The sequence below is a fragment of the Haliotis rufescens genome, unplaced genomic scaffold, assembly GCF_023055435.1.
Source record: "Haliotis rufescens isolate VD_foot unplaced genomic scaffold, xgHalRufe1.0.p SCAF_25, whole genome shotgun sequence".
Lineage (NCBI taxonomy): Eukaryota > Metazoa > Mollusca > Gastropoda > Lepetellida > Haliotidae > Haliotis > Haliotis rufescens.
Genome location: NW_025963946.1, coordinates 6,962,427 through 7,250,784, shown reverse-complemented (window position 1 = coordinate 7,250,784; position 288,358 = coordinate 6,962,427). Strand labels below are relative to the sequence as shown.

Below are 288,358 nucleotides of genomic sequence, written 5' to 3'. Positions count from 1 at the left end.
AGATTCTTGCACACACTATGAACCCTGACGTCACAGATCCTTGCACACGCTATCAACCCCGACGTCGTAGATTCTTGCACAAACTATCAATCCCAACGTTGAATATTCTTGCTCACACTATCAACCACTGCTTTGTCTAATCCAGACTCGAACACTTTGCAAGACACTGTGATTTAACTGTAATATTGCTGACTGCAGCTAAATATGAATGTGCTCATTTACCTCAAAATCATTTTACAGAATAGGAGACTTTTTTATTAAAAAGACAAACAAACATGGTAACTCATCATATCATTATCAGCTAATCGTTTGTATGGCGTTCAACGAAATGGGAAACGGATATGCTTGTCCTCAAGTCTCGATAGGGCAATGTCATTTACAAATGCATCTCCTTTGCGGCATCCAATTACACACACGCCACATCACGTGCCTACAGACCTCCTCGTGACAGTAGGGTGAGATGGAACTTCGAGGAAATGACTCATTGTCATTAGGGATCAACAATTTGATATTCTGAGGGTGGGGATGGGGGTGGCTTGAATTTTATAGACAAAAAGAAATTGTACCCAAAACTCCTTGAAAAACAAAATTATGCTTCAGACTGTTGAAAAAATTGCCTGCTACAAAAAAGACGTTGTGACAAGGTGTTTTTCTTTTTAAAATTCAGGCTCAAAGTTCTAGGGGGGATATTTCGGAGGATGGCGCGGTCTTTGGGGTAGATATGTTGTGTTGACCTTCATTATTAGAGGCTGAGATGTTTTTTTCTTCATAAAGAGAGTTGAGATTACTATTTTTTGTCACTTTTCAAATTCAACATATGGACAGAATGTTAAAAGTTACTCATTGTTCACTAAAACAGTAAAGACGTTGCTGATTATATAACAGTACATTGAAAATAGAAGTATATTAAAGCATTTTTATATGGTAATTTTTTTTAACAAAACGTGTAGGAAAAGCCAAGTGTGCAGTTTTCTTAAGGTGTGTGTAGGGGGCACGGGTGGCCCAGTCGTCTAAGGCGCCGCAATTCGCTGTGTAGAGTTGCTTCCCTTGGGCACGCCAGAAACCTAAGGTTGTGGGTTCGAATCCCGGTTCGCCCCGATTATGTTTCTAGGTTTGTCAGCACCATACCCGTGCTCGTGGGTTTCACCGAAGTGGTAACTGTCTGAGGCCTGCATCACTTCTGGTGTCCCCCGCCGTGATATTGCTGGAATATTGCTAAAAGCGGCGTAAAACCAAACTCACTCACTCACTCGGGCTTAGCTCCCACATTAAGCTGACACGCCGTGATATAACTGGAATACTGTTAAAAGCGGCTTTAAACCCAACTCACTCACTCACTAAGAAGTTTGTACTCACAACTGCTCGAGGAATGTACTTTCCAATTACTTAGATTGTGGGTGATGGACGTAAATAGCATAACTGTTGATGTAAAATGATGAAGAAACGTTACCACACTGAAACGTGGACATGTTGGGTCCAAACTCCGAACAGTGTTACAGATGGTTGAGAACCAAAACACAACCAAAACACAACCAAAACACTAATGAACGTGCTACAGTACCCACATCAATGGAACTTGAGTTTGAAGTGCATCTTTGGCTGCACTAAAGCCTGCCAAGGTATGGGTATAAAAGGAACGATTTAGTGTTCATTCACACCCAAACCGGTAGACAGGAGCATGTTAAGGTTAACCCTATAACAGAAAGAACAGGCTGTTGGTTGCTGTTCATCATGAAAACGGGGGGCACGGGTGGCCCAGTCGTCTAAGGCGCCGCGATTCGCTGTACAGAGTTGCGTACCTTGGGCACGCCAGAAACCTATGATTGTGGGTTCGAATCCCGGTTCATCCCGATTATGTTTCTAGGTTTGTCAGCACCATACCCGTTCTCGAGGGTTTCACCGAAGTGGTAAACGTCTGAGACATGCATCACTTCGGGCTTAGCCCCCATATTAAGCTGACACGCCGTGATATAACTGGAATACTGTTAAAAGCGGCGTTAAACCCAACTCACTCACTCACTCATGAAAACGCATGACCACGTTGCGAGGAGCTTTGGCTGTAGACGAATGAGTCACCAGGTGCATTGCCTGATTCATGCAGACTGGGCCAAAGAGGGACAGGCCTAGGAGGGCAGACCTCCTGTCACCACCACCCAGGAAACTGTACACGCGTTTCCTCCATCTGAAGAACAATATTATCACCGTGACGACATCAACCGAGGCAGTCATCCTGTCAGTCGCTTGCAGACCACTACGAGACGTAACGCTGACACTGCAACGCTGGTAGAACAGAAACTGGCGAAGAATCATGTTCACGAGAGAGAGTGTGTGTTAACCTCCGACAAGGGGAACATTGTTACATTCAAGGTGTCGAACTGTTTGGAGATGGCAGCATCTGTAGCCCTGTCAAGGCAGCATCTGTAGCCCTGTCAAGGCAGCATCTGTAGCCAAGTCAAGACAGATCTGGTGATTTTAGAGGGAAACATCACTGGACAGCATTACATTGACCAATCTCTCTACCCTGTTGTACTACCGTTCTTGCAACAGAACAAGACAACACAAGACCCCATACAACATCTTACCGTTGCCAGCACAATCACCAGACTTATCACCTAGAGATAACAGATTTATCACCTATAGAATTCTTGTGGGATCACCTTGGCCGTCAAATTGACCCGGTCATTCTCTAAACAAGGATACGTCACAGGCCCTCTGAAAAGAATGGTGCTGAAACCCGTTTCTTGTGATCAGTCGAATCACATCCTCTTCTCGTGGTCGAGTCTGGACGTGCATTGATGTCCGTGGTCGGCATACACAATACTGATTAGGAAATTCTGAAGGATTAAAAGAGAGTTTCTAATCTCGATACAAAATACGCGCAGACACACCACACACACTCTCCCTCACAAAAACACACACCACACACACTCACACACAGACTCTCTCTCTCTCTCTCTCTCTCACAAACCACACACATACACTCTCTCACACACACATACACACACGTCACACACGTCACACACACACACACACACTCACTCACTCACTCTCCCTCACACCTCTCTCACACACACACACACCGGTACTTACATTAACACCCTCACTCACACACACACAAACACACACACACACACACACACACACCTCTCTCTCCCTCACACACACACACACACACACACACACACACACACACACACACACACACACACACACACACACACACACACACACCTCTCTCTCTCCCTCACACACACACACACACACACACGCCTAAGTGGGTGTCGTTGATCTACAAATGAACGGGAATGCTGGGTACGGACTTATTTCTAAAACACATCGCTGGTTCAAATAGGTTACAGTAGATTCACCAGAACGGACAAGAATCCGTCTCCACACATTAGAAATGTGACGCAAGGCATCTACAACCAACAACCAGTCTTTATCACGATCACAATCAGCCAAGCTCGAACAACAATTCAGATAATAAACGCTCAAAATAAATTAGGTACAATCGCTTTTGATTTTACTCAGCGCAGTTATTAGGATAGCTAACACAGATGTTGTCTGCTGCTGATAATCAATATGAGCAGACACGATTGCTGGTGAAAGCATGACTGAAGGGAGATAACTCTTATCTCTGGTTTGCCCTTTAAAACTAAATTTTACGACACTTCACATGCTTTATTGAAACGGGGATCTACGAAAACGTAGCTTTTAGTCCTACAAAGTGAATATGGTACATATTTATTTGATGGGTAAAAAAACAATCTAGATATGTATACAAAAGCAACCCTAGCCAGCTCTAGCTAGCTCTATTCCACTATGAATTCAGTATCGGGGGAAAATTATTTGTTTAATTTTAGAGTCGAGAACGGTTTTGTGTAATATAAGATTTTATAGACTGAATGTTTATAAATGTAGCTTTGTACTGCTCCTTTAACTTTCCGTGAATGAGTGAGTGAGTGAGTGTGTTGGTTTTAACGCCGCTTTTAACAGTATTCCAGTTATATCACGGCGTGTCAGCTTAATGTGGGAGGAAAGCCCGAAATGATGCATGTCTCAGACGTTTACCACTTCGGTGAAACCCACGAGCACGGGTATGGTGCAGACAAACCTAGAAACATAATTGGGGCGAACCGGGATTCGAACCCACGATCCTAAGTTTCTGGTGTGCCCAAGGGACGTAACCCTGCACAGCGAATTGCTCCTTTGACGACTGGCATCCCCCGCACCCTTTTGCTACGAGGGGCGTTCAATAAATTTTGCAACTTGGGCATTTGTGTTTACACAAACAATATCAACTTGTGGCAGGTGTGATACTAGTCATAACATCAGGTTGACACGTGTCATAACAAGTTCCAGCATCACAATAAGTTAGATGTGATGGCTTCATTCACCTAAGTGTGGTCACAATCATGGATTCTCAAACATGAACAACGCGCTGTAATAAAGTTCCTTAATTACATGCTCCGGTTCTCATGTCGAGAATTGCACAGGCCGCCATATTTGAATGTGGATTCGAACAGTTAAATCACCCACCCTACAGCCCAGACTTAGCCCCCAGTGACCATTTCCTGTTCCGGGAAATGAAATCTGCCCTACGTGGAAGACGCTTCCAGGATGACGAGGACATAAAGGCTGCCACAGAGGCGTGGTTAGAGGGCCAATCTGCGGATTTCTATAAAAGTGGCATTAAAAGCTTGAAGGACAAATGGAATAAGTGTATTGAGGTGAATGGAGATTATATGGAAACATAAAAGGGCAATAGATATTCTGCGACTTGGTCTTATATTGAAGTTGCAAAACTTATTGGTTGGTTGGTTTGTTGTTTAACGCCGCACTCAGCAATATTCCAGCTATAGGACGGCGGTCTGTAAATAATCGAGTCTGGACCAGACAATCCAGTGATTAATATCATGAGCATCGATCCATGCAATTGGGATCGATGACATGCATCAACCAAGTCAGCGAGCCTGACCACCCGATCCCGTTAGTCGCCTTTTACGACAATCATAGTCACCTTTTACGGCAAGCATGGGTTGCTGAAGACCTATTTTACCCCGGAATCTTTCCGGATCGCAAAACTTATTGAACGCCCCTCGTATCTACACAGGCTAACAGAATGAGTATATGTGTGCGTCAGCGCCGACACTACATGAAATAGACTCTACATTCTTCACTCAATGTATGAGTATGGGAGTTAATAGAACTGACTACTAATGTCTCATCAGCAACATTTTAAAACCAAACAAATATTTGTATGACATGCTATAAACAATTGTTTTCAAAAATAAAAAATAAAAATACGTGTAATTTCTATTCAATTACCTTTAATTCCATATTCAATTACTCATACGTCACACAGACTCTTCACAAAACTATCATAAATAGATGAAATAGCCGCCGTGGAATAAAGCATGCACATTAAAACAAGTTATGTCTTCCGGCACAGCGATAGTGAAAAAAACATGGCGATCTCGAGTTCAGCAAGCGGCAAGCCACTTAAATTGTGACTGAGCGAATGAGCACAATACACGGACGTGTTGCATGCTATGCAGCTGATCCACGATACATAAATTCCATCGTTAACTATACGAACACATTGTTTTGATATAATATACAATCGATTTCGGAAATAGGCCTATGTTTATCTCGAAACACATCTTTCGATTCACTTCCGTGTACCTGACAGAAATATGCGAATTCCAGTGTGCTACAAGCACACATTTCTCGTTATCATGAAGGAAGCTGAGGTACCGAAAATCTCCATGACCCCCAGCTAAGTGGCCTAGTTTTCGTTACTGGTGGCCTATAGCCCGTGTTTTACAGATGTATACGTGATATTGATATGCTCAAATATATTTCATATATTGTTTTTTAAATATAACTTTTCATAAATTACTCAATTGTAAACATATTAACTTGGTCTCGTCGTAATATGCCTGAAATACTGCCGAAGCGACGTTAAATTTTAACTCACTCACTTAAAGCATTAAATATTCGACATATAAGATACAATTTTATGTTTTAATCGCGGTGATTAATTAACGAGGATAGGTTGTCTGGTAATACTTATAAAGCGAAAACAAGCCATTCCGCCAATCAGGAATAGAACTTATAGCAATGACAAAAAATGCCAATGCCAAAAATATTAATTTTCTTCTAACTGAGTTTTTTTTTTATCGCGGAATTTCATTGGTTTCCGCACACATTCAGTTATCTTCGGTAATCAATCATCGCGATATTTCTTGATTCTATTTCAGGTGAAGTGGAATGGAGTTTGACGTCGCGTCCAAGATTATTGCACTTATATAGCGACGTGCATGCACGTGTGTGTGTCTGGCTGCTTGTACTAGTCCGGACTGATGCCGATTTATAGTGCTAGCCCACTGAGATACCATGCCGCAGTTCTACATGAATACCCCACTCAGACACAGTATACTGACTCCGAGCCGACCGCTCCATGTTTTAGCCACTTAATGCTGAGCGCCAGACAGGGTAACATCAAGTACCATCTTTTAACGTCTTTTGGTATGACGCGGCCGGGGATCGAACCCCGAACGTTCCGCTCCCCGGGCGGACGCTCTACCACTAGACCACGGAGGCGGTCTATTCTATTTCAAGTAGCGAGGACTATTGTGAGGATTGACTGTATATATACATGTATATTACGTTACAGTTAAAACACTCCTTGGATTGAACAATCTCTCATCACCTGCCCCGGGGGTTCAGTGGGAAAATAGTGGGTTAAAGTACAAGATACGATATGTGATGTTGCAGGTTCAATTACGTCATGGAAATTTCATGTGAAGGGAATTGTGACTTTTAACCAGTCAAAAATGATGCATAGATGCATATTGAAAGACTGTTTATACAATTCAATCTTAAAACCTTGGTCTTTCAATGTCAAACCTATAAGCAGGTCTCACTTGAAAGTTTGTTTGTTGTTTAACGCCGCACTCAGCAATATTCCAGCTATATGACGGCGGTCTGTAAATGATCGAGTCTGGACCAGACGCTCCAGTGATTGACACCATGAGCATTAATCCACGCAATTGGGATACGATTACATGCATCAACCAAGTCAGCGAGCCTGACCACCCGACCCCGTTAGTCGCCTCTTACGACAAGCATGGATTGCTGAAGACATGTTCGACCCCGGATCTTCACGGGTCTTGAAAGTAGTAGCTCTCACAAGAGTATTGAGAAAAGAAGATAGCTACAAAACTTTGTATAGGCTAAAGTGGCAGGTGGTTTATAAAGTATGTGTGGGTATGTTTATAAAGTTTATAAAGTGTGTTTGTTTATAAAGTAAATGCGTAAACTAACTGAAAATTTCAGTCAATTTACAAATTGTTTGATTCACTTAGTCACAAAACAAGTCACTTAGAAAAAAAGCTTCAACAACACCTTCCCATCACTGACCGCAAGAGGGAGCTGTTTCAACTGGACAACGCTCCACCGCACACAGCTCGTGTCACGGTTGACTACCTTCATTATTCCAACATCAACGGCTTGCCCTGGCCGTCGAGATCTCCAGATCTCAACCCAATCGAACACCTCTGGGGTGAACGTGTACGTCAACGTCAGAACACGCCGCAGACACTTCCACAACTGGCCAACGCGTTACAAGCAGAATGGCGCAGAATTCCGCAGGACAGAATTCGTACAGTCAGTGCCGAGGAGATGCAGAGCCGTGATTGCTGTCCGAGGCGGTCACACGAGATACTGAGTTCAGCGCCACCTTCTGGCCTTATGTGACATTACAATGAACATCTTTTTTCAATGCCTTTGTACAACGACTACATAAGACTATTGAGCTCCAAAATTTCATATTTGTATGAGAGTGTACGTGGTCATCTTTTAAAGTATTCTGGTATGACGCAACCAGGGGAACAAACCACCGATGTTCCACCTGCCGGCCAGACGCTATATCCACAAGACAACGGGGGCGGTCGGGTAGCCTAGTGGTTAAAGCGTTCGCTCGTCACGTCAAGATACAGAAGTTGAAATTTCAAGATACAGAAGTTGAAATGTCAAGATATTAAGTTGAAATTTCAAAATACTAAGTTGAAATTTCAAAATACTAAGTTGAAATTTCAAGATAATAAATAAATACGTTTGAAGTGAATAATCTTGAAATTTCAAGATCCTGCGAAAGCCTTTTAGGGCCATTTGGTTTAAAAAAAAAAATTCGATACTATCTTGAAATTTCAAGGTACTAAGTTGAAATTTCAACTTAGTATCTTGAAATTTCAACTTCTATATCTTGAAATTTCAACTTAGTATCTTGAAATTTCAACTTCTATATCTTGAAATTTCAACTTAGTATCTTGAAATTTCAACTTCTATATCTTGAATTTTCAACTGAGTATCTTGAAATTTCAAGATAGTATCGAAAAAAATTAAAAAACAAATGGCCCTAAAAGGCTTTCGTAGAAAACACCTTGCAACGATGTATTTTTGTGTCGGGCAATTTCGGTTTTTTTCAACAGTCTGAAGCATATTGAAATTATTTGTTTCAAGATTTTGGGGGGACAATTCTTTTTCTCGAGTGATGGTCGGTCCCTAAGAAACCTCTCTTGATTGCAATGCCAAGTGTGAATCGACCTAACACAGTATACATGCGGTGTTCATAAACACACGCTAATTACAGGAGAGCGGTCATGTCGGCGTGTTAATTAGGGGTAGTTTATGTAAACAGTTAATTGTGGCGCTTATGTAACATATAGCGCAGCCATTGCATATCACACCTTGGTTGTGTTTGCCCTACGGTACAGCCTGTTTCACATTTTCCAATTCGTCAAGTATTAAAAGTTTTCATAATGCGGGTAATATCATTTTTTAGTCGTTTGCAGTCACCGTTTTGTTGTGTTTCGGATATACACATTCCGGGATTTGTTTCGGGTTTTTTTCTGAACACGTTCGTTATCTGCAGTAAATAATACCTTATGAGTTTTTAGAGTTAAAGCTTTAAATGTTAAAACAAATATTTATCTTGTGAAAGCAAATATCTTAATGGCTGTTTTGAACTGGTTGTGTTAACCAAGCGATGAGAAGACGGACCAGTGTTAGATCAGCACGAGTTGTCTGCTCTTCGAAAAGTACCGGCGAAGAACAGATGCTTACAAATATGTCCGACGTCAAATAGTCCATTGAATGCCGCTTGACATGTGGGCCAAGAGGCCAAATTCATACAGGATGTATATACGGAAAGGATCATGGTGATTGTATGTTCAACTACACATAATGTAAATGACTTGGACATATACGGTTAGGATAACTTTATCGTTAAATATTTCTTGATATTACTACACGGACAGCACTACTTTACAAAGATGGCCGAATAGACCGGAGCCTTACAAAGGGTAGGATGAAAATGAGAATGTTCGATTGCTTACCATATTTTGTCTCTAGAAATATTTTGGTTTTGTATTTTGTTCATGTTGTAATGAGATTTTCTTTTGATAGAAAGGATTATTGAAAATGATCCACAAAGAATTAACTTACGGCGCCGACAAATACACGGAACTTGGTCGTTCAAACTAAGTTTATGCTTTGACAGTGAAAAAAACTTGTTTTACCATTCTTTGCTAGCCTATTTACATTGTCGTTCTCGGTTTCAACTGGCACGTTTGGTTATTCTTCTCTCGGTTGGCATGACATTTATGGATCATGCAAAATGAAGATTTATGCTAACGGATGCACAGTGGTGTTTGTGACTCTTTAATCGACAGGAATGACAGTTGTGAGAAGTTACTGTAATATAGACTGTTAATAAGTTGACAGTGGTTTGGAATGATTGTACAACCAGTTTATGTGTTAATAAGGCTTTGTCACTATCGCTGAATCTCCCATCTTCCTGCAGTTCCATCATGTGTGCATTTGCTGTTAGAATAGGCTCACAGCAACTTATAACAGCATCAGGTTACTATGAACTGAATTTACTCATTCGAAGCATCACATATGTTGCTCATGATATCAATCGTAGGTTGTCTGCATAGACTCGCTTAATTACAGGTGGCCGTGGTATGGCTGGCACATTGCTGAGTGGGGCATCAATCCAATAGATCCTGGAATTCAAACATTCAGTTTGAGATAATCAGTTAACAGTATTAACACATTTGATCAAATGTGGGCCACACTATTAGCATAATTAGATTAACAGTTGGAGCGATATTAATTGTAAATGATAGACATATCTTACAGAAGCTTGTGGGATTAGTGTATCATATGATGGAACATGTAAATCACATTCATTAATTGTTGATTCATATCTTATTTATTAATATTGTGTGATAGTTGCTGAACCTGTTAGTATCCAATGCTTAGGAAATCATAAACATTATTTGATTGTTGCATTATTGAATTTGTGTTAAACAATATTGCATTATTGAATTATTTATTGCAGTCTATTTGATTTAACCAAATCTTCATTCATCATTTGATTTAAGTCCATAAATTATCAGGACATCATCATCATGCAACATGTTAGTCAGTTTGTTTTTAAGGACATGTAAAGATTTCCCCGATTTTTTTCAAAATATGACATCTATTAGTATATTACCATATTTCCATGTAACTGTTGAAAGATCTTAGAGGTCCTCTGACTAGACATAGACTAAATTACTAAATTGATTGTTTAATAGTTAACACTGCAACACCATAGTTTCCCATTACTTGGTTGTGTCGGGAATCATTTCAAAATTCACAGTTGATCATCATCCAGTGTTGGAAATAATTTTAATACCCATGAAGACAGTGACCCATAAATGTTGCTTGCCCATCTTCAACATGTTCAAAGTTACCTCCATGCTTTAAGACAAAAAATATTGAAAAATCACAAGAAATAAGGGACAAATCATCTTCATACAGTTGAAATAATGCAACCAATTAACTGAGAATCTAGGTAGTCCTAAGATTATCTGCAAGATAGTTGGACAGGTGGAGGAAAATTTCATGCAGCCCAACAGAAAAGTTACCAGCCACGAGCGGGGGGCAGGCTGTTATTTCGGACAGTGTGATCATCTATTTGCAGTGTTTGAGATTATGCATTAAGGTCAAGGGTACCTTCCTATGACCATATTAGGAAGTCCTTACAATAGCTATACATTCAAAAGCGTTCGCTTGTCACGCCAAAGACCCGGGTTCGATTCCCGACATGGGTACAATGTGTGAAGCCCATTTCTGGTGTCCCCCGCCGTGATATTGCTGAAATATTGCTAAAAGCGGCGTAAAACCATACTCACTCACTCACTATACATTCAACTTCAAGCACTACCTTGAAGTTGAAACAGGAATCTTTAGAAATTGATTGATGATGGAGGTCCATTAACTAGACTTGGATATGTTGATTAATCTGTTGCCACTGTATTGTACACGATGTTGTATTGTACATGATGCTGTATGTATGCAGTCTGTGCCTCAGTCAAGTAAAATTGTGTTCGGTCTGGTATTACCTCAACTAATCATAGTCAATATAAGGAGATTTATATCCATTGAAAATGATCTGAGCTTGATCTAGCAGTGTCAGAAGTTACCGTATTCGACACAATAAGCGTCCAGGGCGTTCTCAAATTTAAACATAGGGGTCCCTTATTAGAATATTAATTTAGTGGAAAGATCATAAATTTCGTGGTTTATGCTGACATCCTGAAATGTTTATATACAACAGATATAGTTTTCCAGAATTTAATTGCCCATAATTAAGGGTGCATACTGCATATAACACACGAGTGCGTATTATACACAAATAAATAAGTCTTGTGTACATTGATCAATCGGTAGGGGTGCTAATTGGGATTGTTCACTAGCCAATATATTAGCAAATATCGCCGTGGGCGCTTATTAGAGCGGGGCACTTATTATGTTGAATATGGTAATCTTTATTTTCACCTACCTAGTTGTAAATGTGAGAGTCTACAAGGAGGTGAGGTGAAATGGGGTTTAACGTCGCGTCCAAGATTATTGCACTTATATAGCGACGTGCATGCACGTGTGTGTGTGTGTGTGCCTGCTTATACTAGACCGGACTGATGCCGATTTATAGTGCTAGCCCACTGAGATACCATGCCGCAGTTTAACATGAATACCCCACTCAGACACAGTATACTGACTCCGAGCCGACCAGTCCTTGCTTTAACCCCTTAATGCCGAGCGCCAGACAGGGTTACAACAAGTACCATCTTTTAACGTCTTTTGGTATGTTGCGGCCGGGGATGGAACCCCGGACCTTCCGCTCTCCGGGCGGACGCTCTACCACTAGACCACGGAGGCGGTCCGAGTCTACAAGGAAATTACACCAGTCTTGGCCTGGCGGGCTCAAGTTAAGTTTGAACCATGCCTATCTCTGTATTAGACGCAAACGTGTTTAACACAGACTATGCAGTGAAGGGATATCCTGTTCTATTGCGGTACATGTGTACATGTGTATATGTGTCGTGATCCTGGCTTTGGTTTGGTTTGGTTTGTTGTTTTACGCCGCACTCAGCAATATTCCAGCTATATGACGGCAGTCTGTAAATAATCGAGTCTGGACCAGACAATACAGTGATTTACATCATGAACATCGATCCACGCATTTGGGATCGATGACATGCATCAACCAATTCAGCGAGCCTGACCACCCGATCCCGTTAGTCGCCTTTTACGACAAGCATAGTCACCTTTTACAGCAAGCATGGGTTGCTGAAGACCTATTCTACCCCGGAATCTTCACGGGTCCGTGATCCTGGCACTGATGATCACTAATGATGCTAGCACTGATGATGTAAGGGAGCTTGTCAGCTTTGCCTGAGTGGATCAGTTCTGTATCCCATCCTCAGCACATGTCAATAGGCAGTGACGTGGTACAGGTAGCTAAGGTGCCTCGATTCACCACGAAGAGTTCTGTCCCTTAGCTGTGCCAGGATCCTCTGATCAAGGGTAGGAACTGCTGATGATCGTTGGTTTGTCAGCACTTCCATTCGTTTAGGCTTCACCAAAGTGGTAAATGCAGCATTCGTAATTCATGCTTGCCTGTTAACCCGAGATTAGTAAATTGTGTTAAGGATAAGTAAAACTCGAATGATAAATTCATGATGATAGTAGGCCTTTTAGACTAGTAGCAGTCAAGAACATGGCAGCGGTAGAAACTAACAGTTTCAGTCCACTAGTCCTTATAATGATAGCATATAGCAAAACCTTTAAAAATTTCAAAATTACTAGTCCTTAGGATACCATTACTATTGGGCAGTTTGGCAAGGTCTATAGTACTAAGTAACTAGTGCCAATTTCTAACCCTGCATGGTAAACAGATTTGTCTCATTCAAGCAGGACTAGCCACAAACTCGGAGGACTATTCAGGGTTAGAAACTAACAGTTTTTGTCCACTAGTCCTTGTAATGATAACATATAGCAAAACCCTTAAAATGGGCCAATTTCTACTAGTCCTTAGGATACCTTTACTATTGGGCAGTTTGGTAAGGACAACAGGACTAGTGCCAATTTCTAACGCTGCTATTGAAATAGGTTACCGTAGTCCTCTGAACTAGTCTTTAAGTTTAATAAAATGAATTTCTTAGGCTGTAAGTGTCTACGATTTGGATCACTTTGGGATTTAAATTCTCCCACATTCAGCTGACACACTGATCCAACTGAATTCCTGTTGAGAGCGGTGTTAACCCAAGCCCCTCAATAAGCAATGCTGAGTGACAAAGTCCTGGCTGTCAATGTCATGTGTGCATGAACATGACTGATGACTCCTACTCATTCCTGTGTCCCACATATTTCCATCACTCAAAATGTAGTGTGTTGTTTTATGGGATATTTGTTAGAAATCTGGCTTTAACATGTTAAAACATCAGTCCTGCATATTTGTATGGGTATTAGATTTCAAGGATAGAGATGTTTTTTATGATCTCTATATTTTAGTATATATTGGTTATGCATGGTAATTATTTGGCAAGTGGGGAAGTTTGCAGTCTACTGGGTTAGTCTAGTTCCCGTCATATATAGATGGATCCGTAGAATAGGTCTTCATCCACCCATGCTTGCTTTAAGATGCGACAATGCTTGTTGTAAGAGGCGACTAACGGGATCAGGTGGTCTGACTCTCTAATTTTGTCAATGCACGTCATCGTTTTGTTTTTTTGTTGTTCAGCGCTGCATTCAGCAATATTCCAACTATATGACGGGGGTCTGTAAATAATAAAGTCTGGACCAGACAATCCAGTGATTTACGCACGCACGCATTCACGCACGCACACATGCACGCACACACACGCACACGCACACACACACACACACACACACACGTATGCATGTCGACTCATATCACTATATAAGTGCATATGGAAATGTGTGTGTGTACATGAAGAGACACAAAATACATAAAAAAATGGAAATATATTTTTTATCAGTTTTAGGGGGTGGGGGGTCCTTTGAATCAAATACTTTTGAAGTAAACTTCAAGGGCCCACCCCACCCCGACTTAATTACCGTATTCGACGTAATAAGCACCCCGCTCTAGTAAGCGCCCACGGCGGTATTTGCTAATATATTGGATAGTGAACAATTCCAATTAGCACCCCTTCCCATTGATCAATGACCACTTATGTATATATTCGCGTATAATACGTTCTCGTGTGTAATATGCACCCTTAATTATGGGCAATTAAATTCTGGAAAAACATATCTGTCGTGTTTAATACACACAGACTTTTCTTTTGTATCATTTCGGGCTGTCAGCATAGACCACAAAATTTACGATCTTTCAACTGTTTTTTTTTCTCACCAAAATTATACTCTAATAAGAGCCCCTATTTCTAATTTTGAGAGTTCCCTGGGCGCTTATTACATTGAATACGGTAGTCAACTGAATATTAAAGATAGATAGCTACAACACACCTATAAAGAATATTTTAATCCTGGGGCAGATTGCTTTTACTGAGCAGGTGCTTGCTAAAATCTTTACCTGGACTATTAGAGCTGCGATAAAAATGTCAGTCTAGAAGTGATTTAATTCTTTTCAATCTGATTCACATTTTTTTGTGCTTCATATTTCAAGGAGGCATGCGCCATAGGTCCTTGAAAAAACCTGAGTAGCATGGGCCTCTGGTCCTATATTTCTGATAACTATCATTTTCGTCCGGCAGTGGGTTCAGAATGCAAGTCAAGCTGTCCTTTTGACATTTTTTATCACCCTGGTGTTAAAAACTGAAGATTTACGGTTTTCAAAGATTCAGAAAAAATCAAGGGCATCAGGACCCTTAATTTCTGACCTACACATATTCAAATGAATTTGAAGATATGAAAAATGATATGAAAAAGGGAACATTAGTGTATAACATACTGCTTGATATGATATCAATGTGAAATTGAGAAAACCCAAGGTTCCACCAAAGCTATTAACATAAAAGTGTGAGTATTCTGCTGTAGGCTGTTTGGGACACATATATATTTAATGCTCTCCCTTTCGGGGGTCATTACAGCGTACTCTCAAACCATCACGCCCTCGTCGCGACACATTAATCAGTCATTTGACTTCAGTAGCATCTCAAGGAAGTCCTGTGATTCAAACAAGCTTGGATTTGTTAGTTTGACTTTTATCTTGTCAGTGATCATAACAAATCAGCCTGGAATGGAGGAATATTTGTGTGCATGTCATTTTGACATGGAACAGTCCCTATTCAACATGCGCAAGGTTCGTCTAAGCATAACTATTGATTCCGGGGCACTTTTGTGATGATGCCACAAGTGTGTTTTTTTTGTGATGTTGGACAAGTGGCCTTGTCATCACCAGGGTTCATTGTGTTGTTAGCTGTGCTTTTGTGAAGATGTAATTAAGTTATGGATGCAAATATGGGATTTCTTTTCAATTTTGTTTTTCTGAAGATCCTTTCTCGTGCAAATGCTTTGATTTATAGGATGTGCATGTTGTTTTTGTGCCATATGGTTTGTAAGGTAATGGAGTTTTGTCCATTTTAAGTAAAAAAACCCTTTGTTTAATTTTTTTTTTTCAATTTTAGATATGATAGCATCATTGTGTGAAGTAATCAAAATAGGATCATCCTGATTAAGATTTCTTTCAGTTCTTTTAGTTTGATTGACATCAACAGGCTTTGTGAATGCATTATAATTTTTTTTAATGAAAATATGTGAATCATTTGACGATATTTTTTATTTACTTATTCAAAGTATATATATGTGGCTTGTGTGAAAATAGTTCGTGTTGGTGTAGTCATTGAGGAACCTTGTTAGGTTCCAGGAGTGGCAATGAGTCCCGGATTCAAGGTAGGGCTGTGATGATGATTAATTAGCAGTTTCCCTATCAGTATGTCATCTGACATCTTCCCGAGGCAAGAGAGTTAACTGACTATAAAAGTCCAGTTTCCACCCTTGCCGAACTAGGCTGGTCTTATGGAGTTACATTTTGGCTGGACTAACGAGTCTATGCATAGTCCATTCAAAATTGCGCACCGAAATTGAAATCCGGTTGGTAAACTGTCGTGCAGATTTCAGTCGATTGCAGGATTTGCAAAGCATGTGCACCGCCAACTCGTTGTCAGCAGATATTTTCAATATCTTTTCATGTTTTTAATCAAGGTGCTCACGTGATTTGATGCATTTCGCGATGTAAGACCCGTTTTATCACAATATAGATCTTGATTATCGATCAGATCGTCCTGACTGGGCGCCATCATTTTGGGTGAAGCAAACGCAAGTGATACTAGAGTTGGAATCTCATTGGTCCATAGGAGAGGCTTAGAAGGGACATAACTGGTAATAGCCACTTGTGGCGCTACCATCTAGCCCAGGAATTCCAGCCTAGTTCGGCAAGGGTGGAAACTGGACTTTTTAAGTCAGTTAACTCTCTTGCTTCAGGAAGATGGTGATCTGATAATTATGTATGTTTAACGATACATCGTCAGTATTGCTATTACTGAAAGTTGAGCATTTAAGAGTACACACTTGTCTGTGATTTGAATCATTCTCTAGCCTGAGTCTAGTAACATTTCAGAATAAAAATGCGTACACTAACGCTAAGATCTAGTGAAGATAATTGTCAAGCGACAGGTCCGAGCTAGTACTAGTGGACTCACGTTTTTTGCTCGGACCGAAACAATAACTTTAAGGTTTGTGATTGGATTTGATAAAGATTTCATTCATTGTAAGATATGTTGTGTCTTAATTTTTGCAATTTTACAATATTTTATGTCTGAATGCGGGAGGGTAACTTTGAAGATTGGCAGAAACACTTATGGGTCACCTGCCCGGCTGTCTTGTTGGGTTTTTAAATTATTTCAAATACTGCCTTGTCATAACCCTAATGTTAAAAGTTAAAGAGTTAAGGGTCTCTAGTTTATATATCATAGAAGGCTTCAAGGTCGGGACATCTGGTATCATTGTTGGTAAGGGGGCGGTGGGGTAGCCAAGTGGTTTAAGCGTTCACTCGTCATGCTGCAGGCCTCTGTTCGATTCCCCACATGCGTACAATGCCCATTTCGGGTGTCCCGTGATATTTCTAGAAAATCGCTGAAATGGCGTAAAACAATACCCACTCATTGTTGTTAAAATACAAATTATTTTCATGAAATTTGTCCTCAGTTTAGACAAAATCTTTTCAAGGTGTATAGTATCCATGGGTATCATCACACATTCAATATTCTCGTCTTGTTTATTGATTTAATAACAGGAGATAAATTTTATTGAAATTAGAGCTGAGTATTGCCTGGTATCTTGCGATATGATATGTGTCACGATACAGTCTGACAATACTACTGGTATCATGATACACCAACAAATAGAGTTGAGGAAATTACTGAAATACAACTCTATCAGCTCTTGTGGGGGCACAGGTGGCCCAGTCGTCAAAGGCGCCGCGATTCGCTGTGCAGAGTGGCGTCCCTTGGGCACGCCAGAAACCTATGATTGTGGGTTCGAATCCCGGTTCGCCCCAAATATGTTTCTAGGTTTGTCAGCACCATACCCGTGCTCGAGGGTTTCACCGAAGTGGTAACCGTCTGAGACCTGCATCACTTCGGGCTTTCCTCCCACATTAAGCTGCCACACCGTGATGTAACTGGAATACTGTTAAAAGCGGCGTTAAACCCACCTCACTCACTCACTCACTCACTCACTCACTCACTCACTCACTCACTCACTCACTCACTCACTCACTCACTCACTCACTCACTCACTCACTCACTCACTCACTCGGTTGATGCATGTCATCGATCCCAATTGCATGGATCAATGCTCATGATATTAATCACTGGATTGTCTGGTCCAGACTCGATTATTTGCAGACCGCCGTCATTTAGCTGCAATATTGCTGTGTGCGGCCTTAAACAACAAACCAACCAACTATTATTATCTCAAAAACACACACTCACTCACTCACTCACTCACTCACAGCCGAAGAGCAGCATGTACAGAAGGGTGTTTCCAGCTGCCATTGTTGAATGCCGACAGTGAAGGTTGTTGAACCTATCTCTAACCTCATTTGAACATAGCCCTGTCAAAAGCAAACTCAGTTAATTGGTAAATGCTTAATCAGTTAATACAAACACAGTGAGGGAACACCTAGGTAGGTGCACATTGATTGAAATCCTACTGAGATGAGGGAGGGAGAGATGAGGCAATTCTGTGACAGCCAATTCAGTTGCTTTTAAAGGATTATATGATTTGACGGGGTTTGAGTGTTGTTTGGTGTAGGTAAGTTCCTCAGGATATGTTTCTGGGTCTAGACACGGCCATTGGCACAGATAGAAACTGGCACTGACCAAGAACACCTCAATGGTCTACTGGTAGAGTGCAAGGTCCAGTATTCGATCCCTGGCCGCGTCATACCAGAAGACATTAGAGATGGCGCTCAGCATTCAGGGGCTAAAACAAGGACTGGTCAGCGTGGAGTCAGTATACCGTGTCTGAGTGGGGTATTCATGTTAAACTGTGGCATTGTACCACAGTGGGCTAGCACTATCAAATCTGCATCAGTCCGGACTAGTACAAGCAGCCACACACACACACACACACACACACACACACACACACACACACACACACACACACACACACACAGCCACACACACACACACACACACACACACACACACACGTGCATGACGTCGCTATATAAGTACAACATTCTTGAACGCGACGATAAACCCCACTTCACCTGACCTCACACCAGGCTGCCCAGTGGTTTAGGAATCTAAAGGACAACTAAAAGACTTTACGTTAACCACAAGCATGAAATGAGCTGTGAACTAGTTGGATATGACCAATGGTGTCTACTCTGGCTGGGACGATACACAAAGAGTGGGATCTGATACGTATCACGATACCTTGCAGTGTTAGAAACTAACAGTTTTCGTCCACTAGTCCTTATAATGATAACATATAGCAAAACCCTTAAAAAGGCCAATTTTCTACTAGTCCTTGTGATACCTTTACCATTGGGCAGTTTGGCAAGGACTATAGGACTAGTGCCAATTTCTAACCCTGCCTTGCTCAGGATCCCATATGTATCACGATACTTGCATGTGCTCTTATCTGTGGTGCGTAAACCCTCTTTTTCATCGACAAGATTGTCAGATACCTGGCACACTGATGATTTACAGTTGGCAGTGTCAAATATGGCGCAATAGATAAAGTAATTTATATTTTCACCGCTACTTTTTATTAGTTATTAGTGTTTTGTGTAACAGATATTAAATCAATCCCAATTGCGTGGATCGATGTTCATGATGTAAATCACTGGATTGTCTGGTCCAGACTCGATTATTACAGACCGTCGTCATATTGCTGGGATATTGCTGAGTGCGGCGTAAAACAACAAAGCCAAACCATTAAACCTTAAAGCTAACGTGTAAGGTAAGAATCAATATTTTTGGCATTTTGAGCGACTGTATCGAGAAGTAAATAATCGTGATGCATCGTCCTACTACTAACGTCTATTCTAAGTTCTACAGCCATGATCACATGATTGCCAGCAAATGTGTCCACAAAGTACTATATATATATATATAGATGGTCACTATTTTGTTCCATCCAGACTTGACCTTGTGTCAGTTATAGTCCACTAGCCCTTATAATGATAACATACACCAAAACCATTAAAAGCTGTTAATTCCTACTTGTCCTTATGATACCTTAACTATTTGGCAGTTTGGCAAGGACAATAGGACTACTGCCAATTTCTAACGCTGCTTGTGATGATGTATACGACTCAAAACAAGTTAAGAACACCCACAATTGATGTTGCAATACCCACCAGTCCTGATAGATTAAAGTCATATGAAAAAAAAAAGCGTGTTCTTTGTCTCCTTTTGAGTAGTAGCGGACACATGATACAAAGCCAGTGATAAATGTTCTTTCGCGAGAGTCATCTGGACAAACAAATATGATGAACATACGTAATTAAAAAAATAAGGGATTCAGAAATTGAATAGGATGTAATCCATCTCAGTGAGAAGGAAGGATGAAACTAGCTCATTGCGAAATGAGATTCACCGAGTTTGAGGATGAATCAAACGTGTTCTTATTGGCAAACTTGAATTCCAAAGGTACACCTTAAAATATCTTTGTGAGTGACCTCCCTGTCCATCCCTGTACAGTGTTCCCGTTTACCGGTAATTACCAGTTTTTTACCGGTAAAATTAAGCTTGAACCGGAAATTTTTGTGACTGCCAGTCCCTGTGGACCGACAATTAAAGTACATTATAAATATTAAATCAGTGATATTCATAATATAAGTATATTTATCCTTTTGTCTATTTTTAGTGCAAGGAAATAACATTTTGCTTTGCTTTGAGGGTTAAATATATACTTGTAGTGATTTAGTCTCCAAATGGGGCGGTCGGGTAGCCTAACGGTTAAAGCGTTTCCTCGTCACGCTGAACCCGGGTTCGAACCCCGACATGGGTACAATGTGTGAAGCCCATTTCTGGTGTCCCCTACCGTGATATTGCTGGAATATTGCTAAAAGCGGCGTAAATCCATACTCGCTCACTCACTAGTCTCCAAATACATGTATTCAAAAAGAAATGAGAAAATTGGGACTGAACTTTGTGTGAATGACATGTAGATCTAACTATATAAAGTTACTTCAGAGATATCATTGCATTGGACATGATGTTGAAAGAATTAAAACCAGGCAATTTTTTCATTCATTTATTTATTTGTTGAAAGTTGGGACTGACAAAAATTAGGTGGGACTGGTAATTTTTAGAGTTGCCAGGCCTGGTGGACTGGCAGTTTCAAACGCCAGCAGGGGGCACGGGTGGCCCCCAGTCGTCTAAGGCGCCGCGATTCGCTGTGCAGAGTTGCGTCCCTTGGGCACGCCAGAAACCTATGATTGTGGGTTCGAATCCTGGTTCGCCCCAATTATGTTTCTAGGTTTGTCAGCACTATATCCGTGCTCGTGGGTTTCACCGAAGTGGTAACCGTCTGAGACCTGCATCACTTCGTGCTTTCCTCCCACATTAAGCTGACACGCCGTGATATAACTGGAATACTGTTAAAAGCGGCGTTAAACCTAACTCACTCACTTACTCAAACACCAGCAGGAACACTGCTGTAGTATCTAGTATCTAGTTGGTACACTCGGTGACAGTCCTGATGACCTGACCTGACCTGACCTGGACAGCCTTGACCATGGGCCACTCCCAGTCTGGGGATGACCAGCAGTGTCCTGGAGGTGTCAATATTGCACCACTGGCCTGTGTCAACGCTCCTATGTTGAGCGTCGCTGCAGAGACAGACTGTGTACACCGAGGGGATGCAGTCAATGCTGCATGGGCCTGTATGTTGTTGTTGAGTGTTTGACTAACTTGGTCGCGGTCAACCACATTTCTTCAACAGTAAGCAAGGACATTTAATTTGGGCCGTCCCTTTAGTTTGACTTGTTGCAGATGTTTTTTGGTAAAGAAAAAGGATAAACGGTTTTCAAGAATTTGGATTGATGGTTCTCTATGTTTACTGTTTTTTCTTAGATGTTGTGTATTCACAGTAACCATCGCCGCATGTTAAGAGGAATATTGATTTATGTAAATATGAAGATATGTTCATGAAATCATCATGATCATTACAAAATCCTATTTTATGTATGTACATATTAAATTATAATTTATTATTATTTAATTCAAGTTGTATATTTCGATATTATTTGTCAGTTCAAAATGTTTTCAATAACGTTAATTTCATTTTTCACATAAATTTACATTCCTCTACATGTGATCTGTCAGCGTTAGAAATTGGCACTAGTTCTAAAGTTCTTGTGGGGCGGTCGGGTAGCCTAGTGGTTAAAGCATTCGCTTGTCACGCCGAAGACCCGGGTTCGATTCCCGACATGGGTACCATGTGTGAAGCCCATTTCTGGTGTCCCCCGCCGTGATATTGCTGGAATATTGCTAAAAGCGGCGTAAAACCATACTCACTCACTCACTAAAGTTCTTGCCAAACTCCCCTACAGTTAATGTATATAAGGTCTAATGAAATTTTCTAGTGGTTTTGCTGTATGTTATTGTTATAAGGACTAGTAGACTAAAACAGTTTCTACTAATGTGATCTTATTTGGTGTTATGTTAAAAATAATAATAATAATACTCCAAAAAATCTTTTTCCTTGTTTTAGTTACACAACTTGGGCATTTCAGGTTAGAATTTGTCACCAACAACTTATGCTTGTTGGTTGGGTCAATTGCTTGTCCTCGTACCCAAAGACCCTGGTCTGTTGCTCATAATATCAATCACTGATTTATCCCTGTCATGGAACATGGAGAATTTCATACAAATATGGTGCAAATCAAGAAGCGTGATATACTTAATATCTGGACTTGATAAGTGAGATAACCACATTGTGACACGACTTGTATCGTCTCAGTGTGTCAGCAACATGTTTAGATGGCTTAACTCTGTGATGGTGATCAGCTTCTTAGTAAGTGCATTTTCCGTCAGCCAGAAAACCCACTCATGAATTATACATGTCCTCCCCAAGGTCTGGGCAGTAATGGGTCCTGGTCTGTGTAACACCCGAGTACGGATGTTTCACCATCAAAGTACATCACTTCAGCCAGTGTAGAAATATTCGGAGGAGGATCACACATCCCTGACAGACAGCAGGGGGATCTGAAGCTGGGTTGGCTTTTTCAAGATGATAATAGATGCATTTGACTCAGAAGCAATTTTAGGTCTGTGATCGGAAAGCTATAAATAACTACTCCAGCCTGTTGAAGAAAGAGTCAATTAGAGACTTTAACATACTGAGTCACTATCAGCGGGATGGGGACTTGTGTGCTTCTGGAGGAAGATACTCGTAATCACAGATCTGTCCCTATCGTGCTGGTACGGCCTGACTCAACATATGGCTTAATTATGGCAGGAAGAAAAAGAAGTGCATGGATTAATTTGATAGCCGCGATAACGATTGATTGGTCAAGGGAATGTGTTTGAATTGGACAGGATTGTGACCTTGAGTGACCACCTGGAGTCATCTAAGGTCAGTGTTGAGGTCGCATGTGGGAATTGTTTAGATAAGGGGTTATTGGTGAGGGTTACTTCTTCGTCTTTCATCATGTATAGATACGCTGGGATTTAATTAAGATTGTGGGTTTTTGACTCATCTCCTATCTGAAACTTGACGGGGATATTTTATTCAGTTCAATAGTTTTATCAACTCATTTACAGAAATGTCATTTTCACAGAGGTTTGATTGACTTAACAGGGATGAAATAGGATGATGTAATTAGTTGGGGTTAGACATGACGATTGGGCCAAGAATTGTAAAAACTGGAAGGATTAGTTGTCTTCTCTCAGATTTTAGTGAAACACTGGGCTGAGTTGAGCTGTGGTTTGGTTGACCACAATTTTTTTGGTTAATCTTTATTGTCCCGTGAAGATCTGGGTTATTCGTCTTCTTCAGCAACTCATGCTTGTCGTAAGAGGCAACTAACGGGATCGGGTCTTCAGGCTCACTGACTTGGTTGATGCATGTCATCGTGTCCCAGTTGCATGAATCGATGCTCATGATGTCAATCACTGGATTATCTTGTCCAGACTTGATTCGTTACAGACTGCCATCATATAGCTGGAATATTGCTGAGTGACGCGTTAAACAATAAACAAACCAATATTTATGTCATGTTTAATAATGATGTGATAACTACAGGGATTTATCAAGACCTGCACAGCAGCCATCTGTACCCAAATTTAACTTTCCCAATTCATGTTCATATTGTTATCTTAGTCATAGTTATAGATGATGTTATGGTTTGCTTGAGATGACTTTAATGGTTCACCGAAAACTGGACCAGTAGAGTGGAATAGATTTTAATGCTTGGTTTAACATGACTGCATTTAACATGTTTAATGCAATGTTGAAATACAATGTTAAAATACCTTAGAATTTAAGAATTTATCAAAAAAATTTAAATCCCAATTTTGAACAAAATAATTTAGTTTTCCCAATTTGCCTCCATGGGACACTTAGCATCCTCCGTTTGATATCCTGAGTATATCTTCAATTGTGGACAAGTGACAGGGAAATGTTTTCATTTTCCTTTTTGTTGACCAAGTGTCTACAGAAAGTTTCAAGAATTGAAAAGTGTGTTTTTGTCAGTTGTTTTTGAAGCTGATATTGATGCAAATACGCGTATCAGCTTCTGTTGTTTTGGAGTCTGTTGTCTTCATAAACATTGCCGTTGCAGTGTAAATAATGGACTGCATATCCTGACAAATCAATGTGTACGTTGTGCATTCCTCAACAACCGTCAACAATCTTTTAAAAAACTGAGTAATTTGTAATGCTGATTTTACTCATTGTTAAAAGGTCTACATTGTTTCAAATTGCACTGTATGATGCGAACACTGATGCTTGGGTTGCAGTCTAGTCAATTTTCTCAAGTACCAGCTGAATGAGTGATTTGGGTGTTCCACTGGCTTTATTTTAGCATGGTTAGTTTTTGGGTGGGTTTTTTTAATGTTATATTCTGGGTATGGGTGGGTCATGGAGCAAACTCCAATCACAATCGGAAAGCTGGTCCACTATATGTTGTTTATTGTTTTCTTTGTGTGTTTATTTACATTAATAATTGTCTTTGATCAGGGCCATGTATTTTTCTGTCTTGTCCTTTGTGTCTTTGTGTATTCATTTACATTAATAATTGCCTTTGATCAGGGCCCCTGTTTTTTTCTGTCTTGTCCTTTGAACTAACAAAACACTTTAGTCCGTGTCACGTACCGATCTGTTTTGAAAAAGGTGTGACCCCATAAAAGATCGATTGATGAAATAAATGAACATTTTCCCACAAGCATATTTTTAACGCTGAAGTTGTAATCTGAAAACAACGATGCTAATTGAAAAGCGTTCGTGGAAGATGTTGATGCACTGTCCGGCGGACTGCTAACTCCAACTGGGAAGTACATTGTGTTGGCTTTGGTGAAGTCTATTATTGTAAATGGCCTGTTGCCATGCAGAGAGCCATCAGTGTAATGGAAACTAGGAGTATATGCCGGGCTTGTGTGACAAATGATACGAAACTGCAGCCTTGTGATAAATGTCAACAGTTACTAATTGCTGACCTTGTGATTGAAGTGAGTGTTTGTATGATGGATGTCGATCCAGTGTGCACGCATTGATATGAAGACTGTCTGCTCCGAGTTGTCTGGGACTTCAGCCACAGGTTTAAAGCACTACTCTAGTTGACTTTTAAGAGAAGAGGATTATGTGTTGTCTTTTTTCAGGAAATATATTTTGAGTCAGGAAGCAATCATATCAATGAGATCCTCATTTGGGTAGCAGTGATAGTCAAGAAGCAGTCATATCAATGAGATCTACATTTGGGAAGCACTGATAGTCAGGAAGCAGTCATATCAATGAGATCTACATTTGGGAAGCAGTGATAGTCAGGAAGCAGTCATATCAATGAGATCTACATTTGGGAAGCAGTGATAGTCAGGAAGCAGTCATATCAATGAGATCTACATTTGGGAAGCACTGATAGTCAGGAAGCAGTCATATCAATGAGATATCTACATTTGGGAAGCACTGATAGTCAGAAAGCAGTCATATCCAATGATACAGCGGTAGAAACTAACGTTTTTAGTCCACTAGTCTTTATAATGGTAACATAGAGGAAATCCTTAAAAAGGGCAAATGTCTACTATGGTAGTCCTTGTGATACCTTAACTGTTAAGCAGTTTGGCAAGGAATACAGGACTAGTGCTAATTTCTAACACTGTGATCTCTACAGTCAGAATGGGAGAATTAAATCTACATTTGTGAAGCACGGTTGAAGATCTATGTTCGGGACCAAATGATGTTCAATTATATCTTGACTATAGTTGGGAAAACAGGCATATCCAATGATATCTCTACAAGTATGCAGATCCCAGGGTAGAATAGGTCTTCAGCAACCCATGCTTGCCATAAAAGGTGACTAAGCTTGTCGTAAAAGGCAACTAACAGGATTGGGTGGTCAGGCTCGCTGACTTTGTTGATGCATGTCATCGATCCCAATTGCGTGGATCGATGCTCATGGTCCAGACTCGATTATTTACAGACCGCTGTCATATAGCTGGACTATTGCTGAGTGCGGCGTTAAACAACAAACCAACCAACCAACCCATCATATGGAACACTTGAGATCTGAGTCTGCCCTACTCCTGCAAGACCTGCTTATCATGCAACAGGTGATTGGACTACAGCTGGTGATATCATCTCATGAGGAAATCCTGTCAGATAGACCAGTGTCCGAGAAACTAATCAGTTGACTCACACCTCCCTCTCCCAGAATAACTTTCTTGCTCAGAGCTCAGTATCACCGTTCTCTTGTGTTGATGGCAGTTTTATGAGTGTTTGCCTGCAGTCGAATATTTCCTGTTTAGTGTATTACAGTTATATTGAAGTGGTTGGAGTCTCTGTTGTGTGAATGGTTCTAGAATGATAAGTTGATAGTTCCGAGGATGCGGACACTCTGAAGTTGTGAGTAGGGAGGCTTGTGGGCCTGGTACTTAGGTACTTGTGGGTGCTAGATATAGGTTCTGATAAGGTTTCATATCGATGCTTGGCCCAGCAGTCTGATCACAGAGTAATGAAACAGTTCCTGGTCAAAACTGGCCTTCAAAATACAAGTCCGCAAGCCCAAGTTGCTAAATTGCAGGGTTCAAAATTAATATGTCTGTTTGTCCGGAAAAAGTACAATTCATGAAGGGCTAGTGACATCACCTTGTGGACTACCACTTTACCATTAGTTAGATGGCAACTGTGGGGGATATTGTTTTTGCACAATAGTATGGCTGTGGTTCTTGATCAGTTGAGTAGTATGACTCAGTTTTTGTAAGTGATGGAACAGTAAGACTTAATATAAGATTTCATAATAAGCAGCACTGATAATGTTCGTGTACAGAGCTCCAGATAAGCTTTGTTTTAAAATAAATAAATAAATCACCATTTCCCAATTAAAGATATATACTCATCAAATGCAGGCATCACTTATTCATAAACTCTACTGCAGTGAATAATGCACGAAAATGCTGCTTATTGTAATTAAGGGGGGATATTGAAATGGACACCCGTCACGTGCCTCTATCTGTCCATCCGTGCAAGATGTTGTTTCCAGAGCAGATCCAGGAAACTTGGCAAATAGGTACATCGAGTAGTGAACTGGTGCCTTTTGATAATTTTCTATTCTTGTTTGTGTACTGTAATCTAAATAGAGTAGGTGTGCTTGTACAATTTATTAAAACCTGAGAGTTGGTAACAGTTATTGAGCATTTGGACATATATTCTGGGAACCACCTGACCTGGTAAATAACAAAATACTTGTCAAGATAATATCTGGACCCTTGAAGTTGCTTCATTAACAGAAGAAATGTCACACTTCAAACCTTCTTTCGCCATTCATTGCACATTGCTAATTAGAAATATAAAAAGAACCCGAGTTGAAAAACAATGTGTTTTTAATACACCAACATTGCTAGAAAACCTATTTTTTATGGAAATTCAATAAAACTGAAACTTAAATGGGTTTTTTAAAATTAAAATTAAAATATTTGGAAAACTTTAAACTTAGACTCCAGGAACTTCTAAATCTTTTATATTTGAACTTTAAGGCAGTCTGTGAACTTGTGAGTCTACTACTAGCAGTAATGACCTTTATTTGTCCCTTGGGGTCACACTTAGAAGATTTTGGTGTGGACTTTCTTAGCTGATTGATAGAGACAGGTTTGAGAGTAATGGCTGAAGTTACTGACTGTTCAGATTATGAGAAGACCCCCTTGTATTTTATACATAGGTTTTGTCACAGAAATTATTATTTATAAAAACTTAAGCCCAAGGCTCGGGATGAACGGATTCATTCACCTGGGACAGATAATCCGTAACTCCTCATGGCTTGTTGGTTATTCTCTAAATACTTGAATAAGTTGTATGTTTTGCCAGATAGGTTTCATCTAGGTGTTGTATTACTGACGTGTGCAGGAAGGGAATTCCTTTGTGAAGTATTTAGAGCATGTGTTACTCTAGGCCTCCAGCCTATTGGAGTGAGTGAGTGAGTGAGTTGGGTTTAACGCCCCTTTTAACAGTATTCCAGTCTTATCGCGGCGTGTCAGCTTAATGTGGGAGGAAAGCCTGAAGTGATGCAGGTCTCAGACATTTACCACTTTGGTGAAACCCACGAGCACGGGTATGGTGCTGACAAACCTAGAAACATAATTGGGGCGAACCAGGATTCGAACCCACAATTATAGGTTTCTGGCGTGCCCAAGGGACGCAACTCTGCACAGCGAATCCTGGCACCTTAGACGACTGGGCCACCCGTGCCCCCCCAGCCTATTGGAATGTGACTCAATGACAATAAATCTTTAAGCATGAAAGTCAAGGCATCCTTATGACATCCGACCACCTCCGTGGTCTAGTGGTAGAGCGATCACCTGGAGAGCGGAAGGTCTAGGGTTTGATCCCGGGTCGCCCCACACCAAAAGACATTAAAAGATGGTGTTCGTTGTTACCCTGCCTGGTTCTCGGCATTAAGGGGCTTAAACAAGGACTGGTCGGCTCGGAGTCCGTATATTGTCTGAGTGGGGTATTCATGTTAAAACTGCGGCATGGTATCTCAGTGTGCTTGCACTATAAAACAGCATCAGCCTGGACTAGTACAAGAAGCCACCACACACATGTTGCTATATAACTTATATAAGTGAAATAATCTTGAACGTGACGTTAAAACTCATTTCACTTCACTTCCTGATGACACCCAAATGTTAAAATTTAGATTTTAGCTGTTCCTAGAATTAAATACTATTACAGAAAAACATCAATAACCTTGCTGTCTACATAACCAAGCAACTCAATCAGATGGCAAGGTACAGTGATGTTTTCCCTGTGATCTGCAATCACTTGACACCTGCTTCCCAGCAGCCAGCAGCCCCGTCACACCATCTGGGCAGGGCAAGTGTTGCCTCTACAGGCTGTTATGAGATGCTGCATGAGACTATGTGCAAGCACATACCGTATTCGACGTAATAAGCGCCTCGCTCTAATAAGCTCCCAAGGCAATATTTGCTAATATATTGGCTTGTGAACAATCCCAATAAGAACCCCTTCCGATTGATCCATGTACACAAGACTTATTTATTATTGTATAATACACACTCGTGTGATATATGCACCCTTTATTATGGGCAATTAAATTCTGGATAAATATATCTGTCGTGTATAATACGTATAGACTTTTGTTTTGTATCATTTCAGGCTGTCAGCATAAACCACGAAACTTACAATCTTTCAACTCTGTTTTTTTTTCTCCAAAATTTTATTCTAATGGCCCCCTATTTCAAATTTTAAGAGCGTCCTGGGCGCTTATTACGTCGAATACGGTACTCTGTGGGCAGGGCAAGTGTGGCCACTGGAGGCTCAGGTATGGGATATGTATGAGACTGTCTGCACCCACACACTGCAGACACTTCCACACCTGAGGCAGGGGCTCACCTCCCACTCATAGTCCCTCCGAGACCGATAACACTGTTTGAAGCAGTATTTGATTATTTGGTTTCCATGGTAATGGCAGTACTGTATCAGTTTGGGAAGTAGGTAGTGTCAAATCTATGATGTTGATAAGTTATGTTTAGAGTATGGTGGGTGGTTTGATGCTTTTAAGTGCCATGTTTCAGATCGGTTCATCTTCAGGGACATTTGTCGTCCTTCATGTTCTGAAGCTATTTTCAAATTTGGTTATGCTATAGAAGGATGTAGTGTCCAAATTTGCTAAAACCATGAATAATTACTTAGCACCTCGATCATTTTCTTAGACCCACACTGTGTCAGATATTGGCAGTAGTCCTACGGTCCTTGCCAAACTGCCCAATAGGTCTAGTACAAATGTGCCATTTTTAAGGGTTTTTCTCTATGTTATCAATCATTATAAGGTCTACTACTGTACATTGCTGTAGTAGACTAATACAGTTACCGTATTCGACGTAATAAGCGCCCCGCTCTAATATGCGCCAACAGTGATATTTGCTAATATATATGGCAAGTGAACAATCCCAATTAGCATCCCTTCCGATTGATCAATGTACACAAGACTTATTTATTCGTGTATTATACACACTCGTGTCTTTTCATGCACCCTTAATTATGGGCAATTCAATTCTTGAAAATATATCTGTCGTGTATGATACGCACAGACTTTTCTTTTGTATAAGTTCAGGCATTTCTGCATAAACCACAAAATTTACGCTTTTTCAACTTTTTTCTCACCAAAATTATATTCTATTAAGAGCCCCCTATTTCTAATTTTGAGAGTGCCCAGGCCGCTTATTACGTTGAATACGGTAGGTTCTATCGCTGCCACAGCATCAGCGTACTCTCATGACCCTTGGTCAGCTTGACCGGTGGTGTTACAGGTGCAATATTCATTGAATGCACATGGCATTCCACTTCCAACAGCAAATATCAGAGGCACGACATCTGTGAATTTCACTCGACCTACTATCCCTTTGATGCCCATGGCAAAAGTAATTAAGTCTTATCCTTCAGTCTTTATATGGACATGGCACAGCTATGTTTATTGTTTAGTAAGGAGCAACAATCACTTAGAAGGCCCTTACTTTCTAGTGTGGTGTGTGTAACGAGGCTGTCCTTCTTCCCTTGAATAACTGGGGGGCACGGTTGGCCCAGTCGTCTTATGCGCCGCGATTTGGTGTGCAGAGTTGCGTCCCTTGGGAACGCCAGAAACCTATGATTGTGGGTTCGAATTCCGGTTCGCCCCGATTATGTTTCTAGGTTTGTCAGCACCATACCCGTGCTCGTGGGTTTCACCGAAGCGGTAAACGTCTGAGACATGCATCGCTTCGGGCTTTCCTCCCACATTAAGCTGACACGCCGCGATATAACTGGAATACTGTTAAAAGCGGCGTTAAACCCAACTCACTCACTCACTCACCCTTGTATTACTGACCGCCTTCGTGGTCTAGTGGTTACAGGTAGAGAGTCCGCCCAGAGAGCGGAAAGTCCGGGGTTCAATCCCCGGCTGCGTCATACCAAAAGATGTTAAAAGATGGTACTGGTTGTTATCATGTCTGGCACTCGGCATTAAGGAGCTGAAACAAGGACTGGTTGGCTCGGAGTCAGTATACTGTGTCTGATTGGGGTATTCATGTTAAACTGCGGCATGGTATCTCAGTGAGCTTGTACTATAAATCGGCATCAGTCCGGACTAGTACAAGCAGCCACACAAACACATACACGTACATGCACGTCGCTATATAAGTGCAATAATCTTGGACGCGACGTTAAACCCAATTTCACCTCACCTCACCTTGTATTACTGTGACAGTATTGTAGATATAAATAGGGCTGGGATGGGTAACTCGGGTACTCGGGTCGGGTGGGTATTGAGTAGGACCAGGGTACCCACAGGACTACCCGGACCCGTGGTTAGTCATGTGATATTGTTTAATGACAAAAAAGTATCTAAAATTCTATGTTTAAACTACAAGTCACTTTTGTTCGCAGTTCTTCCTGACTACTACGCCCATTCCTTCTGACTTTCGTATGTTTGAATAAAAATAAAACTTCAGTCAACTTCAGTGTATACACCAGATCGTTTCAGCTACGGTCAATCTTTTCCCAATCAGACAGTTTATACCTACCTCTTGAGACCTATAGCGGGTATCCGGGTAGGGTCGGGGAATAGGGGCCAGGTACCCAGGTAGTAAATTTGGACTCATCCCAGCCTTAGATATAAACAATACCAATGGAGCGATGGGCAGCATGGTCTGGTTCCTAATTTTCAGTCTCGGCCTCGACATTCGAAATATGCTACTGTAATACTTTGACCTGTTGCGACCAAGGCCCTGTTCTATGATGCAGTCATAGCGCTAAGACGATTGTAACTTCCATACTTTAACATAGACTTACGACAGTTGTAGCGCTAAGATGATTGTAACTCCATACTTTAACACAGACTTACGACAGTTGTAGCGCTAAGATGATTGTAACTCCATACTTTAACACAGACTTACGACAGTTGTAGCGCTAAGACAATTGTAACTTCCATACTTTAACCCTTTCGCCCCGACTGCCCGATTTATCGGGCAGGATAAACCGTGTCCCAGGACCCGGCTGCCCGAAAAATCGGGCAGCATAAGCCGTGTCCCAGAACCCGGCTGCCCGATAAATCGGGCGGCGCGAGCGTGTTTACAAAATCGCTCTTTCTACTTCCTTTCTCGTGTGTAATCTCGTTCTAAATATGGAAACGAGATCTACACGTGATTGACACGTCATTCTATGGAATTTCCCCGTCTTTTTGGCGCGAAAATCGCGGGTATGTCACCTGTTTTCGCGACAGGTATTTTTCTCGCTTGAATCGTAAATCAAGCGTAATGGCGGCCAACTACGATTCGGATAGCGATCAGATGATTAACAACGACTATATCGGGAATAATAATGTGTATGAATTGAATAATTTACGCGAAGGGGAGAGGGAATTTCGCGAATATTTTCGTGAAGATTTTGACGGTTTCGACGAGGTGTCCCCCCCGCCAACTTTCGAGAATGGGAGTGGCAGAGGGACCACAATAGTGGAGACATGAGGGATTTTGAAGAGGCGACCAGACTCAAGAATATATATTGACACGGTGAGTGAAGAGTCGTGCTATTGATTTTTTTCCAACTGTTTTACAATGATTCTGTGTTTGAACAGATTATCAGTGCGACGAATGAGAATCCAGCTACCGACACGTGATTGAGCGATCACAACAACAACAAAGGTGAGTGGCATGACGTATCTGTTTCTTTTTTTTTTAAATTTATTTTTCTGATCGCAATCCGAATTGTAGTTTGCCGGTTTGTCGTATGTCCTTATATTTCGCTCAATTTGAATAAAATTTATTTCCATATTCATGTTTGTTTTCTTGTTTTTTACATCTTAATTTAAATTTGAGTAACTGTAATGATTATTTATTTATTAATTGATTTAATAAAGTACTGATTTAATTTATTATGCAATTGTAAATAGCAGTGTTTTGTAAATATGTTATCACAACTTGTATATTTGCAGAACTTGAATTTACGATCTTTCCGTCCTTTTACAATCTTTCCCTCTTCAGATCAATCTGTGTTATCTTCCCTGTGATGTCATTCTTATAGTAGCTGTGGTTCAATGTTCAGATAATGTGATAAATAACTTTTTAAAAACTTAAATACTTAATTTTTGTTTCAAATCCTGAAAAAGAACAAAATAAATCAAATATTTGTGTTTTTACCTGTGTTAACGAGTTTACCTGCGTTAACAAGTTTACCTGTGTTAACGAGTTTACCTAAGAGGCTGTAAGTGTATCATAAGTAATATGTGACATCAGTATAGAAAACAAAGTCAGTACCAAGAGTTGTAAACTTGTTTATTTGTTTACAGATGTGCATGAAGAGAATTTACCTGTAACACCTGGGATTACCTGTGCCGTCCAAGATGACGAGACCACTGTGTTATGTTTACCTTGTATCTGTGATTTATTTTTGTGATTTGTAATACAATTTGAGCCAAAATTCATTGTCTGTTTTCATTTTTTCAGTGTTTTCAAGTTTTATTTCACTTGTAAACACCTGTAATTAGAAAATAACAAAGGTTAGAGACAATAACAACAAAGAATATTAAAGTATACTTAATCCTCTTTACAATGGTGTATGATAAATGTATATTAAAAGCAAGTTTCTGGTAGAAAAAGTGCATCAAAATTGATAGGGTGATTTTCCAATAATACTGCCAGGGAGGCCAGTGTACAGGCCTTGTCAGTGTCAGGGACTGCAGGGTCTCAAGGGACATAACTCTGGGGCAGCCAGTGATGAAAGAGTTAACAGACTTATGGCAGTCATAGCGCTAAGACAATTGTGACTCCATACTTTAACACAGACTTACAACAGTTGTAGCGCTAAGACGATTGTAACTTCCATACTTTAACACAGACTTACGACAGTCGTAGCGCTAAGACGATTGTAACTTCCATACTTTAACACAGACTTACAACAGTTGTAGCGCTAAGACGATTGTAACTTCCATACTTTAACACAGACTTACGACAGTCATGGCGCTAAGACGATTGTAACTTCCATACTTTAACACAGACTTATAACAGTTGTAGCGCTAAGACGATTGTAACTTCCATACTTTAACACAGACTTACGACAGTCGTAGCGCTAAGACGATTGTAACTTCCATACTTTAACACAGACTTACAACAGTTGTAGCGCTAAGACGATTGTAACTTCCATACTTTAACACAGACTTACAACAGTTGTAGCGCTAAGACGATAACTTCCATACTTTAACACAGACTTACAACAGTTGTAGCGCTAAGACGATTGTAACTTCCATACTTTAACACAGACTTACAACAGTTGTAGCGCTAAGACGATTGTAACTTCCATACTTTAACACAGACTTACGACAGTCATGGCGCTAAGACGATTGTAACTTCCATACTTTAACACAGACTTACAACAGTTGTAGCGCTAAGACGATTGTAACTTCCATACTTTAACACAGACTTACAACAGTTGTAGCGCTAAGACGATTGTAACTTCCATACTTTAACACAGACTTACGACAGTCGTAGCGCTAAGACGATTGTAACTTCCATACTTTAACACAGACTTACAACAGTCGTAGCGCTAAGACGATTGTAACTTCCATACTTTAACACAGACTTACAACAGTTGTAGCGCTAAGACCAATGTTACTCCATACTTCCAACATATATACTTGAGACGATTGTAGCACTGATAAGATCGCTCTGTGGAATTGGAACCCATTAGTTTGTTAGGAACCAGTTCTAACTCGGAATCCCCACGAGGTTGGACAGTCAGTGATTTTTGAAATATGGACGATAATTATGATCATGTTTTATCAATGTAGAATGAATTTTTAAGAATTTGAAAATGTAGGAATACACATGATATGATGAATATACAGTTGCAATCAGTTGACATTAACGAGGAATAGGAGGTGAACTTTGATATTAGACAGTTGAAATATCATTTCAAATATCAGCCTGAAAATCCTAAAAATATTGAGCATATATCTGCATTTTTTCATCCTACAAAAGAAGGTTCAAGTTAAAATAACTGGTCTAAAAGTCAGATTGTTTTCTGACATTTAACATATGACTATTTATGTATGAAAATTTAAAGATTTAAGTTACAATTTTTCATACAAATAGGCTGCCCATTGGATGTACAAATTAGCTCAGTTTGTTCATAGAAACATATTCTTCTAGCCCGAACACGTGCTTCACTTGATTTCAGTAAATAGAACCCATTTACTAGACTGACTAGACCCATGAAGATTCAGGGGTAGAATAGGTCTTCAGCAACCCATGCTTGCGGTAAAAGGTGACTATGCTTGTCGTTAAAGGCGACTAACGGGATTGGGTGGTCAGGCTTGCTGCCTTGGTTGATGCATGTCATCGATCCCAATTGCGTGGATCGATGTTCATGATATCAATCACTGGATTGTCTGGTCCAGGCTCGATTATCTACAGACCGCCGTCATATAGCTGGAATATTGCTGAGTGCGGCGTTAAACAACCAACCAACCAACCAACTAGACTGACTAGACCAGGTTTACTAGAGTACACTGAAAGATTGCTGAAGTCTGTATTTATCTTTGCTACTGTTAGTTCTGAAATTGAAACAAGGATGTTTGTCCTCTGTATAAAAAAACTTTCCAAATTGTTTAATGAGTTGCGCTAGTCATGCTTGTTATAAACAAATCAATATTTGTCTTCAAAAACACATTGCGTGAGTGTTTTCTAGCTGAATGATTTAGAGCAGGGATATTATTAGCTCAGAGCTACCTGTCTTACTTCCGTCTTCACAGTGGGTTAGTTGGTGTGTATACATCAGCCTTCGAAATGCCCACCAGCCAGAGACTGTTAAATTGTGCTGAGGATGTCAGCATGCAATGATGGTTGTCCTCATCGACTAGCATTTGAGGCAGTGTTTGTAATAATTTTAAAAACCAAGACTGTCGGGCAGGTGACCAATAAGTGTTACCTGCCCATCTTCAAAGTTACCTGGGGGGCACGGATGGCCCAGTTGTCAAAGGCGCCACGATTCGCCTTGCAGAGTTGCGCCCCTTGAGCAAACCAGAAACCTATGATTGTGGGTTTGAATCCCGGTTCAACCTGATTATGTTTCTAGGTTTGTCAGCACCATACCCGTGCTCGTGGGTTTCAACAAAGTGGTAAACATCTGAGACCTGCATCACTTCGGGCTTTCCTCCCATGTTAAGCTGACACGCCGTGATATAACTGGAATACTGTTAAAAGCGGCGTTAAACCCAACTCACTCACTCACTCAAAGTTACCTGCCAGCAATCAGACATTATGAATATTGAAAAATTGCAATATGTAAGAGACATATCGCGTCTTTCCTTTGAAGTAATGCATACAATCACTTGAGAATCTACAAGGAGTTCTAATTAAACCGAATACGTAAGTAGTCTTAAAATTATTTGCCGGACAGTCAGGCAGGTGGAGGAAAACTTCATGCAGCCTGACAGAAAGGTTTCCAGCCATGGGCAGGCAGGCAGGAAGTTATTTTGGACACTGATTTGAGGGCTATATTTCAGAACCAGTTCTCAATGTTTCAGTTAGGCTTCAAATTGGAATGGAATAAGACTGACAGAAAAAAATTAAAATAGTCAACTTTTTTTTGTCTCATTCAAGCAGGACTAGCTATAAACTTGGAAAAAAGTGAAATAAAGTTTCCACTAGTCTAAAAAATTGACTCATCATCATCATCATCATCATCATCACCATAGTAGTTTCTGCATTTGTGGAGATAAACAGTGTGACTCAGCGTCAAATAAAACCACAGAGGAAACTAAGTACACGACTACAGCCTTCACTGTATGACATCTTGCCCAACCCACACCACCAGCAGGATGTGGGAGGCATTTCCTGGAGGCTAGGCCTGTAGTGGACATGATGACCGGTCTCGACCAGGCTACCGGACCTTTCATGTGGTCAGTTTATGGCCTGTGATTGCATCAATCAGACAGGCTTTGCTTACCTGTGTAGTGAGACGAGGTCGTTAATGAGGTCCAAGGTTGTAATGACGGTAATGACAAGCTGGTCTGTCTGGAGGGAAAGGTTGAGATCTGTGTGGATTGGGGTATTGAGGACTGTCAAAGTCAGTAAGTTGATTTAATATGAAGCCAGTAAGTTGATTATTGTTTTAAGAGCGCATGGTAGGTCTAGTCGCAGATGCTGCTGCAGTGTTGGTGGATACCAGTAACCTATTATCATGGGGTCGAATCTCAGTTTTGCCTTGATTAGGGCTCGAGATTCATGTGCTTGTGGGTTACACCGAAGTGGTAAAATTGTATCACTTCGGACTTCCCTCCCTCATCAAGCTGACATGCTGGGGTATAACTGAAATATTGTTAAGAGAGGCATCAAATCTCCCTCACTTACTTAAAATAGTTTAAAGTTGAAGCCAGTAAGTTGATTTTAAGCTGAGCCATTCTCACTGTCCATTGTTTTGTCCTTCTTGTGAAACTTGTATTTCATGATAGGGTTGGTTGGTTTATAGAGGTTATCATGCGAGTGTGTTTGGGGATGGTAAATATCCTGCTTTAGGAATAAACATTGTATTTAGCGAGCCTTGGCTAGCTAAATACATAGTGTTTATTCCTAATACAGGATATTTACCATCCCCAAAGACACAAGCGTGATAACCTCTTTATCATATTATGTCATTCTTAAAATCTGTACTTCAAAAGCGCTTTCACTCACTCACAAACATTACGGAAACATTGCGAGTTTTCCTGGAATGCGCACATTAATATTTATTACGTCACAGGGTAAGTGATGTGTCAGTCGGACAGTGACAGTAGCCAATATAGTTCCAACTGAAATCTATTTCTTATACAGTGGCGAAGCAACATAAACGCAAAACAACAATTGTTTTTAATTGCCTTTCGCGGCAATCCATCGGTCTGTCCGCTAGAGTAACTGCCCTTTGTCAAAGGGAAGCTACTCTAACCCTAGTCTATGAGACGTCACGGCCACAGTCACGTTGTTGACAGTCGGTCTGTCATAACGTTAAGAAGAGTAGTCAGATGTACACACAGCGACAAAACAAAACAAGGTAACAATTCAAACATATTTCGGCCAAATCCAACTATTTTAATTTGTGGAGAAGGTTTCAAGCCGCAGAGGTCTACAAGCATAGATATGGCTACTGATCCCGCTTGGCTAGGCCTCGTGCCCTTGCAAATGTTTCGAAAGTTGTATCTCCAAAGTTGCCCAAACTTATAAAATCCCTTAGCTACGTCACAGGGAGACACTGATTTTCAGTATATTAGACTATTCTTTTGATAATGATAGCAATTAGCCTTGTAGTTTATCCAGATAAACTAATTCCCGATGGTTAATTCTGACTCGATCGCCGAATGACGAGGGCAAAGCCATGTTTGTTTATAAACACTGAAAGTAGTCCCTACTTGACCTTTGATATTTGCATCTCTATCCGCATATGACCCCAACGGATATCGTTTTTATCCGTTGGCTTTATCCTGCCGAGAAACCTACCCATTATATGATAAGTTGTTTTACGCTGCACTCAGCAATATTCCAACTATATGACAGCCGTCTGTAAATAATCGAGTCTGGACCAGACAATCCAGTGATTAATATCATGAGCATCGATCCACGCAATTGGGATCGATGACATGCATCAACCAAGTCAGCGAGCCTGACCACCCAATCCCGTTAGTCGCCTTTTGCGACAAGCATAGTCACCTTTTATGGCAAGCATGGGTTGCTGAAGACCTATTCTACCCCGGATCTTCACGGGTCATCATGATAGGGAATGTAGGTAGGTAAATATATATATTTTGAGTAATTCATTTTTGTTGACATAATGATTCATACCATTTATCAGTCGATGACCCAAGCCACTCATCTGAACAGCGTTAGAAATTGGCACTAGTCCTGTCGTCCTTGCCAAACTGCCCAATAGTTAAGGTATCATAAGGACTAGTAGAAATTTGCCATTTTTAAGGGTTTTGCTATATGCTATCTTTATAAGGACTAGTGGACTAAAACTGTTAGTTTTTATCCCTGCTGAAGCCTTGGTCCAGTACAATTTCTGAGACATAATTTTTTTAAAACAACATTTATTCACTGATTAATCCATATTGATAGCCAATACTTGGTAGTGAACAAAATTACAATTTGCCTGTAAATTTGAGCAGTTTACATGTCATATAACCGACCCATAACACTATAAACAGCCATACAAGGCAAGCGGTGCTGTACAGAGTTGCTTGCCTTGTCTAAAGGTGTAATAGGATAGTGTATTTCTGACACGTGTGATATTAATTGATCTAGAAATATTTAGGCGACAACACATGGGCCTGTGGGTGAGGTAGCCAGTGGTTGAAACATTTGTCTGTCATGCTGAAGGCCCAAGTTGAATTCACCACATGGGGACAGTGTGTGAAGCCCATTTTTGGTGTCCCACCGTGATTATTGCTGGAATATAGCTAAAAGTGACGTAAAACAATACTCACTCACTTACTCTTCTTACCATTACTACATGGGGCACAGGTGGCCCAGTCGTCTAAGGCGCCGCATTTCGTGTGGGCAGTGCTTGAAATATTTTTGAAACCCAACAAGACATTTGGGCAGGTGACCCATAAGTGTTGCCTGCCGACCTTCAAAGTTATCTGCCTGTATTCAGACACAAAAACCATTGAAATATCGCCAAAATAAATATCGCGTCTCGAGCAGGCAGTTATTTTGGACACTGGTGTACAAAAAGTGCTGAGTTTGCCTCTTTATTTCACGGGGGCACGGGTGGCCCAGCCGTCTAAGGCGCCGCGATTCGCTATGCAGAGTTGCGTCCCTTGGGCAAGCCAGAAACCTATGATTGTGGGTTCGAATCCTGGTTCGCTCCGATTAAGTTTCGAGGTTTGTCAGCACCATGCCCTTGCTCGTGGGTTTCACCGAAGTGGTAATCGTCTGAGACCTGCATCACTTCGGGCTTTCCTCCCACATTAGGCTGACACGCCATGATATAACTGGAATACTGTTAAAAGCGGCGTTAAATCCAACTCACTCACTCACTCAATCAAATATGGTTGTGACCGAAGGCATGCAAGTTTTACCAGGTGCAGAATATTCACTCACTCACTTTATTTCACATGTTCATAAACATTAGTCATACCTTCACGCTCTCCGATACTTCTTGAGGATGCTCTGAAATATGGCTGCAATTATTCGCATGTATGATGGTTTTCCCAGCTTCCCAAAGATAAGGATGTATTCCACTCCAGTGAACTTCGTGGTCTTTGATACTGAATTAACCTTGGTGTGTTCAAGACGCTTGTATGAATATTGATAATATCACTTATTGATCAGGTGGGTCCTGACTAGATTGTATTACTAATTGTGTAATTATCCTGCATCTCATCATCTTGCATTTCATGGTCCACGTCCCAGGATCAAGTTGATGGGAGTTGTATTGATTTCTGCATTTGTGATCGACTGTGTCTTGGATGGTTGTGTTCGGGGTGTTTTATCTGTAGAATTTTGATGAATTAGAAATTTGTGGGAATTGACTGGATTTGAAGTTTGAAGATGGAACTGTTTTCTCAGTCAGGTTTTGTAACGGCAATGTATCTGGATAGAAGAGGTGCATGATACTACCAGTATACTTTGGTATACCACGATTTGTAATATTAATAATTGCATATCACAATACGTTTGGAAAATATTTGTATGTGGAGTTTATCAAAATCATCCATATTTTCATGCTTATTGATCCATTAATTTAATGATGAACCAGTTCTTGACACTGACCTAAATTTGTCAGTCGTCCAAAGGACCATCACCCCAAAAAATCTACTGGTCCTGTCTCAACATGACACAATGGTGCTTAAAGTTTAGACTCGATCTATCGCTGATTTCAAAAGTCCTACAAACGTAAATTACTTTGTTCATCCCCAAAATAACACCAGACCACAAGGCCACATTAAGCGACATCATCCACTGAAAATGCAATCTTGTGCATGCAATATATTGAGGTATGTATCGCATATATGAATAATTATTACAATAAATTGCAATGCGATAGTCAGGCCAATACACATCACAAACAACATTAATTAACTTTATAATTGAGAATGCTATTCAAGGAATAAGACTTTTCTTCATCAGTACCTGCCCGGAAAATGGTAATGTATAGAAAAACTCATGTATTTTTACTTGCTGAATGAATACCTTTGAATATTGAGAGAGAGAGAGAGAGAGAGAGAGAGAGAGAGAGAGAGAGAGAGAGAGGTGGTGGTGGTGGTAAAAGCAGCATAAAACCATACTCACTCATAAAGGTATTAGCTAATCATTGAAGACTATTCAAAATGTTGCTAATAGATTTTGGATAAGAAGACTCCAACAGTGCTTAATTTTTACCCTACACTATCCTTGCTGTAGGCTATTCCACTGATTCTGTTTGTAATGAATAGTCTACACTGGAATCAGCTTCTGGGCAAGTCTAGATTGCTTTGTTCCTGATTCTACAAGCAAGTCTCCTCCTTGAATCAAATCAACCGTGAGTGTGAATAATACTGAATATCCAGCCAGGATTCAAAAGTAGGGTTCGTTTTTATCTCGTAAATATTTGGCAAAAAAATCAGCCGAGAAAGTGCGATCAGGTTTGAGAGTATGTGCTTGCATTTTAATGATGGTTAAACATAGAAGACTGGGTTCTTTCAAGAGCTGTGTAGCAAGTTACAAAATTGCATTTCACAGCTTGTTGGTCAGTCAATGTTCCACGCTGTCTTTCCTTTGTAGGGAGTGTGCCCAATTATTTGTTAGCATCATTTTATATTAATTGTTTGAAAGCCCCAGTCAAGTCCATCAGATGAAAAGCGGATGATCTCAAACACTTAACTTTGAACGTTTTTTTTATCGGAACTATACATTTTATAAAACCTATTGAAGTGTCTTAATTGGAAGCCTGTTGATTTGGATTTTCTTTTGAGCCCAGCAGATGAACAGAAGTGTTAAGCCTTGAAATCAATGGCAATGAATTGATGCTTTTCCTCAGTCTTCATCCTAATCTTGAGTCAGGCATGATTGGTCGATGTAAAATGTCCTGTTTCTTTATGCCTGATATAGGGAGCGGTTACCGTATAATCTCTTCGAGAAAATGGGGAATATGTCAATGTGAGATTCTTCAAATATGGTTGGGGGGCACAGGTGGCCCAGTCATCTAAGGCGCCACGATTCGCTGTGCAGAATTTGCATCCCTTGGGCTCGCCAGGAACCTATGATTGTGGGTTCGAATTCCGGTTCGCCCCGATTATGTTTCTAGGTTTGTCAGCACCATACCCATGCTCGTGGGTTTCACCGAAGTGGTAAACGTCTGAGACCTGCATCACTTTGGGCTTTCCTCCCACATTAAGCTGACACGCCATGATATAACTGGAATACTGTTAAAAGCAGCGTTAAATCCAACTCACTCACTCACTCACTCACTGGAGCTGGAATATTGCTGAGTGCGGCGTTAAACAAACATTGGTTGTATTGTGCAAAAAGTGTCTGTTTGAATCATTAAATTAAATGATTTTGATCAATATTGTCGGTTACATAATCCAAAAAACTATTATGTCTGTTTTAGCAGGAAATACACTCCAGTTCAGGGTGTCAATCTTCAATTTTCTTAAATCTATCATTGAAATCCCCATCTATAATAGACCCGTGAAGATTCCGGGGTAGAATAGGTCTTCAGCAACCCATGCATAAAAGGCGACTATGCTTGTCGTAAAAGGCAACTAACGGGATCGGGTGGTCAGGCTCGCTGTCTTGGATTGTCTGGTCCAGACTCGATTATTTACAGACAGCCGTCATATAGCTGGAATATTGCTGAGTGCGGCGTTAATCAACAAAGCAAACCCATCTATAATAGGCTATAGACTTCTGAGAGTGATCTGTGAGATTCTTCCAATCAAGTGAAGCGGGCCAAGTCACGAGCCTGGGACCTCAATGTTCATGGCATGGACCCAACCTTTTTATAACAGTCCACAGAAGTGGAAAATATAAAGATCCTGGTAAATCCCTGGCATAATGTCATTGGAAGATACCTCCAATATGGATGTGGCTGAGGCATGTGATATTAGCATGATTAGTTCTTCAACAGGATAATTGGTTTCAGGGAAGATGACTCATTTTCTTTCATTTGAATCATGACATGTAGACAAACCGTTAAAAATGTGTTTTATCGGCCGGAAGGATACACACAACCTAACATTTTTGACATTTCTAGCCCACCTGTCCTTATATAACTTAAAGCAAAAACCTTAAAAATGACAAGTTTCTTCTAGTCCTTATGAAACCTTAACTATTGGGCAGTTTGGAAAGGACCATAGAACTGGTGCCAGTTTCTAATGGTGCAGTGGATTATGAAGTTGTTGGTTTTGACTGTCTATTGGGAAGGATGGCTTGAAGCAACTATTGGCGTTGATGTCTGGACTATAGTTTTCATGTCAACAAGCACCTGATGCACGTTTTATCAAGTTCGTTAAATCAAGCCCTGTTTACGAGTGTTAATGTATGGAGCTTACTAGTCCAAAAGAAATTTGACTAGACACAGGCTACGGACTAGTGGCTAAAGTCACAGACTGATTCAGTCCAACTTACTCCACCACATATTTCTCAAGTAGCAAAACACACTTTTAGGGGCTCTTTTTTCAAAATGTCACTGGGCACACATTGAGCTATATGAAACATGCACCAGTGCAATGTATCATTGAAAACCGCAACCTCATATCTATGTCAACATGCACCAAGTGCATATACCGTATTCGACGTAATAAGCGCCCGGCTCTAATAAGCGCCCACGGCGATATTGGCTGATATATTGGCTAGTGAACAATCCCAATTAGCACCCCTTCCGATTGATCAATGTACACAAGTCTTATTTATTCGTGTTTAATACGCACTCGTGTGTTATATGCATCCTTAATTATGGGCAATTAAATTCTGGAAAATATATCTGTTGTGTATGATACGCACATACCCTTTTTTGTATCATTTCAGGCTGTCAGCATAAACCACGACGTTTACGATCTTTCAACTCTGTTTTTTCTCTCACCAAAATTATATTCTAATAAGAGCCCCCTATTTCTAATTTTGAGAGCACCCCGGGCGCTTATTACGTCGAATACAGTAAATTTTGTCTGCCTTACTTTTCCAAAAAACGATCTTGGAACACATTCAATACTACATCAGTAATCTCTGTACTATGTGTAATCTTTCCTACTTTCGTGGGTTTGACATCGTGAAACTGTGGGTACTTCAAGATTACACATGTACCTATTACGTTTTACAGCTATACATAATTAATTTATGACACTGGCAGCTAACCAGCCTATGTTTCAACTTTGATAAATTTATGGGACCAGGGTGCAACTGGGTGTTCATGTCAAGAATAGAAGCACCTTGTGCAAGTTACCGAATTCGACGTAATAAGCGCCCCGCTCTCATATCCCTTCACTGCATAGTCTGTGTTAAACACGTTTGAGTCGAATACAGTGATAGGCATGGTTCAAAATTAACTTGAGCCCGCCAGGCCAAGACTGGTGTAATTTCCTTGTAGACTCTCACATTTACAATTAGGTAGGTGAAAATAAAGATTACCATATTCAACATAATAAGTGCCCCGCTCTAATAAGCACTCATGGCGATATTTGCTAATATATTGGCTAGTGAACAATCCCAATTAGCACCCCTTTCCGATTGATCAATGTACACAAGACTTTTTTATTCGTGTAGAATACGCACTCGTGTGTTATATGCACCCTTAATTATGGGCAATTAATTCTGGAAAAATATATCTGTCGTCTATAAACATTTCAGATGTCAGCGTAAACCACAGATTTTTCAACTCTGTTTTTTTCACCAAATAATATTCTTATAAGAGACCCCTATTTCTAATTTTAAGAGTTCCCTGGGCACTTATTACGTCAAATATGGTAAGTCAAGTTCCTTTAATCAAATCGTGTTACCACTGATTTCTAGCTATTCAGTACCTTTTTACTGATGGTACGGTAACATCATCTGATGATTGCATTGATTCTGTATTGTACACACTATGTGTTGAACCAAATGACACTTATAGGAAAGCTTGATGAAATATTCACTAAAACAGGCGTATGTGAATGTCTATAGCTTCAGTATTCTGTTGGGCTTGTTGACGAGGAGGTGTAGATGCCACCATCTTCCTTGTGGGTGTTGAATACATTGCAGGGCATGCATCATGTATTAGACGATTCTTTTTTATCATTGATACAAAAGGTTGAAGTGTTGATAAAAATGTTTTAATGCATGTGCATGATGTGTTGGCTGTGTGTGGGCGTAAGCCCTTTTGAAATTTCATGTCGTGAATGAAGAGGGTTTCAACAATCTTGTGATATTTGCTCGACTCTCTTTTGTATGCTTATAATATAATATATTCCCTTAAAGGAAAATTTGAAAGGAGGCGAATTATTATTCAACAATTTTATATAATTCGTTGGAAATGTCTTATTTGCACATGTGACTAGAGTGTTTAACAGTGTTTAAGAAATTGAATAACTGGTTATTGTATTACCGTATTGGACGTAATAAGTGCCCGCTCTTATAAGCGCCCACGCCGATATTTGCTAATATATTGGCTAGTGAACAATCTTAATTAGCACCCCTTCCAATTGATCATTGTACACAAGACTTATTTATTCATGTATAATACGCACTCGTGTGTTATATGCATCCTTAATCTTTGGCAATTAAATTCTGGAAAATTATATCTGTCGTATTTAAACATTTCAGGCTGTCAGCAAAAAACACGAAATTTATGATCCTTCAACTCTGTTGTTTTTTTCTAATAAGAGCCCTATTTTTGAGAGCGCCCTGGGCGCTTATTATGTTGAGTACGGTATGTAGAATTTGCTTTGTCAAGTATGGGAAGTAACTGTCTGCATATATGCTGAATCATCAAAATCAGTGACACACCGAACAAGTATGAGTGTAAGTATTTGTTTATGCATGTAGGTGATATATTTAAGTCTGACGAGTCCAGATAGGTCAAGTTTCATACATCAGGTCCAATGTCAGGACTGAATAACAGTCCTACTTTGATCATGACTTGACTATGCTTTATAGTCAACAGTCAGAAACTTCAAGCCTCGGGCTTGTCACAAGATTGTGTTATTACTCAGGCTGGCAATTGGTTTTTGAGGCTAAAATAATCATTAGAGGTCATCATGCGCCTAATACGGTGACCTGATCCGCGACAAAGACGATGAAGATTTCGACAGTGTGACGGATCACTTTGTGTGATCACCGGTTGAATCACTGTCTTACTCATTAGGGAACCCGATTCTACCAGGCCAGGCTTAATTCATTGCTGAGTAAGCTGGCTGCTTGACCACTGGTCAAACGAGGACTTCCTGTATGGGGATGGACCTACCTTGAACGACATGATGGATGTGAAGTGCTTGTGTCTGTATTTCAGGAGAAAAGGTAGTTTCTGGATGTTGGTTGTGGGTGTGTTAGCCTTGTTGGTTGTGTGCTGAGGTGGAAAAAATATGGGATTTGGATATTTTTTTAATCTCGACAAGCATTGTGTACATCGTCATCTCAGAGAAAAATCAGGTTTCAATTTGAGTGGTAAGTTTTATTTATTATTTTTCAGTTTTGAAATGTTTTGTTTTTAATAATGGGATACAAGACATTTATATATATATATATACATTTAAATGAAGACAGTTATATTTAGATACAGCCAGCTGTGACAAAGTATAGCTGGTATTAATTAAGAGGAGTTGATGGACATGACAGTTATTATAGGAAAGTGGGTACAGTTATCCCTTGTACATAGACCCGTGAAGATCCGGGGTAGAATAGGTCTTCAGCAACCCATTCTTGCTGTAAAAGGCGACTATGCTTGTCGTAAGAGGCGACTCAAGGGATCGGGTGGTCAGGCTCGCTGACTTGGTTGATGCATGTCATCGAATCCCAAATGCATGGATCGATGCTCATGATGTTAAACAACAAACCAAACCCAAACCCTTGTATATAACATTATCATGTACCCTTGTATTACACTATATTTCTTGTCATAAGGGGGTACAGTGTTTGAGTGAGTATGGTTTTTTCGCCGCTTTTAGCAATATTCCAGCAATATCACGGCGGGGGACACCAGGAATGGGCTTCACACATTGTACCCATGCCGGGAATCGAACCCGGGTCTTCGGCGTGACGAGCGAAACAATGTTTGAAGATAAGAATGAAAGCCAAGGGTCTTGAGATGTAAGAGGTCCTATAATGATTGTCAAGGATCCCAGATGCTCCTGGCTTTGAATACTGGTTATTTTCATGACCAAGTTCCATTGATTTCCGAGTCCTGAAGATTAAGTAGTGAACAGTTGTAGGGAAAGAATGATGGTTGAGAATGTTGTACCCTGATAAGGAAATAACCACGTACACAGTCACCATTAGTCCCGTGGAATATATTTATTTTATGAAAATAACACAATCTAGATATGTATACAGAAGCAAGTCTAGCCAGCTCTAGCTGGCTCTATCCCACAGTCATTTTGGAGACAGAACTGGTTGAAACAGCGACCAGTATTTAAGTCTGAAAATGTTTAGTCTATGAAATCAGCAGAGGGAAAATTATTTGTTTTATCGAGTCGAGAGAAGGGTATTGTGTAATATCAGATTTTAGAGATGACATGTTAGTCTAGTCACCTGTTTAAGATGGGAATTTATCACTTGTTGGTATGAGGATGTGTTGTAGCTGGTAAAACCAGTGATTGGGTTGATGATGTTGGATATATCCTGCTGTAGATAATGTATGGAGTGTGGATGTGTCAAAGTTGAGATTATTGTTTTCAACGTGTTGGGAACAGTGTATCAGGGCTGGTAAGATTTATTACTGGTGTTGTCAGATCGATCCTGATTCTCAGTCGAAGAGTGGTTTTATCGATGAGGGAGTGAGTGAGTATGGTTTTACACCGCTTTAACCACTAGGCTGCTCGACCGAACTCTTTTCTCAATTGATGAGACATGTTGTGAATATACTCTACCTCATATATAGTGATACCTCTATTGAAGGCGTCATGTTCATCAGGGATAATTGTCAAGGATTCCAAACTAATGCCCATGGTAGGCAAATTGGGAAAAAATGAGTTTGTGCAAAATTGTTATTTTTTAGGTTATTTCATAAATTCAAATGTATTAAAACATTGTGTTGAATACAATAATTCCTTCAACTGTTTTTTGGTCCAGTTATTAGTGAAATACAAGTCACCTCCACTGAGCCATAACATTAATTAGTTTAACTATGATAACAGGAACTTTAAAAAAAAAAATTATTCCGGCTTGGGAATTTTTACTGACATTTGCAGCAGACTTGGGGCTAAATATCGACCTTTGAACAGGTCAAGCTGAACGGGGCACAGTTGACCCAGTCATCTAAGGGTGCCGCAATTCGCTGTGCAGAGTTACGTCCCTTGGGCACACCAGAAACCTATGATTGTTCAGGTTTGTGGGATAGCCTGTGATGTCCACTTGTCCGTTGTCCCAAGACTAGTGAAAATCCAGTAGGACTAGTGTTTTTCCCCCAAATGAAGTCATTTTACATAAACTACCAGTATGCAATGAGCTTTGTCACTCACAGGGTTAGAAATAACCAAGTTCATAAAAATCTTATGTGCACTAGTGCAAATATCACTTCCCGCTCACCAGTGTATTGTTTCACTCATCTGGGACGGCTTTGTTGACGTCATTTTAATCTCGTTGTAATGTGAGGATGGCATGATGTCACACTAGAAACAGCGTTATGGCTGAAGATTGTTCACGTCATTCCATAAATTGCTGACCTCAAGTTCAAAATGATTAAGAAATAATGAGTAATAACAAAAATTACACTCACATGTGTGTCATACTGATTTCATGAACCTTGCTCTCACTCGGGGAAAATTAAAAATTCTTACACAAGTTTCGTAAAAACCAGTATGACACACATGCTCGTAAAATTATCTCTGTACAGACTGGCTAGGTTTGACCAGTGGTATCTATGCCTGTATACACCGATCTTTAGAAGGTATTATTGGTATGAATTTACAGTAGACAAGTTATTCAACTGAATAAACACTGCATTAATAATTTGTCACAGATGTGAAACAAAATATTTTTATGACTCCCAACTGTGCTGTCAGATGTTAGATCGTATACATGTTCAATCAGATGACTAAATAGTTCCACATCAACAGGAAGTCTCATGTCCTTGTATCAGTTCTTGACTTTTTTGTTAATGTTTCTATTATTACCATCACCATATTTGATGTAATAAGCGCCCAGAGCACTCTTTAAATTAGAAGAAAATTTTGTGAAAAAAAAAAGTTGAAAGATTGTAAATTTTGTGGTTTATGCTGACAGCCTGAAATGATATAAAAGAAGAATCTGTGTGTATTATACACGACAGATATATTTTCCAGAATTTAATTGCCCATAATTAAGGGTGCATATAACACACGACTGCGTATCATACATGAATAAATAAGTCTTGTGTACATTGATCAATCGGAAGGGGTGCTAATTGGGATTGTTCACTAGCCAATATATCAGCAAATATCGCCATGCGCTTATTAGAGCGGGGTGCTTATTTCGTCGAATACGGCATGTTATTTCTGGCACATCTGAAAAAACATTCATGAAGCATGATCGTTTATTGCTTGAGGAAATTCCACATCAGGAAGTAGGAACAAGTGATCTGATTGATAAAAAGATTCCCTCAGGCAGTAATTTTGCTTGAGGGAAAATAGCATTAGGACATATTCATTATATCTTTGACTTTTGATAGGACATTCTTCTATATATGTCAATCACTGGATTGTCTGGTCCAGACTCGATTATTTACAGACCGCCGTCAAAAAGCTGGAATATTGCTGAGTGCAGCATAAAACAACAAACAAACAAACAAAACAAACTATGTAGCATTATCATATTAGAAAGAAATGAAATCACCTGAAACTGTGCAATATTAGCTGAATTATTTTATAACTTAGGTACTATTGGTTAGGGCTAGCCTAAATTATTGATAATCTGAATTATTGTCGATTGGAAGAAATACTGACATTTATTGATATGAAATCGATTATTAATAACTTGCATAAACTATTGTGATGAAATAAAATTTTATGAATAATATCCACTGCCAAAGATGGAAAGCAACTGTTTTTGTTGTATCTCAAATGTCCACAAAGTAATCCCTGCTTAAAATGTGTCACAACCCACCAGTGGAGTGAAATATCTTGATTTCTTGCAGATTTGCTCAAAGACACTTCTCGGAGATTTCTCGATAATTGATCAATGATTAGTTAACAATTATTCATCTCTATGAAAATCCGGGTAAGAATTGGTCTTCAGCCATCCATGCTTGTTGTATTAAAGAGGCGACTATGATTGTCGTAAGATGCGACGAAGGAGATCGGGTGGTCAGGCTCGCTGACTTGGTCGATGCATGTCATCGTATCCCTGACATGTGGATTGATGTTTATGATATCAATCACTGGATTGTCTCTACCAGATTCAGTTATTTACAGACCGCCGTCATACAGTTGGAATATTGCTGAATGTGGTGTTAAACAACAAAGAAAGAAAGAAAGAAATAATATTGCTTGATCTGAGGACCCTGATGCTGAATCCGAAGGCACTTTTACTTGTTCAGTTGTTGGGAAGGGATTTTTGCTTCAGGCCATCTGAATGGGATACATTCAGTCAAGGAAATTGTTTAATCATGTCCATCACAATATTCAGCGATTTCAAGACTCCTGGGAACGTGATGTTAGAACAATGAAGTGCATCAGTGTGGATGGAGCATGAGTCAATGTAGGGCAAAGTCTTGGCCAGGGATTTCATTGTGTCGGGGACATGCTGGCTCAGGTGTAAAGGTCAAGCAGGGGTAGGGAATGACTCTTCATAATTGCTACATCAAATGTCCAGATGACTGGACATGGTCAGCGATGAGTAAGAAGTAGGCTGGCTTAATACCAGCTGCTTGGTAATGATCTGTAGGTATAAAACATTTGTCGCAGTTGATGGACTGGTATATAGATTTTCCTTGACGGAGGCTTCAGACTTGTGACTAAAGTTGACTCTTCAATAGTCCATATTCCAGTCTGCAAGATCGTCTGTGATTCCAGCTTACGCCCTCTCCCAAAATGGCCTCCATTCTGTAACAGACAGCTTTTCTTTGGAATGACTCAACGAACGATGAGTTTGAAAGTAACCATTTTGTCCTTTAGCATTTCCTTTGTCACATGATCATTGAATGGAGTGGAAAATTCATGTTGTAAATGAGTGTGTGTGTGTGTGTGTGTGCCACGATCTGATTGGTTGAAAAGTGTTTTTGGATGATTTTTTTTATATGCATTGTTTATCTTCATTCCAAAATTTGAAAAAACATGTCTGCCAGCATGGAGAATATTTAATGTTCTAAGTTGCAGTTGCATATTAGTTGACTCACATTGACCTTGACCTTGACCTTGACCTTTCAGATGAGGATCCCTCTCGTGGATGCTTCAAGATGGCCGAAGAAGTAACCGTGACAGCAAAGTATGACTATCACGCTGAAAACAGTCAAGAACTGGACATAAAGAAAAACGAGAAACTGACTCTTTTAGATGACAGCAAGGATTGGTGGAAAGTCCAGAACAGCTCTAACAAGTCTGGATTTGTGCCATCAAACTACGTCCGACGTATAAAACCCAAAGCATCAATATTTTCAAGTCTGAAAAGTCTTGGCCGGAAAAAAAGTGATGCTGCAAAGAACTCGGCTTGTCCGTCACCGGCGACGCTGCGTAATGGTGATGCCAGGAGCAACGGTCCGCTTCATCCAAGTGGGAGTTCGACCAGTAGTCAACCTTGCCACGAAGCAACTCCTGCCACTGCCAAATATCACTACACGTCCCAACGAGAAGACGAAATCTCTCTTGTGAAAGGGGAACATTTAATTGTGCTAGAAAAGTCCAATGACGGCTGGTGGAAGGGCCAGAAGAACGACAATTCCGTGGGCTGGTTCCCGTCGAATTACGTGTTGGTGGATTCCGAGGTGGACTACTGCACTGCCGCCACGGCCGAGTCCATGATGAATGACTGTATAGAGGTGGTGACCACCCTCTATCCCTTCACGGGGAAAAACAAGGAAGAGATGAGCTTTGACAAAGGCCAGAGACTTGAAATAATCGACAAACCATCGGAGGATCCCGAGTGGTGGTTTGCTCGGAACAGTAGAGGCGACATGGGGCTGATTCCACGGAATTATGTGCAAAGTGTGGAAGAGTGTGACGGTGACCGGGGCACGAGCATGAGCTCCTGCACCCCCCAGTCCCAGTCCACGAGTAGTTTGTCTAACGCTTCGTCGCTGGGGATCACGGGTGGGCGGAGGCAGTTCCATGTCTCGGGGCCTCTTCAGGAGAAGGATTGGTACTTTGGGAAAATTAGCAGGCCTCAGTGTGAGGAACTTTTATCCAAATATGCCGAGGACGGTGACTTTCTTATTAGGGACAGTGAATCTGCCGTAAGTATAGGGAGGGGTGATTGTGTGGTTGTGTCGGATCCAGGATAGGGTCCCATGGTGGATTTTATTGATCTGTGTGGGGGATTCCATCAGGATATTCAAGGACCCCTTTGCAATCCTGTGTTCATGAGCTCTGTTATGGATCCTGTATGTTCATGGATTTCATTTGGATCAGGTTTTTCACAGAACATTTAAGTTCCAGAGGAATTCATGGATGATATGCGATCCAGATGTGTTCATGGATCATATAGGATCCAGTGAAGTTCGTGGATGATATAAGATCCAGAAGAATATTCATGGATCAGTTAAATTAAGAGCTGTTAACCCACAAGGATCCATTGGTGTTCATGGATCATATGGGTCCCAGAGGTATTCATGGATCATTTGGGTCCCTGAGGTATTCATGGATCATATAGGATCCAGAGGTATTCATGGATCATATGGGTCCCAGAGGTATTCATGGATCATATAGTATCAAAAGGTATTCATGGATTGTATGGGGTCGAGAGGTATTCATGGTTCATATAGGATCCAGAGGTATTCATGGATCATATGGAGTCCAGAGGTATTCATGGATTGTATGGGGTCCAGAGGTATTCATGGATTGTATGGGATCCAGAGGTATTCATGGATCATATAGGGTCCAGAGGTATTCATGGATTGTATAGGATCGTTTTGTACCAGGTAGTTTTGCACCAGATCGTTTTGTACCAGATCGTTTTGCACCAGATCGTTTTGTACCAGATCGTTTTGCACCAGATCGTTTTGTACCAGATCGTTTTGTACCAGGTTGTTTTGTACCGGGTCGTTCTGTACCAGGTCGTTTTGTACCCAGTGCTCCCCCTTGCATGAGGATCGTTTTGCACCAGGTCGTTTTGTACTGGGTCGTTTTGCACCGGGTCGTTTTGTACCGGGTCGTTTTGTACCAGGTCGTTTTGTACCCAGTGCTCCCCCTTGCATGAGGATCGTTTTGTACCAGATCGTTTTGCACCGGGTCGTTTTGTACAAGGTCGTTTTGTACCCAGTGCTCCCCCTTGCATGAGGATCTCATTCACAGCAGATAATCAACAAGCAGGCCGTGAATGAAGCGAGTACAGGACAAGGGGAGGTAACAACATCCCGGTGTAGCAGTTCCCCAGCACAACACGGAATTCTGCCTAAACCAGCCCAACCCAGCAGTGTTCATCACCAGTATACACAGATAGACATCAAACTGTGTCATCTATTCCTGACTCTTGAGTCATATCCACGCGCCCCCCATACTCATCATAATACAAGTAGTTTCAGTGTGTGGATGAACTCAGGCCTGTCTGGGGCAATGTTGCAGTGTTTGAACTAGGTCCAAAGTATTTCGGAGGAAAAATGATAGGAGTAAATCATTGTTCAGGTTGAGTGAACTGAATCAGAAATTTTTCTATCAGCTGCAAATAATTGTTTTGAAGAAAGATAACATATTTTATGGAAGATATTACCAGAGCTCCAGATAACATTTTTAGCAATTGAGTTTTTTACTGTTGGGTTTCTATTTTAATTGAGTTGTTAGATTTTTCATTGGGTAACCAAAATTTTTTCACTCATCTATTCATCACTCTATTGGGCTTCCCCCAAATTAGTGAAATATGAAATACTGTTTTAGATGTATATAACTGTTCTAAATATATAGACTTTACTCAGAAAGTAAATTAGCTCATAATTGTGTTTCGGAAATCAGCTCCTTTGTACACAAGCTGAAAAAGCTTCATTGGGTGTTTATGCACGCTGTTTTTATACATTTGAGTTTTTCATTTAATGCATGCGTTTCTGTACGCAAGTTAATTTGAAATAATTGGGTTTTAAATATTTTGGGGGGTATTTTACTCAAATACGCAGCTTATCTGTAGGTCTGTATTCAAGTATTTTATTGTGTAGAGTGTACATACTTTTTAATTTAAAACAAAATACATCTGTGTAGAGAGGGGTGCACATAATACACCAGACAAACAATGAGTTTAATTTTATTTTTCTAAAGGAAAGACATTACCTTGAGAATGTAACACCAGAAATACCATGTCACCAAACGGAAGATAACCCGTCTACCAGAAACCTTGAAACGTAAATTCTCCCTACCTAACACACAGGGACGGTTCACCACCCCTTATATTTGCGACTTAAAAAGTAGTTTTGTGTTTGCAAAATCTTAAAAACTATAAGCAAAAGTATTCAAAAATATTTAGGGTCACGAAAATTCTTTATCATACATTTAGATATGATTATATACAAAATCAACTTCAACAAAAAAAATTCTTGAAAACCAGGAGACCGCTGTTGGAAGCGAAAGAATACATGCTGGTCAAGTAACAAAAATGGCGTTTAGCGAAACAAACAGTCTCGATATATGAGTTAATGAGAAATTTACAATTTATAAGGAAACATTTTCGAGAGAATAACAAACAGCAATTGATATTATTTTGCCTTGTCAATATGGACCTAACGTAAAAAGAATGTCAACCGTTTGTGTATGGGCTAGTCACTTAAGACATAGGGAGACCATTTAAGGGGAGGTAACTCTTGTATGACAAGTTCTGTCAAAGTGTTATGTTCACTGTATTGAAATATCAAGTGTTATGTTCACTGCAATGAAAATATCACTTTTCTCAACTTTGGAAAACTCAAGTCTTTCACACTGAAGTATATAATAAAAACATATTTTTCTATTGAGATGTTTTACAACTGTGTATGCCTGGCTGATGTGTCTCCTCTAGATCGCAGTGTACATGGGGCATATGAATTAGCATTGACTTTGAAGGTTTCAACAGGGTGTCACATTATGACCTCCTCTAGATCGCAGTGTACATGGGGCAGATGAATTAGCATTGACTGCAGGTTTCAACAGGGTGTCACATTATGACCTCCTCTAGATCACAGTGTACATGGGGCACATGAATTAGCATTGACTCTGAAGGTTTCAATAGGGTGTCACATTATGACCTCCTTTAGATCACAGTGTACATGGGGCACATGAATTAGCATTGACTTTGAAGGTTTCAACAGGGTGTCACATTATGACCTCCTTTAGATCACAGTGTACATGGGGCACATGAATTAGCATTGACTTTGAAGGTTTCAACAGGGTGTCACATTATGACCTCCTCTAGATCACAGTGTACATGGGGCATTTGAATTAGCATTGACTTTGAAGGTTTCAACAGGGTGTCACATTATGGTCTCCTCTGTAGGTGGGGTTGTGTTATCGATGGCGATATACGGTATATGTCTTTGTGCACATAGGGTGTGTGGGTTAAAGGGTTCACTTGTCATGCCGAAGACTGTTCCCAACTTGAGTACAATGAAGTACAATGTGTGGACCTGTGAAGATCTGGGTAGGGAATAGCAACCCATGCTTGCCTTAAAAGGAGACTATGCTTGTTGTAAGAGGCAGCTGGGATTGGGTGGTCAGACTCGCTGACTTGGTTGATGCAGGTCATCTTATCCCAATTGCGTGGATCGATGCTCATGATGTCAATCACTGGATTATTTACAGACCGACGTCATATAGCTGGAATATTGCTGAGTGCGGTGTCCAACAAACAAACAAACAATGTGTGAAGCCCATTTCTTTTGTGCCCGGGCCATGATATTGCTAACAACATACTCACTCACTCGCTGTATTATATGTTTCAAATTACTTTTTTCATATATCATGTATATATCCTTTTGTACACATATCCTTTTGTACTTAGGGGGGCACGGGTGGCCCAGTTGTCTAAGGTGCTGCGATTTCGCTGTTCCTTGGGCTAGCCAGAAACCTATGATTGTGGGTTCGAATCCCGGTTTGCCCCGATTATGTTTCTAGGTTTGTCAGCACCATACCTGTGCTCATGGGTTTCACCGAAGTGGTAAACGTCTGAGACCTGCATCACTTTGGTCTTTCCTCCCACATTTAGCTGACACGCCGTGATATAACTGGAATGCTGTTATAAGCGGCGTTAAACCCAACTCGCTCGCTCACTCACGCACTCGCTCGCTCACTCATGCACTCACTCGCTCACTCACTCACCCACTCACTTTTGTACATAAATCGTTTTGAACATTTGTCATTTGTTATGTTTCAGGCCGGCCAGTACACAGTAGTGTTGAAGGCACCAAATAGAAACAAACATTTTCGTGTGCATGTTAAAGATGGCGAGTACCAAATAGGCCAACAGACTTTCACGTCACTGGAACAGTTGATAGATCATTACAAGAGACATCCAATTTACAAACAGGAGTCGGAAAAACTCTACCTTGTCAAATCTTTTGTAATGCAGGCCGACTTCTGACAACTAGATGCACTGGTGTGATTTCTTAATCTGGTCATCGTGGTCAGCCGCGGTCATCCCGCGGTAAGCGGACGAACAGTTGCTACATTGGGAGTACAGAACCGAACTGCTCAGCCTGAGGATCAACTCGGAATAGAAGAGAAGAAATGTACTTGCTTATTGATTTTTGAAGTGTTTTTTTAAATGGAAAAAAGGATGTATGTTCCACCTACTTAAGACGTGTAAGACACAGAATCTCGATTTGAAACGACTGTTGTCATGTATTTAACCAGCTTCATTGTTATTACCAATAGAAAAGTTTGATTGACTTGTATCACAACAGCTTTTACCATGGAAGAGCAGTAGCATTGGTTTAGAGTTTTCTCTCAGTATATTTTGTGAAAATGATAAGTGATATTACGTGTTATAAAAATGAGGTCCAAAAATTGTAGTGATATTTTAGAAGCGTTACAGTTTGATATTTTTACTATTAATGATGTTAAAAGCTGGTGATGATTGCTGCGATCTTTGCATCTTGAGCTCACCGATATATTAGTCGTAAAGTCTTCACTTTTGAGCAAACGTGAGTCTGTCAATCCATGACAACAGCTTCACTACTCAGTAACTGAAACAAATATGCAAGCTGTCCGATGTTAGCATTTTGGGGGTCACATTCAAATACCATAGAAGATCTCAAGGCCCATGGCCCCTGTTCATATTGAACAATGAAATGTGTTGCTGGGGAATCTCGAACCAACCATGTTTAGATGTTGTTGAACTCTACTGCTCTTTCATGGGACAGACCCTTCGTATATATGGTAAGGCGATCCCAATATTGAGGCAGAGTTGATGCTGCCTCCTGTAGAATCTGTATTAAGTGACCAGTCAAAATATATCAATCATCATCATCATGATCATCATCGTCATTAGCAATGCTGTTTCTCACGCATGCTGTGTGGCTGTTGGTTTTATGCTGCATGAACTCAACCATGAAGCATGGCTGTTGGTTTTATGCTGCATGAACTCAACAATGAAGCATGGCTGTTGGTTTTATGCTGCATGAACTCAACCATGCTGTGTGGCTGTTGGTTTTATGCTGCATGAACTCAACAATGAAGCATGGCTGTTGGTTTTATGCTGCATGAACTCAACCATGCTGTGTGGCTGTTGGTTTTATGCTGCATAAACTCAACCATACTGTGTGGCTGTTGGTTTTATGCTGCATGAACTCAACCATGAAGTATGGCTGTTGGTTTTATACTGCATGAACTCAACCATGAAGCATGGCTGTTGGTTTTATGCTGCATGAACTGAACCATGAAGCATGGCTGTTGGTTTTATGCTGCATGAACTCAACAATGAAGCATGGCTGTTGGTTTTATGCTGCATGAACTCAACCATGAAGCATGGCTGTTGGTTTTATGCTGCATGAACTCAACCATGAAGTATGGCTGTTGGTTTTATGCTGCATGAACTCAACCATGAAGCATGGCTGTTGGTTTTATGCTGCATGAACTCAACCATGAAGCATGGCTGTTGGTTTTATGCTGCATGAACTCAACCATGAAGCATGGCTGTTGGTTTTATGCTGCATGAACTCAACCATGAAGCATGGCTGTTGGTTTTATGCTGCATGAACTCAACCATGAAGCATGGCTGTTGGTTTTATGCTGCATGAACTCAACCGTGAAGCATAGCTGTTGGTTTTATACCGCATGAACTCAACCATGCTGTGTGGCTGTTGGTTTAATGTCGCATGAACTGACTATTCATTGAGCCCTAGTCTTTTGCACATGTATGTTATATAGATTTGAAATGTACTCCTATCATCTACATAAGTATCAAAACCTTTTGTTGAGATTCTTAATGAGGGCATGAGAAGACTGTAATATATAAATTATTGATTGTGAACTGACTGACATAAATTGTATGTTTCCCTCCCCTGTTATAGATATGTCTTTTGTCTCAAGCGTTGAATCAAATACTATCTGGAATTAAATTTGTGCAGGCAGAATAAAGGTGTTTCCATGTCACAGTGCCAGTCTCACACTTTGGTAAATTGTGTTCCAGGTGCTGTCATATGTACCTATGATTGTGGGTTCGAATCCCGGTTCGCCCCGATTATGTTTCTAGGTTTGTCAGCACCATACCCATGCTCGTGGGTTTCAACGAAGTGGTTAAACGTCTAAGACCTGCATCACTTCGGGCTTTCCTCCCACATTAAGCTGACACGCCGTGATATGACTGGAATACTGTTAAAAGTGGCGTTTAACCCAACTCACTCACTGTCATTTGTAAAAGCATTGAATGTATTAAGCATGTTTGATGGGCCTTTGGAGCATATGGCTTTGACTTTGAATAAAACAGGAAGCAGGAAAATGGACAATAGTTATTGACATGATACACAGTGAAACCTTGTTTGTGTGGACACTGTTAATCCCAGACTTTCGACAGAGATGCCAACCCTGATTGAAGCTTACGAGTAATCAGTGGGGTAAAGAAACGATTTCCTGTGAAAAAGAGTAATGTTGACAGTCCCCACAGCGATAGAAACTAACATCTTTAGTCTGCTAGTCCTTTTAATGATAACATAGAGCAAAACTCTTAAAAATGGCAATTTTCTACTAGTCCTTATGATACCTTAACTTTTGGGCAGTTTGGCAAGCACTACAGGACAAGTGCCAATTTCTAAAGCTGACCTTTAGTTCTTTGTCTGCACGAATATAGATTAATCGATAACATGACTTGATCGAAAACATGTCTTGATCGAAAACATGTCTTGAGTGTCTTTTAAAATAACAACCATTCATAGACCTTGTACCATCATAGAATTGAAAGCATGGCTCCCATTGGTCAGCATAGCCTCCCTGTAGAACGCTTTTTATCACATTATATAATACAGTAACAATTTGCTCCCTGTGATAATTTATGCATGTGGTAAAAAATACGTGAAAAAATGACATTAATCTCAATTTGGGGGAGGACAAGCATAATAGCATAATGTTAGGCTAAAAAATCGTCTCCATAGGCCAAAATCGTACTGGTTCGCATCTCTGGTTTTTGGAAAGACTACAGAAATGACATGAGCTCAGTCCAGAATAAAGAGGTTTCACTGTACACAGGATAATGAGTTGTTTCTCTTCGCAAGGAATACAGATCAGATAGGGGAAACTAAGAAATAAAACATTTCTCTTTGCGTCAATAAAACATTTCTCTTTGCATCAATAAAACATTTCTCTTTGCATCAATAAAACATTTCTCTTTGCATCAATAAAACATTTCTCTTTGCATCAATAAAACATTTCTCTTTACATAAAGTATATGGGTTATATTGTTTTAGGGAGCTTAAGTATTCTGGTTGCCACTGTAAGACAAATATATTTGAAGATTGAAAGATGTTGTGCTAAAGATTTGAGACTTGTAATTAGGCAATTGTCTTTACGGTTTGTTTCCAGTATAACCATATTTTGATTCAAGTTCATGACAGTGTTCATTGATCAAGTAAATGTTTAAGCACACTGGATTGTTGATAATTTGTAAGAGTTACTGAATCTTATTAAGCAAACAATTTTATAGGAAACTTTGTTGGTGTTGGAAAAGCAAACAGCCAGATGCCGTATATATTATTGGTACAATTATGAGTTAGGCTAACAGTTTTGAACTTCACATTTGTACCTTGATAGTGGCGTCACATGTCCTACTAATTTAACTTCTCAAGTCAAAGAAAAATTAAAAATAGGGTAAATTTGCTCAATGAACAAAACTTCATTCAAGTATTTCAACCCCAATTAATGTCCGAACTGTCTCAGCAGAAATATTGACAATATAACACACAAGGTGTAGCTTTAGAAATGAGCGTAACATACTGAATAACAAATGTCTCCAGCTGAAAACTGTCATTAATAATCTGAATTGTATTTTTCTTTGTTTTAGTATTTTCATACACTTTTGTCATCAGGCCATACTTTTTTCTTTTTTATTCCCGGGCCTACTGAAAAGCAGCCAGTGTAAGAAATAAATTAAATATAAAAATATTTATTTTTATTGTGTGTCCCACTTGTATTATAAACCCTCTTATACAGTACAAAATGTTAAATATAAAATCGTGTCATCACGATCAGTCATTTAAGAAGTCAGCTGCAGTTTAAACTCCATGGCAGACATATAAATAAATAAATAAATGATTGACATTTAATTTTAATTTAATTTCGACTGACCTTGTGTGGAAAAGTTGGAATAAAACCGTGAAAAATAAAATTAAGAAAGTGTGGCTTATGAGAAAATGAAAGGGAATGGATTAGAATAACTCTGAATTTGCCTGCACTCTGTATGCTGGGTCAATCAGATGTAACATGTATCCTATTCATTTGGCCTAAAAAACATTTCACAATTCATCCGCTGCAAAAAGTAATAATTGCACATCATAGACGTCTGGCGGGTGTAACGTCAACCTCACTCACGGAATGAGATCCAGTTTCCAACATAACAAGACCATGTCCTCACAGACTGTAGTATTTGAAGTAATTTATTCTGATACTGTGAAACCTTGTTAGTCTGGATACTGTTAAACTGGAAACCCCACCTTCCAGACTGCTGGTAGTACTTATGTGACATACCTTGCTTAATCTGGACACTTGTTTATCTGGAACATTGCCGTAGGAACACTACCATCTGGTTGTTGATGTTGGAGATTTATCTAGCGCTTTTGTGGGCCAGATTTCACAGTTGAATAGGGGCGGTGGGGTAGCCTAGTGGTTAAAGTGCCACTTGTCAAACCAACCAAAAAACCCGTTTCACATCACCTTTATGTGTGGAGAAGAGGTATGAGTTATCTCCCCTGAGGGGGTACACCGATGACAGGTCAGTCCATCTAAACCTGACAATGCCCGAGTACCCAAGTACCCGAGTACCCATCTGAGCCCTAGTTTCTGGCCCGCGGTGATATTGCTGGAATATTGCTAAAAGCGGCGTAAAACCATACTCACTCACTCACTAGTTTCTGGCTAACTTTGATATTACCGGACCCTAAACAGAAAAAGTCCAGCAAAAACAGGGATGCATTTGCAATATTTACAGCCCTTGTAACCCTTTAGCTTAAAACCATATTCAAATTTGTTTCCTTGGTACTAATTCTAAATTTGAAACACAAAAACACCTACAATTGTGAAAGTACGAGGTAGGCAAAGGGCCAATGGGGAATGTCAAAATTTCAATTTGCAAAAAAACTTGATATTGTTATCAAAATTATGAGACGTCAAAATAAGGGACAAGCTTCTTTCCTGCCTACACTTGCAAGGTTTGGACTTCTGACGCACTTCAAGACACAAATATGGCTAAAATAAGTGAAAAGGGTTGATTTTATTAACTTCAAATGAAAATTTAAGTACGAAAAGACTGTCCCAACATGATTTTTTTAACCTGTGTTTGTTATGTTTTTATGAACATCTGTGAAAGTCACCTTCAGTCAAACAATTATCAGGATCAAACCAATCTCATTAACATCAGTTATTAGTTCTCGCTACCGGTAAATAAAGATAAGAAAAAGGCTTTAAAAAACCTGCAATCAGTCATATTTACCCATTTCGTTCTTACGCAGTCATTTAGTGTTGTCATAAGTCCCAAACGGGCAGTTGTTGAGCTGACCAGTCATTCTCAATCTCATGAAAACCTGATAACTTTCATAACAATTTTTGAAAATTTGCTCAATTTATAAATTATGCTTTCTTCTCCTTTAAAGGGGCATGGGTGGCCCAGTCAACTAAGGCGCTGCAATTCCCTGTGCAGAGTTGTGTCCCTTGGGCACGCCAGAAACATATTATTGTGGGTTCGAATCCTGCCATTATGTTTCTAGGTTTGTCAGCACCATACCCGTGCTCGTGGGTTTCACCGAAGTGGTAAACGTCTGAGACCTGCATTACTTCGGGCTTTCCTCCCACATTAAGCTGACAGGTCGTGATATAACTGGAATACTGTTAAAAGCGGCGTAAACCCCAACTCACTCACACTTCTGCTCTAATGTGCCCTTATCCTACCTCGTCCTTTCTCCTATGTTTTAAGAACATGTAAGTATATATTTCCAAACACCATATATCATTACACAATACAAACTTTACCCTGATGCTGCGAATGAGGAAATGTTTTATTAATATTTCATCATTGAAATCCAAAGAATAGTAACAGCCAAGCTATTTGATTGTCTTTCATGTCCCCCCTTCAGCATTAGAAGGAATCACGTTTATGCCAGTCAGTTCCCTCTGTGAAATGTATCAGCTGAACTGACGTCTATAGCTGTCAATGGTGCTTCGTCCCCCACTGCCTTGCTAGCTCCAGGTTGCTTCTTGATGTTCATTTCAATCCAATCCATGTACATTTCACTTTGTTGATAGTCTACCCATATGACCAAAATGTCTCCTATGAACGTTGCAAGGTTTGCGTGTGACATATATTTGATGAACTTTGATGCAAAAGAATTAAACTATATTAGCATTCAGCATTTAATGTTTCCATTATCAACTATTAGAATGAATTTCATATTTTCAAGCAGATATTGGTGGATGGAAATGTAGGCAAGTGGTTAAAGCATGCACTTGTCACACCACGATTTCGTTCAATTCCAATGTAGGTACAGACAGGGGTAGCCTTGTGGTTAAAGCGTTTACTTGACACACAAGGCCTGTGTTCGATTTCTCACATTGATACAATATGTGAAGCCCATTTCTGGTGTCCCCGCTGTGATATTGCTGGAATATTGTCAAACGCAGCGTAAAACCATACTCACTCGTATTTGCAGGAATATTGTGTCATAGATCCATACTCCCTTGTTAATATTCTGAACAAATTTGGATTTCGTCCTGTCATGCTTTTCAGATCATATGCAGTTTATTTGGCAATTAAATTTCTCAAATCTATGTCACGGTACCGTTATATGCTATCCTGTTTTCTCTGAGAGAAAGTATTATTTTTGTGTAATGAACGTTATCAAGTAAACAGCATCCACACAATATTTGCATTTGATTACTGTTGATCGTCGTCAATACCTCATGGATTTGTATACACTGCGTTCCCCATCACCTCTAGTGCATACAGTGTCTTTGTGCCGAAGGAGAGACTTGTGTCTATTTGAAGTCAGATAATAAAATGAGGCCGTAACTCACGGAAGTCAAATAATCCTACTTTGTGGGAAGTCGACTATTGACTAACAGGGATTTATCTAGACTTGCTTAAAGGCCGATCTTCGCCCCCAAGTGTGCAGCAAATGGCAGTAACATTTCCACATTTGAATTTACAATTTCTCAATTCCTCAAAATTTACGAAATTTGTTACGCGATTTGTTCCCCATTTGCCAGCCAAGAGCACTTAGTTTGGAATCCGAGATAGAACCCTGCCTTGAAACAGTGTGTAGAGTAGATGGTCGCAAGTCTGTAGCATGTTGCGTGAGAATATTGCCGACGTAATCGGAGTGCTCATTGGTGTGAACACTCACTTGTAGCAACCAGGGCCCCGTTCCACAAAGCGATCTTAGCGCTAAGATGATCGTAACTCCCATTCTTTATTACGACAGTCGTAGCGCTACGATCACTTTGTTGAACGGGGCCGAGGCCTTTATGTGTTAGTTACGACTAGCGGTTACACCTAAAGCTGTCGTATGTCATGGATGATGGAAGAACATAGCGTATTCAAACCTGGGAAATATTGACGATGATCTTCGATTGATACCTTTAATTCCTTACAATACCAGCATTCGAAACTCATTTACACAGTTGTGTATGCAATGTTAGAGTGGAAGATGCCTTGGTCATTTAGGAGTATAATTTGCCTAATATGTATACATACGGAATTGATCTGTTCTCAACCAAAGACTTATTCGAAGTATTACCACAGTAAATGGCTTTGTATAAACTGCACCATCGAAATAGTCTTGCTCAGTTTCCATGGTAACAGTTACTACTGATTTCATGTATTAAAAAAATGTCTTTTTTTTTCTCAGCAATTGAAGTGAAATTTCAATTGAAGTAAATTTAGTTCAGTTAGGTCTCGTTGGAAATTGATATGTTATGATCTAAAGACTAATACCAAATGGCGTCATATTTCAAATGCAATTTATTGATGTATATATCAGTGTTTGTGAAATAGACAACAGCGGTTGTCCTAACATGTCAGTCATAGGTTGTTGACGTAGCATTTGTCGCTGACAATAATTCTTACTGCATAATTATGTGGAGAAATGGAGTTTTCAAAATGTGCCTGAGTTTTTCTTCAGTACAAGTTCTGTGATGATGTACAAAAGCCACAAGATGGACCAACTCATTTGTATGTAGAAGTATTTGTGATTTCTCACTCAAAACAAACCGTTCGGAGAATGGTCATTTGTCCTGCTCTATGTCAAAATGTGAAGTTTTGTGATGTTCTTGTGACGGAATCTCGTACCTGACAGAACACTTGAGATTTAATGTTAGAACGTTTTAAAGAATTGTAGAATTTCACTGGAATATGCCTTCAGCGCTGAAAACATTAGCGCCAGAGATGTAATCTGATTCCTGTCTTTCTTGTTGAACATCACATCGGCATGAGAAGGAAACCGAGACTAAAAGCTCTGATTCGACTTGTTTGTGAGCCATGGACATGCTGTCACTAAAAATAATGTATCTTTACTCGATGAAGAATGTTTTCTATTTTCCTGATTTTCTGAAATTGGTTAATGCTCATTTGCAGGAACCGGTGTGTTGACAAGGTGCGAAGACTAGAGCTGATTGCAATAACAAAACCTTCCTATTTTATCGGTACTCAAATAGATTGGTCTATAAGACCCCTAAATATTTTCAGTGATATAAACTGAAGACTGAAGAAAATTTAGGACAACATTTGTTGTCTGGTAGCAGAGATGCTAACCAATGCGATTTTGGGTAGGAATCATTTCAATATTTTGAACCAAATTCTGCCGATATTATGTGAAGTCTATTACAAAAAAAGATTTTCCAAAGAAACATTGCCGGTAACTTAGATAGTGATCTCGTTGCAGGTCTTGTCTTCTATACAAGCAGTTAAAAATCAATTAATAATCACTAACTTTAACTTATGATGAGGCTTACAGATTTTGAGGTGTGATAATTTTTTTTACAAAAGATCAAAATGCCAGTGATTACTTTTTTTTTAAATGACAAATATTTAAATCAAATATCCCAGATTGGGTAGATCTGAGATGAAATAAAATATCTCATGTTCAAGTTTGTTTTGGAATGGTGAAGTAATGTCGACGTTAGTTTCTCGGTTTCCTTCGCACAGCAGCGAGTAGCAGTCATGGCACGTGTGTATTGTCATTACATGATGCTCAACAGAAGTTTGATTAACACTGAATATGCTGCATGTGTGTACGTGGAATACTCACACTGACAACACTGTAGAGTGAGCAGTGAAATAGCTTTTAATACCTGTCAGTGGAAGCAGATTTTAACTCTCTCATTCATACCTTAGAGTTAGGATTTTAAGAGTGGAGTTTAACATGTTTAATCCAATCTACACTCTCTTGCCAGGAATGATAAGATTCCATGTATGGTTTATAGAATGGTTAGGGGTGTAACGATTCATACAATGACAATGGAAGGTGATACATACGATTTTTTGTTTAAGGTTTAAGGTTGATGACAAGTAGGCAAGAAAATATATACTGATGGGAATATATAAGGGAACATTATACAGTATGACGCTTGATGATGTATTCAATGAAATGAATGATTGAATAGAAACAAGCCATTGCACAAGCTGTTAGTATACTGAACAAAACAAGTTTGGATCATGACATTTTTTGGGATATTATTTTTTTAAGTGACGACTGAGCACACAGTTTCATAAAAAATCCCCAAAATATTCACGATCCTCAACTTTTGGGTTCAATATATATGCTGTGGAGATTAAATTGCCAAACGATCTTTGGTTCCCTTTGGGACATGTGTTATTCATGCCAAACTTATGATTCCGGCTTATTTGGTTGTTTTTTCCATCAGTATATTTTTTCATCCAGTATGGTGGAATACGTGTTTATGACTCATGGCATAATTCGACCTTTTTCTCATGAAATTGAATTGTGACTTAAGGGTTATAGGTTTTATGTAGTAGATAAATGTGAATGAAATGGTTAAAAGATGGAGTGGGAATGTTGTTTGGTTGTTAGATATGGCTACATATTTCACTGTGTATGTCGAGTGTCACAAGAGTATCGCTACACCCCTGAATGATGTATTTGATCAAAACAGTCAGTCACACAATCAAAATGCTGTTCCCACGGGTACTGGAATTGATATTATTTACCGCCAGCTTAGACATGTTTTAACTCCAATGCCCACGTTCTACAGATACATTAAACATCTGCTTCATCTGAGAGTGTTTTAATGATGGCAGGCCCCGAAGCTACAAGGGGTCAAGGGTCACAGTTGTGAATTTTTAGAGTTAGGTGATTTTAATCCTATATATATACATTGCTGACTCCTTTCTATTTATCTAATGATACAATGCATGCTATATATACATGTACATAACCGCCACTGTCCATCATTAGTGTCACTGATTGACGGATATTGACGACATTGTCCATTTCACATATCTGTGTCTCATCGAAGACATGCTAGTTCTGTCTATAGGGGAGTGGAAGGATTAAGGATTTGATGGACATGTTCAGTTGCTATGGAAACAAGAATTGAGGCTGAATATTTTGGCAGAAAATGTTTCGTGGCTATGCTGTATGGCCTGAGTTTGTCTAAATTTGCATGTTGTTTTTGGGGGTCATCTTAGATTTGCTGAATTTAAGACCCGAAATTGTAAGGAATTATTTTCATCAACAATGGTAAAAGTTCAGTACAAAACAAATTGGAAATTACGGTTGCCCTTTGTGTAAAACGAAAAAACCCATTTTAATTATTCTTAAATTATTATTTTTTCATTATAGGTCTGATATTTCTGGTCATGACCTTTATGAACAATCATGACTTTGACTATAGTTTCCATGGCATGTTGACTTCTGTGTCCATCAGAGCTTTGAATATTACCTATAAACAGAACTATCTGGTCATCAATGCACTCATTGTTTAACCTGCTTGAGAAGGAAAACGTAATCGAATTCATGAATAATTTGTGATTTCTCCAACAATATCACTGATAATTTGTAGGGTTATCAAGCATTATCCTAGAGCTATACACTTTTAAACCTTTACAACTTTGAAACTGTCATTCGTATGTCTGTACCATTGGTCAGTTATGGTCAGTGGTCAGTCTTGGTCTATGTGGTCAGCTACGATGTTCTCCATGACGAATTGGGCATATAATTTCTAAGTGGAACAACTCTTTCTGTGTTTCCTGACTTTTGTCTTGCCGACTTTCGTTTTGTTTTCGCTTATTTGCAAGGCTTTGTTTCTTTTCTGGATAGTTTTACGCCACCATGCTCTGCTTTAATATACAAACTTTTATTGCTTGACATATTTCCGAAACCTTTCAGCCCAATAATTACAACAAGATAGTATGCGTGATTTGTAAAGCTAAGCTGCCAGCACATTATCCTTTGTCAGTGTTCATTGTGAGGGGGGGGCTCGGGTGGCCCAGTCGTCTAAGGCGCCGCGATTCGCTGTGCAGAGTTGCGTCTCTTGGGCACGCCAGAAACCTATGATTGTGGGTTCGAATCCTGTTTCTATGTTGCTGAATATGTTTCTAGGTTTGTCAGCACCATACCCGTGCTCGTGGGTTTCACCGAAGTGGTAAACGTCTGAGACCTGCATCACTTCGGGCTTTCCTCCCACATTAAGCTGACACGCCATGATATAACTGGAATAATGTTAAAAGCGGCGTTAAACCCAACTCACTCACTCACTCATTGTGAGGGGTTTCGATGAAACTGTTCAATTGATCAATAATTCTTTCATATCTGTTGCCATTTTATAGCAGTTAAACATAATTATACTCAAAATGATTTATTTACACCATAATTTTGAACACAAAACATTTTCATCCTTTAACTGTCTAAAAAGCAAATATGATCAGATGTCCAACAAATACTTTTGAGTTCATTTTACCTGGGGGGGCACGGCGGGCCCAGTCGTCTAAGGCGCCGCAATTCGCTGTACAGAGTTGTGTCCCTTGGGCACGCCAGACACCTATGATAGTGGGTTCGAATCCCAAATCGCCCCGATTATGTTTCTAGGTTTGTCAGTACCATACCGGTGCTCGTGGGTTTCACTGAAGTGGTAAACGTCCGAGACCTGCATCACTTTGGGCTTTCCTCCCACATTAAGCTGACACGTCGTGATATAACTCAAATTCTGTTAAAAGTGGCGTTAAACACAACTCACTCACTTACTTATTCAGTTTACCTTAAAAGGGAGTTACGCCAGAATTTGAGAGATACTGTATTTCCTTTTGAGCAACTTTCAAAAAAAAATGTTTCCTTCCCAAGCAGGTTGAAGTGTTTCATGGTTTAAGGCCACAATCAAAGGGAGGCAACTGTAGTGATGAGATGGCAGATGTACCTCCAGATAGGACATTGTGCATGATATACATTCACTTCATACTTTGTGGCTGTTGCTAGCTTTTTTATGCTGCTGCTGCTGCTGTTGTTGCTGTCGCCTGATAAACTATTCAGAACTTGACCTGATGCCAGGACGTGGATTTGTGGTAAAATCATATTTTTTGAGAACACACAGATTGGGTAGATATCAATTGGTGTTGGTTACCATTACGATTTTGCCATGAATTTACAAAATAGATGGTTCACTTACAGAGCTGTACTTTAATGTGAGGTTGAAAAAGATTAGATGTGGCATTAACATAGAAATATCAGGGCCTAAAAAGTGCATTTCTGAGTGTTATTTTAGTATTTTTAATATTTCATAGAAAATAAGGGATAATTTTAAATATTGACCCAGGTAGTTGTTAATAGAAGATGTGAAGTTGGTCCAGTGGTTGTCGTGTGTTGGTCAGGTTCTGAATGGTATTCCATGTTGCTGGGGGTGTTGCCGACGTCCGCCAGCAGCCAGCAGAGACTGCAGGTACCTGGATATACCACCATTATTGATCATTTCAAGTAATTTATTTCACAAAAAGCAAGTTTTATTTCACTTGTGCTGAAATAAAATGTACAAAAGGAAGCCTTTTCTTTGTTTTGTGTTTTTGACCGAGATGGAGTGTTACACTGCTGCTCCTGCCAAACAGACACATGGATTAATATTTATACAGATTGGTAGGAGTGAGGGAGGTAGGTTATAGCTGCCAAACAGACACATGGATTAATATTTATACAGATTGGAAGGAGTGAGGGAGGTAGGTTCACTGCTGCCAAACAGCGACACATGGATTAATATTTATACAGATTGGTAGGAGTGAGGGAGGTAGGTTATTGCTGCCAAACAGCGACACATGGATTAATATTTATACAGATTGGTAGGAGTGAGGGAGGTAGGTTATTGCTGCCAAACAGCGACACATGGATTAATATTTATACAGATTGGTAGGAGTGAGGGAAGTAGGTTCACTGCTGCCAAATAGCGACACATGGATTAATATTTATACAGATTGGTAGGAGTGAGGGAAGTAGGTTCACTGCTGCCAAACAGCGACACATGGATTAATATTTATACAGATTGGTAGGAGTGAGGGAAGTAGGTTCACTGCTGCCAAACAGCGACACATGGATTAATATTTATACAGATTGGTAGGAGTGAGGGAAGTAGGTTCACTGCTGCCAAACAGCGACACATGGATTAATATTTATACAGATTGGTAGGAGTGAGGGAGGTAGGTTATTGCTGCCAAACAGCGACACATGGATTAATATTTATACAGATTGGAAGGAGTGAGGGAGGTAGGTTATTGCTGCCAAACAGCGACACATGGATTAATATTTATACAGATTGGTCTATCGTGCCCCGCCAGTGTTGGTGCTGTCATGGGCCTCGCTGATTGTGTGTCATGGTGCCCCGCCAGTGTTGGTGATGTCATGGGTCTGGCTGATTGTGTGTCATGGTGCCTCGCCAGTGTTGGTGATGTCATGGGCCTGGCTGATTGTGTGTCATGGTGCCCCGCCAGTGTTGGTGATGTCATGGGCCTGGCTGATTGTGTGTCATGGTGCCCCGCCAGTGTTGGTGCTGTCATGGGCCTGGCTGATTGTGTTTACCTTTAGTATACAGTACCACAAACACGTGACAATACCCTATGACGTAATTTGTAGTATTTTGTTGCCAGTCACACCGGCGAAACAATTCCCTTTGTCGTAGGGGGTCATTGAGGAGGAAAAGCGTGCCTCAACATAACGGGACTTTCCACTGTGGCCATGTGACACTCGATTACGCAGACAGCTACCTTTATCTAGGTTTGTGGCTACACGTGCATTGTGACTTACGCTATGCTGTTAAAGAACTGGTCAAATCTGCTTCACGTGCTCTAGGATATCTTTGTCACAAGTTTTACACCTGCGGTGATATGCACTTTGATGTTTTTACCCGACTTTATGAAAGCATCGTTCAACCTGTTTTAACCTATTGTTCTGGTCTGTGGGGAGTTAACAAGTATAAAGAAGTGTACACTATACAGAACAGAGCATGCCGTGTCTTCCTCGGAGTTTCAAGAAATACATGTAACACCGCCGTTCGAGGAGATATGGGGTGGTTGGACTGTCAGTCTAAACTGTATATGGAGGCTGCCCGACTGTGGTGTAGGTTACAACGAATGCCCACGACAAGACTGACCTACAGGATCCACCAGTGGTCACTTACAAGAGGAAACTCCTGGGAGAAAAAGCTACAACGTATCTACAGTGATCTGGAGTTGACAGATTTGCTAAATACCTCTAATAAGTCATCTCCATGTGTTTTAAATAGCATTTTATCCAAACTTGTCTCCATTGACAAACAGCGATGGAAAGACAGCGTCCAGTCAACACCAAAGTTAAGAACTTTTAAACTTTTTAAGACAGAGTTGTTCACTGAGAGTTAGACTCGACTCCCAAGATACCAGCGATGGATACTTGCTTCCCTGAGATGTGGTTCCCTAAAACTGGAGATTGAAACGGGCCGATACTGCTCCCCTCCTATCCCGGCTACACAACGCTTTTGTAAATATTGTACAGACCAAGTTGAAGACGAAACCCACTTTTTTTTACACTGTCCCTTTTATGACGATATTCGTACATCTTATCTTAAGAATATGTTCTATCCTGCACCTGTAGATATCACCATTTTAAATAACCATTGTAACTTAACACTATTAGGAAGCATGTGCTTCAAAATGTTTATGCGTAGAAAATTATTTTATGTATAATTTAACAATATATTTAACTGTTTACCTTATCATTTACATTCTTAATATTTATATTCCTAAATTATGACTATGATTATAATATTATGTATAATTTTATCTCATTTTACATTATTTTATAAAGCACTTACATTTGTGTAAGATATAGTCTCTCGTAACCCCCTTGGGTGGCATTTGTACTTTTAAGTTTTTAGATATTTAAAATGCTTCGTTTAAACCCCTGCTCTACAAATGGTGAGACTTTAATAAACTATATTGTATTGTATTGTATCTTATTGAGTGTGCATAAGCTCCTCTCAATACGCCCAGCGATGTTGAGAGTTTTATATATTTGTTTACTTTCTATAGCCTTTAGCGGCGCATTTGCTAGTTTATGAAAGCACTTTTATTTTCAATATATATATTTTGTATTTCATGTTTTTCGTAATTCAAGTGGCTAAACTGATGATAAATGGAAACTAATATACATATATTTATTTATTTTATTCATTAATTTTCATTGGTATGCATTCTCCTGATTGTGTTAGTGTAATTTGACTAATGTTGCACCATCATTAATGGAGCACTAGCCTTATCATCAAATGTAATGAAATGACAAAAAAAAATAACACCATTCCTTTTGACGTCATGGCTAGTTTTATGTCTTTAATACACTGGTATTTTGATTAATATATATCTCCCCTTATTTTCGTTCATGGTATGGAAAACCTCGATGTGTAAAACGGAATTTGACACTTTTTCGACACAACATAAAATGACTGCTTTCACCAAGTAAATAATGTATTGAATATATATACAATTAGATAGTTTATCGTGTATCTTGATTGGACAAGACACCTGTTCGGCATCAATTAACGTAATGAAATACCCAAAAGAATACTTCAAAACAACCAAAATTATATTCAATATTGGCCATACATTTGTTCATTATTATGTTATTATTTCTCTTCTCTGAATTACACAAAAAAAAGATGCGAAGCAAGCTCTATTGGTATAGAATTATCAGGATAATCGTATAAGGTTGAACCAACGGGGTACCTGGTATGGGTTTTGTTTTTATACTTTTTTACAATTTCTGGAGAAATAAAATAAACAGTCTAATATCCTGTGATCACAATATTGAAAAAAGAATGAACCCATTGATTATATAATGCAAAACGAGAGGAATAATTCGTTAATTGTTTGTGACTAACGCGCACCTGGCGAATCGTTAGATACCACTTTTCTGTGCGACATAAAAAACAATTCCAAGACCAAGACAATTCTTTCAGAAATGTGTGCATATATTTTAACGAAACATATTATCAATTTTGTTGAAGTAATATATTCCGTTTTAGTTATAAAATAAAATGAAACGGCTATTGGTTATTGGACATTGGTTATATGAACTTATAATATTGACTATTACACATCCCATGAAATACGTACATGCTGCAGTTACATTTACACTTCATCTTGTAACACTTGTCCAATGGAAAGAAATATCGTATTCGACACTATAAACCTATGAATTGTTATGTAAACAATGTTCAAACAAACAGGAGATTATCAAAGGTTCGTTCATACATGTTGTGGCCTATATTTACGTATAATATCATTTTGAACATTGACAAATATCCAAAGTGAAATTAATTGTGTAAATAATGTATAAAAGATATGCAAAGTCTACATCATAACTGAAACTGTAAACAGCATGGTACAATGATCGTGTGCACTCTCATTGAAGGACCTTCACCTCAAAGAAATTACCTAATATGCACAACAATGTTGCGTATGACATCACTCCCGGTGACCGACTTTTACAAAATGGCGTGTTGACTGTCAGCAGTACGCGGGATTTTACGAGGGGACTTTCGTTGATTCAGGGATCGTATACACATAAATGTGACATGTAAGTAATCAGAAACATTCTGACAATCTATACTGAACATCAAAAGTTCCTGTGACATTGAATAAGATTTAATCCAAAGTTATGTTTTTTTACCAAATATGAAACAGTTTCGGTTTGCAACAGATAAAAGACTCCTGTAAGTGTTCAAATGGTTTAATTTGCCATACTGACTTCAGAAAATGCGTGATTTCATAAAAAACAACAACAACATGAACATGCCAAAATGTCAATTTACAAATCAATAGCGTGTGTGTCCCCTCTGGTTGCGATGCAAGAAACACATCTTCGTATCATGGAATGGACCAGGCGTCGCACAAAGTCCTGTGGGATTTCTGTTCATATTTGCTGGAACATGTTTCGAAGTTCCTGGAGTGTCTGTGGAACACGTGCATGGTTGACGTCGAAGTTGCCGATCCATCTCATCCCACATGTTCTCGATTGGTGAGAGATCAGGGGAGCGAGCCGGCCAGGGGATGACATTCACGTTGTTTTGTTGAAGAGAATCCTGAACAAGTCGAGCAATATGAGGCCAGGCGTTGTCATGGTGATAGGTAATACCTGGGCCATGACGACGCAAAAACGGTAGAATAACAGGGCCGATGATCTCGTCGCGGTAGCGCTGTCCATTGAGATTTCCCTCTACCACTATCAAACGGGTCCTCTGTCTTGCTGTAATCCCACCCCATACCATAACGCTGCCGCCCCCAAACCGATCTTCTTCCATGACACAATGATTGACGTGAGGTGAAAACGAGACTCGTCAGTGAATAGAACTTGTCCCCAGTGCATGGCCGTCCAGCGTAGACGCTGTCTGCACAACTGTAGACGTGCTTGACGGTGGTTTCCTGTCAAAATGGCGGGTCTTCTGGCGACAATCCCTGCACATCTGAGGCGACGACGCATGGGTTGTGAAGATATTCGTCGAAGGCCAGGGATGCTTTTTGCAGTCACTGTAGCTGGCTGGAATCGATTTCGTAGGTGTGTTGTTCGAATCCAGTTGTCTTGTCGATTATTGGTTACGCGTGGCCTGCCACTCCGAGGATGGTCTCTGACTGCATTCGTCTGTTGCCAACGTTGCCATAAACACCTAATGGTGTTTCTGTGGACGTTAAATTGTCTTGCAACATCACGTTGACTCGATCCTGCTTCAAGCATACCAATAGCTCGCAGACGCTCATTTTCGGACAGGCGCGACATTTCGTAATGTTGAATAATTGCGTAATTTTGTTGTTTTTCTGAGCGGTTGTTGTCAGCACGATGCTAAACAATGCATATGGAATCCCATCAACGCACATGTTTTTATACCCATTTTTGGGTAGTGAAATGCATGGGGCTTGCATAAAAGTCAACTTTTGCATGGAATACATGCTTTTCTGTAGCAGTTGCGTTTTTGTGACTTGATTCCATACATGTACTACAATATTGAAAACCAAACTTTACTTGTTTGAACAATACACTAAAATATTGGTGTCACAGAAAATTTTGTTGTTCAGTATATGTACTGTTATTTGTTGTTATAATTTTCATTGAAACTAACGGAAATAGTCAGAGATTCCGATAAATACCGCTGTCGTTGTGCATGATTTTGCGTCAGTCATGGCGTCACACAGGACGGTAACTTTGACAATTTCTGTTGAAAATATCAAATCATTGCAATGTATCTATTTTAAATTCCCTAATTCTTCCTACGATTCTCTTCCCATGCATATTCTGAAAATGTTTAGCCAATATCACGAACGAATAGACGAATGGATAGCTCAAAATTGGAGAAAATGCTACACGGTGTAAAATCTGAATTTTGCTTTGTTTACATTTCAAACAAGTGCAGTTTTTCTAGGACAGCGTTCGTTTTCACACCTAACTTATTTTGCTTGATTTCATCTAGCCACTTTGTATTGGTGACAAAGACCATTGGTCATTTGATTCTAAAATGTATGAGGAATCCAAGGATGTGTGTATCGCAGCTAAGTTTGAAATATACGTGATGTTACAGGCGTCTCATAACCGGTGTACCTGAAACGTGATTTTGTAAACACTATCCAATATGGCGGAAGTATTTTCCAAAACATACGAAACGATTCTAGGGTTATCGGAGACGTTTTGGAATGATCATTGGTGATTTGAAAAAAACCCAGAATGATAGCCGTGATCATTAATATGCTATTTTTGAAATTCATTTCCCCTAGTAGATCTTAATATCCGAATTTTAGATTTCAAAACATGCTGTAAATAACGCAGTGAGTGGTGATTTAGTAATTAGTAAAAAATGGCGGCATTTACGATGTACCTAATTTTCAGAGGTCATTTTCGGTACTTTTGCTTGGCCTAAAATGCCAGTGGATGATATCACAGAACACCTTATTCAAAACTGTGAAGTGTAGTTGTGTGGGTGATGTATTTTGAATTTTATTCGACTTCAAAGTGAGGGTTGTTGAGGTGGGACATGTATGTCCAAATGCCATCCAGGGGGTAAGTGTCCATCACCTATTCGACCCTTTTCGTTCAGTTCCGTAACGGCGTAGGCATGACTAGGTAAATTTGCACTTAGTTCACATTGTGGACGTAGCTCAGTCGGTTAGCTGTCGGGCTAACAATCCGAAGGTCGCGAGTTCGCGTCCGACGGATTCTCACAAAAACTAGCTTCTTGTCTTTAAGACACGTGACTTACGGCAGAGACCGTCCTCATAAGAAGTTGTGGTACTGTATTCTAAAGGTGCTCCAAACAAAATTCATTTACTCAATTTATCACAATGTGGATATACATGTTGTTTGTTGTATAACGCCGCACTCAGCAATATTCCAGCTATATGACAGCAGAGGATGTACATGTAGATCAACCTGAGCATGTTCTGCCGCTATGGCATTCCTCCCTTTCAGGTGTCTATGGTGCCCCAGTTTGTGATGCAGAAATAGTGAGTGAGTGAGTTGGGTTTAACGCCGCTTTTAACAGTATTCCAGTTATATCGCGGCGTGTCAGCTTAATGTGGGAGGAAAGCCCGAAGTGATGCAGGTCTCAGACGTTTACCACTTCGGTGAAACCCACGAGCACGGGTATGGTGCTGACAAACCTAGAAACATAATCAGGGTGAACCGGGATTCGAACCCACAATCATAGGTTTCTGGCGTGCCCAAGGGACGCAACTCTGCACAGCGAATCGTGGTGCCTTAGACGACTGGGCCACCCGTGCCCCTGATGATGCAGAATTAAATCCTCAGTATGTGCCAGGAAGTAGGATTGTGGATTCCAATCCCTATCCATCCTGATTATGTGTCTAGGTTTCTCAGCGCCATACCCATGCTCAGAGGTTTTGCCAAAGTAGTAGAGGTCTTACACCGGCTTCACGTCCCACTGATCACCAAAATTTCGTTAATTAACACCACTCAGCAGACCGCCTCCGTGCTCTAGTGTCTGCCCGGGAGCGGAAGGTTGGGGTTCGATCCCCGTATGCGTCACACCAAAATACCTTTTAAAATGTACTTGTTGTTACCTTGCTGGTGCTCGGCTTTAAGGGGCTAAAACAAGGACTGATCGGCTCGGAGTCAGTATACTATGTGGGGTATTCATGTTAAACTGCGGCATGCCATCCCACTGGGCTAGCACTAAAAGATCCTGACTAGTACAAGTAGACACACAAACAGACATGCATGTACGTAAGTGCAATAATCTTGGATGTGACATCACATTTAACCTCATGTCACCTCACCACACTCGGGACTTTTCCAGCTATACGATCAAGTATGGTCCATACAAACCATTGATTGATATGTCCGACATATACCTGTGGGGGCAAGATCACATGCAGTCAACCAAGTCACCAAGACAAACTACCATCGCGTCTTCCAACCAGCATAAGTTGTTGAGGATGTGAGGTGAGGTGAAATTGGGTTTAACGTCGCGTCCAAGATTATTGCACTTATATAGCGACGTGTATGTGTGTGTGTGGCTGCTTGTACTAGTCCGGACTGATGCCATTTTATAGTGCTAGCTCACTGAGATACCATGCCGCAGTTGAACATGAATACCCCACTCAGACACAGTATACTGACTCCGAGCCGACCAGTCCTTGTTTTAGCCCCTTAATGCCGAGCGCCAGACAGGGTAACAACAAGTACAATCTTTTAACGTCTTTATGTATGACGCGGCCGGGGATCTCCGGGCTGACGCTCTACCACCAGACAACGGGGGCGGTTGTTGAGGATGTAAGGGTTGATCACATCAATGAACCCGTGAAGATTTTGGTTAGAATAGGTCTTCAGCAACCCATGCTTGTAAGAGGCGTCTAACGGGATCGGCTGGTCAGGCTCGCTGACTTGGTTGATGCATGTCATCGTATACCAATTGCCTTGATCGATGATCATGATATCAATCACTGGATTGTATGGTCTAGACTTGATTATTTACAGACCGCCATCATATAGCTGCAATATTGCTGAGTGCGGTGTTAAACAACAAACAATGACAAATACTTGAACAACAAACACAGACATTCCTTTCAATATTTTATTTGTTTTTTCATTATAAATACATGTATATTAACAATAACCATTTAACCATGGTCATCAGCAACAAAATATTCAGCACTTTCTTAACTGTGATATGAAAATGCTATCACATTTGCTCTACATTAATTAATAATTTTAATAGAATCTATAGAATCACAATTCTGATTTAATGCTGAGCACTGCTCCTATATGCGTGATCTATCACAGAGACAAACTGTAGGAATAATATGTGTAAAATTAAAGCATGTCATTACTAACTAAAAGTGTAGGAAAATTATTCATTTTATTAAATCTCTAAGAATATATATGCGACAAAAAGCCTAGCAAAATTTTCAAAACTTCTAACTTTGTTAATAAATCTATTAATTCATTTATTTATTTATTAGTTTTAAGTGATGGAGTAAATAAGGATTGATGTTTTGAGCATTTGGTGTGAGATTCACTGTGGATGTGAAAAATTAAAAAAATATTTCTTTCACTGTCTGTGAAATGTGGAATCTTGCCCCTACAAAACCAGTGTGGATGTGAAAATAGGTTTTTGTTTTCCACACCGAATGTTAATTATATACGACTCCACTCATGATAGGGACATTTTGTTATGTTTCCAAGACACAAAACTATGTCACTTCTAAATGGAAAGACATATCAGATTATCTCTGTCAAACGTTGTGTAGTATATTTTACAAGATTTTCTTATCCGTGCTCTGAATGAGAGAGTGAGTTGGGTTTAACTCCGCTTTTAACAGTATTACAGTTATATCGCAGCGTGTCAGCTACATGTGAGAGGAAAGCCCGAAGTGATGTAGGTCTCAGACGTTTACCACTTCGGTGATACCCATGAGCACAGGTATGGTGCTGACAAACCTAGAAACATAATCGGGGCAAACAGGGATTCAAACCCACAATCATAGGTTTCTGGCTTGCCCAAGGATGGGCTTCACACATTGTACCCATGTCGGGAATCGAATCCGATTCTTCGGTGTGACAAGCGGACGCTTTAACCACTTGGCTACCCAACAGCCCCCAAAGTTTGATGAGGATCTGTAAACCAAGCAATACAACAAACTGACACCCAAAAAGGTCAAGAATATATATCTTACTTAACGAACATAGTTTCATGTTTTTGTCAAGACAAACATGATTTTATTACATAGTTCCTATCTATCGTGAAGATGTCTGATTTTCGATCACAAAAGTTGATACAACTTAATTTCATTTATCCGACATACTTGTTAATCCGACCTAATTATATGCAACCAACTGTGCTGGATTAACGGGACTTGACTGTACTTTGAAAAAGGTTGTCAGAAATTGATTCTGTCTTATCGTGTTGCCGTTCAAGACAAGACTCAAGCTAATTTCTTGAGATTTTCCGCTTTATTTTCATTTGACACCTCTACCATTTTGATTCGGAAGTTATCACAAATTTTATGTAAATACAGGTACATATTCATTCTCTATGCAGGGCTGCTAAGAATAATCAAGTTAGTTTACCAGTCCAATCCATATTTTACCAAATTACCAATTGATTTCCTGTACGGAAACATTGCTAAGTTATCACAAGATTATGTTAAGTACGATTCCATCTGTTCTGTTGAAGAATAAACCAGAGCAATAACCTCGTCAAAGAACACAGATCTAACTGTTCTTATTTTGGTAAACAAGTTTTACAGAATTTGATTGTTGTAACATAAAAATCAACAAACAAAACATGTGTTTGTTCCGGGCAAACATATTTACAATTTTGGGCAAATAAACAACATATGAGCAAAAACAATCTGTTCCCGAAGTTAACTGAGAGATCGATATGAGTTTCATTCAACATGAGATTAACATGAATGAAAACAGGGGCCATTTCCACAAAGCGACAAACAGCGCTAAGACGACCACAACTCCTATACTTTAACATTGACATGTAACAGGTACCGCTAAGATGATCTAACTCCCATAATTTAACTTTGACTAATGTCAGTCATACCGCTAAGACAATAATAATTTCTATACTTTAGCAATGAAATGCGACAGTCAACATGGTCAAAGCACTAAGACAATAGTAACTCCTATACGTTAACAATGAAATGTGACAGTCATAGTGCTAAGACAATCATATCACCTATACTTAAATATGAAATACGACAGTCAAAGCACTAAGACAATCGTAAATCCTATTTTTAAATATGAAATGTGATAGTCAAAGCACTAAGACAATCGTAACTCCTATATCTAAATATGAAATGCTACAGTCAAAGCACTAGGACAATCGTAAATCCTATTTTTAAATATGAAATGTGATAGTCAAAGCACTAAGACAATCGTAATTCCTATATCTAAATATGAAATGCTACAGTCAAAGCACTAGGACAATCGTAACTCCTATATTTGAATATGATATGCGACAGTCAGGGCACTAAGAGAATCGTAACTCCAATTATTAAATATGAAATGGGACAGTCATAGTGCTAAGACAATCGTAACTCCTATACTTAAATATGAAATGCGACAGTCAAAGTACTAAGACAACCGTAACTCCTATACTTAAATATGAAATGCGACAGTCAAAGTACTAAGACAATCGTACGTCCTATACTTAAATATGAAATGCGACAGTCAAAGCACTAAGACAATTGTAACTCCTATACTTAAATATGAAATGCGACAGTCAAAGTACTAAGACAATCGTACGTCCTATACTTAAATATGAAATGTGACAGTCATAGCGCTAAGACAACCATAAATCCCATACCTTGACACTGATTTAACAAGAGTTATAGCCTTAAGATAATCTAACTCCTACACCTTAACATTAACTTATGTAAGTCATAGCGCTAAGATGGTCACAACTCCTGTATTTTAACGCTAACTTATGCAAGCCTTAGCGCTACAATCTCTTTGTGAAACAGGGCCCAGAACATTACGTCACAGCAAGGAAACAGCAGACATCTTTGCGAAACAAATCTAATATGAGGCACAACAAACCACATGGTTGCCATACCCAACAGAAAAAATCCATGTATGTTCTAATGAAAAGATATAAGTTAAAGCGCTGCAACATTGCATCAACGGAAACCACAAAGATGCTGACCTCATCACCTAATGACCTCTGGGCTTCTTTTAGAACATACCAAATTTCATGTCAGATACATGCTTCAGTTATTTCTTACCACCACATCAAATATTTCATCCACTACTCCACATTTGATAGGGATATTTTTACACACAAAAAACCTGATTCTCATCCAGTGTTTTCGAAATGGACATCTGCCCGTAGGACCGAAATTTGTTCTCGGGCTGATAGTTTTAAATTTCAGCAGGCCCTTACGGTCTGCACTTAATTATTATTATTATTATAGTAATTATTTTTCAAGTATTATTTAAGTAATGTGATAAACATAACTTTCACATTTACAAACAGTAGGGTTAGACCTTTCAAATGGTGTATGACATGTAGTTGCAAAGATGTTTCCTGATAGATGTAGGCTTCATCTGTCATTACCGAGTCTCTGGGAACTCGGGGTGATAGCAGTAAAAGCTTATGGTTGACTCGTTGTGTTTTGTAATTTATATTGCAAGGGTTCCTCCCTGCTTCAGCTGCAATGTTTGGGCCTATAGTTTTTCCACTGGGCCTAGTTTTTCCACTGGGCCTACAGTTTTTTCATTGGGCCTACAGTTTTTCCACTGGGCCAAGTTTTTCCACTGGGCCTACAGTTTTTCCACTGGGCCTACAGTTGTTTCATTGGGCCTACAGTTTTTCCACAGGGCCTACAGTTTTTCAAATGTGCTGGCCCTTAAGGGTCTCAGTTTAGTGTTCTGAGTTTCAGACACTGTCCTCATCATATGTCAAATCATATTTAAATACAATGACATATCTGTCATATGATCCCTGTCAAAAGTTGAGTAGTATATTCCCCAAAACTACCTACTACTCTAAAAGCAGAGGAGTATGACATATATATGTTTCTAATAAGCTCAGCTAAGTATTTTCATTATATTAGGGCTATATTCTACTGGAAATGATGCCAAAAGACAACTTTGGGCTTGTAGTTTCTTTGGCAGTTTGATGATAAACCTAATATCCTTAAGTTCACCACCATAAATCTTAGTTTTGATTACAATGAAATTTACAATGGAATAGCTACCCACAAGCCAGAAGCCCGTGTCAAGTGAAATTTCTGGTGAAATATAAGATCATGAACCCATTTCTCCACCCACCAAATTTATCATTTCTGAGACTGATTTTTCTGGTCGTAATTTCAAATTGTAAATAATTTTCACAATGTTTCTATCACTAGAGTTCCACTGACACAGAACATCATGAACAGGAAGGAGATCAATTCCAACATGTCCTGCATGCACGAACAAATGACTTAGCAGCCCATTTCATTCATCAAAATCAATTCAGACTTCAAAATTCAACCAGATGCTAGAAATCTGATTTTTTCGAAAGAGGAAAACGTTCCAGCGATCTCCACATACAGGGAACACATACATGTTCAAACACATAAATGTTCAGACCAACTGTTCCGATAGGACACGACAGAGGTTCAGACAGAAGGTTCCACAGTTCATACATAAATCCATCTAGACATTTAGACTGAGTTCAATCATTTCCCACTGGCCACATGAGACTGACCACTGATATTGAGCTTAGGGCTGGCCCGAGGTCAAGACACGCTCTCCGTGTTCACCGAGTCTAAGAGTCTGCTTCCCATGGATTTGTGGACAACGTTCTCCAGCCGCCTCCGTGCCTTGCGTTCATCCTCCACGTCTTTCTTCAGCTTCTTCTGCTCCTAAAACACAACGAAGTGAGTGAGTGAGTTGGGTTTAATGACGCTTTTAACAGTATTCCAGTTATATCACGGCGTGTCAGCTTAATGTGGGAGGAAAGCCCGAAGTGATGCAGGTCTCAGACGTTTACCACTTCGGTGAAACCCATGAGCACGGGTATGGTGCTGACAAACCTAGTAACATAGTTGGGGGGAACCAGGATTCGAACCCACAATAATAGGTTTCTGGCGTGCCCAAGGGACGCAACTCTGCACAGCGAATCGCGGCACCTTAGACGACTGGGCCACCCGTGCCCCCTAAAACACAAGGAACACGGGGTCAGATGTTGGTTTCTTTGTTGGTTGTCTAACACTGTACTCAGCAATATCCCACCCTCATGACCAGACTATAAATAGGAGAGTCCCGACTTGACAACCAAGTGATTGACATTATGAGCAATGATCCATTCTGTTGGGTGTTACATGGTGTTATTGCTTTGAAAGTGCATTATGTTTTGTAGCTAAATTTGGGATGAACTATGTTATAAAAAATTAACAGACATGGCTTGAAAACCAGGAAAGTCAGTATTTGTAATCAGTCCTTAGCTGATGTTTTCTTACTTTGTGTGTAGATGAGCTTTAGATTTACAGTGCTGGTGTATTAGCAGGGATGAGAACTTTCCACATATCTGTGGCCTTTGTTACATCTGTGAAGATCTGGGGTAGAATAGGTCTTCAGCAACCCATGCTTACCGTAAAAAGGCGACTATGCTTGTTGTAAGAAGCAACTAATGGGATCGGGTGGTCAGGCTCACTGACTTGGTTGATGCATGTCATCGAATACCAATTGAGCGGATCGATGCTCATGAAGTCACTCACTGGATTGTATGGTCCAGACTCAGCCTACTAGGCTTGAATCATAAGAAGATTATTCTTGTCATAAGAGGCGACTAACGGGATCAGGTGGTCTGACTCGCTGACTTGGCTGATGCATGTCATCGTATCCCAATTGCGTGGATGGATCAATCACTGGATTGTCTGGTCCAGACTCGATTATTTACAGACGGCCGTCATGTAGCTGGAATATTGCTGAGTGAATATTGAATATATCCACTAAGCAGTCTTGTACGACAACCATATTACCCCGGGATCCCTCATGGGTTCATGGCCGATGTAATGAAGCTTGACCATACTAACAAGTGGTCGACAGTGTGAGCATATAAACATACACTATCCAGGAGCGCTTATGATTTCTAACAGGGCTTTGAGCAGATATCAATAACTTCAACAATCCACTGCATGTCCTTTGGATATGGAATTCACTATATCATTCAAAAGAACTTTTCAAATTCTAATAAGGCTTTGAGCAAGGTTGTCAGGGTGAGTCTCCATCTTCTCCAAATCAATGAAGCAGTGAAATACACTAAATCCATTTGACAATGTTGGTCTCTCACGTCACAAACTTAACAAAACAGTTTTCCAGTCTGAGACATTGTATGAGGCTACACAATGTTGAGCAGTTGTTAGGTAACTACTACTTTTAGAATCGTAAGCAGTGGTCATGTAACTAGTATCTACACAACGGTAAATGGATTGAGGGTAATTTGTCTCCACACAATGGTAAGCAGTGGTCATGTAACTAGTATCTACACAATGGTAAACGGATTGAGGGTAATTTGTCTCCACACAATGGTAAGCAGTGGTCATGTAACTAGTATCTACACAATGGTAAACGGATTGAGGGTAATTTGTCTCCACACAATGGTAAGCAGTGGTCATGTAACTAGTATCTACACAATGGTAAACGGATTGAGGGAAATTTGTCTCCACACAATGGTAAGCAGTTGTCAGGAAACTAGTATATCCACACTTCGGTAAGCAGTTTCTGTTTAACTAGTACCTGCACATCAGTAAGCAGTTTCAGGTAACTAGTATCTGCACATCGTTAAGCAGTTTCTGTTTAACTAGTATCTGCACATCGGTAAGCAGTTTCAGGTAACTAGTATCTGCACATCGGTAAGCAGTTTCTGTTTAACTAGTATCTGCACATCGGTAAGCAGTTTCAGGTAACTAGTATCTGCACATCGGTAAGCAGTTTCTGTTTAACTAGTATCTGCACATCGGTAAGCAGTTTCTGTTTAACTAGTACCTGCACATCGGTAAGCAGTTTCAGGTTACTAGTATCAGTGAGTGTGTATGGTCTTACACAGCTTTTAGCAATATTCCAGCAATATCACAGTTGGGAACATGGAAATGGGCTTCACACATTGTACCCATGTGGGGAATCGACATGGTCTTTGGTGTGACGAGTGAACGCTTTAACCACTAGGCTACTCCACTGCCTGGTTTACAAGTATCAACACAATGGTAAGAGGTTGTTGGGTAACCAGTACTTACCTGCTCCAACTCTTTGACCTTGTCCTTGAGGGAGTAGACAGTATCTACCAGAGTCCTGTAACACAAACAATCAGAGTCACAGTCACAGTCACAGTCACAAACTAATCATCATGTTTGAGGAGGAATTTCATCAACTGACAATAATCAAGAATAATAAATTTTAGGGCTGCAACGAATACACTATGAGGCGAATACGATTCATATCATGAACATAGGGTACGAATACGAATATTTATTCACGAATACAATAACAAGTCAGCAGCTTTTGTAAAATTTGTTATATTCAGTGACACAATAATAACATAAATTATTTGACATGGTTTGTTAACTATTAATATATTATACATTTATATACTGCACTTATCCAGGTACTAGTATCTGCTCAAATGAGACAATGAACAATGACCACAATACTGTCAAATTAAATATTATAAGAGTGTTGTCTTTTAAGAAATCCATCATATTATAATATGTTCTTATGGATATTTTTAGGTACAGGGTATGTAAATGCACATGATTGCATATTCATAAATATTCAATTCAAGTGGCCACGAATAACGAATTCAATTCATGAATGGATACGGTTCGATTCACGGAATACGAGAGTGAATCGTAACAGCCCTAATAAATTGTAACTGAAAAAAACTTCTGAAACATTGAAAATTTCCTTTTCTATTAATTTTAATACTTCTGTATTGGGAGTTTATCAAATCAGAATATCACTGAATGGTAAAAGTTAGAGGGGGATCATGGGGAAATGGACAAGCATTTGGGGAGGGTCACGGAAAAAGGACATTCATTAAGTGATAAAAAACGACTTTCACCAACCCACGCTGTGGATTAAATGTCTCCTCAGCTTGGAGAGTGAGAGTAACGTCTGTTTACAATACTGCAAGCACTGGGCCTTACAAACCAGTGGCCGACAGCTTGAGCAACAATCTACAAAGTTGGCTAACAATGACACACAATAAGCAGGGTCACAGATTCTCATCCTGACACTTATGACAGACCAGTGATGCTGGGGACATATTCTGACCAGGAACTCTTATGACAAGCCAGTGTTGCTGGGGACATATTCTGACCAGGATCTCTTATGACAAACATTTGATGCTGGGGACATATTCTGACCAGGATCTCTTATGACAAACATTTGACAAGTGGGTAATCAGGGGTAGATTTAACAAGAAATTTATATGTAGCAAGCAGGGCTTGCTCCTTTTAAAAGTTACTGGCCCTTCTCCAAACAAACTGACCTATAACTAGATGGTGGAGGCCGAGAAGTGCCCGAAACCTGAGTGAGTGAATGAGTGAGTGTGGTTTTACGCCGCTTTTAGCAATATTCCCGCAATATCACGGCGGGGGACACCACAAATGGGCTTCACACATTGTACCCATGTCGGGAATCGAACCTGGGTCTTCGGCGTGACGAGCGAAAGCTTTAACCACTAGGCTACCCGACCGCCCCCCGAAACCTGAGGTCGTGTGGCCAAGTAGCAATTTTAGAACTCCTCACCCCGAAACGCCTTTTCCTGCACTCTGAGATTAAATCTTGGCCTCCATTTGCCTCATTTCGTGGTGATGTATGAGCAAATAGACAACACATTACAAAATGGCAGCCAATTGTCATTCTACCAAGATGATCAAAATATATCTTTTTTTGAGTTAACCATTCACAAGACCTCATCCCCCCTAAATATTTTCTCATCCAAATTACATGATTCATGAGTAGTGTCCATTTAAATAAAATTAAACATCCATGAAAAGAAGTGAAAGTTTGACTAGCCAGACAGGCCATCTACTTTACGTTTCAGCAAGCCCTTAGTAATCTTAGCTGGCCACGGCCAACAGGCCAGCCGTTAAATCGACCCCTGGTGATGCTGGGGACATAGTCTCACTTGAACTTCCCATTTTGGCTCTAATTCTACAGATTGACAAACATATACATGGTGCATCAAAAACTATTTTTTTCTTACACACAGCCTGTGTGAGATACCTACTTTTCCTGGAAGTCCGTCTCATCGAAGATCTTCTCGTGGTCCGGAATGAGAACGTGGGGGGAACTAAGAACGTCTGATCACCATGACGACGAGGACAACAACCACAGGTGCAAAGGAAAAACACAACATAATAAGCGTGGACAACACAATTTGCAAATAAAACAAAATGAAAAGGAGAGAGAGAGAGTCAGATCAGGTGCAGAGTCTGGAGAGAGGAAGATAGAAATGTTCCATTCAAAGCATAGAAGTGGAAGTCATTATTTTCACTCATTAGTCATGCAAGAAAACTGAATATATTTTTTAAGCATAAGCTGAAGTCTTATTATAAAAATGGAGAACGTGTGAGTTCATGTCCTGCTGAATACTAAATTTGAATTTGAAATTCTACATTTATTATCTGTGAAAAACGGAACAGATCCTGCAATTCCTTACTAGGTCAGGCCAATTGTGTTTCTTGTTTACTTAGTCAATACAGCAAGAGGTAAAAAATTAAAAAAAATTGAAAATGTTTTCTACGTTGATTTGTAGGTCATTTTTTAATAAAATATTTCTAAAAATTAAAGAAAAAAGGAAAAACATTCAATTCAATATCACATTTTGATTAATTTTGGTTTCAATTTTGCAAAACATATTATATATATACACACAGATACAGTGGCTTGTGTGAACATTTTGTAAAACATTTCTTAAAACATTAAACATCATGAATCAAAATTAAACAGGACTGGTAATTGCTTAATATATATGAAAAAGATGAAATAAAAAACCTAAAACACTGAAGAGAAACTACATGCAAAGGAGAACAAATTTAAAACAGTTGAGATTTAAAATTAAATTCAAATACACATTTTCAGAAAGAAATCTGAGTAACATTACAATTGTAACTCAAAATGTCAAACAATTGTTTTTTCTCAATTACTGGAAAATATTTATCAAATTATCGAAAAGAATTCCTTTCAATTTTGGTTAATAGATTTCCATTATTCTGAACATGCATATGGTACACAGATTCTGAAACAGAACTAACCATGCACGAATAGCCTAAGCCTCTACACATGCTGAAATATGTACAAAACTGGTAATACCTACAACAAACTAGATAAAACATATTGTGAGCTTCAACTGCTCATGAAACATACGTTCTAATCAATGCCACTATGCACTGACGAAGCATGCTTAAATAACATCAACAACAAAATATAACACGAGTATAACAGTACATCCTGCCATGCATTTTGGATAACGCATGATGCACTTCTGACTCCGTATCGGCTACCAATGCACTAGGAGTATTCCTGTTAGTTTTCAATTTACCATTATGTTAATTACACTTGTAAAATAATAACAACAATAATAATAACAAAAAATAAAATATATTAAAAAAAAAAGTTATTTATTTTATAGGATCAGAAAATTATACTAAATGGAACTGGTAACATTTCAGGTTTTACATTTTACAGCAATTCTGTTTTATCCTTAGTAAATGTCAATTATTCCTGTTTTAAAATCAATCTGCATATCTGCATATCACAATAAAAATCAAATTATAGCAGTAACACCTATTCATTAATAAATGAGTTTCAGAGCCATAATTTATTAATCACTTATTTTCCTTCTTTTAGACTTAGTTTTTTAGGGGGGGGGATGGGTTTGAATCTGAACTACCCGTCTGGGCCAAACATAACAAACATATTGTTCACAAACCTCTCAACCCTTGACAAAAAGACAAGTGGGAAAAAGTCTGTCTGAAAAGATTTAAACCTCGGACTTCCAAGTTACATATTTAGCACACATGAATTGTGCACACAATATGTTGAATTTTAAGACAAATAAGGAAGTATTTTCCAATTTCATGAAGTACAAAAAGGAAATGTGAAATTGAATAAAAAAAATTATGAAATAAATTTTCATTGTCATATCTTTAAGCCAACAAATACAGTCTGGCCCAAGCAGTGTTGTTTCAATGCTTGGTGTTTTCAGAAATTGAGAACACATATTAATTAATTATGTTACGAGTATATCAACATGCACCTCTATGTCGTTGTTACGGTATATGTTCAAGACACCATTGTACACCTTGTTAGGTACGACTAAATATCCCACTAAATATCATTCATTGCCTCAACACATATTTCATCAAAATGCACCTATATTCAAATATTTAAACCCCCTCAAAATGCAACATTTTGGGCTGATAAGAACATGGGTAAAAATGATGCATATTGCAATTGTCATTGGTTATCAAGTCAATGCATGCATTTCATCGTTTGAACATTTCATATACTCCAAGAACAAACATGCAAACATGTCCAACAGTCTTACAGTCAACCAGGACACTGGTCATACAAACACCGGACATATGCTGGTCATACACTCAAACACCAGTCAAACACTTGTTATACACTCAAACAATGGTCAAACATTCAAATAATGGTCATACACTCAAACACTGGACGTACACTCAAACACCGGTTAAACACAGGTCAAACACTCAAATAATGGTCATACTCAAACAATACGGATGCGCTCAAACACTGGTCAAAGACTCAAACACTGGTCAAAGACTCAAACACTGGTCAAACACTCAAACACAGGTCATACACTCAAACAATGGTCAAACACTGGTGATACACCCAAACACTACACATACGCTAAAACACTGGACATATACTGGTCATACACTCAAATACGTCACTAAGAATACATTAAAACAGATTCAGTAAAAAATGCAAGTTCTTTCATAACCAAATTCTCATGCATTCATTTATTCATTTGCACATGTAAAATTAGCATATGTGGGTTAATATGTATGTAAACTTCCTACATATTCCCTCAAACATTCAAGTCTATCTACATTCATTCCTCCAACATATCTGGGCATACACTGCAACTATCATGCTTGGAAACACATGCTCACATTCTCTGACTTATCTCTGAGACATTTGGTCATAAAATGAAACATTTGGTCAAACGTTCTTATTAAGCAAACTTCATTCAGACTGAAACATTCATATTCTGCAACATTCAGTCAAACACTGTAACATTCAACACAGCTATTACCTAATCCTTTCAATGTTTGCCAACAGTTCAATGTTAACCTTTAGCACAATCTGCATCCGTTAACCCACGTGAACACTTCTCAAGATATATTAGTAAGCATACGTCATGTTGAAATCACCGCTGTCATGCAACTAGCCCCTCCAGCAACACTTACCTGCAACATACCACACACCTTGTCACAAAAAACATAATCCCCCCCCCCCCCCCCCCCCACACACACACACTGAGTATCAGAGAAGGGCAATGGTGGGTCTTTACTTCCTGGTTTACAGGTCAACCAAACAAACATTTCACAAAAGCCTATTTTCCAAAACATATGTATTTGCGAAAGGTAGGCTAACGGGAATGAAAGCAAGAGTTTCCGTCTTAGCCACTAGTCCGAAGCCCGAGTCAAGTTAAATTATATATGGTCTAGTGAGATCAGCTAATAATAGTCCACATAACACTAAACTCTACTGAATGTGATAGGATCCTGGTTGTCTTAAAAGTTACTATCCGACGTGTCGTTCCCCAAAACTTTATTTCCTGTTATTCTATAATCATTTAAAGCACTCAAAAATGCTTCATAATAATTAAAATATCATGTTATAACATTAAAAAAAATAATCTTAAAAATGTTTTTTGTTTTTTTTTAAATCTGTAAAAAAGCTGATAAAGAATTACAATACAGTTTGTTTCAAATAATTTATTATGATCAACTTTACATCCACAATGAAACAATCTCTTAGGAAGATATATGTATAGTGTATATAGTGTATATATACATGGCTAGCACTTGTTGATATATATATATGCTGTATTTAATGGATAAATAGCTCTGTAGATATTTTCTGACATACAAATTGCTTTTCTTTGGAGTAAAGGACATATTTTAATTCAATAAACATCAAAATACAATATAACTAACCAAATATGTTCCTCACTATCAGCCGACTGTTTCTATACGTTAAACATCCATTATCCGTTGTGGATTATATGGAGAAACAGACCATTTTGTAATGCTTCTTCATGAAACCGATGTCTTTATTGTTTTCTAAAGATAAACAGCAAAACAGCAACGATAATTTAAAATCAAAACATTAAAACTAGCTATTTAATCCCTGAAATTGTACGAAACTTCACAATAAAGAGTCTCATGTTTTAGAACAGATATCAAAATAGTGATTAGAAAGCAATTGTGTTTGAATCTGACAATTAAATATAAACAAATGTATGGTTTAAAATAGAAAGATGCTTGCACCAAACTTCTATAAAACCATAAGAGTATAGTATTCAAAAATACTTTCCAAATTTTATGAACAATATTCTTTGGCAAATGAAACTGAATGAGTATTGTTGCGATGAAATTATATACAAATCAAATCACACACCTTAATGAATATGCAATAATAAGGCAAAATAACGTTTAGTACAAACTTCTGCAACTTCTTTCGTTGTGTCTTCTCATTCAAAACGCTCAATCAGGGTACATGTATAGCATTACAAGCCCAAACTCTGGATACTAATCTATACCTTCTTCAAATATTGAGTATATGGCTTGGTGAAAACTACAAAAATAATTCCAAGCAAATGATTTACAACGCTCAATCAGGGTACCTACATATGGTATTACAAGCCCAAACTATTCATACTAATCAAAACTTCCTTAAAATATTGAGTATATGGCTGCATTAAAATGGTAAAAATAATTCTGCCAATTTGAGAATTTGTGGCAGCTACATGTATCCGTGGAATAGGTATATCGTTAATGGCAGTTTCAAAGCCAAGAACACCCTGGACTGGAAGCGTTTACCTGAACACATGTGATTCTCTTGACCAAGGTAAAGCATATAGGCATTTGTGCAACTACTAGACAGATATGTAGTAAAAAAAAATCGATTTATGGTTGCTAGCCGAGGAGTTCTTGCCATTGGTCTTGGATTAAGGGACAAGAAATTTGATTGGATGAAATGAGTGAGTGAGTTGGGTTTAACGCCGCATTTAACATTATTCCAGTCATATCGCGGCGTGTCAGTTTAATGTGGGAGGAAAGCCCGAAGTGATGCAGGTCTCAGACGTTTACCACTTCGGTGAAACCCACGAGCACGGGTATGGTGCTAACAAACCTAGAAACATAATTGGGGCGAACCGGGATTCGAACCCACAATCATAGGTTTCTGGCGTGCCCAAGGGACGCAACTCTGCACAGCGAATCGCGGCGCCTTAGACGACTGGGACACACATGCCCCCGATTGGATGAAATGAATCTTTGAGCGAAATTGAAAATGTTCATCTTGATGCAATAATAGAAAGGCTTTTATTATTTAATCCGTTCCCCATCTACAATAATTTTGTTATTTGAGTTATTTGAGTTGTTTGGGGAAAGGGTGCTTTTTCACGTTTTCAGCAGTATTTCTGGATCCTTACATATGCTTCGTGGTTGTTTGAATGAATTAGTGTTTGTCTACAATGCTTACAGCCACATCACAGCATTGGTGAGTATACACTAAGTTGGGACTAAACAAACTGATGGTTGAAAATGTGAACACCAACCAGTGGTCCTTGATGTGAGCACCAACCAGTGATCAATAGTTCAAGCATAAAATAGTGATCAATTATGTGAGCACCAATCAGTGATCAATCGTGTGAGCACCAGCCATTGATACATAGCATGAGCACCAACCAGTGATCAATAGTACGAGCATAAATCAGTGATCAATTGTGCGAACACCAACCAGTGATCCACTGACCAGTGGTCAAGACTGTGAGCACAAATCTGTGATCAATAGTGCAAACATCAATCTGTGATCAATAGCACCAACCAGTGGTCAATAGTGCGAACACCAATCTGTGATCAATAGTGCAAACACCAATCTGTGATCAATAGCACCAACCAGTGGTCAATAGTGCGAACACCAATCTGTGATCAATAGTGCAAACACCAATCTGATCAATAGCACCAACCAGTGGTCAATAGTGCGAACACCAATCAACGCCTCTTGGACAACGTGCCAGCCTTGTCATCCATAACCTACTATTCACAATGGGATCCATGTCAACCATCCAATTTATAATAGGATACTGGGTATCAATTCTTCATCCGAATCCCACGTGTTGGATCACCAGATGTCAAACAGGATCTTGCCTCTGTTCATTTATTCATTGGCGTGGTTTAGGGATGTCATATCGTACATCACGGTATCGATGTATCAATTATTTATCGTTGATGCTGAATCTTTGCCACTGTCTCAATCCCTGATTATCATTGTAGAGAATTTATACTGTTAATATCCTAGAAAAGTTTTTGGACCATGTCAAATGGATTGTGCCATGTAGTTCGTTTAACTGCTGCATGTGTGTATGTTTGTGTTTGATCACGAAGACACCAACCATTTTATATTCAGTAGGGTGGAAGGGTCCTAAAAAATTATTTGAAAATAGTGGCCTTAGGATTTTTTAAAAAAAAAGAAGACACTGAAAATAATTGTTTGGAAACCAAATATATAGTTTTGTTCCAGAAAAGGATATAACCTGGTCTCAGATTTAAAATCAAAAACAAAGAAATCTAAAATATATTGGTTTCATTTTTTTAATCTTTTTTCCCAGAAAATACTGGAAAACCATAATCTACGTCAGGTTCTCAAAAAGGAAAAGACATTTTTCACGGGACATGCTGCATGAACTGAATTTTTTGTTTGGTTTGTTGTTTCTGAGAAAACAAAACATATTATGTCTTGAAGCAGTGACTGAGAAACAAAACTCTACAAAATTCCCAGGCCCCAAGCTGAATATTACACATTTGGTCCTTACAGATTTGGTCGGGAAACAGATATATACCATTATTTCCATTGACCCCGAACATAAACTCAGTCCATCTGTTTGCAATGTCCTGTAACGTCCATAAAACAACCGTAAATTGAACCAGTTACATTTGACTCTTTACATGAGTCCCTCAGCATGGCTGAATGAAGAACGCTGTTTTCAAACGTGCATGGTCGGAGTGCCAAAACACATACCTTACAAAAAACACAACTTACTTTCAATAAAAAAATATTAACATTTTGTTACAAATGGATACTCTTAAGAACATTTTCAAATAATTATTTTCTTATTTAATTTTGAATCAAATGTTTAGACATAGAACTAGGAGAGGGGCAGCACTCCCTGGCTAGCAACTCGACACATATCATTATCTTGAAAATTGTAAACAAATTCTGCTCAAATCGGATATCTACAAGGAATGCTTGATCGTATGACTGGGAAATCTGAGTATTTTCACATAAACACAATACACAAACATTTCTATTGTCGTCTAACACAGACTAAAACTGTCAACATCTCACCTAGAAATTATCCTTAATTACTGAAATATCAATTGGTTCTCAGGCAAGTCTATTGCAAAATCTGCTTGGGAAGATGTTACTATTAGTTTGATAAAGTTTGCAAAGCCAGGCAAAGATTGTTTTTTGTTTTAACAATATGTTCATTGTTTTGATAAAACCCAAAGGCAAAACATACATAATTTGGGGTTAATTTTCTTAAAAGGCTCTAGCAAATAAAGGTTTAAAAAAATCAAAACAAACATAACAACTTTATCAAATTTCAGTAAAATACATTTGAATTGATATTACTTTTTAAAAATGTGCGCTCATCAGCAACAAAACCAAAATTGACCTGGGCTGAATTTGAAAAAAAATATCTCTGCTTTATGAATCAAACATTTTGACATCCCATATTAGAATACGCAATTGTAAGAAAGGTAAACTTGGATTTTCAGCAAACTCCGTTTACAATCTTACAGGGCTTTTGTACCAAACAGTACTTGGTCAAATATTACATTTCCAACGAAGTGCTTTTTCTCGTATGTACTGTAAATAAATCATAACATATGGTTAATCTGGAGTCCTTAAACATAAGTTTAGTATTTCCTTCAAAAGAAAATACTTCAACTCCTTTGCAAATATATTTCTGCATATGATTTTTCAATAACACTTGAAGCATTATTTCACGGAAACTAGAGCTGACAAGTCACAGTCTATCATTACATACAGACTTATCGAGGACACTAGTATCTGTAATCCATAGAAAACATGGCTGAAAAGTGACCCTTTGTTTTCAAGAAATTAACAAATATTAGTTTCATACTGGTTGTTTTTTATTTCAATAGTTTTATATGAAAAACTCCAGTTTAGTTTTAAATCTGAATTATTTTTGATTTTTTCAGTGAGTGAGTTGGGCTTAATCAACTTTAAACATTACTTGGGTAATATCATGCTGTGTTGTTTTTTTTTTAATCGCCGCAGAGCAATATTCCAGCGATATGATGGCGGTCTGTAAATAATCAAGTCTGGACCTGACAATACAGTGATTGACATCATGCGCATCGATCTACGCAATTGGCATACGATAACATGCATCAACCAAGTCAGCCAGCCTGACCACCCGATCCCATTAGTCGCCTCTTACAACAAGCATAGTCGACTTTTATGGCAAGCATGGGTTGCTGAAGACCTATTCTACCCCGGATCTTCACGGGTGTGGAAAGCCTGTCGTGAGGCAGCTAGGTCTTAGATATGTACCACTATGTTGATATGTTGATAAAGATATGATGTCACATAAAAAAAAAAAAATCTTGATATTTGAAATATAAATATACTTTATTAATAGATAATTAATTGCATATCTTCATTCTATTATTCTACCATCAATGTTAATTCTGTAATAATCATCACATTTGTAAAAATATCATTCTTTCGAAACTCCTCTGGTTTCAAAGCAGTTTATAGTGAAATATAATCCTCTGCCTTTTAAGCACTAGGGGTAATAATGATTTATTCAGCTGTGTATCACATACAGACTTACGTTTTCAATAAATTTCAAATCATTAAAAGTCAATTTGATATTATTTATTGATTTTTCACAGTGACAGACAGAATGTAAAGTGTGAGCTATTGAATGTAAATGGCATTATGGGATTGAATTTTATCTCCTAAAGAAGTTCCCCAAGGGATGATAAAATCCCTCAAAAAAGAATTCTCATCAGATGTAAACTTGTAAGCGCAAATCTTTTAGGGAACAAGCTTTAAATGAAATTTTTTTTTTATCTTTTTAACTAATCAGCTAGTTCAGGATGAAATATTTAATCACGAAACAAAACGAAATATTGCAAATCTACAAATATTTCAGACAAAAACCCAGTTGGAGACTTATCTAAAAGTTTTTATGTGTTTTTATTGTAAAATGTTTTGTTGAATTATTACGACAAAATGACATTAAAATAGTCCATTTATTATATATCATATGTTTCAAGCAGATCATGCGTGAGTGAGTGAGTTTGGTTGAGCATAATATTGATTAGTATTCTACTCGTATCATGGATGTCAGCTTCAAGTGGAAGGAAAACACAAACTGACGCAGCCGGAAGACTTGTACCACATTGGTGCTACCCACAAACACAGGAATGGTGCTAACAAACCAAGGTTCTTTATCAGAAGGATTCTCAGATTCAGGTCCAAAATCAATGGCTCCTCTCGTGGCTAAGGCACACCAAAGGTCATTTGCCGATCTATCTATTTATTTGTTTTATCACGGATCCAACAACTCTATTGTAATCAATAATGAAAATTAATATTTTATAAAATTAAACATTATTTTTTGCCGCAGATATTTTTGCCTGTGATTTTTGTCAGAGATATCTTCCCCACCCCGCCTCAACCCCTTCAGAACATAAAAGCAAAAAGAAAAATCAAAACAATTTCAGTTTTTTAAACACAACACTTTTCCAGACATGTCCAGCATGTCCAAGTGAACAAATATTTTCCCCCAAGTTTTAACTAGAATTTAATTCTTTTTTAACAAATTAGTCCCGTTTTCAAAACCAACCCCCAAAAAGGAAAAGGGCCTTAGGCATTGAGACATAACCCCCAGAAAACAAGTCACTCCTAGTATGGTGACAATCAACCAGACTTACAAGTATTTGTAAACATTTCTGAACATTTCTGAAGCCAAAGACGAATCACTTTTCAACCATGGCGAAAAAAGTTTCTCTGTAAAATGATTTAAAGTTTTAATACACTTGTGACCTTCAGTTTTACTGAAAGAAAAATCAAATCCTGTTGTGGAATATTGTCAAGGTAAATAATGGCTTTTATACAGCTTCAACTAATATGATTGAAATTTCATAAAATCATTTTACAGAGACTCAGTACAATATCACTACACAAATAACGTGTATTTGCTACACATAATACCCGATTCTATATACCACATATGTAATATTAATTATTATATCATAGTCTAATCAATTCATAAGCACCGTAAGGACGAAGTAGGGCTTTGACCCTTGGAAAAAATTCACAACCGTTTAATAGTTTTTGCCAATCCTCTTGCAAGGGGAAAAGTAGCACAACAAAATCCCTGCATCATGTGGCGACCCCTAAGGAAGTGATATTCTTCCAAATCAGGGGAGATAAGCGGATCTGAGTATGCCCCTCCACTGGAATTTGATCCTGATCCGGATCCAGATCCTGATCCATCGCTGAGTCGTAGTTTTGTAAGATCCACTGCTCCATGGCAAGCAGCATGAAGAGATAGCAGGATACATGAGACATGAGTTATTGCCCTTTGATAATTGGGAGTTATCTCCCTTGGTTCAAGAACAATCAACCTTCATAAAACTACAATATTTACTGATTCGGATCAATAAATTGTAATCTGGCATAGTGAATGTACATTAAATATACATTACTTTCTACTTCTTTAGCGAAAATATCTTTTTATTGTCATACGTTCGAAAAAAGTTACGAATTTGAAATTTTGGGAAAAAGAAAAATCATGAGAAATCCTTGGGATCTATTTTGAGCTATACTATTACAATCTAAAGATATCCAAATTGCAATGAAAAGTCCCCTGCCTTCATCAGTCTTTTCAAACAATGTATAAAAATTCTTCTGAACAGAAATCTGATGTTATTATTTGCTTACATTTCTGACATAATTCTATAGGATTCATACATCCATATCGCCTGCATGTTAACAATATATTTCCAAAAGAAAGCATCACAATTCCAAAAGCTTGTTCCAGTTGGCCCGGATACTCGCAGGTCCATGGAAGAGTTTTATCAACTAGATTTCAACACTGGCAGCCATTTCACGGTGAAACTTGATAGTTCATGGGCTTTCCATTTCTCAAGGGAATACAAAAATTATCAACAAAGCGTCTGGCTGTATGTGGTCCCAGTAATCAAACATAATGGCTGCAACTGAACTCCCTAGGGTCCTCATCTTCTGCTATTGTTATAACCCTGCAGCCTCCTGTTTCTCATTAGGCTCCTTAGGGAAATCAGGTGCATGTGTAGTTTCCACTCTTTCTGGATTGCTATTGTTTTTTTGTGGTGCACATGTTGATGCAAATTTTTATGCACATTTAGACAATTTTGTTGTTTTCATTGGTTCTATTTTTCAGTTTCATGTTCTTCAACATTGGAAAAAAATTTAAGAAATCAATGAATTAATAATTCGTAAAAATTGTTATAGAGTTGATTGGCTGGATAACCTGTGTGTAGAAACATATCAGTAATCAATAAAATCTTATTGAGCATGATTTACATTTCCTGGCTTGCTTTCTTTCAAATTTGAAGTAGATTCCTCTGAAACAATTTACCCAATAGCTTTTGGGGTCTCCTTAAAAGATGACTTTTCAATTTGTATTTTTTCAGAGTGTCCATTACTCTAACCCAGAACAAATAATCATCAAATGATTTTTTCTTCTTCTTGCAATTCTCTTTACTTCTTGCGGAAGTTTCAAAATATTTGTGTTATTTAACATTGATCCATTAAACTAGTCTTCCACCTATCCAAACGTTTTAATATCATACCAATCATCTATATCTTCGAACATCCAGGGCCCAGCTGCACAAAGCAATCTTAGTGCTGTTTGTTTGTTGCTTAAATTCTTATTCAGCAATATTCCAGCTATATGACGATGGCTTCAAGTCTGAACCAGACAATCCAAAGATTGGTTTTGTGAAGAAGGATCCACGTGATCTGGAATCCATGCAATCAGCACTCATGGAGCCTGACAACCCGAACCATTTAACGAAATCTGACGAGCATAGGTTTCTGGGGGCCAATTCAAATCCAGAATTAACACTTTCACAATGCCCATGATGAACTTCGACCTAAAACAGTCCTTGTGTTGCAATGTGCAAGTGGACCCGAATCTGACCTACTTAACCACAGGTCATGTGATACTGTACTTCTACAATATCAAACTGCATTAATTATTAGGAAAAGCCTGCTAACATAATTGAGGAAGGACTAATGACATCTCCTTGTGGACTACCACTTTTACAATTGCAGACTAGTGAAAATATTAGTTAATTCTACAATATTAAACTGGCTTAAAAAACACACCATAAGCCTGCTAGTCCAAGACAAACAAAACTGAAGGTCTGGTGCCATCTCCTTGTGGACCACCACATTTACCATTAGGTAATGGTGACTCATTTTGTAGTCAAGTGAAAATAATAGTTAATTAGAACGTGTAAATTCAACAGTTTGAGAATGAATGAAATGTTTTGGAGATATTTCCATCTTACAATTCTACATGGTCATGAGGCTATGTATGTTGGGAATGCAAGAGCGGATTTCCCTGAATACAAGGCAGAGGCCAGGGCTGAGCTGGACAGAGGAGATAGAAGTCTGGTAGAGGAAGGAATAACAAGGGTCACACACCAGCATGGGGTCTCACATAACTGTGCGCTACAACAAATACATCACACCTGTCACCACATATATTCTAGACATACTAGTCACCGACTTGTGCATTTAACAACAGTTGTGCTAAACATCAAACATGTTGCCACGATACTGTAGCTCACCTGGATAGTCAAAAGTTCAAACGTCAACAAGGGAGTGAACAATACATCGATGCACCACTGCATCGTGAGTTTTCATGCAACAATACAATACCGATAGTTTTTTTTCTGTATCGATACAAGACGATACACTTGCTAAAATATATTACTTACTACTCGGTTAATTACACCCATAATTTCTGTCAGTTACATATAAAAAAATGTTTTGAAATTAGCGTTTCAAGCTTGCCACTTAAAATAGCCACTACAAATATGTGTCTACAGCTAGCTTTTTATCTTGAACCAGCTCTAAAATATAAATAGTCGCGAAGTTTCCACATAATTTGACATAAATATGCATATCACGATACATATCATATCGTGACCTTGCTGCATCGTTTCAACCCTGAACGATAGCTCCTCAACAAAAGTTGCTGTCGGCATATTCAACTACCATAGGGCCAAAAAATAAAAATAAAAATCGAGGGATTTGAACAAAATATGATGTCATCATAATGGAGAAACATACAAGCCAAAGCTTAGTTCCTTCTGTCCGACAATTTCAGAGAAGTTAACAGAACCAACTATGCATTTAGAGAGAATACAATGTCATGAAAAGGTCCACTTTGAATACTGCCCCAAAAATTATAATATAAAAATGTAAAAAAAAGTCTGAGTAAATATGGCCATAAATAGCTGTTTGCAATACGGCATGGCTGCTATGTTTGTTTCTTTGTTTGCTAGTTGTTTTACTCTGCACTCAATATTCCAGCTATATGGCGGCAGTCTGAAAATAATCGAGTCAGGACCTGACAATCCCTTGATTGACATCATGAGCATCGATCCATGCAATAGGGATACGATGACATGCATCGACCAAGTCTCAGGCCTGACCACCCGATCCCGTAAGTTGCCTCTTACGACAAGCACTGGTTGCTGAAGACCTATTCTACCCCGGATCTTCACGGGTCCACGGCTGCAATGACGACTGTGGCTGATGATGCAAGACAGATGCTGGACAAACATGCAATGACACAAGCTCTCTTGACTTTCAGTCAGGCAAGCTAAATAACTGGAGTTACTTCTTTTATTAAATTAAACTAATTTTAAAGTGACCAGTATAGCTAGAGGAAGTGCTGAGAGTGTGGATAATATGTTTATTAGGCCACAATTTTCAAATTTGTTGGTTTACGGATTTTTCATAAATAAGCTGGCCCGTAGGTTGGAAAAATATAAAATGTAACATTAATGTTGTTCTTCAAAAAGTATATTTCACTGTGGAAGGTGATATTTAAGCTTATCTGTTGCCAAACCTTTCGTAACCACCTGTACTGCAGTTAAAAGGATTGCATGCACAATCTGTTGTCAAAAACACAAATGTTTGCATTAGGCGGAGAAAAAAAAAAGATAGTGCTTTTCAGACTATTTTTTCCATTTTTTTTAGGTCAAAGGAATCCGTAATCCAATTCTTAAAAAATGTTTCGCCTTACATAAAATATCACTCCAAAGACACTTCATGCATAAAATGTGTACTTTGATATTATTTTAATGCAAGATATTTGATTAAATATTTTCATTTAAAATAATTTTTTTCTCAGTCAGTATTGAAATTCTATGCAGTCAAAATTATACTCAACTGAAAAAGTACTGCAACAACTTCATAACCCAAAACTGCCATATTATTAAAACTGATACAGTAAAATGAGTAGGCTATAAGGGCATAACTGACTGAATATGAAGACACTTCAGGGCTTCAAGGAGTGAGTGAGTAGGGTTTTACGCCTCTTTTAGCAATATTCCAGCAATATCACGTCAGAGGACCCAGAATTGGGTAACCATTGTACCCATGTGGGGAATTGAACCCGGGTCTTTGGCATAACGAGCAAACGCCTTAACCATTAGGCTACCCCGCCTCCCCTCAGGACTTCACTTGAACTAAGAGTGTCCTAGAAGTGTGCAAGAAGAAATTTCATTGTCAGAATGTGTAACCCATATTTCAAAAAAAAAGAACTTTGAGATGAATTATTGAGCACATCCAATGATGAAAATACATTTCTTGGGAAAAGAAATCATTTTTCTCAAAACACCTGAAAAATTAAATTAAACTGTTTAAACCAGAAAATAACTAGCCTATAATATACCTTCCAGCAGTGATTTTACAATCAAACTGCATCAAGACATTTTCATTATTTTATCAATTTTTGAAGGGACATACCAATTTAAAAAAGAAAAAAAAAATCCTCAGGACATTTTGGGTCCTAGAAAACAAACCAATCGGAGGGAGAGTGAGTATGGTTTTATGCCACTTTTAGCAATATTACGCCAATGTCAGGGCACTAAAACAATCTAAAACCAGTTTTAAGAATGTTTCTGGTGAGTGCGAGTGACTAATATTTGCCGTGTAAATCATGGTTTTTTCTCCTAGGCGACATATAGGTGTGACTGTACCTACTTCTACACACCAACACAGTGCTAGAGGGAGTGCTTACAACAGCTGCACAGACAAGGACACTGCGATCACAATTTACAATATTTATTTCAAAATATTATACAGACTGCACCAAAGACACTCTGCTTTTGGCTGTGACACCCACTTTCCCTAACTCAGCATCAAGGTGTGGCGCTGACGTAATTCACACGACACATGTTCTGATCATTGAGCAACTTTTCAAACTAGGCAAGAATGTGCATAATAAAATAAATAAATTTAATAAATTAATAATTTAAAAAAAATAAAAAAATGTTTTGTTGTGATTTTCCCAACTCAGGTAAAAATAAGTATAATTTACAAGCTTGTGTTTTTAAATATCACAGAATACAATCCTTTAACTTCTCCAAATCTGCCATGGCCTCAAAAAATGGGATGTTTATTACACAGCACTGATGCTAAGGTTCCTTACGATTATTAAAATTTTGATGATTTTTTTAACAAATATAACATTTACATCTAATGGATCCTCAGCCTCAAATTTGAGTACAAGAAGTTTGGTGTTCAAGAGAAAACAATTTGTGCTTAAATTTACATGTATTCACATGTGAATCTCATGTGAAATGACTGAAACGTTCAAACGTGAGATGGTCGAAACCTCTCAGAATCAACAACAAATATGAGAAATAAACGGAAAGGGTGTAAAAAAACACGAAGGTGTAAAGCTTAAGGAAAGTGGGAGCCAAAACCGAAACAGTTTACAGAGAAAACAATGTGGCTGACTTGATTGGAAATGTCCATACCAAGTTTCATTAAATACATCTCCGCAAAATACTTTTTAAAAGCCGACTAGTTAAATGTTAAAAAAATATCCTCCTCGAGAAATAATTTAATGTAACTTAAATCACCCTATTATTAAAGTAAATTAAGTTCTGAAAAACATTTCAAATATTCACCACAAGGGGTGGACAGGGTGGGTTAAATCCAATTAGTCCAAGGTATAATTCAGACAAGTGTTTTATGCAACAAGTTTGGCAACAACTAGTCCCGGATGATCACTAGGAGTAAGTGAGTGAGTTGTGTTTAACGCCACAGTATTTCAGTTACAACACAGTATGCATACTAATGAGGGACAAAAGCCCTAAGTGATGCAGGTCTTTCATTTTGTCATTTTGTTGATACCTACAGGCATGGGAATGGTGCTAACAAACCAATGACCATAATCCAGGAGAATCTGGGATTCAAACCAACATCATAGGATCATGGCACACCTAAGGGACATAACTCTGCACAGCAAATCATGCAACCTGTGGCCCCTAACTCTGCAGACTCGAACAATTCTGAAAATGGACACTTAAGCTTCATGCTTATAAATCAAATAGCAGCACTGGTATAGAAGGCAAATAAAATAGTCCTGTGAGCTAAAGCATTGATCTCCTTTTCAAAATGCGAACACCAATTTCAATACAAAGCTTCAGCTAAAGTTGCGGCTTTTAAAATGCATTTTGCGTTGCACATATGAAGAAGAAAGTGATCTACAAACAAATGACATTATGACTACATATACCTGAGGGTACACAGTATAACAGACAAGTATATTCTTACTGGTGTGAACATTCAACGTTAAAAGCATGTTGCAAAGACCCTTGCATGTTATTTAGGGATCATATGCAAAAGATGCCACTATGAAGGTATAATATTAATATATGCTGCAGCACAAGAAACCATATGGATTTAATATTCAATTATCAAATTTCAAAGGTTTCACACATTAGCTCCTTAATGCATAATATAAATTCAACTGTGAAATTCATGTTTTTGTTTTTTGTAAATTTAAACTAGAAACCTCAAAATCAAAAAGATATCTACTTTTAAAAACAGGCATTTTTCTTACACAGCCTTAATATTGCAACATGCAAAATATCCATTTTGGATGACAATTCTAAATGCAGAGATCTGAGGATACACGGAAAAGGTATGAAATCGATATCTTTTGTATCAAATATATTCGATCAGCCCAAATTAATTTTTACAATATTTTAAAAATAAATATTTATCCATAACTGACAAGTACAAACTGAGCCATGGCCATAATATCCACACATCTGTATTATCCTTAAAAATTTGCATACTCAGGAATATTCTTTCATTTGAGCTAACCACATAGAAATCGGTGGCCAAGTCCTCGTGTACTCAGTCTCTGCATGCTAGAAACAGGCATGCTCGATAAGCCAATAAGGGCCCTATGAACATGTACAAAATTGTAACAGATGAGTATTCATCAGCTAAGAATTGTAAAAGTACAAAAGAGTAAGGCAAGGGGAGGTAATACCTGTCGACACAATCTCCACATCTCTCTTTCATGAGAAGAGACGAAAACAATTCACTCAATTCCCTTACAATTATCACATTATCTCAAATCAACATCTAGAAATTTAGGCTAATTGACATATTTATGATTCTTAAAACAAAAATTGAATAATGATAATACATTTTATATCTTTTAATATCATCATTTGGTCAGAGCAGTAATTATTTTATTACGGTAGTTAATTTTTATGACAACACATTTACCATTATTGGATTTTTACATTCTCAGGAAATGGAATTTGTTTCTATGAAAACAATAACCGTTATCATTGGATTTTTACATTCTAAGAAAATGGAATTCGTTTCTATGACAACACATTAACCGTTATCATTGGATTTTTTACATTCTCAGAAAATGGAATTTGTTTTTCAATAAAAAAAATCATCTCAGAAAATAAATGATAAAAGCGACTGTACAAGAATTTCACCTACAAGTTTAACAACCCAATGCTACTGAGTATATATGTGTTAGAGGTTAGAAACTCAAAATTCGGGCAACATGCAACATGACGTATAACTCTACCTATATAAAACTGTTGACACAAATGCTGAGTACAAAATTAAAACCTGGGTATTTTCATACCTTTATTTTGTTTTCGCGCCTCTGACATGATTTGCCTACCTGAGATCCGAATAACAAAGTGTTACATGTACCAAGAGAAAACGTCCTCTCAACCAACAAATAATGCATATTCATTGAGGTTTATTCACAAGTTTTTAAACTGTCTCTCATCTAATGCCGAATTGATGATGAAGTTAACAAGACAAAATTCTACACACCCATATTTGATTTCAGACCTGAATTAAAATGGCCACCAAGGGGAGATAATGCATAAAGGGACATAACTCCATCTTGTGATGAAAATCTACATTTCACAATCAGTGTCAGAATACTCACAACATATCTTGTGTTAATATCATATGATGCACTCATAAATGCAGTTTCTTAAATTTCTTTGTCAAGAAACGTTTTGCACATCTTGTATGGTAGAGCATTGCATACTGCATAGAATATGACGGAAACTAGATATCAGAAGAAATTCATTTTTCAAATTAATTAAAAAAAATATATATAAAAATTTCACATGAACTATTTTTCACACTGCTCATTTTCACACAATAAGCATAAAAAACAACCTGATTATTCCTGCATCTCGGACACAAAGTTGCATGTGCTACCAAACTTATTGCACAGTTTGCTGACTGAAGTGGAAATGGCAAGCAAATGTCAGTTTTAAGATATCATGGCATCCATCCTGGTTTAATCCAAGCTGAGAAATGATATCGAAGCATTGAAACATCAACTTGAGATCATGGCTAAGTTCGTAACACTTTCATCCTAACCCTGCCAGTATAGAAATACTCACAGGAGTTGACGGTGTGTCTTGTTTTGGCACTGTTGCAGTAGGCTTCGATGACTTGAAGGATGAAAGCGTCTTCGTTATACACCTTCTGGTCATCTGAAAGATCATATTGGTGAAGAAAGTTTTAAAGATTACTCTAGACGTGACTTTTGGTATGTATAATATCATATCTAACAGTGAATTTGTGATATGCGAGTGTTTGTTTGTTCGTTGTTTAAACACACTCAGCAATATTCCAGCTATAAGGCGGCGGTCTGTAAATAATCGAGTCTGGCCCAGACAAACAAGTGATTGACATCATGAGCATTGATCTATGCATCAACCAAGTCAGCCAGTCTGATCCCCCAGTCCTGTTGCTGAAGGCCAATTCTAACCCAGATCTTCCCAGGGTGATGGGTGACAATTAGTGACTCGTTTTATGCAGTCAGCAAGCAATATTCCAGCTATACGATGATGACCTGTAAATAACCGAGTCTGGATCAGACAAACCAGTGATCGATATTGTGAGCAACAATCCATGCTGTCGGGGAACAATATAACGTTATGAACCAAGCCTAACCCCGATTTATTTAGTTGCCTCTTATAACCAGGATAGGTTGCTGGGGACCCATTCTGACCCGTAATCATATTTTACAAGCAAAGGGACATGGGATTTATTTTGTTTTGACATTGTGCTTGATACATGTGCATGAGGATTCATTCATTCATTCATTCATTCATTCATTCATTCATTCATTCATTCATTCATTCATTCATTCATTCATTCATTCATTCATTCATTCATTCATTCATTCACAAGTGAGTGAGTGAGTTGGGTTCAACGCCGTTTGAACAATATTCCAGTTATATCACGGCATGTCAACTTGATGTGGGAGGAAAGCCCGAAGTGATGCAGGTCACCCACTTTGGTGAAAGCCACATCAAGGGTAGGTGCTGAGAAACCTAGAAACATAATGGAGGCGAACCGGGATTTGAACCAGGATTTGAACCGGGATTTGAACCAGGATTTGAACCAAATGTTTACATGCCTCATACAGTCATACACATTTTTAAACACCAGAAACCAGATTTATGAAAAGGATATCTGTTCTCAAATAAAATGACAATGATAACATGCTATGGATGTATAAAATTCATGCAATATGTAAATTTAGAAATTGAACTTCAAAGAGAAAGCATGCAAACATATAACAAACTTCAACTGCCCAATATTAGAGCATGATGAAAGATTAGATTTTTATCTCCGACAGCTTCTCTATTGCCTCACGTCAATTTAGTTAACTACATTTGTTTTGTTTGTTGTTTAATTCAGCACCCAGCAATATTCCAGCTATATGACGCGGTCCGTAAATAATTGACAAGACAATCCAATGATTGATATCATGAGCATCGATCTATGTAACAGGGGTACAATGACATGCATAAACCAAGTCAGCGAGTCTGACCACCTGATCCTGTTAGTCGCCTTTTAGGGCAAGTATGGGTTGCTGAAGACCTATTCTACCCCGGATCTTCACGGGTGTACTTATAATGTAACAGCACATGACACAAAAGTGTCCCATGACGTAACAAAATCTGCGGATACGTGGAAAGTTCTCATCCCTGCTAATACACCAGCATTGGGAATCTAAAGCTCATCTACACACAAAGTAAGAAAACATCAGCTAAGGACTGATTACAAATACCGACTTTACTGGTTTTCAAGCCATGTCTGTTAATTTTTTATAACATAGTTATAAACAGTTATTAGGACATTCTTAGACTCATAATTTGTACATTCAAAGATACTATTCAAAAGTCTATATACCAGTGTATCAGTACCAATTACCAATCAAGCTATTGACTAAAGATTTTTATTCATCTTTTCAAAACACATTATCAGCAAAAAATAATTATACATTTATTCAACAGCAGATTTAACAATGGTTCCAAAGGCAAAACCTTTTCAAAGAATATTATCAAATTTTATGGCCTCAAAAGCCGATAAGTTTAAGGCCTTTGCAAGCCTGTGCAAGCCTTGTTTAACAAATAATTATCATGTGCCCCTTTGATACATTGAGCTCTACTGTGTCACAGAAGCCCAAGGGGTCCTTAAAGAATATGTGGTGTTCAAATAACCCACACAAAGATACCAGTAAATTGGTGTGCAATAAAAACCTCAGAATCACTTTAGGTTCTGAAAACTAAAGCACACGGAAGGCCTTAAAAAAATAAAATATGCTTACTTAAAAAAAAAAAAACATTCAGGGGAGAAAAAGTGCTTGATACGGAAGCGTAGTAGGGCCACGGCGGATTTTTTTTGTCTAAGTATCCCCTATGTAGGACCTACTATCTCCTACGTAGGACTTACTATCTCTCCTATGTAGGACTTACTATCTCTCCTACGTAGGACTTACTATCTCTCCTACGTAGGACTTACTATCTCTCCTACGTAGGACTTACTATCTCCTACGTAGGACTTACTATCTCTTACGTAGGAGATACTAAGTCCTACGTAGGAGATAGTAATTCTAGGCCATATTTAGTCCTACGTAGGAGATAGTCAGTCCTACGTAGGAGATACTAAGTCCTACGAAGAAGATACTAAGTCCTATGTAGAAGATACTAAGTCCTATGCAGGAGATACTAAGTCCTACGTAGGAGATACTAAGTCCTACGCAGGAGATACTAAGTCCTACGTAGGAGATACTTAGACAAAAAAGAAATTCACCGTGGCCCTACTACGCTTCCGTAGCTTTAGATGAATTATTATGATGAAAAAAACATACATAAGAAACAAGTGCTTTGGGCCAAAATGCATTAGCATAAACACAACAATTTGGGGTGGAAACTTGTAGATGAGTTGTGAAATACAGAAATGACAATCACAGTTGCAGGACATCGTTGTGAAAACACATTATTAACTTGTAAACAACGAATCTGTAGACAACAAATCGAATACACTGACTAGGCCAAAGTTCAATTTTGAGAAAAAAATTATTCATCAAGTGAAACACGAAATATAACAATTGAAAAAATACAAATATAATTCTGATATTGACAACAGAAATGAATGACTTAACAATCTAGACACAACAAGAACCAGCTAGTGACTAACATCTATGCCAAGCGTCATCGTAATCGTCACCAGAACCGGTCCGCACTTAGCAAAAAAAGTCACATCATGAAATTATTTAACAAATATCAACAGATGAATTATCATTACAGTTTGTTAATTCTTGAAACATTGAAATAAAAAATGTGTGTTTCCTGACTACACATTGTAAGCTTCTTACAGCAACAATCTTATATTAATCATATGCAAATATATTCATGTTGACTTAACAGTTGCATGATCAGAAGTGATCCATTACGTGTAAAGCTATCCTTAAAAATGTGTCCAATTTGTATAATTATATAACATATATAACTGATATTAGGATGACTTGAAACAAATAATACTAATTATATTTTCAATATTCAGAAAGATACAATGATCAAGAGTGAGTGAGTTGGGTTTAACGCCGCTTTTAACAGTATTCCAGTTATATCGCGGCGCGTCAGCTTAATGTGGGAGGAAAGCTCGAAGTGATGCAGGTCTCAGACGTTTACAACTTCGGTGAAACCCACGTGCACGGGTATGGTGCTGACAAACCTAGAAACATAATCGGGGCGAACCGGGATTCGAACCGACGATCATAGGTTTCTGGTGTGCCCAAGGGACACAACTCTGCACAGCGAATTGCGGCGCCGTAGACGACTACGCCCCCCGTGCCCCCCAATAATCAAGAAACATCTTTTACAAGAAACACATCATGCATGTTTAAAAACAATGAAGTGACCATTTGGTATGAGAGAAATGTAAGTTTTTGTCAAAATAGTGATAACACAATCAACCCCCGATTCATCAAGTCACTTCTTACGACCACAATAAGTTGCTAGGGACCTATCCTTACTCAGGATCCCCACAAGGAGGCCAGCATCAGTTGCTAAGGACCTATCCTAACCCAGGATCCCCACAAGGAGGCCAGCATCAGTTGCTAGGGACATATCCTAACCCAGGATCCCCACAAGGAGGCCAGCATCAGTTGCTAGGGACATATCCTAACTCAGGATCCCCACAAGGAGGCCAGCATCAGTTGCTAGTGACCTATCCTAACCCAGGATCCCCACAAGGAGGCCAGCATCAGTTGCTAGGGACATATCCTAACCCAGGATCCCCACAAGGAGGCCAGCATCAGTTGCTAGGGACATATCCTAACCCAGGATCCCCACAAGGAGGCCAGCATCAGTTGCTAGGGACATATCCTAACTCAGGATCCCCACAAGGAGGCCAGCATCAGTTGCTAGGGACATATCCTAACTCAGGATCCCCACAAGGAGGCCAGCATCAGTTGCTAGGGACCTATCCTAACCCAGGATCCCCACAAGGAGGCCAGCATCAGTTGCTAGGGACCTATCCTAACCCAGGATCCCCACAAGGAGGCCAGCATCAGTTGCTAGGGATGTATCCTAACTCAGGATCCCCACAAGGAGGCCAGCATCAGTTGCTAGGGGCCTATCCTAACCCTGGATCCTAACAAGGAGGCCAGCATCAGTTGCTGGGGGCCTATCCTAACCCCGGATCCTGACCAGGAGACCAGCCTCAGTTGCTAGGGACCTATCTGACCCCGGATCCTGACCAAGAGACCAGCATCAGTTGCTAGGTGCCTATACTAACCCAGGATCCCCACAAGGAGACCAGCATCAGTTGCTAGGGACTACCTAATCTGGAATCTCCATGGGCATTCCCCTCTCTTTCAAACTTGGGGCCCTATGAATCCCAACAGCGAGATACTAATGACAGTCTCACCTGGTTTCCTCTTGGCTGTAGACTTGCGGTTAGCCTTGGGGCTCTTGAGTGCCTCGTCCCGGCACATGAGGGCGGGGCGGAGTGGGGGGGAGGGGCGGAGACAGGACATGCTCCAGGTCTTGTGGACTGGCTTGTGGTGAGGGGGGGAGTGGTGGACATGGGACTGCATCACCTGCGCCGTCTTGGCCTGGGTCTTCACCGTGCTAATGCTGGGCTGAGATGTGGAGATCGAGATCTGGAACAGCCAGGTGTCAGTGAGATAATATAGAGTGTGTCTCAGTCTGTTTGTTAGTTGTTTTATGTTAGCCTACATATTTTGCAGCTGTATCACTGTGGGTTGAAAACTATCAAATCTGGACTATGATATTATGAGCAATGACCCAGGCTGTTTGGATAATCCAGTTTAGTCATAGTGCTTGTGAAGGAGGTGTGTGTGTGTGTGTGTGTGTGTGTGTGTGTGTGTGTGTGTGTGTGTGTGTGTGTGTGTGTGTGTGTGTGTGTGTGTGTGTGTGTGTGTGTGTGTGTGTGTGAGTGTCTGTCTGTGAGTGTCTGTCTGTGTGTGTCTGTGTGTGTCTGTGAGTGTCCCCGGGGGGAGGGGGATCCTCTGTAAGCTGTGTTGGTATGTCTGAGAGTGGGGTTTTCGGTTTTAGAGGTATGGGTGGGTCACCTGTACGTCCTGTCTGTGTGTCGGTGAGTGGGGTTTTGCGGGCGAGCGAGGAGGGTCATGTTTAAGTTGTGTGTGTGTAAGAGTGTGGAGTTCGGGGGTAGGGTGGCTCACCTGTAAGCTCTGTGGTTTGGTGGAAGAGGAATGATACGTCTGGTTGACCTGCTGTCGGAGAGTGTCCAGCCACGGCCCCACCTCCACCTTGGTGCCGCATGTCACCACCATCTTCTCTATCATGTTACCTGCAACATGTCACAGTGTCGCCATAGCTCAAAGAGGAAGGTCCAACACAGGGAGAAATATTTACCACTACTGACACTTTACTTGTGGATGAATATGTTCATTCTTACACAGTGAAACCTGTTGAAATATAATGATATATCACCTCTCCCACCTTACCCAATAATTTCTCACCCAACTCATCTCACACCATCCCAACCTTTTCACCCCAGCCATCTCATCAGCACCATCATCCATCTCACCCAACCCATCGCATCACCACCACCATCCATCTCACCCAACCCATCGCATCACCACCATCCATCACCACCATCCATCTCACCCCACCCATCTCATCACCACCATCCATCTCACCCCACCAATCCCATCGCCACCATCCATCTCACCCCACCAATCCCATCGCCACCATCCATCTCACCCCACCCATCGCATCACCACCATCCATCTCACCCCACATCTCACCCCACCCATCCCGTCACCACCATCCATCTCACCCCACCCATCTCAAGAAACCCAATCTGGCCAACATCATGCACCCACCCCACCCCTCCCACCTCACCTATTTCACTAATCTGTCCACCCCAGATATTCACCTCAACCATTGCCCTATACAATCCCAGCCCCCATCTCACCAAACCAATCTCACCCATGCCCCCTCCCCCCCTCCCACAGCCATTTCATCCCACCTATCTCACCTAATGTACTCACCTCACCTCACCCACCCATCTTATCCCACTCATCTCACCAGAACCCATCTCACTACAGTTAGACAAAACACATCTTGTAGAAGGTCAGTCTGTCCTCAATATGAGAGATATCTTCCACATGCATAAAAGAACAATCAGGACTGTTTAACACATCTGTAAGCTTCATGCATAGTTACCGGAGATCTCGAAACCGTTAGGGTAGGCCTCCAGGTCCTCACACCGGTTGACGGTCATCCCGCTCAGAGGCAGCTTGCCCTGCAGGGGAGACAACCACAGTCAACACTCCAACAACAAGAAGTTCTAAAAAATATCAATTGCACAAAAAACATACTTTTCCTTTTCTTAGGGGCGGTCGGGTAGCCTAGTGGTTAAAGCGTTTGCTCGTCACGCCGAAGACCCGGGTTCGATTCCCGACATGGGTACAATGTGTGAAGCCCATTTAAGGTGTCCCCCGCCGTGATATCGCTGGAATATTGCTAAAAGCGGCATTAAACCATACTCACTCACTCACTCCTTTTCTTAAGGATGATAAAAATATCTTTTCATTCAGTACTTCACAAAACTATTTTGAGTTTCAAATAAGAAACAACTTAAATCTGCATTTGTTATTTGCTATAATTATGATTGTATCATTAAATTGTGAAAATTTCACTGAATTTGTCTATAATATATTCCCAGGTAGAACAAGGGGAAAGGGCAATCATGTTCAACACCAGTAAGACAAGTGAGCTCTAATTCGTGACAGATAGTCTGCATTACCTCGTACTGGTAGCCGCTGAGCCTCGGGCTCATGGACAACATGAGCAACACGTTGGGGAACAGGACAAATATCCGGTCGTGCTTCTCCCCGGTCTGCTTGTGGAGCTTCACCTGTGACAGATGGACCACCTCCCCAAGACTGGCTATGGACTGAAACACAGACATGGTAGTTGTAGAAACATGGCCAAAAAAGGGAATACATACATGAAACAGGAGGCTAAGGTCACAGAATGTTCCAATGTCAGGAGGCCATGATTACAAGAAGCTCCAGAGGCTACAATTTCAAGAAGCTCCAGAGGCTACGATTACAAGAAGCTCCAGAGGCTACGATTACAAGAAGCTCCAGAGGCTACGATTACAAGAAGCTCCAGAGGCTACGATTACAAGAAGCTCCAGAGGCTACGGTCACAAGATGCTCCAACCTTGGGAGGCTATGATTACAGGAGGCAAAGATCACAGTAGGATCCAAATTCAGGAGGCTCCGACCTCAGGAGGCTAAGATTGAAAGAAGCTCTGAATTTGAGAAGCTCAGATCACAAGAGGCTCCAAACTCAGGAGGCTAAGATTACAAGAAGCTCTGAATTTGAGAGGCTAAGAACACAATAGACTCCAAATTCAGGAGGTTCTAACTTGAAAAGGCTCTGACCTCAGAAGGCTAAGATCACTGGAGCTTCCCATCTGAGTAGTTCACACTTCAGAGGCTCACACTACAGGCTCTTACATCAGCAGGTCATGTTCCTAGGAGGCTCGGAACTCAGGAGTCATATGTCAGCAGACTTTGACGCCAGAAGCTCGAACCTCTCTCAACATGATAAGTGAACACGCATGCAGTTTGCAGACAGCCTAACTTTGATGCTCTCCAGGCTCTCACCTCTTCTTCCCAGCCAGCTATAGTGCTGGTCACAATCTCAAGGCTCTCACCTCTCCCTCCCAGCCAGCTATAGTGCTGGTCACAATCTCAAGGCTCTCACCTCTCCCTCCCAGCCAGCTATTGTGCTGGTCACAATCTCCCTCCCAGCCAGCTATAGTGCTGGTCACAATCTCCAGGCTCTCACCTCTCCCTCCCAGCCAGCTATAGTGCTGGTCACAATCTCAAGGCTCTCACCTCTCCCTCCCAGCCAGCTATAGTGCTGGTCACAATCTCCAGGCTCTCACCTCTCCCTCCCAGCCAGCTATAGTGCTGGTCACAATCTCCAGGCTCTCACCTCTCCCTCCCAGCCAGCTATAGTGCTGGTCACAATCTCCAGGCTCTCACCTCTCCCTCCCAGCCAGCTATTGTGCTGGTCACAATCTCCCTCCCAGCCAGCTATTGTGCTGGTCACAATCTCCCTCCCAGCCAGCTATAGTGCTGGTCACAATCTCAAGGCTCTCACCTCTCCCTCCCAGCCAGCTATATGGCTGGTCACAATCTCCCTCCCAGCCAGCTATAGTGCTGGTCACAATCTCCAGGCTCTCACCTCTCCCTCCCAGCCAGCTATTGTGCTGGTCACAATCTCCCTCCCAGCCAGCTATTGTGCTGGTCACAATCTCCCTCCCAGCCAGCTATAGTGCTGGTCACAATCTCAAGGCTCTCACCTCTCCCTCCCAGCCAGCTATAGTGCTGGTCACAATCTCCCTCCCAGCCAGCTATAGTACTGGTCACAATCTCAAGGCTCTCACCTCTCCCTCCCAGCCAGCTATAGTGCTGGTCACAATCTCAAGGCTCTCACCTCTCCCTCCCAGCCAGCTATTGTGCTGGTCACAATCTCCCTCCCAGCCAGCTATAGTGCTGGTCACAATCTCAAGGCTCTCACCTCTCCCTCCCAGCCAGCTATAGTGCTGGTCACAATCTCAAGGCTCTCACCTCTCCCTCCCAGCCAGCTATAGTGCTGGTCACAATCTCAAGGCTCTCACCTTTCCCTCCCAGCCAGCTATTGTGCTGGTCAAAATCTCCAGGCTCTCACCTCTCCCTCCCAGCCAGCTATTGTGCTGGTCACAATCTCAAGGCTCTCACCTCTCCCTCCCAGCCAGCTATAGTGCTGGTCACAATCTCAAGGCTCTCACCTCTCCCTCCCAGCCAGCTATAGTGCTGGTCACAATCTCCAGGCTCTCACCTCTCCCTCCCAGCCAGCTATTGTGCTGTTCACAATCTCCAGGCTCTCACCTTTCCCTCCCAGCCAGCTATTGTGCTGGTCACAATCTCCAGGCTCTCACCTCTCCCTCCCAGCCAGCTATTGTGCTGTTCACAATCTCCAGGCTCTCACCTCTCCCTCCCAGCCAGCTATTGTGCTGGTCAAAATCTCCAGGCTCTCACCTCTCCCTCCCAGCCAGCTATAGTGCTGGTCACAATCTCCAGGCTCTCACCTCTCCCTCCCAGCCAGCTATTGTGCTGGTCACAATCTCAAGGCTCTCACCTCTCCCTCCCAGCCAGCCATAGTGCTGGTCACAATCTCAAGGCTCTCACCTCTCCCTCCCAGCCAGCTATAGTGCTGGTCACAATCTCAAGGCTCTCACCTCTCCCTCCCAGCCAGCTATAGTGCTGGTCACAATCTCAAGTCTCTCACCTCTCCCTCCCAGCCAGCTATTGTGCTGGTCACAATCTCCAGGCTCTCACCTCTCCCTCCCAGCCAGCTATAGTGCTGGTCACAATCTCAAGGCTCTCACCTCTCCCTCCCAGCCAGCTATAGTGCTGGTCACAATCTCCCTCCCAGCCAGCTATAGTGCTGGTCACAATCTCCCTCCCAGCCAGCTATAGTGCTGGTCACAATCTCCAGGCTCTCACCTCTGCCTCCCAGCCAGCTATAGTGCTGGTCACAATCTCAAGGCTCTCACCTCTCCCTCCCAGCCAGCTATAGTGCTGGTCACAATCTCCAGGCTCTCACCTTTCCCTCCCAGCCAGCTATTGTGCTGGTCACAATCTCCCTCCCAGCCAGCTATAGTGCTGGTCACAATCTCCCTCCCAGCCAGCTATAGTGCTGGTCACAATCTCCCTCCCAGCCAGCTATAGTGCTGGTCACAATCTCCCTCCCAGCCAGCTATAGTGCTGGTCACAATCTCAATGCTCTCACCTCTCTCTCCCTCCCAGCCAGCTATAGTGCTGGTCACAATCTCAAGGCTCTCACCTCTCCCTCCCAGCCAGCTATTGTGCTGGTCACAATCTCAAGGCTCTCACCTCTCCCTCCCAGCCAGCTATAGTGCTGGTCACAATCTCAAGGCTCTCACCTCTCTCTCCCTCCCAGCCAGCTATAGTGCTGGTCACAATCTCAAGGCTCTCACCTCTCCCTCCCAGCCAGCTATAGTGCTGGTCACAATCTCCAGGCTCTCACCTCTCCCTCCCAGCCAGCTATTGTGCTGGTCACAATCTCCCTCCCAGCCAGCTATAGTGCTGGTCACAATCTCAAGGCTCTCACCTCTCCCTCCCAGCCAGCTATAGTGCTGGTCACAATCTCCAGGCTCTCACCTCTCCCTCCCAGCCAGCTATAGTGCTGGTCACAATCTCAAGGCTCTCACCTCTCCCTCCCAGCCAGCTATAGTGCTGGTCACAATCTCCAGGCTCTCACCTCTCCCTCCCAGCCAGCTATAGTGCTGGTCACAATCTCCAGGCTCTCACCTCTCCCTCCCAGCCAGCTATAGTGCTGGTCACAATCTCCAGGCTCTCACCTCTCCCTCCCAGCCAGCTATAGTGCTGGTCACAATCTCAAGTCTCTCACCTCTCCCTCCCAGCCAGCTATCGTGCTGGTCACAATCTCAAGCTCCATTTCCTTCAGCTTACGCACTTCCAAACACGAATTCTGAAATGTGACAGCAGCATACAGTCATCAAGGAACAAGGTTACAACACTGGTAGGACTGCTGATAGGTTCAGGTGATTTATTATAATAGAATGAAGATATGATCAGCTGAATAACCGAGAATGCTCAAAGTTATCTATTTGATATAGAAGATAAAAGAACACCAGATAAACACCTGAATTGTTTGTTTGTTGTTTAATGCCGCACTCGGCAACATTCCGCTATATCACGGAGCTCTGTAAATAGTCCAGTCTGGACCTGACAATCCAATGATTGACATCATGAGCATGGATCCACGCAATGTGGATACGATGACATGCATCAACCAAGTCAACGAGCCTCACCACCCAATCCCGATTACTGCTCAAAAGAAGTTAAAGAACACCCAATTCTTTCATATTACAAAAGTTAAAATGTCATGGAATCAGGTGTTATACCGGTGAAGATCCGGGGTAGAATAGGTCTGCAGTAGCCAGTGCTTGCTGTAAAAGGCAACTATGTTTGTCGTAAAAGGCGACCAACGGGATTGGGTGGTCAGGCTTGCCGACTTTGTTGATGGATGTCATTAATCCCAATTGCGTCGATCGATGCTCATATCAATCACTGGATTATCTGGTCCAGACTCGACTCTTTACAGACCACCATCATATAGCTGGAATATTGTTGAGGGCGACGTTAAACAACAAACAAACAAAAGATGTGAAGGGAACTAATCGGTCGAGGTATCTTCTCAAGAGACATTATTTAACAGCCCTGTGACTTACAGCTATATCTCTATACACTGCTATGGCCCTTTGCGTGTCTCCGCGATCTGGATGGCTTTCCTAAAACGAATAAATATTCATTTATAATTAATAATAAAAACATGCTACACACATAGCTAAACAGACTTTCAGCTTTAATGTTCAAAACAGAGGATTCACTTTCAGATACACAAGTATGAACTGATATCTGATCCCCGACAAGCCCATCTACCTTTAATTAGTGATGTGTATAGCAAACTGAGAAATCTCACTCAGTGTCAAGTGTCACTGACAATTGGCTGTACGTAATCAGTGGCGAATCAACACAATCGAGGCGAATCAACACAATCGCGGCGAATCTACACAATCGGCGGAGAAGGATCAACCTTGTTAAACTTAAATAAATGTTATGAAGTGTTATCAGTTGAATGCTATGAAGTGATCACTGCTGATTCAAGTCAATGCTGCAATTACGTGTATTGGTTTTTGTTTTACACAAGATGGCGGACATTTCCGAGCGAAAACGTATATAACGAACAACGGATATAATGAACTGATTTCTCCGGTCCCTTGTAGTTCATTATATCCATGTGTTACTGTACAATAAATACATGTTGGTATACTCTTTACGTAAGTATTTAAGCATTGATATGTGCAAGGTTTCCAGTTTAACAATGTCCGGACAGACAAGGTTTGACAGTATAAAGGTGTACCTCAATGTGCCTCTCCAGCTCCTTCAGCAGACTGGGGTATCGGTCGAGTCGAGTGAAGGGCTTGGACAGGTTGGTGGTGAGAGTCATGGCCCCTGGGGGTGTGGCACCCACACTCTCCATGAATCTACTCAGGTCCTCCCTGAAACACAATCAATCACATATAGCTGTCACTCAGCTGTCACTCAGCTGTCAATGCCTGAGTACATAGCACACCTGTCACTCAGCTGTCAATGCCTGATGTACCCGCAGCCTACTTCCTGCTTTGTGGTTGGCTGTTTCTTTTAAACTTTTACATTAATAAATACCACTTTTTTATCGATAACAACTTCTATATTCTTTGAAACAACGTTAGTCTCTCTCAAATACCCTAAGAATAGGTTATACCCAAAGAATATGTTAAAAAAGGAGTCCAACTCAAGTCTAGAATGATTGGGCAAGTTGTCCATTTGGATTAAAAAAAATTCATTTTGTATATATGTATTTTTAAATAAGATAACTTTAGTTCTGGGTCTAAATGTCAGTCCATAACGATGTTTCAGGGCTTCTATTTGCCCCTTCTCTGGTGAATATTGAGTAAACACAGTGAGTTAATATTTCTGTATAAATACAACCTGATATGTTCACACAAGGTAGGATAAGGCTAAAAAAAATAATAATCTTGGTTCTCAGGTTCTCAGGCACCGCCCGCATTATCATAAAGTCTGTCGCACGTTGCAATATCATTTCCATTTTAAATTTTAAAAAATAAATCCTAATACTTAAAAACAATGCGATCCCAATATAGCATGCAGTTACTTCCCTTTACATGTACATCTCATGTTATGGTCATGGTGGCAATAGGAGTTTGAATGCTTGTTCATGTAGTGAAGCCCTTTCCCAGGTTGATAGCACACAACTGTTCATATGGTTACATACAGGTTTGTACAAGCAAAAAACCCAATGCCCACACACTCTATATTTTCAAAAGTCATTGCCTGAGAACCAATTCTTTTCTTTTAAGCCTTAATGCACAAAGATGACAATGTGATGAGAAAGCCAAAGGGAAGCAACTCTGCATAGCACATCTCGTAGCATGACTTCAGCTGCCTCGTCACCTGTGTATCTGCAGCACGGAGACGGCCTTGGGGTGGTTGCCGCAGTAGTCCATGTACAGCCGCTTCAGCTGCTCCGCGTGCTTCATGAACACGCCGCCGATACGGCGCTGCATCGGGGGCAGTCTGCAACAAGAACCCATTGTCTCAGTCTACATGGTCTACATTAGTTTGTTTGTTGTTTAGAAAGTGACTTGGTTGAAATGTGCCTCTGTTCACCCAGCAGGAATCCCGATATGCGCCCCAAGGCAGCTTGGATTGTATGAGGGAGTTGAGAATGGTAACTGGAATGCAAATGGATCCACTGGTCGGGGACAAACAAAACCGCATTTGAGCACCCCCCAAACCCCTCAATCCAAGTCCTATCACCCCACCCCCCCCCCCCCACCCCCCCCCCCCCCCCCCCCCCCCCCCCCCCCCCCCACCCCCCCCACAATCCAGCCCTAAGCGCCCCCCCCCCCCCCCCCCCCCCCCTTCCCCTAAACCCCTCAATCCAGCCCTAACGGCCCCCCCGACTACACCCCAAACCCCTCAAGCCAGCCCTATTCCTCCTCCACCCCACAGTGGTACCTCCCTCTGAACACTCTTCTCTAACCCATTGAGAAATGAGTAAAATGGAGTAAGACTATGTTAGTGAATCATAATTCGAGATATGACTTTAACAGTGGCGCCAATCAAGAAGGGGACAATGAGATGGATGAGTTGACGCTCCCTTCACTACCAGCAGCCCGGACCCTGAAACTTACGTACACCATGAACTCTAGTGTTGCGTCCTGACCAGGTAATAATCTCTCAAAAGATGATGGTTGGTTTTCGAAAATTCACTTTTTCTGTTGACTTGAACCCCGGATAATTTCCGCAGGTCCCCAAAAGGTTTGACACTAGGTTCAACTGTATTTCCTCCGCGACCCCCTCAATCCAGCCCTCCCCCTCCCCTGTGGGACCCTCCTCTCACTCTACACCAACCCACATATTCCCTTCCCTGACCCCCTCGATCCAGTCCCCACCAACCCCCCCCTACCCCACCTCCCCTGTGGGACCCTCCTCTCACTCTACACCAACCCACATATTCCCTTCCCTGACCCCCTTGATCCAGAATCAAGACATGATGACAGAATCTAAACATTTTTCACATAAAATGACAAAAGGGGCTTTGGACACGAATATTACTATTTGAACAAAACACAAAACCTATGTGATGGAACAAGTTTTAAGCACCTAAAAAAATCAAACTTGCTTTTGCTATGTCTAATCATATTCCCTCTATAACAAATCATTTCCTTTCTTTCGTAACACACCACTACCCATGCACCCATACCCACATCACCAAACTTCGTACCAGTAGACCCCCCACCCCACTCCACCCTTACCCCCACCATAACCTGGACCTCAACCTAGACTAACATCTAGCCTCTGAAATGAATATATTTAACGGAAAAAAACAATTGTTAAATTATAGTTATAAAACATAATAAAAAGGAGCCCAGAGACTTTCTTCATTTCAGCAGCAACCTAGCCTTACCAAACATTATAGACTTGCACGGGCCATATTGGATATATTTGTTTCAGGGTCTGTATGACAGACTAACCCCAATCTCACTCCTCTCCCCGTTTCAAATCAACATTCCCCTTGTCCTGCTCCCCCCCCCCCCCCCCCCCTCAGTCTACAGGGGCACCCCACAGAGCACTTACTGATGTGCACATGTGTGTGTGTGTGTTTGATGCAGAGGAGAGGGGGGTGTAGATCAGTCACAGACAGTTCTGTGTGCATGTGTACGTGTTGTGTGTCAACATGCAGGAGTATACTTGTCTAAGCAAACACAAGAGATTTCTTTCACCAATTAACAGGCACAATTTCCAAATACTGTATTCGACGTAATAAGCGCCCAGGGCGCTCTCAAACTTAAAAATAGGGGGCTCTTATTAGAATATGATTTTGGTGAGCATATATGCAGACAGTTACTTCACATACTTGTCCAAAGCAAATTCTACATGCCGTATTTGACATAATAAGCGCTCTCAAAAATAGGGGGCTCTTATTAGAATATTATGTTGGTGAAAAAAAAACAGAGTTGAAAGATCGTAAATTTCTTGGATTGTGCTGAAAGCTTGAAATGACACCAAAGAAAGGTCTGTGCGTATTATATACAAAAAGATATATTTTCCAGAACCTTAATTGCCCATAATTAACGGTGCATATAACACACGAGTGCGTGTTATACACGAATAAGTAAGTCTTGTGTAAATTGATCAATCAGAAGGGGTGTTAACTGGGATTGTTCACTAGCCAATATATTAGCTAATATCACCGTGGGCGCTTAATAGAGCGGGGCGCTTATTTCGTCAAATATGGTATTTTAAATGCTTGGCTTCCCCCAAATATACTGACACATGCTAGGCCTAGATCTCAATCTGCTGTCGTTGCATCCTCTGTGTCTATATATTGATGCATGACAGCTTCTAATGTACACCCTTTGCGAATATGCGGATTGACAACGTACGCACTCCAGTGTTTAAGTTCATAGCACCATAAATGCAAAACATATTGCAGTCAATTCTTAATAAGACCACTACGATGACCCCTCAAAGAGATTGCTCAAGTTGTTTCCAGAACTGTTTTCACATGTTTCAGCTAAAACCAAGAAAAAGCCAAAGTTTGGTAACTCTGTATCTATTATTTACATTTGCATAATAACTATAATCATATGCCCTCATAGAGAATATGACCCGAGTGTCTTTTGATATCAAATATATCAACATGAGTTGATAAAAGTGGAAAAATTCCGAGGCTTGCCGAGGATTTTATCAACGGGTGAGATTTTATTTATCATCCAACATCATTCTTTCAACTTTTTCCATTTGTAGACAGTAATTAGCAGTGTCTTCAGTGTAAAAAGTACTGCAAACAGCTTCAGTAGCAGAGCCATTAGTGATGTCCTTGATTGTGACGTCATGGTAACCAGTGACGTCACAATGGTCTGCAAAGCATTGTGATGTAATTTCATTGCAGCGATATCTACAGTGTAGATATCGCTTGATCTCATCCAAGCATATCTCCTGTGGGAGCCAGTTTTGGATGATAAATCTTGTTAATATACTGATGTACTTTGTACATAACTTAGAACTTGTATAATTATATGCCATGTGTTTCATCTGTTTGCATGCATGTATAAAATTAAGGTATAATCATTTGCCTTCTCATCATTGTGCCACATGAATGTCCTATTTTTGTCCTCGTCCCGAATGGGCATTTTTGTAGAATAAAAATTCTTCTTTAGTAGAAATATTTTTATTGAACTGATACATAACTTTATGTTGTAGACTCTACATTAGCCTACCAGACACACTGCAGGCCAAGTAGACTTGCACAAGTCACTAAAGCCTAGTTTACATGCACTATTTTATCCCAAGGTATTAAACCCCCTGTGGTAAATTTAAAAAACATGTTTATATGACGAAATGTACCTCTCAGGATGCATTTTGCCCCCTTAAGACCAGGCTTAAGGCAATATTTTGTATTCACAATCATATTTCTAGATTATACAAATAACAAGAACAAGCTGTCCCTATAAAAGACAGGCGTCCTCAGAAGTCGGCTTATCTAGACTTGCCTATTATAAGAATAGAATTACTATACACACAAGGACTTATTTGGTCTGTCTTACAGACCCTGATACAAATATATCAAATACAGCCAAAGCAAGTCTATAATGTTTGGCAAGTCTAGATTTCTGCAGTATCTGAAAATGAAGAGAGTCTCTGGGCTCCTTTTTATTAATTATTTTATGATAATTTAACAACTTTTTTTTCTGTACTATATGTTCATTTCAGAGACTAGATGTTAGTCTAGGACTTATTATTCTCAACTTCGTAGCAAGGCTACAGGCATGACAGGACAAGGTTCAGTTTGAAAGGGTTCCAGCACCTAGGCCTTGAGGCCCCTCTCACCATCTGGTTACTAACTGTGTGGGTCTGTTACCTATGTAATTGACCAGCACCACTTAAGGAAAGCTGATCTGATGTTTCCCCGACCTGTCATGTTTCCCCGACCTGTCATGTTTCCTCAACAAGGCCCCATCAGGTCCGAGGTCTGGGGAGGTCTGGCAGATAAACTTTCAAGTTATGGAAGCCCCAGTTACTGAAAATACACTGCTTCTCTCAGCAGCCATTAATTTCTCCTTAACCTGCTTTGTCTAGACCTCGGAGCCACATTGTAATGCTCCAGTGAAAGACAATCATATTTACCAGGGATAGACTCTAGCACTAGGTCGCTAGCCTGAGCCAGTTTTGATAGTATTAACCAACCTAAGGGCAAGTAAAATTTCAAAGTTTTGGGGATGTTCCTATATGTTGTCATTATCTAAGTTTGTAGTCCTGTGCCATGATGGATAGACAGATAGACAGATAGATAGATAGATAGATAGATAGATAGATAGATAGATAGATAGATAGATTTTTTTACAAACCTAGACAAGTTTAGATCAAACTTAACCATGTCTAGTTTTCTTGAAGAAAAGAAATTACAATTATTTAAAGGAAAATATTTCAAAGACGAAGTGTTATTCTGCCAGGCAAGTATACTTTCAAGGTTAAATTCTATATCTTTATATAGTAGTATATTGTAGTCTGGATCTACCAACTGGAAATACAGTGTACAAGATATTGCTGATAAATCTGAATTTGACAATTTTTAACTTTTTTTCCCCCAATAGTGCCTGCGTTAGTTCTTAGATAGATTTAATTATCTCAAAACAAATTAGCAACTTGCCTTTGCAATTTGTATCATTATTAATTACCGTATTCGACGTAATAAGCGCCCAGAGCGCTCTCAAAATTAGAAATAGGGGGCTCTTATTAGAATATTATTTTGGTAAAAAACAGAGTTGAAAGATAAATTTCGTGGTTTATGCTGACAGCCTGAAATGTTTATGTACGACAGATATATTTTTCTAGAATTTAATTGCCAATAATTAAGGGTGCATATAACACACGAGTGCGTATTGTACGCGAATAAATAAGTCTTGTGAACATTGATCAATCGGAAGTGGTGCTAATTGGGATTGTTCACTAGCCAATATATTAGCAAATACCGCCGTGGGCGCTTATTAGAGCGGGGCGCTTATTACGTCGAATACGGTAGTTTAATTAGTTATACTTGGTTTTTTCATTTACCATTTATCTAGTGAATGACTGAGACAAGGTTGTAGGTGTACTCTGGTTACATTATATCACCCTGTGAACAACAGTCTGGACATGGAAAACTAGACTGACATCTAGTCTCTGAAATGAACATATTTTACAGAAAAAACAGCTGTTAAATTACAGTTGTAAAATATAATCAAAAGGAGCCCAGGTAGAGATTGATTGATAATTACAAGGTCTGTCCTCGCTTGTGAATTTGTACAGACACTGATACTGCAGTAATCTAGACTTGCCAAACATTATAGACTTGCATGGGCTGTATTCGCTATATTTGTATCAGGGTCTGTATGACAGACTTATGGAAAACCAATGGTTGATGATCACGCATGCACAATCCAGTGTTCAACATTTATTTGATAGAAATCGGAAACTTCAAATATATTGGAATGTAATGGGAATTATGAGCTCCCTAAATTTGTTTGTTTGTTTGTTGTTTAACGCTGCACTCAGCAATATTCCAGCTATATGACGGCGGTCTGTAAGCAATCAAGTCTGGACCAGACAATCCAGTGACAACATGAGCATCGATCCACACAATTGGGATCGATGACATGCATCAACCAAGTCAACGAGCCTGACCACCCATCACGTTAGTCGCCTCTTACGACAAGCATGGGAGCTCCCTAAATGGAAGGACAGCATGTCATATTAACCTACAAGCTAATGACACAGTGCGACAAGCAATCTACTAAAGGTAGGCTCTTTTTATACAACCTAATTTATATATTTTTGCCGTAATTGTTGATTTTATTATCGCAAAAGCATCATGTTCAGATTAAAATCGAACGATAATGGCAAAATTGCAATAGTAGGAGCCTCTGTTCATATAATCCTGCAGATGTCAGCTGTGCATGTTTGAGGGTAGACAGACTCTCGCTACTACTACAGCGTGTGTGTATACTCCAGCAGGAGGTGCCCACATGGCCAAGGCAGGGCTACTGTGTGTGCTCAGGGCTACTGTGTGTACTCAGGCTAGTAAGTAGCTTCAGCCAAAGGTTTGGTTTGTGTGTTGTTTAACTCCACACTCAGCAATAGTCCAGCTATATGACGGCGGTCTGTAAATAATCGAGTCTTGACCTGACAATACAGTGATTGACATCATGAGCATCGATCCACGCAATTGGGATATGATGACATGCATCAACCAAGTCAGCGAGCCTGACCACATGATCCTGTTAGTCGCCTCTTACGACAAGCATAGTTGCTTTTATGGCAGGCATGGGTTGCTGAAGACCTATTCTACCCCGGATCTTCATGGGTGTCAAAGGGAGATGCTTGGTTGTGTAAGCCAATCTCAGCCAATCTCAACTGAAACCTGTTCTGGTCATTCCCACACACTTCACCCTTTCCCTCATCTTTCTTGTTCCATCCACATCCCCTTCGTCAACACCATCCCACATCTAATGAGTAACAGACGTCTCCATCCTTCACCTCTACCTTCAGCTAGACACCCAACCCCTACCAAAAAACACTCAACCCCAGGCCAGATAAAGCAGCAGTCAGCAGAGAGGCCTGAATCTCCGAGGTTGCTGGGGATCTATTCTATCCCTGAATTTACATGTGGGAGAAGTATGGTTGCTGGGGATCTACTCTATCCCTGAATTTACATGTAGGAGAAGCCTGGTTGCTGGGGATCTACTCTATCCCTGAATTTACGTGTGGGAGAAGCCTGGTTGCTGGGGATCTATTCTATTCATGTATTTACATGTTGGAGAAGCCTGGTTGCTGGGGATCTATTTTATCCCTGAATTTACATGTGGGAGAAGCCTGGTTGCTGGGGTTCTATTCTATCCCTGAATTTACATGTGGGAGAAGCCTGGTTGCTGTGATCTATTCCACCCCTGAATTTACATGTGTGAGAAGCCTGGTTGCTGTGATCTATTCTATTCATGTATTTACATGTTGGAGAAGCCTGGTTGCTGGGGATCTATTTTATCCCTGAATTTACATGTGGGAGAAGCCTGGTTGCTGTGATCTATTCTATCCCTGAATTTACATGTGTGAGAAGCCTGGTTGCTGTGATCTATTCGACCCCTGAATTTACATGTGGGGGAAGCATCGGTTGCCAGGTGAGTATTTCATATCTGAACCTCTACATAGGACAAGCATAGGTCGTAGGGAACTTATTCTTACCCAGATTTCCTACAGTGGACAAGCATATGTTGCTGGGGACCTAGTCTAACCCCAATATACCCACGGGGAACAAGAACAGGTTGCTGGGGACCTAGTCTAACCCCAATATACCCACGGGGAACAAGAACAGGTTGCTGGGGACCTAGTCTAACCCCAATATACCCACAGGGAACAAGAACAGGTTGCTGGGGACCTAGTCTAACCCCAATATACCCACGGGAAACAAGAACAGGTTGCTGGGGACCTAGTCTAACCCCAATATACCCACGGGGAACAAGAACAGGTTGCTGGGGACCTAGTCTAACCCCAATATACCCACGGGGAACAAGAACAGGTTGCTGGGGACCTAGTCTAACCCCAATATACCCTCGGGGAGCAAGAACAGGTTGCTGGGGACCTAGTCTAACCCCAATATACCCTCGGAGAACAAGAACAGGTTGCTGGGGACCTAGTCTAACCCCAATATACCCTCGGGGAACAAGAACAGGTTGCTTGGGACCTATTCTAACCCCAATATACCCATGGGGAACAAGAACATGTTGCTGGGGACCTATTCTAACCCCAATATACCCACGGGGAACAAGAACAGGTTGCTGGGGACCTATTCTAACCCCAATATACCCACGGGGAACAAGAACAGGTTGCTGGGGACCTAGTCTAACCCCAATATACCCACGGGGAACAAGAACAGGTTGCTGGGGACCTAGTCTAACCCCAATATACCCATGGGGAACAAGAACAGGTTGCTGGGGACCTAGTCTAACCCCAATATACCCACGGGGAACAAGAACAGGTTGCTGGGGACCTAGTCTAACCCCAATATACCCACGGGGAACAAGAACAGGTTGCTGGGGACCTATTCTAACCCCAATATACCCACGGGGAACAAGAACAGGTTGCTGGGGACCTATTCTAACCCCAATATACCCACGGGGAACAAGAACAGGTTGCTGGGGACCTAGTCTAACCCTGAACGCATGTACTGGGGAATGCACACAGGATTCTATTCAAGAGGGGAAATAATGGTACATGGTATTCAACAACAGCTGGCAGGCACCAGCTGTGAACTACAACGTCAGGAGGTGAGCGCTGGGACCAACAGAAGCTGGGAGTTGTGGCGGAGATAGCTGATCAGGTGTGTGGAGATATGTTCCTTGAAGACCTCAGTGCAGCAGAGAGTTGAGTATTTCTGTTTAAATGCATATGTTTTCTTATACACTATATTCTGTTTTCTGTGGATCAGATCAGATCAGATTTTTTTTTGGGGGGGGGGGGGTAGAGAGTTTGGAGACTCAAAGTTATTTACAGCTACAGCTGCAAAACCAAATATTTTTTAAGTTAAACTTGTGAGCCTAAATATTTTTTTTTAAAAACACCTTGTAAGAATGTAATATTTGTAGCAGACAATTATTCAGTTTTTTAATAGTGTGAAGTGTAAGTATTTTTTTCAAGGATTTTTGAATGTTGAATGTGCACAATCAAACAACACCTCAGTCAAACATCACAGTTAATTTATGGGGCAGAAGCCAAACACTTGGGAGGAAACAAATATATATATTACACACACACACACACACACACACACACACACACACACACACACACACACACACACACACACACACACACACACACACACACACACACACAAACACAAAGAACTAGCTCACTTTCCAAACAAATGCACCGACATGAGTATACTATATTTATGTTTCAGTTCATGCAATGAAAATACTATTAATTTGCCAATGAACTCGCACAGTATCAACATGCCCCAACACAGGTGTAGCTATGTAGACTCACTTTTCACATTCCTCCAGTGACGCAAGGAAGTTGTGTTGGAATGCAATCAGCTGCTCAATGTTCCCCACGAGCTGGCAGTACTCCACTGGCGTCAATCTGAAACACACAACGCTCACCATTAATCAGGTAATTGCACCCTATCTCTCTGCCCTGAAACAAATGAGCTTTAGATTGAAATGGACGAGATTAAGATTGAAATGGACGTGTACAGCTTGCAGCTCATGGAGGTGCTTAGGCATTCATTCCATGGCCTTCCATGGTGGGTGAGTGAGTGGGAGAATGAGAGAGAGTGAATGAGAGAATAAGCGAGTGAGTGTTAGAGTGAGTGAATAAGTGAGAGTAAGTGAAAGAGCAAGAGAGAGAATGAGTGAGTGAGAGTGAATAAAAAACGTGTGTGAGATTGAGTGTGTGAGTGAAACAGCATTAGAAATTGGCACTAGTCCTGTAGTCCTTGCCAAACTGCCCAATAGTTAAGGTATCATAAGGACTAGTAGAAATTTGCCATTTTTAAGGTTTTTGCTATATGTTATCATTATAATTACTAGTTGACTAGAAATGTTAGTTTCTGCTGCTGTGAAAGACGAGTGCGAGTAAGAGAGTCAGTGAGTAAGTGAGAGTAAGTGAATGAGCAAGAGAGAGAATGAGAGAGTGTGAGTGAAAGACAATGAGAATGAGAGAGAGTGAATAAGTGAGAGAGTGATAGAATGAGCGAGTATGTGAGTTGGGTTTAACGCTGCTTTTAACTGTATTCCAGTTAAATCAGTTGTGTCAGCTTCATGTGGGAGGAAAGCCCCGAAGTGATGCAGGTCTCAGACGTTTACCACTTTGGTAAAACCCACGAGCACGGGTATGGTGCTGACAAACCTAGAAACATAATCGTGGCGAACCAGGATTCGAACCCAAAATCATAGGTTTCTGGCGTGTCCAAGGGATGCAACTCTGCACAGCGAATCGCGGCGCTTAAGACGACTGGGCCACCTGTGCCCCCGATAAAATAATCGAGAGAGAGTTTGAAATCATATGCAATCAGCCATGTTGGATTAACAGGACTTGGCTGTAATTGTAAAATTGTTTAATTTAATGTTGAAGACTTTATTTTTAATTTTTACAAAAACCGAACTATTTCAAAAACCGTAGAACTTTGACTGTTATATGTCTATGTTAAAGTATGGGAGCACAGACAGAGTGAACACAAGCCATACACAGCAAAGACCCCAGCTGTTCATATCTTATCTCTTCACCTGGGAGAAAACACTGACAGCTTATCTCCGAACATTATCATAATCTCGTAGATATGCCAAACATTTCTTGTATCACTCAAGTTCATGATCTGACATGTTACATGAAGGGCCTATCAGGTACTGAGAAGCTTCATAATTACAGTTGATAATTCTCTACACAGCTGTATATAATGGGCTCTGGGAATAGCACTGTCTTGTAAGTCTTGCTGGTCTAATGGTACTGGCAATATGTATTCTTCCTCTTCTTAGAAATTTTGCGGTAGGATTCCTTGGAAAGATTTGTCCCTTCCCTGAAGATTGGTCCCATCACCAGGCAAATCTGGTTCCAATACTAGGAAGATCTGCCCTCTTTACCCTGGGATAGGTGGGCAAATCTTGAAGAGAAAGTGCCAAACATAGAATTGGTCATATCTCTTTGTCATATTCAGGGCTAGAAAATGGTCCCATCCCAAGGTAACTCCAGATAGAAATTGGTCCCAACCCAAGGTAACTCCAGATAGAAATTGGTCCCAACCCAAGGTAACTCCAGATAGAAATTGGTCCCATCCCAAGGTAACTCCAGATAGAAATTGGTCCCATCCCAAGGTAACTCCAGATAGAAATTGGTCCTAGCCCTAGGTAACTCCAGATAGAAATTGGTCCCAACCCAAGGTAACACTAGAGAGAAATTGGTCCCAACCCAAGATAACTCCAGAAAGAAATTGGTTCCAACCCAAAGAAAGATATATTCTATAAAAAAGTGTCCCCCATAGTTAAGATAACATTGTCTGTTTGCCTCCTAAACCTATCAGTATCAGTGTTAGTGCCACAGACTGACTAGAGGATGGGTCACAAGATGGCGCACATCAGGGAAGATAACTCCGAGACTTTTGTGCCTGTTCAGAGGATGGGGCTGAACAATGTTGCAGGACTCCAGGAGGACGCTGGAGTATGTGAGTCAGCTTAGTGTCTCCACCTACTCTCTCGCTGGTGTACTTACATGCCAGTGTTCTGCAGGGGCAGGATATTGGTCTGCAGGAGGATGCCGGAGCATGTGAGTCAGCTAAGTGTCTCCACCTACACTCTCACTGGTGTACTTACATGCCAGCGTTCTGCAGGGGCAGGATATTGGTCTGTAGGGGCAGGATAATGGTCTGCAGGAGGACGCCGGAGCATGTGAATCAGCTAAGTGTCTCCACTTACTCTCTCACTGGTGTACTTACATGCCAGCATTCTGCAGGGGCAGGATATAGGTCTACAGGGGCAGGATATTGCTCTGTAGGGGCAGGATATAGGTCTGCAGGAGTACGCTGGAGCATGTGAGTCAGCTAAGTGTCTCCACTTACTCTCTCACTGGTGTACTTACATGCCAGCATTCTGCAGGGGCAGGATATAGGTCTGCAGGGGCAGGATATTGGTCTGTAGGGGCAGGATATAGGTCTGCAGGAGTACGCTGGAGCATATGAATCAGCTAAGTGTCTCCACCTATTCTCTCACTGGTGTACTTACATGCCAGTGTTCTGCAGGGGCAGGATATAGGTCTGCAGGGGCAGGATATTGGTCTGTAGGGGCAGGATATAGGTCTGCAGGAGTACGCTGGAGCATATGAATCAGCTAAGTGTCTCCACCTATTCTCTCACTGGTGTACTTACATGCCAGTGTTCTGCAGGGGCAGGATATAGGTCTGCAGGGGCAGGATATTGGTCTGCAGGAGGACGCTGGAGTATGTGAGTCAGCTTAGTGTCTCCACCTACTCTCTCACTGGTGTACTTACATGCCAGCGTTCTGCAGGGGCAGGATATAGGTCTGCAGGATCTGCGACATCCCAGACACATGAGTCTTCTCCGTCTCAATGATGTTCTTCAGCACCTGAAACAAGCCACAGGAGGAAAATGAGTCAGCCACATGATGGCAGGTAACACAGGGGAGAGTCAGCCACATGACGGCAGGTAACACAGGGGAGAGTCAGCCACATGATGGCAGGTAACACAGGGGAGAGTCAGCCACATGATGGCAGGTAACACAGGGGAGATAACAACTTGAGGTGATGGGTGAGGTGAAATGGGGTTTAACGTCACGTCCAAGATTATTGCACTTATATAGCGACATGCACGTACGTGTGTGTGAGGCTGCTTGTACTAGTCCAGACTGATGCCGATTAATAGTGCTACCTCACTGAGATACCATGGCGCAGTTTAACATGAATACCCCACTCAGACAAGGTATACTGACTCCAGGCAGACCAGTCCTTGTTTTAGCCCCTTAATGCCGAGCGCCAGACAGGGTAACAACAAGTACCATCTTTTAACGTCTTTTGGTATGACGCGGCCGGGGTTCGAACCCTGGACCTTCCGCTCTCCGGGCGGACGCTCTACCACTAGACCACAGAGGCGGTCGATAACAACTTGAGAGTGACATGACTCACTTTCTTCCGTATTGAATAGGAAACACCATTTGTGAATGAATTTCTTTTTAGATTTTAGGTTAAACGATACAAATTATCATGAAATTTGTTATTTTTCTTTCACCCAATATACCAGAACACAAAAAATATTGCAATACATATTGTTTGGAAAGCGTATTGCAATATACCAGTCCTACCCACGTTTGTCACCACTCGCCCCTTTCCGTAACCTGCAAGAAGACTCGTCCCCCTATCGATGAATGTTACTTGCGAAAATACGACAAACCAATCAGAATGCACATATGATTTCAAGTTCTTCGTCAAAGAATCCCTCAGAAATAATTTTTGGTTTTACATATGTCTTGCATCTGAATATATACCCAAGAAACAGTTAAATGTGTTCAATCATACGGTATAATTCCGCATGGCCAGGTATGCTTTAAATTGCATCTGAAATATATATAATATATGGGGAAATATATGTGAACCAGTTGACAATTGTTTTAGGTATGCCCCTTTGCGCTAAGACGGAACCCGGTCGCAAAAATGGCCGTGAGAGGGACACGAGTCGCTTTTCAGCTTGTCCCGGAATAACACGAGTTGGTCATGAATGGTCCCCCGAAGAGTGAGTGAGTGAGTGAGTGGGTGAGTGAGTGAGTAGTGAGTGGGTGGGTGAGTGAGTAGTGAGTGAGTGAGTGAGTGAGTGAGTGAGTGAGTGAGTGAGTGAGTGAGTGAGTGAGAGAGTGAGTGAGTGAGTGAGTGTGAATGGGTGAGTGAGTAGTGAGTGAGTGAGTGAGTGGATGGGTGGGTGGGTGAGTGAGTGAGTGAGTGAGTGAGTGAGTGAGTGAGTGAGTGAGAGTGAGTGAGTGTGAATGGGTGAGTGAGTAGTGAGTGAGTGAGTGAGTGAGTGAGTGAGTGAGTGAGAGTGAGTGAGTGAGTGAGAGTGAGTGAGTGTGAATGGGTGAGTGAGTGAGTGAGTGAGTGAGTGGTGAGTGAGTGAGTGAGTGAGTGGGTAAGTGAGTAGTGAGTAGTGGGTGAGTGGGTGAGTGAGTGAGTGAGTGGGTGGGTGGGTGGGTGGGTGAGTGAGTGAGTGAGTGAGTGAGTGAGTAGTGAGTGAGTGGGTGAGTGGATGAGTGAGTGAGTGAGTGAGTGAGTGAGTGAGTGAGTGAGTTAGTAGTGAGTGAGTAGTGAGGGGGTGAGTGGATGAGTGGGTGAGTGAGTGAGTGAGTGAGTGAGTGAGAGTGAGTGAGTGAGTGAGTGAGAGTGAGTGAGTGTGAATGGGTGAGGGAGTGAGTGGTGAGTGAGTGAGTGAGTGGGTGAGTGAGTAGTGAGTAGTGGGTGAGTGGGTGAGTGGGTGAGTGAGTGAGTGAGTGAGTGATTGAGTGAGTTAGTAGTGAGTGAGTAGTGAGTGGGTGAGTGGATGAGTGAGTGAGTGAGTGAGTGAGTGAGTGAGTGAGTGAGTGAGTGAGTTAGTTAGTGAGTGAGTGAGTGAGTGAGTTAGTAGTGAGTGAGTAGTGAGTGGGTGAGTGGATGAGTGGTCGAGTGGGTGAGTGAGTGAGTGAGTGAGTGAGTGAGTGAGTGAGAGTGAGTGAGTGTGAATGGGTGAGTGAGTGAGTGAGTGAGTGAGTGAGTGAGTGAGTGAGAGTGAGTGAGTGAGTGAGTGAGCGAGCGAGCTCATCGGTGTGGAATCAACTCACCACGCTGTGATACAACTGCATGCTCTCTCTCTTGAACTGCGGCACCTCGGCTCCAGGCGTCCTCATGGCAATTTCTGGAACACAGGCTATTTCCTTAATTATATAGAAAATTCTCCACTGATTACATAGTTCCTCTCCACATGGTCACCAGCAAAGTTCTAAGTTATATCAAGATGACAACTTAAGCCCCCGTCACACTATCAAAAACTTTGATCAAAAACTTGGTCAAAGAAAATTTTGACCAAGTTTTCATGGTCCAAGTTGGACTGTTGACACTCATCAAAGTTTTTGACAGGCCGTCAAACGTTTGGCGGGAATTATCTAGCCAAGATGGATGCAACTGACGAAGAATGCTATGCTGTTGTCATAAGTATTTTGTGTATTGCCATGTTAAGAAAGTGGCGTCGGGGTAGGCAAAGGCATATTTGATCCCCATAACGGCTGCTCGTTGTTGAACCAAATCAATTATTTCGGCCAACATCTCGTCAGTCCAAAATAGTGGGCTCATTTTGACTTGACTCTATCCACCTGAAAAGGGGAAATGTTCCTTGCATTCTGATTGGCTAAATTAAATCGAGGTCATCAAACTTTGATCAAAGTTTGACGAGAAATAGGATCGGTTTCTATTCCATTAAAGTCCATCAAAAACTTTGTCAAAGTTTTTGACAGCATGTTACACTATCAAAAACTTGGTCAAAATGGACTTTTGATAGAGTAACAGGGCCTTTAATGTGACAAAATAACCTGATGAATTAAGACACAATGATCATGTCCATTGTCATAATTTTCAGCCAGTTTTCCTCTCTGTGTCTGTCACAAGACGCGACTATGTCTGTCGTAAGAGCAGCCATGTTTTTTGGAAGAGGCGACTCTGTCTGTTGTGAGAAATGACAATGTTTGTCGTAAGAGGCGACTAAGTTTGTCTTAAGAGGCAACTATGAGGCGACTATGTTGTAAGAGGTGAATATGTTTGTCTTAAGAGGTGACTATGTTTGTCTTAAGAGGCAACTATGTTTGTCTTAAGAGGCACCTAAAAGGCGACTATGTTGTAAGAGGCGACTATGTTTGTCTTAAGAGGCGACTAACAGGATCAGGTAGTCAGGATTGTGCTTGTTTCCCATATTGCGTAGATTGATGGATTGTCTGGTCCAGACTCAATTATTAACAGACCGACGTCATATAGTGGAAATGTGAATGCTGAATGGGGAATTAAACAACAAACAAACAAACAAATCCCTGGTGTCCCAAAGATACAAAGCCTTCCCCATTCAAAACTTCTGAGGTAGGAAAATTAAGTACCAGGTTTTTCTTGTGTTGAAAATATTGAAACCTTCCAAGTTCTTTTATTTTATTTTGCCTAAAGTCTTCAGGATGCCTTAACGAGTGAGTGAGTGAGTGAGTGAGTGAGTCTGTGAGTGAGTGAGTGAGTGAGTGAGTGAGTGAGTTTGATTTTACACCGCTTTTAGCAATATACCAGCAATATCACGGCGGGGACACCAGAAATGGGCTTCACACATTGTACGCCTGTCAGGAATCGAACCAGGGTCTTCTGCGTGATGCGCAAACACTTTAACTACAAGTATACCCCAAACTAGTGAGAATGTTTTGTACCAGCCATTGGACCAGTCAGTTCAGCCCTGCCTTTGAAACATTTAATGAAGCATTGATTTCTAGGTTCCACTACACCAAATCAGAACCAGTTGGGACAGTGCGGTTTTCGTAGGGAGCCTTCAGTGCAGATCGAGAGATATCTGCAGGCTGTGATTGGAGGATATTCTGTAAGATGTTTATGTCTTTTAAATGTACATTATTAAAACTGACCATGTTTTTCTATATTTAGTAGTCTTTTTCAACATGATGACTTATGCTGAATGTGACCACAGCTATTTTCAAGTAGGTGACATTTGGTGCGAAACTGGGGGTGGTGTGTTGAGCTTCCTGTACTCAGAAAAGGAGCTGGCTGAGCTAGTCATTTTGGATGTTTTTATTGCTGCTCTTAGGCCAAACTGTGCACACACGTACAGGTAATAGCTGTTGAATGCTTAGTTATTTAAAAAAAAATTATAATGTTACTATAGAAGTGTATGGGAAAACATTTGGCTGTGTGTAACCTCTAAGGCTGCCCATTACAAATCTCCTCCTACAGTCTGGGCCATCTTAGAATAACAGATTACTTCCATGTCCAGCTCAACAAGTACTACAAGAACCTGCAGCCTTTATACATCAAACCAAGGCAATTGAGCTTGAGACATTCCTTATGGCAGACTGCACCTGTAACCTTTGGCAAGTCTGGCAGTCAGGATGACCTTTAGATGACCCTGTCATCTGACCCTGACCCTATCGTCTGACACATCATCATGTCAGACGTACTGTCAGATGATATATGCATCTATTGGTCTCACTGCTGCCAGGGGGCATGGGTGGCCCAGTCGTCTAAGGCGCTGCGATTCGCTGTGCAGGGTTGCATCCCTTGGGCATGCCAGAAACCTATGATTGTGGGTTCGAATCCCGGTTTGCCCCGATAATGTTTCCAGGTTTGTCAGCACCATACCCATGCTCGTCGGTTTCACCAAAGTGCTAAACTTCTGAGACTTGCATCACTTTGGGCTTTCCTCCCACATTAAGCTTGATTTGACTGGAATATTGCTAAAAGCAGCGTTAAACCACACTTACTCACTCATAGCCACCAATACATAGAGAAAAAGGCAACATTTTTCTTATCTTTTGATTGAGGACAAAATCAGCAATTAGAAACCTGTAAATTATGTCTGACTGAAAAAAGTATTTTGACAGCTGTATTAATAGCTTTAATTATTTGAATAAACGCTACCAATATCACCATGTCTGTCTGTCCCTAATCAATTAATAGTCAGCATAAAAACAACTACCTAACTTCATATAACTAGCCTCCAATGCCTAAAACAGATATATTTTAAATGATAGCCAGGTTGCCATGGTTATGCTGCCATGAACAAAAGATGTGTGGTGACGGTGGTCATATTATTGGCAAAAATTCATTTAAATCTCAAACCTGTCGCTCGGTAAGTTTCCCTGGCAACATTACAAAAACAGGTTGGAGTTTATTAACAACTGCTTTTAAGAATGCTAGAAGCTTTTCCAGAAATCCATCTTCAAAAGCAAATATTTTCACAATGCATGATGGAAATATTAAATGATGCTGTTACCATGGTTACACAAGAGGTTAATCTTTGGAAAGAAACTTAACCCTTTATACACTAAAGCCAACACTCGAAGAATATCAAACAGTTGAATTATAATACATCTTGGCTTCCATTTCAACTTATACCACTACCTTAGAACAATGGCCAGGCATATTCCCTTGAAACACACTTTGGTAATAAAAAAATAATTATCATCTTTACAGCACTTAATGGTTAATAAGATAAAAGGAAATGGGTTATTTCAAGTGTTCTGGAGCTATTCCTGGGTCTATCCACAAATAAACACGCATGCCTATAAGAAATGGTTTCACAAGGAGTTGCTCAACACAGGTTGTTCAGACGCCATGTTACATGGCTAACTAATTATATTACGGAAAAACTTACACCGATAAAATGGAATAACAACAAGAAACTACACCAGTAGAGAACTGTGTGATTCTAAAGAAAATAAACTTTCTGGAATGAAAATTCTCCTTCCATTTCCATGCTAGTGTTGATGTGGATTTAAGAAAATATATTTATTGTTGAATTACACTTAGGCACAACAGGGCTCTCTGTATGTGACAGATCCTGTACTGGAGTAAGGCAGCGTTAGAAATTGGCTCTAGTCCTATTGTGCTTGCCAAACTGGCCAATGGTTAAGGTATCACAAGGACAAGTAGAAATTAGCCCATTTTAAGGATTTTGCTATGTTACCATTAATAGGACTAGTGGACTAAATCTGTTAAGTTTCTAACACTGGGGTAAGGTCAGATGGTCTCCGTGTACCAGAGTAAGATCCAGGGTTTTACCTGGACTTACTAAGTATGGGTCCAGGGTCCCCTGTACCAGAGTAAAACCAGATGGTCTCCGTGTACCAGAGTAAGATCAGATGGTCTCCGTGTACCAGAGTAAGATCAGATGGTCTCCGTGTAACAGAGTAAGATCAGATGGTCTCCGTGTACCAGAGTAAGATCAGATGGTCTCTGTGTGCCAGAGTAAGATCAGATGGTCTCCGTGTACCAGAGTAAGATCAGATGGTCTCTGTGTACCAGAGTAAGATCAGATGGTCTCCGTGTACCAGAGTAAGATCAGATGGTCTCTGTGTACCAGAGTAAGATCAGATGGTCTCCCTGTACCAGAGTAAGATCAGATGGTCTCTGTGTACCAGAGTAAGATCAGATGGTCTCTGTGTACCAGAGTAAGATCAGATGGTCTCCCTGTACCAGAGTAAGATCAGATGGTCTCTGTGTACCAGAGTAAGATCAGATGGTCTCCGTGTACCAGAGTAAGATCAGATGGTCTCCCTGTACCAGAGTAAGATCAGATGGTCTCAGTGTACCAGAGTAAGATCAGATGGTCTCAGTGTACCAGAGTAAGATCAGATGGTCTCAGTGTACCAGAGAAAGATCAGATGGTCTCAGTGTACCAGAGAAAGATCAGATGGTCTCCGTGTACCAGAGTAAGATCAGATGGTCTCCGTGTGCCAGAGTAGGATCAGATGGTCTCCGTGTACCAGAGTAAGATCAGATGGTCTCAGTGTACCAGAGTGAGATCAGATGGTCTCCGTGTGCCAGAGTAGGATCAGATGGTCTCAGTGTACCAGAGAAAGATCAGATGGTCTCCATTTACCAGAGTAAAATCAGATGGTCTCCGTGTACCAGAGTAAGATCAGATGGTCTCCGGGTACCAGAGTAAGATCAGATGGTCTCCATGTACCAGAGTGAGATCAGATGGTCTCAGTGTACCAGAGTGAGATCAGATGGTCTCAGTGTACCAGAGTAGGATCAGATGGTCTCAGTGTACCAGAGAAAGATCAGATGGTCTCCGTTTACCAGAGTAAGATCAGATGGTCTCTGTGTACCAGAGTAAGATCAGATAGTCTCCGTGTGCTAGAGTAAGATCAGATGGTCTCTGTGTACCAGAGTTAGATCGGATGGTCTCCATGTACCAGAGTAAGATCAGATGGTCTCTGTGTACCAGAGTAAGATCAGATGGTCTCAGTGTCCCAGAGTAAGATCAGATGGTCTCCGTGTGCCAGAGTTAGATCAGATGGTCTCTGTGTACCAGAGTAAGATCAGATGGTCCCCCTGTACCAGAGTAAGATCAGATGGTCTCCCTGTACCAGAGTAAGATCAGATGGTCTCTGTGTACCAGAGTAAGATCAGATGGTCTCCGTGTACCAGAGTAAGATTAGATGGTCTCCATGCACCAGAGTAAGATCAGATGGTCTCCGTGTACCAGAGTAAGATCAGATGGTCTCCATGCACCAGAGTAAGATCAGATGGTCTCCTTGTACCAGAGTAAGATCAGATGGTCTCCGTGTACCAGAGTAAGATCAGATAGTCTCCGTGTGCTAGAGTAAGATCAGATGGTCTCTGTGTACCAGAGTTAGATCAGATGGTCTCTGTGTACCAGAGTAAGATCAGATGGTCTCTGTGTACCAGAGTAAGATCAGATGGTCTCTGTGTACCAGAGTAAGATCAGATGGTCTCCGTGTACCAGAGTAAGATCAGGTGGTCTCTGTGTACCAGAGTAAGATCAGGTGGTATCTGTGTACCAGAGGAAGATCAGATGGTCTCTGTGTACCAGAGTAAGATCAGATGGTCTCCGTGTACCAGAGTAAGATCAGATGGTCTCCGTGTACCAGAATAAGATCAGATGGTCTCCATGCACCAGAGTAAGATCAGATGGTCTCCGTGTACCAGAGTAAGATCAGATGGTCTCCATGCACCAGAGTAAGATCAGATGGTCTCCTTGTACCAGAGTAAGATCAGATGGTCTCCGTGTACCAGAGTAAGATCAGATAGTCTCCGTGTGCTAGAGTAAGATCAGATGGTCTCTGTGTACCAGAGTTAGATCAGATGGTCTCTGTGTACCAGAGTAAGATCAGATGGTCTCCGTGTACCAGAGTAAGATCAGATGGTCTCTGTGTACCAGAGTAAGATCAGATGGTCTCTGTGTACCAGAGTAAGATCAGATGGTCTCCGTGTACCAGAGTAAGATCAGGTGGTCTCTGTGTACCAGAGTAAGATCAAGTGGTATCTGTGTACCAGAGTAAGATCAGATGGTCTCTGTGTACCAGAGTAAGATCAGATGGTCTCCCTGTACCAGAGTAAGATCAGATGGTCTCCCTGTACCAGAGTAAGATCAGATGGTCTCCCTGTACCAGAGTAAGATCAGATGGTCTCCGTGTACCAGAGTAAGATTAGATGGTCTCCGTGTACCAGAGTAAGATCAGATGGTGTCTGTGTACCAGAGTAAGATCAGACGGTCTCCGTGTACCAGAGTAAGATTAGATGGTCTCCGTGTACCAGAGTAAGATCAGATGGTGTCTGTGTACCAGAGTAAGATCAGATGGTCTCCGTGTACCAGAGTAAGATTAGATGGTCTCCGTGTACCAGAGTAAGATCAGATGCTCTCTGTGTACCTAAGTAAGATCAGACGGTCTCCATGTACCAGAGTACCATGGGAGTAAGGTCACACAGGCTTGTGTACAGGAGTAAGGTCAGATGGTATCTGTTACCATAGTAAGGTCATGTGTATGGGAGTAAGGGAGTAAGGTCAGACAGACTTTCAGATGGCAAGAGGTAACACTGTCTGCAGATGTTCACACCTCTGACAAGCTGTGTTTGTTCTGGGTCAGGTGATAATATTTACACAGCTATTCCAGGGCAATGGGAAACACATTGATGGGGATTCTGGGGCAAGGTGCTTGATGGAAGGAGGAAGCACAAGTGCACATATTTCTTTGAACCTGTCGACAATGGCTGTCTTTGGAAACAGACGTAACATAACCTGAACTATTTGCTCGAGGTGAAATGGGGTCCTACCACTAGACCACGGAGGCAGTCCCTGATCTGTTTACAAGAAGAAATGAATTAAAAAGCACTAAATACAAAAACTCCTACATACCTACAAGGATCTTGATGAGCGAGTTAAAGGCAGCGTTAGAAATTGGCACTAGTCCTATGGTCCTTGCCAAACTGCCCAATAGTTAAGGTATTATAAGGACTAGTAGAAATTTGACATTTTTAAGAGTTGGTTTTGCTGAGTGTTATCATTATAGGGACTGGTGGACTAGAAATGTTAGTTTCTACTGCTGTAAAGGTCAGAGACACACACTGTAGTATTGTGGCCCACCAGGAGAAAAGGGACCTTATGTGTGCTAGAATACAATTGTGCTGTGACATCATAAACAAAGATGTTCGATGTCAACTTACTTCTGTAAAAATCGCCATGTTCGGTCATAATGTTATAAAAACATTATCTTAAATCATTTCAGCATACATGTCTATTGTTTGATTATTCAGATATTATATTCATATAACTGCAATTATTACATAAATAGTTATCTGAAAATGGGACTTTGTAGAAAATGAGTTCAAATGTTGATGCCTTGTCCAGAGCTCCAGATAAGCTGCGTATCTGCGTAAAATACGCATCAGAACTGCAGAAATATGCAGTAAAATAAAATCCAAGCATATCAAATATGCAACGACATTACAGATACGCTACAAAAATAAAACTTGTGCGTATCATCAAAATATTGTGAAGTAACCCTGCGTATTCGATTAGCAAATCAGAAACTTATTTAGAAATTATAAACGGGCATTCCGTCAACCACGATGACAGTTACATCACGATCCTTTGCCATCACACTTTCTTGTGGAAGTATCGTAGTATTTTTTAATCCTATCAAGCTCTCAAACCCACAGGACACCAGTTTGCAGGGACTAGATGAATAGTGTTTTAAATTATTTAACTTAAATACCAACATGTGTAAAAACTAGTGGGTAACAGGAATTTCAGGGCTAGAAATGCAATTTTTGCCAAGTGTGCCACAAGGCACAAGGTATAAAATTTAGGTGTGCCTTGGGAAATCATGGGGTGCCCAGCCAATTATTTGTTACATTTCAGCATTAAATTTTTTAACAACCATTAAAGTGTTTGTTGTTTATTTGTGTCTCTCTGTCAGTAGTTCAATCAAAATGTTAATAAATTCATGTAATTGTAAGTAAGTGAGATATACGTGATCTTAATAGTAAGTGATTTATTCAAGTTAAAGTGAGTTACAAACTTACTTTACTGACTTCCATTTAATGACTGTGACAGACAAGCCCCATCTGAAGTAAAATCCACTTAGATCTACCTATTTCTGTTTTATTTTCATTGTTTACGTAATTGGAAATTCATTTTTAAAAGAATTATAATTAGTTTCTGTCATCACCCATTTCCCGGTAACAGCGTCTGACCGCTCAGTAACATGAAGAAATACCCCCGTTTTCGAGGCTTCGTATGAATAACACATTCGAAGAATGGCATATGACACATCGCTGGAAAGCTTATTCCTTCATCTACCCGCTCGTAACATCGCCTGGTTTTTTTCCGTAGTTATAACAAGAGATTTCATTGGATTAAAATTGGTTTCTAATGACGCTTTCTTGCCGAAATCTGCTACAAGTTTCGTGATTGGTCAATTTTGAGCATGTGACATAAGGCAGCCAATCAAATTACAGCTGTGATACCAAGTTCGTGTTTGATAAATTTCAGAAGTTGGCGAAAGATTTTTGTTAAATCGTGTTATTCTGAACGTTTTAAGCAGGAAATCACGATATATATTAAAAATATGGAACTTTGTGAATGTATCGTGCTAGGTTACAAGCAGTGACAAAGATTTTTCATGCATATATTTTTACATTAAACATCGTGTCCGAGCCGAGAATTCAAGGCGACTTACATTACACACGATCGCATGAAAGAATGGAAATACTAACTTAGATGTAATTTTGATTACTTTTAGATATATTTTTGTTGATTTTATTTATTACTTTCTATAATATATTAAAAGATTTGTTTAAAACGTCTTTATTTTGCTCTTTGACATGTTCGATGTGGAACCGTTGTCGAAATGTGTGTCTGAGAATTTTATTTTCAATAACATCGTGGGAAATAGTGAATAATTTTTAATTTATCGATAAAAAATGATAAATTGAAATGGAATATGTATTTCAGACATTTTGAAATGTGACAGATTTATTAAATGAATGATATAACATGTAGGTCCATAAAAATATATACCATTTTGACGGCGTCTGGGGACTCGATGCTTCTTGGCCAGAAAACCGGCCTACAGTGTTGAAAGAGTTAATTTATTGCTGACGAGATTTATATTTATCATTAAAATATGCCTTATATGGCAAAGTTAGGTTATTAATTCCTATTTTCCAAGCGTGCCATCGAGGCACGAAGATCATGATTTAGCCGTGCCATTTTCATTTTAGGCGTGCGATGGCACGCAAAATACGGTTAATTTCAAGCCCTGAATTTGAATACCCAGATAGACTTACTGATACCCAATGATTTTAAATTGCATGGGTAAAATACCCACAACACCAAAAACTTATCTGGAGCTCTGCTTGTATCTCTGTAACAAATTCACAGTCGGACCTTGTGAATTGTAGTTTTGTGTTCCCAAGATACTCTGGTTTTAAAATATAATGAGAAGTCAACCTATCAGGTCCCTTATCTCATGGTTGGTCACACATGAATTTGAACTTGTTTTTTGGGGGGCACAACATTTTCAGTGCGTGGTAAACAGTATCTATAGGATTCATTCAGTGATGAAGCTCTCAAGTCGAAGATAACCTCCTCAGCAACTGGACCACATGATCTGGTAAGTGGACCCAATGCCTACATTCCTGTATATTTGGACTGTGAACTTGCTGGGATAAAGTGTTTGTGTTGAGGAGCCCTGCTGGTGTTTCAGGATCAAGATCAGGATGTCATACATGCCACATAGCAAACATGTGTGCATACATGTACATACAAACATGACCTAGATACAGCAGTTGGCCTAGTTTTAGCAGCATCGCAATTTTCAAAAGAATTTTTTGTGTGTGGTTGTATTTTGCAAGGATTTCTTCATTTACTAAAACGATTTTGTTGATGACCTTGATCTTAATGGTAATTGTGACTCCTAACTGTGACACACAGAATTGCCAGTCCTACCTGCTTTAACTTCCTTGACGTAGTTGCTGGGGAACCATCCTGTCTTGCCGTTGAGAGTGCCTTCCCACCATCCCTCCTCCAGAGCCTGGGTGACAGTGATGATGTCGCCCTTGCAGAAACAGAGCTGCAACAGAAAGTGTGGTACGGTGTAACAGGTTGATCAGTGTAACAGGTTGATTAGTGTAACAGGTTGATCAGTGTTACAGGTTGATTAGTGTTTGTTTGTTTGATGCCGCACTCAGCACTATCCAGCTATTTGACCGCGATTTGTAAATAATCGAGTCTGGACCAGACAATCCAGTGATTGACATTATGAGCATCGATCCACGCAATTGGAATACAAAGTCATGCATCAAACCAAGTCAGCGAGCCTGACCACTCGATCCCGTTAGTCGCCTTTTACGACAAGCATTATCGCCTTTTAAGGCAAGCATTGGTTGCTGAAGACCTATTCTACCCCGGATCTTCACATCTCGGTTGATTTGTGTTACAGGTTGAGTGAGTGAGTGAGTATGGTTTTACGCCGCTTTTAGCAATATTCCAGCAATATCACAGTGGGGGACACCAGAAATGGGCTTCACACATTGTACCCATTTTGGGAATCGAACCTGGGTCTTCGGCGTGACGAGCGAATGCTTTAACCACTAGGCTACCCGACTGCCCCTATTACAGGTTGAATAGGGTTAGGGCTGTTATGATTCACTCACGTATTCGGTGAATCGAACAGTATCCATTCATGAATTTAATTCGTAATTCGTGGCCACAAGAATTGAATAAGATAGACACAATTTTATGGATAACAACTTCTTTAATACTGTTAAAAGCGACGTTTTGGTATAGATCCTTATACCGTTGTCAATATATATATATATAGATCTATACCGAAACGTCGCTTTTTACAGTATTAAAGAAGTTGTTATCCATAAAATTGTGTCTATCTTGTCATCCGCCAACTTCTAAGTAATGCCTATCAAACAAGTGAAGAATTGAATATTTATGAATATGCAATCATGTGCATTTACATACCCTGCACCTAAAATTATCCTTAAGAAAGTATTATTATATAGATTTCTTCAAAGACAACGCTCTTATAATATTTAATTTGACAGTACTGTGGTCACTGGTCATTGTCGCATTTGAGCAGATACTAGTACCTGGATAAGTGCTGTTCATAAATATGTAATATATTAATAATTAACAAACCATGTCTAGTAATTTATGTTGTTATTGCTTCACTGATAATAACAAATAATACATCAACTGCTGACTTGTTATTGTATTTGTGAATTAATATTCGTATTCATTTCCCTATATTCGTGATATGAATCGTATTTGCCTCGTAGTGTGTTCCTTGGGGCCCTAATTAGTGTTACAGGTTGAATAGTGTTATGAGAGTATGAGAGCACAGCTGCAGGAGAGGGGTACAGTGTTACAGACTGACATGACGAATGGTGAGTGAATAACACTGAAGGGGGGGGGGGCGCACTGGGGTGAGGTGTGGTGAGGTGAGGTGAAATGGGGTTTAATGTCGCTTCCAAGATTATTGTACTTATATAGCGACTTGCATGCATGTGTGTGTGTGTGTGTGTGTGTGTGTGTGTGGCTGCTTGTACTAGTCCGGACTGATGCCGATTTATAGTGCTAGCCCACTGAGATACCATGCCGCAGTTTTACATGAATACCCCACTCAGACACAGTATACTGACTCTGAGCCGACAAGTCCTTGTTTTAGTCCCTTAATGCCGAGCGCCAGACAGGGTAACAACAAGTACCATCTTTTAAAGTTTTTGGGTATGATTCGACCAGAGGACTGAAAGACCCCAAATTGTGGATTCTGATTAGCAAACAACATGATATCTTAGCATGATCCACGCAATTGGGACCAATGACATGTATCAACCAAGTCAGTGAGCCTGACCACCCGATCCAGTTAGTCGTCTCTTACGACAAGCATAGTCGCCTTTTACGGAAAGCATGGGTTGCTGAAGACCTATTCTAACCCCGGATCTTCACGGGTCGGTCATACATGACGTAAGTGATGTGGCAGCTAAAACAGCTAATGAATCTGGAGCCTGATTACAGGTACTGATGAAGTGGCCCGAGATTCTCTAATCCTGCCATGGTAACCTGAATCGTTAAGAGCAGCTAATGGATGAATCAAGTATCTTGTTGGTCCTTATCTCACATCCACAAGCTATCAGCCAAACCAGATGTGGTCCATTTCCTATTACAAAATGCACTTAAATTCCAAATCAGAAACCACCTGTATAACCACTTCTGCATTTATCAGAAATCTGCCATTACCAACAGGTAATTCATTGACTGTCTCTTGAATATGAGTGAGTGAGTGAGTGAGTTGGGTTTTACGCCGCATTATACAGTATTCCAGTTATATCACGGCGTGTCAGCTTCATGTGGGAGGAAGGCTCGAAGTGATGCAGGTCCCAGACGTTTACCACTTCGGTGAAACCCACGAGCACGGGTATGGTGCTGACAAACCTAGAAACATAATCGGGGAGAACCGTGATTCGAACCCACAATCATAGGTTTCTCGCGGCGCCTTAGACGACTCCACCACCCGTGCCCCCTCTTGAATATAAAATATTCACCATCAAATCAAACATTGTCTTTATGCAAACTAAACACCCCCAAACGGGTCATGCATGATCTTTGTTTTTGTTTGTTGTTTAACGCCGTAATAATCCAGCTATATGACGACGGTCTGTATATATAATCGAGTCTGGACCAGATAATCCAGTAATTGATGTCATGAGCATCGATCCATGCAATTGGGATATGATGACATGCATCAACCAAGTCATCAAGTTTGACCACCTGATCCCGTTAGACGCATCTTGCGACAAGCATAGTGGCCTCTTACAACAAGCATGGGTTGGTGAAGACATATTCTAACCGGGAACTTCATGGGTCTCATGATCTATGAATAAACTGCTATCTACACAGGGTGTCATTCACACAGACCCCAGCCATAGATCACTGCGAGGTCTCACATTTCACAGATAACACAGAAACTAAATGACTCTTCCCCAGGCTTATCTCCCTTGAATCCAAGATGGCTTCTGGCAAGCTGATGAATCTTGATCCTAATCATTGCAAAGTGACTGCCAGACTGATAGCCTGATCCAAAGGACACGATAGGAGACTCCTAAATATCAGTATCAGGTTGTTCCCTCTTTGAAACAGGTTTCTTAGGACATTCATACTTGAAACGAGTGAAACTGTCGATTCTGAGTTTGCAATGAAATTTTGCATTGAAGATTGGAACATATCCATTAATTCGTTTGTTGATCACTAAGATATCATGTTGTTTACTAATCAGAATCCACAATTAGGGGTTGTTCAGTCCTCATACCAAAAAACGTTAAAAGGTGGTACTTGTTGTTACCCTGCCTGGTCCTCGGCATTAAGGGGCTAACACAAGGACTGGTCGGCTCGGAGTCAGTATACTGTGTATCATATGTCAGTATAATATGGTTCCCACAGGAGATATCGCTTGGGTGAGATCAAGCGATATCTACATTGAAGATATCGCTGCAATGAAATTGCATCACAACATTTTGCAGACCATTGTGTTGTCATTGGTTACCATGACGTCACAATCAAATGACATCACTAATGGCTCTGCTACTGAAGCTGTTAGCAGTACTTTTTACACTAAGACACTGGATATTACTGTCTACAAACTGAAAAAGAATTATGTTGGATGATAAATAAAAACACACCCTCATGTCTTTTGAGATCACATCAACACTTGACAGGCCTCGAAGTTTTCCCACTTTAATCAACTGTGTTGATACATATGATATCACAAGACACTCAGGTGAGATTCTCTATTTAATGCCGCACTCTGCAATATTCCGGCTATATTATCCCATGTAGATCCACCAATACTAATTACATCACTTTTCATCACTATTAAACCACTAATCACTCATTCTGGGATGTTCATCGCTGGCATCCAAGACCTCAACCAGCTGCCACCATGGGTGATGCACAGTGTGTGTGTGTGTGTGTGTAGGGGGGGGGGGGGGGGGGGGGTTGGGGGTGGGGAGTAATATCTCATATAGATGGCTAGGACTACTGACTACTGGGGTGATGGACAGTGAAGGGGTGGGGATGGGGGGATGGTTATATGGGGGTCATTTGTGTGGGCGATATCTCATGATACCGATAGCTCTGGCTGATGGGTAATGGACAACTGAAGGAGGGAAGGGTCATACAGGAGGGGGTCACCCATCACCCATATAGATAGCATCCTCTGCAGACCAGTGGGATGACAGCTACAGGCTTGGAGCTGGGAGGAGCTGATACCCATGATAAGATATATCTCCCTCTCAGGGTGAAGGGGGGGGGGCGTTTGGGGATGGAGGGGGCAGATAGTGTCCTGTCCCCGCTGACCTCAACTACCCTGGTCCTGCTTCATCATCTGATGCTCTTCCTGCCCTTCCCGTTAACTGTTCTTTCATCTCCAAGTCCCATTAAAACAGCCGATGAATTTCTGTCCACAAAGACCCCCAAGCAGCATGGGTTTCAAGTGGTGATGGTTTTAGTGTTATTAAAATGTGATAAACTCGTGCAGCAGCCATAAAACTTCCATATTCCCCACATGTAATATTGAGCTGCTTCTATAGCTGTGTTCACACTTGATCTACACTGTGACATTAAATGGTGCTCTACCCTGTGATATTCAAGCCACTTCTCACAACCTGTACACAATCCAGTGCAGGCAAATCAAACCACTGGTTGAGTTGGTTGGTTGTTTTACGCCGCACTCAGCAATATTCCAGCTATATGACGGCGGTCTGTAAATAATCGAGTCTGGACCAGACAATACAGTGATTAATAGCATGAGGATCGATCCACGCAATTGGGATCGATGACATGCATCAACCAAGTCAGCGAGCCTGACCACCCGATCCCGTTAGTCGCCTTTTACGACAAGCATAGTCACCTTTTACGGCAAGCATGGGTTGAGCAAGGCTCTACAAGGGCGTAAGGGGCGGTCGGGTAGCCTAGTGGTTAAAGCGTTTGCTCCTCACACTGAAAGACCAGGGTTCGATTCCCGACATGGGTACAATGTGTGAAGCCCATTTCTGGTGTCCCCTGCCGTGATATTGCCAGAGCTCCAGATAAGCTTTTGGTGTTGTGACTATTTTACCCATGCGTTTTAAAATCATTGGGTATCAGTAATTCTATCTGCGTATTCAAATTTCTGTTACTCACTAGTTTTTACACATGTGGGTATTTAAGTTAAATAATTCAAAACACTATTGATCTAGTCCCTGCAAACTGATGTCGTGTGGGTTCGAGAGCTTTATAGGACTCAAAAATACCACGATACTTCCACAAGAAAGTGTGTGGCAAAGTTGACGGAATGCCTGTTTATAATTTCAAACTAAGTTGCTGATTTGCTAATCGGATACGCAGGATTACTTCACAATACTTTGATGATACGCACAAGTTTTATTTTTGTAGCTTATCTGTAATGTTTGTTGCGTATTTGATACGCTTGGATTATATTTTACTGCATATTTCTGCATTTCTGATGCGTATTTTACGCAGATACGCAGCTTATCTGGAGCTCTGATTGCTGGAATATTGCTAAAAGCAGCGTAAAAAACCATACTCACTCACTCACTCACAAGCAGTGTAACCATCCAATCCTCATTTGGAGAGCTATTTCTTTTCCATGTAACCATGGTAACATGGAGTAGGATAGGGGGAATACTTAAATAGAGAATCTCACCCGAGTGTCTTTTGATATCATATATATCAACACGAGTTGATGAAAGTGGAAAAACTGCGAGGCTTGCCTAACATTTAGCCTCTGAAATCTTATATTACACAATATCCTTCTTGACTCTAAAAAAATATATAAAAATCCCTATGCTGATTTCATATGTGGAATAGAGCTAGCTAGAGCTGGCTAGACTTGCTTTTGTATGCATTTCTAGATTATTATTTTTTTCATAAAATAAATATATTCCACGGTCATGGTGCAGGACTACACTAGAGTGAGTCTTTATTTATCATCCAACATCATTCTTCCAGCTTTTTCTGTTTGTAGACAGCAGTGTCTTTAAGTGTAAAAAGTACTGCTAACAGCTTCAGTAGCGGAGCCATTAGTGATGTCATTTGATTGTGATATTATGGTAATCAATGACATCACAATGGTCTGCAAAGCATTGTGATGCAATTTCATTGCAGCGATATATACAATAATATCACCCAAGCAATTTCTTCTGTGGGAGCCAGTTTTGGATGATAAATATATTTATCATATAATGGGTAGGTTTCTCGGCAAGATAAAGCCAACGGATAAAAAGGATATCCGTAGGGGTCATTTGCGGAGAGAGATACAAATATCAAAGGTCAATTAGGGACTACTTTCAGTGTTTACAAAGAAACATGGCGTAGCCCTTGTCATTCGGCGATTGAGTCAGAATTAACCATTAGGAATCTGGATAAACTACAGGGATAATTGCTATCATTATCAAAAGAACAGTCTAATATACTGAAAATCAGTGTCTAACTGCGATGTAGCTAAGGCATTTTATAACTTTTGGAGATATAAATTTCGAAACAATTTTGCGAGGGCACTAGGCCCAGCCAAGCGGGATCAGTAGCCATATCTGTGCTTGTCGACCTCTGCGGCATGAAACCTTTTCCATTAAAATAGTTGGATTTGGCCGAAATGTGTTTGATTTTGAAGCACAGAATTAAAGAATGACATTATATGATAAAGAGGTTATCAAACTTATGTGTTTGGGGATGCTGAAGACCTATTCTACTCCGGATCTTCACGGGTCCCCTTTGTCTGTACTTCAATGAAACAAAGGGATACATTTTTGCCTTTGTGAGTGTGAGTGAGTGAGTGAGTGGTTTTACGCCGCTTTTAGAAGTATTCCAGCAATATCACGGCGGGGGACACCAGAAAATTAGCTTCACACATTGTACCCATGTGGGGAATCGAACCCGGGTCTTCGACGTGACGAGCCAACGCTTCAACCACCAGGCTACCCCACCGCCCCTTTGTGAGTGTGAGGTTCGGAGTTTGAACACAGCCAAAAACCACACGGAGAGCAGGTTACAGATGGAACCCCTCGTGTAATGAAGACACAAGACACCCTCACTACCAGCTGAGTCTATCACTATAGAGTGAGGCAGGAATGGAGTACCAGGTAGAGTGGAATAAGGCCGCTATCACCATAGAGTGAGGCAGGATTGGAGTACCAGGTAGAGTGGAATAAGGCCGCTATCACCACAGAGTGAGCCAGGAATGGAGTACCAGGTAGAGTGGAATAAGGCCGCTATCACCATAGAGTGAGGCAGGAATGGAGTACCAGGTAGAGTGGAATAAGGCCGCTATCACCATAGAGTGAGGCAGGAATGGAGTACCAGGTAGAGTGGAATAAGGCCGCTATCACCATAGAGTGAGGCAGGATTGGAGTACCAGGTAGAGTGGAATAAGGCCGCTATCACCATAGAGTGAGGCAGGATTGGAGTACCAGGTAGAGTGGAATAAGGCCGCTATCACCATAGAGTAAGCAGGAATGGAGTACCAGGTAGAGTGGAATAAGGCCGCTATCACCATAGAGTGAGGCAGGATTGGAGTACCAGGTAGAGTGGAATAAGGCCGCTATCACCATAGAGTGAGGCAGGAATGGAGTACCAGGTAGAGTGGAATAAGGCCGCTATCACCATAGAGTGAGGCAGGATTGGAGTACCAGGTAGAGTGGAATAAGGCTTCCGTCTTACTGAAAGGTGTATCAATCTGCTATTTTCCACCCCATCAACCTGAGCTGAAGACGTTGTGTAACTGTTTGTCTGATTATCATCTTTGCAAACCATTACCACGCCCTAGAAGTCCTACACATCCAGGCTTCTCTGGATGAGAATTCAATCAAGACCCTCGGCAGGAATTAAAGTTATCTCAAAGGCAAATTAACATTCTTGAAGGGTGCATCTGCTTTAAGTCTGTCTCAGCAAAATGTATTCATTGCAAAGCAGATGTGAGCATGTAATCTGGTTTAGTAGTTTGGTTGGCTTAGTCGCAAAATGGTGAAATGTGGCATTTGTCAGGGTGAAATGAGCATCATTTCATTAAACTCGTACAGTTCCATTTTATTTTGTTTTGTTTGTTGTTTAACGCTGCACTCAGCAATATTCCAGCTATTTGATGGCAGTCTGTACAAAATCCAGTCTGGACCTGACTGTCAGCATAAACCACGAAATTGATCTTTTAACTGTTTTTTCCCACCAAAATAATATCCTAATAAGAGCCCCCTATTTATAATTTTGAGAGCGCCTTGGACGCTTATTACGTCGAATATGGTATGTATCGTTTTCCCTGCTTTAGCTATGGCCTGGCTGTATATATTTTGCTTGAAGAAAATCAATTCCCACTGCCGCCAACAGCATTGCATAGAACCAGATGAGGAACTACATCTACTGTTGCTTAACCCTCCAACCTGGCAGAGTTAATTGATGCAGCTAATGCTGGACTCGGCTGGCATCTTGACAGAATTGGCATTAATGTCGCAGTTCTCAGGCTCCATACCAACTGGTTATATCAGATACTAGTTGTTACTGAAGCTAAAATCAAATTAAAGTACCTCATGTTTGATGTCCTGATATAAGGCAGATATGTGGCCTGCATGACATGAGTTCAATTTTGAAAATAAATCTGAATCGAATCAACACTGGTGAGTGAGTGAGTGAGAGCGAGCGAGTTGATGAGTGTGTGAGGGAGCGAGTAAGTGATCGGATGAGTGAGTGAGCGAGCGAGTGTGGATGAGTGAGTGAGCGAGTGAGTGATCGGATGAGTGAGTGAGCGAATGGATGAGTGAGCGAGTGAGTCATCGGATGAGTGAGTGAGTGAGCAAGCGATCGGATGAGTGAGTGAGTAAGTGAGTGAGTGAGTGAGTGAGTGAGTGAGCAAGCGATCGGATGAGTGAGTGAGTAAGTGAGTGAGTGAGTGAGTGAGTGAGCGAGCAAGCGATCGGATGAGTGAGTGAGTAAGTGAGTGAGTGAGTGAGTGAGTGAGCGAGCAAGCGATCGGATGAGTGAGTGAGCGAATGGATGAGTGAGCGAGTGAGTCATCGGATGAGTGAGTGAGTGAGCAAGCGATCGGATGAGTGAGTGAGTAAGTGAGTGAGTGAGTGAGTGAGTGAGCGAGCGAGTGTGGATGAGTGAGTGAGCGAATGGATGAGTGAGCGAGTGAGTCATCGGATGAGTGAGTGAGCGAGCAAGCGATTGGATGAGTGAGTGAGTAAGTGAGTGAGTGAGTGAGTGAGTGAGCGAGCAAGCGATCGGATGAGTGAGTGAGCGAGCGAGTGTGGATGAGTGAGTGAGCGAATGGATGAGTGAGCGAGTGAGTCATCGGATGAGTGAGTGAGTAAGTGAGTGAGTGATTGAGCAAGCGATCAGATGAGTGAGTGATCGGATGAGTGAGCGATCGGAAGAGTGAGTGAGTGGATGAGTAAGTGAGTGAGTTAGAGAACGAATGGATGAGTGAGTGACTAAGCAAGTGGTTGAGTGAGTGACTAAGCAAGTGGTTGAGTGAGTGACTAAGCAAGTGGTTGAGTGAGTGAGCAGGCAAGTGGATGAGTGAGTGAGTGAGCAAGTGGATGAGTGAGTGCTCTCTGTTTAACGCTGCAGTCAACAATACATCACAACAACCTGTAAATAACTTCATTTGGACAAAGCAAACCAGTGATCAAAACCATGAGCACCAAGGCATTCATACATCTTTGTGACCAGTTCAACAATCACATTATGAAAAGTGAGTCAGGGTTTAAAAACAAGAACCATGTCATTCCAGAATTACTACTTAAACATTTTTTGATAAAAGAAATGAAATGCTAAATAAACGACACAGACCCTCCCAAGAAGTTTCAAGTTATCCTTTTTTCCATCAAATAACATTTCATCTCAAGCATCATCTGCATCATTACGGACCAAGAAAGGACTCAGGAACAGTGTTCCACACAAGCTGTCACAATAACCCACACAGTGAAAGGATACTTTTGTAAAACCTATTGAGGCCTACTTGTTCCGGAGCCAAGTCTGTGGCATCCGTGCTGCCAACTGGCGTGAGATATCGTGTGTTATTCCATGGCAGCAACATGGCACTGCCCCCTGGAGGTCTGTGTTTACAGCTTGTTTATAACTGTTCCTATACCCTCCAAGTAGATTAAGCCTGTGTGTACACTCTCGTGGTTGGTTTTGTTTGTTTGTTTGTTTAACGCCACACTCAGCAATATTCCAGCTATATGATGACGGTCTGTAAATAATCAAGTCTGGACTGGACAATCCAGTGATTGACATCATGAGCATCGATTCACACAATTGGGATCGATGACATGCATCAACCAAGTCAGGGAGCCTGACCACCCGTTAGTCACCTTTTAAGACGAGCATGGGTTGCTGAAGACCTATTCTAGTCGGTAGTTAAGTTTCAGTGGTTAGTATTGGTAGTTAGTGTCGGTGGTTCTTGTTGGTAGTTAGTGTCGGTGGTTCTTGTTGGTAGTTAGTGTCGGTGGTTCTTGTTGGTAGTTAGTGTCGGTGGTTCTTGTTGGTAGTTAGTGTCGGTGGTTCTTGTTGGTAGTTGGTTCCTGTTGGTAGTTAGTAACGGTGGTTCTTGTTGGTAGTTAGTGTCGGTGGTTCTTGTTGGTAGTTAGTGTCGGTGGTTCTTGTTGGTAGTTAGTGTCGGTAGTTAGTGTTGGTAGTTACTGTTGGTAGTTAGTGTCGGTGGTTAGTGTTGGTAGTTACTGTTGGTAGTTAGTGTCGGTGGTTAGTGTTGGTAGTTAGTGTCGGTGGTTCTTGTTGGTAGTTAGTGTCGGTGGTTCTTGTTGGTAGTTAGTGTCGGTGGTTCTTGTTGGTAGTTAGTGTCGGTGGTTCTTGTTGGTAGTTAGTGTCGGTGGTTCTTGTTGGTAGTTAGTGTCGGTGGTTCTTGTTGGTAGTTAGTGTCGGTGGTTAGTGTTGGTAGTTAGTGTCGGTGGTTAGTGTTGGTAGTTAGTGTCGGTGGTTCTTGTTGGTAGTTAGTGTGTGCGAATGGCTGGTGTCTGCTGAGTGATATGAAGGCAACAGGGCTGACCTCCTGCAGTGATGAGTGGCAGATCTGTGCCAGCATGGACCAGGTGCTTCTGTGTAGTGTTTAACATAACACTTGTCCGGAACTGCCTCCTGTTGCTATATTTGTATCTAATGTCACATGTTATTCTTCTTTTGCTTAGTCATATGTTTTGGGTCTGGATTAACTTCCTGGAAAATGAATATCTAGGTTTGCGAATGTGTGAGGGATGAGTGAGTGAATGTGTGAGTAAGTGAGTGAGTGGATGAGTGAGTGAGTGAGTGAATCAGTGAGTGAGTGAGTGAGTGAGTGAGTGGATGAGTGGATGAGAGTGTGAGTGAGTGAGTGAATCAGTGAGTGAGTGAGTGAATCAGTGAGTGAGTGAGTGGATGAGTGAGTGGATGAGTGAGTGAATCAGTGAGTGGGTGAATCAGTGAGTGAGTGAGTGGATGAGTGAGTGGATGAGTGAGTGAATCAGTGAGTGAATGAATGAGTGGATGAGTGAGTGAGTGGATAAGCAAGAGAGTGAGTAGACGCGTGAGTGAGCGAGTGAGGTGGGGTGAAATGGGGTTTAACGCTGCGTCTTATATAGAGTCGTGCATGCGTTTGTGCGAGCCAGACAGGGTAACAACAAGTACCATATTATAACATCTGTTGGTATGACCATACAAGTCCGTGGTATGATGCAGCTGGGGATCGAACCTCGGACCTTCCTCTCTCTAGGCAGACGCTCTACCACTAGGCCACGGAGGCGGTCGAGTCGAGTGAGTGAGTGAGTGAGTGAGTGAGTGAGTGAGTGAGTGAGTGAGTGAGTGAGTGAGTGAGTGAGTGAGTGAGTGAGTGAGTGAGTGAGTGAGTGTGCGAGAAAGTGAATGAAATGTGAAGAGCTAGAGAGGTTTTTCTGATCTAGATCAACAACATACCTGGTACACCATTAGGCCTTACATATTGCACAGAAAGTTTGAGTTTAATTTATTAGACAAACACTCTCAAGGTTCATAGTACAGATATAACCCATGTCTCATTAAATATCAGTGGATTGAACTTTGGAGGTAGGCATGATGGAAGATGAGAATTCTGCTGCTGCTGCTGCTGATGATGATGATGAGGAGGAGGATGATGATGAAGGCAGTGGCTGACCTCCTGACACCAACAATATCAATTTACACACACCCCAAGCCAAGATACATCAAAATACCCCTCTGAATCTATACAAATTTAAACTGACCACAAAACCTTCGGAAACAAACCATCTGTCAAACCGACACTAATTCTATTTACTCCCATCAGGAACACAACAAACATCAGGGACTTTGTATAGAGGGGTCTGACAACTGTTGAGAATGATCCTGACGAGACGTCCATTACCCACAGTGATGGGGCTCCAGGTCTGATTTAATGACCACAAGCCAGCACGGATCTCCCTGTAGGGAGAGTGCCCTCACATCAGCTGGACCTATTGGCTGGCTCCTGTTACCAAACAATGGTCTCCTCCACACATCCCCATGGCCAGATGTGTACCAGGCAGTACAGTACAGGAGTATCCAGGAGATGTGTTTAACATGTTCAGCTATAAATATTACACCCTCTTTACTCATGTGTGCGCTCGAGTTCGTCTTGAGTGTTGGGCAGGCTTCACATAAAACTCTAAAGGACAACCCATCCATATGTCAGGGATGCAACTTCACTAGACTAACACTTAGTCATGAAAACATTTCTTTAAAATAATCATTATTTGTTTTCTTTGAAAGAACCTTTCCCTCTGCTGTTTTCTGTTGTGGAATCAAGCAAACTAGACTTGGATCGTTTGAATCTGATCTAGACTTGCCTAGGCTTTTAGTAAAAAAAATACCTGAAGAATATAAATTCCACAGTCATGGCGCAGGACTACACCCTGAACATTTACTAGTTCCAATAGTGGAAATGTATGTGGACACGCCCTAAATTTGAAATTCTGGTCTGGTCAATTATTTACAGGCCGCAGTCATAGAGCTTGAATATTGCTCAGTGCGGCGATAATCCACACATGCGCGCTTGCACACACGCACTCATGCACGCACGCACTCATGAACGCACGCACGCACGCATGCAGGCACACGCGCACGCACACGCAGAGAAGAGCAGTTGAAGAGGACGACTTAACAAAAAAATGTTAAATAAGTTTCCCGAATGTTCACTCACTGTTGAGGCATAATGTGACCATGACTGAAAGTTGTCATCATCTCATAGACCCATGGTTTGTGTCACAAATTCCTTGAATGTCACATACAGGGAATAAATAACACAACTAGTCTGACTTAATCATTAATGAGATTAACCTTTAGTAGATTGTTACTGATGTGTTATCATCATAGAACAGTGTTAAATAACAGCAATTATGCATACAACAGTCTGTCAGGAATAATCGCTGCACGCAGACATCAGTCTAGCAAGTGTCTCACATGTAAAGGGTATAGACTGGCATCTAGTCTCTGAAACGAACATATTTTACAGAAAAAACAGTTGTTGAATTATAGTTATAACATTTTTAAAAAAAGGAGCCCAGAGACTTTCTTCATTTTCTGATCACATTTTGTCTGCCCAGAGTGGCAGGGGGAGAAGAAGGTTGGTTGGTTGGTTGTTGGTTTGTTGTTAAACGCCGCACTCAGCAATATTCCAGCTATATGACGGCGGTCTGTAAATAATCGAGTCTGGACCAGACAATCCAGTGATTAATATCATGAGCATCGATCCATGCAATTGGGATCGATGACATGCATCAACCAAGTCAGCGAGCCTGACCGCCCGATCCCGTTAGTCGCCTTTTACGACAAGCATAGTCATCTTTTACGACAAGCATGGGTTGCTGAAGACCTATTCTACCCCGGAATCTTCACGGGTGGGGGAGAAGACGGAGCAAGTCCTGGCTCAGTGTGGGTCATGGGGTGTGGTGGAACAGGTCTCAAATGTTATCACATGGTGTCTGCCCAGAGTGGCAGGGGAAGAGCAGGAGCAGGTCCTGGCTCAGTGTGGGTCTTAGGGAGGGGTACATGTGCTTATAATAAACACTAATGACAGCTAGAGATTGACTGATTATTACAAGCTTTGTCCTCGCTTGTGAATTCAGCACATTTGTACAGACAATGATACTGCAGTAATCTAGACTTGCCAAACATTATAGACTTGCATGGGCTGTATTGGATATATTTCTTTCAGGGTCTGTATGACAGACTAGTAAAGGGTAAGTTAAGTAATGGCTATTTACTGTTGGAGGAAGCCTGGAGCCTGAGAGCTCCGTAAGAGAATACTTTTTAGTATCAATATATTTAAAAGGAGCCAATCATTCTTCTACAACACATTTTTGTCAGGGCATCCATCAGCATGTGATCAGGTTCACAAATTCTTTTATCATTTCATAGCACCTGGGGAAAATTATTATAAATTAAATATTTTCTGGAACAAATTATTTAAAAAAAAACAATAATCCTAGTTATTACTCCTAATACATTAAAATATCACAGGAGATAAACCCCAAAGGCCCCAGCACCAAGGTTAATTTCTCACACTAGCTATGGTAATGGTAACATCATGTTTAGAGGCAGATTTTCCATTTGACTTGGGCATAAGAAACTTATGAAACTTCACATTCAGATTTGAAGAGCTATTTTGGGAAAAACCAGAATCAGACAGGTTGGCATCGCTGTCGCTTCCTGAAACTAAATTACATTTCTGCCAACCAAGATAAACATAAGCCACACCAAGTACTTCATAGGAGGGAGATCCAGATAAGGAGCAGCCCCCCCCCCCCCCCCCCTCCAAATGGACTGTGTATGTATCTGTGGGTTTAAGGCTGTAATGTTCCAGCTATATGTCACTGCCCCTGCAAATACTCAAATCTGGACCAGACAACCCTCAAACAAGTTTTGGGGGCACGGGTGGCCCAGTAGTCTAAGGCGACGCGATTCACTGTGCAGTGTTGCATCCCTTGGGCATGCCAGAAACCTATGATTGTGGGTTCGAATCCCGGTTCGCCCCGATTATGTTTCTAGGTTTGTCAGCACCATACCCGTGCTTGTGGGTTTCACCGAAGTGGTAAATGTCTGAGACCTGCATCACTTCGGGCTTTCCTCCCACATGAAGCGGACTAAACCCAACTCACTCACTCGCTCACTCACTCCAACAAGTTTTGTTTGTTTGTTGGTCTGTTTGACGCCGCACTTAGTAATATTCAAGAAATATGAAGGCGGTCTGTTTATAATCAAGTCTGGACCAGACAATTAATTCAGTGATATTGGGATACAATGACATGCATCAACCAAGTCAGCAAACCTGACCACCAGATCCCGGTAGTACCCTCTTCACAACAAGCATAGGTTACTGAAGACCAATTCTAACCAGGATGTTCATAGGGGACAAGGATGGATTGCTGAAGACCAATTCTAACCAGGATGTTCATAGGGGACAAGGATGGATTACTGAAGACCAATTCTAACCAGAATGTTCATAGGGGTCAAGGATGGATTACTGAAGACCAATTCTAACCAGGATGTTCAAAGGGGACAAGGATGGATTGCTGAAGACCAATTCTAACCAGGAACTTCATAGGGGACAAGGATGGATTGCTGAAGACCAGTTCTAACCAGGATCTTCATAGGGGACAAGGATGGATTGCTGAAGACCAATTCTAACCAGGATGTTCAAAGGGGACAAGGATGGATTACTGAAGACCAATTCTAACCAGAATGTTCATAGGGGTCAAGGATGGATTGCTGAAGACCAATTCTAACCAGGATGTTCATAGGGGACAAGGATGGATTGCTGAAGACCAATTCTAACCAGAATGTTCATAGGGGTCAAGGATGGATTGCTGAAGACCAACTCTAACCAGGAACTTCATAGGGGACAAGGATGGATTGCTGAAGACCAATTCTAACCAGGAACTTCATAGGGGTCAAGGATGGATTGCTGAAGACCAATTCTAACCAGGATCTTCATAGGGGACAAGGATGGATTGCTGAAGACCAATTCTAACCAGGATGTTCATAGGGGACAAGGATGGATTGCTGAAGACCAATTCTAACCGGGATGTTCATAGGGGACAAGGATGGATTACTGAAGACCAGTTCTAACCCAGATCTGAAAGGGTCCAGAAACAAGTAGCTGCTTCAAGTCCTCAAGCGGGAATTCAAGGTTAGAATAGGTTCTCAGCAACCTTTGCCGGTCGAAAAAGGTGACTTAATGGATCAGGGTGGTATTGAGTGAGTGAGTGAGTTGGGTTTAACGCCGCTTTTAACAGTATTCCAGTTACATCACCTCGTGTCAGCTTAATGTGGGAGGAAAGCCCGAAGTGATGCAGGTCTCAGACATTTACCATTTACCACTTCGGTGAAACCCGCTAGCACGGGTATGGTGCTGACAAACCTAGAAACATAATCGGGGCGAACCGGGATTCGAACCCACGATCAAAGGTTTCTGGCATGCCCAAGGAGCCCTTAGACGACTGGGCCACCCGTGCCCCCGGATCAGGGTGGTAAAGGCTCATGACATTGATGACACACAATACCAATCACTTTGGTCCAGAGTTATTTACAGCCCATCGTCATATAGCTGGAATACGGCAAAACACTCCCCCTTATAAGCATACCATAGTTGATCTTAGAGCTAAGATGATCCTAACTCCCATACTTTAACATAGTCTGAGCACTAAGATCACTTTGTGCCAGTATACTGAGGGCAAACATATTACAACACTAAAACCGTGACTACCAATTTTTCAAATTTTTATTTCATTATCTGATTACATCTAGCATAAAGAAATTTTCCCTCAAATTCCACCACTACATCTGCATCTGACTGCAGCAGTGCGGATGCACGCGGGTTATTTGCGGATGCAACTGCTGAAGCTTGCAGACACACAATGACAGGGAGGGCGCCTCGGTCATCAGGAGTGTTCAAGGCTGCATCAACATCCCCCAGAAGATACATGTCGGAAGGATGACTAATGGGATGCTTGAATCTGGCTCCAATCTTCAAGTCTCAGACTCTATTCACACTGATGCTTCATTCATCCAACTGTAATTGAGTCTACTGCAACCCATCTTCCCGAGGCAAGAGAGTTAACTGACTATAAAAGTCCAGTTTCCACCCTTGCTGAGCTAGGCTGGTATTATGGAGTTACATTTTGGCTGGAATAACGAGTCTGTGCATAGTCCAATCAAATTCGCGCAATGAAATCGAAATCCAGTTCGTAATCTGTCGTGCAGATTTCGGTCGATTGCAGGATTTGCAAATCATGGCACTACCAACTCGTTGTCAACAGATATTTTCCAAATTTTTTCATGTTTTTAATGAAGGTGCTCACGTGATTTGATGCATTTCGCGATGTAAGACCCGTCTTATCACAATATAGATCTTGATTATCGATCAGATTGTCTTGATTGGGCGCCTCCATTTTGTTTGAAGAAAATGCAAGTTGTACGAGAGGTGAGATCTGACTGGTCCATAGGAGAGACATAGAAGGGACATTACTCGTAATAGCCACTGATGGCGCTACGATCAGGCCCAGGAATACCAGCCTAGTTCGGCAAGGGTGGAAACTGGACTTTTAAAGAAAGTCAGTTAACTCTCCTGCCTCGGGAAGATGTACAGTCCACTACACCTTAGGAGGAGGATGCAGCAGGGAAGGGTTGGCAAAGTGAATTTGTGGAAAAAACAATAATTTTTTCAAAGTTTAATTTGAATGACTGCAGGTGGAACCCAAAGTGGTGCACTTCTAATATAATTATTGACACAACCGATAACCTGTTCCTAAAATAAAGATTCATAACATTTAAGTCTTAACAGACACTGGGTAGTTAGGATTTGCACCATTGATGTACTCATCAATGTGGGAATCAAACCAGGACCGTCGCCATCATGAGCAAACTGTTTACCCCCTGTGCTAACCCATCAGCTGGCTTCTTAAGTCACCGGTCTGCCTTCACGATACATTTAGTCACCTTTAACAACCATTGTTATACCTCTATTAAGAATCTTGCAATTCCATTGCTGAATCTGCACCATGTGACGAAACAATACATTTCAATGTATACCCTGAAATCATGTTCGTTTGTTTGTTGTTTAATGCCTCACTCAGCAATATTCCAGCTATATGACGGAGGTCTGTAAATAATCAAGTCTGGACCAGACAATCCAGTGATTGATATAATGAGCGTTGGATACGATGACATTCATCAACCAAGTCAGCAAGCATGACCACCTGATCCCGTTAGTCACCTCTTATGAGAAGCATAGTCGCCTTTTACGGCAAGCATGGGTTGCTGAAGACCTATTCTACCCCGGATCTTCACGGGTCTGAAATAATGTGACTGGCCTCGAATATTGACTCAATACATGATCAGTATTTCCCTGTCACATGATGAATATTGACTCGTCTGCTAGCAGACAAGATGGCGTCGTCAAGAGAAATTATTTGTTTAGTCTAGTCTGCTGGGCACTTGCTCTAAACCAGGACCCCTGCAGGGTTAATTCATATTAACCATTGTATTTGTAATAGGTGACTTAGGGACCCGTGAAGATCCGGGGTAGAATAGGTCTTCAGCAACCCAGCAACCCATGGCGACTAACGGGATCTGGTGGTCAGGCTCACTGACTGGGTTTGATGCATGTCATTGATCCCAATTGGGTGGATCGATGCTCATGATATCAATCACTGGATTGTCTGGTCCAGACTCAATTATTTACAGACCGCCGTCATATAGCTGGAATATTGCTGAGTACGGCAACAACAACCAAAAACAAGGTGACTTAGGATATACTTGTATACTCTGAATTGCGGCACCTTCGATGACTCGTCCACCCATGTCCACCCGTGTCCACCCGAGTCCACCCTTTCCCCGATCTGCCCAAGCATTCATCATCAATGGCTGAAGGCACACCAGCATCTGCATCCCCACTTCTCATCGATGCTTAAGTGGATTAACTTACATTGCAATGTTGATTTGTTTCACAACAACCAAATGTCATTCTCAACAGATATTAACTTGAGCGACTTGACAAGTACCAGGAAACAATGAAGTGGAACTATTTGTTAAGTGGACATTAATTTCCTGCAGACTTCCTTCCTGAACATTGTTGTGTACAAGTACCTTGTCTTGTTGTGCATCTCACAATCAGCAGAATCATGCAGGTCAATAACCCATGCTGAATGTTGCCTTACACATAGACTAACACTTCGTCTCTGAAAACATTATTTTTGTAACAGATGCATTTTTTACTTCTACAAAAGACCCTTTCCTCTTCTGCTGGAAACTAGACTTGCTTTTAGTATAGTCAGCTTGAGTGAGTGAGTGAGTATGGTTTAACGCCGCCAGAAATGGGCTTCACACATTGTACCAATGTCAGGAATCGAACCTGGGTCTTCGGCGTGATGAGCAAACGCTTTAACCACTAGGCTACCCGACCGCCCCTCAGCTTGAGAGGCATGGAAGAATTTGTGCAGGTCTAAATTACCTCTTTGGTGAAAGCAACAAGCATGTGTATAGTGATGACAAATCCAGAAACATATTCAAGGCATATCTAGAGTTCAAATCCATGATCATAGCGTCTGGGTTGTTTGAGGTTCACAACCGCCTCCCTGGTCCAGTGGTAGAGCGTCCGCCCGGAGAGCGGAAGGTCCGGAGTTCGATCCCCGGCCGCGTCATACCAAAAGATGTTAAAAGATGGTACTTGTTGTTATCCTGTCTGACGCTCGGCATTAAGGGGCTAAAACAAGGACTGGTCGGCTCGGAGTCAGTATACTGTGTCTGAGTGGGGTATTCATGTTAAACTGCGGCATGGTATCTCAGTGGGCTAGCACTATAAATCGGCATCAGTCTGGTCTAGTACAAGCAGCCACACACACACACACGTGCATGCACGTCGCTATATAAGTGCAATAATCTTGGACGCGACGCTAAACCCCATTTCACCTGACCTCACCTCACAACACTGCATGGGCTGTATTGGAGATATTTGTTTCAGGGTCTGCATGACAGTCTAGGCTAGGCCGCGGAAGGGGAAATAAAATGGTTCAGGGATAGTGACACACAACTACCACACTGATGCATTCCGTTTACTGAACCTTCACCTATGTTTTTTCCTTTAAGAATTTGTTCCCAAAAGAACATTCAAATCTACTTCACATCACAAGAGATATGAGGTATTTGTATCATCCGATGCTGAGAGTGCTGTCAACAGTGCTGTGGTGTCTATCTAATCTCCAGTGATCAGGATGATAGACCACCAAATGCCAGCATCTGTTTAGGCAAGACATGTGTTACCATCTGCCTCTATTGGCACATGGTCCCTATCACAACACTTCCACTGTCACAAGCATCCTTTGTATGTCAGACTGCTGGAACTTCAAGATGATGCAGAGGATGTCAATTCACGAAGTCATGTTTAGCTACTTTGTAAAGTTCATTGCAATCTCCATTGATAAACATTTACATGATATCCTCATAGGGTTCAGATGGGGTCAGATGGGGTCAGATGGGGTCAAGTAAGGTCACAGTCAAGGTCAGCAAGGGTCAAATTGGGTTATGAAGGGCAAGTGAGAATTTTGCAAGGTCAAGGACTTAGATTCTGTGATGAACTGCAGCAAATGAATTAAAAATACTTGTTTCAGTGTTTCGACCTCACATTCAGAAGGCTTAAGCCATGATCGAGGATAAATTTAACAAAAGTTATTTTAGATAAAATGACCTGAACAGCCTGAAGTCTGGTCGAACACAACGAATAAACATTTAAAGGATCCTTTGAGAGGAAACGAAAATGCTCACAATTATTTGTTCTTGTGTCAGATTCTCGTGGACATTTCATGAAATCATAGAATCCTTCCATCAAAGTGAGGCTGAGGATGCTTTGGGGGTTCCAGATCAATACAGGATACAAAGTAACAATTTGACCTGACATAAAAAACATTCCCTTTTAATTTTTCCCCAATTAAAGAGACAATTCTTTTACAAAATCATTTTGAATTTTTTTTTTTAGAAATATCAATATTTCAATTCCGGCCACCAAACATAAAATATTTGGAGAAAATTGTAAACCAAATATTCAAAACTCTTATTTACAAACATGTTTTTTTCTTCAGGAAAATGGCTGTTTCTGTATATCTTCTTTCCAGCAGTGCACTCGGCATATCAATCACACCTTGTCTTACAATTCCTGCTACAAATGATATCCCATATCAGCCCAGGAATGTGAGAGCACCTCACAAAAATATTGAAGAAAGCCCCAAATGTCAGATGAACAGAAAGAGTTATTCCCCATTGTAGCTTGTGGGCTAGTACCGTATTCGACGTAATAAGCGCCCCGCTCTAATAAGCGCCCACGGTGATATTTGCAAATACATTGGCTGGTGAAAAATACCTATTAGCACCCCTTCCGATTGATCAATGTACACAAGACTTATTTATTTGTATATAATACGCATTCATGTGTTATATGCATCCTTAATTATGGGCAATTAAATTCTGGAAAAATGTATCTCTCGTATATAAACATTTCAGGCGGTCAGCATAAACCACAAAATATATCTTTCAACTCTGTTTTTTTCCACCAAAATAATATTCTAATAAGAGCCCTCTATTTCTAATTTTAAGAGCGCCCTGGGCGCTTATTACGTCGAATACGGTATTTGTTGCCCAACATTCACACTGTTAAGGATGCATGTTGTGAGTAATGAGTTTTGGCAACAACAGCCTTTTGTCTACAATATCAGTTACCTTTTTACCATTATCTTTACTTGTTCTGCAAGATATCTTAAAGTACTATTTTCACCACAAGTACTGTTGTCATTCTATTCTCATTCTATTCTCATTCTATTTTCATTCTTCGCAGGCGACTTATTGGGGAAGTTTGGGTTTTTTAAGGTGGGGTGAGGTGAAATGGGGTTTAACGTGATGCTCAAGCTTATTGCACGACACATAGTGACCTGAATGCACGTGAGTTTGTTTGTTTGTTTAACACTGCACTCAGCAATATTCCAGCTACATGACGGCGGTCTGTAAATAATCGAGTCCGGACCAGACAATCCAGTGATTGATATCATGAGCATCGATCCACGTGATTGGGATCGATGACATGCATCAACTAAGTCAGCGAGCCTGACCACCCGATCCCGTTAGTCGCCTTTTACGGTAAGTAAACTTTCATATTTATAAACAGAAGGATCAGGCCTTTCAAATGGTGTACAACATGCTATAGCAAAGATGTTTTTCAAGCAGGTAATTCCTTGATAAATGTAGACTTCATCTATCTCCCCAAAGTCTTTGGGAGCTCTTTAAGTATGTTCATACAGTTCTTGTTGTTTCGCAATGCAGTTAGCAATATTCAAATTGTTTCAAACCAGAGGTCGACATAAGGAACAACATTCCATGCCATCAGGGTAAGGTGACATTCCATTCAATCGCCTGACAACCTGATCCAATTGTCACCGGTCACAATTGATGTACTAGGGACCTATCAGAGATGAAATTTAGCACTAGTTACCTGCTAACCCGGACCAGTTCTGTTAATGTTGAAAGTATTCCAAGGTTTTGTAGAATTTCAGTCATTTTGGGTGTATTACTGTTTGGGCAGGGACGAGTCCAAATTTACTACCCGGGTAACTGACCCCCTATTATCCGACCCTACCTGAGTACCCACTGCAGGTCTCAAGAGTTGGGAACAAAATGTCTGATTGGGAATTGTTTTACAAAGCCCTGGCAAAAACTATTTATGTACATTTATCAAACAATCAGATCATGCGTACACTGAAGTTGACTGAAGCTTTTTCTTTACTCAAACATATACAATTCAAAATGAATGTGTGCATCGTCAGAATGAAATGTGAACCACTGAGCTAGAGTGAGTTTTTGTCATTAAACAATACATGATTGGACTAACCACGGGTCCGGGTAGTCCTCTGGGTACCCGGGTCCTTCTAAGGACAAACCTGACCTGGGTACCCGAGTTACCTGTCCCAGTCCTAATTGCTGTATGTAATCACTGCTCAGGCGTTATTGGTTAATTTCCATCCCTGCCTTTTCTAGTGAGTGAGTATGGTTTTATGCCGCTTTTAGCAATATTCCAGCAATATCACGGCGGGGGACACCAGAAATGGGCTTCACACATTGTATCCATGTCGGGAATCGAAACCCGGGTCTTTGGCGTGACGAACGCTTTAACCACTAGGCTACCCGACCGCCCCATTGCCTTTTCTAACTCGGAATGTGCAAAAGGGTACAATTCTATCAAAAATCAGACATAAACACCAAATATTTATTCAAATCGATTCTTTGCTGTAAAACATGAGACAAAAAATATATCGACTTACCTCATCATTGTTACTTCCCTTGAAATTGTGGACGGCCTTGACATGTTTCGGCATGCCCTCTGACATCTTGATGAACTTGGGCCTGATTGGTGGGGGTGGCGGCGGGGTGGGGTTGTAGTGGGCCACGTACTGTGGGAGCGGGATGATCGACTCTATAGGCTCATAGTCATTCTCAACGCTGTCACGACACGCTTCCTCACAATGGCTGATCTGACTTCCTGTTCCGCTACTTGCACTCGCATCTGCGGGGGAACCCGTGAGAGATGCGATAAAGTCATTTATTTCATTCACGATTTCAATATAGTCATCAGGGTATTCCGAGCTGTCCACCCGACTCATCTTGATCGCAAAAAAATCGATCGATTTTTCAAAAATTAGCTCTGATCATTCACTGGGGCAGAGATTCACAAACGCACCAGTTCAACCTTATACACTTACAAAGGTCAAACTGTCAAGAGAAGGCTTTCTCATCAAGGATATGTAATCCACACACATAAATGACACACGTTTGCCTCCTAACTTAACTAGCCAGTGATGATATACAAATCCCACGTGGAAGGCAAGATAGCACTTTTAATAGCATCCTCGAAAACCTCTCATCCGAAACCTGTTTCCTTGGAATCACATCCACCACGACCAAATTGTCCGGCAGTTTTGAAACTGTGTCACTGACTCACTGTATCAGCTTGGTTAACAGACTCTTCCTATATAGCTCTCTTATCAGCTTTGAACACTACTTCCTCAAAACCTAATCACACACAAAACCATTTTTAAAAAATCACCCAAAAACACAACTCAAACTTTCAGCTGTTTGCAAAACACAATCCTGGAAGGGACACACTGAGCTTAATTTCTCCACAAGATCCAAGTCGGAAATCCTATCCATTGATGTCCAGTTCCTCCTTCACAGGATTAAACAGAAACTCATCCAGGGAAGCCTCCCTTATCCCGACTCCATCACCATACAGTCTCATCAACCATCCACTCTGTCTCCACACTTAGCCAACACACTCACACATCCCTGCTTTCCTAGTAGATATGAGAGCTCGGCTCTGATTGGCTGGGACAACTTTGTGCTAGAGAGTCCCTCACATAGGTTTAATTGAAGATTCTCATCTGCAGGTGCTGACTGTCTTACAAGCTAAAAATAACAGAGACGGAGAGAGGGGAGAGACACCAACAGGACTAGCAGAGAACTGCAAGTGGGTCTTGAGGAACCGGATCCTAGGCAACAAACAGCCTGCTTCAAACTTACTATGGCTTTGCTGTTAAAACTGACAACAAACGGTAAGAATTATAACTTGATTAATCTGAAAGTCTTATGAATTTGATCTGATTTTGCCATGTTTTACACATAAGGTTAAAGTTATTGTACCTGGTGATTTCTGCATAATAAAAATGTTAATCAGAAAAAAAATCTGAAAGCTTTAAAACCATTGACCCACAAGTTTTTACTTTTTCCTCAAAATATGAATATTTACAGCGGTAGAAACTAACATTTTTACTCCACTAGTCCTTATAATGATAACATAGAGCAAAACCTGTAAAAATGGCAATTTTCTACTAGTCCTTATGATACCTTAACTATTGGGCAGTTTGCAAGGACTACAGGACTAGTGTCAATTTCTAACACTGATTTACTCTTTATATAGACCTTAAATGTTCTAGATGAAAATTAAAGTTAACAGACATTTTTCTCCTCAACCATCTGGCCAACTCATAATGATTGCAACATCTGTTAAGAGAATGTTCAGATGAAGAAATGCTCTGACGTGTAAAATAGCTATCACTACAATGACAAAAATATTATGAACAGAAATCAGTGTTAACGCAAGTCTCATCCGGATTCAGCGTAGGCTGTTGGGACCTGTAGTCAGGATGGAGATGGGGAGATTCCGAAGTCGGTATAACCTCATCATGCAATTCACGTCGATAATGATAGGCTGAACTTTACAAGCTGAGCGTTTTTTCCACACCGAGCAGGATAATAATGAGTAGCGTGATGCCGATGGAGACAATTTGGAATATGTGATGTGAGCATTTTGTTATGCGGAGGCAGGTTTCAGCTTGGATGGGGGTATTCTGGATGCAGACTCAAATTGTTGGGATGCTTTCTAATTAGAGACATCTGGTTTGTGTTTGGAATTCCCAGGAACTCATACTTGGTAATGTTAACTTGTTAGGGTTGCCAAATTCTAATGATTTGATTTTTTTAAGGCCAAATTGAAAAGTCATTGGGAAATACATGCAAAAACATGCTAAAAAACTTTTAAAATGTTTTGATAATAAACTTAACTTGGGAACACAGGAAGGACTTGTGTGAATCATTGAATGTTTGGTTAAAGATCAAATTAATACAACCTTTTTCACAGCAGTTACAGTATTATAGTATTAATACAGAATAATACTGTCTCAACATGTTCTAAAGAACTTTTGTTCTCAGCTGATTTGATAAATGAACATACCGTATTTGATGTAATAAGCGCCCTGGGTGCTCTCAAAATTAGAAATAGGGGGCTCTTATTAGAATATTATTTTGGTGGAAAATAAAAACAGAGTTAAAAGATAAATTTTGTTGTTTATGCTGACAGCCTGAAATGTTTATATGCGATAGATATATTTTTCAAGAATTTAATTGCCCATATTTAAGGTGCATATAACACATGAATGCGTATTATACGCGAATAAATAAGTCTTGTGTACATTGATCAATCGGAAAGGGTGCTAATTGGGATTGTTCATTAGCCAATATGTTAGCAAATATCGCCGAGGGTGCTTATTAGAGCAGGGCGCTTATTACGTCGAATAGGGTAAGTGTCACTCCCCAGTGATGTGGGCAGCATGTGGAATACTTCACTTGATTTCCAGGAATATTATTGATGAGAAGCCTATCACAGAACTTCAGTGTATTTCTCAACAGAATAGAAATGTTATTATTCATGAATGTAACATGTTATCTACAACTTTGAAAATTGTAATTATTCAAACAGCCATAATTATTGAGTCCCCAGACTTTATCAATTCTCAATGTGTACATGCACATATGATGCAATATTTTGTGTCTGGTAAAAACAAAGTTGGTCTCCCAGGCGCTAGAGAATACATTAAAGAAAGTCTAGAATGATTTGGCAAGTCTAGATTGCCTCAACTCCATTAACCATTGTTCTGGAATTTTATTTCTTATTTTAAAGATAGATATTTGTAAATAATTTAACTGGACTAAATGTTAGACCTCTCAAGCCACCTTCAACATGAGACACAACCTACAGTCAAATCAACAGACCATGCTCTCAAGCCACCTTTAACATGGGACACAACCTACAGTCAAGTCCAAATACAACGCTCTCAAGCCACCTTTAACATGGGACACAACCTACAGTCAAGTCCACATACCACGCTCTCAAGCCACCTTCAACATGGGACACAACCTACAGTCAAGTCCACATACCACGCTCTCAAGCCACCTTCAACATGGGACACAACCTACAGTCAAGTCCACATACCACACTCTCAAGCCACCTTTAACATAAGACACAACCTACAGTCAAGTCCACATACCACGCTCTCAAGCCACCTTCAACATGGGACACAACCTACAGTCAAGTCCACATACCATGCTCTCAAGCCACCTTTAACATAAGACACAACCTACAGTCAAGTCCACATGCCATGCTCTCAAGCCACCTTTAACATGGGACACAACCTACAGTCAAGTCCACATACCATGCTCTCAAGCCACCTTTAACATGGGACACAACCTACAGTCAAGTCCACACACCACGCTCTCAAGCCACCTTTAACATGGGACACAACCTACAGTCAAGTCCACACACCACGCTCTCAAGCCACCTTTAACATGGGACACAACCTACAGTCAAGTCCACACACCAGGCTCTCAAGCCACCTTCAACATAAGACACAACCTACAGTCAAGTCCACATACCACGCTCTCAAGCCACCTTTAACATGGGACACAACCTACAGTCAAGTCCACATACCATGCTCTCAAGCCACCTTTAACATGGGACACAACCTACAGTCAAGTCCACACTCTCAAGCCACCTTCAACATGGGACACAACCTACAGTCAAGTCCACACTCTCAAGCCACCTTCAACATGGGACACAACCTACAGTCAAGTCCACATACCACGCTCTCAAGCCACCTTCAACATAAGACACAACCTACAGTCAAGTCCACATACCACGCTCTCAAGCCACCTTTAACATGGGACACAACCTACAGTCAAGTCCACATACCATGCTCTCAAGCCACCTTTAACATGGGACACAACCTACAGTCAAGTCCACACTCTCAAGCCACCTTCAACATGGGACACAACCTACAGTCAAGTCCACACTCTCAAGCCACCTTCAACATGGGACACAACCTACAGTCAAGTCCACATACCACGCTCTCAAGCCACCTTCAACATAAGACACAACCTACAGTCAAGTCCACAGACCACACTCTCAAGCCACCTTTAACATGGGACACAACCTACAGTCAAGTCCACATACCACGCTCTCAAGCCACCTTTAACATAAGACACAACCTACAGTCAAGTCCACAGACCACACTCTCAAGCCACCTTTAACATGGGACACAACCTACAGTCAAGTCCACAGACCACACTCTCAAGCCACCTTTAACATGGGACACAACCTACAGTCAAGTCCACATACCACACTCTCAAGCCACCTTTAACATAAGACACAACCTACAGTCAAGTCCAAATACCACGCTCTCAAGCCACCTTCAACACAAGACACAACCTACAGTCAAGTCCACACACCATGCTCTCAAGCCACCTTTAACATGGGACACAACCTACAGTCAAGTCCACACACCACGCTCTCAAGCCACCTTTAACATGGGACACAACCTACAGTCAAGTCCACACACCACGCTCTCAAGCCACCTTTAACATGGGACACAACCTACAGTCAAGTCCACACACCACGCTCTCAAGCCACCTTTAACATGGGACACAACCTACAGTCAAGTCCACACTCTCAAGCCACCTTCAACATAAGACACAACCTACAGTCAAGTCCACAGACCACACTCTCAAGCCACCTTTAACATGGGACACAACCTACAGTCAAGTCCACATACCACGCTCTCAAGCCACCTTCAACATAAGACACAACCTACAGTCAAGTCCACAGACCACACTCTCAAGCCACCTTTAACATGGGACACAACCTACAGTCAAGTCCACATACCATGCTCTCAAGCCACCTTTAACATGGGACACAACCTACAGTCAAGTCCAAATACCACGCTCTCAAGCCACCTTTAACATAAGACACAACCTACAGTCAAGTCCACATACCATGCTCTCAAGCCACCTTTAACATGGGACACAACCTACAGTCAAGTCCACACACCACGCTCTCAAGCCACCTTTAACATGGGACACAACCTACAGTCAAGTCCACACACCACGCTCTCAAGCCACCTTTAACATGGGACACAACCTACAGTCAAGTCCACACACCACGCTCTCAAGCCACCTTCAACATAAGACACAACCTACAGTCAAGTCCACATACCACGCTCTCAAGCCACCTTTAACATGGGACACAACCTACAGTCAAGTCCACATACCACGCTCTCAAGCCACCTTTAACATGGGACACAACCTACAGTCAAGTCCACATACCATGCTCTCAAGCCACCTTTAACATGGGACACAACCTACAGTCAAGTCCACACTCTCAAGCCACCTTCAACATGGGACACAACCTACAGTCAAGTCCACACTCTCAAGCCACCTTCAACATGGGACACAACCTACAGTCAAGTCCACATATCACGCTCTCAAGCCACCTTCAACATAAGACACAACCTACAGTCAAGTCCACAGACCACACTCTCAAGCCACCTTTAACATGGGACACAACCTACAGTCAAGTCCACATACCACGCTCTCAAGCCACCTTTAACATAAGACACAACCTACAGTCAAGTCCACAGACCACACTCTCAAGCCACCTTTAACATGGGACACAACCTACAGTCAAGTCCACATACCACGCTCTCAAGCCACCTTCAACATAAGACACAACCTACAGTCAAGTCCACAGACCACACTCTCAAGCCACCTTTAACATGGGACACAACCTACAGTCAAGTCCACATACCACACTCTCAAGCCACCTTTAACATAAGACACAACCTACAGTCAAGTCCAAATACCACGCTGTCAAGCCACCTTCAACATAAGACACAACCTACAGTCAAGTCCACACACCATGCTCTCAAGCCACCTTTAACATGGGACACAACCTACAGTCAAGTCCACATACCACGCTCTCAAGCCACCTTTAACATGGGACACAACCTACAGTCAAGTCCACACACCACGCTCTCAAGCCACCTTTAACATGGGACACAACCTACAGTCAAGTCCACACACCACCTTTAACATGGGACACAACCTACAGTCAAGTCCACACACCACGCTCTCAAGCCACCTTCAACATAAGACACAACCTACAGTCAAGTCCACATACCACGCTCTCAAGCCACCTTTAACATGGGACACAACCTACAGTCAAGTCCACACTCTCAAGCCACCTTTAACATGGGACACAACCTACAGTCAAGTCCATACTCTCAAGCCACCTTTAACATCGCACAAACCGGAATTCTATCCTGATGCAGTTAAAAGTAAGAAGATGGCCTCACATCCACTGATTCACATTACAGGCAGTACTGTAACCCTATCCCTACACTATAGCTCCACAACAGCCCTCCTCCATACACACAGCAGCCTACTTGAGAACAACCCTCAATCCCGATGATGCACATCCTGAAAGTGCTGGTTCCACATGCAACATTCCCATTACACTGGGGCTTTCAGGAACCATTGTTGCGGACATTATTACGTAGAGAAAGGTTCTCGTGTCTGGCTTGCGATATGAAATGTATGTATACTCCCCAGGGAGCAGAGAATGGGAATTTGACGTATCGGATGAGGTAACAATCTCCTGCTGGCGTGTAGCTCTGTGTTGTTGCTGTGGAACTGTATCGTTATTGCAGGTATTAGGCTAATCCAATTTAATTTCTTGTTTATTATGATCATGATTATGTTTTCCGGTACAGTTTGCATACAAATATACAAATCTGTTGTTTTCCAGTGTGCTATGGGCACTCCATTTAGAAGGTGTGCCCCTTGGAATACAACAGTGCAAAAAGAATACTTATGATCCATCTTCTTTACTTTGTTTGTTGTTTAACACCGCACTCAGCAATATTCAAGCTATATGACGGTGGTCTGTAAGTAATCGAGTCTGGACCAGACAATCCAGTGATTGATATCGTGAGCAATTGGGATCGGTAACATGCATCAACCAAGTCAGTGAGTCTGACCTCCCGATCCCGTTAGTCGCCTCTTACGACAAGCATAGTCGTCTTTTACGTCAAGTATGGGTTGCTGAAGACCTATTCTACCCCGGATCTTCAAGGGCCTCTTCTATACTGGTGAATGTCATTTAAAACCATTAGCTAGATAATAAGCAGTTGTAAAAGAGAAAGTTTGGCATATTTCCTTTCCATCTAGATTGACAACACCCCTTTCAATTTCAGAATCCCTGGGTTTATAGTGTCAATCCTACTGTGGTTAAGCATGTTAAGCATGTTTATTTGCTACATACTTGTCAGAGTTACAGATAAGATGCGTATTTGTGTAAAATACCCCTCCCCCCCTCTAATATTCAAAACCCAATTACTTTCAATTAACTTGGGTACAGAAACACATGCATTAAATGAAAAACTCAAATGTATAAAAACAGCTCGCATAAATACCCAATGAAGATATCTCAGCATGCGTACAGAGGAGCCAATTTCCAAAACACAAGCTAATTTACTTTCCGAGTCAAGCCTATATATTTAGAACAGTTATATACATCTAAAACATTATTTCATTTTTTTAAATCTTAAAATGTTCACTAATTTTGGGAAATACCCAAGAGAGGGATGAATAGATGAGTGAAAAAATATTGGTTACCCAATGAAAAATGTAATACCCCAATTACAACAGAAACCCTAGAGTAAAAAACTCAATTGCTCAAAAAGTTATCTGGAGCTTTGCTTGTCCATTTCACTTGTGTGAAATATGTGAAAAGCCCCAAGAAACTTGTTCAAAAGGTATTTTTGTTCTAAAAAAATCAAAAAATTTAAAAGTGACTTTAGGCACCGGAATGTATTCTAAACAAGCCATTATCATCATTATCAACTTAACCAAAATGGCACTCCAAATTTTAACACAAGGAATTTGGAACCCAATTCAAAGTTTAAAGAATTCAGCCACATTATTATCAAGTCTCCCCGTTCCTATCCCACATCCTCTGCCGAAGCTGCAGTCTGGCAAATCAATTACAAGAAAGCATCTGGCATCCATTCCACCAAGCAGCACCTCAACACCGCTCCTCCAGGCCTACCTACAAGTTCAACTTTCATCAAGGGAGATCTCTCACCCAGTGGACAGCACTACCTTTATCAAGTCCGCATCAAGCAGATTCCTATCAAGTTCAGCATTCTGAGTCAAGGTTGGTGCAGATTTGATGGGCTTCTGATGGGCCATTGGTTCATTATATGTGGTGGTGTTGATTTGTATATCTGCTGTATGTCATTTATTGTGTTTGTTGTTGATTACACGCCTTGTTTACGAGACGGAGAGCTATTTTGGATGTACGTAGAAATTCCACCTGGTAGTGTAGTAAAAAGGATTTCATGACAAGTTTCAGTAAACCAGTTCTCCTGATAAACGATGTATCTGATCTTTGACTGTCCAATCTAAATTAAGGATGAGTTGGTTCTGGAGCCAATCAAATGTAAACTTCTGAAATACCGTATTTGATGTAATAAGAGCCCATGGCGATATTTGCTAATATATTGGCTAGTGAACAATCCCAATTAGCACCCCTTCCGATTGATCAATGTACACAATACTTATTTATTCGTGTATAATATGCACTCGTGTGTTATATGCACCCTTAAATTATGGGCAATTAAATTCTGGGAAAATATATCTGTCATGTAAAATACACACAGACTTTTATTTTGTATGAGTTCAGGCTCTCAGCATAAACCACAAAATTCACGATCTTTCAACTGTTTTTTTCATCACAATTATATTCTAATAAGGGACCCCTATTTCTAATTTTGAGAGCGCCCTGGGCGCTTATTACGTCAAATACAGTACATCTGTTTTATTTTCGGACCAGGGGCTCGAGATAATGTTTTGATTTACTGTATTTATTTATGTTATCATTCACATTGGGTATTGCTAGTTTTTTAACGCATTCAGTACATTTTTATTACTTGGGTCTTGTCTATTGACATTTGTAATCAATGTAGACCTTTTTTTTAATTAATTCTCGTTTAATGATTTTTCAGGTTCCTCCTTATTTGTGTGTGGTGCCCCAAGTGTAGACTAACATCTAGTTTTTTCTCAATCTCATTAAAATGAGATCTTAGTTCTCGCTACCACTAAACAAAGATCTGAGGACCTCCCATTACCTCAAAACTGACCTTTTTCACAATTGCGTTTTAATCAAACTTGATCTGATGATAATTTTGCATCAGAACAATCGCATGCACTGATGATGTATCAGCTGCTGTTTTTAAACTTCCTGTCTGTAATGTCATGTGACTGATCATGTTATGCATCTATTCTCAACCATCTTCCTGAGGCAGGGGAGTTAACTGACTTTAAAATGTCCAGTTTCCACCCTTGCCGAACTAGGCTGGAATTACTAGGCTCGATCGTTGCGGCACCAATTGCGTTGCGTTGGCTATCACCAATTATGTCCCTTCTAAGCCTCTCCTATGGACCAATCAGATTCCACCTCTTGTATTACTTGCGTTTGCTTCACACAAAATCTGATCTGATCGATAATCAACATCTATATTGTGATAAAACGGGCTTACATCGCCAAATGCATCAAACCACGTGAGCACCTTGATTAGAAACATGAAAGGATTTGGAAAATATCTACTGACAACGAATTGGCGATGCACATGTTTTGCAAACCCTGCAATCAATCGAAATCTGCACGACAGTTTACGAACCGGATTTTGATTTTGGTGCGCGATTTTGATTGGACTATGCATAGACTCGTTAGTCCAGACAAAACGTAACTCCATAATACCAGCCTAGTTCGGCAAGGGTGGAAACTGGACTTTTATAGGCTTTAACCACTAGGCTACCCGAGCGCCCCATTTCGGACACTGACTGAAGGTTTGAGGAACAGTGTTTGAATGCACTTTTAAGCAATGTGTGACTGTATAGTGACATTTGAAATATTCAAGAAGTAAGAAATGACTGATTTTCAAAAAAAGGTTTGAGCAAGAAAAGGGCTGCAGTAGTTGAATTTCAAAACACCACATACATTCCACAAAAACAACAACCAGTAAGATTTGACATTCATGAAAGACAGACATGTCATCCCACAAGTATTGATCAGCTCACACAACTTCCTGACTCCTACCAGCGCCTACCAGCTCTTACTCAGAAATCCATGTATCGAGAATGATTTCCCAGCTCTGACGTTACCATGAGAACCTGCCTCACCTTTTGCTTCTTCGTCAAAATGAAAGTACAGGTTACACATGTGTACACATTCGTGATACATCGCTCGTACCTCACACAGCGACTGGGTCACTCCATATCTACATCACTGGCCAAAGGTACTGGCGATTACACTGATTGGCTTGATAACCGGGATAACTGATGCTGACAGCGACACATGACTTAAGGGACCGACCACCTGGTATTCTGGGGGGCTGCATTTTGTATGGAGACTGGCTATTTTTTTAGCTGCCATCGGAAAACAAATTATTTTTTAATTGAAACTATGAGTCTAAATAATTTTAAAATAATAAAAACAATTTTTCTCTTTTGACTGCACCCCTTCATATGACACAGATTATATGTACTAAGTTTGAGATGAATCCACCGAATAGTTTAAGAGAAATCGCGCGGACAAAGTTTTCGGACGGACCATCTTCCCGAGGCAAGAGAGTTAACTGACTATAAAAGTCCAGTTTCCACCCTTGCCGAACTAGGCTGGTATTATGGAGTTACATTTTGGCTGGACTAACGAGTCTATTAAAATAATCCAATCAAAATCGCGTACCGAAATCCGATTCGTAAAGAAAGATTAGAGATTTCGGTCGACTGCAGGATTTGCAAAGCATGTGCACCGCTAACTCGTTGTCTAAATCTTTTCATGTTTTTAATCAAGGTGCTCACGTGATTTGATGCACTTCGCGATATAAGACTCGTTTTATCACAATATAGATCTTGATTATCGATCAGATCGTCTTGACTGGGCGCCACAATCTTGTTTGAAGCAAATACAAGTGATACGAGAGGTGGAATCTGATTGGTCAATAGGAGAGGCATAGAAAGGACATAACTCGTAAAAGTGTTTGGTGGCGCTACGATCGAGCCCAGGAATTCCAGCCTAGTTCGGCAAGGGTGGAAACTGGACTTTTAAAGTCAGTTAACTCTCTTGCCTCGGGAAGATGCGGACGGACGGGCCCTTGGTATAACTATATACCTCCTTCACAAGCATTTTATCAAATTGTGTTAACTCAAACACTCAGGCAGTGCTTGACACGGGTCAGTGGTCCATAGGACCACCACCAAAAAAATCTACTGATCCTGTTGGATCTCTTCTAGACACAATGGTGCTTAGAGTTTACACGATCTATTGCCGATTTCAAAAGTTGTAATAACTTAAATTACTTTGTTTGTCCCCAAAACAACAAAAGGCCACCGAACCACCATTTATTTGATTATACTGGTTCTTAAGAAAATATACTTGACTCGGACCAGCAGACCAGCGTTCGTGTCAAGCACTGTCAGGTGAGACTACATATTTTTTAAGATGCTTTGAATTCCAGCATTATCATGATTTTTTTTAAGCTTTTTGCTACAGTAATGACAAGAGGATTTATATATATACACGGATTCAAAATCAATTGACACACAATGAGGTCAACTTGGGCACACAGCATTGGGTACACTTGATTGGGTGCACAAGGACGGTCTTATTCAAAATACAATATGGCACTATGTTAATCAAGGTTTTCTTTTCGATAGGCAGGGAAAAATAATTTCAGATGAGTTATTAATCATTGTTAAACATGTTAAAGTCAAACATATTTTTTAATATTTTCAGTACCATTTGTTTACAAATATTTGGTTTATTGTTGAATACATTTAATAAAAAATAATTTATCAAGCATATTGTAGCGATTACTTGAAATAAAAAAACATGGTATCCCCAAAAGTGAGCATTATGTCGACACTGATGACACCAAGCCAATCTAAGGGAGGTAATTCACTCAGCTCTACTGCTTGAGCCAGGCCTATCACCCTCTTCAGTTAATCCATGATCAAAATGGACGCATCACATCATTATATCTTGTCTGGTACTTGTTGTTACCCTGCCTGGTGCTCGGCATTAAGGGACTACAACAAGGACTAGTCGGCTCGGAATCAGTATACTGTGTCTGAGTGGGGATTCATGTTAAACTGCGGCATGGTATCTCAGTGGGCTAGCACTATAAATCAGCATCAGTCCTGACTAGCACACGCAGACACACACACACACACACACACACACACGTGTATGCACATCGCTATTTTAGTGCAATAATCTTGGAAGCGATGATAAACCTCATTTCACCTCACCTCTGATAATCACGAATTAAAACCACAAATTTTCAGCAGTCAGTACAGTTTTACCATGTATAGACTTGTGCATATTTAAAGAATTTCAGTGTGATCCTGATGGCAAATACAAGACAACATTTCATACAGTACAAATATACCGTATTCGACGTAATAAGCGCCCAGGGCGCTCTCAAAATTAGAAATAGAGAGCTCTTATTTGAATATTATTTTGTTGAAAAAAACATAGTTAAAAGATAAACTTCTTGGTTTATGCTGACAGCCTGAAATGTTTATATATGACAGATATATTTTTCAAGAATTTATTTGCCCATGATAAAGGGTGTATATAACACACGAGTGCGTATAATACGCGAATAAATAGGTCTTGTGTACATTGATCAATCTGAAGGGGTGCTAATTGGGTTTGTTCACTAGCCAATATTAGCAAATATCGCCATGGGCGCTTATTAGAGCGGGGCGCTTATTACGTCGAATACGGTACATCTTAATTGAAGGACATATATTAACATAACCAACATATGCCCACGTCAATATTGGGCCTTAAAGGGTGTCGTGAAATATATAGTTCAGGATGGTAGGTAAATATTTCAGATTTATTTTTATTGCCATATAAACAACAAACAAACAAACTTAAAAAAGAAGGCTAGATGTTTCTGCTCGACATTATACATGTGGTTATTATATTCACACAAGTTTTTCCCCAATTTTAGGCCATTACACAATATATCTCTTCAGATAAAGAATAAATATATACGCTTATTGAATATAGTTCTATCTAAGACCTTGTTAAAATGTGGAAGATTGTTGTTTTCACTGCAGCAAGGGTGAAAATGAGATATGAGCATTCCAGCTGATAAAAACAGAAATGTTGGATTTATTAGGAATACACCAAATAAACCTGGGACTGTGAATTATGGTAATGGAGTAAAGTACAGCTGTTAAATTCCATGGTCTAATACATGTTGGTGATTTTGTGGCTTTAAATGAATGCTAAGAATGTACCGTATTCGACGTAATAAGCGCCCAGGGCGCTCTCAAAATTAGAAATAGGGGGCTCTTATTAGAATACTATTTTGGTGGAAAAAACAGAGTTGAAAGATACATTTCGTGGTTGATGTTGACAGCCTGAAATGTTTATATACGACAGATATATTTTATCAGAATTTAATTGCCAATAATTAAGGGTGCATATAACACACGAGTGCGTATTATAAGCGAATAAATAAGTCTTGTGTACATTGATCAATCGGAGGGGGTGCTAATCTGAATTGTTCACCAGCCAATATACGAGCAAGTATCGCCGTGGGCGCTTATTAGAGCGGGGCGCTTATTACGTCGAATACGGTAATTGTATTTTGTCCTATGCTCATACCAGGTTTTGAATTCAACATGGAACTTGGAAATCTAGTAACCACATCAAGCATTCAGTTATGTCTCTGAATGAATGTAAAATATATTTACATCTCACATGCATATTTTACATTATTGTTAGAGTATTGATAAAACTCCAATAGAATGTTTCTCTTCATATATATTTCAAATACCTGCTCGAGATTTCTTTAAGTTTTTTGTATTTCAGGGAAGTGGTTGAAATAAAGAAATTGAGTGAGTGAGTATGGTTTTACGCCACTTTTAGCAATATTCCAGCAATATCACGTCGGGGGACACCAGAAATGGGCTTCACACATTGTACCCATGTGGGAAATCGAACCTGGGTCTTCGGTGTGATGAGCGGACCGTTTAACCACATGCGACCACCCCCAAAACCAAAGAAAAAAGACTCTGGCAATCAATAATGATAAAAAATAACCTTGGATTTTATATTGAGATAAGATATTTTTTTAGCTACATCTACAAAACCAGATAGGTTTTTTTAATTTAAAGCTATGAGCCTGAAGATAAACACCTTGAAACAATGTCATGTTTTGGCCGGCAATTACGGTTTTTTTCACTAATCTGAAGCAAATTAGCTTTTTCAAGAAATTTCGGCAGCAGTTTATTTTATTCGATAAAATCCCAGGCCACCACACTCCTCAGAATATCAAATGGTGCCCCAACAGCTTTTAGTTTAACCCATCTATTCAGCACGTTCAGTGATATTGTTCAATGATAGGCTATTCTTCAGTGATATTCTTCAGGGATACTGCGAGAATAGCAAAAAAAGATGAGGAAGCAGGTGGAAAGAAATCTTGGTGATAAGTAGTCTTGAATACAAAATAAACTCTCAACAAATGGAAATATCGATCTTATTTTTGGAGGTTATGATAATAAATCGAGTAAAAATATACATTTACGTGAACAACCCGCATCAAAAGACCCAGGGAACCGATCCGCACAGTCCAATCGTATAAAATGCATCGTAGAATTAATGTTTACGTTTTACGAACAAATGATCATTGTTTGAAAGGTGTTTGAATCAAAACATTTACTCTCCCCTGCACTGACAAATCAAATGTCAAATCCACTTTCGAGTCAATGGGTGAGGCCTTTATCGGGACCTGTATGTTTGCACCTGCCGCATCGGGCTAAATACACCTACCAGTACTTACCCAAACGAGTAGCCCTGAAATCCGACACCTCAAGAGGCGTCTGGGTTCAATTGGAAAGATGTAATCAACACCAATTCGCTTCAAACGGATTAAAATTGATGGAGATGCCAGAATATGGCTACCGATGACGTCATTCCGTAATAAAGCCAGGAGAACGATCAAAGGGGAGTAACTCGGGACAGCAGGTGCCCGTTTGGCTTGGGAATGCGTCATCGTCGGATCTTAATACGCTATGATTCATAGAGGAGCAAAATTGGCGATATGTTTTGTAGATTCTAAGAATAAATTTGCATGATAACGTTAATAGAATTAACCTACATGTGTGAAATCATCAATAGATAAACAACGCTCATAGGATCACAGTGGCTTGTAACGCAAAAATTAGCAGCCACATATATATGTCACAAACAGGGGTCAAAGTACCACATAGATTCTTTTGTATAGTACCATGATTCTGTTAGTAACCATATATATATATATATTGCTGATAATTTTTGCGTTACAAGCTCCTGTGCGCAGGATAACAAAAACATCCATAAAAAAGAATACACGAAGCTTGAAATGACCCAACGAAATCAGCGAAATAAGGCAATAACATAGCTACTAGTTCATCGCAAAACACACTTATTCTATTTAAACAAATAAAAATAATGCTGAGCAATGAGAAATGGAAATGTCTTCATGGTCAGGTCACGAAATGAGATAACACGGAGGTTGGGAGGGGGGACGCGAAAAAGTATCATAATTATGGGAGGGGTGTGTGTGTGTGTGTGTGTGTGTGGGCGGGGTGGGGTGGGGGTGGGGGGGGTGGGGGGGGGGGGGGGGGGGGTGGTGCATCATGAAAAAAGTGACAATTCGTTTTAATTAAAAAGGTTATAAGTCTGCACAATATTTTGGGGAGGGGTGTCAAAATGTTACACATTATGGGCGGGAGCAGCATAATTTAATGGACCTTAGACCAATCTCACCGCCGCCAAATCCACTTGAGATATCGATCCTATTATTTATATAAATACAACGTTTTATCAACCATATCCTTGAATTGTACCGCTGTCACGCATTTTACGACTGAAGCTAATGACTGAATATCCTTTTGTTCCACTCCTAAATGAAAAGATATCTGCAATTACGACAGGGCATCACGCTTTAGAATTTATGCCCAAATAAGGAATCGGACCGGATTTTGGTCGTGACGGCGAACGCTTTAAACAACCCATAGCCTTAACAAAATATGCGGAGTAAGTCAACATGTTTATTTATCATGCCATTGCGTTTGGCACACTGGGCATTTTATGATTTAATAGACCGCCTCCGTGGTCTAGTGGTAGAGCGTCGGGGGGTCGATCCCCGGCCTCGTCATACCAAAAGACGATAAAAGATGGTACCTCATCTTACGCTGTCTGGCGCTCGGCATTAAGGGGCTAAAACAAGGACTGGTCGGCTCGGAGTCAGTATACTGTGTTTGAGTGGGGTATTCATGTTAAACTTGTGGCATGGTATCTCAGTGGGCTAGCACTATAAATCGGCATCAGTCCGGACTAGTACAAGCAGCCACACAAACACACACACACGCACATGCACGTCGCTATATAAGTGACATAATCTTGGACGCGACGTTAAACCCCATTTCACCTCACATCACTACTACTACTACTACTACTACTACTACTACTACTACTACACACTACTACTACTACTACTACTACTACTACTACTGAGAGCAGATAATGAGCCTAACCAGCCTGATTGTGCCAGCATCACCCAAACCCTCTTCGCTGCATATTTATCATAATCTGTAGATAATAATAAAGTGTCGGGCAGGACCGAAGCCCAAGAAATTCTCAGGAGTTATCCCGGGTATACAGTAAGTACATACACCCTGTGCACTCAAAAGAACCAACTCGTACGATGCAGTGTTTTGACGAGTGTTTTCAGCCGAACTGTGTTCGACAGCGACCGCATCCTCCAGCCAACCAAAAAAGAACTGATAGAGGCCTCCAAAATGAATTGATAGAGGCCTCCAAAATGAACTGATAGAGGCCTCCAAAATGAACTGATAGAGGCCTCCACAATGAACTGATAGAGGCCTCCAAAATGAACTGATAGAGGCCTCCACAATGAACTGATAGAGGCCTCCACAATGAACTGATAGAGGCCTCCACAATGAACTGATAGAGGCCTCCACAATGAAACACACACACACACACACACACACACACACACACACACACACACACACACACACACACACACACACACACACACACACACACACGTGCATGCACGTCGCCACAATCTTGAACACGACGTTCAAACCCCATTTCACCTCACGGATTTTATTGTCTCCTTTTATCGGTATGCCAAATATGATAATGATATTATGCATGGCATTTAAAATGTTGTTTTTTGGTTTTCTTTTCTCTATTTCGAGCCTTTTCAGTTTGATCTTAATTTACAAAAAACAACATAAACTATCCCGAACCTGATCTAAAAATCACAATGAAATTGAAAAATGAAATGAAACAAAAAATATGAAGACAGAAAATAGTGAGCCATTTTTAGTGTGCGTATTGCAGACCGCTTCAGCTATATCATGACTCAATCTCATTCAAATCTTTCCCCAGGAGCACGGGTGTCCAGTCGTCCGAGGCGCCAAAATTCGAAGTACAGAGTTGCGTCCCTTGGGCACGCCAGAAACCTATGACCGTGGGTTCGCCCCGATTATCTTAAGGTTTGTCGGCCCAATACCTTTGCTCCAGGGTTTTAACAGAGTGGTAAACGTCTGACACCTGCATCACTTCGGGCTTTCCTCCTACATCGGGGGCACGGGTGGCACAGTCGTCTAAGGCGCAGCGATTCGCTGTGCAGAGTTGTGTCCTTTGGGCACGCCAGAAACCTATGATTGTGGGTTCGAATCCCGTTTCGCCCCGATTATGTTTCTAGGTTTGTCAGCACCATACCCGTGCTCGTGGGTTTCACCGAAGTGGTAAACGTCTGAGACCTGCGTCACTTCGGGCTTTCCTCTCACATTAAGCTGACACGCCGCGATATAACTGGAATACTGTTAAAAGCGCGTTAAAACCAACTCACTCACTCACTCCTCCTACATCAAGCTGACACGCCCTGATGTGACTGGAATGTTGTTAACAGCGGCGTTAAACCAAACTCACTCACTCACTCACTCACTCTGGACCATTAGTATTGTCGAATTCATTACCCACAGTAACATGTAAGATCTAAGACTTGCACAAGTCTCTAAGGCCAATTTTGTTATTTCAAATCATAATTTCTAGATTACATAAATAATAACAAGTTGTCCCTATAAGAGCCTGGTTTAGTGTCCGCTTATCTAGACTTGCCTATTATGAGGATAAAATTACTATACACCCATTCAGTACAGGCTTGGAGCAAGGCTAGTAAGATCTCAAGTCTTGCCTAATGCATTATTTGAGATCGGATTCGGAATGATGAACGTAATGAACGCGTAAGGGCGATTGGCAAGTTTTTAACTAGTGAGTGAGTGAGTGAGTGATTGAGTGAGTGAGTGAGTGAGTGAGTGAGTGAGTGAGTGAGTGAGTGAGTGAGTGAGTTGGATTAAACGCCGCTTTTAACAGTATTCCAGTTATATCACGGCGTGTCAGCTTGATTTGGGAGGAAAGTTTAACTATTAGATCTCAGCGAGAGGTCGCCAAGGCTTTGGAACAGGTTTCTGCAGATACAAAATGTTAAGGATCGGCCCGCACAGGCAACAACACACGAACATGATCGATTAGTCAGATAGCTGTCAATCAATGTGTCTCAGTCTGTGATTTGCAGACTTTAGAACAGGTTTCTCCAGATACAAAATGTTAAAGATCGGCCCCGCACAGGCAACAACACACGGACATGATCGATTAGTCAGATAGCTGTCAATCAATGTGTCTCAGTCTGTGATTTGCAGACTTTAGAACAGGTTTCTCCAGATACAAAATGTTAAAGATCGGCCCCGCACAGGCAACAACACACGGACATGATCGATTAGTCAGATAGCTGTCAATCAATGTGTCTCAGTCTGTGATTTGCAGACTTTAGAACAGGTTTCTCCAGATACAAAATGTTAAAGATCGGCCCCGCACAGGCAACAACACACGGACATGATCGATTAGTCAGATCGGTGTTCAATCAATGTGTCTCAGTCTGTGATTTGCGGACTTGAGAACAGGTTTCTGCAGATACAAAATGTTAAAGATCGGCCCCGCACAGGCAAAAACACACGGACATGATCGATTAGTCAGATCGCTGTTCACTTGCGCCAGGCCACTGGAATTCAATATTACTGATCGGCGAAGACGTGTGTTGTGCCCTTAAACATACAGTGGGCTTAAGTGTACAGTGGGAGGAGCTTATGTTTTGTTTGTTGCTTAACGCGGCACATAGCAATATTCCAGCCATATGGCGACGGTCTGTAAATAATGGAGTCTGGACCAGACAATCCAGTGATTGACATCATGAGCATCGATTCGCGCAATTGGGATACGATGACATGCATCAACCAAGTCAGCGAGCCTGACCACCTGATCCCGTTAGTCGCCTTTTACGACAAGTATGGATTCCTGAAGAACAATTCTAACCTGGAATCTTCACGGGACAGGAGCACTTGACACAATCTTCGGCAAAACTGGTTGACGCCATTGCGTGATAAGACGTCTCGCCCACACGAGGTATATGGCATGTGTAGTGTATGTGTCGATGGAGAATGCGTAAGCTCACTGTGGGTTTAAGGACTGGACACACAAATCGATACTCCAATGGCGTTTAGAGCGTAGGGGAATTGCCAATGGTCTCGTGTAATGACTTCAGATGGGTCTGGTTTCTTTCTGGACTTTCTAGATAGGTGTCTGGGGGCATCCTAACGAACGTCAACGTAAGGCAAAAAGAGAAATTTGGGTGTAAGTCTGTTTTGACATGGGGCGGGATATCTATGACTGTGTATTGTCCACAGAAGGATCATCGTACAGTTTTTACCGAGGAAAACAAGGGTTGTAGTCAAAACGGCCTCAGTACGGTCTCAAAACTCAAAAGTCAAAACGACCATACAAAACAAGTCAAAATGTCCATGATAATAATAAATGAATATTCAATGTCGTTGTTAGTTGTTGGTTTGTTGTTTAACGCAACACTCAGCAATATTCCAGCTATATGACGGCGGTCTGTAAATAATGGAGTCTGGACCAGACAATCCAGTGAATGACATCATGAGCATCGATCCATGCATTTGGGATACGATGACATGCATCGATCAAGTCAGCGAGCCTGACAACCCGATCCCGTTAGTCGCCTCTTACGACAAGCATAGTCGCCTCTTACGACAAGCATGGGTTGCTGAAGACCTATTCTACCCCGGATCGCTTCGGGTCTGGTCTGGATAAACGATGCTTATAGTAAACACTTCTTATCCAGCGTACGACCGTCATTCAACATTTAATTCATGAAATCAGCTTGTCCACCCGATCCCGGTAGTCGCCTTTTACGACAAGCATGGGTCTCTTTTTACGGCAAGCATTGGTTGCTGAAGACCTATTCTTTTCCGGATCTTAGCGACAACAAATCGGCACCGACAGTTCACAACAGGCGCCATGCTGGCCCACGTTTTGACTTTTACGACAATAACTCTCGTGTCCACCGTGCACTTAAGACCCGTGAAGATTCCGGGGTAGAATAGGTCTTCAGCAACCCATGCTTGCCGTAAAAGGTGACTCAGTGGGAGGTGTCTGGTCCAGACTCGATTATTTACAGACCGCCGTCATATAGCTGGAATATTGCTGAGTGCGGCGTTAAACAACCAACCAACCAACCAACCAACCAACTTATCGTAACTGACTTCCTCCAACAGCAGAACATCACCTGAGTGCAATGGCCGGCCATGGGTTCTGATCACTGGATTGTCTGATCCAATCTCAACTACATTGTATTTACAGACCGGTGGCATATAGCTGGAATATTATTAGTTATGATAACGAATTTATTAAGCCGAAAAGTTTACACTGGTATCCATATCGCACGTGTCATGTCAAAATGAAAACTTGACGTTATACCGTACATTGACCTGGGTGCCAGCTAAAACGGAACCTCGCCAAAACGTCACCGATTTCTTGGGAGAAAACGGCACCTCATTTGGCAAAACGGCTACTAATTGTCGGGCGAAAATGGCACCTGTTTTTAAATAAAGATAAGACCCTTAAGGGTCAAAGGGAGACTACTCTTCAAACCTCAGAGGCCAAACCTTGTGGACAATTTTAACCAGAATCTTTTATCAATAAAGTCACGGATGTGATCTACAAAAAACAGATGGCTGTCCTTGCGCATCACTAGTAATTATATTAAAACACAAAACGGTCTCAAATAACGAATATCGGTACCAGAATTTCCATGTGAAATATGTGAAGTGTAGGGCTCGGATGAGTCCAAATTTACTACCCAGGTACCCACCCCCCTATTACCCGACCCTACCCGGGTACCCACTGTAGGTCTCAAGAGATACAAAATGTCCGATTGGGATTTTTTTTACCACAGCACTTGCAAAACGTATTTAGATACACGTATTTAACGTCTGGTCATGCATGCACTGAAGTTGACTTAGGTTATATCTTTATTCAACCATATGAAAAGTCAGAAGGAATGGGTGCATAGTCAGAAAGAAATGCGAACATTAGTGACTTGTAGTGTAACCATAGAGTTCAAGATAATTGTTGTCATTAATCAATATATCACTTGACAAACCAAGGATCCGGGTAGTCCAGTACCCACCCGGCCCAGGTACCCGAATTACCCGTCCAGCCCTAGTGAGGTGGGTGTTTGAAAATCCAAGATGGCTGTTACTGACGGTATACGGTCTCATATTAGGTCAGTTTCAGCAATCTTGGATTTTTACAGACGGTATGCGGGGTTATATGGAGTCATATGCTCTCTGATTGGTCAATCTCACTTTAAGGCATAATAATGTTGACTATTGCGTTAAACAACAAACAAAGGTGAGGGAAATGTAACGTGTGTTTGTTTGTTTGTTGTTTAAGGCCACACTCAGCAATATTCCAGCTATATTACGGCGTTATGTTAATAATCGAGTCTGGACCAGACAATGCAGTGATTGACATCGTGAGCATCGATCCAGGACATTCCACGTAATGGGATGCGATAACATGCATCAAACAAGCCAGCGAGCCTGACAACCCGATCCCGTTAGTCGCCTCTTACGACAAGCATAGTCGCCTTTTACGACAAGCATAAACAAACAAACAATTTTAGTCCTGCACCATGAAAACAAAACCAATCTAGATTTATAGACTGAGGGACAAAAGAATATAAAGTGTATAAGTTTTTTAAATGTGATTGAAAATTTAATCAACTCTTGTTAAACGTGATTGTATTTATTCAACTATCACTCATTCCTTCGACAGTTTGTTAGAGTGAGTGAGTGAGTATGGTGTTACGCCGCTTTTAGCAATATTCCAGCAATATCACTGCAGGGGACACCCGAAATGGCTTCACACATTGTACCCATGTCGGGAATCGAACCCGGGTCTTCGGGCTGACGAGCTAACGCTTTAACCACTAGGCTACCCGACCGCCCCCAAGAATTCTTTAGTTAGTGAGTGAGTTGGGTTCAACGCCGTTTGAACAGTATTCCAGTTATGTCACGGCGTGTCAGCTTGATGTGGGAGGAAAGCCCGAAGTGATGCAGGTCTTAGATGCCAAGGGGAGGCAATTTTGCACAACGAATTGCGGGTATAACCTCAGCTCTCAATAAATCAATACACTAAAAAAAATTCAATATCGTTTATTAATAAAACACAAAAAAACGTACTCAAAGTGAAAATAAGAATTGTTTGCAAGGAAGTCAATATACAAAGTATAGCTCACTCTATAATTATCACATGTTGCCCGACAAGCTCACAGCGCTACCGTGACATGGTCTACGATAAGCATATACAAAATAATAAACAAAAGCTACACAGTGAAGCGGTACGTATTACGAATCGTGAGACTTGTTGTGACAATAATACAATCAGGTTGCCCTTGACTTAACAAGAATTTAAATTGGTGATGTATGAATATTTCTCACTAATGTTTAGTCAACAGGACATACATATGTGCGTGCGTGCGTGCGTGCGTGCGTGCATGCGTATATATATATATATATATATACAAAAATGAGGTAAATGTTCACTCGGTGTACATGTAATATATAATAAAATAATAAAGTCCACGTTAGTCCATCATCTTCTTTATATCAGTTTCATACATAGTACTTTCGCTGTCTCATGACAGCTCTTCAGTGTAACTGACATATACATCCATATATATATATATAAAACTGACTCCCACAGGAGATTTGGCTTGGGTGAGATCAAGTGATATCTGCATTGTAGATATCGCTGCAATGAAATTGCATCGCAATGCTTTGCAGACCATTGTGACGTCATTCTTATCATGATGTCACAATCAAATGACATCACTAATGTCTTTGCTACTGAAGCTGTCAGCAGTACTTTATACACCTGGGACATGTCTGATGTTGGATGATAAATAAAATCTCACCCTCGTGTCTTTTGATATCAAATATATCTACACTCGTTGATATATTTGATATCAAAAGTTATTCGGGTGAGATTTTATTTATCACTCGTTGAAATGTTTGATATCAAAAGTCATTCGGGTGAGATTCTCTATATATTTACCGCGAAACAAGGCCTCCACGCTTTCTGGGTTTCGAAACAGACCCGTTGTATCAGCACATCAACACCTTAAGTTGTCAACCAATTATATATGTGTAGAATGGTGGTGATTTCTCGAATTGTCTCCTGATAACACTTTTGCCAAACAGACGCTGAAAGAAGCTTATCAGTCACACAAGATCCATTCGCATGCATATGTTTTTTACGTGCATCACGTGCATATCATGATTTGACAGGCAAAAACAATCAGTATGAAACGAACATAGGATAGGTGAGAATCATTTGTTTCGCGGCGCGGTGTTAACTTTTCAGAACCTTTGACTTTTTTAGATGATTGTTTGTTGTTTAACGCTGCATCCAGCAATATTCAATCTATATCACGGCGGTCTGTAAAGAATCGAATTTGGACCAGACAATACAGTGATTGACACCATAAGCATCGATCCACGCAGTTGGGATCGATGACATGTATCAACCAAGCCCCTGAGGCTGACCACCCGATCCCTTAGTCGCCTCTTACAACAAGCATAGTCACCTGTTACGGCAAGCATGGGTTGCTGAAGACCTATTCTACCCCGGATCTTCATGGGTCGATTTAAGAAGTAAAGCTTTTAATTTTTCTATCACATACAATGAAAAGTGTTTTCTGAAAACAAATTCTTACATTGGGGTACGTTTTAAAAAACCTTTGAAACAATATTATTCGTTGTGGTTATTGTGTAATTGAACACATTTACTAATGTCAACAAATAATTGTTTCATATAAAATTGAGATTTTAAGGCGCATCCAGCAATCCCACATTGAATATTTGAAAACGGCATTTTGTTGAGGGATTCTTGACCAATATTATCAAAAACTGTCGACTGGGCAATCATCCAATCAGTGCCTAGCCTTCTAAAGTCTCGGTACGAGTGGACGAAGCATTCAGACAAGCATATTTGATTTCGGTAATTCGAAAACGAATATAATCGAGGAGATCCGAATGCGAAAAATAATGCCCTGATGGTATATTGTTTTGGATATTCTACACCCGTCGTTTGTGATCGGCATGGCACCTACACCCAGAAGGATTACCATGGAAGGTATATTCGTGTCCTGTGTCGATTTTCTTTGGCAATTATCGAAGTTTCCGAATCGATAGGGTAAAGAAATGAAGCTAAATTGTTTCAGAAAGGTGACATCTGATTGGCCCAAGAACCTATGCATCCTTCGTTTTGATTGGGTGGTCAGAGATCACTCAGAGTTCCCCCAAGATCAAACTCATCGACGCAACAACGATGTATCATTTTCCAATCGTCATATGAGTAATGTGCAATAATATACGAAAAGCAGCGATAGAAACAGTTTTAGTCCACTCGTCCTAATAAAACAGTAAACTACGGTTATAACGAACACGCCTATAACGAACTGACGGATATAACGAACTTTCTTTTTTGGTCCCGACTATTTGCCGTAGTTATGCTGTATACATTGTATATGCTTATAACGAACTACGGTTATAACGAACTAAAATTAGTAGTCCCTTTGAGTTCGTTATAACCGTACTTTACTGTAATAACATTTAGCAAAACAGTTAAAAAGGCAAAGTCCTACAAGTCCTTATGTTATTTTAACTATTGGGCAGTTTGGCACTGGCGCCTATTTCTAACGCTGAAAAAGCGTGTTGTATTCACAAACGCAAACTGGCTTTACTGTTTATTACGTCTTATATGTATATACAACTCTTTGTGAATTCACGTTCACTGAGTATTCGGCCGGCTAGATATGACCCTGAGTCAGATCTATTCAGATCAGCTCAACCGGGTAGGGTCTACCACTTGTGGCCAAATATGCCGTGGTGATGGTGGTCGTGGTGGTGGTCATGGTGTCCGTGGTGTCCGTGATGTCCGTGATGTTCGTGGTGTCCGTGGTGGTCGTGGTGGTCGTGGTGTCCATGGTGATGGGAGTCGTGATGGTGATGGTGGTCACTGTGTCCGGTGAGGCCCCTAAAGACGGCTCCAGCCGCCATTCCGAGAGCTGTGCCCACTCCTACGTGATGGTCATGATGGTGGTCGTGCTTTTCCTGTGAAGGATGACGTCAGATGGTCATTTATACATCACGATGACGTAACGAATATGTGTAGATCTTTATTTTCTTTAATATGTTTGCAACATTTAGTATATTTGTGACAAATTCTGAAAATTCCTGTTATAAGAAACTTGCCATTCACGTCTTCACCTGCTTAAGGCTGCACATTTTACGCACGCAATAATCCTGCGTTCTGTTTGGTTGTTGTTTAACGCCGCACTATTTCAGTTATAGGACGGCGGTCTGTAAATAATCGAGTATGGACCAGACAATCCAGTGACCACTAACGACCCGTGAAGATGCGGGGTAGAATAGGTCTTCAGCAACCCAAACTTGCCGTAAAAGGCGACTATGCTTGTCGTAAGAGGCGACAAAGGTGATCAGGAGGTTAGGTTCGCTGACTTGGTTGAAGCATGTCATGATCCCAATTGCGTGGATCGATGCTCATAATATCAATCACTGGACTGTCTGGTCCAGGCTCGATAATTTACAGACCGCCGTCATATAGCTGGAATACTGCTGAGCGCGGCGTAAAACAACAAACCAACCAACAACCAACTAACATCTTATGTCCCACGCCCGAAACCCTACTCAACTACACTACCATACAACAATAACTCACCTCAACTTTATATCCGTCTTTATAGACGGTTTTACAATGGCCGTCATTGACAACCGTCTTGGTGTGCCCGTCCTTGTAGACCGTTTTAGTATTTCCGTCTTTCACAACCACCTTATCACCCCCTGGATACCCGGGGTATCCGTGGGCGCTGGGGTATCCTGCGGGTTGTCCCGGGTAGGCGCCTGCGGGAGGCTGATTAGGATAACCGGGGTAGCCTGATAACGAACAAATTACCCAATCAGTAATAAGATTAAGACTGGGGGGTTTGACACGCCTACCGCAGAGAGAAGGTTATGTGTAAAAGTCAACCAGATTTGAAACTTGATCTGTACAATTGTTCCAGGTCACTCAACTCCGTGTACGGTATATGATCTACACATATTGTAGTTTACGCCCCTAAATAGTCATTGTCACCGTGATAAGGAGCTTGATGAAATAGTGAGTGAGTGAGTGAGTTGGGTTTAACGCCGCTTTTAACAGTATTCCAGTTATATCACGGCGTGTCAGTTTAATGTGGGAGGAAAGCCCGAAGTGATGCAGGTCTCAGACGGTTACCGCTTCAGTGAAACCCACGAGCACGGGTATGGTGCTGACAAACCTAGAAACATAATCGAGGCGAACCGGGATTCGAACCCACAATCATAGGTTTCAGGCGTGCCCAAGGGGCGCAACTCTGCACAGCGAAGCGTGGTGCGAATCGTGGGCCATCCGTTGGGGTCGATGACATGCATCCACCAAGTCAGCGAGCCTGACCACCGATCCCGTTAGTCGCCTCTTACCACAAGCAGAGTTCCATTAGTCACACTTGCTCATGTTTAACTATACTACTTATTAGAAGCCAAAATAAGGAAGTGTTGAAATGAAAGTCTTTTCACATTCATCTGAACACAGCTGATTACTTCATAAACGATTTATAAAAGTTTATCACATCCCTATATATTCTATATTATATGATATTTCATAGGGTGGATAGAAATCGAAGCATATTTAACTAAATATTTACCTGGGTAATTGCTCATGATGATTGACCAAGTAGTTGTCTATATCTGTCCGGGGTTGACGGGATGAATGACAGGTGTTTATAACACGGTGTATATATACAGGCCGGTGACTGTGATTCAGCGTGGTGAAATAGACACGATAAGGAAAGTGATGCGTGGGGCGTGTATCACGTGTTTCGCGTCAGGTCATGTGACGTCCCAGTTTTTCATCCGATGTGTTGAAATTGATCAGTATCTTATAAACGAAATAGGTGAGATGGACAATTGCTGATTAAATTCGCAATCTTTAGGAGCGCTTAGATATGGACTTTGTGCTATTAAGCAATAGTAACCTATGACGTTATCTCTTCCCTGTGGTCATATTGTTAAATAAATAGTCGATTTTTGTTTGTTAACGTCGCACTCAGAAATATACCAGTTATATGTCTATGTAATAATCGAGTCTGGACCAGACAAGTCGCTCTTGATCGTCGTAATAGACGAATACCTCAATTGAATTGAAAAATTATTCATCGATATGAATATTTCAATAAAAAAACATCTCAAAGGGTATTATGTCTTCAGGTACAGGTTTAATTAGTCGCCTGACCATGTTCTGATTTCATGAATTAAATGTTGAATGACGGTCGAACGCTGTATAAGAAGTGTTTACTATTAGCATCGTTTATCCAGACCAGACCCGAAGCAATCCGGGGTAGAATAGGTCTTCAGGAACCCTTGTCGTAAGAGGCGACTAACGGGATCGGGTGGTCAGGCTCGCTTACTTGGTTTGAAGCATGTCATCGTATCCCAATTGTGTGGGTCGATGCTCATGATATGAATCACTGGATTGTCCTGTCCAGACTCGATTATTTACAGACCGCCGTCATATAGCTGGAATATTGCTGAGTGCGGCGTTAAACCCCCAAAACCCCAACCCAAATGGTTATGACTTTATTGTATGTACTTTGTATGTAGGATTATGTAAGTCTGTGTATGATCATGTAGGCTTTACAATGTTTGAAACTGTAAAACAATCACTGTGTCATAACTTATGTAGCTGAATCGACGTAGGCCCGTGTAAGAATATGTAGGCTTGGTCGAGTACGTTTTTCGTATATAATTATGTAGGCTTGGGAACGAGTACGTCGTATTGTGTATACTTATGTAGGCTTAAGATCGAATACGTCGTTTTGTGTACAAGTCTGTGGGCTTGAGAGCGAATACGTCGTTTTGTGTATATTTATGTAGGCTTGGGAACGAGTACGTCGTCCTGTGTATATTTATGTAGGCTTGAGAACGAATACGTCGTTTTGTGTATAATTATGTAGGCTTAAGATCGAATACGTCGTCTTGTGTACAAGTCTGTGGGCTTGAAAACGAGTACGTCGTCTCGTGTATACTTATGTAGGCTAGAGTATACCTTCCAACACATATTAGTCGCTGAACAGCTAAAATCTCAGCACAACCAAAGGTCACATTTCTCTATTAGCGAACAGATGTACAGGAACTGACGTTGTAAGCAACACGCTGCATCTAGGCTGTGAGATAGCACTGTGACCTACAGTGCCAACACTGATTACAAAGTCGGGCGAGTTGACACAAGGTCGTCGGCACTTAACTAATTGAAAGGGACATTCTATACGACTACTACGTTCAGTAGGCGTGCTGATAGAGATATACGTCATACTACATACATATTCATAAACTGTCGAACAATAGATGGTAGCTAAAATGAAAAAAAGAGAAGAAATGGTACTACTACTACTACTACTACTACTACTACTACTACTACTTCTACTACTACTACTACTACTACTACTACTACTACTGACCGCCTCCGTGGTCTAGTGGTAGAAGGTCCGGGGTTCGATCCCTGGCCGCGTCATACCAAAAGACGTTAAAAGATGGTACTTGTTGTTACCCTGTCTGGCGCTTGGCATTAAGGGGCTAAAACAAGGACTGGTCAGCTCGGAGTCAGTATACTGTGTCTGAGTGGGGTGTTCATGTTAAACTGCGTCATGGTATCACAGTGAGCTAGCACTATAAATCGGCATCACACACACACACAAACACACACACACACACACACACACACACACACACACACACACACACACACACACACACACACACACACACACACACACACACACACACACACACACGTCGCTATGGACGCGACGTTAATCCCAATTTCACCTCACATCACTACTGCTACTACTGAGAGCAGATAATGAGCCTAACCAGCCTGATTGTGCCAGGATCACCCAAACCCTCTTCGCTGCATATTTATCATAGTCTGTAGATAATAATAAAGTGTCGGGCAGGACCGAAGCCCGAGAAATTCTCAGGAGTTATCCCGGGTATACAGTAAGTACATACACCCTGTGCACTCAAAAGAACCAACTCGTACGATGCAGTGTTTTGACGAGTGTTTTCAGCCGAACTGTGTTCGACAGCGTCCGCATCCTCCAGCCAACCAAAAAGAACTGATAGAGACCTCCAAAAAGAACTGATAGAGTCCTCCAAAATGAACTGATAGAGACCTCCAAAAAGAACTGATAGAGTCCTCCAAAATGAACTGATAGAGGCCTCCAAAAATAACTGATAGAGGCCTCCACAATGAACTGATAGAGGCCTCCAAAATGAACTGATAGAGGCCTCCAAAATGAACTGATAGAGGCCTCCAAAATGAAACACACACAAACACACACACACACACACACACACACACACACACACACACACACACACACACACACACACACACACACACACACACACACACACACACACACACACACACACACACACACACACGTGCATGCACGTCGCCACAATCTTGAACACGACGTTCAAACCCCATTTCACCTCACCGATTTTCTTGTCTCCTTTTATCGGTATGCCAAATATCATAATGATATTATGCATGGCATTTAAAATGGGTTTTTTTGTTTTCTTTTCTCTATTTCGAGCCTTTTCAGTTTGATCTTAATTTACAAAAAACAACATAAACTATCCCGAACCTGATCTAAAAATCACAATGAAATTGAAAAATGAAATGAAACAAAAAATATGAAGACAGAAAATAGTGAGCCGTTTTTAGTGTGCGTATTGCAGACTGCTTCAGCTATATCATGACTCAATCTCATTCAAATCTTTCCCCAGGAGCACGGGTGTCCAGTCGTCCGAGGCGCCAAAATTCGAAGTACAGAGTTGCGTCCCTTGGGCACGCCAGAAACCTATGACCGTGGGTTCGCCCCGATTATCTTAAGGTTTGTCGGCCCAATACCTTTGCTCCAGGGTTTTAACAGAGTGGTAAACGTCTGACACCTGCATCACTTCGGGCTTTCCTCCTACATCGGGGGCACGGGTGGCACAGTCGTCTAAGGCGCCGCGATTCGCTGTGCAGAGTTGTGTCCTTTGGGCACGCCAGAAACCTATGATTGTGGGTTCGAATCCCGTTTCGCCCCGATTATGTTTATAGGTTTGTCAGCACCATACCCGTGCTCGTGGGTTTCACCGAAGTGGTAAACGTCTGAGACCTGCGTCACTTCGGGCTTTCCTCTCACATTAAGCTGACACGCCGCGATATAACTGGAATACTGTTAAAAGCGCGTTAAAACCAACTCACTCACTCACTCCTCCTACATCAAGCTGACACGCCCTGATTTGACTGGAATGTTGTTAACAGCGGCGTTAAACCAAACTCACTCACTCACTCACTCACTCTGGACCATTAGTATTGTCCATTTTCATTACCCACAGTAACATGTAAGATCTAAGACTTGCACAAGTCTCTAAGGCCAATTTTGTTATTTCAAATCATAATTTCTAGATTACATAAATAATAACAAGTTGTCCCTATAAGAGCCTGGTTTAGTGTCCGCTTATCTAGACTTGCCTATTATGAGGATAAAATTACTATACACCCATTCAGTACAGGCTTGGAGCAAGGCTAGTAAGATCTCAAGTCTTGCCTAATGCATTATTTGAGATCGGATTCGGAATGATGAACGTAATGAACGCGTAAGGGCGATTGGCAAGTTTTTAACTAGTGAGTGAGTGAGTGAGTGAGTGATTGAGTGAGTGAGTGAGTGAGTGAGTGAGTGAGTTGGATTAAACGCCGCTTTTAACAGTATTCCAGTTATATCACGGCGTGTCAGCTTGATTTGGGAGGAAAGTTTAACTATTAGATCTCAGCGAGAGGTCGCCAAGGCTTTGGAACAGGTTTCTGCAGATACAAAATGTTAAGGATCGGCCCGCACAGGCAACAACACACGAACATGATCGATTAGTCAGATCGCTGTCAATCAATGTGTCTCAGTCTGTGATTTGCAGACTTTAGAACAGGTTTCTCCAGATACAAAATGTTAAAGATCGGCCCCGCACAGGCAACAACACACGGACATGATCGATTAGTCAGATAGCTGTCAATCAATGTGTCTCAGTCTGTGATTTGCAGACTTTAGAACAGGTTTCTCCAGATACAAAATGTTAAAGATCGGCCCCGCACAGGCAACAACACACGGACATGATCGATTAGTTAGATAGCTGTCAATCAATGTGTCTCAGTCTGTGATTTGCAGACTTTAGAACAGGTTTCTCCAGATACAAAATGTTAAAGATCGGCCCCGCACAGGCAACAACACACGGACATGATCGATTAGTCAGATCGGTGTTCAATCAATGTGTCTCAGTCTGTGATTTGCGGACTTGAGAACAGGTTTCTGCAGATACAAAATATTAAGGATCGGCCCCGCACAGGCAACAACACACGGACATGATCGATTAGTCAGATCGCTGTTCACTTGCGCCAGGCCACTGGAATTCAATATTACTGATCGGCGAAGACGTGTGTTGTGCCCTTAAACATACAGTGGGCTTAAGTGTACAGTGGGAGGAGCTTAAGTTTTGTTTGTTGCTTAACGCGGCACATAGCAATATTCCAGCCATATGGCGACGGTCTGTAAATAATGGAGTCTGGACCAGACAATCCAGTGATTGACATCATGAGCATCGATTCGCGCAATTGGGATACGATGACATGCATCAACCAAGTCAGCGAGCCTGACCACCCGATCCCGTTAGTCGCCTTTTACGACAAGCATAGTCGCCTTTTACGACAAGCATGGGTTCCTGAAGAACAATTCTAACCTGGAATCTTCACGGGACAGGAGCACTTGACACAATCTTCGGCAAAACTGATTGACGCCATTGCGTGATAAGACGTCTCGCCCACACGAGGTATATGGCATGTGTAGTGTATGTGTCGATGGAGAATGCGTAAGCTCACTGTGGGTTTCAGGACTGGACACACAAATCGATACATTCTAGCGAGACTCCAATGGTGTTTAGAGCGTAGGGGAATCATCAATGGTCTCGTGTAATGTCTTTGGATGAGTCTGGTTTCTTTCTGGACTTTCTAGATAGGTGTCTGGGGGCATCCTAACGATCGCCAACGTAAGTCAAAAAGATAAATTTGAGTGTAAGTCTGTTTTGACATGGGGCGGGATATCTATGACTGTGTATTGTCCAAAGAAGGATCATCGGACAGTTTTTACCGAGGAAAACAAGGGTTGTAGTCAAAACGGCCTCAGTACGGTCTCAAAACTCAAAAGTCAAAACGACCATACAAAACAAGTCAAAATGTCCATGATAATAATAAATGAATATTCAATGTCGTTGTTTGTTGTTGGTTTGTTGTTTAACGCAACACTCAGCAATATTCCAGCTATATGACGGCGGTCTGTAAATAATGGAGTCTGGACCAGACAATCCAGTGAATGACATCATGAGCATCGATCCATGCATTTGGGATACGATGACATGCATCGATCAAGTCAGCGAGCCTGACCACCCGATCCCGTTAGTCGCCTCTTACGACAAGCATAGTCGCCTCTTACGACAAGCATGGGTTGCTGAAGACCTATTCTACCCCGGATCGCTTCGGGTCTGGTCTGGATAAACGATGCTAATAGTAAATACTTCTTATCCAGCGTACGACCGTCATTCAACATTTAATTCATGAAATCAGCTTGTCCACCCGATCCCGGTAGTCGCCTTTTACGACAAGCATGGGTCTCTTTTTACGGCAAGCATTGGTTGCTGAAGACCTATTCTTTTCCGGATCTTAGCGACAACAAATCGGCACCGACAGTTCACAACAGGCGCCATGCTGGCCCACGTTTTGACTTTTACGACAATAACTCTCGTGTCCACCGTGCACTTAAGACCCATGAAGATTCCGGGGTAGAATAGGTCTTCAGCAACCCATGCTTGCCGTAAAAGGTGACTCAGTGGGAGGTGTCTGGTCCAGACTCGATTATTTACAGACCGCCGTCATATAGCTGGAATATTGCTGAGTGCGGCGTTAAACAACAAACCAACCAACCAACCAACCAACCAGCCAACCAACTTATCGTAACTGACTTCCTCCAACAGCAGAGTGAGTGAGTGAGTTTGGTTTTACGCCGCTTTTAGCAATATTCCAGCAATATCACGGCGGGGGACACCAGAAATGGGCTTCACACATTGTACCCATGTCGGGAATCGAACCCGGGTCTTCGGCGTGACGAGCGAACGCTTTAACCACTAGGCTACCCGACCGCCCCCTACAACAGCAGAACATCACCTGAATGCAATGGCCGGCCATGGGTTCTGATCACTGGATTGTCTGATCCAATCTCAACTACATTGTATTTACAGACCGGTGGCATATAGCTGGAATATTATTAGTTATCATAACGAATTTATTAAGCCGAAAAGTGTACACTGGTATCCATATCGCACGTGTCATGTCAAAATGAAAACTTGACGTTATACCGTACGTTGACCTGGGTGCCAGCTAAAACGGAACCTCGCCAAAACGTCACCGATTTCTTGGGAGAAAACGGCACCTCATTTGGCAAAACGGCTACTAATTGTCGGGCGAAAACGGCACCTGTTTTTAAATAAAGATAAGACCCTTAAGGGTCAAAGGGAGACTACTCTTCAAACCTCAGAGGCCAAACATTGTGGACAATTTTAACCAGAATCTTTTATCAATAAAGTCACGAATGTGATCTACAAAAAAACAGATGTGTCCTTGCGCATCACTATTAATGATATTAAAACACAAAACGGTGTCAAATAACGAATTTCGGTACCAGAATTTCCATGTGAAATATGTGAAGTGTAGGGCTCGGATGAGTCCAAATTTACTACCCAGGTACCCACCCCCCTATTACCCGACCCTACCCGGGTACCCACTGTAGGTCTCAAGAGATACAAAATGTCCGATTGGGATTTTTTTTACCACAGCACTTGCAAAACGTATTTAGATACACGTATTTAACGTCTGGTCATGCATGCACTGAAGTTGACTTAGGTTATATCTTTATTCAACCATATGAAAAGTCAGAAGGAATGGGTGCATAGTCAGAAAGAAATGCGAACATAAGTGACTTGTAGTGTAACCATAGAGTTCAAGATAATTGTTGTCATTAAACAATATATCACTTGACAAACCACGGATCCGTTAGTCCAGTACCCACCCGGCCCGGGTACCCGAATTACCCGTCCAGCCCTAGTGAGGTGGGTGTTTGAAAATCCAAGATGGCTGTTACTCACGGTATACGGTCTCATATTAGGTCAGTTTCAGCCATCTTGGATTTTCACAGACGGTATACGGGGTTATATGGGGTCATATGCTCTCTGATTGGTCAATCTCACTTTGAGGCATAATAATGTTGACTATTGCGTTAAACAACAAACAAAGGTGAGGGAAATGTAACGTGTGTTTGTTTGTTTGTTGTTTAAGGCCACACTCAGCAATATTCCAGCTATATTACGGCGTTATGTTAATAATCGAGTCTGGACCAGACAATGCAGTGATTGACATCGTGAGCATCGATCCAGGACATTCCACGTAATGGGATGCGATAACATGCATCAAACAAGCCAGCGAGCCTGACAACCCGATCCCGTTAGTCGCCTCTTACGACAAGCATAAACAAACAAACAATTTTAGTCCTGCACCATGAAAACAAAACCAGTCTAGATTTATAGACTGAGGGACAAAAGAATATAAAGTGTATAAGTTTTTTTAATGTAATTGAAAATTTAAACAACTCTTGTTAAACTTGATTGTATTTATGCAACTATCACTCATTCCTTTCACAGTTTGTTAGAGTGAGTGAGTGAGTGAGTATGGTTTTACGCCGCTTTGAGCAATATTCCAGCAATATCACTGCAGGGGACACCAGAAATGGCTTCACACATTGTACCCATGTCGGGAATCGAACCCGGGTCTTCGGGCTGACGAGCGTACGCTTTAACCACTAGGCTACCCGGCCGCCCCCAAGAATTCTTTAGTTAGTGAGTGAGTTGGGTTCAACGCCGTTTGAACAGTATTCCAGTTATGTCACGGCGTGTCAGCTTGATGTGGGAGGAAAGCCCGAAGTGATGCAGGTCTTAGATGCCAAGGGGAGGCAATTTTGCACAACGAATTGCGGGTATAACCTCAGCTCTAAAAAAATCAATACACTGAAATTTTCAATATCGTTTATTAATAAAACACAAAAAAACTACTCAAAGTGAAAATAAGAATTGTTTGCAAGGAAGTCCATATACAAAGTATAGCTCACTCTATAATTATCACATGTTGCCCGACAAGCTCACAGCGCTACCGTGACATGGTCTACGATAAGCATATACAAAATAATAAACAAAAGCTACACAGTGAAGCGGTACGTATTACGAATCGTGAGACTTGTTGTGACAATAATACAATCAGGTTGCCCTTGACTTAACAAGAATTTAAATTGGTGATGTATGAATATTTCTCACTAATGTTTAGTCAACAGGACATACATATGTGCGTGCGTGCGTGCGTGCGTGCGTGCGTGCGTGCGTGCGTGCGTGCTCGCGTATATATATATATATATGGCTTGGGTGAGATCAAGTGATATCTGCATTGTAGATATCGCTGCAATGAAATTGCATCGCAATGCTTTGCAGACAATTGTGACGTCATTGTTACCATGAGGTCACAATCAAATGTCATCACTAATGGCTCTGCTACTGAAGCTGTCAGCAGTACTTTATACACCTGGGACATGTCTGATGTTGGATGATAAATAAAATCTCACCCTCGTGTATTTTGATATCAAATATATCAACACTCGTTGATATATTTGATATCAAAAGTTACTCGGGTGAGATTTTATTTATCACTCGTTGATATGTTTGATATCAAAAGTCACTCGGGTGAGATTCTCTATATATTTACCGCGAAACACGGTCTCCACGCTTTCTGTGTTTCGAAACAGACCCATCGGATCAGCACATCAACACCTTAAGTTGTCAACCAATAATATATGTATAGAATGGTGGTGAGTTCTCGAATTGTCTCCTGATAACACTTTTGCCAAACAGACGCTGAAAGAAGCTTATCAGTCACACAAGATCCATTCGCATGCATATGTTTTTTACGTGCAGCACGTGCATATCATGATTTGACAGGCAAAAACAATCAGTATGAAACGAACATAGGATAGGTGAGAATCATTTGTTTCGCGGCGCGGTGTTAACTTTTCAGAACCTTTGACTTTTTTAGATGATTGTTTGTTGTTTAACGCTGCATCCAGCAATATTCAATCTATATCACGGCGGTCTGTAAAGAATCGAATTTGGACCAGACAATACAGTGATTGACACCATAAGCATCGATCCACGCAGTTGGGATCGATGACATGTATCAACCAAGCCCCTGAGGCTGACCACCCGATCCCTTAGTCGCCTCTTACAACAAGCATAGTCACCTGTTACGGCAAGCATGGGTTGCTGAAGACCTATTCTACCCCGGATCTTCATGGGTCGATTTAAGAAGTAAAGCTTTTAATTTTTCTATCACATACAATGAAAAGTGTTTTCTGAAAACAAATTCTTACATTGGGGTACGTTTTAAAAAACCTTTGAAACAATATTATTCGTTGTGGTTATTGTGTAATTGAACACATTTACTAATGTCAACAAATAATTGTTTCATATAAAATTGAGATTTTAAGGCGCATCCAGCAATCCCACATTGAATATTTGAAAACGGCATTTTGTTGAGGGATTCCTGACCAATATTATCAAAAACTGTTGACTGGGCAATCATCCAATCAGTGCCTAGCCTTCTAAAGTCTCGGTACGAGTCGACGAAGCATTCAGACAAACATATTTGATTTCGGTATTTCGAAAACGAATATAATCGAGGAGATCCGAATGCGAAAAATAATGCCCTGATGGTATATTGTTTTGGATATTCTACACCCGTCGTTTGTGATCGGCATGGCACCTACACCCAGAAGGATTACCATGGAAGGTATATTCGTGTCCTGTGGCGATTTTCTTTGGCAATTATCGAAGTTTCCGAATCGATACGGTAAAGAAATGAAGCTAAATTGTTTCAGAAAGGTTACATCTGATTGGCCCAAGAACCTATGCATCCTTCGTTTTGATTGGGTGGTCAGAGATCACTCAGAGTTCCCCCAAGATCAAACTCATCGACGCAACAACGATGTATCATTTTCCAATCGTCATATGAGTAATGTGCAATAATATACGAAAAGCAGCGATAGAAACAGTTTTAGTCCACTCGTCCTAATAAAACAGTAAACTACGGTTATAACGAACACGCTTATAACGAACTGACGGATATAACGAACTTTCTTTTTTGGTCCCGACTATTTGCCGTAGTTATGCTGTATATATGCTTATAACGAACAACGGTTATAACGAACTAAAATTAGTAGTCCCTTTCAGTTCGTTATAACCGTACTTTACTGTAATAACATTTAGCAAAACAGTTAAAAAGGCAAAGTCCTACAAGTCCTTATGTTATTTTAACTATTGGGCAGTTTGGCACTGGCGCCTATTTCTAACGCTGAAAAAGCGTGTTGTATTCACAAACGCAAACTGGCTTTACTGTTTATTACGTCTTATATGTATATACAACTCTTTGTGAATTCACGTTCACTGAGTATTCGGCCGGCTAGATATGACCCTGAGTCAGATCTATTCAGATCAGCCCAACCGGGTAGGGTCTACCACTTGTGGCCAAATATGCCGTGGTGATGGTGGTCGTGGTGGTGGTCATGGTGTCCGTGGTGTCCGTGATGTCCGTGATGATCGTGGTGTCCGTGGTGGTCGTGGTGGTCGTGGTGTCCATGGTGATGGGAGTCGTGATGGTGATGGTGGTCACTGTGTCCGGTGAGGCCCCTAAAGACGGCTCCAGCCGCCATTCCGAGAGCTGTACCCACTCCTACGTGATGGTCATGATGGTGGTCGTGCTTTTCCTGTGAAGGATGACGTCAGTTGGTCATTTATACGTCATGATGACGTAACGAATATGTGTAGATCTATATTTTCTTTAATATATTTGTAACATTTAGTATATTTGTGACAAGTTCTGAAAATTCCTGTTATAAGAAACTTGCCATTCACGTCTTCACCTGCTTAAGGCTGCACATTTTACGCACACAATAATCATGCGTTCTGTTTGGTTGTTGTTTAACGCCGCACTATTTCAGTTATAGGACGGCGGTCTGTAAATAATCGAGTATGGACCAGACAATCCAGTGACCACTAACGACCCGTGAAGATGCGGGGTAGAATAGGTCTTCAGCAACCCAAACTTGCCGTAAAAGGCGACTATGCTTGTCGTAAGAGGCGACAAAGGTGATCAGGAGGTTAGGTTCGCTGACTTGGTTGAAGCATGTCATGATCCCAATTGCGTGGATCGATGCTCATAATATCAATCACTGGACTGTCTGGTCCAGGCTCGATAATTTACAGACCGCCGTCATATAGCTGGAATACTGCTGAGCGCGGCGTAAAACAACAAACCAACCAACAACCAACTAACATCTTATGTCCCACGCCCGAAACCCAACTCAACTACACTACCATACAACAATAACTCACCTCAACTTTATATCCGTCTTTATAGACGGTTTTACAATGGCCGTCATTGACAACCGTCTTGGTGTGCCCGTCCTTGTAGACCGTTTTAGTATTTCCGTCTTTCACAACCACCTTATCACCCCCTGGATACCCGGGGTATCCGTGGGCGCTGGGGTATCCTGCGGGTTGTCCCGGGTAGGCGCCTGCGGGAGGCTGATTAGGATAACCGGGGTAGCCTGATAACGAACAAATTACCCAATCAGTAATAAGATTAAGACTGGGGGGTTTGACACGCCTACCGCAGAGAGAAGGTTATGTGTAAAAGTCAACCAGATTTGAAACTTGATCTGTACAATTGTTCCAGGTCACTCAACTCCGTGTACGGTATATGATCTACACATATTGTAGTTTACGCCCCTAAATAGTCATTGTCACCGTGATAAGGAGCTTGATGAAATAGTGAGTGAGTGAGTGAGTTGGGTTTAACGCCGCTTTTAACAGTATTCCAGTTATATCACGGCGTGTCAGTTTAATGTGGGAGGAAAGCCCGAAGTGATGCAGGTCTCAGACGGTTACCACTTCAGTGAAACCCACGAGCACGGGTATGGTGCTGACAAACCTAGAAACATAATCGAGGCGAACCGGGATTCGAACCCACAATCATAGGTTTCAGGCGTGCCCAAGGGGCGCAACTCTGCACAGCGAAGCGTGGTGCGAATCGTGGGCCATCCGTTGGGGTCGATGACATGCATCCACCAAGTCAGCGAGCCTGACCACCGATCCCGTTAGTCGCCTCTTACCACAAGCAGAGTTCCATTAGTCACACTTGCTCATGTTTAACTATACTACTTATTAGAAGCAAAAATAAGGAAGTGTTGAAATGAAAGTCTTTTCACATTCATCTGAACACAGCTGATTACTTCATAAACGATTTATAAAAGTTTATCACATCCCTATATATTCTATATTATATGATATTTCATAGGGTGGATAGAAATCGAAGCATATTTAACTAAATATTTACCTGGGTAATTGCTCATGATGATTGACCAAGTAGTTGTCTATATCTGTCCGGGGTTGACGGGATGAATGACAGGTGTTTATAACACGGTGTATATATACAGGCCGGTGACTGTGATTCAGCGTGGTGAAATAGACACGATAAGGAAAGTGATGCGTGGGGCGTGTATCACGTGTTTCGCGTCAGGTCATGTGACGTCCCAGTTTTTCATCCGATGTGTTGAAATTGATCAGTATCTTATAAACGAAATAGGTGAGATGGACAATTGCTGATTAAATTCGCAATCTTTAGGAGCGCTTAGATATGGACTTTGTGCTATTAAGCAATAGTAACCTATGACGTTATCTCTTCCCTGTGGTCATATTGTTAAATAAATAGTCGATTTTTGTTTGTTAACGTCGCACTCAGAAATATACCAGTTATATGTCTATGTAATAATCGAGTCTGGACCAGACAAGTCGCTCTTGATCGTCGTAATAGACGAATACCTCAATTGAATTGAAAAATTATTCATCGATATGAATATTTCAATAAAAAAACATCTCAAAGGGTATTATGTCTTCAGGTACAGGTTTAATTAGTCGCCTGACCATGTTCTGATTTCATGAATTAAATGTTGAATGACGGTCGAACGCTGTATAAGAAGTGTTTACTATTAGCATCGTTTATCCAGACCAGACCCGAAGCAATCCGGGGTAGAATAGGTCTTCAGGAACCCTTGTCGTAAGAGGCGACTAACGGGATCGGGTTGTCAGGCTCGCTTACTTGGTTTGAAGCATGTCATCGTATCCCAATTGTGTGGGTCGATGCTCATGATATGAATCACTGGATTGTCCTGTCCAGACTCGATTATTTACAGACCGCCGTCATATAGCTGGAATATTGCTGAGTGCGGCGTTAAACCCCCCAAACCCCAACCCAAATGGTTATGACTTTATTGTATGTACTTTGTATGTAGGATTATGTAAGTCTGTGTATGATCATGTAGGCTTTACAATGTTTGAAACTGTAAAACAATCACTGTGTCATAACTTATGTAGCTGAATCGACGTAGGCCCGTGTAAGAATATGTAGGCTTGGTCGAGTACGTTTTTCGTATATAATTATGTAGGCTTGGGAACGAGTACGTCGTATTGTGTATACTTATGTAGGCTTAAGATCGAATACGTCGTTTTGTGTACAAGTCTGTGGGCTTGAGAGCGAATACGTCGTTTTGTGTATATCTATGTAGGCTTGGGAACGAGTACGTCGTCCTGTGTATATTTATGTAGGCTTGAGAACGAATACGTCGTTTTGTGTATAATTATGTAGGCTTAAGATCGAATACGTCGTCTTGTGTACAAGTCTGTGGGCTTGAAAACGAGTACGTCGTCTCGTGTATACTTATGTAGGCTAGAGTATACCTTCCAACACATATTAGTCGCTGAACAGCTAAAATCTCAGCACAACCAAAGGTCACATTTCTCTATTAGCGAACAGATGTACAGGAACTGACGTTGTAAGCAACACGCTGCATCTAGGCTGTGAGATAGCACTGTGACCTACAGTGCCAACACTGATTACAAAGTCGGGCGAGTTGACACAAGGTCGTCGGCACTTAACTAATTGAAAGGGACATTCTATACGACTACTACGTTCAGTAGGCGTGCTGATAGAGATATACGTCATACTACATACATATTCATAAACTGTCGAACAATAGATGGTAGCTAAAATGAAAAAAAGAGAAGAAATGGTACTACTACTACTACTACTACTACTACTACTACTACTACTTCTACTACTACTACTACTACTACTACTACTACTACTACTACTACTGACCGCCTCCGTGGTCTAGTGGTAGAAGGTCCGGGGTTCGATCCCTGGCCGCGTCATACCAAAAGACGTTAAAAGATGGTACTTGTTGTTACCCTGTCTGGCGCTTGGCATTAAGGGGCTAAAACAAGGACTGGTCAGCTCGGAGTCAGTATACTGTGTCTGAGTGGGGTGTTCATGTTAAATTGCGGCATGGTATCTCAGTGTGCTAGCACTATATATCGGCATCAGTCCGGACTAGTACAAGCAGCCACACAAACACACACACACACACACACACACACACACACACACACACACACACACACACACACACACACACATGCACGTCGCTATGGACGCGACGTTAAACCCAATTTCACCTCACATCACTACTGCTACTACTACTACTACTGAGAGCAGATAATGAGCCTAACCAGCCTGATTGTGCCAGGATCACCCAAACCCTCTTCGCTGCATATTTATCATAATCTGTAGATAATAATAAAGTGTCGGGCAGGACCGAAGCCCAAGAAATTCTCAGGAGTTATCCCGGGTATACAGTAAGTACATACACCCTGTGCACTCAAAAGAAGCACTCGTACGATGCAGTGTTTTGACGAGTGTTTTCAGCCGAACTGTGTTCGACAGCGTCCGCATCCTCCAGCCAACCAAAAAGAACTGATAGAGGCCTCCAAAAAGAACTGATAGAGTCCTCCAAAAAGAACTGATAGAGTCCTCCAAAAAGAACTGATAGAGTCCTCCAAAATGAACTGATAGAGACCTCCAAAAAGAACTGATAGAGGCCTCCAAAATGAACTGATAGAGGCCTCCAAAAAGAACTGATAGAGTCCTCCAAAAAGAACTGATAGAGTCTTCCAAAATGAACTGATAGAGACCTCCAAAAAGAACTGATAGAGGCCTCCAAAATGAACTGATAGAGGCCTCCAAAAAGAACTGATAGAGTCCTCCAAAAAGAACTGATAGAGTCCTCCAAAAAGAACTGATAGAGTCCTCCAAAAAGAACTGATAGAGGCCTCCAAAATGAACTGATAGAGGCCTCCAAAAAGAACTGATAGAGTCCTCCAAAAAGAACTGATAGAGGCCTCCAAAATGAACTGATAGAGGCCTCCAAAATGAACTGATAGAGGCCTCCAAAATGAACTGATAGAGGCCTCCAAAAAGAACTGGTAGAGGCCTCCAAAATGAACTGATAGAGGCCTCCACAATGAACTGATAGAGGCCTCCACAATGAACTGATAGCGGCCTCCAAAAAGAACTGATAGAGGCCTCCAAGAAGAATGGCGACGTATCCCATGTGACGACTGACTTTTTCTGTGCCCCATAGAGTTTTTAGATGTATGTGCCCTTTGTCTTTTACGTTGAAAGCTGATTTTGTTGAGATTTTGCTCTTTTCAGTACATTTCACCTCAGGCATCTATCTTTTGTGGTTGTTGAACTGTTACTAGAGTGATGGGAAACAATGGTAACGTTTCTTTCCGTCGTTAGTTTATATCCATCGGTGCTTCTAATACATGATGTACCGATCACAAATATTCAATGAATGTTTTGGGGCGGTCGTGTAGCTTAGTGGTTAAAGCGTTCGCTCGTCGCTGCGATGACCCGGGTTCGATTCCCGACTTGGGTACAATGTGTGAAGCCCATTTCTTGCTGGAATATTGCTAAAAGCGGCGTAAAACCATACTCAGTCACTTAATGAATGTTTCGACAGACTGAGTTTCGAGTTGATGATATGGGGTTTCATGTTTCTCATTATCTGTCTGCCCCTTAAATTGATCCCTATCACAAGTTTTAAAATACATTTGAAGGGGTGTTAAGAAGCAATTTTTACGCCCGATTACAACACTTTGCACTTTCCGTGCGGTCTCATCATACTTCGACACTCAAGGGGCGTGGCTAAAAGAGACCCCGCCTTACATTGAAATGCAGAGTACCTTAATAGATTTGTAACATAGATAACAAATAAAATCAGCTCTCCCCAACCTGCCAGTTATAAACAGAACATGTGGCTTATACACGCCTTGAAGCACCGTTTGATCGTTTTGTAATACAGGATGGATTGTTTTCAGTTCTACACAAACATTTCCTTATGCACTGGCGGAAATATTTCTATTAATCTAAAGTTATATAGTTTACAGATGAGCCTAGATAGTGTGACCTCACCGTGCCCCAGTCGTACAACTCAACGATGGTACTTATTTCCGTGTGTGAGTCAGTTGGTTCATAAAATCATATTACATTATATAAACTTAAAGTTGAGTGAGTTAAAAGTTAACGCGGCATCGGCATTATTTCAGCCATATGGCGACTGTAGAAGTTGAGCATTTTGGCGGACAGGCCGAGAATCATAATCGCGACAATGGTTTCGAATCAGTGGATCCTTGCACAGGTAAAGGACCCAATACTGCACTCCGAATTACGACTTCGACCTCCACACCGTTATGTGTGATTTTGGGGAAAAACATAACTGCTCAATGAGGGAATGCAAATGAGAATTTAAATTTTCTTAAAATATTTAAAAAAAATAAATAAAAAAATAAAAAAATAGATAAATAAATAACACAGTTTCATGAAGAGTGTTTTATCAGAGAACTTTGCGTAGATTATGCATTTAAAAGAGTCCTAGTTAGTTATACAATAGACACTCATGAAATACACCCAGAAATACCTCTCTGGGTGAGGGAGCGCGCGTGTGCGTGGAGGGGTGGGGGGAGTGGTCTTTGAAAATGACAGAATGCCTTTTTTCTATGCTCAATTATATTTTTAAGCAGTACATTTCAGTATACCTAGGACGCCCACCTTTGTAAGCACAAACCTGATATGTTGACCAAAATATCAGGCTATCAAAATGCTCATTCCCATAGCGATACGGTGAACTTGATATGATAACGATGTCTGAAAAGAAATATCACTCGAACTCGTACTGATGCGTGCGATTAGATACCGGAGTAGATATGAAGGCCCAAATGATACAGGTTTTGTCGTGATGTTAGAGCCATCACTGTTGAAACATCAGCACAAACAACAACAACAACAACAACAACAACAACAACAACAACAACAACAAACAAACAATTCTCTATCCGTTTGCGGATGATGGCGAAAAACATCATCGGAAGAATGCCAATTTCTGATGGTAACGCCATGTTTTGTTTGTTTGTTGTTTAACGCCGCACACAGCAATATTCCAGCTATATGACGGCGGTCTGTAAATAATCGAGTCTGGACCAGACAATCCAGTGATTCACATCATGAGCATCGATCAACGCAATTAGGATCGATGACATGCATCAACCAAGTCAGCGAGCCTGACCACCCGATCCCGTTAGTCGCCTCTTACGACAAGTATAGTCTCCTTTTACGACAAGCATGGGTTGCTGAAGACCTATTCTACTCCAGATCTTCACGACAAGGCCTTGAGATATATATATTGACTGTTCAGCAGAGGACCAACGAGCTCCCTCAGAACGAACCAATGCATCCCTTAAAGAATAAATCATTTTATCTATATCTCTTGGTTAACCTGTCAGCAATTTTCTTGTGTGTTTTTCTAACCTCGACCCCCGCTCAAAAATGATATTATTGAAATTCACTCACTCTGACCACAACTTGCGCTAATTTTACTTATAAGCTTATCACCGTATTACCGTATATTGCTTTAGGTTCCTGACAACCTCGACTAAACCTAGATGGGAAGCATATCAGTAACCAGCTCATCTTCAAACCTAGGTGGGGGCACGGGTGGCCCAGTCGTCTAAGGCGCCGCGATTCGCTTTGCAGAGTTGCGTCCCTTGGACACACCAGAAACCTATGATTGTGGGTTCGAATCCCGGTTCGCCCCAATTATGTTTCTAGGTTTGTCAGCACCATACCCGTGCTCGTGGGTTTCACCGAAGTGGTAACCGCCTGAGACCTGCATCACTTCGGGCTTTCCTCCCACGTTAAGCTGACACGCCGCGATATAACTGGAATACTGTTAAAAGCGGCGTTAAACTCACTCACTCACTCACTCACTCAAACCTAGGTTTTCAAATGGGTCCCTTGAAAACCTTGGTTTTGAAATGGTTTTCTTCAAAACCGGTTCTTAAATGGGTCGATTCTAAACCTGTTTTACATTTCAATAGATATACCTTCTTATCTAGTCTGGCGCTCGGCATTAAGGGACTAAAACAAGGCCTGGTCGGCTCGGAGTCAGTATACTGTGTCTGAGTTGGGTATTTATGTGTTAAACTGTGACATGCTATCACAGTGAGCTATCACTATAAATCGGCATCAGTTCGGATTAGTACAAGCAGCCACACACACACCCAAGTGCTAGACTAACATATAGTCTCTGAAATGAACAAATCGTACAGAAAAAAACAGTTGCTCAGTTATCTTAATAAAAATATAATAAAAAGGGAGCCCAGTGATTCTCTTCATTTTCAGATACTGCAGTAATCTAGACTTGCCAAACATTATAGACTTGCATGGGCTGTAGTTGATATATTTGTATCTGTAAGACAGACTAACCAAAGTGCATGTACGTCGCTATAAGCGCAATAATCTTGGACGCGACGTTAAACTCCATTTCACCTCATCCCGAACGGCTTCTCTCTACAGAGTAGAACTGAGTCTGTGAAGAAAAACGGAGAGCCGAGGTGGGGTGAGGTGAGGTGAGGTGAGGTTTTATAGTGCTAGCTCACTGAGATACCATGCCGCAGTTTAACATGAATACCCCACTCAGACACAGTATACTGACTCCGAGCCGACCAGTCCTTGATTTAGCCCCTTAATGCCGAGCACCAGGCAGGGTAACAAGTACCATATTTTAACATCTTTGGTAGGACGCGGCCGGGGATCGAACCCCGGACCTCCCGCTCTCCGGGCTTTCCTCCGGGCCACGGAGGCGGTCAGACATATACAAAACAGAAAAAATATACTTTGCCTGGGTAACGTTCCAAAAACAGTGTTGCTTCTTCGCCATCGAAAACCATAGAGGCCTCACTCACAATCTCTTGTTTAACCGCAGTTGGAATATTTATCAGGGCGCCGTTGTACAAAACAACCTTAGCGCTACGACTGGCGTAAGTCTATGTTAAGGTATGGGAGCTACGATCACCTTAGCGCTAAGATCTCTTTGTTCAAGGGCACCCATATTATCACACGACAAGAGTGAGTGATGAAACTACACCAAGGCCTTAGTTCGGTTGCATTTCCACAAATTTTCCACAAATGCTTGCCGTAAAAGGTGACTATGCTTGTCGTAAAAGGCGACTAACGGGATCGGGTGGTCAGGCTCGCTGACTTGGTTGATGCATGTCATCGATCCCAATTGCGTGGATCGATGCTCATGATATTAATCACTGGATTGTCTGGTCCAGACTAGATTATTTACAGACCGCCGTCATATAGCTCGAATATTGCCGAGTGCGGCGTTAAACAACAAACAAACAAACACGCAAAAGGACCAGTGCTCGCGCAACTTGGAACCAAAAGCAGTCTCCAATTCTAACCATATTGGAGTTAGTGAATGAATATTTTTTCTCGCCGCAGTCAGCAATATTCCAGCGATACTAGGCGGCCTGTTCATATTCGAGTGAGTGAGTGAGTTGGGTTTAACGCCGCTTTAAACTTTATTTCCGTTATTATCGCGGCGTGTCAGCTTAATGTGGTAGGAAAGCCCGAAGTGATGCAAGTCTCAGACGTTTACCACTTCGGTGAAACCCACGAGCACGGGTATGGTGCTGACAAACCTAGAAACATAATCGGGGCGAACCGGGATTCGAACCCACAATCATAGGTTTCTGGCGTGCCCAATGGACGCAACTCTGCAAAGCGAATCACGGCGCCTTAGACGACTGAGCCTCCCGTGCCCCTGTTAATATTCGAGCCTGGGCTAGGTAGTATATCAATAATAACAACGAGGAAGTAAAGGCACACAGTTTATTAAAACAAACTAAACAGATCAAAGTCATTGAAGTACCACACTCAGATGCCAGGGACTCTCATGTGAGGCGTTGGCATATGTAAAAATATTTAATATATACAAATAGTTGGAAAAATGGTCACGTACTTCACTTTTTGGCGAAGGGAAGGATCATTCCAAGCTCAGCCACAATTTCAGATTTTGTCATAAGCCTATGCGATAAACACTGAGTTAAAATTTAAATTTTAACGTCGCCTCGGCATTATTTCGGCGATACACAGAAATCGAAGTGTCTACAACCTAGAAACCTTATGAATACCAAAATTGGAGTGTATCACATTTTGGGGTATCATCCCAGTGATGAGGAACATATTTTTTTTAACCTGACACTTCATTTCTGATCTTGCACATAGAATATATTTACAAACTGACGTTCATTCACGTTATTTACTTTCTCCTCGGAGTAGTGAGGGTTTATTTTTACACTTCAGGGATGCAAATCTTCTCTTTGGCTGGGTTTGCTCTTCCACGTTACGTCACCCATCACCAGTGGTGTCCATGGTGATGGTGTCCGTGGTGATGATGGTGGTGGTGTCCGCCATGGAAGAGGTCATCAAGCGCGGCACCAATTCCGTGCCCGTGATGGTGGTGGCCGTGGTGGTGGTGATGGTCCTGGAATTCAGGAAGTCAGGATTAAATAAACATCGACGGAATCTAACAGATAATTATTGACATTTTGTTTGTTTGTTGTTTAACGCCGCAAAATTCTAGCTATATGGCGGCGGTCTGTATGTAAATAATCGAGTCTGGACCAGACAATCCAGTGATCGACATCATGAGCATCAATCTACGCAATTGGGATACGATGACATGCATTACCAAGTCATCGAGCCTGACCACCCGATCCCGTTAGTCGCCTCTTACGACAAGCATGGGTTGTTGAAGTCCTATTCTAACCCGGAATCTTCACTGGACTTATTGACATTACCTCACCTGGTCCTGTTTGACCCGAATTTGAGTAATCCCAACCTATGTGACGTTATTAATTTAAAATCTACTTTTATATTCATAAATGGCTACTATTCGACTCTGTTCCCTTTCTTTAGGTCCCGAGGCTTGATGAAATGAAAGAGACGTTCTGATTTAATAATTAAATTAAATGGGATTTCTTTTCAAATTCATTTTCTTTTCAAAACAGTGGGTTGTTTGGTAGTTTAATAACTTATACATTTCATTTGATCATCAGGACCCACTTGCACAAAGCGATCTTACCGCTTCGGCTCTCTACGTCGATGTTGGAGTATGGGAGTAGCGCTAATATCGCTTTGTGCAAGTGGGCCCTGAACTTTGGATTCTTGTGATGGTTTAACACATCAAAGGAATGACTGCTCAGGCCTAACATCAACTCTTAGCTCCTGTTATAACGAAGTCGGATGTGTCGAACAGTCGCCTTTTATGAAAAACCGCATATTACGAACAGTCTTCTAATACAGACAAATACGACCAAAAGGCTGTTGCAAACAGCTAGAAATTACGTAAAGTCGGATGTGACGAACAGTCTAATATAACGAACAACCGGCTATTACGATCGCGAGCAGTCAGATATCATGAAGCAAAATGTGCGCGCATTCAGTTGGGAGTGTACGTTATTGTCCATGCGCATAACGAACTTCGGATATAACAAAATGATGTTCGTTATATCCGAAGTTGTCTGTACGAATCGATGGAAAAGTAAAGAGATTCTCCAAAATGGAAACTTCAATATGTTTTGAGTTTCCCAGCCAGGAACTTGGAACCAGGAAATATTCATAAGGAAGTAGTGTATCACATTGTTAATTGTCCAACTTGTCTGACCATGTGGCCTATACAATAGGATTTATACATCCGCAATTCCAAATTGAGGCAAATATGTCTGGTTGTTTGTTATCGTTAGTCATAAACAGAAACATGCGACCTTGACCTGAACGGGCTTGATAAGGAAATTAGGACATGTGATATCGACACTAGTCTTTGGACTGTCAAAGTACATGTTCCTGCACATTAGACAAAGAGAATCACGTGAAACTCTCGCTAGTCCAACCCTTATAAACAATAGTTATATTTATTAGTTCCATAATCTAGAAATACTTTTTTTTACATACAATTGGTTTTAAGCAGTGAAATTGAAAAGAAAATCTATCGAGGACATATTCAGTTGGAAATCATGATCTAAATTTTGTATTCAATTAACTCGAATTATCTCGAGAATTTACATTCGTCACTCGAATTTCGAAATAAAGTGTTAAATATTGAACCTTATTAATCCGGACACCTCGGTTTACATGCTTTAATTGAGATTATATATATTCGCACGAAATAATCGTTAGATTCATCAGCCTATGTATTCTGCCCCCAAATGAAAATCGTCCAGATTAACAGGTTTCCGGATAAGACAGGTCATGACCAGGAAGTTCTATAAAATACAAGTATACTTACATCAACGATGATGGTACGTGGAGGCTCTACAACGTAGTGCGTGTGGACGGGGGGAGGGACAGGTGGACGGGGATAAGCATATCCCGCTGGGGGCTGGGCGTACGGTGCTGGGGGTGCGGTGGGGGCGGGGTAGGGCTGTGGAGGGGGGTATTGTCCGGGGGGAGGTGCGTAGCCGGTAGGGTAGCCTGAAATGAAAAAAATCCGTTTTAGATATAAATTTACAAAAGCAGTTGTAAAACGTTTAAAATGGAATATATTTTAAAAATCCAACATCAGTGAACAGTGCTGATGTTATTTGGTATTGATATATAATAATTCATTAATAGTGTTCACGTTTATAAACAAGTATGATTTTGCGACAATATTACAAATAATTCAGGGATATCTATTTTCTTCCTTGTATAATTTTCCGTGAGCCTGATAAATAACGGCTACAAATATTTCGACTCGTGTGTCAATTTCACAAGCAGATTGTCCATAACAATGATTTGTTGAATATTTACCTGGATATTGGCTCATTCTGTTGTCTACGAGTTGTCTAAGCGTTGTATATTTCAGCTGTTGTAGTTGCGACCCTTCGCGTCCGCTGCAATGAACATCTGTCAGTCAGATGTCAATATATAGCTGTTATGGTGAAATCGGAGGGGGCGTATCTACTCATGTGACAGCTATAAATAAACATGAGCGTATGCGTCATTGTTTCTATTTGTATGCAAATGTATCACGTGATCACAGTGACATGCAAATGAGTCAGCTATCTGAGGCAACAGAGCGAGGATAGGGCTTCAAATGTTTTGATACAGTCAACATTACTAGTATTTAAGATAGGTCATGGCGACCTGAAGATACTTGAATCTCGGCCTGGCAAACCAGTGCTTGATAACATGAGCACTGAGAACTAAGTCAGGTCAGACATTGTAACCATTCGATCCTCGTGATTCGGCTCTTTAGACCAGCATAATTTTTTGTTATTCGGGACTTCACAGGAATCAACAATACCGGAAGTCGGCGAACTGCATTGTGGCCTAATTTTGCTTTCTTGTGACTTATAGGCCGTACTTTTTTAATATATCAAATAAATCTAACAGTTTGTCAAACGAAGTAACATCATTGACTGTTTAGACCCGTGAAGATACGGGGTAGAATAGGTCTTCAGCAACCCATCCTTGCCGTAAAAGGCGACTATGCTTGTTGTAAGAGGCGGCTAACGGGATCGGGTGGTTAGGCTCGCTGACTTGATTGATGCATGTCATCGATCCCAATTGCGTGGATCGATGCTTATGATGTTGATCACTGGATTGTCTGGTCAAGACTCGATTTTTTTACAGACCGCCGTCATACACCTGAAATATTGCTGAGTGCGGCGTTAAACAACAAACAAACAAACAACCATTGACTGTTTAACACTGCTTTGAATGACATGCCCGTTATATCTCGTCTTGAATTGGAAGGTAAGCTTAAAAAATGCAGGTCTAATGCGTATGCTTATCAGCAGGGAGAGTACAACTATCAACGGATCCTGGAACAACTATGGGACGCAACTCCGAACAGCGAATACCGGCATAGTTGGCCTTAAATAGTTATTCGGAAAAATGTCTGCCAAAATACCGGATCCTGGTATTGGTAAGGGACACAACTCATTCTTACCTATTCGCCGCCGACCCAGTACAGATGGTAATAATCTGTATTCATGAAGGGAGCACGCTTGGCCCCGTCGTCTGGGTCTGCGCATTATGTGCACCTTCCCGTGCTCGTGGACTTCACCGAAGTGGTAAACGTCGTTGACCTGCATCAATTCGGGCTCTTCTCCCACATAAAGCTGACACGCCGTGATAGCAATGAAATACTGTTATAAGCGGCGTTAAACCAAACTCACTCACCAGTGACAGTGATTGATGACAATAAAACGAATTTATGTCTAGATGTAAAATATATGTACTTTTGGTGAAAAAAAGTGGTTTCTCAAACTATAATACATGTCACAAATTATTAACACATGGTGTTATTTTTTTCTTGAATTTAACTTTCCTTCATGATACATCGTCATAAATTATTAAAATGAATTCTGATACAGCTGTCCCTATTTTCATTATGTTAGTACAATGTAGGTAGGGGTGGTCGGGTAGCCTAGTGGTTAAAGCGTTCGCTCGTCACGCTGATGACGCGGGTTCGATTCCCGAAATGGGTACAATGTGTGAAGCCCATTTCTGGTGTCCCCCGTCGTGATATTGCTGGAATATTGCTAAAAGCGGCGTAAAACCATACTCACTCACATTACAATGTAGGTAAGTTTCACAGACAAAGTTTTGTTTAAACAAAGAATATGTACACGTGAATGATCCATTTTGAAGCTTAGCGTTGTCTTGCTGAAAGCAGTCTTTGGATCTAAAGATACCATTCTGTGCTTGTTGCATCCCTTTGCTATGTCCACGCATGGCCGAGACCTAGATTAAAAGAAATAGTGAGTGAGTGAGTGAGTTGGGTTTAACGCCGCTTTTAACAGTATTCCAGTTATATCACGGCGTGTCAGCTTAATGTGGGAGGAAAGCCCGAAGTGATGCAGGTCTTAGACGTTTACCACTTCGGTGAAACCCACGAGCACGGGTATGGTGTTGACAAACCTAGAAACATAATCGGGGCGAACCGGGATTCGAACCCACAATCATAGGTTTCTGGCGTGCCCAAGGGACGGAGACGAGTGGGCCACCCGTGCCCCCCTAAACGAAGTAACTTTTCTCTGTGTAGTTACAAATGTACCTATATTACCCAGTTAATCTTGTTCAGAAATTCGCTTGCAAGTAGGTTTGTTTGTTGTTTAACGCCGCACTCAGCAATATTCCAGCTATATGACGGCGGTCTGTAAACAATCGAGTCTGGAACAGACAATCCAGTGATTGATATCACGAGCATCGATCCACGCAATTGGGACACGATGACATGCATCAACCAAGTCAGCGAGCCTGACCACCCGATCCCGTTAGTCGCCTCTTACAACAAGCATAGTCGCCTTTTACGGCAAGCATGGGTTGCTGAAGACCTATTCTACCCCGGATCTTCACGGGTCAGGCGTAAGATGATAAGGTTTAACCAGTTTAAAGTGCAACGTTTTAGTGTTAATGAAAAAATATGATATCTTCCAGTTTCATCAAATTGAAGAATAGACATTCGCACCCCGAGAAATAAAATTCTGCACGATGGTTGCCATGTTGTTTACGAACCGGATAACGATTTCGTGACGCGATTTTGATTGGAGTACGCATAGACTCGTTTGTCCAGCCAAAATATAACTCAGAAATTCCAGCCAAGTTCGCCAAGGGTGGAAACTTTTATTGGTAGGATTAAGCGCGTCTGAGGGTTTTTATGATATTTAAAACCCGCCTCCGCGGTTTAAGGCTTTAAATATCATAAAAACGCAAGGGGAAGTGTTTTATCTGACTTATAAACCGAAAAAAGAAAGAAACATCATTTCGTTGAGGTAATGGACTCCTACTCCTATCTTGGAGTGGTACTAATGAGGACTGGATAATGAAAAAATATGATATCTTCCAGTTTCATCAAAAAGAAGAATAGACATTCGCACCCCGAGAAATAAAATTGCATCAATAAAGTAAACAAATGCAACAAACCAATTTCCATCAGCCTCACGAGGCAAGGGAGGTAACCGACTATAAAAGTCCGGTGTCCACGCTTACCGAGCTTGGCTGGAATTTCTGCTCGATCGTTGCGCCCCCAGTGGCTATTACGAGTTATGACACTTCTATGAACCTCCTATTGACCAATCAGATTCCACCTCTCAAATCACAAACTTGCTGCGCTCAGTAAAAACGATTTGATCGATAATCAAGATCTGTATCAGTAACAGGCCATACCTCGCGAAGAGCATCACTCACTTGGGCAAGTTGATCCAAACATGAAAAACTTGGAAAATACCTGTCGACGCCCAGTAGACGGTACACATGCTTTGCAAATCCTGCAGTCACCCGAAATCTGCACGACAGTCGCCATTTTGTTCATGGACATTACGCGAATTTTTATTCGACTGCATGTCACGATGTATGAACAGACTCGCCAGGCCAACAACAATATAACTCAGAAATCCCAGCCTTGTTCGGAAAGAGTTCAAACTGGACTTTTATGGTCAGTTAACTACCCCTCAAAGTAGACACAATTTATGAATAACATGGTTATGTCCCTTCTAAGTCCATCCTATTGACCAATCAGATTCCACCACTCATATCACCTGCATTTGCTTTAAACAAAATGGCTGCGATCAAGACGATCTGATCGATGATCAAGATCCATATTGTACCCTCGCGAAGAGCATCAAATCACTTTAACAAGCTGATTAAAACAGAAAAAGATTTCGAAAATATCTGTCGATGCCCAACCGAATTCTGCACGGTAGTTGCCATGTTGTTTTCGAACCAGATGTCGATTTCGTGACGCGATTTTGATTGGACTACGCATAAACTCGTCAGTCCAGCCATAATGTAACTCAGAAATTCCAGCCCAGTTCGCCAAGGGTGGAAACCTTTATGAGTAGGATTAAGCGCGTCTGAGGGTTTTTAATATGCCTCCGCGGTTAAAGGTTTTAAATATCATAAAAGCCCAAGGGGAAGTGTTTTATCTGACTTATAAACCGAAAAAAGAAACATCACTTCAAACATACTTTCCTTGAACCTTAGGAAACGGGGGTAAAATATCTGTTGTTGGCGTACGGTTCTGAAATATACATTCTAAAAAGCATTGCGATTTATCAGTGCCTCTGTTAGCTGGTTGCTGTAAAAGGTGACTATGCTTGTCGTAAAAGGCGACTAACGGGATCGGGTGGTCAGGCTCGCTGACTTGGTTGATGCATGTCATCGTATCCCAATTGCGTGGTTTGATGCTCATGATATTAATCACTGAATTGTCTGATCCAGACGACTATTTACAGACCGCCGTCATATAGCTGGAATATTGCTGAGTGCGTCTGGCCAAGGTAATGTCTGGATGTTGTTGTGCTGTAAGAAGTCCTGACAAACACGTGCAATGTGGGGTCGATCGTTGTCCTGCTGGAACTGTCCGCCATGAACGTTGACGTGAGGAAGAACGTAAGATTGTAGGATCAAGTCTCTGTAACGCACACCTGTCAAGGCACCTGCCACATGCACGAGAGGCGTCCTACCACCGTGACGAATTCCGGCCCATACCATGACACTCCCGACGCCAAATGGGACAACCTGCTGCACACAGTTGGGGGCGTAACGTTCACACCGACGTCTGTAGACACGTGCGCGCCCATCAGCACGTGTGAGTAGGAAACGGGACTCGTCAGTAAACAGTACATTTCTCCACCTTCCACGTGCCCATCTAACCCTCTGTTGGCACCAAAGCAGACGGTCCGCCAGATGGGGTCAATACATGACGTCGAACAGGTCTTCGTGCAAAAAGTCCAGCCTCCCTCAGCCTGTTGCGTACCGTTTGATCTGATATTCTGCGTACCCCAGGGATCTGTGTGGTTGTAGACGTGGCTGTGGTAGTGCGTCTCGGGGGTGTCGCAGCCGGATGTATCGATCTTGTGCTTGGTCTTCCTGACCTTGGTCTGTCGTCAACTATGTTGGTGTTGTTGTATCGGGTCAACAGTGCGGAGATTGTCTGTCTGGATACGCCAAAGTGCCTGTCCAGCTTGTAATCTCCCAATGGCGTTGTTCCGCTGAGCTGGCTTGGCATTCTGTCACCGCCACTACTGCCGTTATAAGGACTGTATGAACAGCCGTTGATGTGGATTTTTATACCCTTTCAGCAGGGGGGCCTGCATACCTAAATGCAGGATCCTGTGCTGCACGTTTTTTACAGGCGGTTGCGTTTGGATGAAGCTGTAAAAATGATCCCCAAACGCTACGTTTGTGTGCTTTGCATGTGTTTTCGCGAATTATAGACACATCATCTTTCTGTTTGACTTATTTGGTTCTCTTTTAATGTAATTGGCAAGAAGTGGTTTTACATCTATGTCAAGTTTCTTTTTTTGAAGAGTATATATATATATACATGGTTTAAGCTTCCTAAAACCCTTTGTGTCTCATAGGTCATGTTGATCGGGCATTGTAATATCAACCCAACAATGTATATGTTTGTTTATGCGTGACACTGGAATAAAGATCACTATCTTCCTCTTTCTTCTTCTTCCGTAATCAAACATCTATTTTGGTGAGCACTGTATTATTTACTCTTTGCTTTGGCGACGGCCTCCTTCTTACTCATGGCGACATTTGTTAATGATTATTTAAATACTGTCTGTATGACCGTTTCAATGCACATACATGATGATCTCTGGCTGTTAACAGAACTTAACTTTCAACAGTGTTTTATATGGGAGGTTGGAAAAGACATCCGAAGTGCCTGCACTTGAAAACAAACTTGAGAGTTGAGACCATGGAGGAGTATGATACGGCAAGTGGCCTTTGGGTTATTCTTGGCTCCTTAATAGTGTGGGTAGGTAGCCTAGCTATATAAGAAACATTACATGCACATATCTAGATCCGTACCATTGTATTTTGAGTAAGTGCTAAAATCGTTCCGAAATGACATTACAGTGATTTTAAATTCTGACTGGTCAGTTGAAGCAACATCACCATGGGCGGATACAGAGGGGGTGGGGGTGGGGGTGGGGGTGGGGGTGGGGGTGGGGGTGGGGGTGTGGGTGTGTGTGTGTGTGGGTGGGGTGTGTGTGTATAAATTACCACCAAAGATTATTAATAGATTTTAATTGTGCACCCCCCTTTTTAAAAGAGCTGTATCCGCCTCTGATGACCTTACTTTGTCCAATGTTGAGCACAGTAGTATAACGTCTACGTTATTAATGACATCACAAACTGATGCCAAAACGTCACAAAAGGTTGTATTAAGTGATATAGGACATTTCATGTGTCGAGTGTCGAATATCTCTTTTTACCCCTTTCACTCGATGAGAGAAACATGGCATATCCTATCATATTCTCTTTTGTGTAGTTGTCTACCAGTAAATTAAATTAGTTCATTACAAATGTAAAACCTTGAAACGTAAATCCTCCCTGCCTAACACGCTGGGACGGTTCACCACCCCTTGTATTTGCGACTAAAATATAGTTTCGTGTTTGCACATCATTCATTCGCAAGAGACAGCTAGTCCATAAAACTGTTGAAATATATATGGGTTTTCCGATGGCATATGAAGATATCAATAGTTGTATTATTTGAGTTATACATATCATCACACATATTTAAAAAAATCAATATAAGCATAACACTCGCACATAATATAAAGATACGCGTTCAACGCACAGACATGTGGCATGTGTCTTTGTAAAACAGTTTATTCAACGTTTATAGTTGCACAAAACGCCCTTGATACATCACTGGCTTTTCAGTGGTCGGTTTTCTTCAATGTCCATAGGGGAACTCTCTGACTTCATTCTGCTCGCCCGACGTCTGACGAGCGGTACACAAAGTACAAATATTGCAGCTATGAAGTTACATATTCCAATGTAGTTGAAACAAAGGGTGTATGAACTGGTCAGGTCACGGATTGTCCCTGTAACAAAAATACGCAGGGCATTAAAGTCACAAAGTAGTCAGATTTCAACAAAGGATTTTATAACGTTCCATTTAACAATAGCTAATACAGCCTAACATAACCAGTTGTGGAACCGAAGTTAATGGAGACGTGGGTCAGTAAATGTACACCTAACCCTACTTTTGACACTTCTGATTGTAAATAATTAACTAACAATGACAGCATCCTCCGAGACAAGGCAGTTAACTGTCTCTAAAAGTCCAATTTCAGTCTTTGCTGAATTAGGCTGGAATTTCATGGCTCGATCGCAGCGCCACCAGTCACTTCTATGTCCCTCATATTGACGGAATGAACTCCACCTTTCATACTTTTGCATTTGCATCAAACAAAATGGCGGTGTTGAGTCAAGACGATCTCATCAAATTAGTCGAAGAAAAGTTTCACATTCCCTGTCGCAGACACCAAGTGCATGTGGAATATATCACGTTGAGCACGTTGCAATTTGATTACAAACACGAACAAATTGGAAAACATCTGTCGACGCCCAGTTAACGTTACACATGCTTTGCAAATTCTGCAGTGGAGCAAACTCTGCACGACAGTCGCCATGTTGTTTACGGACATGATGTCGATTTTGTTACGGGATTTGGATTGATAGTCCAGCCAAAGTATAACTTCAAACGTCCAGCGGACTTCGGCAAGGTGGTAACTGGACTGTTATAGTCAGTTTACTCCGCTGCTTCTTGAAGATGTGATGACACGCAATCAAACAAATCATTGTACCTGACCGTATTTACAACAGTACTGAAGTAAGTTGGCCTATGACCAGCACTGGTAATTTGAATTTGGACACGGATTCCAAATAATGTGGCGAAAATACAGAAAACTGGCAATGAAAGTAAGTAGTTTATGTGACAAAATCATTTGTGAAGAAACCAATCGTAATACATAGCTTTTTGAAAGTCATGAAGCACGTGACCACGGACAGCACGTTGAGGGGATGCTATATCAGATTTACCATTGTCACTCAGACTCGGTTGTGAGCAGACGCATATTGTTTTCTTGGAACCAAACTCTCATAGACCCTATATTAGACATATTTAATAATTGTTATCTAATTCATCCAACTTCAATACATGTATGACATGCCATGGCCAGCACCCAGCCCTGACCTTTCCCCCTTTAAACACGTCTGGATGTCATTGGCAGACGTGTGCGCCAACGTCACAATCCACCGACAAGTCTCACTGAACTCGGTACTGCTCTCACTAATGAGTAGAACAACACGAGCCAATCTAACATTGGTCGACTTCATCAGAAGTTCTGCCTCGAATAATTCCTGCATTTTTTGCCATTAGTGACACTGACTGCAAAGCGCAAAGTGCAAATTTTGAATTTGACCCCTGACCTCTTGAACAACCTCGTGCGCCTCTATCCCATCCAACCAAGCACTAGAACCCACCAGATCAGATCGCATACCCAATAATAGATAAGATCATATCCATTCCATTAGCCAATACCATACAGGTCTGAAGATATGTCTTGATGACTCACACTCTCCTCATTTATTTGCATCGTATATAATGAAATTTATTGTCAGACATATTTGCAGTTCAAATCAAAGAATATTTAACTTGAATCACTTGCTTATGACTGTTTGTTGGAGTGGACCAATACTTCTACATCTTTTACCTCTACATTTGTATATTAAGAACTGACTTTAATCTGTTTCGTCTTTGGATGTATAAACCTACAAATTGATGTGAACAGTGTAAATACCAGTAGCTTCAGGCAGACTTCTGAGTATTTATTCAATATCACTAACATATTGTAGACGAATTCGGTGACATCTTTCAGCGCAAGAATGCACCGCAAGACCCACCCACCTTATTATCAGTCAATATATTTCGGTATTTTGCATGGCCTGCCAACCAAATGTCAAGGAAGCATCGCACAAGGTATTATGAGAATGTATATTGTGCATAACAAACAATGTACACGTCGTGTTCCCTTACGTTTATCAATGTTACTACTACATGTACCTTTTAACAGAACTATTATACTTGTATCTCGATGAATGCTCTTGGTCAATTACAGATTAACATTACAAGCATAAAATATTTAATGTCGATCTTACCCATAATCGGATACGTCACAGATATGGCTAAACCGTGGAACACAGCTATAAATCCAAGAACCTTCGCCATGTTTTCAAGTCCCATGAAGTCGACAATGGCAACAGGAATAAGGCAGTGATAAAAACTGCCAAAGAGTCCGACAATTACGGAGAATACGACGAGAAGAGCATACGTGTTGAAAAAATCGACAAACTGTGTTGCCGTTCCAGATATAAGTATTCCAATAACCATCAAATGATTTACTTTGATGTATTTGAGATAGGCGACGAACCCGACAGCAAGTCTACTGAAGAAATCCAGAACACACGACAAAGTCAACAAATATGCTGCATCTGTTTGTGAGATGCCCTTTTCATTAGCCAGGGAAGGTAGACTCCAAACAATCTAAATATTACCCCCAAATGAACAAATGCAACAATCAACTGACACATTGGTTGCTTAAACAAGGAAAAGTCAAATGCTGATAAGGCTCGTTTCACATACATGCCACAACTTTTGGCTTCTTTTGATTCCTGTTCATTGTCAACTGATTCAGCATTAACTCCAGTAATATCCACCATTGACATTGATGTCAAATCTGGATTACTTGTGTACAATCTAATCTGGCTTTCTGAGAGGGAATCTACTTGTGATTCAATGCTGACAACTGATTCTGGTCTTGTACTTTTGCGGAAAATTGCACTAGTCTGTCCCTCTGCTCTATTTGATTGACTCGCAAATGAGACCACTGCTTTTCCACCATTAAAACTAGTAAGTTCCTTTCCAGAACATACTCGAACCACATCATATTCATTTCCATGTTTTTCATTGCCTTGTCTTTGGTCATGTTTTTGCCCTTCACTCATGACAGATGGGTCCTTTTTTGAAAGAAACTTAATGGTCTAAACAACGCAGCCCCGACCCACCTGTTCATTGTCAGTCCTGTTAGGATCAACATACTTCCTCTGACACCATATTCATCTAATAAAAAAGATACGAGGGGCGGGAAAACGCTGCCCCCAATACTAATTCCAGACATGGCAACTGCTGTGGCAATGCCTCTTCTCTTCTTGAAGTACTTTCCGATCAATACCAATGCTGGAGCATGAATCATGGAATGAGTGAGTGAGTGAGTTAAATTTTAAGTCACATCGGCAATATTTCAGCCATATCGTGACTATCAATAGTTAAACATAATACATACATTGAAACTTGTATAAAAACTTGCCAACGAAGGACAGTAAAATTACTAGATCATCACAGAAAAAGATATAAAACTAGTACGGAATTATAAAAGAGAATAGCACTATACATAACGATACAAGATAAAAACAGGCTCTAGATCGCCAGCAGCTGAAGGTAGATCACCATGCTAGGGTCCATGGGGACTTACAGTACTGTTGCTACCTGCATGGACCCCAGCTGGATTTACATCATCCCTTTAGCTGTTGGCGATTATGACAAATTTAGCCAAAGTTAAATGAACATATATACTACTATTAAGAACGTGGTAGAAATAAATAGACTTTGAAAGACGTGGTCTTACATACCCTCTCAGGGGGACAATAATTTTACACTACTTCAACCCCCTTCGAGAATACAGCCACTAACAATCACAGTTCACAAATTTATTTTACCAATTATAAAAACTATACTATATACAAAACATATCAATCAAAATTTTAGCAACAATTCAATTTCTTTTAAAAAGTCAATAATTAAATGAACACTGATATTAAAAAGATCCTTTAAGGATGAAACTTTGAAATATTTATCCCTTGTGATGGAAAAATCAACACAATCAAGCAGGACATGCTTGACGGTGATTCTTTCATCACAAGGGATACAAAATGGAGGATCCTCACCTTTTAAAAGATATTCGTGTGTATACCTGCTATGGCCAATACGACATCGTCGCATAATGACCTCTTCAAATCTGGACTGACAGCCCAAGTAGGTGTAACCAATATTTGGTTTAATTTCAAGTAATTTATTGATACCGACTTGGGTGTCCCACTTCTTTTGCATCAGATCACAAATATAAGATCTGATTACAGGTTTATAATCGGTATATGGGATAAGAAGTGGTGTCACAGATTTGTTGAGTGCTGCTTTTGCAGCAGCATCAGCCATTGAGTTGCCTTTGATGACCACATGACTGGGCAACCAACAAAAGACGATGTCGTATTGGCCAGTAGCAAGTTCATTGAATAATTCAATAATTTTGATTAAAAGTGGATGTTGACATGATATGTTATGGATAGCCTGCAGGCAAGAAAGAGAATCGGAAAATAGGATAAACTTCTGATAATTTGACTGTTTACTGATATATTGTAAAGCTGTTACAATGGCATTGGCCTCAGCTGTGAAAATAGAACTATTGTCGGGTAATCTGGAGGAGATAGTCCTGGATCCAATGACAGTGGCGCTAGCAACAGCGCCACTATCCTTGGATCCATCAGTAAATATAGATTTGTAAGTATTATATGTGTTTCTTAATTCATTATATTTTTGTTGATAAATAAGTGGATTTGTTTCCGATTTCTTTAATTTAGTTAATGTCAGATCCACCTCTGGCTTTACCAACTGCCAAGGTGGAGAAGACAAAAGCTGCGTTGGGGCTATAGCATCAAGATTAATTTTAGCGGCAGAAATATCAGATTGAAGTCTTATTCCAAGTGGGGGGAGAACCGATGATTTTTTTATTATAGAGATTTTCATAAAGGGGGTGAAAAACACAGTCATATGCTGGATTCGAGTTATTAGAGCGTAATTTAGTGACATATTGTAAGGATAATTTAATTCGGCGTTGTTTGAGGGATGGTTCATCAGCCTCAACGTACAGACTGTCAATAGGAGAAGTTCGGAAAGATCCAAGACAGAGTCTCAGACCTTGATGGTGGATAGAGTCCAAAAGTTTAAGATTACTTTTGCAGGCTCCACCATAGATGAGGGAGCCATAATCAAGTTTAGAGCGAATAAGTGCTCTGTACAGTTGAAGGAGGGTTTTCTGATCCCCTCCCCACTTGGAATTTGAAACAACTTTTAGGAGATCAAGGGCCTTCAGGCATTTATTTTTCAAATATTTTATGTGAGGTAAAAACGTTAAATGGTGAACAAAAATAAGACCCAAGAACTTAGCCTCTTTTACTACTTTAATTGGAGTGCTAACTAAAATTAAATCAGGGTCTTTATGGGGTTTGTATTTCCTACAAAAGTGGATACAATTTGTTTTGGATTTTGAAAATTTAAAACCATTTTCTAAACACCATTTATTTATCTTATTTAGACATAATTGTCTTTCGATAGTATGCAAGTTTTTACCACGACATGATATGTTAAAATCATCCACGAATAAAGATCCATCAATGGAGTCATTTAAAACCTTAGAGAGACTATTTATCTTAATACTAAATAGTGTAACAGACAAAATACTGCCCTGTGGGACACCCTGATCCTGATGATAATGATCAGACAGGGTTGAGCCCACGTGGACTTGAAATTGTCTGTCAGTTAAAAATCTGGATATGAATTGAGGCAAACGGCCTCTCAATCCAAAATCATGTAAATCTTTTAAAATCCCGTGTTTCCAGGTAGTGTCATACGCCTTTTCCAAGTCGAAAAAGATAGACACTGCATGCTGGTTATTAATTATTGCATTTTTTACAAATGACTCTAACCGAACTAAATGGTCAACAGTACTTCGATTCTTTCTAAAACCACACTGAATATTTGTAAGTAAATTATTAGATTCCAAGTACCATGTTAATCTATTGTTGACCATACGTTCCATGGTTTTGCAAACGCAGCTGGTCAGTGAAATGGGTCTATAATTTGATGGATCAGTATGATCCCGTCCAGGTTTTGGTATGGGTACAACTATGGCATCACGCCAGGAAGAAGGAAACTCACCTGAAGTCCAGATATCATCAAAAATTAACAGAAGGGTTTCTAGACACGGTTCTGGTAAATGCTTCAGGAGTTGATAGTGTATACCATCAGCTCCTGTAGCAGTATCGTGAGCCTGATCAAGAGCAGTATGAAGCTCATGGATTGAAAGTACTTCATTATAATCTTCCCCATTATCTGATTTAAAATTAATAGTTTTCTTTTCATGCTGTTTTTGGTATATTTGGAATTTAGATACATAGTTTGAGGAGGAAGAGTGTTTTGCTAACGTTTCACCAAGTTTATTTGCAATATCCGATTTGTTAGTTAATAGGTCATCCCCATTCTTGAGATGGTGGACGCTAGATTTCGAACCCTTACCTTTAATTTTCTGTATCATATTCCATACCTTAGACATGGGCGTTCGTGAATTTATTTTTGAAACATAATCACGCCAAGATTGGCGTTTATTATGTTTAAAAGTACGCCTGGCTGTAGCATTTGAAATTGATTCAAATTATGGACCATCGGATGGCGACGGAAATAACGCTCAGCCTTTTTCCGTGCCTTCCTAGCTTGCCTGCAGTCATTGTTAAACCATGGTTTACGGACGTGTGGATTTACAGAGGACTTTGGAATACAATCATCAGCTATTTTGTACAGTTCATCAGTGAACACCGTAATAGAATCAGGAACATCAACAAAAAGACCAGGATTTAATTTGCTCGTACAAAGTAATTTGAACAAAGACCAGTTAGCCTTTGTGAAGTTCCATCGTAATGATGGTGGAACATCAGTTGGAATTATTGTTTGAAGAATAGTCGGGAAATGGTCACTTCCACAAAGGTCGTCGTGGACTGACCATTCGAAGTCATTCAACAGATCGGAGTTGGTAAGTGATAAATCAAGAGAAGAATATGTGCCTGTTCCAGGATGTAAATAAGTTTTAGAGTTATCATTAAAGATGCATAAACTGTTGTTCGAAATGAAATCTTCTAATAGCTTACCTTTACTGTTCGTGTCAGCACTACCCCAAAGTGGATTATGCCCATTCAAATCGCCCATAATGATACAGGGCTTGGGGAGCTGGTCATAGAGTGCCTGAAGATCAGTTTGGTGAAGAGTAGAAGATGGAGGTACATAAAGCGAACACAATGTGAAAACAATGTTGAGGCTTAAACGGACTGCAACAGCTTGAAGTGGAGTATTAAGTGGAACAGGGCTATGTATGACACCCTGCCTCACCAACACTGACGATCCTCCAGTAGCCCTAGGTCCTGGAGGAGAAAAGAAGTTATATGCATCATATTGCCTCAAATTGATTTGATCATTACCTTTAAAATACGTTTCTTGTAAACAAAATGCTGATGGTTTAAAATCCTGTATCAATAACTGTAAATCATTAAAATTATTCTTTGGTCCCCTGCAATTCCACTGAATAAGAGTATTGGAGCCATTCATGGAGGCTCAACTGGAGTTCTTGAGTGAGAGGGAGGTCCACTCCCACGAACCGGGAGTGAGGGACTGACCTCCATCGCTAGAGGCTCAAATGGATTATGAACCTCTACTGTGGTGTCAGCAAGAGTGCTGGAGAGCCCTTTTCTTTTTTAACTTCTTTTTTTCTGTTTTAGTCAGATGGGCTTCGCCCTGAATGTTTTTGGTGACTTTCACATGGCTGGGTTCTGATGGAGGTACTGTTTTCTTAGTTTGCAGAATCTGAGGTGCTGATGTTAGATGGTCTGTCTGGGAAGCTGAAGTAGATTTCATAGATTGAGATGTCTGTGCATCGTCGATGGTAAACTGGTCATCTTTTACCCAAGAGATCAAAGTCTGGCAGGATGTAGAGGCTGTAGTAATTTTGAGAACTGGCGGCAGAGAAGAGACCGCAGCTGAATAAGTGATATTTGCGGGTGATTTTGATGGAAGTTGTACCAATTGTTTGGCAGCAGAGTAAGAAATATTTTGCGTGTGCTTCAGTTTTAAGATCTGTGATTCTGATACGAACACTGGACATGATTTGGATGAGGCCACATGCTCCCCATCGCAGTTGGCACACTTGACATCATCTGTGCACTCGGAACCTTCGTGAATTCCACTGCAACGGAAGCATCTGGCCTTGCGAGTGCAAGTTTTTGCCCCGTGTCCAAACTGTTGACACTTGTAACACCGGAGAGGATTTGGAACATAAACCTCCACTCCGATGTGAAAGTAACCGGCTTTAATGGAATTTGGTATTTTAGCAAGACAAAAAGTAAAAAGATACATGTTAGTTGGGATAAATTTTCCATCTTCTGATTTTCTGCTGAACCGCTTAACAGCAGTGACCCCTTGATGTTTCAATTCAGCAGCAATCTCTTCTTCTGCCATGTCAGAAAGACAGCGTGCGCGGTCCCTGACAATGCCTCTACTTGAATTCAGTGTCCTGTGCACCGAAACAACAACCTGGGTGTTAACAAACTGCTGTAGACCCAGCAGATTGACAGATTGTTGTCTCCGTGCACATTCCACAAGGATGGAACCAGAACGAAGACGTGTAACATTGGTAACTTCTCCACAGGCACTTTGAATGCCTTTCAAGATAGCGAAAGGATTTAGTTTTAAAGGATTGCCATCAGCAGATGCGATGACAATGAATCTCGGCGAAGAATCTGCAATCTCAGTTGATGTTTCTTCTTCGTCAGACGTTATAGAATCGACATGACGACGTTTATTTGTTTTGAAAGAACCAGATTGATTGTGGTGAGCCATGGTGTTATGTAGTGATTCAGCACCCCTGCTCCCCACCCGCCATCGAGTGTCAACAAGGACGATGTCACAGTGGAAGCCAACCTGCAACACCAGGGGTACAGAGGTGTTATACTCCAGAAAATATAGACTTGAAAAGCTATGAGATCAAAAAGAATAAGCGTCAGGCTGGTTCGGCCCATAACACTTTCCCCAAGAAACACAGAATTCAGAGGTCTCTATCTCCAGATTGGCTCATGAGCCACCGCCTTCTGGCATACGACTCTAGGCAAACAGGAACAAAACAATGATTTTGATAACAAAGTTTAGCGTGCAATTATATTCTTAATAATATAGCCATGTATTTCATGCTAGGGCATGACGTGACCAGCCGATTGATAGAATCGGGCCAATTCTACCACCCGTCTAGGCGAAGTAAGGGTCGAAGTGGTGTGTTGGGCAAAAGGAACACTTGTTCCTGGCTCCAATGCCCTCAACCACCAGAATCCCGTCCTCCGCCGACACAGGGGCGCAACCCACGGCAAACGGGTTGCCCAATTTGGTCGCCTTTTACGACCAGCAATGGGGTGCTGTGGACAAATTCTACCCTGAGTCCACACGGGGGAAGAGCTATTAGCGTTACCCAGCACTCACCACGGGGAGGTTGCTCTTCACGAGTGCCGAATCATGGAATGACCTATACCTGAAAGTAAATGAATCATTTCATTCATGTTTTGTTCAAGATGCTTACAGTGTTACATGATTACAGCATCCTTCAATACAGCTTACATAGTTATACTAAATATGACACATTATGCTTCAATCTGAATATGTCTCTGCAGCCTGATGTCTCTTACGCATACCAGAATTTTATGCTCGTTTTTCAAGTATAATTCTAAATGTCCAAGACCTTCACCTGTTATGATCCGAAATCTGTACAAGCCTGTATGTTACACGAATATCTAGCAACGCAAGTGTCCGATACAATGCATACCTGCCATCTCAACCATGATAATATTGTGTATCCATATACATGCCTATCTGTGCTTGTGTATAGTCTTGTGACTGACCGACATATATATCTTCAGCGACGGACGACCACACACACTTCTCTTATCGCCAAGCCTATTACACAGGTGTTGCAATCGAAATGGCGGCCCTCTGTGAGGGTCAGTGATTAACAATAAACACGTCCCATTTTAATTCTGGAAACCCAAAAGTCCAGAAACTCTACGGTCTTTGCCGACTCTCGATCAAAGGTATTTACAAAATTAAACATGCTGTTTTCATGGGAACATACCAAGGAAGAAAAAAAATAAAAAAATTGTTAAAAAACTCAATATTTACACTATCTCGCCCATGGGCCTGCCCATGGGCGAAGACTGGCCCATGGGTAGGCCCATGGGCAGGCCCATGGGCGAGAATATGTTCCTTTACTCAAAACTCATGTTTTTGTTTCGCAAATACATTAAATGTATTTATTCAAGTATCATGACACAAAATTTAACTAATTTTAACTTAATTCAACTGTTTATAGCGATATTGAAATATTTCGCCCATGGGCGAGAAAAAGGTTTGGCCCATGGGCGAGAATATGTTCCTTTACTCAAAACTCATGTTTTTGTTTCGCAAATGCATTAAATGTATTCATTCAAGTATCATGACACAAAATTTAACTCATTTTAACGACCACAGACACTTCTCCTATCGCCAAGCCGATTACACACACGTGTTGCAATCAAAATGGCGGCCCTCTGTGAGCGTCAGTGATTAACAATACCTTTTCAGCCCAACCTAACAAGCTCGGACATAATCGTGGCAGTAATTTGTCCGTATCATTGCACTGCTCCATTTGTTACTTTCAGGTTGCAGTATCATTGTCTGTTCAATTAAATCTGTCAAGGTTATTGCAATGTCTTTTGATAGAACTCTTTGAGAATGCCATCCAACACTGGTTATCTGCCCACATGATTTGTTCTCTTTATACATGGTAAGCATCGCTTATAGATTTTACGTCGCTTTGGTGCGTAGAGTATAACATTTCGTATTCATATTTTAGTGAACAAAGTTAATCATATTTAGTACTCAACTAACTCTTACATACATTGTTTAACAGTATAGAAGTATACGAGGGGGTTCATTCTTTTCTATCAAACTCATGAAAATGACAAAACGTCACTGGTATAATATACAAATTACACGTCACAGACACAAGACACTACGAATCTTTTTCTAGTATATCGGTATTTGATACAAATGTACCTCATGCAACACGAAGCTCACCTGTATGTATCCTCAAACAGAAGTCTTTGTGTCCCCTCGCCTCCGCTTATGAAACGGCTCTGACAACGCTGAGCAAGATATCCTACTGCAAACGTGCTATTCATACGTTTGTCCTGGTTTCTCAACTGTATTCCGTATTTTGTCAGAATAAATATCAGTTTCGAAGGTACACGCAATAGCATTCAGTTAACTGAAATGAATACGGCACAATTAGTTGACGGCCGGTGTAATTGTATGCGGGCATTTTCGTGTATCCGATAAGTGGAACTATTTGCGTGAAATGGAGTGTAGCCGCGGATTAACATGCATACCCCACTCAGTAAACTACGTTTATAGCGAACACGCTTATAACGAACTGACGGATATAACGAACTTACTTTTTTGTCCCGACTATTTGCTGCGGTATATAGGCGTATAACGAACTACGGTTATAACGAACTAAAATTAGTGGTCCCTTTGCGTTCGTTATAACCGTAGTTTACTGTAAGCTGATTCCGATACAGTCCTTGTCCATCCCGTTAATACCGAGCGCCAGAAGTACCATCTTTTAAACGTCGACCTGCAAAACGTCCGAACTTCCGGGCAGACTCTCTATTCATTTCACCGTGGAGGCGGTTCCATCCGTTACAGATCTGACTTCCTTATAGCATCCATCGGTAATACCAATTGTACATTAGATTAAGATGTTTTCATCAGAAACATGCAAATATGGACTTGAGATATTTCACTTTTACTGTAATTGTCATCACCAATGCGGCTTCAGAGTGTACAGGCATACCTGATTGTTTCGAAACAGAGATTATGGTTGACGGAACAAAAAACTGCTCTTGCCCTGCGAATCTCAAAAAAGCCCGCCAAACGGCGTTAAGCAAACATCAGTCACTGACGCATTGCTGTAGCACAATAAACACATGACATACAACACTATACTACATTAGGTGTAAGAAAGAGATACATAAAACATATATAGCCATTATTTACATTTTTCTGTTTTTTTCACGAACTGGATTTATAATCAAACTCTATTATACTATCTATAATATCACATGAATACCATCTAACTGAATACACACGCCTTACAATTAAACCATAATGTACATTTCAAAATTACAACGTAAATAGGCAACGTATCTCCTGGCCGTCTTAAAGGGTGAGTTCCCCAAATAAGCTAACCTTTTTTGCCGATAATCGACACTTATCCATACGTATCCATTGCAAATATTAAGTATACGGTTATATGGCCAAATTTGATCAATTTTAGTGTATCTTTAATATATAGAAGAAACACTAAAACTGAAACCATACATATATATCTATATATATCTATATATATCTATATCTATCTATCTATCTATCTATCTATCTATCTATATAATGGAACATTAAAATTGAAACCACACCCACACACACACACACATATATATGACTGAATAAATTTACAATTATAAAAAATACCAGGCAACCAAAAATCTCAAGCAAATTCTTTGTCCATCCAAATATTCTTGTACAGAGAGTGTACCATGTGTAAGTACATGTAGATGTAACACGCCAAGATGCGGCACGTGTAACATCATAAGTGAAGGTACTACTTTCCTTTTTGCAAATGGCAAGGGTTTCAATGTGAAAGCCGACATGAACTGCCGCAGCAAAGATGTGGTGTATGTTATGAGATGTTCGGGATGCGGCGAAAACTACATCGGTGAAACCGGCATGGAATTAAAAGATAGAGTCACTGTACACAAACAGCAGATTAGAGACCCTAATGTTCGATGCTTAGGTGTCAGCAAACACATTGATGATTGCGGAAACGGGAATTTTACAATTTTCCGTTTTATAAATTGTATACAAGTAACAAGCAGCTGAGACTGGAAAAAGAACAAATGTTTATCCAATTGATGAAACCAAAATTGAACTCTAGAATGTATTAATAGATTTGTCATTTCAATCGTAAATGTTACACTGTTACTTTACAAATACTGTATATTTAATTCAAATGTCTCCCTACAATTGTTAAATAACTTGGTGTCGTCGATGGAGAGTGTAAATACATTATGACGTCCCAGTTGTAATTTATGACGTCATCATAAGTATGACGTCATTATATGTCATTGTCAGTTACACTGAAGAGCTGTCATGCGACAGCGAAAGTACTATGTATGAAACTGATATAAAGAAGATGATGGACTAACGTGGACTTTATTGTTTTATTATATATATATATATATATATATATATATATATATATATATATATATATATATATATACTAGCCACATAAAGAAACTGTGCACGGAGAAAATATAGATATAAGGGCACACCGTCCATATATGAAATATAGGTTTGAACACAGCAATTATTGGAGAAATTCAAACGCTCATGCACGTGCCATGCGATATGACGTCATTGATGGGGGCCTGCACGTGCATCGTGATCTTTGTCATTCAAAGATTCAAAACTTCTCAGGCGCAGACACAAGCATATCACAAGCAAATCATGCCAAGATTGACAGCTGCACAGCATTATGAAGCCATTGGAATGATCCGAGCGGGAATGAGGCAACAATAGGTGGCAACATATTTCCAATGCCATCGTAACACAATAGCGGCATTGGTGAGGCGTTATCAGAACACAAATGACGTTGCCGACCACCCACGTTCAGGACGTCCCCGAGTAACGACGCCAAGACAGGACAGATGGATTGGAGTTACACATCTCTGACACAGGTTCCAAACGGCAGTAACGACGGCCCAGACAATTCCTGGACTGCGCCGTATCCATCCCCACACTGTCAGGAATCGTTTATGTCAGTACGGGATTCGACCACGACGCCCTGCCATACGTCCCATCCTGACACACCGTCATCGAGTCAACCGTCTAAGATGGTGTCGAAATCATGTTCGCCAACCTCGAATATGGTGGAGAAATGTTGTCTTTACAGATGAATCGAGGTTCAACATTTCCCACAGTGACGGGCGCCAACGTGTCTACCGGCGTTTGGGAGAACGTTATGCACGTAACTGTATTGTGGAGAGGAATCGTTGTGGAGGTGGCTCTGTGATGATTTGGGGTGGGATAACAGCACGGCACCAGACCCCTTTGGTGGTTGTTCAGTGCAATCTCACTGGTGTTGGCTACAGAGATCAGATTCTGAGGCCTGTGGTCATTCCTTTCCTGCAACGTCATGGCCCGGGATTGACATTTCAACAGGACAACGCTCGTCCTCACACGGCTAGGGTCGCAATGGATTTCCTTCACCATAACAATGTCATGTTACTGCCATGGCCTGCAAATTCTCCAGATCTCTCCCCAATAGAGCATGTTCGGGATGAAATGGAGCGCCGTCTGCGTCGTCTTCCACATCCTCCAGATAACGTCCGTGACTTGGCACAGGATTTGAGGAGGATATGGCAGGCCATTCCCCAGGCCTTCCATGCTCATTTGGTGGACTCCATGCGTCGCCGATGCACTGCTGTGATTCACGCACAGGGTTGTCATACCCGTTATTGACTTTGTGACTTAGTCGTTTGACCCCCTACTCCATTTTGATCTTCTGACGTCATCGTAACATATGTTGTTCAGGTCCCATTGACATTTTCTTATGGTCCGATCATTCAGCTGCTACAGCGTCTGCATCATTTTGTTCTTGCTGTGTTGTATTTCAATCCAGAATATATTTCTCCGTGCACAGTTTCTTTATGTGGCTAGTATATATATATATATATATATATATATATATTATAAAAGAAACACTTAAATTGAAACCATATCTATCTATCTATCTATCTATCTATCTATCTATCTATCTATCTATCTATCTATCTATCGTGTCCCATAGGTCATGGTAATCGGGGGCACTGTATGTACACATGCACCAAATTATATTAAAGGTTCCTGCAACATTGAATAAGATTTAATGCAAAGTTATGTTTTTTACCAAATCTGAAATAATTTCGGTTTCCAACAGATAAAAGACTTCTGTAAGTGTTCAAATGGTTTAATTTGCCATACTGACTTCAGAAAATGCGTGATTTCATTAAAAAACATGAACATGGCAAAATGTCAATTTACAGATCATTAGCGTGTGTGTCTACCTCTGGTTTTGATGCAAGCAACACATCTTCGTCTCATGGGATGGACCAGGCGTCGCACGAAGTCCTGTGGGTCTGCTGGAGCATGTTTCGAATTTCCTGGAGTGTCTGTGGAACACGTGGTTGACGTCGAAGGCGCCGATCCATCTCATCCCACATGTGCTCGGTTGGTGAGAGATCAGGGGAGCGAGCCGGCCTGGGGATCTCCAAACGAATATGTAGTGGATATAAGACAGTATATATATGTAGCGGCCATAAAATTTGCGAGTCCCCTGATGGGATTCGAACCACAGACCTTCTGATTAGAGGTCGGACGCCTTGTCCACATGACCAAAGAGGTTAACCCGATTAGCAAGCTGACAAGGTAAGGATGTCATCTTTTGGATGACTCCACGCCCTGCTACATATAAAAAGGCATCTATGCATCTACACATGGCACTCTAAATGTGCAATCTCAGTCATGTTTCAGTGGTTGGCCTTCTTCCAATTCCTTTGCTTCTGGTGTCGTTGGTGTCTTCTTTGTGACTAGTGGTATGCACAGAAGCAATGTGGCACAGATATAGTTGCATATTCCAATATAGTTAAAGCACAAGTTGTACGAGCCAGTCAGGTCACGGATTGCCCCTGCAAGAAATGTGTTACGGTAAGTAATGTTTAAAACAATAAGAATTTTATGCAAAATATGAAATATTTCAAATTTAATGACTACATATGTTATATTTTCTTATAGTGTTATTAAAATTTCAGTATCAGTATCTGTGAAGAAGCAAAACCAAGCATTTGTTTTAAAATCGAGTACTTAACGGTTTTGCATCATAACAGGAAGTATCAAATGTTTCAATATATACGGAACATCAAAGTTATGAGGCCGCTGGGGTAACATAGCGGTTACAGCGTTTTCTCTTCACATCGATTGTCCGGGTTCGTTGCCCACATGGGTACAATACAGCTGGGATATTGATAACAGCGGCAGGAAACCATACTTACTCACCCTAATTCGTTAACTGTTCAGCATTTTACTCTGCCCAAACATCCCAATAACTCGATAGACCGCGAATTCTTTCATTTGAAAGGTTCGCACCGTCAAAATTTTGGGGTTTTACATTACGTTATATATTTGTAGCATGTCTAAACGTTTTATGTCTATTTTATATGAAACTATTAAGCTTTGAATTTATTAATTAAAGAGTTATAAAAACAGAAACGCAGTATGATTAATATTGTTTTACACCTTATGAATTTAATAACATGCAAACTGATGGGAAGACTTACCCATGATTGGATGTGTCAGCCCCATTGCAAGCCCATGAAACACAGCTATAAATCCAAGAACTTTTGCCATGTGTTTCAGTCCCATAAACTCAACAATGGCAATAGGAATCAGGCAATTATAAAAATTGCCAAAGAGCCCGGCAAGCACGGAGAATACGATTAAAAGTGGGTACGTGATGTAAAAAGAGACGAATTGAGCCACTGTTCCAGATATTACTATTCCAATAACCATCAAATGATTGATTTTGATGTATTTGAGATCAGCGACGAACCCGACTGCAAGTCTACCGCAAAAATCAAGCACACCTGCAATAGTCAACAAAAAGGCTGCCTCTGTTGGTGGAACACCTTTTTCATTTGCTAGGACAGGAAGGTATGCTTCTGCTAATGTTAACACCATACCAAAATGAGAAAATGCGGCAATCAGACGAAACATTGGTTGTTTGAACAAGGAAAAGTCAAATGCTGCAAAAGCTTGTTTAACATGCATGCACGCACTTTTGTGTAGCCGTGTTTCTTGTTCATCAGCATACTTTTGTGAATGAACCTCTCGTATATCCACCAATGACATTGATGTCAAATCAGGGTTGCTTGTGTACATTCTCAGATGATATTCGGAAAAATCATGTTCTTGTGATCCAAAACTAATCGCCGAATCAGGTCTGTTTCTTTCACGAACAGCCTTTTCTTTGCCTGTGTCCATTTGTCACCTGCTAACACCATCCACGCCCAACCATGGTTGATGGGAAGACCGTCATCTTCTTCAGGCCGTGCACTACCTTCCTCTGCTCACCTCCATCCACCAACAGCCTATCCTCAACATCTCCTGAATCATCCCGTTTTGTCGCTAAAGACAGTAGAATGTGTTTATAATCTCCATCCGATGAGTCTTCTCCTGACTTTATCTTGAAATTACTTTTGTCGTCATCATGAACTGATTCCATCTGTCCTCTTCCATCCTGCTTCTGTTCATCTTTGGAATGTGACATCTTAATGGCTGGTGATGGTGTCTTGAAACAAGATAAGTGAATAACGATTACAATATTATAGCCGAAGTACGTCAGGAAGCTAAGAATCACTTAACCATGCTAAAATTATGACTAAACCAATGATAACTGTACTTAACATCGTTTATCATCAAAAACTGGCTCCCACAGGAGATATCACTTGGTCGAAATTGCATCACAATGCTTTGCATACCATTGTGAAGGCATCACTGACATCAGTCATGGCTTTGCTAGTGGGCCCGCTTGCACAAAGTGATCTTAGCGCTACGACTATTGTACGCCAATGTTAAAGAATGGGAGTTACGATCATCGTACCGCTCAAATCGCTTTGTGCAAGTGGAAACTGCTTAGTACTGTCTACAATCTGAATAAGTTGGAAGAATGATGTTAGATGATAAATAAAATCTCACCCTCGTGTCTTTTGATATACATGTAAAAAATATCAACACTTGTTGATAAAAGTGGAAAAAAATCTTCAGCAAGCAACACAAGAGTTTGGCTTGGAAAGACAAACAAATCGCAATGTATTAATTAATACCAGTCGTGAAACTATAATATTACAGATTAATTATGTAGAACTTGATCTCACTACGAAGTTAAAGAAACATATAACTGACCGATAAAAAATTCTCAACAACTGTTGTCAGCTAATACAGAAAGGTTCTGCAAGATGTTGCCCCTTTCACAAAACCTCACAACGAAGAAATGGTACAAAGTGTTTGGCTTCACGGCGCGCCGACCGAGAACAAGCATGTTAACATGACCTAATGCAGGCGATAAGAGTCGACGTATGACCTTCACAATGCATAGCCCTGTTCATATAGTTATCCTTTTGTTATCCTGTACAACATGTACCCGTGCACTTTCAGGTGAACAATTGACGTGTCTGTGCAGGTGTTTGTGACAGGTGCAACAGTCGTGGCAGAATAAGCTGACCTTTAAACCTGGTATCATCGCTGTTTAACATATTTCTTAAACACACGCTAATGACATACATGTTGTTGGACTCGTCCGATAGACTCTGCTTTTAGTAGCTTATTAGATTATTAGATGATTGAAATGTGTGGCTTACATTCATTTGAAGCACATTTCATGCGAGGTTTTGTGGCGTTTGTCATACCACAGTGTTGCGTCGGGTCACATATTCGTAATACCATCAGAGACAAACATCTATCTTTGTGCAAGCAGTTAAACAACATAGCGTACCTTTTGGTATGCACATATAAATGTAGACATATATCACGTACATAATCAGATGCAATGTGGTTCTACCTATGAACAGTTGAAATTAGATTCAGTTCAGTGATAATAATGGAGAGTATTTCAATATTGAAAATATCAACCGGTCCTGGTAAAGCGCCGAGCTTTATCTGATTTGCATTATTATGTTATGTCATAATCTTAAACAATTGATGATAAGTTCTTTAGTTGTATTGCATAACTGAACTACGATATTGGTAATGATCTGAACGGTTCCGAAGGTAATCTACGTATTTGGGTGCAAACAGGTAATGTCAATCCAGCTCTATTCCACAGCATAGGGAAATTTTTAATTTTTATTTTTGTTTTTAAAGTCGAGAGGGGTATTGTGTAATGTCAGATTTCATAGACTAAACGTTATAGTCTGGGACGACACCTATTAGCTGCATAACTTGGCATCACTTGCCTTGGTTTAAGCAAAACAGTGAAAGTTCATAATACCACACACACTTTGAAAAAGCAATGTCGATTATTTTGTAATATTAGTCACGATGGCTACACCAATCAAATAAAGTTGTTCTGTATTTAGGCATTAGGAAATATAACACAACAATGTCGTTCGGCGTGTTTCGAGGCTTGTCCGATGTTGCGTTGATTATGCGTTATCTGTGTGTGTCACTACAGTAAGTTCGTATCACAACCACACCACTGGGACTCCTGGACAGAACGTAGCAACGTTTCCAAGCAGGTGAGGTGAAATTGGGTTTAACGTCGCGTCCAACATTATTGCACTTATATAGCGACGTGCATGCACGTGTATGTGTGTGGCTGCTTGTACTAGTCCGGACTGATGCCGATTTATAGTGCTAGCTCACTGAGATACCATGCCGCAGTTTAACATGAATACCCCACTCAGACACAGTATACTGACTCCGAGCCGACCAGTCCTTGTTTTAGCCCCTTAATGCCGAGCGCCAGACAGGGTAACAACAAGTACCATCTTTTAACGTCTTTTTGTATGACGCGGCCCGGAATCGAACCCTGGACCTTCCGCTCTCCGGGCGGACGCTCTACCACTAGACCACGGAGGCGGTCACGTTTCCAAGCAATCTTCGCGCTGATATGACCTCAAGCCCCATATTTTAACATAGCCGTAAGATAAGGCGTCTTTCTGGAGAGTACCCAATGTCAACTGGGCCCACGTGGTTGCACTACGTGACATTGTACGTCAATGGCATGGACTGTTGCTCAAGTTATCAGCAATGACCATCTTCGCGAGTCAAGGGAGTTTTAATTAACTGGCTATAGAAGTCCATTTTTAAAAGAAAATCGCTGCGCCCAGTCACGACGATCTCATCTGTATTGTAATAAAAAGGGTCTTACCTCGCGAAGTGCATCAAATCAACTAAGGACCTTCATTAAAAATAATTGAAAATATTTGATTAATATCTGACGACGCCCAGTCGACTTTTCACATGCTTTCAAATCCTGAAGTCGATCAAAGTCGTTTACGAACCGGCTGGCGATTTCGTTACGAGGTTTTTGAATGGACTATGCATTCACTCGTTAGCCTAGCCAAACTATAACTCCGTGCTACGCTGATGTATCCTGGTATTGCCCTTAGGGGCAAAGGTATTGGTGCAATTATTGACAGTATATTATCTTGAGCATTGTTTTGTTATTCATTCTGATTAGCTAATTCACGTCGTTGGTGACATTGTTAGCGAAGCTGCCCATACCAACGAGACATATCACCGCATCGTCGAGAATGGTTAAAGACGATCATATATCAAAGACGTCACAGACTGTTTGATGTCACTTCTTTCAGAAATAGATTGAGTGATTATCAACACATCTCATATAGATATTGCTCCATTTTCTCAGAAAAAATAGACCATGTGTATTTTTAGAGTAACCTACTCGGAATGACGGTTTATCTGCCCTTTATTGAATCCTCATCGCTCAAAGGTTGCTAGTATTCACTTAATATGTGGTATTACGCTCTCAGCGTGAATCTACGATTAGAATTTGTTATTAACTGTTTGGAGAGATATGTGCGTTATACTCCGTAACATGACATTTATCCACTCAGTCGTACCTCGACCGAGTTACATAAACAGACAGTTGTTCATGGGTACTGAATCCTACAGCATATTGAATTTTCTTGGAAGGACTAATTTTACTGCATTGTTTTCATGTATAAACGACTAGACCTTCTTCTGTTTGGTATATACTAAATATCGCCGTATAAGTATGATAAAACTTACCTATTATATTATTCAAACTGTTATGATTCAGTTAGCTCCTAAAACATGTTTGTTGTAATTCAGCCTATCGCCCATATGAAGCGATGCAACCGAGAACGACAGAGGATTAAATTCGCCAAAAAATATACAATTTCACGTCAAACAACAAAACGAATGAAATTAAATTTTGTGATGAATAGTATACGGTCAAAGTGTAACAGGTGTATATAACGTGAAGATAAAGTCACCAGGTTGTGTACACCACTGAGTGTAAGTCAAGTAAGCCAACACTGTAGGACACAGAATGTGAATATGTTGAGTAACTGACGTTACAGACTGCAGGCAACATTCACACCCCAGACACTCTAGACATGCTCCAAAGGACGGATGACCCATTCGGTTAAGCCCCGTGAAGAACTGTCCCTTGCGCTAGCCCGAATGCTACTAGTTTTACTATTATTGTAAACGTCTGCACCGCCTCTGATATTCCTAACACATCAGCTTGCACGCTGAAATACTGTTCAAAGTGGCTTAAATTCAAAATCACTGAAACCGAGGGCTTGAGCTTCACGCCTTTCGTGAGGTAACCTTGTACTTAAAAGCTTCGTTTGTCACGCCCAAACATCTTGCAGGAATATTGCCAAAAACTGTCAAAGTTTTTGTCATGGCCAAACAGTCAGTACCATTATTTGATGTTTTTTTGTTTCCATAATAACTGCCGTGCCATTCCTTGGCCTGACAATAATGAAACGTCATCGTATGTTATTGATTTTTGTTGTTGTAAATTTAAAGTGTATTCCTCCTGTACGTAACCCGTAAGTTCATTTAAAGCAGATAATGTTACTCCGATACGAAACTGCTCACCTCCATGGAATCCAAACGCAGCTTTACACAGCGATTCTGCTTTATTATGGTCGGAATGGTCTTAGTAAACGACAACCCTCACAGAACACTCATTTATAGCACACCGACATGACGAAAACTATATCTGCAACAATATAAATTTTAGTTGGAGACAACAAATATGCTTGCCTGAATACGTCGCACACTCGTACCAAGACTTTAGAAGCCTCGACGCTCATTAATTAATGAGGAAGATTCGGTGCAGTGAGATCTTCACGCAGACATCTAGAGGTACCGTTGCGCAGTAAAAGATCCGATTTTTTTATTGACGTCATCTGCTATAATATTCATTTCCAAAAATAAGTAAACGTAAATACATTTTTACATCTATTTTAGCAAATTCTGGTAGCACTTTCTGGAACTTGGTGTAGAACACTGAGGGCAATAATTACCAGGGTGATGTCACATGCAAAGTCTGAAACTCAAGCAACATTGGTTGGTTGATTGGTTGTTTAACGCCGCACTCAGCAATATTCCAGCTTTATGACGTCGGTCTGTAAATAATCGAATCTGGACCAGACAATCCAGTGATTAATATCATGAGCATCGATCCACGCAATTGGGATCGATGACATGCATCAACCAAGTCAGCGCGCCTGACCACCTGATCCCGTTAGTCGCCTTTTACGACAAGCATAGTCGCCTTTTACGGTAAGAATGGGTTGCTGAAGACCTATTCTACCCCGGATCTTCACGGGTCAACTCAAGCAACGAAAGCTATCCAATATCAAACACTTATTAAGCATTTAACATGTTTAATCACAAAACACATCTACCCATTTATATGTCATATTTCAAACGTTAGTAAAATAAAGACTGATTGGTATTAATATTTCTGCTGACGGAACAGCAGAGAGGATGGAATAGACAAGCCAGTGCGTCATTCAAATATGTAAATCACCCGTGTGGATCGTGTAGTTTGCCAAAACTCTATTGCATGTCGTTAGAGCGACTAAGTTCGCTCTGACTGTCAGGTTTGGTGACGTAGTTGATTGCCTGCCATCGTTGCTCATAATATCCTCCTCTCATGTGGATGGCCCATGCTCGAATATCAACCGACCGCTGTGATACTGCTAGAATATTGCTGGCAAAACAACAAACAAAATATGTGAATGACCTGCTCATATGCCGGGTCGGTACTACATACACTCTTCAAAAAAAAAGAAACGCATAGGTAGTATGTCGTTTATTGAACCTGACTACACAAAAAAATCCCGTCTATAAATTTGATATATGCTTTCGGAAAATGTTGGTGGCCTGATATTCGACAAAAGGTGCGTCAAAACGCAGCCATTGTCGATTTGCAATTTTTTAAACGGCATTTTTTTCACACTTTTTAACAAATGTCATGGAGGACAACAGTAAAGCAAAATGCACGTGCAACTTATGGCATTCGTAACTCGTGGTACAACTCGTGGTAGTGGCTATAAGGCAAGCATAAACCAATAATTTGTCATTCAAGTGTCAACATTTTTCAAGTTCGAAAATGCCGAGACTCAGCCTGCCGATCGGAACATCGCCACAGGACGTATCCAAAGAGGGGAATCGCAGTCTTGAGGGGGATATCGGACCAGACTGTCAGGAACCATCTTCGCGAGGCTAAAATCCCACCCAGAAGACCAGTTATCGTCCCTGTTTTGCAACAGATCCATCGGCAGCGACGCTTGCGTTGGTGTCATACCTTACACCTTACATTTGAGAAACTGTGGTGTGGTTTAGCGATGGATCAAGATTTCTTGATGTAAGACAACGTGTTTATCGTCGTCGAAATGAGCGTTTTGCCCCACATTGTGTACGTGAATTCGACAATTTCGGTGGCAGTAGTGTCACGATGAGGGGGGCCATATCCTACACTACGAAACCTGACTTGGTTGTGGTTATGGGAAATTTGACAGCAAATAGCTTCATGATTCAAATTCTTCAACCTCACCTTCTTCCCATCATTGACCGCCAGAGGGAGCTGTTTCAACAGGACAACGCCTCACCGCGCACAGCTCGTCACGGTAGACTACCTTCATAATACCAACATCAACGGTTTGTCCTGTCCGTCGAGATCTCCAGATCTCAAGCCAATCGAACACCTCTGGGATGACACGTAGACACTCCCACAACTGGCCAACGCGGTCTAAGCAGAATGGCGCAGAATTACGCAGGACAGAATTTGTACACTTATACAGTCTGTGCCGAGGAGATGCAGAGCCGTGATTGCTGCCCGGGGCGGTCACATGATATACTGAGTTCAAACTTGTGGCCTTATGTGACATGACAGTGAACAGTTTTCAATGTCTTTGTACAACGACAACAACGACGTCCAACATTTCCTATTTGTAACGAGCGAATGCTTTAACCACTAGGCTATCCCACCGCCCCTCTATTTGAAGTGTGTATTTATTATATATATATAAGAAACATGTCTGGTTCAACAGTTTTATTTCCAGGTTTCTATTCTCAACTATTATTGTTTCACATAATATTTGTAATATAATTGTCTCTCACCATTGACACCTGCAATAGGAAGGGAATATTTTGAATAATTTAAATAAATTATACAGAATAATTAGTTGCCATATTGTCAGATAGATGAGTACGTTCCCACAAGTGCTGCTCTTGAGATCGGGTGATTTGTTTGTTGTGGAACGATTTGCTGGACAACACGATAACAAGGGGTCAAAATAGTTATTTTATAAGCGACCTCGTGCTTTAACTAGAGTTAAGGGTAAAACTATACTTTATTGCACTACACATGGGGGTTGAGCAAATGTTCTTTCTTAAACATATAACGTTGGTCGGTTGTAATTTCAATTTTTGCATTTTGTTTTAGCATTAACAGAATCCTTCACATTCCTCTCCGATTTCGCTTGGAAGCTTTTCGATGCGCGACAGACACCTCTCCTTTTAGTTTGTAGGCGTATATGTCAGTCAGTGTGTAAAATGTGGTTTTCTCAGGGAGTTCATAAAATGTCTAAATTTTCAACAACATCTGTCCATTTATTTAACAGATTGACTGACAATTATTAAGAGGTTAAAAAAAGCTTAAAACATCACAATAGACTAACTATGCTAGTATTCGATCTCTTTTAATCCTATCATTTGGTAGTCACTGTATGATGAAATTAAACATCAAAATGTCTGGAAATCGATATCGTAATAAATGAATGGACAGATGTTTCAGTCTATTTGTAAAATAACGTAATATTTAAAATTAAATATTAAACTTTTACTGCAGCGCGTTGCAACATTTGATATTGAAAACCACTCAATGAGATTCTATTTTTCAACAATATATAACCTTTTTTAGCTTTTAACAGTAACCGGTGTCTAAAAATGTGCAGTAGCAACCACCTTCAGGGTCATAGAGAATAGTCATCTCCTGTGAAAACACGTTTTGGTGATAAATGGCTTTATTCTTCGTATGAAAATTCTGTAACAGTTGCTTTGAAATACCGCCCGTGTCATGTTGAAACCACATGCCACAACGCACATGCCACAACGAATATAAGACGAGCGGTCAAAGGGGAATAACTCTGTGAGTGCAGCTGTTACCGTGGCTATTCTCACACAACCCTTCACGTCAACGAACACACACTGTTGAAAAAGTGCTAATGACCAATATTTACTTTTCACCCATGTATAGATAGAGAATGTGTAGAACACACAGGAGTGTGGTTTGGTTGGTGTGTGTGGGCATGTGTGTGAGTAGGTTAGTGAGAGTTGGTTGGGTGATCAATCTTACCAATAGTCCAACCTTATCAAGACACCAGAAATGGGCCTGACCAGTTGTATATAAGTAGAGAATCGAACCCGTACCTCATTCGTGAAGAGCAAACGCTTAAACCACTTTACCCACCCCTCGAGACATGCGTCAAACAAATATTTCTTCTGAGTATCTCAGCACAGTGATATATACCCATGCACAAACACCTGTACCCAGATATGTCAGTTAACAAAATGACTGAACAACCAAGTTGATTGAACAGCCAGTGTAAACAGTGTGAGTGAGTGAGTTGGGTTTAACGCCGTTTTTTACAGTATTCCAGTTATATCACGGCGTGTCAGCTTGATGTGGGAGCAAAGCCTGAAGTGATGCAGGTCTCAGACGTTTACCACTTCGGTGAAACCCATGAGCACGGGTATGGTGCTGACAAACCTATAAACATAATCGGGGCGAACCTGGATTCGAACCCACAATCATAGGTTTCTGGCGTGCCCAAGGGGCGCAACTCTGCACAGCAAATCGCGGCGCCTTAGACGACAGGGCCACCCGTCCCCCTGCCAGTGTAAACAAGTATGTTAATTTTGAGCTCATACAATATCAACAAATGAAGTTGGAGGTTATTGCAAATGTGCAAAACTTTTGAAGTTATACTTTTCTGTGTCACTTGTATATATTTAGGAGAATAATTTATTTGACAGTTTTAAATTTATTTATCGAAATAACGCATTAAGCTGCTTTGTAATTTAGAAACGCAGTCCTAGTGCTGGGCTTCCTTCCCACATTACATTGACCAGCCACGGCACAACAGTACTACTGTTAAATACAGGTCTCAATGTAACTTGAATGGACTACTAGTTATATCAAATAATAAAGTTTGTACGTTTTTCATGTTTATGTGTCATGTGACATATTCTTTCACAATTCGAGGACGCTCGCGCATAGCCGTCTGACCCGGAAGTGACCTGTATAACAAGGAAGATAAACTCACAGGTAGGTGTGTCCTGTATTGTCGCGACATATATGAGTAAAAGTGTCTTGATAAAGATATATTGTCAGTGTAAATCAGCGTTATAGTAAATTATATATTCCTTTTGGCCTTGATTTAAGTTTACACATTCGAGGAATCGGAGCAATCAAGTAAATCTGTCATTTTCACTCCCAATTCAGGCGCCATTCCTCGAAGTATATTATGCACGATGCATACGCTAAAACACTTACAAAACACGAACAACTCTACCTAAAGTTGTGAGAGAGATTCCGCTTCTTTACAAGTAACCTGCTTGTTGTGATTTGACTGCTGTAAGCCTTGTATTGAACACTGTCGTCGACTGCATTGTTTGAACATAATCGTTCAGGTAGGCAACCTGCATGTAGGACGGGTTATTTATAGAGATTTAACTGTGTCGGAGTCAAGGAGATCAAGGTGCAGGGGTGTCGGGTGCAATGAGTTGTGTACGCTGGTAGATAGCACAAGGTGTGGGATATACAGACAGCGTAAATAGTGTTTACTGATAGGTAGTACAAGAGGAAGATACGGGTGGAGTATAAAGTGTATACTGGTAGGTAGTACAAGAAGAGGAAGGTACGGGTGGAGTATATAGTGTATGCTGGTAGGTAGTACAAGAAGATGAAGGTACGGGTGAGGTATTTAGTGTATGCTGGTAGGTAGTATAAGAAGAGGAAGGTACGGGTGGAGTATATAGTGTATGCTGGTAGGTAGTACAAGAAGAGGAAGATACGGTTGGAGTATATAGTGTATGCTGGTAGGCAGTACAAGAAGAGGAAGGTACGAGTGGAGTATATAGTGTATGCTGGTAGGTAGTAAAAGAAGATGAAAGTACGGGTGAGGTATTTAGTGTTTCCTGGTAGGTAGTACAAGAAGAGGAAGGTACGGGTGGAGTATATAGTGTATGCTGGTAGGTGGTACAAGAAGAGGAAGATACGGGTGGAGTATATAGTGTATGCTGGTAGGCAGTACAAGAAGAGTGAGTGAGTGAGTCAAAATTTAACGTCGCATCGGCATTATTTCAGCCATATAGCGACGAGACCAAGCTAATATATACACAATTTAGTTATTTATGCAATGTCATATTTAAAAACAATTGATGACAATTAATGGACAGAGCCTTTAATAATGTCAGTTGCTAATAGCATCACACCAAATTTAAAAACAAGCATTTAATTATTCACATACATATTTAAAATTTATTATACAGACCAATTTCTTTCAAGTAATTTATGATGAGATGCCCGTTGACACGGGAAAAGAGATCTTTTAGATTTACACTTTGATAATGTGAATCCCTTGTGATTGCAAAGTCCACACAGTCAAGCAATATATGCTTGACGGTGAACCTTTCATCGCAAGGGATACACTTAGGAGGTTCGTCCTCATCTGTCTTCAGCAGATATTCGTGTGTAAACCGACTGTGGCCAATACGACACCGTCGTAAAACGATCTCGTCATGTCTTGACTGACAACCCAAGTAGTTATGACCGATTGTTGGTTTCAATTCGTGTAGTTTATTGCTTCCTACTTGGGTGTCCCACCTCTTTTGCATGAGATCCCGAGTATAAGATTTGATGGTTGGTTTGAAATCACTGTACGGGATAAAGAGTTGAGACAACGGTTTTTCAAGAGCTGCTTTAGCTGCAGTATCGGCTTTTGAGTTACCTGTTATGCCTACATGACTTGGTAACCAGCAAAAGACGATGTCACATTGGCCAGTAGAAAGATCATTATAGAGTTCTAAAATGTCAAGGATTATAGGATGATTTGAGGAGATACTTTTAAGTGCCTGAAGGCATGATAATGAATCGGAGAAAATGATGAAATTTTTGGATTGGTTTTGATGTTTGATATAGGTCAAAGCTGTAAAGATAGCTTTGGCCTCAGCAGTAAAAATTGAACTAGTATCTGGTATTCTTGAGGAGACAGTTCTGGATCCAATGACGGTGGCACTTGCAACTTTGCCACCATCCTTGGACCCGTCTGTAAAAACGGACCTGTGAGAATTATATTTGGAGCGTAATTGGTTATATGATTGTTGATATACCAAAGGATTGGTATCCGACTTTTTTAGATTGGTTAGAGTGAGGTCTACTTCTGGCTTCACCATCTGCCAGGGAGGAGAAGACAGAAGACGGTGAGGTGAAATAATATTTAAATCCAATTTAGCTCTAGTGATGTGTGTTTGAATTCTGATTCCAAGTGGTGGAACCAGGTTTGAGAGATTTTGAAACAGGTTTTCATATTGAGGGTGGAACACACAATTGTATGCTGGATTAGATTTATTTGAGTGCAATTTAGTGATATATTGCAGTGAAAGTTTAATGCGGCGCAGTTCGAGTGAAGGTTCGTCGGCCTCCACATACAAACTGTCCACAGGAGAGGTCCTAAAAGCTCCAAGACAGAGTCTTAGGCCTTGATGGTGTACAGTGTCCAATTTTTCTAAATTGCTTTTGCAGGCTCCACCATAGACAATGGAACCATAGTCCAGTTTGGAGCGTATTAACGATCTGTACAAGTGAAGGAGGGTGGTCTGATCCCCTCCCCACTCGGAATTTGAAACGACTTTTAACAAGTCGAGAGCCTTCAGGCACTTTGCCTTGAGATATTTAATGTGTGGTAAGAATGTGATATGACGGTCAAATATGAGGCCCAGGAATTTGGCCTCCTCTACTACCTTGATAGGAGTACCATCTAAAAATAAATCTGGATCCTTGTGAGGTTTGTATTTACGACAAAAGTGAATACAGTTTGTTTTGGATTTAGAAAATTTGAAGCCGTTTTCGTTGGCCCATTTTTGAATTTTGTTAAGACAGAGCTGTAGCTGTCTTTCTATTGTATTCATATTCTTACCACGACAAGAAATATTGAAATCATCCACAAAAAGTGAACCATCAACGCTATTGTTTAATACTTTAGTGAGACTATTAATTTTGATGCTGAAAAGGGTGACTGACAGTATGCTGCCTTGAGGGACGCCCTGGTCTTGATCAAATTGATCAGACAGGGTAGAGCCCACTCGTACTTGAAATTGTCTGTTGTTTAAAAAATTAGATATGAACTGAGGTAATCTGCCCCTCAATCCAAATTCATGCAAATCTTTTAAAACACCATGTTTCCACGTTGTATCAAATGCTTTCTCTAGATCGAAAAAGATTGATACAGTATGTTGTTTGTTGACAATGGAATTTTTAATAAACGCTTCTAAACGCACCAAATGGTCAATGGTACTTCTGTTTTTTCGGAAACCACACTGGATGTCACTCAGGAGGTTATTGGTCTCCAGGTACCAGACTAATCGATTGTTGACCATTCGCTCCATCGTTTTGCAAACACAGCTAGTTAATGATATTGGACGGTAGTTGGATGGATCTGTGTGATCCCGTCCAGGCTTTGGAATAGGAATAATAATAGCATTGTGCCACGAAGGAGGGAAATTTCCGGTTGTCCATATTTCATCAAATATATTAAGTAAAGTTTCCAAACATGAATCGGGCAAGTGTTTCAGGAGCTGATAGTGGATGTTGTCTGCTCCTGCTGCAGTGTCATGAGATTGTCCTAGGGCAGTATATAATTCATTGAGTGAAAATGTTTCGTTATAGTCCTCACCATTATCAGAGTTAAAATTTACTGTTTTCTTTTCCTGCTGTTTTTGAAACCTCTGGAATTGAGGATTATAGTTTGATGATGAGGAATGATTTGCCAAAGTGTCACCAAGTTTGTTGCCTATTTCAGATTTAGTTGTTAAAAGTGTATTACCATCTTTGAGATGGTGAACTCCAGATTTTGACCCTTTTCCCTTAATCTTTTGAATCATGTTCCACACCTTGGACATAGGTGTGCGGGAATTAATTTTTGAAACATAGTTCCTCCATGATTGACGTTTATTCTGTTTAAAGGTACGTCTCGCTTTAGCGCCCGTGATTTTAACGTTATTCAAATTGTGGACAGTAGGATGTCGTCGGAAATATTTTTCAGCTTTCTTCCTATTTTTCCTAGCTTGTTTACAAGTGTTATCGAACCATGGTTTACGTATATGGGGGTTTGCAGAGGACTTAGGAATGCTTTCGTCTCCAATATCATTTAATTTATCTGAAAAAAGTTGTATAGGATCAGGAACATTCCTGAAACTTTCAGGTTTTAGTTTTTCAGAACAAAGTGTTTGGAATAAAGACCAATCGGCCTTTGTAAAGTTCCACCTTGTTGAAGGTGGTTCGTCAGACGGATTTATAGTTTTAAGTATTGTTGGAAAATGGTCACTTCCACAAAGGTCATCATGGACAGACCATTCGAATTCATTTAAAATATTTGAATCTGTCAGTGAAAGGTCAAGGGCAGAGTATGTGCCAGTGGCGGGATGAAGATATGTGGTATTACCATCATTGAAGATACATAAATCATTGTTTGAGATAAAATCTTCAAGGACTTTTCCCTTTTTATTTATGTCAGTACTCCCCCATAGGGGATTATGACCGTTTAAATCGCCCATGATGATACAGGGCTTCGGGAGCTGATCGTACAAAGTCTGAAGATCTGATTGACGGATAGTTGAGGAAGGTGGAAGATACAATGAACATAATGTAAACACTATGTTTAAAGTAACACGGACAGCAACGGCTTGTAGCGTAGTATTGAGTGGAACAGGGCTATGGATAGTGCCCTGCTTCACCAGGATAGAGGCACCTCCAGTAGCTTTATCACCAGGAGGCGAAAACGAGTGGTAAGAACTGTACTGACGGATATCAAATAGATCTGTGTTTTTTAGATATGTTTCTTGGAGACAAAAAGCTGTCGGTTTAAAATCTTGAATTAAAAGTTGTATTTCATTAAAATTCTTCTTAAGACCTCTGCAATTCCATTGTATTATATTTTGTGGATTCATGGTGGTGCTTCCACGGGAGAAATGTCACGCGAACGTGAGGAAGACTTTGTGGTACTCCTATTGGTATCATGAGGAGATGGAGTTACCTCCATGTCAAGGGGACCAAAGGAGTTATGGACCTCTACTGGGACCTCTAAAGGAGAGGTGGCCTTTGGTGTTTGCAGCTGTTCTCTCAGCTGCTTCTTTTTCAATAATTTCTTTTCCCTGTTTGACAGTTTAACTGGTTCTGGTTCTGATGTTGCTTTAGGAGTCTGAGACTCAACATTTTTTACAGTCTTTTGCTTAGGAGTCACAGACGTAGGTGTCACAGCTGGTTTAACGAGTGAAGCAGTAGGAAGTGGCTGCACAGACTTGACCCATGTCAGATCAGTCTGGCAGTCGATAGAGGCAGTGGTGACAGGAGGACGAGAGACAGCAGCAGAGTAAGAGATAGAAGAAGTGGTTGCAGTAGAACCTGCAATCCTCTTCTTAGCTTCATAGTAGGAGAGGTTTTGCTCAGTCTTGATTTTCATGATCTGTAATTCATGTTGCCAGACAGGGCAGGATTTGGAAGATGCCATATGGCTCCCACCACAGTTCGAACACTTCACATCCTTCCTGCAGTCAGTGGCCTCATGCTTGTCACCGCAGCGGTAACAGACAGCAGAGGCACGGCAGGACTTGGATCCATGTCCAAACGCTTGGCAGGTGTAGCACCGGAGTGGATTGGGGATATACACCTCCACTCCAATGTTACAATAACCGGCTTTGATCGATTGTGGAATCTTCGAACGGGCGAAAGTGAAGAGATAGGTGTTGGTATCTACAACCAAACCATCCTTTTTGACCGTGAATCGTTTAACAGCTGTGACAGACTGTTGGACAAGTTCTTTGACTATTTCATCCTCGGTCATGCCGGACAGGCAGCGAGCCCTGTCACGGACAATTCCCTTGCATGAGTTCAGTGTCCTGTGTTCAGAGACAGCAACCTTGATATTTACAAACTCTTTCAAACCGAGAAGATTGATGGATTGCTGTCTCTGTGCACATTCCACAAGGAGAGAACCGGATCGAAGCTTGGTGACATTTGTAACCTTTCCGCAGGCACCAGCGATACCTTTGGAGATTGCAAACGGATTTAGTTTTATTGGTTCTTTGTCACAAGCTTCGATAATCAAAAAACGTGGCCAATAGTCAGATCGGTTGGTGGTATTTTCGTCAGGTGAATTGTCAGATTCTATGTATCTACGTTTTGAACCAGGGTGTTGGGAAGCCATGTCGAAAGGAAAATGATTCGGCACCCCTTTTCCCCACCCACCATGGAATGTCTACAAGGACAGTCTTATACTGCAGCGGATTTCCAAGCTGCAAAGACTGGGGATAAAGGGGTGGTATACTCCAGCAAATTTGACACGAAGAGCTATAGAATTCTACCAAATTAAAGGTCAGGCTGGTTCGGCCCATGACAATCAATTGGAGAAGTACAGAATTCGGAGGTCAGCATCACCAGATTGGCCCATGAGCCTCCGCCTTCTGGGCATAGGGCTCTAAGCAAGTTTTATAGATTGTTAGATATGATATACATTAAGGTTAAATTAATTTTTTTTAACATCAAAAGTGTGCATGAAATATTTTATGCACAGGGCATGACGTGACCAGCCGATTGATAGAATCGGGCCCATTCTACCGCCCGTCTAGGCAAAGTTAGGGTCGAAGTGGTGTGTTGGACTAAGGAGCACTATTTGCCGGCTCCGTCGCCCTCAACCACAAGAATCCCTTCCTCTGCCGACACAGGGTCGCAGCCCACGGCAAACAGGCTGCCCAATTAGGTCGCCTTTTACGACCAGCATTGGGGGACTGAGGACACATTCTTGTTTATCTTCCCCGGGTCCCCACGGGGACAGTACAAGAAGAAGAAGGTACGGGTGGAGTATATAGTGTTTGCTGGTAGGTAGTACAAGAAGAGGAAGGTATGGGTGGAGTATATAGTGTATGCTTGTAGGTAGTACAAGAAGAGGAAGGTACGGGTGCAGTATAAAGTGTATGCTGGTGGGTAGTACAAGAAGAGGAAGGTACAGTCGGAGTATATAGTGTATGCTGGTAGGTAGTACAAGAAGAGGAAGGTACGGGTGGAGTATATAGTGTATGCTGGTAAGTAGTACAAGAAGAGGAAGGTACGGGTGGAGTATATAGTGTATGCTGGTAGGTAGTACAAGAAGAAGAAGGTACGGGTGGAGTATATAGTTAATGCTAGTAGGTAGTACAAGAAGAGGAAGGTACGGGTGGAGTATATAGTGTATGCTGGTAGGTAGTACAAGAAGAGGAAGGTACGGGTGGAGTATATAGTGTTTGCTGGTAGGTAGTACAAGAAGAGGAAGGTACGGGTGGAGTATATAGTGTTTGCTGGTAGGTAGTATAAGAAGAGGAAGGTACGGGTGGAGTATATAGTGTTTACTCATAGGTACTACAAGAGGAAGGTACGGGTGGAGTATATAGTGTATGCTTGTAGGTAGTACAAGAAGAGGAAGGTACGGGTGGAGTATATAGTGTATGCTGGTAGGTAGTACAAGAAGAGGAAGATACGGCTGGAGTATATAGTGTATGCTGGTAGGCAGTACAAGAAGAGGAAGGTACGAGTGGAGTATATAGTGTATGCTGGTAGGTGGTACAAGAAGATGAAGGTACGGGTGAGGTATTTAGTGTATGCTGGTAGGTAGTACAAGAAGAGGAAGGTACGGGTGGAGTATATAGTGTATGCTGGTAGGTAGTACAAGAAGAGGAAGATACGGGTGGAGTATATAGTGTATGCTGGTAGGCAGTACAAGAAGAGGAAGGTACGAGTGGAGTATATAGTGTTTGCTGGTAGGTAGTACAAGAAGATGAAAGTACGGGTGAGGTATTTAGTGTTTCCTGGCAGGTAGTACAAGAAGAGGAAGGAACGGGTGGAGTATATAGTGTATGCTAGTAGGTAGTACAAGAAGAGGAAGGAACGGGTGTAGTATATAGTTTATGCTAGTAGGTAGTACAAGAAGAGGAAGGAAACGGGTGGAGTATATAGTGTATGCTGGTTGGTAGTACAAGAAGAGGGAGGTACGGGTGGAGCATATAGTGTTTGCTGGTAGGTAGTACAGAACGAGGAAGGTACGGGTGGAGTATATAGTGTATGCTGGTAGGTAGTACAGAACGAGGAAGGTACGGGTGGAGTATATAGTGTATGCTGGTAGGTAGTAAAAGAAGAGGAAGATACTGGTGGTGTGAATAGTGTATGCTGGTAGGTAGTACAAGAAGAGGAAGGTACGGGTGGAGTATATAGTGTATGCTGGTGGGTAGTACAAGAAGAGGAAGGTACAGGTGGAGTATATAGTGTATGCTGGTTGTTAGTAAAAGAAGAGGAAGGTACGGGTGTAGTATATAGTTAATGCTAGTAGGTAGTACAAGAAGAGGAAGGTACGGGTGGAGTATATAGTGTATGCTGGTTGGTAGTACAAGAAGAGGGAGGTACGGGTGGAGTATATAGTGTTTGCTGGTAGGTAGTACAAGAAGAGGAAGGTACGGTTGGAGTATATAGTGTATGCTGGTAGGTAGAACAGAACGAGGAAGGTACGGGTGGAGTATATAGTGTATGCTGGTAGGTAGTACAAGAAGAGGAAGATACGGGTGGAGTATATAGTGTATGCTGGTAGGTAGTACAAGAAGAGGAAGATACGGGTGGAGTATATAGTGTATGCTGGTTGGTAGTACAAGAAGAGGAAGTTTCTTGTGGAGTATATAGTGTATGCTGGTAGGTAGTACAAGAAGAGGAAGGTACGGGTGGAGTATGCAGTGTATGCTAGTAGGTAGTACAAGAAGAGGAAGGTACGGGTGGAGTATATAGTGTATGCTAGTAGGTAGTAACAGAAGAGGAAGATACGGGTGGAGTATATAGTGTATGCTGGTTGGTAGTACAAGAAGAGGGAGGTACTTGTGGAGTATATAGTGTATGCTGGTTGGTAGTACAAGAAGAGGAAGGTACGGTTGGAGTATATAGTGTATGCTGGTAGGTAGTACAAGAAGAGGAAGGTACGGGTGGAGTATACAGTGTATGCTGGTAGGTAGTACAAGAAGAGGAAGATACGGGTGGAGTATATAGTGTATGCTGGTAGGTAGTACAAGAAGAGGAAGGTACGGGTGGAGTATATAGTGTATGCTGGTAGGCAGTACAAGAAGAGGAAGGTACGAGTGGAGTATATAGTGTATGCTGGTAGGTAGTACAAGAAGATGAAAGTACGGGTGAGGTATTTAGTGTATGCTGGTAGGTAGTACAAGAAGAGGAAGGTACGGGTGGAGTATGTAGTGTATGCTGGTAGGTAGTACAAGAAGAGGAAGATACGGGTGGAGTATATAGTGTATGCTGGTAGGCAGTACAAGAAGAGGAAGGTACGAGTGGAGTATATAGTGTATGCTGGTAGGTAGTACAAGATGATGAAAGTACGGGTGAGGTATTTAGTGTTTGCTGGTAGGTAGTACAAGAAGAGGAAGGAACGGGTGGAGTATATAGTTTATGCTAGTAGGTAGTACAAGAAGAGGAAGGAAACGGGTGGAGTATATAGTGTATGCTGGTAGGTAGTACAAGAAGAGGGAGGTACGGGTGGAGTATATAGTGTTTGCTGGTAGGTAGTACAGAACGAGGAAGGTACGGGTGGAGTATATAGTGTATGCTGGTAGGTAGTACAGAACGAGGAAGGTACGGGTGGAGTATATAGTGTATGCTGGTAGGTAGTAAAAGAAGAGGAAGATACTGGTGGAGTGAATAGTGTATGCTGGTAGGTAGTACAAGAAGAGGAAGGTACAGGTGAAGTATATAGTGTATGCTGGTTGGTAGTACAAGAAGAGGGAGGTACTTGTGGAGTATAAAGTGTATGCTAGTTGGTAGTACAAGAAGAGGAAGGTACGGGTGGAGTATATAGTGTATGCTGGTGGGTAGTACAAGAAGAGGAAGGTACGGGTGGAGTATACAGTGTATGCTGGTAGGTAGTACAAGAAGAGGAAGATACGGGTGGAGTATATAGTGTATGCTGGTAAGTAGTACAAGAAGAGGAAGGTACGGGTGGTTTATATAGTGTATGCTTGTAGGTAGTACAAGAAGAGGAAGGAACGGGTGTAGTATATAGTTAATGCTAGTAGGTAGTACAAGAAGAGGAAGGTACGGGTGGAGTATATAGTGTATGCTGGTTGGTAGTACAAGAAGAGGGAGGTACGGGTGGAGTATATAGTGTTTGCTGGTAAGTAGTACAAGAAGAGGAAGGTACGGGTGGAAATAATAGTGTATGCTGGTAGGTAGTACAGAACGAGGAAGGTACGGGTGGAGTATATAGTGTATGCTGGTAGGTAGTACAAGAAGAGGAAGGTACGGCTGGAGTATACAGTGTTTGCTGGTAGGTAGTACAAGAAGAGGAAGATACGGGTGGAGTATATAGTGTATGCTGGTAGGTAGTACAAGAAGAGGAAGATACGGGTGGAGTATATAGTGTATGCTGGTAAGTAGTACAAGAAGAGGGAGTTTCTTGTGGAGTATATACTGTATGCTGGTTGGTAGTACAAGAAGAGGAAGGTACGGGTGGAGTATATAGTGTATGCTGGTAGGTAGTACAAGAAGAGGAAGGTACGGGTGGAGTATACAGTGTATGCTGATAGGTAGTACAAGAAGAGGAAGATACGGGTGGAGTATATAGTGTATGCTGGTAGGTAGTACAAGAAAAGATAGTTTCCCTTTGAACTATTGAATCAGTATAACTTTCTAATGTACATGGCTATGGCTATTACAAAATTGGCATTGTCACCTCCTCTAATTCAATGTTCAGAGATATGACCTCTTTTTTTTAAGAACTTTTTTTTCAGTTTTACTGAGACAAAAGAACAAAAACAGATACAAAATAGATTAATTTCTAATTCCGTGTATCACACGGTCACTGTGTTTATAACCGTCCTCATGAGCGATACAGCCAATTCATAAGTCTAATGCAGTCTGATTGGCGGCATTTCGACGTCAATACACTAGTTGATTATGAAATATGCATACAAATGACGGCTCCGATTACTTAGTGTTTGCTAGAGCATTCACCGCATCAGTAGGCATGCATTAGGCACAATGCCCTGTTGACATTCAGTGTCTCCAGAATAAGAAAGGCAGTCTAGGAAAACGTTCTAACAACCAGCATCATTATTCAATACTACAATATCACAACATGTGTCTCAAGGAATCTTTATATTTAAATATTCAATAATCAGTTGTAATGTGATTGCCTGTTTTAATTCAAATACATCATGGATCAAGTGTAAATGCTTAGGTTTAGTCCATTTATTTTCGTGAAATCAATGTGCCATTATTGATTAACTGTTCGCATTATTACAATTTTAAATACAATGTTCTCGTTGTAATAGAGACAATGCTCTTCTCTGTTCCAGAATGGACACCTTCCCGAAGTGTTCTGTCTGTCATCAGGAGTTTACACTGAAAGGTCCAGTCCCCTACTTACTGCCCTGTCTACACGCCGTGTGTGAGAAGTGTGTGACATCTGCAGCTGTCGGTGTGATATCATGCTCTACATGTCAGAGGGAGGTCAACCTCACAGACACAAGTCTCCAGAAGGACGCAGTCAGACAGAAGGAAATATTCCACCTGACCGTCAAACATCGCCCCACAGAGATCCTCTGTACACATGAAAATGATGGCAATCAGGCTGTGTGTTGGTGTCAGGAGTGTGAAGAGTTCCTCTGCGAATACTGCCAGAACTTGCACAATGGTTTTAAAGCTACCAGAAGACATGTTGTTGAAACCTTTCGGGATACGGGGGACATGTTTGTAGAACAAGTATGCAAACTTCACAATCGTTATCCTCTTGAATATTTTGATAAAAACTGCAACATTTCAATTTGTGCCAAATGCAGGCTTGGCGAGCATTCCGAGCACGACGTTGAGGATTTAGATCTGGCTGCTGATGCTGCAAAAGGACGGATAGAACAACATGGGAAGAATGTGACCGCCCATCATACTTGTCAACAAGCATATTTGAAGAGCGTCAGCAAAGTCGTAAATGACACAAAGAATACAAGTAGTGCTCTTAAGGAGGCCATCCACCACACTTTCCTTTCTCTGAGGACACAACTTGATCAAAGAGAGAAGGAGCTGGTCATAGATCTGGAGAATCAGACGAAACAGGAACTGTCAAAGCTGCACACTATACAAGCTACCTCTGAAGGCGAGAGTAAAAGATGCAAGTGGACTTCAGACTACATCAGGACAGCGCTCAGATATGCTTCAAACTCTGACTTTCTCACACTGGAGAGTTCGATACAAGATACAGCGAAGACGCATCTCAGATCAGTTCCACCTGAGACACACAGTGCACCCGCAGCCAGTTTCAACACAGGGGGCCTGGAGAAATTGAAATCCTACATTTCTGACTTTGGGTCTGTCAATGAAGATGGATCAGCAGCTCAGGCACATACACTTGCAGGTACTTGCTTCTTACTCTGGCGATAGTTCATTTTGTATATGAAGATTGATTGAAGCTTTGTATAAAACAAACAAGGAGTGGGTATTTGAAAACTTGGCATTTAAAAGTTGGTAGAACACGATGACATTAAACTTTATTTTTTTGATTACTACTGAATACTGTGTTATCGAATTTATGTTGATGTTCAGTTAAAGATGGGTTGCTTATAAGCCATCTATACATTATCAACAACACCTCAGGGAAAAGTCAAATAACTCATCGATTTGTAACAGTTGCGTGTGTTTATTGTACAGATCAAGGGACACAGACAGACGATAGCCATCTAACTGACCTGGACAACAAATACAAAGATGTAAGTATTCTCATTCAGCAAACGTGTGTACATACGAGTCGTTTTTTTCTGATGTACGAGTTTATATTAAATTTAGCATTTCACGATTGACTTGGTACATGTCATGTCAAGTGACGCCTGTATCTCATATTCAAAACAAGCCTACTGTTATGTGATTCTTGGATTTTTTTGTTCTAAGCTGAAAGTGCTGGAGGTAGCTGACGATCCAACTCCATTGGCAAGTTTTGGTAAGATACGTTTCATTAGTTTGAAAACAATAACAATACAAAATAACGTAGCCATGTATAGGCCTTCAGTTTTCATGCTATATTTCACAGGCTATATTTTCAAAAGCACAAAATGCCAAAACACATATAGGTTTGAATAATCTTAAGATGACCTTGTAAGCTTTTTACAAATATGAATTTGAATAATTCAATTTTTCACAGATTTAAATTTTCAATTTCACATGATATTATGATATGTGTAAATTTAATGGTTAAAGATCTGATACTGAATGAGTAGTGTACAGCAGTTGAATGGGGGATGGGGTGGGGGTGGTGGTGGGGGTGGGGGGGGGGGGGGGGGTGGGGTCGGTGGTGGGGAGGGGTAGTTAGATTGGGATTTTTCTTTTAACCACTGTAGTTATTTAACGGCCCCAGTTTTGTCTTTGCAGATATTTTGTAGTGTACAAAGATGGTGTATTCCGCTCGTGAAACATCTCAACATCTAACTTAATGTTATATATGTGTGAGCGCATTTATGCTTGTTCTTTTATCTACAAATTGTTTTGCAGATGCGGGTGATAAAACCTACACTCTGAAAACAGGAACGAAGACACCGGTGACTCTGAAGTGTGAGTACAATCATATGCGTGCTTGGCCGTGTTCCACACTTTACATGTTTCGTTGCTCGCCCTTAACGGACAGGATAGGTTACTGGGTGAAGCGCTTTTGCCTAGTCGACAGGGCACTGCTGAAAACGTTTCACGAAGTATAAAGTGATTGGTGCATCACTGAAATCCACCACGTTACTGTGCGTTGTAATGTTTCCATTTCCTAAACACAAGGCATGGAACAATGTACTGTGTCTAGTGGTGTTGACCATCTTCTGAACACAGAAGAAGGCACGGGTCTACTGATGTTATCCACCATTTTCAGCACAACACGGTACAGGGTCCAGTCATGTTGTCCATGTTCTGATACTGGGTGTAGTGATGGTGTCCGCATTTTAAACACAGGGCATGGTACTTGGTGTAGTGATATTGTCCGCCCTTTAAACACGGGGCATGGTACTTGGTGTAGTGATATTGTCCGCCCTTTAACACGGGACATGGTACTTGGTGTAGCGATGTTGTCCGCCCTTTTACCACAGGGCATGGGACTTGGTGTAGTGATGTTGTCTGCCCGTTAAACACGGGACATGGCACTGGGTGTAGTGATGTTGTCTGCCCTTTAAACACGGGACATGGGACTGGGTGTAGTGATGTTGACCGCCCTTTCAACACAGGGCATGGTGCTTGGTGTAGTCATGTTGTCCGCCCTTTCAACACAGGGCATGATACTTGGTGTAGTGATGTTGTCCGCCCTTTAAACACAGGGCATGGTGCTTGGTGTAGTGATGTTGTCCACCTTTTAAACACAGGGCATGGTACTTGGTGTAGTGATGTTGTCCGCCCTTTAAACCCGGGGCATGGTACTTGGTGTAGTGCTGTTGTCCCCCCTTTTATCACGGGACATGGTTTTTGGTGTAGTGATGGTGTCCGCACTTTTACCACAGGACATGGGACTGGGTGTAGTGATTTTGTCCGCCCTTTAAACACGGGACATGGTTCTTGGTGTGGTGATGCTATCTCCCCTTTTACCACGGGGCATGGTACTTGGTGTAGTGATGGTGTCCGCACTTTTATCACAGGGCATGGTACTTTGTGTTATGATGTTGTCCGCACTTTTATCACGGGACATGGTACTTGGTGTACTGATGTTGTCCGCCCTTTTACCACCGGGCATGGTACTTGGTGTACTTATGTTGTCCGCCCTTTTACCACAGGGCATGGTACTTGGTGTAGTGATGTTGTCCGCCCTTCTACCACGGGACATGGTACTTGGTGTGGTGATGCTATCTCCCCTTTTTGCCACGGGGCATGGTACGTGGTGTGGTGATGCTGTCTGCCCTTTTCACATGGGGCATGGCACTTAGGTGGAGTGATGTTATCCGCCCTTTAAACACGGGACATGGTACTTGGTGTGCTGAGATTGTGAAACCTTTAAACACAGGTCATGATACAGCGTGCTGTGATGTTGTCCACCCTTTAAACACAGGACATGATACTGCGTGATGTTGACTTCCCTTTTAACACAGGACACGATACTGCCTGCATGTCTGTAGTTTCTGGACATTTCTGGTGTCTGGTCGCATGGACGTTGTCGAGTTTCTCACATTGTTTACTGAAGATCTATTATGAAAATCCAGATTGTCTTGAAGACTTAAGAACCTCCCTCGCCCACGGGGACATTATATTTTGGTGCAGGGCGTTGCACCTCTTTGGTTAATGGCATTCACAAATGCTATATATCAAAATTTGATCCCTTGTAGTGTATGTTGTTTTAAGTGAGTAACTTAGTATTGCCCTGACTGGCAGAGGCGTTAGATAGTTAACACTCTTGTAACACTGAAATTGCACTTCCAAGATAACGCTCATGAGAAATAGCGAAGTGGGCGTAAACGTTTCACGATGCGGCCGACAACAACTCTGGAGGAAGCAACGAGTAGGTAATGTCCCCATCTGCAGGTTGGTAGATATGTGTGCACACGGCGCGCGTGTGTGTCCCAGAAGAGCTGACCCAACGAGAATCGTGTAGGGGGAGAAAACGTGACAACGCCCAAGCCTGTCATGTATGCCATGTAAACTGCGACACGGAGATATCTCGTTAGTCGTTTGTTTAAACACAAGACATGATACTGTGTGTACTGAGGTTGTCCACCCGTGAAGTTTCGTCACTAACAGCCACGGAGATCTCTCGTCAATTGTTGGAATAAGAGGATGACACGAAGCTTGGAGAACTAGTCGTTATTTTGTTCATCAACGACTTTAACACTGCAAACACGAAAACGTCGGTTTTTTCCGTATATGGTCATTGGACGGAAAAACGACTAAAAATTCATTAAAATTGATTAATTGGTGAGCGTCTAGAAAGTGTGCAGAAAAAGGGTCGAGTTTTTCAAGCGTAAAATGGACGGAAAAACGATGCTTTTTGCTCCGCCTTGTACAACTGTTAACGGCCAATCAGATGGCGCTGGTCCCCCGACGCACGTGATTCCTAAGGCTTCCTTTCGAAAGCTTTAGGTTTCGTATTTCTGGCATGCCTTGCTCTACTATCTGTCGCGCGCAGTGCAGCGAGATTTGCTGATAAGCCAGTTTTAGGATATGTAACATGTTAATGGAATTCAGGCACGCGCCAAGAAGTCAAACCAAACAATGTTACCAAGTTTATTGTGGTAACATATGCCTCGGCTATGAACAGTTACCCCTATCGGATAATGGGTTGTGTTTCATTTGGTTATAATAATAACTAATTTTTTAATGTGAAGTTTACAAGATATACGGCTAGGACGAGAGGTCGGTCACATGACGTTCCTGGCGTGACTGTATTCTTGAAAAGGCGTAAACACTGACTACTTCCACATTCCTGGAGAAAACCCTTGGAATTTCCTGGTACGAATTCATACAGAAGCGTGGTTGCATGCCCATTTAAGGATACCCTCGCTACAACCCATCCCAGAGAAAAAACTTAACGAAAAAAACATCCAAACTATCGTAGTGACAATCTACAGCAATCTATGAATTTACCTTAGTATCTATTTTACAATCACCTTTCAACGATCGGCCAATTGATCAGTGATGACAAAGGCTTGAAATAGCCACAGGTTAATTAACAACTTCGGAAATATCTCCCGTCACGTTTATCGTGTCGGCCATTTTGACGTCTTGTACTTGATGTAAATATAATGTATTACGACGCTCTGTCATTGTAATTGACTTACTGAGGTAATTCTGAAAAAGATCTTCTCATCTAATGAGGATATTATTTGGAATATTTTTCTTGTAAACATACTAAAACATGAGGTGTGTGTGTGGGGGGGGGGACTATTTTATTCCGGGATGGCCTATTAAAGTTAGCAGTAAGTCAAGGCACCATGCGTGTATATGATCTGTTATTACATGACTGTGTTTAAATTACGGTTTGGGGCGTTAATAAAATACACTGACGCAAGTATATTCTATTCAAATCAATTGGATAATTGAATATGCTTTCTTTTACATATTACATAACAGCACTGCACAACATTTGAACAGTTGCAGTAACACACTACGGTAATCGCATTAAACACCATTTTCAACTCTACAGTATTTCAGTATTTCAGTTATATCACGGTGTACAGACTGATGTGGGATTAAAATCCGAAGTGGTTCAGGCCATCCAACGGGTGTTCGGGAAAAGGTGAGCGTATCCTGCCACACAAGTGGCACCCGTCACAAACACATGCAAGGACAAGTCAATTGTTCACCTGAACAAAGCACGGAAACACACAATGATGCCCGTCCTCACTTTTACCGAGCATGTAAATTATATTGTCCGTCAAAAACATGGACGAGTATAAACAATATGTTCATTCACGTAATACATGTCATACATTTTGACAAAATGTATTGACTCGGAGCATTATTGTTAATCACAACGTATAGACTCGGCATGCAGATGAACTCATCACCCATCCCATTATTGATAATCCTTCTTGAAGAGCTATGAAATCAGAAGCTGCAACACTTTATCTTTTAATTGGCATGTCAGACTTCTATTTCATAACTCAGTTTTATTTGCACGGATCACTATGGAAGGGACATTGTCGCATTGACGCCCTGACAAAAACAAGCAAAACGTGCCAAAATTAACAAAAGCGCGACAAGTGGCCATTTGTCGCATTGTCGCGTGTTTGCATTGTCGCTCTTTGAATAATCCTTTTCTTTATTTTACAAAAGGGCGACGATGCCGTAACGCGACATTTTCAAGGTCAAAATATGTCTCGTTGTCGCATTGTCGCCCCATCACAAATGTGTATAAAAGGCGTAAAGTTTAGTTAATGTTACAGTTAGGAAGCGGTAACCAAGTTACATCTGTCGTAGAAGTTCAACCTGATACATGTAAGTCTTGAAATGAAAACAGAAGTCCGTCCGCGAGTCCATAACGTTTTATTGTGAGCTCTTCTCTAAAAGTGCTTAGTGTTCGACTCCAAGTTCCAAACACGTAGTACCTCATCAACAATCCACATAACTCTAGTGCAGTGGTCTTCCGGAAGATCTTAGTCTTGACCGCATTAGACAACTGACGAGTGCATGCCTGACCTGTGACCTCGTTGCAACCCTCATGAGGTGTTTGCCGAAGGGAGAGGGGTAGGAAATGTGCAGAGCTCGCGACACACTGTATACTGAATGTTGTATACAGTATATTGCAGTTGATATACTGTATACTGCATGTGATACTTATTAGCGGATGTTACAACTTTCAAGATTCAAGATTCAATTTGCATTTATTTCATATACAACAGACCTCCATCATATCACTGGAATACTGCTGAGAGCGGCGTTAAAACAATTTGTTTTCATAATGGAGCGCTGCAGTCATTTAAAATAGAACTGTAAACATATGTAGTACCAACTCACTCACTCTGTTTCGAATATTCAGCAGAAAATATATTATTAACCAGGTCTTTGGGAAGATATATCAGATTTTTATAAGCAGTCACAGGGATGATAAAGGACCCCTCGCTGATTAGGTTCTTGTTTACGTAAGAGCAGAGTTGGCCATGTTAGATTATATAACCAAAATCCAGGAGCTCCGGCGGGGGGCAATCTGGTCTTGTTAGTGTATGGTATGAGCTGTGGCGTTGACCCAAGAGAATAATGGAAAAAATGAGACCAACTCAAGTCTATAATGATTGGGAAAGTCTAGATTTCCACAGCCCTAGCCTGAAATTAAGAATTGTTCTAGGCTCCATTTTAATTGTATTATGTTCATTTTGTAGACATGGACCAACCAGGAGAGAAATTGATGGAATATTAATATCACATGTTACCACTAATCCAGTTAAATTCATCACACAATAATATATTAGTATTTGACTTTACGACATTTGATTATTAGGGCATGATCATTTACATGTTCACTGTAGTAATGTACACACCAGTCAACTTGATTGTAATTTGTATTATAGTGTAGCGGCGGCATCAACGATTACTTTATGATATCCTCACTTGTCAGCGATGTATTGACATCGAACAATGGACGACAATTCGAAATTCTTATAAACAGCTTCAATAGGGACAGCGCCGGTGTCAGTACAATTTTCCTAGTTAAAAATATGTCTCTACAAAATATAATCTGAAGCAGACAAGAACAATATTTTTTTATTAATGCTTACTTTCATGGATAAAATTGAGGCAATCTAGGAGTGCCAAATCGTTCTAGACTTGAGCTGGATTCCTTTTAAATTTATTCTCTATGGTCTGGGAGACGAACGGGCGTCAGTATCGCATGGAGAACTGGGACAGCCTGAATCAGTTTAATCGGATATGTTGTGGAGTTTCGGTTTGGGGCTGTTTGCTGAATAGAACAAGGGCTCACGAACAAGGGCACAATGTAGAGATTAAATCATTACCACCTCTCTTCATATCAGATATGTTATTGTGATAATTGAATTATCAATTTCGTATTATGAATTAGATAAACAGAAATATGATAGTAAAACAAATTATTTTAATCTGTTCATGTGAGTAGGTAACGAGAGATCTAGGCAACTCACTAACGTAGCCATTTGTGAAAAATGAAATGTTAAAAGTTGAGGGGGTTGAACATGTACATTGAATGACAGGGAAGAAAGCAACGCAATAATTATATTATGAATCAAATAATGTTATAAATATAACAGAAAATATAGAAATATAAGTTTAATTTATCATTGTTGGAAGGTGTTTAATAATAGATTTTGTTTGTTTGTTATTTAACGCCGCACTCAGCAATATACCAGCTATATGACGGTGGTTCGTAAATAATCCAGTCTGGACCAGAGAATCCAGTTATTGACATCAAGAGCACCGATCTACGCAATTGGGATACGATGACATGCATCAACCAAGTCAGCGAGCCTGACCACCCAATTACGTTAGTCGCCTTAGTACAAGCATGGGTTGTTGAAGGCCTATCTAACCCGGATCTTCACGGGTATTTTTTCAATAATAAGGTACAATGAAATTCTGTATATGTCCATAATAAGTGTGTATAAGTAAATGGATAATATATCCATACACGCCAATTAAATGGCTGCATATGGTTCTTTGATGAACTCTTTTACAAGTCTATATTCCAAGACATGTATTTGATATTCATAATAACTCCACAATAGCTACACAATGGCGACAAAACGGTACCAGCATCACAGATATCTATATAATTACTTTTAAGTTACATCATGTATCTAAATAGTAAATTAGAAGGATTAAAAATATACACTTCCGACATTTTTCGGGTTTTTTTTCGTTTGGAGAGAGGAGTAGTGACAGTAGTGACTGGTATCTGATGGGTGCAAACAGGTGTCGAGTGGCTGTCTCAGATGGCTCTAATTTCGTAGCTCTAAAGATCACGACGGCGATACAGACCGTGATGTAGTTTGTCTCACAGTCCCTGAACCATATTATTTTCCCTTCCGCCCAGGCCTTACTGCAATGCTATAGCCCCAGTGAAACAAGCCTAGATGTTCCACGGGTTCAGGCTGAAATTTCCATCTCACTTGGGCTCCTTTTAAATTTAAATATAGTTTCTCGTTTTAACCAAAATAATGTTTTTTCAGAGACTAAGCGTTTGTCTAACCGTTTAGTACAACTATCCAAAAGATCCCATGCATGTCTATAATTCTTCAGACAGACTCTCCATGTTCATATCTATATGTATCAAAAGACAAATGAATTAAATATTACAGCACTGGTGAATAGTTTATATGCGCATGTAAGCGTCGATCTACAATATCCTTTGCGCAAAATACATATATACTGATGAATTAACGTAGTAATACTACGCAAATATATGCCCAGATGTATACATAAGTTTCATCTCGTGATCTTTATTCGTGCTTTTAGCTCTTTTTCTACATTATATTATGGGGTGTTACATCACACCAGAAAGCCAGGTCCAAATTCAAGTCATAATTTCATGGTCCGTCTTGTATGTTTGAAACCAATATCGCAACATGGCTGAATATTGCTAAACGTGGTATTTACCCAATTACTCACATACTTATTCCATTTTCTTCGTGCACGTTCTATAATCATCTACGATCACTATCTATAAGGAGGTATATCTATATTCATCCAAATGTACATACATATATGTCCACATACATATGTATTAAGCAAGTCCCACATTCTTCCTTAAAAGATAAATGCTAAGCATTTCCTCTGTATGTATTTATATATGTAAAAATCGTTTTTATGTCAACGCTGATGCAGTGAACGTACCACAGACCTGATGCTAGAATAACATCTAATCTCTGAAATGAACATATTTTACAGAAAAAAACCCAGTTATTAAACAATAGTTATAAAATATAACAAAAAGGAGCCAAGAGACTTTCTTCATTTTGCCACATTTTGGGCTGTATTGGACATATTTGTTTCGGGGTCTGCATGACAGACACACTTATTCTTTAAAGTATAAAGATAAGTACATGTAAGTATAGATGTGGTATATATTCAAATATGTTTATGATTAACCCGACCTTGAAAAATATTGAAGGGTGAGTGGTAACTTTTTATGTCATTATTTCGAATTAGTATGATAGCACATCAGAAAAGCATGGCATTTTAATATACGTATCTTGTTAGCCCAATAGTGTTTTAAGTAAGAGCAACATGTATATCGAGAGTAAAGGTTTGGTGCGTGACTTACCCCACATTACTGTCAGAAAGTGTGCATGCTCTGTTTATCGGGAATAAATATCATAAGGCGATCCATGCGGGTAAATACGATTTACTTCAGAACTAGTATAGATTACTTTAGGTTAGGAGAAAATGTAAGCAAGCTTCGTGCTCAGGGGGTTGTTTGGGCGGGTTTAAAGGATTCGGGTCCTGGCTTGGGCTTTGTATAGGACGTTTAGCTGGCAAATCCAGGTTTGACGTATCAATGACCAAAATGATGTTTGATGCAATTCTCTATTTTGACTTGTACCGTGTGTTTCCGTGCCTTTTCGGGTGAACAATTGGCTTTCCTTTACATGTGTTTGTAGCGGGTGCCACTAGTGGATCGGGATGAGCTCGCCTTTTTGCGAGCACCCAGTGTCATCATTTTATAGGGTGAATAATGAAACATGCATGCTCCTGGTGTTGTCGGAATCGTGCAGTTGGCGCTACTTTTGGCAAGGGTTTCTTGTGATGATGGAACGCTAATGTCGTTGTTGTCAACTAATATAATCAACTGTGATATAATGTCAGGGTATATGGTCATGTAATTAAGAAACAAACCACGAGTGAGAGTTGTTTATTGTACGATAAACAACGACCACGACTCGTTTATTTCTTATATGAGATATCAACATTACGTCCGACCGCGGCAATGCCAGATAAATCCATTTTATGAACAGGAGGGTTTGAATTTGGTCTTTCCCGCATATTCTCACAATTTTCTCGTCTGTTCCTTTTCTCCCAATACCGATTAACATTTCGCTCTCACTTTCTGATGCGATTATTCGGGCATTGCATTTATCTACCTTCACCTGCTACATCTATAAGGATCAACTCACTGGACACTTCCCGCTCACAAATAACATCAAAGTTACGACGTCCTCAAGTTGCGAGTGCATGTTCGAATCTCCATAAATGATAGAACAAGGTTTTATCGTGAAATAAATATCGCTTCCTTCTTCTTTGTTCTTTGCGATTTATCGCGTAGCTGTCTTACATCCAATGTCAATTTCTCATTGCTTTATCATGACGTATCCGTGTCATAACCAATCATGTAGCAATAGCAAACACAAATATAGTTGACTTCGACATAGAATAGTGTCATGATATATAATTATCCTTTGGTGTGCAATATTTCCGGTTGATAAATCTAACATATGCTTACTTTTAAGAATAGCGGCTATACATTTTTATATTACTTTATAAGGTCTCTGTAACATATGCAAAATAAAACAAATTTAATAATACAATTGAACCTAAATGTATGTTGTAATATCCTTAAGTTGCTGAGTGCGGCATTAGACCATATACAAAACATAATATCTTTAAGAATTATGTTAATAATGTCGATGCTAAAAAATAATCTCCACAATATCCATACCTCTTTCTCTATGTTTAATGTGAAACATAATAACTCTTTTTAATGATCTGAAGGAATAATAATGACAATAATATCAAAATAATAGCATCGATCATTATTTATGTTACTTATCCTCAACTGAAGTAGTCCTCAACACTATACGTTCAGAGAAGAAACCCATGAACATATTATCAATGTATCATACATTAATGGAAATTAGATGAACAGTTGATTGAACAAATGATATTATTCGGTCGAACATCTATCAGCCAATACTACATTATTAAATTGTGAGACTACAGTGATTTTTGCAAGGCTACTCTCATAAATGTCATGACGCATTTGAGGCCAGGGTTCTTCTATACTCGCATTAATGTGCTGACTTATTATTGCGTTAATTTCATGATTTACAGTATTCATGAAGAACATTTCACGTGGGACCAACAGAGGGAAATATGACTATCGACTATTTTTTTTATATTTAGCTGGCTCAAACGATCTATTGGTTTGATTTATTGTTATGGTATCCACAAAATAAGTAGGATCCGTTTTTTTTCGTTTTTGTTGTTCTTTGTGTAACGCCGCACGTAGCAATATTCCAGTTATATGACGGTTGTCTGTAAATGATCGAGTCTGGACCAGACAATCCAGTGATTGATATCACGACAACCGATCCACGCAATTGAGATACAATGACATGCATCAACCAAGTCAGCGAGCCTGACCACCCGATCCCTTTAGTCGCCTCTTACGAAAAGCATAGTCGCCTATAACGCCAAGCATGGGTTGCTGTAAATCTATTCTTAACCGGATCTTCAAAGGTCAAGTGGGATTCAACTGATATGTTAAGATGAAATAAAACTGAATTATATGTGCTGTTTACATATCAAAGTTTGCCAAATTGTTACAAAATGTTTGGCCACAGCAATTCAAGGCTACGTATTCACAACTTATTGTGGTAGGCACAGTATAACTCATGAGTCTGGACTGAGGGAGGGCCGTATTCCTCCTTGTGGGTCACCTGCTTGGCAATATGGGACGGGAAAACTGCAGGGGGTGAGGGCAGTTAAGTTGATGGTACAGACAGATAACAGATATCATTTTACAAATGTGAAACCTCATTCCACAAAGGAAGAGGCGAAAGCTGAAACTTGGGAGATTTACAGAACAAAGGCAGTTATTTCTAGTTTGTTACTGACTCTCGAGGATACATTTAATAAAAATTCGTGTGTGCGACACGGCCACCAGTCACTAAATTTGGGTCACAATCTTTCTGTCTTCTTTCATTTGTCATCTGAAATACCATCCCTTCGTGCACTTGTGCTTCCTGCTCAAGTTACAAAACACATCCTGTTTACGTACACGTGCAAGATATATATTACGCCAAGGAGAATTTACGATTATACGTTGATACGTCTAACTGCTGACCTGGTACGCAATGTCATATTTCTTATCGCCAGGGATCACAGGTGTGATACCAGTCTCCCTCAAGGAGACGTCTGATTAAACTCTTTGCTTCGTCAATGCTTCGTCTAGCCCAAACCGGTAAATGGTACCACTAGCAACGATACAATGGCGTACAAAGACTTACAATGAGTCAAGCATCCGTCACTCGATTTCCATTTTGATTGATTGATAGATTGATAGATTGATAGATTGATACATTGTGAGTGAGTGAGTGAGTGAGTGAGTGAGTGAGTGAGTGAGTGCCTGTTTCACTGTTATGTCCGGATCTGGGTACGGGTCACCGGCTTAGCGTCACCGATCTAGATATATCTATGAAGGAATAGGTCATCCATGCGGATAGCGTAATCTCGACTAATGTATTCAGGAACCTTTCGTGAACAAATTTATTGAAAATGCTACCGAAGAATCAAACAACTTTAAGATTTGGCTTCTGTGGTGGAATCATTCTAATATTTCAAATAACCGTTAACGTACTTCTTGAATGTTGTCACGCCATTCATTCAGACAGATCTCGAAGATATGTTAACATCTATGCGAGGACAGCGGATAAGACATCGCGGGGCCGGTTCACAATCCGTAAAAGCATGTGATATGCCATGAATAGCCCATTGCATCTCCTGTACAAAGACTTTCTTTTGTACGTGTTGTCACAGAGCCACAAACCTTGGTCAATGGATCAGATAAAAGCAGGACTGCTGGAATCGGTTGAAGTGAACTTCCGATGACATAAACTCCTACTTGACAACCGCTTTAAGAAAGTGCCGCCATTCATGTACACAGCCCTGTGGATGAAGGAACGACCTAGCGAGGCCAGTAGCGCCACATAGTGAGATATAATGGAAGAAGACCAACCGAGAGTTGAATCTTGACATACTCCAGTGCCATCTGCAGAACCTTGGTTAGCAATGGCACAATGATTTATGTGAGTTTATGTGAGTCGGATTTTACGCCGCCTTAGCAATATTACAGCAATATCACGGCGGGGGATTCCCACATTGTGCCTATGATATGCAGAGAATCGAACCTGGACTTTCGGCACGAGAAGCAAACGCTTTTTACCACTAGGCAACGCCAGCGGCCTTGATCATATGATCAACTCATGTGTTTTCATTTTTCAAATGTTAAAGTTTGCAATCACAGATAATATTTATCACCACTGTAAAATGCAAGGATATCAGCATATCATCACCATCATCATCATCATCATCATCATCATCATCATCATCATCATCATCACCAACATCATCGCCGTCACCATCTTTATCATCACCACCACCGTCAGCATCAGCATTGCCACCGGTACTCCACACAGAGATTAACGAAGGGCATCTATTTGATCAGGGGTTAGTTAAATTTCTATAACAGCTGGGGGTCAGTATATCCAGTTTCTGTCAGTGCAGAAAAATACCAAGTCGGTCAGCTGTGAACACGGTGGTGTGTGTGTGTGTGGGGGGTGGGGGGTGGGGGGTGGGGGGTTGGGGTGGGGTGGGGTGGGAGGGGGTGGGGGGGTGAGAACGGGGGGATAGATGATGGATTTAACAACAAGTAAGGTCATCTTGAGCGGGACGGTTTTCGTAGGCAATAGATGGATTAGCATATGAACTATGATTCTCTTGAGGTAGAAAAGATCCACGATGTTCGACCTGGTAGAAGTTTGTAATCAAACCGCACAGCATTGGTCTTTGATTGACTGTGGCGTCAAAACAAACTCATTCATGTACTTGATCTGAATGTTCATCTTAATTGTTACTGATAGTCACAGAGCCGTGATCCAGAGAACAGGGTGTCATTAGATAAAAATGAAGTAATAATAGGATTACCAGAAAAACGGGGTATAAAACCCAAGCCAATAACCTCCCCTCAGGAACACCAGAGTAAGTCAGTACAAGATTGAAAACTGCCCCATAAGTATATTTGACATGCTAGTCGGGTATTGTTACTTGTATATGTGAAAACAAAGTTATTAAAATTAATAGCAAAACTGATGAAAGTCACCAATAAACGTGTATAAGTGTTATATCGTCACTGCAAAAATAATGAGTGTTGTCTTTAGTATTAACACTCAAATACGTGATATCTGTAATAGCGATATTGTCTACGTTCCACCGGTGAGTAAGCGTTAGCCTTACTATCTCGTAGTATAAATGTTGCAAGAAATTGTATTTCTGATGACATCACGATACAGTTTTTTACGATGCATCACGTCTGCACCAGCGCTTGATAACAGCCTTGTGTTTGGGTGTTTCAGTAGTTTAAATTGCTGTTCTTGATGTTGTTGAATAAACTTTGATACTATGAACAATATAAGGTTGTATGAGAGTATGACGTAAGAACGGTAACATGCGTTAATGTATATCTGATATAAATAAATATATACAATAGGATGACATAAATAGAACAATGAGTAGTACGTCCAGATTAGTGTATAGGCAACATTTAAAAGTAGATGAAAGAACACAATCGTCCGGAATACAATGTATAATTCTAGTGCACTTCCATGGGACTATATAGCATACAATAAGCTTTCGGGTCCCGTTTGGGTCGGTTTTGGTGGCAGCTTAGATATCCATAGAGTAGGTTCATCTAGGAATCTCCCATATAACTGGGGCTCCTCTTCAATTTAAATGGAGTTACTTGTTTCTTTCAAAACTATACAGTTTTAGAGACTAAGCATTAGTCTGAATAGATATCACCAGTTTGGAATTTGAAACTAATCTGTTTACAGTAACAGAACACTGTTTAAGTGTCATGTACAAATGAGAAAGTGGAATCCCGTCAATTAGGCGGACGAACCTTAAAACTATTAATAAACATTAAAATAAGCAATATCGGGAAAATGTATATGCATATACTATCTGGCCATAAACACCAAGATCACCTTTTACAAAAATAAGTTTTAAAAGCCGGTTGATATTCTTTTGCGTATTTGACGATTATATAACTTTCGAAAGTATAAATCCTTTTCCTATACTCAGACGTTCCTGAGCCTTGCGCTTTCCTAATTATTTTGACTAAAATTATTACCGTTATCATTGTATTTGTTAATGGGAAATACGCGCGGATCAAGTACGTGCCATAAATTAAAGCGACATTGTACGATTCCGAACTCATCACGAGACTGTATAGTGGAAACAATTCGCGAAATCGCGCATGCACAGAACGGAAAATTTGGACAAGGCATTAAGCAATCCGCATGCGCAGAACGATTGATTTCAGTACTTCCGCTAAGCGCTTCGAGTACAGCGTCAAACTCGGGCCTGTAATCTAACACGCGAGAACTGACCAATGAAATCTGAGAAGTAGGAATACCGGTAGACGCTGTTGCTTGATTGACAATGCCAATCAAGAAAGGGAGGAGCTTGATGATATCGTTCTCTCCCAGTAAATTCCGATGTCAAATAACGACGTTATTTGGAGGGAAAAACGATGGTTTGAAAGCGTCCAAATAACGTCGTTTTTCCGTCCAATGACCATATACGGACTGTAAATGCAGAAATGGTGTTTTTCATCTGTTTCAAGAGTTTTGTTTAAAGTTCATTTTCTATATTTTGGTAATGGTTTAAGTTTCATTTATTTTAAAAAACAAAGTTTTTCTTAGTTAAATATGTGGTCCACTTAAAGTTGTCTTCATTTGAACCTCCTCACTTTGGCTTGTGAGTTCAAATCCCCATTTCTCAATAAACTTTTGCAGATAAATTAATTACTTGTTTACAGCCTCAATTCCATTTCAAGTCACATGATCTAAAAAGCACATGTTCCCCACACAATCAGTCAAATCTCCATCTTGTTAGGACCACGGTTACATTCTCCAAAGCGTAAAGCAACACAAATGTAAGTAAACTCATATTTTTCAATGCCAAAGTTAATATTATTGTATCTCTCAAGTGTTCAATGCATTTATAACTTCAATTCAGTAACCATTTGGCAGTTGTAAGCAATTTTGAGTATTTTGTCAAACAGTTGTTTGTTATTCTTTTAAATTGGTAATTTTGACTATTTAATTGGTTCAGCCCAAAGTTAGGATTGTATTTTCTTTCTATTTTAGTTTTCTGAACCTCACCCACCAACGTATTCATCGTAAACAATGTTAACAAAGATAGTCGTCTTATAACGAGACTGAATTTGCCTCATTATAACGCCTTAGAACGTAAACATAGTTTGAAGTTGTATTTTGAAGTCGTCTTTACCGTTCAACGTCAGCTCTTCAATTCAACTCCTTCACCAACGATTATATCTGAATGGATATTGTTCAACGTTTGTACTGAACATTGTGATTAATACTCAACATCATATAATAAAATTCCCTGTGGGTGCGAGTGTCAGAAGTTTGTGTTTCTTGCATCTACACGGACAAAAACGACGTTTTCGTGTTTGCAGTGTAATGTGTCACGCTGGTAGAGACATGTGCAAGGCCTACTTGGCTCTCCCCGACCCGTGAAGATCCGGGATAGAATAGGTCTTCATCAACCCATGCTTGTCGTATGAGGGATCGGGATCGAGTCGTCAGGCTCGCTGACTTGGTTGATACATGTCATCGTATCCCAATTGCGTGGATCGATGCTCATGATGTCAATCACTGGATTTTCTGGTCCATACTCGAGTATCTACAGATCGCCGTTATAAAGCGTGAAGGGCGGTCGGGTAGCCTACTGGTTAAAGCGTTCGCTCATCACGCCGAAGACCCGGGTTCGATTCCGGACATGGGTACAATGTGTGAAGCCCATTTCTGGTGTCCCCCACCGTGATATTGCTGGAATATTGCTGAAAGCGGCGTAAAACCATACTTACTCGATCACAATAAAGCGGGAAAGTTGCTGAGTGCGTCGATAAACAAGAAACGAACAAAACAAAACCTGGCTCTCCCTTCTCAACAGGTACTTGTAGCTGAACAAGTCAATATAACAAAGTATCATGTTGTATAATGGCTAAAACAAGGGCCGATAATACCATTATCTTTGTTAACCTTTAGAACTAAGTCTTAGCTCATGTGTCTTGTTTGTCAAACAATTACTGGTGCTAGTTTGTTTAATGTCAATGCTTTCGGTAAGATGGAAGCCTACACTTAAAACAATAGCATGTAAAGATATTGATGCGCTGCAGTAAATATCATACTGCAAGAAGCAGTAAAAACATTTATCGAAAAATGTCCTCATATAATAAATAATTTCGTTTACGCCGAGAAGAGAAGTGTAGAGAGAAGGCTGGAAATGGTTGATCATTGATTAAAGGTGAAAGTTTATACTTAAATTTGTATACATATTTGAATATTTACGGGTATGAGTTGAATATGGGTAAAAAGTTGGTTCAGGTATTCCGCCATTTACAGTGAAATAAGCATGCGTCATCAATTACGCTGTATGTTCACCCATTGACTTAAATGTTAAATAAATCTTTAAACCACGGCCCCTTTGTCCGTGGTCAAACTGACTGAATTTTTAGTTTAACGCCACTTGGCAATGACTGAACTTCTTTTTTTCCCTATCATGTATCTTGATGATAGAATAATTTCATGAAAAACGTTGTCGCCAGCTGGTTTCGAACATGCAAAGTCAGCACTGTAGGCTAACGACACGGCGACATTGGAGAAAGGGAAGAAAATTAACAACTAAATATTTACTTACATCAGCACCAATTGCCTTATCCCTTTATGAACTGTGTTTTATGCAATGTTTATACAGTGCATTCTCTATCAATACTCTGTGCATTCTACTATATGTACAGTACTTGTGATTTTGTAGCTTTTCGTTCAACAAAACGAACAGATACAAGAAATTACTGTTATGTTGATCAGCGCTATATTTGCTCATAATAGGCCCATCAACATGGGCAAGTAATATTTAGGTGATTGATAATTAATGTGCTCGAGTTGGTCCAAAATGAATGGTATACTTGCCCCGGGACATGCATTTCCTAACCCAAATCGGCGAAGTGCAAAGTGCACGTGCGCAAGGCTCGGGGAACACATTTCACGCGCTTCACGCAGGGGCCACCTCACACAGTGTTCTCACAGTTGGGCTGTCATAAATGTTTTAGTATGTAAGGCCACTCGGATCGCAGGTGCTGATCGTTGAATCGGTTGAATAACTGGACTCTGTGCGCCTCACGGTTTAATTATCATTTCAACGATTAGACACTGGGTCGTCTCGGCCTAACCTATACATAGTGATGATCGTACTGGTCAGTATCAGTGTCTTTTTCTCGAGGAATCTGTAATGAACTCTTTAGAGATATAAGAAACTGATCACTTTGAAAAATATGTCATAAAAATATAAAAGCATTATGCGTGAAATATTCACAAATACATTGCCCAGTCACAACACATAACGCGACATCCTCCCGTCCAGCGAGTGTGCTGAAACTGCGGCCGGTGATTGAAGCGGACGTAGAAGGTACCTGTTCACACTGTGTCTGTTGAACACTCACGTGTAAAAATATCGTCAAACAACAGCTTTTTCTGTCTTATTGTTTACAAAATTGTACAAGAAGAGTTTAGAATAGTAACAATAATAGTTTTATCGTGAAATAATGAAGATACATATGCGTGTTCCGGCAGCAAGTGTCTATTTCTGACAACTGACAGCAGAGCAGCTTAACTAACATGTTTTATGCAGTAAAGATTTCATTGTCAATCCATACAAGCATTTATGTAAAACATTTTAAATACCCATACAAATACTTTCACAGTGAAATTATTTGTATTTTATCACAATAACAATGAAATTCACAGACAGACGAACATGACAGCCGATCGTTCAGTGTGGTGTTTTGAAACATTGAAACGAGGTTCACAATGAGCTGCTCCATTTGTTATCTGAAGACAGGAAATTTGGTAAACTGTAAACAAAATGTATATTTCCAGGTCCTAAACTACAACTGGACGCTGCTCGAGCCAACACAGACTACTGCCACGTAACTACAGACGGTGAGCTGGTCAACTCGCGGCCCGCCACACGACACAGAGACAGCGGCAGGTTACGGAGATACCACGGCACCTGTAGTTCCACCCCCATCCCCCTTCCTCCACCCCCCTCCAATGTCACCCCGGCCCCACACACACCACGATACTGGGAGACCCACTCCAGGGTGGGTGTGGTGGGTGGTGGGTGGCGGCCTGTTGTCCTGGAGATGGGTGTGGGGGAGGAGAGCCAGGTGGACAGTGGGCAGTATGTTCGTGAACAGCGCTGCTCCTGGTGTGTCTGTTTAGAGAGATGTCTCACACATCGGGGGAGTCTCTGTACCTGCGTGTGTCAGCCGGGGGAGCGGGGGAAGTGTTACAGAAACACAATGTCTGCCACACGCGGCACACAGGCCACCCTCCACTATGGCGTTGTGCTGGACGTGGGGAGGGGGAGACTCGCCTTCATCGATCTCGACAGGGAGATTGTTTTGGCCAAGTTGGATGTTGAGTGGAGGGAGTCTCTTCTCCCCATGTTTAGTCTTGGGCTGCCAGATATCTGCACAGTCAACATGAAGTTGGTCAGCGGGGTGGACATCACCATGACTGACTCCAAGAAGTCACTTATTTATAACGCCCTCACATAGGAAATAAAATAAACATGACATTGTGTAAACTTGTAAGTGTGACATATTTATTTAAACTGTCAAATGTAATGTGATTGTATTGTTTGAGGCGGACATAGAAGTTACCTGTCTATGTGTTGTTTGTTGTGTACAAGAATGTAACAAGGTTAGCTAAATGTGTTGTTTTCTACTGGACTGGTTTCTGTTGTGTATTAGAAACATTTTGCATCCTCACATGAGTATTGTTATGAATATGAATCTGCGGTAATCTATCAGTTTATCACACATTTCCTACATTTCCGGGAAATGACACAACAATCAACTGAGTGCACAAATTCATCAAAAGTTGTTTCAAATCATGAATTTGTTGACATGTTTCGTTTCTTCTCTGTAATATAATTGTTTTAAATCCCCACATGAATAGTGTTGTGCTGAAAGTATTGCAGTTGTGCCTCCACATTGCCACATTTGATGTCGGTGAAGAAATGGGATGAAAGTGATTGAAGCGGACTTAAAATGTACCGGTGTATATGTGACGCGTGTACGGAAATGCAATCAAGTTGGCAGAATTTTCTCTAATTTGTTATATTTTGGTGTCTTTCAAACTTATTTTGAATATCCACATCCACACTTTTACAGATTAATTGAAGCTGAAAAATAAGAACACAACCTTGATACAAGTCGTTAACAAGCGGAAATGTCATCCAATCAAGTTACAGTCTGTTAGTGGATAAGGGGCACGGGTGGCCCAGTCGTCTAAGGCGCCGCGATTCGCTATGATGAGTTGCGTCCCTTGGGCACGCCAGAAACCTATGATTGTGGGTTCGAATCCCGGTACGCCCCAATTATGTTTCTAGGTTTGTCAGCACCATACCCGTGCTCGAGGGTTTCACCGAAGTGGTAAACGTCTAAGAACTGCATCACTTCGGGCTTTCCTCCCACATCAAGCTGACACGCCGTGATATAACTGGAATACTGTTAAAAACGGCGTTAAACCCAACTCCCTCATTCACTGCTAGTGGACATGGCCTCAGTTTTCTCCGGTTTATGGAAACATCCAGTATGGAATCACTTGCAATTATTGTTTAACACGTGCATGTAAAACAAATTGTTCAATTCCGCTTTCTTTTGCGGTAAACTGACGTTCAGACACAATCTTGAGGCAACGTATACGTCACGAAAATAACAAAACATCAGTAGAACTGTAAGTATGTGGAACATGGCCATGGATAATATATTAATATTTTCCCTGATTTGTTCCCCTTAGCGATAGATTATAAAATGGGAATGGCTCTGTGATCTTGAGTGAATTGGATAAAAATACCGCGTCGAAATGTGTTTTATCATTGCATGTCAGTTTAATATAGCGTTAGAAAGATCAAGTCATGCAAGACTTAGATGTTTACGGCTTAAATGAAATCCACGAGCTCAGTGCTGGCAGACCAAGGGACTTAAACAGGGCAAACTGGCTTTCTTGCAGACAACGAAGGGGTGACAAATACTGCGCAAATATTATAAACATACATTTCCATTTACCTTTAAAACTGTATGCATTAAAACTGTGTCTGTTAAGTTGTTTTTTTGTTTTTATAACTAATATCTGGTTTTAATGAGATTGCCTGCTACTCACAGTTGCACAGTTCCAGCAAAAAAACCACACACGATCTTTTGAGACTGGTAAGTCATTATAGGCGGATGTGGGTTGGTGGGGGTGAATTGACAGGGGATGGGATTGAGGTGGTGAATTGGTGACACATCCCTAGTTTGTTATGGCCCCCAAATAATGTAACATCTTCTCATGCCGGTCCCTATAATAAATGACCAGTCCCCACGTAATGTTCAAACATATATGTTTTCTTATTTGAAACAAATAGCACTGTCTCATTTTTTATAACCTCCTCTCACGCTCAATCTTACCAGCCCCCTCCCCCAAAATAAATGAGTAGTCCCTTAAGCAAAAACATCATTAAGATGTAGGGCTAAGTTTACAGTGTATGACACAATGTATCATGATGCGTCACTATTGTTTCAGGAAAGTCCGATTTCTTATTTTGAGCAGATTACGTATTCCCACTTAGACTCGTTTCAGCCGACTGCTGTTTTTCTACTTTCGCAATCGTGGCGGTTTGCTTCATGTCATACGGCTAGCATGGGTTGTTGAAGATCTTCGCGGGTTATTTCCCATGTATTCTGTTTTCTCTCATGAAAGAACTTTAATTGCCACGTTGTAAAAATATCTTTGTATGTTTGCCCAAGTTTCTTCCTTGTGAATCCACATCCCTGATGGCGTGTTCACTGTGAAAATCATACTGGTATAACGGTAACTAAAAGAGTATTACAGATTACGTGTGTTGGATTGTATCTTATGTGAGTTTACTGGAGAACCGGCTGCGTGTTTTTCTTTTTTAATTCAAGCTCTATTTGTGAGTATATCTCTTTGTTTAAAAATAGTCCTTTATTTAGTAATACTATTGAATTGAAAAGCAAAGAACCGGAATCTGATTCAATATTAGACCTCAATAAATTGATCTCTTTTTGTTTTTGTATCCCTTGCGACAGGATCCGTATATTACACCCGCAACAGCATCCTTATATTACACCCGCGACAGCATCCTTATATTACACCCAAGGAAAATAAATATTT

General features: G+C 40.9%; 9 protein-coding genes across 18 annotated transcripts; 3 read left to right on the top strand and 6 right to left on the bottom strand.

Annotated features, from left to right (window-relative positions):
- Positions 1-46,384: 46,384 nt before the first annotated feature.
- On the top strand, positions 46,385-60,663 carry LOC124150037 (cytoplasmic protein NCK2-like). Its single transcript, XM_046521915.2, has 3 exons — positions 46,385-47,198; positions 52,094-53,115; positions 57,207-60,663. Exons 1-3 carry the CDS (start codon positions 47,117-47,119, stop codon positions 57,411-57,413), a joined length of 1,311 nt encoding a protein of 436 aa, XP_046377871.2. The 5' UTR covers positions 46,385-47,116; the 3' UTR covers positions 57,414-60,663.
- An 18,398-nt stretch (positions 60,664-79,061) lies between these two features.
- On the bottom strand, positions 79,062-184,284 carry LOC124150038 (rho guanine nucleotide exchange factor 7-like). Of its 9 annotated transcripts, XM_048402319.1 has the most exons (20): positions 184,142-184,284; positions 168,875-169,116; positions 145,440-145,563; positions 135,268-135,353; positions 132,941-133,035; positions 129,947-130,042; positions 120,812-120,934; positions 119,718-119,856; positions 119,026-119,085; positions 118,182-118,262; positions 114,493-114,642; positions 113,910-113,988; positions 112,901-113,028; positions 112,123-112,357; positions 110,389-110,433; positions 107,295-107,387; positions 106,511-106,549; positions 88,235-88,307; positions 86,238-86,292; positions 79,062-83,864 (listed from the first exon to the last, which is right to left on the bottom strand). In XM_048402319.1, the coding sequence occupies exons 2-20, from the start codon at positions 168,938-168,940 to the stop codon at positions 83,739-83,741; spliced, it is 1,893 nt and encodes a 630-aa protein (XP_048258276.1). In that variant the 5' UTR covers positions 168,941-169,116; positions 184,142-184,284; the 3' UTR covers positions 79,062-83,738. The 9 variants fall into 9 exon arrangements, with proteins under 9 accessions (XP_048258276.1, XP_048258268.1, XP_048258269.1 ...); XM_048402311.1 differs by lacking the exon at positions 184,142-184,284 and having other exon boundaries at positions 168,875-169,889; XM_048402312.1 differs by lacking the exon at positions 184,142-184,284 and having other exon boundaries at positions 135,268-135,341; positions 168,875-169,889.
- LOC125383618 lies at positions 172,731-173,471 on the top strand. Its single transcript, XM_048402210.1, has one exon. It carries the CDS (start codon positions 172,731-172,733, stop codon positions 173,469-173,471), a length of 741 nt encoding a protein of 246 aa, XP_048258167.1.
- A 10,254-nt stretch (positions 184,285-194,538) lies between the features above and the next one.
- LOC124150041 (spore coat protein YeeK-like) lies at positions 194,539-196,705 on the bottom strand. The gene is made up of 3 exons (XM_046521927.2): positions 196,550-196,705; positions 195,547-195,761; positions 194,539-194,918 (listed from the first exon to the last, which is right to left on the bottom strand). The coding sequence occupies exons 1-3, from the start codon at positions 196,563-196,565 to the stop codon at positions 194,667-194,669; spliced, it is 483 nt and encodes a 160-aa protein (XP_046377883.2). The 5' UTR covers positions 196,566-196,705; the 3' UTR covers positions 194,539-194,666.
- A 10,768-nt stretch (positions 196,706-207,473) lies between these two features.
- On the bottom strand, positions 207,474-209,640 carry LOC124150040 (spore coat protein YeeK-like). Its single transcript, XM_046521926.2, has 3 exons — positions 209,485-209,640; positions 208,482-208,696; positions 207,474-207,853 (listed from the first exon to the last, which is right to left on the bottom strand). Exons 1-3 carry the CDS (start codon positions 209,498-209,500, stop codon positions 207,602-207,604), a joined length of 483 nt encoding a protein of 160 aa, XP_046377882.2. The 5' UTR covers positions 209,501-209,640; the 3' UTR covers positions 207,474-207,601.
- Positions 209,641-217,210: 7,570 nt separating this feature from the next.
- On the bottom strand, positions 217,211-220,344 carry LOC124150042 (protein kreg-1-like). The gene is made up of 3 exons (XM_046521928.2): positions 220,186-220,344; positions 219,683-219,867; positions 217,211-217,879 (listed from the first exon to the last, which is right to left on the bottom strand). The coding sequence occupies exons 1-3, from the start codon at positions 220,199-220,201 to the stop codon at positions 217,751-217,753; spliced, it is 330 nt and encodes a 109-aa protein (XP_046377884.2). The 5' UTR covers positions 220,202-220,344; the 3' UTR covers positions 217,211-217,750.
- A 14,452-nt stretch (positions 220,345-234,796) lies between these two features.
- Positions 234,797-235,969, bottom strand: LOC125383617. The gene has a single exon (XM_048402209.1). The coding sequence runs from the start codon at positions 235,967-235,969 to the stop codon at positions 234,797-234,799; it is 1,173 nt and encodes a 390-aa protein (XP_048258166.1).
- An 8,332-nt stretch (positions 235,970-244,301) lies between these two features.
- LOC125383616 lies at positions 244,302-259,806 on the bottom strand. The gene is made up of 3 exons (XM_048402208.1): positions 259,005-259,806; positions 258,637-258,860; positions 244,302-244,598 (listed from the first exon to the last, which is right to left on the bottom strand). Exons 1-3 carry the CDS (start codon positions 259,804-259,806, stop codon positions 244,302-244,304), a joined length of 1,323 nt encoding a protein of 440 aa, XP_048258165.1.
- Positions 253,584-285,904, top strand: LOC124133308 (transcription intermediary factor 1-beta-like). 2 transcript variants are annotated; one of them, XM_048402310.1, is made up of 6 exons: positions 253,584-253,649; positions 264,974-266,025; positions 266,319-266,377; positions 266,556-266,604; positions 267,153-267,212; positions 285,053-285,904. In XM_048402310.1, the coding sequence occupies exons 2-6, from the start codon at positions 264,975-264,977 to the stop codon at positions 285,733-285,735; spliced, it is 1,902 nt and encodes a 633-aa protein (XP_048258267.1). In that variant the 5' UTR covers positions 253,584-253,649; position 264,974; the 3' UTR covers positions 285,736-285,904. The 2 variants fall into 2 exon arrangements, with proteins under 2 accessions (XP_048258267.1, XP_048258266.1); XM_048402309.1 differs by lacking the exon at positions 253,584-253,649 and having other exon boundaries at positions 264,231-266,025.
- Positions 285,905-288,358: the final 2,454 nt, after the last annotated feature.

Bases quoted from the DNA above. Each gene is read 5' to 3' on its own strand.
- LOC124150037 (XM_046521915.2), top strand. From the start codon at position 47,117: ATGGGATTTGGATATTTTTTTAATCTCGACAAGCATTGTGTACATCGT. The intron at 47,199-52,093 runs GTAAGTTTTATT...TTGACCTTTCAG, and splicing joins ATCAGGTTTCAATTTGAGTG to ATGAGGATCCCTCTCGTGGA. The intron at 53,116-57,206 runs GTAAGTATAGGG...GTTATGTTTCAG, and splicing joins TTAGGGACAGTGAATCTGCC to GCCGGCCAGTACACAGTAGT.
- LOC124150038 (XM_048402311.1), bottom strand. From the start codon at position 169,213: ATGAGTCGGGTGGACAGCTCGGAATACCCTGATGACTATATTGAAATC. The intron at 120,935-129,946 runs GTGAGTCTACAT...TTCTTGTTGCAG, and splicing joins TCACTGGAGGAATGTGAAAA to ACTGCCCCCGATGCAGCGCC. The intron at 114,643-118,181 runs GTGAGAGACTTG...TCTGTGTTTCAG, and splicing joins TAGCTGGCTGGGAGGGAGAG to TCCATAGCCAGTCTTGGGGA.
- LOC125383618 (XM_048402210.1), top strand. From the start codon at position 172,731: ATGGGACACAACCTACAGTCAAGTCCACACACCAGGCTCTCAAGCCAC.
- LOC124150041 (XM_046521927.2), bottom strand. The intron at 194,919-195,546 runs GTGAGTTATTGT...CATCCTTCACAG, and splicing joins AAGACGGATATAAAGTTGAG to GAAAAGCACGACCACCATCA.
- LOC124150040 (XM_046521926.2), bottom strand. The intron at 207,854-208,481 runs GTGAGTTATTGT...CATCCTTCACAG, and splicing joins AAGACGGATATAAAGTTGAG to GAAAAGCACGACCACCATCA.
- LOC124150042 (XM_046521928.2), bottom strand. The intron at 217,880-219,682 runs GTAAGTATACTT...CCTGAATTCCAG, and splicing joins CACGTACCATCATCGTTGAT to GACCATCACCACCACCACGG.
- LOC125383617 (XM_048402209.1), bottom strand. From the start codon at position 235,969: ATGGCTCACCACAATCAATCTGGTTCTTTCAAAACAAATAAACGTCGT.
- LOC125383616 (XM_048402208.1), bottom strand. From the start codon at position 259,806: ATGGCTTCCCAACACCCTGGTTCAAAACGTAGATACATAGAATCTGAC. The intron at 258,861-259,004 runs GTTCTACTGCAA...TCGTTAAACCAG, and splicing joins AGCTAAGAAGAGGATTGCAG to CTGTGACACCTACGTCTGTG. The intron at 244,599-258,636 runs GTAACTCCATCT...TCTTGTTTCAAG, and splicing joins TTGGTCCCCTTGACATGGAG to ACACCATCACCAGCCATTAA.
- LOC124133308 (XM_048402310.1), top strand. From the start codon at position 264,975: ATGGACACCTTCCCGAAGTGTTCTGTCTGTCATCAGGAGTTTACACTG. The intron at 266,026-266,318 runs GTACTTGCTTCT...TTTATTGTACAG, and splicing joins TCAGGCACATACACTTGCAG to ATCAAGGGACACAGACAGAC. The intron at 266,378-266,555 runs GTAAGTATTCTC...TTTTGTTCTAAG, and splicing joins TGGACAACAAATACAAAGAT to CTGAAAGTGCTGGAGGTAGC.